Consider the following 284,729-nt stretch of genomic DNA (forward strand, 5'->3'; position numbering starts at 1 on the left):
TGGAGCTGAAATAATCCCAGCGCGGTGGGAAGGAGGGGCTCCAGACGCCCCGCTTCTCAGAGGGCTGCTGATTCCGATGCGGGAAATTCCTGCACTGGCCGCGGGCCAAGATGCTTGTTTCAATGGAATCTATTTGACTGGACTTCAAGGAATGTAGAAGTGTTTGACCAGCAGTCAAATACTTCTATATACCACAATAACAGGAAGCAGCAGAGGAGGACTCTCTGAAAGGTGGCAGACTTTTCCGCTAAAACGGACAGGTTTCTTCCAGGCACACGGGGGAAGTTTCGAGAATTTAATCGATCACGCTAATTCTTTCCTTCTGCAGAGTTACACACTGCAGGAGGGCCGCGGGAAACAGCGAGCAAGTGACTTTTTTTTAAAAAATAGATTTTATTTTGTGTGGGAATCATTTTAGACTCACGGACAGCAGCGAGAGCTGCCGTTCTGGCCACCCGTTTCCCACAGGTGTTCGCGTCTCTCCGAGCTGCAGGAGTTATGGCCACGCTAAGAACTTAACATCAGTCCGCGGCTGCGAGCTAAGTCCTGACCTTCCGGGGCTCCCCCCCCCAAAGTTTGTGCGCCGAAGTTCCCTGGCTGCGCAGGACCCCACGTCTCATTTAGCCGTCACATCCCCTCGGGCCCGGGCCTCTCTCCGTCTCTCCTATTTCATGACCGGGGCCGCGTCGAGGGGGGCTGCTCAGGCATGGTGTGGACTGTCCCCCAGTCTACAAACCGATGTGTTTCTCATGGTCGGACCGCGGTGTGAGTTCGGGGCAAGACCACGCAGAGGCCATGCGGCCGTCCCAGCACGCGAGGTCAGGCCGCAGACGACACCCACGTGGCTGGGCCCTGGTGGTCGCGAGGGTAAGGAAGGGACCACCAGGTTTCTAGGGACGGCGGGCGGGTTTCCCTCCCTCATCGACTCGCCGTCACGGGTTGCGACGGTGCAAAGCTGCTCCGCGGGAAATCACCGATTCGGTGGAGAAGCCGAGCTCGGACCTAGGCGGTGACAGGCTCACGAATCTCAGGCCCCTGCGGGGGAGGCGCGGAATGTCCATTTCATTTCCCTCCTCGCCTCCTGCCTTCCCGGGATGAGATGACCCAGCTCACCATCTCAGGCTGCCGAGCCAAAGATGGGCTCTTGGGCACAATTTCTCAGTCCATAGCTTCCTGTTGTTTTTCAGGAGAAAGGGCAAGGTTCCTTCGGAATTCAGATGCTCCCGTTTCACCGGGCGAGCTCAACCCTGACTCAGGCTCTGGGCTCAGGACCCAATCATCCTGTGCGTTATTTGCAGAGCTACTGAGTCCCCCGGGGGTGTGGAGGAAGGGGTTCAATGCCAGCATATGAGACACAGCAACTCGTTAGCTTTTTCTAGCCTTGTGGCCCACCCTGAGCATCTTCCTCCATCCCACAGGGTCAAACGAACACATCTCACTCCGTGTGTCTCTCACAATTACGCTCCTCCACCCCTTCCTGGCTCTCCCTGGAAACGCTCCCAAATGAAGGCTGCCACAGGGACCCCCTTTCGGGCTCTGCCTGGCAGGGAGCCACCCAGTCACAGGGGGCCACCTTTCAGCTCAAGGTGCGATTTCAAATCTTCCTTTGCATCTTGTCTCTTTAGTCATCGGCCCTGCACATCCACCTCAGAAATGCTCCCTCCTGGCTTCGAACCAGCTCGGCTTCACATTCTGGACTCCTTTCTAGCAATTTCTAACAGAAGGGAGAACCTAGAACTCACGATGGGATTGATGTTTGTTGACTTTAATTGGAGATATTTAAAAAGATCTACACATTCAAGACATAATTTCAGATGGCCATGGATTTACTGAAGTTTGATTGAACTAATCATTCCCATCATTCATGATCCTAAAAGCATCAATAAAACTTTTTCTAACTTTAATTTGGCCACCAAACAAATCCGTGTAATTTTTCTACAATTTTATTAAGAGTTAATTTTGCGTGTACATCTAAACAACACAAGTCTTGGTGTCTATATATTTTCAAAGCCACTCCAAAGACAGCAAGTAGATTTGTGTAAAAGAATTTGCCTTCAATCAGCCTTAAGTGTTTGTCAATTGACCCCGAATACATAGCTGAGCACAGGGTCTCAAAGTCAGTACATTGCTCTGTGGGTGTTGGAAATTTTCATTAAAAACAAACAAAAAATAACAACAAAAAAAACCTCTTTTTTGAGCTGAAAGGTCCCAATATCAGTATACAAGATAAGGTGAACTGAACTGAACACTGGCATTTCTCATTATAAAGAATGATAGAGAAATGTCCCTAGACATGAAAATGTAAAAATAATTGCTTCTCACCGTGAAGGAACGTGCAACTGTTTACGCTTTCGCGCACTTAATTGGGCCCACCACCGAACTGTCCTTAAAGCTTCTCGCGCTTTCCCATCTCTTTGCAGCTCCATCCTCTTCGTCATTAAATACTTATTTTAAAGCAATAGCACGAGGTGGGCACATGGCAATCGGATTTTAAGATAATTATTGTCTCCTTTTCTTTCTGTTTGTTTATTCCATCACGAACGTCCATCGCAACTCTCCTTGCAGTTACTACCTTTGCTACAGGGACGTCACCAGACCGTTCAGGGCTGTTCTTCCATCACGCAGTGGCCGTACTCCAGCAAATTTAGCTGCCAATCGGAAGTGGAATCTCTGTCAAGCAAATCCTGTTTCGCCTTCCATTTGAGCTTTATTTATTCAACACCTGGCGCGTCGGCTTTCGGAGAGAAAGCACTTAAAATGGTGTATAATGAGGTGGGATCGTTTGCGATTAGATAGACCCATCCGAGGGCACTGAACTGCTCGCCTGTGCCCATCATGTGAGCGCTCATCCGAGGCCCGGCCTCTTCTGTCCGGAGCGGGCTGAACGCTCTTTAAGTTTCACGGAGAACATTGTCAGGATCCGTTCTCTTTCTTTACACAAAGGCACTTTTGTTTGCCTCCCCCAGTCTTATCTGCCTTCTTCCTCCTCTGTGTGCTTCCTTTTCCTCGCTTCTGCCCCAAACATGTCTCGCTCGCCGGGGCCTTCCGAACCAGAAGGAAGGATGTTACTCATCGCTCCTAATCTCACACGTCCATCCCTTGCCGTTTGCGTTTAGAATACTGTTTGGCTTAGTTGGACGTGGATCAATTTCTCTGCATCTAATTTTGGACTAAGCCCTCTCCAATTTATGACTTTTTTGAAAATTAAAATGTATCGGGGCGACATTGGTAGATCAAAGCCCTCCCCAGTTTAAACATGGCCTGATGTCGTTTTTCTGCGTTGAGATACCAGCTCTAGGGCCTTGCGACTCCAGGAAGGAGCCTCTGACCAGCAGCGTCTACTGGGAGCTTGCCAGAAATGCAGAATCTTGGGCATCCCGAATCAGAAATCTGCTTCTCAATGAGATCTGCAAGGGAATGCGCATTAAAATTGATGAAGTAAGTTCTCAGGTCTGAAATCCATTTCAATGCCTCTCTATTTTAGAACAAGCTCAACTTAATTTTAAACTGTACTCAACCCAAAACCCTCTCCTCCCTCCCTCCCCTTATATCAACGACTAATTTGTTTATTCGGTGCCAATGTGGACTTTGTTCTTGTCCTCGATGTGGAGGTCACGGCATACCTGAGGGTCATCTCAGTTTGTTTCTCCTACCAATTCCAAGTTCTCTCTTGCTTGTTTGACAGTTAAGAAGTTTAGTCTTACAGCCATCCTCACACATGTTTGCAGCATTATCATCTGAGCCCATCCAGCCTAGGAATCTCACTGGTAACAATTCGCCTGCAAGGTCATTCCGGCCACTGACCTCCCCCCCCCCCTCAGGGCCCCTGAGCCGTCCAGCACCTGCAGATTTGCTGCCGGGAGGCAGAGGTGCGTGAGTGCAGCTCGGGCACAAAGCAGAGAGTAAAACGCACTGACTCTTGTGCACAGATCGGCCACCCAAACCCAAACAGCATGACGGCCGACGTATGGATGCTCGTTTCTCATCTTTTATCTTTTAAAGCGCATTCCACACACTACGCTCCAAAAGCAGCCCCTGCTTTCCGAGAGCCAGGCAAGAGGAGACGGAGTTTCCAAAGCGCACAGGAGGCTTCGTGCTTTCTAAAGGACTGATAACAGCGTTCGGAGAAGACTCCGCTAGCGTTTTCTGCAGCTTTCATGAGCAAGTGTGTAATACAGAAGGGCGGTTGGGGCTCTGACAATGTCAGTCTGTTCCGGACTTTTATCAAAGCAGCTGCCCGCCTCACAGACGCGTGGGGTCGGATGCTTTTGAAGTGGTGCGCCCGCAGCCCTTTGTTGGAGGCTCTGCTTCCCATCTGGCCGTGCCGGCCGGCCCTCCGGGGCCCAGCAGGAAACCCCGTCGTGTCCTCTGGTCTTCAGGAAGGAGGGGCCTGCGTTCAGCCCAGACTCTGCCCCTAGTGCTTGGAACTGCAAAGCCGGGCGGAAACTTGGAGGAGTGGGTGGGGTTGGAGGGCACAGAAGCGTTTGCATTTAAGCATCTGATGAGGTCTAGGGTGTGTGCTCTGCGGGTGCCGGTGGGCCTTTATGGCTGATGATAAGTCTCGTGGAGCTGGCTTTCTGTTCTCTTCTCTCTTCTATTTTTCTCTTTTCAATAAAGCTTTGGTTGGTAAAGCCATAACCCGGAGGCAAATCTTACATTTTCAACCTTGAAGAGCTTTTCATTTTTTAAACTTCACTCACTCATGATTTATTATCATTAGTACTGATATAATTTTTTATATAATTTGATACAATTTTTTGATATACTGATATAATTTTATGCGTACGGAATAAAGCACGATCGTCGATGCGTAACGGAGTAAGTAGGAAAACTAAAGCAATTAAGAAGATCAGAATAAACTTGAATAAATTTTTTTCTAACCAGATTTACTCTTGAAAGCTCATTTAGAATGTCAAAAACCTAACCCCACATCCTTGAGCTGAGTAAGAATGGAACAGACCTGAAAAGGAAGGTGAGAAGTACATGTGTGCACGTGTGCATGTGCGTGTATGTGTGTGTGTGTGCGCGTGCGCGCGCTCTGGCTAGGGCAAGTAGTTTCCCCTTTTGTTAGGTTTTATTTTTTGATCTTAAATGAAAATCTGATCTCTGCGGGATTCTTTCCCCGAAGGAGGGACCATTTAAAAAGCACTATTTTACCACGGATGACAGCAGTCACAGTTTAGGAAGCGAGCCGGTGCCTGCGACGCATCAAAATTAGGGAAGCCAGAGGCCCAATCAGGAAAAATCCGGCACATGAAGCTTTTCTGGAAGATCAGTGAGGACAGGGCGGCTGGGTGGGCGGGGAAAGTTCTAGATCCTGGAGAATTAGCCACTGAGGAGGCTTGGTGAGCCGGGAGAAAGCTGGCCTGCAGATCTCTGGCTCTTCCCCCCCTCACCCCCCCTCCCGGGCCTCCTGACCAACCGTCACCCTCGTGAGGCCTCGTGGCGTTTGCGGAGGGCGCACGGCCCCCGCCAAGCCTGGCGCCTTTTCTGCCAGCGTGGGGGGCAGAGGCGGGGGCGGCGGTGGAGGAGAGAGGCCCAGGGCACATGACGTCCCCCTCCCAGTCAGCCCAGCACATGACCCAGGCCGTCCGGCGGGGTCCTGGCAGACGCGGGACGCGTCCCCGAGCACAGCCCATGGCTTCCCCGCGCCTGGGGACCTCCTGCTGCCCCACGCGGGACGCGGCCACGCAGCTCGTGCTGAGCTTCCGGCCGCGCGCGTTCCACGCGCTGTGCCTGGGCAGCGGCGCGCTGCGCCTGGCGCTGGGCCTCCTGCAGCTGCTGCCCGCGCGGCGGCCCGCGGGCCCCCGGGAGCCGGCGACGTCGCCGCGGGCCTCGGCGCGCGCCCCGGCCTCCACCCGGATCCTGCGCGCCGTTGCCGTCTGCGACGTGCTTGGCTGCATGGGTGAGGGCGCGCGGCGCCGGGGTGGCCCGGTTGGCGCGCGGTCAGGGGCGCGCGGCGCCGAGGTGGCCCCGGTTCGCGCGCGGTCAGGGGCGCGCGGCGCCGAGGTGGCCCGGTTGGCGCGCGGTCAGGGGCGCGCGGCGCCGAGGTGGCCCCGGTTCGCGCGCGGTCAGGGGCGCGCGGCGCCGAGGTGGCCCGGTTGGCGCGCGGTCAGGGGCGCGCGGCGCCGGGGTGGCCCCGGTTCGCGCGCGGTCAGGGGCGCGCGGCGCCGGGTCGGCCGTGGTTCGCGCGCGGTCAGGGGCGCGCGGCGCCGAGGTGGCCCCGGTTTGCGCGCGGTCAGGGGCGCGCGGCCCGCGGGCTGTGATCTGCTCCGCACCGGGCTGAGGGCGCGCCGCCCGCGGCTTGGGCAGGGCGTTTGCGTGCTCCGGCCACGGGGAAGGGAAGACTAGAGGCGGCTTCCTAGGGACCAGACGGGTGGACTAAGGGACTCTGCAAAACAAAGTGGTTGGTAAAAGTGACGCCCAAAGGACAGATGTTTCTTAAAAAAAAAAAAAAAAAAAACAAAAACCCGTTTATTGTGTTTGTTATTGCGAGTGTACTGGAAAAACTTTATTGCACTTAAGCCAAACTCAGATAATATAATGGAAACGTTATTCCATCAGTGAGAAACTAATTTAATTGTGTGCGTATTTTTTTTCTTTCTTTCCAAGGTTTGGGTTTTATACCACTGGTGGGCAACTGCAAGCCAAAATTCTCTTATCTATTTTCCCGTCTGTCCGTCCGTCCATCCATCCATCCATCCATCCTTCCACCCATCCATCCTTTTCACAGAGCAACAAGTCAGCTTTAGGTCTGAATGACGACCAGATAGATACAAAGTAGCATCTAATTCTTGCCTAGGTATCGTAGTGCGGTCTGCGGCGTGGTTAGCGTTCCCCGATTTCGTTGAAAACATTTCCGGCGCTAACGGGACAGACATTTGGCCTGCCGCCTTCTGCGTGGGGAGCGCGGTGAGTGCCCGTCCCTTAGTTCCCGCCCTCCTCCCTCCCTGCGCCGCCAACAAGCTGTGGGCCGGAGAGTGTGGGCCGACGCCACCCTCCCAGCGGCTCGACTTTGTTAGAAATGCAAATTATCAGACCCCGCCCCCTCCCCAGACCCTGGGAACCCTGGGGTAGGGGCCCTCTGTGATTTAGTGTGGCTTCTGCTCCCCACCACCACAAGAAAAGAATTTACTGATTGTATTTTACTTAACGAAGTATGTAGAGAGCTCTCTCTTTATCATGTTAACTGTTCAGTCATTGATCTCGGGGCCCACTGATGCTGTGTGGACCCCGAGGTCTGCAGAGGAATTGTCAGCTTCCCCCTTCCACCCCTCCCTGACCAACCAGGAGGTGTGGCCCATCCAGTGCTGTCAGGAACAGAGCGAGCCCCTTCCTTCCCTTTGGGCTGCCACGGCCTTTCCAAGTCTTTCCTGCTCATGCTCCTTTGTTCTCAGCAAAAGAGCTTCTAGTCCAAAGACCCTGTGAGCCCTCACGCCAGTTTAAGCCGTACTTCCAAGGCCTTGATCCACGCCGCGGACCCGTGTAGCAGAAGGCAGGGCTCGCTGGTGCAATCACGGAGGACCCAGACGCTCGCTCGTGCCCCCACCCCCACCCCTGGCCGCGTCCCGCCCTGGGTTTCCCGGTGGCTTCCTGTGCTGCCTCTTGATGTCAGAGGGAGTGGCCAGCTCGCTGCACGTGTGGGGGCAGTGCCGGCCCGCGCCTCTGAGGCCAGCTCTCCCTGATGGTCGCAGGTGTGGATCCAGCTGCTGTACAGCGCGTGCTTCTGGTGGCTGTTCTGCTATGCGGTGGACGCCTACCTGGTGATTCGGAGATCTGCAGGACTGAGGTACGCTGGGGGACCAGCGGGGCTTCACGCCCTAGCTCCCTTGCCTGAGAAAAGGCCCCCAGAGGGTTCTGAGCGTTGCGACGCGGCCGGTCAGCACCCGTCAGCGGCCTCTGCACCGGGGATCACCCGTGGCAGCTCGCTTTTATAAAAGGCCAAAGGCTGGTTGGTTGGAATCCGCCCAGTCACTCACTTGCTGTGTGGCTGTCGACAGGTGCCTGACCTCTCTGGACCTCCGTTTCCTCAGCCGTCAAATCGTACTCGCCTCATAAGGTTACAGAGGAGTAAATGGGATGATGTGCATAAACGAGGTTAAGACCTTTTGTGTGGGGGCTTCTTAAACATGTTCAAGGTTTATCGATGTCGTTACAGTATCACTGCCTCATCCCTGTTCATCGCTGAATAATATTCCACTGTGTGGAATACCGCATTTTATCCACGGATCAGTCAATGGGCGTTTAGGGTGCTTCCATTGAATGGGCTATTAGGGATAATGCAGCAATGAACATGTGTGCACAGTGTTTGTGTGGAGAGAGCGAGCAGTTCATTCCTGGGTCACAGAGTCACTCTGTGAGTCTGTGACCTCGTAAGACGCTTTCCCGAAGAGGCCGTATCATTTTCCATCCTCATTGGTAATGCATGATGGTTCCAATTTCGCCACATCCTTGCCAACGACGCTTGTTACTCTCTGTGTATTCGTTTGGCTTTTAGATTTGTAGCCATCCTAGTGTTCGTGAACTGTTATCTCACGGAGGTTTTGATCTCCCCGATGCCCTTATTGGACTTCTCTGTGCCTTCTTTGCAGAAATGTCTAATCAATTCCTTTGCCCGTTTTGAAATGGGTTATTTGTCTTTTTATTATTGCGTTATAGGAGTTCTTGACATAATCTAGATACAAGTTCCTTTTTGTACATATGATTTACAAATATTTTCTCCCATTCAGTGGGTCGCCTTTCTACTTAACGTGATGGCATCTTTTGAGGTACAAAGGTTTTTCATTTTGATGCGGTCTAATTTTTCTATTTTGTTTTGTTCTGTTTCTTGTGCTTTTATTGTCCTCTGAGAAACCATTCCCTAGCCCAAGGTCACAAAGATTTATACCTGTTTTCTTCTAAGAGTTTTATGGTTTGGGCACTTTGATTGAGGTCTGGGATCCATTTTGAAGTCAGTTTTGCGTATAGGTGAGGACAATGTTCACCTTCTCTTCTTTTGCCTGTAGTTATCTGGTTGTCTCAGCACAATTTGTTGAATAAATTCAGTTTTAAAACCAACATGGTAAGCACAGAAGGATCATATGCAGGATGTGGAGTACATCGGGCCATCTGAGCAGGTCCCTGCTCTAAAATTATTGATATTTTCGATATGTATCTATTACATCATTAGCTTTGGATTCTCCGGCCTGAAATTTAATGCTTACTCCATTTTCCTCTGTATTCCTTCCACCTTTTTACTTTATTTCCCAAGTTCTTAGACATGTGTATAGAACCTAGCTCTCTGGTTGTGAAAATTCTCTAGGGGAAGATAGTTAAGGTCAAAGTTCCAACCACACATATCAGTGAGGGTTAGTTTTGGCTACATAAAATGACAGCGACGTAAACAAGATAGATGTTTCTCTATCACACTGGAAGAAGCCAGAAGTGGGCAATCCAGGCCTCACGATGGATCTCAGGGACCCAAGCTCCTTCTCTCTTCCTGCCGTGCTAGCCTACTGTGTGCCTTTCATTCTTGAGGTGCCACGGCACAGAATGGCTGCTGACGCTCCGGCCATCACGTCTGCATTCCGGGCAGCAGGAAGAAGGACGGGAGCAATGCGAAAGGGGATCTCCCTTAAAACAGCCTCCCCGGGAGTTTCACGCAATTCCATTTTCATATCATGGGCCATAACTTAGGTTCATGGTCTCTTAGTCGCAAGAGGAGGTTGTGGAGAAAGGAGGAGGCTTGGAACCCCCAAAAGAGAGCGGGAGGAAGGGTCTGCTCACGCTGTCCGGGAGGATGCATCGCGTCACCGCCGGCCCTGGGCAGCCTGACCGCGGTGTGGACCTGGAGGGCAGGCAGAGCCCGGAGAAGCCAGCACAGGCAGCCCGGGGCCCTCCTCACACCCGAGAGCGTGTTCGGGCCTTATTCGGGAGGTCAGCGGGAGGACAGACGGCCACCGGAGGGGCGGCATCTTGCAGGAGGCAAACGTCCAAGGATGCGGAACTGGGGGACACCTTCCCAGGGCAGGACCCGGGGCAGGGCAGAGTGGATGGTGCGGGCGGCCGGCCGGGGCGGAGGCGGGCTCCTCAGGCTGGCAGGGCAGGGGGCCAGGCTCTGCAGGGTGGCTGGCGTACACGCCGCAAGCCCTCGGTGGCCTCCCGGCCCCCAGCCATTTTCTTTCTGTCACGAGGACCTTTAAAGTTGACATTCACACTGCTACTTGGGCTCCAGGTAGCAGAAGGCTCAGGCGACCCTGGGAAGCGTCCCACCGACATGGAAGACCCGCTTGCTCTAAGAAAATGAAAGTGTGAGAGGAAGGGGGTGTGGAAGACCTTCCAGCGGTCAGGAAAAGGAGTTGGGACTCGCCCCAGCGTGGGTGTCTGGCCGTGTCGGTGACTGGAGCGGCTGCCACCTGGGCGGGCTGGCCTGGAGCCGACTCCCAGCCCTCGTGGCCATTAGGGGCCCGGGCACCTGGGCCGGCTCCGGCCCTGCCCCCACCCCGCCTCGCATCTGGAATGTGAGCTCAGCTGAGAGTCTCATGCAAGGCCTCGGCTTCTGAGCGAGACACACCCCACCGCTCCCAGAAACAGCCACAGGGCGGGACGCCGCCCCAGACGTGGCCGAACTGTGGGAAGCAGCGCAGCTGGGCCCCCTTTTTCTGGCCCCCGAGGCGGCCGGCCCGAGAACATTTCTTCTCCTGAAGCTCACGCTCCGGGGGCCGGCCCTGTGTCCCCTCCGTCCTGCGCCCTGTGGAAGGGCCGCCTTCGCTCTCACCCGCGACGGCTCCCGCTGTCTACACAGCTGTCCTCGGAGTCCAAATCCCGATGGGTTGGGACACTTTGCCAGGAGTCTGGTAGATCTGTGAGTGACAGTGCCCCCAGGCCGCCTGGCCCGAGGAGCCATCGTTGGATGCCTGTGGCCGCCCTGCACCTGCCCGAGCCCCTGACCGCGTCCTCCAGGCTGCTGGCCTCGGTTCCTTCGGGGGCACAGGCTGGGGGCTGGGGACACAGAGAGGAATGGGCGCGGTTGCCCCAGCATGGGGCCTGTGCCGGAGCGGCGGGGGGCGGGGTGGCAGGCGCAGGGAGGGACCTCTGTGCTCCTCCTGGAACATTTACTCAGAGACTCATTTACTCAGAGACCGGCTCAGCCTTTCGCACTGAGTGTGGACACCTGCCTGTCAGGTACGGGGTGACGTGGGCCAGGGCTGGGGAGAGACGTGACCTCCGCTCCTCGGCTGAGCCGGGCATTTGTGAGGATTCCTGTGTTCCCCACGCCTGGACCCCCTCGACGTCGAAAGCCTTATGTTGAGAGAAGGGAGCCAGATGCACAAGGCCACACACTGTGTGTGTGTGTGTGTGTGTGTGTGCGCGTGTAAGAGAGAGAGAGAGAGTTTCCATCCATTTGGGGGAGTGTCTGGAACAGGTTCATCCACTGAGGCAGGAGGCAGGTCCGGGGCTGTCAGGTTGGGACGGGACGGATGAGGAGCTTCTGCCCCTTGGACACGGAGTTCCTTTTGGGGTGAAGAAGACGGTTTGGGGCTGCACTGAGGTGATCCTTGCACAATGCCCCGAAAGCACTAATTTCGAATTCTATGCATTTCGCCTCGATTAACAAAAACTCCGAGGCAAAATGAGGCCCCCGCGAGCCGGGGCGCTGGCCGTGTGCGCGGCCCCGGCCTCGCCGCGTGGGTTCCCGTGGCCGGAGGCCCCTGGCCGGCCTCTCAGCTGCGGCCCGTCTGCTTGTCCCTCAGCTGCATCGTGCTGTACCACATGATGGCCTGGGGCCTGGCCGCCCTGCTGTGCGCCGAGGGCGTCTTCATGCTCTACTACCCCTCGGTGTCCAGGTAAGCCGCCCCCGCCCCGGCCCCCCACCCCACCCCTGCCCGGCGTGTGTCCCCTTGCAGGAAGGGCAGTGCCCCCCCACCCCCGGGGGCCGCCGCCGTCTCCGGCCGTGGGAGTCTGAGCTCAGGGTCCGTACACCTGAACCCAGGGTTCGCACCACGACCTCGTCACCCTCGGGGGGCGTCCACCCCTGCGCTGCCGTCCACGTCGGCGTGGGCCGGTGCCTGTGCGCACGAGCGTGTTTGCACAAGCGCGGGCACGACTCCCCCGCAGCAGTACGCGTGCGAAGCCTCCGGCACGGCCCCCTCCCGTGTTGACGCGGCCCCCTCGTGCCCACGCTCGACCTTTCCCTCTGCAAACCAGCTTCCTCAGGATGAGCAGGTAAGTTGAACGTGCTGAGAACCGGCCCGAGAGGACATGGAGGAATCGGGGGTCCCTCCCGGGAGCCCTCCTTCGAGGCCCGCACCCGCCGTGCGCGCTCGCTTCCCTTCCGTCCTGCGCCCTCGGCTGTCCGGGGCACTTGCAGGGAGCGGCGGCCTCTGAAGTGGTCCCGGGAGTGTTTTCAAGTTAGAAACCTCGTCTCAGCAACCACCCGTAAAGCCTCAAGCTCCCTCCCTCCGCGGGTTTCTCTCCCGATTTCCGACAGAAGGCCGAAAACCGGAGGTCGGTCGCTGTCTCTGTGACTGTGATCGCGGGGTTGCGTAGCCTAGGGCTCCGCTCGGCACAGCCCTCAGGACAAAGCCGGCCTGACGTCCGCTTTTGCAAATAAAGTTGTATCGGAACAGAGCCGGCCCCGTGCGCGGCCGCTTTCCCGTCCCTCGGAGTCGTACGGTTTCAACGCAGGCGGTGGAACTGGGGAAGCATAAAACGTTTGCCGCCCGCTGAGCGCGGACTGCGCGCCTCCCTTCCTCTCTTCTAATCCCTGCGACTACTCAAGTGCCCGTCTGCGGACCGGTGTCGCCGCATCGTGGGCGGATAATCCCAGAGCCCCGGGCGCATTCGCCCTGCGGCCTGCGGTCCCGGGGACGTCCGGAGGACACAGTGCAGGCTGTAAAGCCGCAGGCGCTGAGGCGCAGCGGGAGTTTGGATCCTGGACCCCCCGGGATCCTGGACACCCCGGGGCGTCCGCGGCTGAGCCCGAGGGAGCCGTCGCTGCGGGCGGTGGCCTCCAGCCGCCCGGCCTTTTAGGCTGCCCTGCCTCCTTCTCGGGTTGGGCCTGAGCAGCCCTCTGTCCCCTGGCCTCTGACTCTCTTCCCCTGCCATTCTTCTTCTGCGTCATGCGTGTCATAGCTGACAGGTGTCACCCGAGCGGCACCCCTGCGTGTGGCAACTCCTCCACGTCCTCGGTGGCCGGCTAGTCCCCGTGACTCATCAAGAGGAAGCCTGGTGCTTCTCCCAGAACAGACCCGCTCATGTGATTGTTACCACTCACCGAGAGAACAAGCGTCCTTTGAAATAGGACGCTCGAGTATTCGAGCTGCTCAGGGAGAGGCACCGGCTCTCTTCCCGGTATCGGCCCGGCGCAGCTGGGAGAAAATGCTCAGAACCAACGCGTTCTCGGCTGTCTTTGTCTTCCTCGACGTCTGTGCTTTTCCCTTGAAGAGACAGACCCACTGCGAGGGACTGAGGGGACCCGGAATCCCAGACTGGCTTCCTTTTTTTTTTCACTTTCCCCTAGCAGGGAACACTCTAAAGCTCCCCTGATAAAACGCGTGAGACAAACCCCGTTCATGACACAAACGGAAACGTGACGGATCCCAGTTATTCTTCTGCCCTTTATTGCTCGTGCGCGGACACGAGCCCGAGGTCCTTCGGGCGGAGTCAGATATCTGTCCTCGTGGCCTCTCCTCTCGGCCCCCAGATAACTAGGCGTGTCTTAGGCACGGCTCCGTGTCCGGGAATGACTCGTCTTTTCCCCCGTCAGGTGTGACAGGGGTCTGGAGCACGCCGTCCCCCACTACGTGACTACATATTTGCCCCTCCTGCTTGTCCTCCTGGCCAATCCCATCCTGTTCCGAAGGACGGTCACCGCAGGTAAAGGACAGGGAGGGTCTCCAGGTGCCTGGGGCTCGGGTAATGACGCCCGTTGTCCTTCTGGAGTGATCTGGGGCGGTCGACCTCATCCGTCATCCTCCAGAGAGATAAGAATGCAGGTGGAGAAAGTGAGGTTGGATGAGCGGAAGTGAGCAAGCCGATGCAGTTATGGGCGACGCGAGTTCTTTGCCAATGTTCGTGAGCTCAAGGCCAGGACGAGCACGTTCCCCTGCCCTCTGGGCCCACCCTGCGTGCCCGTAACGTGCCTTGGAGGCCCCAGGAGTGGCCTTGAAACTGTGCAGGAGACGCAGGAGCAGAAGGCGAGGACAGGGGAGTGGGCAAGGCATGGGATGTGGACCGAGGAGTCGTGGGCTTGGTGCCTCCCGGAAGGCGCTCGGCCTGTGTCTTCTCTCAGTGGGGCAGGAAACAGGAGGTAGGGCACAGGAAATGAGTCAAACGCAGCGGGAGGAACCGGGCGAGGGGCGCCCTACGGCGTCGGCAGAACGCGCTGGAAGGACCTCCGAGCCGAGGCTGGGGCCTCGCATTCCGGGACCCGCGTCTTCCCCAAGGACGCGTGACCCGGAGCGAGTGTCTGGCCTCCTCGAGCTGCACAGATCTCTCAAGTGCAGAATGGAGGGCGCTCACTTGAGAATCGGCCGATGACGGCAGAACGTCAAAACGCCGAAAGCCCTCCACCGCCGCGAGCGGAGAATCACCGTGCTCGCTGGGGCGCTTTTTCCAAACCTACACTTAGAAATCGCGTATGAAATACAGTAACTTTTAAACAAAATTGCATAAAAAGAGTGAGTCAGCTACATCACAGAAATAAGAATGACTTACGGAAAAAAGACAAAGATACGTATACGCTAACAGTGGCCGTCGGTAATTTTCCAAACTTTTAAAAATCTTTTCCACCTTGCGTATAAAGAGAAATTTAAAATCTCCCAGAGCTTTAAAATAGCAAGCGTGCATTATTTTTATAGTAGAAAACACTGACTTTTAAACATTTAGTCCCCGAACTAGTAAAATCCAAATAAAAAGCCGCAGTTTAAATAACGGTACCGTCCCAATGTATTTTCTCATCGTGACGGGGGTGACCATGGTCGCGTAAGATGTTGATCTTGGGGAAGCCAGGCTGTGTTTGCGAATCTTCCGTAACTGTAAGATCGTTTCAAAGGAAACGTCAGGCGGAGCGAGCGTGTCGGCCGGGCGCGTGAGGGCCCAGCGCGGAGGCCGAGGCGGCCCGGTCGGCGGCGTGCGCTGCTCCGCGAGCTCCCGCCTGGCTCCTGGGCCCACGGCCGCTTTGCTTCCTTCGCCCGCCACTCAGTGAACGTCTGTTGCGCACGTGACCCGCGGTCCCCCTCTGTCCTTCGCAGTGGCCTCTTTACTAAAAGGAAGACAAGGCATTTACACGGAGAACGAGAGACGGATGGGAGCCGTGATCAGGATTCGGTTCTTCAAGATAATGCTGGTTTTCATTATTTGGTAACTTTCCTTCCTCTTCTTCTTCTTTTTTTTTAAATTGTCACTGGGAAGGGGATATGCAAGCAACGTGCCATTTTGCTTTTCCAAGTATGTGACCTGAAAGTCCCCAAGGGAAGGGTCTTTGCAAAAGAAATCTTTGACACTCTGCTAGGGGCCCTTTGAGGAGATGCACACGGGGCAGGAAGGCCAGTCTGCAAACCATGGGCTTCTGCAAAGGGTCAGAGCTCCTGAAATGGGACAGGAAGCCCTGGGCGCAGAAACTCCTGAGTTTAGCCCCCGTCCGTCCCAGCCATTCGCATCCGGTGTTATGCGTCCCCACCAGGGTTAACGTGGAAACAGAGCGTATGGTCAGACCTTTCAAACCCGCCCGTTCGCATCCATCTGGAGACCAGGATTCCTGTACCTGGCAGGGTACAAGGGCCAAGGCACATCTCCGGTGTGGAGACTCAGCTCAGGCCAGAGGTGCAGAGAGGGCGTTTCCTCCACTCAGTTCCCCCCACCGCGGGTACTCCGCCCTGACGCTTCAGGTGGGTCCCTTGCAAGTTGATCTGCAAGCCATGCACAACACTCTGGAGTCAGAAAACAGGTTGCTGGCGTGAGGCGATACTTGGCAAGCCAGAGCACGCCTTCGTGGTGTGAATACGAGCGCGTCCGGACCTTCTCCCAGGAGAGGCCCAAACGCTCTCTCTAAAAACACCCCGAGCTCGCTATTCCGAACTCCCCTGGCCCACCCATGATAACATCGAGAAACCGGAACCAGATAAGATCCGCTTTGGTCTCCATGAAAACGTTAGGTTACTGGTCAAACGAAGACTGAGTTCTGGGTTACTGGAGGCAGAGCTAGAACCCGACGCCGGCGGTGGCGTTGCAGCTGGAAACATCCGTCGGTCTCTGCTGTAGCCTCGCAGGAGTTAGAGCTCTCACGTCAGATTCTCGACGTGCTGGTCCCCTTGGCGGCTAAAGTCGTCACCCCTCCAGGACTCACGTGGGTCTTGATAGCCGCGTTCCCCACCCCCAAGCGTTTAAAAACAAATTTCTACTGCCTGTTCTCTTAGCTTATGGGCCATTTCCTGTTTCTCACAGTTGGTTGTCAAACATCATCAACGAAAGCCTGTTATTCTATCTCGAGATGCAACCGGATATCAACGGAGCCTCCCTGAAACACGTCAGAAATGCAGCCAAGACCACCTGGTTTATTATGGTAGGTCAACGACCTCGATTTAAAGATTTCTTCTTGGGAAAAAAACCCCACTCAGAAGTATGATGTCTTGTTATTTAAATATATATGAATCAAATAGGTTCCCGGACTCCTTACGTCTGGCCATTGTGCTACTGTCTTCCATTGCTGGGGACATTTTTAAATGGGCATGACTCTGCTAAATCAGTTTGGCACAGCGTATCAAAGCTTTCAGGCAGACTGAGGTATCGGGGAATTTATCTTGAAGGAACATTTCAGACTACGAAAAAGCCATGGGGATGAAGTATTCCTCATAACGTTATCCATAGTTATAAAGCCTTTTCGACAACTCTTGTTTTAAAAAAGGGAATGGTTAAATAAATGACGGTCTTTCATCTTGATGGAACGTTATGCAGATGCTAAGAAGGGCAACTAGGAAATCTCCAGTATTGAGAAATGCAGAATATAAAATTCCTGCTGCGTTCACTCACCCGCCCTGCCTTTGTTCTCCGCTCACAGGGCATACTGAATCCAGCCCAGGGGTTTCTCTTGTCCCTGGCCTTCTACGGCTGGACGGGATGCAGCCTGGACTTCCAGGCTCCCAGGAAGGAGATCCAGTGGGAATCGATGACCTCAGCCACCGAGCGGCCCTTCCCGACCCCAGAGGGCTCCTGTGTGCCCCGTGACAGCCCCGCCGCCCGGAAGGCACTGCGTGTGGGCAGCCACACGTCCGACGAGGCCCTGAGCCTGCTGTCTGAAGGTGAGGCCTGCAGGCCCAGGGCTCCCCTGGAAGTCCTCAATCGAACGAGGCGGTGACGCGGGGTGGAGGCGGTGTCCGTGACATGCGTCACGCACTTCGGGGTGTGCACGGAGTGACGGTAGCCGGAGCCGATGCCGATGCTACAGTTTACCATCCGCCTCCCTCTCGATATTTTAATGGTGCCTTTCGTTCAGGCATCGAACACCGTGGCCTTAAAGTAATTACAGCTGGCTTCCCTTTGGTCCGGGTGCCATTCTGAATAGGAGATACACAGTCACCTCGGACCCCTCACTAACATTTTTCACTTAGCCCTTTTGGAACCAGGAGCGGCTGCCATATTTCCCATCAGCATTAGAGATCGGGCAGTTTCATTTGTCCAAGATCACTTGGGGGCATTTAACGTGAGAAGCCAGTCAGTCTATACAGTTTGACGGAAAATCAGTAGCAGCTCATGGTTCCCAAAGGCCGAGCTGAAAAATAAGTCATTATAAGATTTAAAGAATTCTTCATGAGTCGGGGCACTACAAAGGGTCTGATATGTATATTAATTTATCATCAGCTTCAAGAGGGTGAGCAGATGTGGGTGAGAACATACATTTCTGGTGAGACCCACATCCCACCTCTCCAAGGTCACCCTGGACCAGGTGACCCCACCCCCACTGTGAGGCATGGGTGAGGGGCGTGGCTCAGGCAAGGGGGCGGGACCGCAATGGCACTAGGCGGGGGCGTGGCCCTGGCAGGATGGGCGTGGCCAGAGGAGGGTCACGTCCTCCTCAGAACACAGTGCCTCGCCCCCCACAATTCCTGGTTTCTCCCAGCGTTCTGCCGCACAGTTCTGTTCTCTTCCACAATGCCCTTGTCCGCCACAATTCCTCTCCCCAAATCCCTACTTTTCCCCACAATTTTGTCATTCTTACACTATTTTTCTTACATTTACGAGCAGCCACCATGATCCCTTTCTCACGTCTTGTTTCTCTCACATGATGGTCTGCACCCACAATTCCACAGCTCCCCCCGGTTCCCTTGCTCTCCCACAATTCCCCTATGTCACCCATAATCCCTAGTCGCCCTTCAGTGCCACTATCTCCCCCACCATCCCGTCCTCCCCGCTACTCCGCTTTCTCTGCCGTGATGTTTGGTCGATCGCATCATCCCTGGAGTCTCCCATTACTCCACTTGTCACATGCTGCCCTGTCATTCCAGCGATTCCCCATTCTCATAACCCATCGGTATTCCCACAATGCTCGTAGTTCTCCCACGAGCCACGTTAGTCCGTCAATTCCTCTTTCTCTCCCATGATGCCTTGTTTTCCCCACAATTCCTTGTTTCTAACAAGTCTACTTCTCTACACAATGCGCTTTCTTGTACAATTCTGTTTCTCATCCAAGATCCCGTCATTTCCACAGTTCCTCTTTTCTCTCATATCCCTTGTAGTTCCTAAAATTCCTTCTTTCCATGATCCCTGAGTACCCATTATACATGATCTCATCTTTCTCATAATTGTTTCTCCCACAATTCCATTTCTCCACCATGATCCTCTATCCTTGCCACAGTACTTCCTTTCCTCCCATAATCCCTGGGTGGTCCCACGAGTCCCCTGTCCCTCCCATGATCCATTGCAATTTCCAGAATTCCCTTCCTCCCATGATTCTGTGTGGTACCCAGACGCCCCCAATTCAAGACCTCATCATAATAATCTTTTGTTTTGCACACAATTCCGTTTCTCTCCCATGAGCCTCAGGCATTCCCTCAGTCCATTTCCTCTCATTAAACCTAAATAGTCACACAATTCCCTTATCCGTCCCATGATTCCTTGTAGTTTCCTGACTTCCCTTCTTCCCATGATGCCTTGTGGTTCCCATAAGCCCATATACGACCTCATCATTCCCACAATCCTTTGTAAAAATTCAAGTTCTCTCCCATGAGCCTTTGTTTCCAAAATTCCCTTCTTCCCATGATCCATTCTGGTACCCATAATCCCACTCTACAACACCTTAACAATATCATACAAATTTGTTTATCCCACAATTCCACTTTTATCCCATGGTCCTTTGTACTGTCCAGAATGCCTTTCTTCCCATGATTCCATGTGGTAGCGTTATGCCCCGTATTCAAGACTTCATCATTCCTATCGTCTTTTGTTTTACCCACAATTCCATTTCTTTTCCATGAGCCTCTGGCCTTCCCTTGCCTCCCATAATACTTTGATAGTTACATAATTCCCGTATCCTTCCCACGATCCCTTGTAGTTTCCCGAATTCCCTTCTTCCCATAATCCCCTGTGGTACCCGGAAGCCCACACTACATGACCTCGTCATTCCCATGACCCTCTACTTCGCTCACGATTCTCTGTAGTGTCCAGAATTCTCTTCTTCCCATGAGCCCCTGTATATCCACAAGGCCACTGTACGTGACACGCCCACGACCCTGTTTCACAAGTTCTCTAACTCTCCCATGATCCCTTGCAGTTTCAAAAATTCCCTTCTTCCCATGATTCCATGTGGTATCCATACACCCTATTCATGAACTCATCATTATCATCTTTTGCCCACAATTCCACGTCTCTTTTATGAGCCTCAGGCCTTCCCTCAGTCCATTTCCTCCAATTGTACCAAGTCACACATTTCCCTATTCCCATGATTCTTTGTAGTTTCGCCAATTCCCTTCTTCCCATAATCCATTGTGGTACCCAGAAGCCCACAGCACATGACCTCATCATTCCCATCATCCTCAGCTTCTCCCATAATTCCATTTATCTCCCATGATTCTTTGTAGTTTCCTGAATTCCCTTCTTCCCATGATCCTTTGAAGTACCCATAAGCCCACAGTATGACCTCATCATACCCACAATCCTTTGTGTCCAGAATTCCCTTCTTCCCATGATTCCGTGTGAGCTACCTCTATGCCCCCTATTCATGACTTTATCATTCCCATAATCTTAGGTTCTGCCCATAATTCCTTTTTTTATCCCATGAGCTTCAGGCCTTCCCTCTATCCATATCCTCCCGTTATACCTAGTCACATAATTTCCCTATCCTTCCCGTAATTTCTTGTAGTTTCCTGATGGCCCTTCTTCCCATGATACCTTGCGGTACCCATAAGCCCACAGCACATGACCTCATCATACCCACAATCCTTTGTAGTGTCCAGAATTCCCTTCTTCCCATGATTCCGTGTGATATATCTATGACCACTATTCATGGCTTTATCATTCCTATAATCTTATGTTCTGCCCACAATTCGTTTTTCTCCCTTGAGCCTCAGGCCTTCCCTCAGTTGGTTTCTTCTCACTGAACTTAGAAAATCATAAAATTTCTCTATTCTTCCCATTATTCCCCGCTTCTCCTATAAGGCCACTACACATGACCTCTACATTCCAATCGTCCTGTTTATCCCATAATTCTATTTCTGTCCCATTATCCTTTGTAAATCAAAATTCCCTTCTTCCCATGATCCCTTCTGGTACCCATAATCCCACTGTACGATTTATCATTCCCACACTCCTTTGCTTCTCCCACAATTCAAGTTCTTTCCCATGATCCTTGTAGTTTCCAAAAATTCCCTTCTTCCCATGATCGCTTGTGGTTCCCATAAGCCCACAGTACCCGACCTCATCATTCCCATCATCCCCCGCTCCTCTATAAGGCCATCGTCCATGACCTCAACATTCCCACAATCCTTTGTTTAATCCATTTCTATTTTTTCTTCCATGAGCCTTTGTAATTTCCACCTTTGCCCCTGTGGTACCCGTTGCCCACTCTTCGTGACTTCATACCTATAATCTGTGTTTCGCCCAGAATTCTATTTCCCTCCCATGAGCTTCTAGCCTTCCCTTAGTTTATTTCCTCAAATACTGGTTTTCACACAATTCCCTTATCCTTCCCATGATCCCTTGTAGTTTCCAGCATTCCCTTCTTCCCATGATCCTTTGCGGTACTCATCAGCCCACCGTACAGGAAGGGGACATTCCCACAGGCCTTCGTTTCTCCCACAATCCTTTGCAGTTCCAGCGCCCTTCCTTCCCGGGGCCCCTTCCCGTGCTCAGAAGCCCCCAGGACGTGGCCTGCTGTTTCCCGTAATTCACGGTTCTGTTCTCCACGAGCCTGTCGTCCCCGCCATTCGGTTTCGCGTGATCCGCCATCGTTCCACCATCCCCGAATTCATCAGTGGCATCTTTCTCGTCATCCCTGTGCTTTGCACTGTCCCGTTTCTCTCCCCAAATACTTTATTTTCCTGCAATTACATCGCTGTCCCGTGGCCCCCCCCCCCCGTTCCCCATGATGCCTCGATGTCCCCCAAATGGTTCCTTTTCTCCCGCTGTCGCCGTCCTCCCCATACTTCCTGTTCCCGCCCACGGCGATTCTCACAAATGGCCTCAGCGTTGGGCCCCGTTGTGCCCCTTTGGCGCCCGCGAGCCCGTCTGGCCACGGCGCTCCGACCGCCTTCCCGCTCCTTGGCCTTCCCGCTCCTTCGTCTTCCCGCTCCTTCGCCTTCCCGCTCCTTCGCCTTCCCGCGATTCCGCGTCTGTCCCACGACCCTGGGTTTCCCCCACAATTCCCACGCTGGGGCACGAGCCCCTTTCTGTCTTATCACCCCGAGTTCTTCCATAATCCCGTTTCTCCCCTGTTGTTACCGCCCGCTCGTCCCACACCGCCATGTCTTCTGCCCAACAGTCCGTTTCTCTCAAGTTGTTTTCAGTTTTCTGTTTTCTCTCGCAATTCCGGATTTTCGTTCTTTCAGAAATACAAGTTTCCTATCACATGGCATCTCCGACGCTTCTGCCCTTTCCCCCTAGTTTTCTGTTCGCCCCGTAATTCCCCAAATCACCCTTCTTCCACAATTCTCACTTTCTGCACAATCCCGTTTTCCCGCGGTCCCTTTTACCATTCCATCTCCCCCGCACAACTCCTTGTCTCTCCTCAAATTCCTTCCCACCCACAGTTTTCCAGTCTCCCCAGAACCCCCATCTTTTCCCACAGTCCTGTCGTCCCCCGTAATCCCTCGCCCCCCCTGAAAACGCTCCTCCCACAATTGTCACTTCCGCGGCTACTCATCTCGCCCTCAACCCCGTCTCCCGTTATTCCTCTTATTCTTGTAATTCTTGCTTCTTTCCCCCAAATCCTCTCCCACTCTCCCCCGTTACCGTCCACATTCCCCTGCTTTGTCCCGTACATGTGCACTGTCTTCTGTGATTCTCTCTGCTGGCGCTTGTCCGGCCTCTGAAGGTACCTCTGGCTGGGGAGCGGGGAGGACGCGGCCCCGGCCCCCCCCCACCCCCCAGGGCTGGCCGGGGCCAATTCAACACCAGGAAGGGGCTGCGGGCCAGGTGTGGGTACGACCCCGGGCTCGTGCCTGGTGCCTGCTGGCTGGGGCGTCCGATCTAAGCCTCGGGGCCCCCCGAGGGTCCAGGAACAGGTGAGGGTGCAGGACACAGGCCTCAGGGCTCTGCGGGGTCGGGAAGGTCCCCAAAAGCTGCGTGGCCTCCCGAAGCGTGTGGCAGAGGCGACGGGGAGCCGCTCGGCCCTCGGGCGGCACGAAGCCTCTGGCAGCTGTGTGTCCTGCAGACGCACCTGTCAGGTGGACTTCGCAGCGATGCCGAGTGAGTCCACGGCCCCCGACGGCCCCGCTGGGTGATCATCTCAGGGATGTGCGCGGCCAACACTCTGTCTCTGTGGGGGGCATGTTTACGGCGACTGTCAGCACCCGGGGTCCCGTGCAGGCGGGGCTCGGGTCGGGGGGCGTCTGAAAAGGTGGTCGCGCCGCAAACAGGTGAGGCCGTGAGGCCCCACGGGCAGCGTGGACGAACCGGGGACCTTGGACAAGCCACCGGAGGCGGAGGGCGCCCCGAGGCCTGCGGGCACCGCGGCGGCCCCGGCCCTGACCTGGCTCACACCCCAGCCAGCACGTGACGCTCACGCCCAGAGTCTTTCCGGAAAGATGTCAGAAGTGGCGTGCCGGCTCCCGCGGGCGCTGGGCGTCCTCGGCAGCCGTAGGTGGCCCTGGCCGGCCGTGCGTGTGTGTGAAGTGGCTCCGGCCCCGGCCGCAGAGCGTGCGGGTTCCTGCCCGTGGGCCCGCGCCTCGGTCTCCCTGGTCCGAGGCGACAGATTAACGTTGCGTCCTGTGGATGTCAAGCCACGGACCCGACTGTGTGTGCACGCAGCAGCCGTGGACCGAGCGCTCGCGCGTGTGCCCAGGCCGTGTGGGGCGCGGCCGGTACTGTGCCGACTCAGGCACCCCCCGTCCCCGGGCTCGGCGCTGTCCTGGCAGAGACACGGGGCGCAAAGCCCGAGTAACGGGACCACGTCCCGGCTGGTGCCGCGAGGGGAAACCGGCCCCGAGGACGCACGGCGGAGCCGTGTGGCGCTGTGTGACACGCCTCCCCGCGCACGGGGCGCTGTCCGGACCAGGGCCTGGACCGAGGGTGGACGCCCAGGAGAGTCGGAGCGGAGCTTCCCCGCAGCACCCGGAGGCGTGCGAAGGCCCGTGGCCGGGCCGAGCGTGGCGTGTGGCAGGGAGAGTCACGCGCGGAGTCCGCCGCTGTCAGCCAGGCCCCGGGGGCGGGGGGGGCGGGAGCCCCGGCCTCGGCGGTGCCCAGGAGGCCACTCCGGCGCCCCCCGCCCAGCCGGAAAGGCCGCCGTCCTCCGAGGCTGCCGTCCGGCGCCCCCCGCCCAGCCGTCACGACGAGACGCCGCGCTCCGGGGCTCCCGAGCCCGAGGCCCGGGACGGCCGCGCCCGCCAGGCCCTGGGCACCGGCACCGCCTGCTCTCTCTCCCCCCGCAGGGTCCGACGCCAGCGCCATCGACGTCCTCATGGCCTGCGGCGTCCGCGGCGACGAGCTCGAGTCCGTCCCCAGGGCGCAGGGAGACCTGTGACGGGGGCATGGCCGGCCCCAGCCCGCACCCGCCCCCCTTTCCCGTTCTGCCCACCCCCCCCCCCGTCCCGTCTGCACCCTGCCTGGGTGCACCCCCCCCCCGGCTCCCCGTGGTGCTGAGGACCCGGCCGCTGCGTCTGGGACGCGAGGATCCCCTCCCGGCCCAACTCTCAGCAGCAGCTGCAGAGCCGAAGCGTTGCCAGCCCGGGACGCGCCCTCGGGGACGTCAATAAAGGCCTCGTGAGCCATCCCCGTGTGCCGGGTCGTGTGCGACGGCCGCCCGCAGCTGCGGCCGCCCAGCCGGGGCCCGAGGGTGCCAGGGGCCTCGCAGCGGCTCAGCGGCAGGTCCCGGCGTCGCCAGGACGGGCTGGGGGCGGCGGTTTCCAGCAGGAGTTTCGCCTCGGGTCCCTGAGCGGTGCTGAGTCGCACGGCCAAGGATCACTCGGCACCCGATTCATTAGGCTCCGCTGGCCCCGGGCCCCACGTTTCCATCACGTGAACGTACACAGACGTTTGCACAACTGTGGTGACAGGCAGCGAGGGTGCAAAACAGGTGGGCGCGTCCCTAAGGGCGCGTGAGGCTTTTCTGGGTGCACCGCGGACCCCTCTGCACGCAGAGGACCCCCTTCCGCCCTCGGGGACCCGTCCGGGCTGCCCCTGGACTCGCTCGTCTGCAGGGCGCCGCGGCCGCACACGGACTCGGGGTTCCAGGTCACTGTCGCCGTGCTGCCCGGGGCCGAGCCTCCCGACGCACGCACCTGCCCTAGGTACGGCGCGCCCGACTTGACCCGGAGCGTCAGGGATGCGCGAGGCCGTGTCGGCTTTGCTCTGCGACGTCCTGTTCGCCCCCGGCACGGGAAGCCCGTCGTCTACTTGAGCATCTGCCCCCCACCGCACGGGGGACAGCCCTGCCCCCCGCTCTGGAGCCACAAACGCTCGCTGCCCGATTTCCCAGCCTCCCTTGCCGCCGGAGGAAGGCGCGAGACTCGGGAGCCCCAATCGCAGCGTGCCAGGTCTGTAAGTCAGCAGCCAGTGCCAAAGGGGATGGGCCTCCGAGAAGCACCTGGGTACAGGCCAGCCGCAGGCGCACCCCTTTGCAAGGCGGCGCGGGTGAGCTTTCGGGGTGCAGGTGTGGGTGGCCCCCGGTGCTGTCTGCAGGGGGCCGACCCTGGAGCCCCCCGTGGCCGCCGCTGTCTGCATGGCTGCCAAGGCCGCTTCGTGCAGGTCCCTCAAAGGCGCCCCGTATGGGCGCCCATGCCCCTCGGCTCACGCCGGCCAGCGTCGGGGCGGGCAGCGTCGGGGCGGGCAGCCTGCACACAGCAGCCGCGGCAGACCCGGTGCTCCGGCTACGACAGCTGCTCCTCGACGGGGCGCCGTGCCCACCGGCGGGCGCCGTGGTTCGGGTCGGGGCCACGGGGTGAGGCAGTGGGTCCTCCCGCGGCTCCTCGCCAGGCACGGGGCGAGGCCCTGGCCACGGGGACCCGCAAGGCACCGTCAGGACGTGGCGTTTCGAGTCCATCCAGGGCACGAGAGAGACAGTTTTTGAGCAAATGAATGAGCTCGCTCGGTCTTAAGCGCTTTTGCTGGAAGGCCGGTCGCTGTAGGTGGCGGATGCTGGAAAATTCAGCGGCGCGGTGAGCGCTGCCCTGCACCCCACGACCCCCTCCGTGCGGAACCCCGACCTCTCGCCTTGCTTACCTGGCAAGTGGATGAGACGCTTCGGAGGAGGAGGAGCCGGACTGGGGGAGAAAAGGAACATTTGGCCACATTCGGCGTCTTCCGTGAGGGCCTGTGTCTGCCCCCAGCGGCTCCCACCCCGTCCACCTCACGGCGGCTCGTACTTCCTGCCCTGACAGCCCCCCGCCCCCCACCCCGGGTGCAGAGAGCTTCCGTGAACACAAAGGACGTTCTTAAACCATCCTGAGCAGCGGCACCGAGACCCGGGCGTTACCCAGGGCGGAGGGAGCCCCGCTCAGTGACGGGGGCTCACCCCGCCCCCCCGCCGAGGCCACGGGAAGTGGGGGGTCAGGGCACATGGGGAGGCATCTCAGCCATGCGGCAAAGGGTCTGTGGTACCTGCACGTGAGTCCCACGCACCTCGCTACCTCCATGTCCCAACCCGCCGCCCCGTCCGGGACCAAGAAACCCGTGTGTGGCTGTGCACGTCCCCGGCATGGTCACGGAAGTCACACGTGCCCCCGACCCCCGGGGCTCTGCCCTGTGCACCGAGAGTCTGCTACCAGCTCTTCCCAGGACCTTCCCGTGGCTTTCGTAGCAGGCTTACGGGGTGCTGGCGTCACCCTAAATCTGCCTGGCGGGAACGGGCTTCGTCAACTAGACGGGGTTAAAAGAAGAGAAAAAATTAAGGCGGCCGTGCCCCAGATGACGCAGCGTCTGCTTCGTCCTGGGACAGCGTCCGGCGGCTCTGGGGACGATCACAGCCCTGTTCTGGGCTCGCCCGCCCGGCCCGGCCCTCCGCCGACCCTCCCTCCCGGGACCTCGGCTTCCTCCCATCGCTCGGAGCAAATCGTGGAACCCAAACTCCCGGCGAACCCAGCGTGCGCAAGACAAAGTTCCCGCGCTTTGACTTTTCCAAACGGGCAGCCTGAACTCAAGTGGTGGGGGGTGGGGGGCGGGACACAGTGCAAAACACGGTCCCTTTGGGTGAGAAGCTTTTATAACTGTGGGTGGCTTGTCCCTCGGAGCACGGCGTTCGGCCCCGTGCCCCAGGAAGCTGCCGTCCGTCTGCGCTCGCGGGCGTGGGCGCCCCAGGTCCCCGAGCACGACCCAGAAAACACTACAGCACCACGTTGTCTAGTATCAAAATAGAGCAATTTATTCAAGACACTGAATATGATCTGTTGCTGATTCTCTCTCGAAACAGATGCGCTACGACAGGCGAGGCGATTCCTCGTCGCAGAGTGTGAGGGCGGCGGGGGCCGGGGCGCGGACAGAACTCGGGGGGCCGGGCTCGGGCGCTTTGGACGGGGAACCGCGTCTGGCTGCACGTCTGACACAGACAATAAAAACCGCAGAAGCCAGAAGTCGACACCTCGGGGCGTGCCGGGAGGGACATTTCTGCACTCGACCAGAAACACGACGTCGGGGAAAAAAATGAAAAGAGAGAGAACGAGAAAGGGTGGAAACAGAGAAAATCCGCCGGGGACGAGGCAGACAGACCCTCACGTGGGACAAAGTGCACTTCGCTTGGCTGCAGGACCTATTTTTAGAAAGAACGAAAGTCGAGTCCTGGGGTTCGGCCGGGGCCCCCGTCCGTCCCCGTTCCCCGCCCAGCGTCCGATGTGTGGGACGCGCTCCTGGTCACCTCGAACCCAAGCGAAGACTCGGGGTTGGGGGTGGGGGGTCGGTGGGTTACGTCCGCACTCAGACGCAGAGGCTCCGGCGCCCCCCACGGTTTCTAAGAGCTGTGCACGACGGCGGGCAGTCAGGGCGCGCGCGGCCCACGTGGGCGACGAGGCGAACCCCGACTTTGCGGAGGCCGGCGGCCGCGGGCGTGTGACCGCCACGGGCTGGCGCGGCCGGGCGCCTTCCGACGGCCGCCGGGGAAGCCCGGGACGCGGACGCTGAGCCCTCGCCGTGGTCACCGCTGTGCCGGGCCCGAGCCCGCGTGCTCTGGGAACCCGCAGACCGCGCCTCCGCCCCGGCTGCCACGAGGTCCCGGCCGGTCCGCGGCTGGGGGAACGTCGGCAGGACCCCGGCTGCGTGAGGCCTGGCTGGCGAAGGCCTCCGCGAGTCCCGGCAGTGCCCCCGACGCTTGGCTGGGCTCGTCCCGAGGCTGGCGACGTCCTGGGGCGGGAAGCCGGCCGCGTGGCCGGGGGTGTCTGCCGCCGTCCGTGCCGGCCGTGGTGGCAAGAGAACTCTGCGACGCCCCCGGGTGACCCGGCCCGAACGCGACAGGTGCACTGTGCACAGCGCTGGGGTCTGTCCGTGGCCGCGGCCCGAGCTGTCGGTGATGGACACGCGGTGGCCGCGTCCGCCGGCCACGGCCCGAGGTCTGCAGGACGCGCCTCGCCTGCCACGACGCTGGGTTTCGGCTCCGCAGCTGACGGCACCCGCCACATCGCACCCCGTCACCGCTGAAACCTGCCCCCGGCCGGCCGCCCCCCGCCCCTCCCAGAGCCGCAGAGACAGCGGCGGCCCAGGACGGCCCATCTCCCGGCCGATCTTAAAAACAGGTCAGCGTCGCCGCCGCCGACGAGGGAGGACGGGGCCGCCTGATCCGAGGGAAGGGACGTCCCGCAGGAACACAAAGCCACGGGGAACAGTTTAAAAACAGTAGAAAGAGTCATTGTTTAAAAAAGAAAAATCTCTCCTCTTCTCCCCGTCTCTCGGGAGGGAGGGAAGAGACGAGTCGGCAGAGACGCCCGGGGTGCCCGACCCGCGTGAGCGCCCGGCGGGACTGGGCCCCCCGCTTGCCCGTTGAGTTCCGCCATCGCCCGGCCCCGGCAGCTCCGCTCTGCAGGGTGTCCCCGAGCTGCCCTCGGGGACCGGACCGTCCTCCGCCTGCTGCCGCGAGCGAAGAGCCACTCTGAGGCGCACGGAGCCACGCCGTCGGCTTCCATGGCTTCTTCGATCCCGTGTGGCCGGGGACGGGCTTCCTGGGGTCAGAGGGCACCGGCCTTCACGTCCTTCCTGCCGCCACGAAGGTCAATGACTCGCCAAGAGGGGTCCACTGGTCCTGGCGCCCCGAGAGCTGCCGCCTCCCCCGCTGGTCCCGTGGGTCCGGACGCCCAGGGCCCGCCGCGCCCCGGCCCCCCGTGCCCACCCCTCCCCCGCGGCCGCAGCGCCCGGGGACGGCGAGCCTCGCCCCAGACCCTGTCTCTGTCTTCCTGACATTTTTTAAAAATATGAAGCCGCACAAAGCTCTCTCTGTCTGATGGCCATTGGTAGGATTTTAAAATTGTTTTAACATAAAAATATTATTATTATTTTTTTTCTTCCAAAAATACTCCGGGCTCTTTCTCTTATAAGTCATTTTTTTTTTTCTCCTGTAAAAAGTCCCCGTGCCCCGCCTTCTTACATAAAGCACTTATGACGTGGAGAAAGTGCCCTTGAGACCGAAGACCTGACGGCGCTGTGACGTGCGGGCTGTGGGGGCGCACGAGGCGGGAGGGGGCAGGAAGCCGTCCGTCCGTCCGTCCGTCCGTCCGCGACGCCGCTCACCGTGTGCGCCCGCCTGTGGCCGCCGAGGGTCTGTCTCCTGCAAATCGAGACCGCGGGCAGCGGAGGAGAGAGGCGTACGGGGGGCAGCAAGGACAAGGGGGGCACACCCCACACCGCGTCCATCTCGGGCGGGAGGGCCCCGAGCGGCAGGGCTCCGCCGAGGGAGCGCCACCACCCGACAGAGAAGGTTCTGGAAAACGGGAAGTGTCGGGTTTACAACGCTGCGCATTTCATCGGTGCAAACGGGTCGCTGGGCGTCCTTGGCGAGAGTTGACTTGTCGCGTCCGAATTCTTAGGGGGGAAAAGAGAGCCCAGCGCGGGGAGGACACTTTCCGCCCCCTTCGGGGTCCTCGCGGCCTCTTCCTTTCCTCCCTTTCTGTTTCGTTTTTGGCACGGCGTTTTGTTTTGTTTTGTTTTGTTTTTCCTGGCCTCCCCTCTCGGCCGTCGGAGCCCGTCGGGGTGGGACCACACCTGTGAACGCCACCTCTCCGGCTGCCGCTCTGCGCTCGGCGGGCCCGGGACGCCTCGCGGACGCCGAGCCTTTCCCCCTGTGACAGGACCGTGTGTGTGTCTGTGCTGAACTTCTTGATGTGGATTACGGGGAAAAAAGGAAAAAAAAAAAAAGAAGAGAGACTCCTGTGGCCAGGGACGAGTCAATTCGAGGCGCACGCGAGTCACGTCCGTGCGGTGTGGGAGCCGACGGAATTGAGTCTGCAGCGTGCGGCGACCCCACACGCTCGCGGCTGGTCCGTGAGAATCCTTTTCTCTTTGTTCCGAAACAGTGTGTCTACTTTCGCAGATCTAAGACGCACACCTGCAAGGACAGAGAAGGAGCCTGTGGCCTTCAGGGGAGGCTCCGAGGTGCCATTAGGGCGGAGGCTGGCCAGTTATACGACCCCCGGAGCCAACCTGGCCCACTGCCCGCGGTTTATAAATAAAGCTTTATTGGCACACAGCCGCGGACGTTTGGAGCTCTGGCGACAGGCTGGTGTCTGGGCATCTGGCCGACCGGCCGGCCCGAGCAAGCGGCCACCCTCGGATCCTCCCCTCGACAGCCTTTGCCGAGGGCCCGCCCTGGACGCGAGGCCGCAGCACGGCCCCGGCCGGACGGACCCCACCCCCCGCCCCCGGGGAACCGCGGGAGCCGCTTACGGAGCCGTCGGACGCGCTGGCGCCCACTTTGTCTCCCCGGGCGTTCCAGCAGACCTCGAAGATGCCGCCGGTGCCTCGGTAGCTGTGCACGAGGCTCCCGCTCTGCAACGCAAAGCCATCGTCACGGACGCCGCGAGCGGACGTGAGCCCGGGTCACCGAACGCGGGGCGGGTGCCGGGGTGCCGTGGGGCGGGGCCGACGGGCTGTACCTGGGTGTTCCAGATGTGCACGCACTTGTCGAAGGAGCCGCTGGCCAGGTACTTGCCGTCCGGGCTGAAGGCCACGCTGTACACGGGCTCCTGGTGCTTGGTGAGCGTGTGGACGCACACGCCGCGCTCCACATCCCAGAGCCGCACCGTGGAGTCGAACGACGCGCTGTGGGGACGCGGGGGGGGGGGCAGGGGGAGGACGTCACCGGCAGGGGGCGGCGCCAGGGGACGGCTGGGGCCTCGCCACCCCCGGGACCTCGCCGTCTCCCCGGGGCCTCGCCACCCCCGGGACCTCGCCGTCTCCCGGGACCTCGCCACGCAGAGGGGGGCGTTCCTCCTGCTGCGGCGTTTACGTCACAAGACATGATAAACGAATCCACGTCGCCACCGTGAAATGGCACTCGCTGACCCTGAACGCGAGCCCCCTAAAACGGCGCTCGCGTACACCAAACACGAGGGCCCTAAAACGGCGCTTGTGAACCCCGAACACGAGTCCCCTAAAAGGATGCTCGCGTACCCTGAACACGAGCCCCGTAAAATGACACTCGCTGATCCCAAGCACGAGCCCCCTAAAACGACGCTCGCGGACCCCCAACATGAGCCCCCTAAAATGATGCTCGCTGATTGCGAACACAAGCCCCCTAAAATGACACTCGTGTACCCCAAACACGAGCCCTCTCAAACGACGCTCGCTGACCCCAAAGACGAGGCCCCTAAAACGGCACTTGTGAACCCCGAACACGAGCCCCCCAAAACGACGCTCGCGGACCCCGAACACGAGGCCCCCCCAAAACGGCGCTCGCGGACCCCGAACATGAGCCCCGCGCCGGAACGACTCGTTTCCTGTTCTTTCCTCCTTCTCCTTCTTTTTTCCCCTTTTCTCTTTCTTCCCGCTGCGACTGTTGGGGAAACAAACTGAGGTCCACAGTTATTCCTTTCTGCGTCTCCTATAAACATGAAGGGGACACGCTTCTGTCGAACAGTTGCCACCTTTTCTCAAACGCTCCCACGATGTAACGTACGTTGATCGTCGCCAGCTAAAACATTTGGGAAAATAGCAGATTCGGGGAATGAAAGTTTCAGTCTAACGAGAATTCAAATGCCGTCACGTCCAAACATGCGATCGCACTCCCGAGATGGTAACGTTTCGGTTACTTTCGCATTTAAAACGGCACACGTCACGGACCGGTTCGCCGGCCGCCCTCCTTCCGGCAGAGACTCGGCAGGCACCGGTCTGTCCCTTTCACGTGACCAAACGGATAAGGAACGCTCGTAGCACGTGCCACGTGACCCCTTTTTTGCGAGCCGTCGGAAAAGGGTTCTAGCGTGTTCTCGGTCACGGTCACGTCCGTGGGTTTCCGTTCAATAAAACGAAGTAAGAGAATCGTAACCGCGGCCTCTGTTTTCCGGTTCGGCCTCGCAGCAGCTGCAGAAGGCCCGGGGTGCGGCGCGGTCAGCGGCGAGAGTCCCTGTGGCCAGCGAGGCGCAGACCCCGGGGAGGGGGCGTCCGGCCCGTTTACGGGCGACTCTGCCGCTGGTCACTTCCGCCCACCACCCCGCTCTCCGCAGCTGCACGGGACGTCTCCCCTGCTGCAGCCCGGGAACCGCCGTTCCTCCCGAGCCCCGTCGGCTCCGGCTGGACAGACTCCGTCATCCGTCTGCGCCGTGGCTTCCAGGCCCCGCAGCGGCGAGCTCTCGGCCTCGGAGTCGCGCCCTGGCTGCTGCTTCTCGGCGAGACACGAGACCGGAAAACGCGGTGCTCAGCTGCTCCCGCGACCACACGGGACGTACGGCGGACGACCCAGCCGCCAGCACCGAGTCGCACCTGCACTCACCCTGACCACGCCTGGTGTGCAGACACACGCGGCCGCCACCTCTGAGTCTCCATCGCCCTGGCTGACTCCGGTCGTCTCGCGCTGATGAGCAGCGTGCGGGCCCACCCACGCCGCTTCCGGTGGCTTCCCCACGCGGCTGTCCTGTCTCAGTCCGCACGACCGACGGCCCTCGAATCTCTCCAGTTCACAAACCTGCCACATGCCCCGTGCTTTGTGCGCGGCGGCCTCGGGGCGCGGCGGAGCCTCTCCCAGGCTCCTCCAAGCCCGGCACGAGTGGCGGCCATCTGCAGGTCACTCTGCAGCCCACACCGCGTGGTCACGGGCAGCGGCTGGCCGTGGCCTGCCCCAGAGTCCCGGCAAGAGGCCCCGGAACCCGCACCCCCGAAGGCTAGCTTCAACCACACCACAGCACCAGCTCCCCAAATGCCGCACCCGAGGGGTGGACCGGGCAGGCGCGAGAGGCCCCGTGAAAGCGAATCCTGCGAATCCTGCAGGGTCAGCCCCTGCACAACGGCCCCCCACAGTGGTGTCCACCAGGGCTCACAACCCTTCAGCCCGACGGTCAATCCCTCCAGCACACACGGCTCAGCTACGACAGCAGCGCGCACCTGGAGCACCCGGCTCAGGTAACCAGGGAGACCGCGCCTCTGGGCCCCACAGGACACCTGCACACGTAAGGCCACCCCGACACGGCCCTACCTGATCCGATCCCGAGGAAAAACACACGTGGAGGGAGCCGTGAAGGGCGGACGGAAAAACGCGTCCCAAACGAAAGCACGGCACAGAGCTGCAGAGGAAGAACTCGGCGTGACAGAGGCAAGCCGCCTGCCGGGCGCGGAGCTCGAGGCGCTGCCGAGAAGGGTGCGCCGTGATCTCGGGGCGCACGAGAACAGAGAGGTGGGAAACGTGAACACGGAGATGCAAAGCGTGAGAAAGAACCAGCCGGGGATGGAGAACACGGCACCTGAGATAAGGAATGCCTCGGCGGCGAGCCGAAGGAGGTGGCCTGAAGCGGAGGATCGAGGCGGCGATTCGGAAGACGCGGTAGAAAACGGCCAATCGGAACAGAACAGAAGCATCGAAAAAATACATGTGTATGTATTTTATATATATATATATGTGTAAAGGCGCCTGTAGGAAGACTTCGAGCTCACAGGGCACACCAGGAGGAGGAGACAGAGCAATAAATAGAGAGAGAGAAAAAATAATGCTGGAAAACTTCCCTAACCTGGTGAAGGAAACTCAGAGAGTCCCCAACGAGACGCGCCCACAGAGGCCCACAGCAAGTCACAGCCTAACCCAAATACCGGACGTTAAACACAGACGGAGAACCTGACAAGCAACAAGAGAAAAGACGTCACCCACGAGAAAGGTCCCACGAGGCTGTCAGCGGACTCCTCGACGGAAGCTGTGCAGGCCGGAAGGGACGGGCACGAGGTGTTCCAAGTCGTGAAAAGCAAGGACCCACGGCCAAGATGAGTCTATCCAGCCAAGTCATCATTTAGAAGGACAGACAAGGAACTTCCCAGACAAGAAAAAGCGAAAGGCGTTCATCGACCCCAAACCAGCGCTGCAGGATATATGAAAGGGACTTCTTTAAGCAGAAAAAGGTAAAAAATGCGAATAATAAAATGGTAATAACTACATTATCTACCAACGATCACTCTCAATGGGAGTGGATTACACGCTCCCAGCAAAAGACACAGGGCGGCCGAATGACTAAGAAAACAAGGCCCTTACACATGCGTGTGTGTGTACGACACACACACAGACGGAAAGCAGAGGGATGGAAAGATATATTCCATAGAAATGCAAACACAAGCAGCTGGGCTCGCCGTACGAACACCAGACAAAACGGACTTCCAAGCAAAGGCTGAAACGGGAGAGCAACGCGCCTCCGGGTATTTACCCGAAGAGACCCAGACACGACTTCCAAGGGACAAGCGCGCCCGCACGCTCGTTGCGGTATCATCTACAACAGCCGAGGTAGGGAGACGACCTGTGTGTCCACCAATCGACGGAGAGCTCAAGAAGAGGTGGTCTCTACGCACGACGGAGCGTGACCCGGCCACAGAAGGAAAGAACTCTCGCCGCCTGCAGTGACAGGGACCGACCCGGAGCGTACCGTGCCGAGCGGAGCGAGTCGGACAGAGAAAGGCAAACGCCGTGTGATCTCGCACACACGAGGACTCTGGAGACCCAAGTCAAGGAACGCACAAACCAGAAACGAGCCCGGATACGGGGCACAGGCTGCCGGCTGCCGGCTGCGAGGCGTGCCTGCGGGTGACTGCAAGAGGGAAAGGGGCTGAGAAGGAGGAATCGGCGGTCACGAGACGGTCCCCGGGCAGGTGCGGCCCAGCGTAGGGACCGTCGTCAATAACACCATCACAGCCGTGCACGGTGCCAGCAACCACGAGGCAGCTGGGAGAGCCGGTTACACGTCCCAGGCTCCGGAGCCGATCGCTTCGTGCGCTACACAAATGCCCGACCGCCGGGCTGCGAACCTCACGCTGACAATGATACTGGACGTGTCAAGTGCAACTGAGAAATAGAACGTCACGTAGAAGCTAAGACACGTCCCAGGAAACGCGAAACTGCCCGTCTCCCGAGCACCCGAGACCTGCCTTCCTGGTACGCCTTCCGTTTGGCTCAAATAAACTCGTGTAAGAACGGAAAACCAGCAGGGCACCGCCACCAAAAGTCCCCACAGGACCGAGGGGGGGGGCAGCCTGTGTCCCGCACGGGTCTGACGAACGTCACGGCGAGACGATTCACGTGCCCGCAGCCCACAGTGCTGTGGCTGTGTGGAGGCCACTCACAACCATCCTTCCCAGCCCTGGGAGGAGTCTCACTAACTGGCCATTTCTCCCCCTCCAACGCTCGGCCCGGAAGCATTCGCCGCACCGTCTTGGTCAGATCTGGCTGAGCCCGGGGACCCCTTTACCGACACTCGGACTTTAGCAAAAGCTCCCGTCCCCCCCCCCCCCCCCGCCCCTTGGAGACGACGGCTTGGCTGGCCCCGGGGAGCCGGGCCGTCCTCCCCTTACCTTGCGAGCATGATGCTCGAGGCAGGGTTGCTGGTGGCTGGCCCGGCGGGGCTCCACTTGATGGTGTAGATCTCCTTGCTGTGCGCCTGGAGGTCGTGGACACACGCATCTTGCTTCATGCTCCAGATCTAGAGAACGCAGAGACGGGACACGGGGTCAGCGAACGCCGTTTCGCCGCCCGGGACAGGTGTGGCATCGGCCCGGGAGGCTTCCAGGGCACAGCCTGGCGGGCCGTACGGCTAGCCCATCGGTGGGGCCCCATGCCGGGGCCGCCAGGGGGGGGGGGGACGGCCACGGAGAAGGGGGGACGGCCACGGGGAAGGGCCGGGTTCTCCGCCGGGTCCTCGGCTGGTCAACAGGAGTTGAGCAGTGACAGCGACTCCTCGAGGCGCCGACGGGGCCAGGAGGGCTGCCCGGGACTCACGAGCCCGGCACAGAGGCCGTGAACGCTCGGCCCGCGCCGACGGCGGCCGCCTGCCTGGGGTCGGTCTGGGGTCGGTCTGGGGTCGGTCTGGGGTCGCGCGGCCCTCCCGCCCGCACCGCGTCACCTTCAGTGTCATGTCATCGGAGCAGGAGGCCAGCAGCATTCCGGAAGGGTCCCACTTGATGGCATTGACCTCGTTCTGAAAGGGAGCGAGAAGCCTGCAGGTACCACAGCCGCCCAGCAGGGGGCAGGAGCGAGCGAGCTGCCGTCCTGCGGAGACCGTGCGCCCCGCGCACCCTGCACGCGACCGAGCTTCGCCCCAGGGACCCCGCCTTTCTCTTCTCCTCACTCTGCCCTTCTCACGGACGTAAAAGCACAGCCACAAACCCTATAAACCCAAACACCCTCATCCGCCTCTCTCGAAGAGATAAAGACAAACCGTACGCAGGAACGGAGCCAAATGAATTTACTCGTAACAAACGCGGCGCCTAAAAGCAACACGACCACGTCCCTTTACAAGTGACGCTGGAAATCCTTTTCACGGGCACTTTTAAGGCAACGGGCCCTCCCAGTCCAAGACGGTTCTCTTTTGGGGCCCAGCGGAGGGGGCAGAAACGTCGGGGAACGGCACCGGCGGATGTGAGGCGAGCCCGGGCCGGAGGAGACGGGCCCTCAGCACGTGCACACGCACACAGACGGGCGCGGACGCTCAGGGGGAAGCAGACGCGAGCGGGCACCGGGGGCCGCACGCACGAGGAGCAGGAGCCTCCGTGCAGACGCGGGTGCGGTTTGGGGCGGGAGGGGAGCTCGCAATCCACAGCAAACAGCCAGGTACCCGAAATGCTGCGGGGCCCCAGGTAGCAGATGCAGAGAACCACACGGGGCGCAAAGACACAGCGCCCGGCGGCCTTCCCGGTCTGGGGGGCCAGGGGACGCCAAGAGGAAGTCCCGGAGGACAGAGGAGAACACAGCCCGCGGGCGAGGGAGGAGGGCCCCGTGTAAACGAGCCGCGGCCAGCAGACGAGGACGGCGTGCTGTGTGCGGTGAGCCGAGGGGAAGCTCCGGGACAAGGTGACAGCTCTCTGCACGCTGCTCCAGGGGCCCCCTCGTAGGGTCCCCTTTGCCCAGGACGGTCCCAGCCGCGCGGCGGTTTTGCACAAACCGTGAGCTGACGTCACGCTCATAATCAATCTCACGCCCCGCGTGCGCTCTGAGGTGACGGCGAGTTTCGCGGTCACGCCGCTTGCTGAGGGCACTGAGCCTGAACGGTGTGGCGTGAGGGAGGGACAGAGGCTCGTCTGATTCCACGGGGCAGTGACAGTGGACGACCCAGGAGGGAGGCCTGGAGGCCACGGACCACGCCACCGGGGAGCCGCGGCACGGCCGCGGGGCTGGGCTGGACAGGGGCGTGTGTGCACACACGTGCGCCACAAAGAGGGGCCAGGATGGCCTGTGGGAGGCGCCGATCCAGGGACAAGGCCACCGGCAGCCTGGTGGCTCTGACCACAGCCGTGGAGCCCATCGACAGAACTCTTAGGGCCGGAAAGGCCAAGACGGTCCCCACGGACTGTCCCCAGCCACGGCACCGTTAATCGTCCAGCGGGAAAGAAATTCCTTCCTCCCGCCGCCGCCTGAGACATGATCCCCAGGGAGCGTCCCAGAAACAGCTCATAGGTCCTGGGAAAACAGACTCGACCATCTACGGTTAGCGTGGGCCTTGTGCAGCGTGCTGAGCTACAGTAAGACCCGCTTAAGGGGCCGAGAGCCGTGACAGACGCAGAGCCGCGAACGAGACCGCGGGAGGCGAACACCTGCAAAGTGAAACCTTCGGGGGCCGCCCAGGGTCACGGGAGAAATACGTTCGCCCCGGAGACAAACAACGCCGGGGTCCGTTAAGGGCCACGACGATCGCGAACAGGATGATTGACGTCCGTGACTGAAAAGCACCTTCTTTCAGAAGCAGGGGCCCATGGGGGCAGAAGCCGGAAAAGCCGGTACCAGGGAAACGAGCGATGCATGTCGGTCGTTACTAGCGAGGGACGCTGTACGAGAGCTGAGGTGCGGGGGACCCGGGCGGGCGGGTGCGAGGCGCTCAAAGCCGCAGGTCACTGAGGGGTGCCTATGGGGCCCTACGGGGCCCTACGGGACCTGTCCCGGAAAGGCTACGAAGAGCCTCACATGCCACACGAACGAATGCGATGAGAAGCCAGCAAACGGTGGCATGCTGACATTTTCCGTCAAATTTAGGAAAACCGGCTCATTGTTATGAGCCATGGACAAACGGACAGATGTCCACTTCAGACATACGTCTCGGTTCTTGGATTTCTCTTCGACATTTTTTAAGAATAGTCTTTCTTTCTCTGCTGACATTCCCCATCTATTCACTCATTTCAAGCATCTTTTCTTTTACGTCTTCATACAACTGTACAATAGCTAATTCTTTCTAGCAGAATCCGACACCTGCTCCATCTCAGGATCACCTTTTTCTTCACTGCCTGCCCATAACTGGGTTTATCTAACCACCCGCGCTACTACCCCACAGCTTAAGCAGCAAAGGGCTTCAGAAAAACAGCTGTGTCTCCACAGCAGCTTTTAATCCCGGGCCTAAAGGTGATGGCTCCCGGCTCCCGGCTCCCAGCTCCCAGCTCCCGGCTCCCAGTCTGCTCCCACGAACGCGGGCCCCCTGACCGCACGCCGCACTCACTGTGTGTCCCTGGAAGGTTTTGACGGGGCGGTCGCAGCCGAGTCTGCACACGTGGATGCACATGTCCGTGCTGCAGGAGGCGAACGCCGTGTTGTTCTGCCAGTCCACGTCGAGCGCGGGGGCTGTGGGCGGGGACAGACAGACGCCGGCCGTCAGGAGCCGTGCGCGGGGCGCGGCTCGCTCGGGGAGACGAAAAGCGGAGCCGAGAGGCCTCGTGCCGTCTCCTCTCCCTGAACCTCCCCTCCGGGCTGCTCGGCACCCCCGCCCTCTGACGGCGCCTCCCGGCTGCTAGCCACAGTCAGGGTCACGCGAGCTTCCGGTGACCGGGTTTTCCATCGGTCGGTCAAAACGGAGCCGTGTCCCGAGTGTGTTTCTACAGGCCAGCCGGCCCTGGACCGGGAGAAGGGTCCGCTCACTCGGGACATGCTGGCCATCGGTTTGCTGGACCCCCCCCCCCCACATCTGTAAATAACAGGCGTGGTCTGGCCCGCGTGAGCCTCGCACAGGTGGGCCGTGCAGGGCTGGACCCCACCAGCCTCCTCGCCCAGCCGCAGCCCTGCTCGGAAGCTCTGGCGGGGAGGACAGAGCCGAGGCGGCCCTGGCTTTCCCAACGGCACACGGCATCTTTGCTGGTTACGTCAGAGGGATGAGCCTGTGAGCCAGGGGCAGACCTGAGCCCGGCGTTGCACGAGCCCACTCGAGGATCCCGGGCCGGCCTCCCCATGCCCGGCGTGAAACCAACACTCCTGGAAAGGCGACCATCTGTCTGACAGGCAGTTCAGCACCTGGCCGTAAAGATTAACGTCTGCTGACCCCGGCCACCCCAACGGGGAAGCCTCTGCACTCGGGTGGCGGGCCCCACTCTGAGTCGGCCGTGCCACGCTGGGATTCACCCAGAAATGTCCCGTCACCACGAACCGCACCGAACTCCAGCTCCGCCCACCTATACCCCATTCCTGTAATTTGTCACGGCCTCGCACGCCCGCTCACAACCTCGCACGCCAGCTCACAGCCTCGCACGCCCACTCACAACCTCGCACACCTGCTCACATACTTGTACACCCACACACACCCTCGCACACGTGCACACACCCTCGCACGCCCACTCACACTCTCGCACATGCGCGCACGCCCGCACCCACTGCCACCCCATAAGGCTGCACTCATGCTCACACTCACCCACGCCCACTCACGCTCTCGCACGCCCACTCACGCTCCTGCACACGGGCTCACGCCCTCACACACATGCTAACACTTGCGCACACTAGCTCACGCTCGTGCACACATGCTAACACTTGCGCACACTAGCTCACACCCACACACGTTCACACACACTGGCATCCGAGCTGCCTGCACTGGAAGCCGTGCTCACTTCCTCGTGGGGAAATGTGTCCTGTGATACGCTCAGCCATGTCCAAGTTGACAGTGGAGTCAGGTAAAGTCCCTGGCAGCCCTGAGAGATGGGTGTGGACCCCAGGACGAGGCGCCATGGAGGACGCTGGGGCTCCCTCGGCCCGTGAGCTGCCTTGATCCTGACAACGACCTGTGCATGACAGACGTGGGTGTCTCTGCACGGGACAGAGTCGTGGCAAGGCCCCGTCGGGCCTGCATTGCGTTGGCGCCCTGTACGACCCTCGGCTCCCGCTCAGCCCTCACCAGGCACCCCGAACTACCTCTCTGACCCCTCATACACAGCGCCCCAGGAATGTGTGACCGAACAGTGAACGTTCACCCCGACACTCAGCGAGTCCCCCTCCATGGGACACATGCCCTGAGAGGGGAGGGGCCTCCCCTCCCTCAAGTCACCTCTAAGGCAGCTCGTTCTAACCCCGTATTCATCTGCGGGTGGCCGTCCATCCTTAAAGAGGCAACAGGGCCGAGTTCCACAGAGCACGATGCCTCAGCTGCGAATCTGGAGAATTGGGATCTCGAGACGCTGGCTGCCCGTGCGGCCCCAACGCACAGCGGGGACAGGGTCAGGTCACCGCACGGCTGACCTGCACCATGCAGGAGGCCTGCTGGCGACGCTGGGAATTTGGAATTCTAGAAGGTTCTCACCACTCGCTAACTCCTAAGAATGGTTGCTGTGCCTGACTGTGCAAACGAGGTGTGCGCCGAACCCTTACTTTCCTGCCGGGGGTCTGCGGTTTGGGCGTGAGCCAGGCCGAGGGCACGTTGGGGAGCAGCCTGGGCACTGAGCGCGTCACACTGCTTGTTTCTGGGGGAGCCCGGTCTGTCCCGGGGACTCCCCTGGAGACGCTGGCTCCCAACCTCTATACGTCCCCCTTGGCCGATTCTGCTGTGTCCCTGTCCCGTAATGAACCTTAGCTGTGAGTCCAACTTCCCTGGTCCCGTAATAAACTTTAGCTGTGAGTCCAACTATATGCTGACTCCTGGGACATTCCACAGCAAACGGCCGGATCTGGGCGTCGTCTCGGGGACCCCCCAACACAGCAGAAAGGAGGTCACGCTGGTGCGGTGGCTGGGTCACCGTCGAGTCCTTAAACGTTCGATGCTGGGGGCGTCTGCGTCTTGCCAACCTCGAGAACGACGCTCACCACGAACCGGGCGACTTTCCCCAGGCGCCTTCCTCCCCACCCCCGCCCCATCGCCTCACGGGCCGTTTGAGAGGACGCCGGATTCCCATTTTCACGTGACGAAACGCGAGAATGAAAAACTCACCGGAATGGAACGGAAACTGTTGCTTGGCCTCGCCCGTGTGGGCATCCCAGATTATCGTGGTCTGCGCTCGGCAAACACAAACGGAAAGTTAGTTGCTGTTCTTCTTGCCAAGGTTTCCCCAGAACCCTGTATCCTAACAGGAAAAGACGCTGGGCTCCGCCTCCTCTAAATCGTTACCGTCCAACAGAGACAGAGCGGGTCCCCCCCCCCCCCGGAGGACTGTAGCTGCTGTTTTGCTCCGGTGTGGCTAACGTGTGACCGTTCCAACATGGAAGCTCTCGCGTCAAGAAGAAGGGGCTGGTCCCAAGTTGTGCGGATCACAGACGATTATCACACACTCAGAATAGTGAGATTCTCTGAAACTTGGTTCTCTACGTTTTGGGTCAGCTCTAGACCAATTAATGTCTTGTTTGTTTGTCTGCTGGAGTCACTTAAATTACACACTCACAAACAAAAACGTGGCACTGCACGTAATACAGCAAGTCTTTTATATGTTTCGATGCAATTTCATATCTACATCAGTAATCGTATCCTTGTGTTCATGTTTACGTTAAAAATACACACCGGGCACAGGAAAACACCCATTTCACAAAAGGCCTTAAGAACCTGAGATGTAATTTAGCCATTGCACATTAAGCATTCCCCGAGTTCATCGCCAGCATCTCTGGAAACTATGTTTCCTCCCTGGGTATTACTTCCAAAAATGTAATTATTGCTGCTGCGGCTGACTAACAATGGCAGCTAGACTCAAAGACTAACGGACCTGCAAGTGTGCATTTCCACCACACACACGACTCATCACCTGCTAGAGTAAAAATTGATAATCAGGTAGAAAGTCAGAAACGAGTATCGCCCTGGGGCCAGAAGGAAGTGAGGAGGCCAAGAACTCATTCGGGTTCTGAGAAAGGGCAGTCAGCCATTTCTGGCCGTCCAGGGCCTGACTTCCAACCCACGCCTACCCCTACGCTACGCTGCTGTGTCTCTAGGTGAGTGAGCGAGGCTCTCTGGGAACTGAGACCCGGCACACCCATGTCTGCCTCCTACCTCAAAGCATCGAATGGGGCAACTCAGGGGGCAACGTGCTCATTAAAGGTTAGTGATGGTTTAGCTGCACAGGTAATTCTGATGAGTCCATCATCAGGATCGACAAGCAGCCACGTACAAGACAAAGTGCTGTCATGTGCTTAATAACTGACTCAGAGCATCTTGGGGAAAATTCGGTGGTATTTCCGTGAAAACCTCACAGTGCCAACCACGGAATCTCAGCTTTTTAGGTATTAGGCTGCTGAGTCTGAATGTTGGCTTAAAAAACGGAGACAAGGTTGAATGATCTACAGACCTAGAGGGTTATCTATGTGCCAGCATTTTTTTGCAAGGGGCTAGATGGCAAATCTTTTTGGCTTTGAGGGCCATCCCTGAACCATGTGCCTCAAATAAATGGGGGCAGCTTTGCACGAAGGTCTGTAAAGTAATATAATATATTAAGAGATGATATGTTAAAATGAATGCTAACATTGGAACCCTCAAAACCAGAAGTTCTCTTGATTTCTTAAGGAAAAGCAGAAAGACTCAGAATTCAAAGAAACCGCAACGTTATCTAGAGTTGAGAAATAAACAAACATCCATAGATCAAAGAAGTTAACTTATGTTCGTACTCACTTTGTCTACACCAGCACTCAGAATGTAATTCCCCTTTTTGTTCCATTTCAAGGCAAAGATGGGGCCTTTATGTTGCCCCAAGGTGCTGGCCAGGTTACCTGTGGTGTAGAGAACCAAACGGCAAGCACGTCGACTTCCAAGCCACGCTTTGCTCACTCCGCGAGGACACGGCAGAGCGCCCCCTCCCCACTCCACCCCGAGGGAGGCGAGGCTCACCGTCTTCCGTCCAGATTCTTGCAAAGCCATCATAGGAACCTGTGGCCAACAGTGTCCCGTCGCTCTGTGGGCCAGAAAGAGACAGACGCCGAGAAAAGCAGCTGAGTAGGGCGGTGCCGACAGAGCCGAGACCCTCTCGCCGGACCCACAGGCTCGCGGTCAGCCATGGGGTCCTGGAGAAGGGACTCGGTCGGTCCCACTCGGCCACCTTCACTCGCACGGCTCTGAAATTACGACGGAGGGGGCCTGGCGACCACACTGGCGAGGGAGGAAGGAAATCGCAAGGAGCAGCCACGAGACGGGCCCCCCATGGGCCCCTCGCCCAGGCGACGGGCGGGTCTGACAGGCGGGTCTGACAGGCGGGTTTGATAGGTGGGTTTGAGAGGCGGGTCTGACAGGCGGGTCTGACAGGCGGCGCAGCGCCTGGGGGGCGGTGCACACTCACGTTCCAGTCCAGCGAGGTCACGTCTTTGTTGCTGGGGACGTCGTGTCCCCCTTCCCGTATACAGTGCCTCAGCACGAGCTGCGTGGAGCCCCCGTTGCTGTTCTCGTTCAGGTTCCATATCCTCGCGGTGGAATCTCCAGACCTGGGGGAGGAAAATGCACGTGCATTCGGCCCCGGGTCGAGGGGGCGGAGCCCCGCTCCTGGCTGGGTCCTTTGCAGGTGGCCGTCCCCCTCTCCTTTTTAACGCCCCTCACACACTCTGTTCCCCCCCCCCATCTTTGTCATGCTGGGTCATTTCATTTTACTTTACTATGTTATTTTTCCACGTGCAATCCCTTTTTAAAAATTTTTATTTTTCAGCGACAGGTGACATGCAATATGACATCAGCTTCAGTGTGCGGCGAGTCATTTTAAGAGTCTGTGGGAGTCGCCACGCCACTGGGAGACTGGCTTGCAATGAGGACGGCCCCACAGGCTGAGGCGCCCCGGGGGTGTGCGGTACGGAGCCGCAGGCGGGCGAGAGGGAGGTGTGTGTCCCACGAGACGGAGCCCCAGGACAGCAAGCACCTCGCCCGGCGGGGCCCCGGGGGGGGGGGTCCCCCAAACGTGCCGTCCTTACCCGGAAGCCAGGAGATCACTGACGGGGTTCCAGGCACAGATGAACACCTCGGACTCGTGGCCCCGGAGGACGGTGGCCTTGTTGGGCGGAATCTCAACGTCTCCGTCTATCTCCATGGGTTTCGAATGATTATCTGTCACGGGAAAACGAGAAAGGAGCACGTGGCTGGCCGAACGGGGTGGGGGGGCCGGTGCTCGGGCACCCTGCATTTTAGAAACTCCTCCTCACCACGGGATGCCCGTCAGCTGACCTCTGCGGTCGGCACTGAATCACAGCCTTTGAGGAATCTAACTAAACATGCCACGTTTTTACTTCGACAGTTTCTGCACTGGGCAGAGGAATCAAAAGTGACTCGTTCTTTACAAGCGGGGCCAGGCTCACGTCTGCCAGCCATCGGGACGGGAGCGGACGCACGTGCCAGGCCCTGTCTCTCGGTGGAACGCGACGCTTCGTGTGGGGAGCACCTTTCTGAGGCGCCACCTTTTTATCCTGACGCTGCTCCCATCGGCGGACGCCATTGCTCTGTCAGGATGTCCGCCACCCCCGAGCCTGCCTCCAAACACCGTCGTATTCTTGGGATTCAAAGGCTGGTTTTTATCGGAGCCAGTTTTGTTCATGACGTCCCAAGCAGAGCCCCCATAGGGGTGCCAAGGAGGAGGTGCCGGCTCTCCCAGGGGGACACGTAGCCCCCAGGCACTCCTGAAAAGTGGGCCGCGTGCCCCGAGCTGCCGGCACTCATCGGGGTGCACCCCCTCTATGTGGCCGCGCCCCGTCACTTTCGTAAGATGCGAAAGAAATCCATACAAGGTGAAACTCTGCAAAATTCCTGTCCTGACAGACAGAGATTCCTTGAAGTTCACCAATTACAAACCACTTTCTGTGCTGGACGACTGTTTAAGTTGGAAAACTCGCGGCTCGTACCCCCACGTGCGAGGACAGCCAACTACCCGTGGTCCAAGACACGGATTTTCTTCTCCTTTCCCCGCCCACCACCCCGGGCCTCGGGCGCAGGATTACGGAGCCGCTGGCGGGAAGCGTTTCACTCTGCTAGACGCGGCCTTCACGTCACCCCCCCGTCATTCATCTGCTCCGCCGCCTACATGGGGTCTCCACCCCACCTAGATCGGACTCTCCAGCCCGAGGGAGAGTCGCGGAGTTCGTTAGCACGTGCCTGGGCGCCACGGCCTGCCACATCGCAGGGCTGGGCCGCGGGGTGACATGCCAACACCATGCCCACCTCGACCCCGGGGGCACCTGGGGCTGGCTGCATGGCTGTTCAGACGGGCAGAGTTTTCAAATACGGGAACACACATGCGTGCGTGCACACGTGCACACGTGCATGCGCACACTCACGTGCACGCGTGTGCATAACACACAGGCGCACACGCTTTGAGGTTTGAACCCAGAGCCCGACGCTGTCTGTCTGAACCTATCGGCAGCACGAGAAAGCGCGCTCAGGCCCTCTGCGTGGAGGTTCGGGCCGTCTGACTTAAGCAGCCCCGGCGCGAAGGCCGGGCGCTGACAGCCGGGCCTCCGCCTGCGAAACGGCGCCGTGCGCGGCCGCCGCGGGGCGCTCCTCCCCGCCGTGCGGAGCGAGGGCTCCGAGCCGCACGGCGAGCAGACGCCAGGCCACGTGCGGGTCACGCGGACGCGGGCGGAGGAGGGACGCGGCCGGCCCCGGCCCTGGCCCCGCACTTACTTATTGCGTGTGCTCCGTTCTCCTCGCCGTTCACCGTGGCCTCTCCGTTCTTTGGTGGGTTGGGCTGGGACACGGCGGCCGGGGTGGCCGGGGTGGCCGTGGCTGCCGTGGCTGCCGCCGCTGTGGCCGCGGCTGCGGCCGCGCTGGCCTGCTGCTGGGCCAGCTTCTCCCGGAAGGCCTGCTGACGGGTCTGCACTACATCGGGCATCACCGCGTCGATCAGCGACAGCGACTCTATGGGGCGGCCGTCGAACACCGTGCCGTCCTGCGGGAGAGACCCCGGTGAGGGCGTCAGCGCCTGCGCCCCCGAGGCTCCCGCGCCCCGGGCCACACGGGGACCGCCGGCTGCGGGAGCAGGGGCCCGGGCGAGGCGCAGGGTGGGCAGGGTGCAGCGGCTGCCCTCGCTGCGGGACCCCGTACCTCGTCGATGCCGCACTGACTCGGTGCATTGAGCACATGGAATTCCTCTACCTTAGTTCAGGTAAGCAATGCCCTCTCTGATGCAGTCATTTCAATGGGGCTGGGAGTCTGGGGGCTGACTGTGCTCGTTGGCCGATTTTGGTAAGGCCTGGAGACCGTTCGGTTGTCACGACTACGACAGGAGATGCTCCTGGCATTCGGCAGGTGGAGGTCAGAATGCTCCTAACCATGGTGCAGTGCACAGCACAGCCCCCCACAAAGAACGCTCGGCCCCCAGCTGTCAAGAGGGGTGAGGCCGAGGAACCGGCCAGAAGCCAGGACCGGAGGACGAAGTGTCTGCGAACCACTGCCCTTCCCTGCGGGAGCGCGTGTGTCTCAGAACGGGGCTGTCCACCTGCTGAACGCGACGGGCCCGCCCTGCCGCCTGCAATGCCTCTGCGCTTCGGGGCACACGCCACATCGACCCCGGCATGCCCACACGGCACTGTTAAGTTCTGATTCTCCTTTCCTGAACTCGCTCTGAGTCCCTGCTTCCCATCTGCAGGGAGACAACTTCCATGCCCACTTAAAAATACAGGAGAACGTTCTCTCCTTCGCGCCCCAAATTTGCCAAATGCGAAACTCGGCGCCTCTGGGCCGTGTCTGCTGGATATGCAAATGAGGTTTTGAATGTCCTGAATCTGAATTACTTTACAAACTAGGAAGAACTGAGAAAGCAGGAGTGTCAGCTGAGGAGCATCTAAAGGAACCCGTCACCCCAGCTGGCTCTGGTTACAATATCCGAAAGCAGGAAATGATACAAAGTATAAAACACGTAACAGAGGAGGCAGCCGGCTCATCGGCCGCCCGACTCTGCTGTCTCTGGCCAAGCAGACGACTTGGCCCACAGAAGGAGCTGCCCAGAGTAAGAAAAACACCTCCCAGTTTACACTCCACGAGCACGTGCCTCACTTTTAACGACCGTCTCGCTCTTTCCTGACAAGGGACAGGCTCGTCCCTCGTCCTCCGCACGCATCAGAATTTGAATTGCTGAGGAAGCGGACGGGGGGCCTTTTCGATGCGAGAGAGAGAGACGGAAACCTGGGCCGCGAGCAAGGAGAGGGATTGGCAGCACCGGGTGACGTGAGAGCTGGCGGGGCCCGCGAGGGCCTGTCCTCCTCCCCACACGTCTGCTCTGGAAAAAGGGAATGAGGGGCCCCCGAGGAGCCGCTGGAAGAGCCTGGGCACCCAACGCGAGGACACAGGAGTGGCCGCGGCCGAGGAAGAAGCAGAAAGTCGGGTGTTTTGTTTCCAAAGACGTGTGCGTTTGGAAAAACACGGAGGAACACACCTGACCGAGCACGGGGCGTCGCGCTTCTGTGCCTGATGCGCTGAGGAGAAAGCGCAGTTAAACACGACGGATAAGACAGGCGTGCGAGGGGGAGGCGGAGGTGGGTTCACAGCACGAAGGGCCGGAGAGAGGCCTGCCGGGACCCGCGCGGGGCTGGAGGGGACAGTCAGTCGCCGGAGCGCGGAGCCCCTGGGGCACGGCCCGTACACCGGCAGGTCCTCGTCGGCTGTGCGGCACAGACCGTGAGGGCACCCGGGGAGGTCGGGGCGGAGCCCGGCGCCCCGAGGCCTCGGCAGACAACGTGACGTGGCCTCGGACGAGGACGCGTGGGGGTCACGCGAGGGTCTCACGTGGAAAATCCCGAAAGCAAGGCAGGACGGGGGTGTGTGTGTGTGTGTGTGTGTGTGTGTGAGAGAGAGAGAGACAGAGAGAGAGAGAGAGGGGGAGAGAGAGAGAGGGGGAGGAGCCGGTTTAAACCAAAACGTCGTCCTCCCCGACTTAAAACGTCGCCGTAGAACTGGCTCAGGTCTTCTCCGGGCTCCGATCTGAACGGAGGGACGAGGCCCACGCGAGCAGCTTGGGGTCGCGTGAGCCGCTCGGCCCGGCTGCGTGCGGCCGGCGGCCCGCCCCCTGCGGACCCCGGCGGGGACGCACGGCCGCCCCGCGCGGCACGTACCTCGTTGATGCTGATCTCGGCCTCCACATACTGCAGCCCCTTCTGCAGGATGGAGATGAGGGCGGCGGGAGGCACCAGGGTCCCGTTGATGTTCGACTGGCTGATGTGGCTCTCGATTCCGAACGTGAACGCCGAGTGGGAAAAGCCTGCGGTGAGAGGCGAGCCGGGGCTGTGCGGCCGGGCCGAAGGCTGCGCCCGGCCACGGGGACCAGGGGCGGCACTGCGGGCGGGACCCCCGGCTCCCGGCCGGGGCGGGGCGGGGCAGAGCGAAGTGGGGACCCAGGGACGCCCCCGCCGCCGGGGACGGAAACGCAGCTTCCCGCGTCGAGCCGCGTCTGCGTTACTGAACACGGCCCCGTGAGCGACCCTGGCACCGAGACCCGGCCCCGGGCTGCGTCCCGGCCCTGAGCTCAGCGGTCACGTCCGTCTGTCCCTGTTCCCCGGCCCCACGAGGGCACACGCAGCCAGACGGAGAGGAGACAGAGGCTGCTCGGACGGGCCGCGTGGCCTCGAGCCGTGTTATGAGCAGTCGGGAATGCGCCCCCTCCTCCCGCCCAGGTGCCGACCCCCTCCACGCAACCTGTGGACGAACCGACGCCCGGTAAGGCCCGCTTCAATCACGGCGGGTCCGGGAGCCCGCCCGCAAGGTGTCTCTCCCTATACGCGCTGGTGGCTGCGCAGGGCCTCGGCGTCTCCCTGCCCGAGAGGCCTGCACGCGGCCCCCACGCCCACCCCCACGCGGGCGCCGTGTCAATCAGCCAAACGGACCAGCAGCGAGAGAGCAGCGACCCCCCCCCCCCGCCCCCGGTCCCCCGCGTCCCTCGGCTGCCGCCGCGGCTGAAACGGGAGCTGCCTCTGCAGCAAACGAAACGCCCACGAGGGGGCGCTGCTTCCCCGCGGAAGCGGGTCCCTGCCGCTCGCCCCGGCCCTGCCGGCCCCTTCCTGCGCGGTTCCGCCACCTGGCTCCACCGTAGGAGGAGACGTGGTTTGCTTATTTCGCAGAGAATACGGTAGCCGTCGACCCGAGCTCTGTCCGGAGCTGCACGAAACTGTCAGCAAGCCAATGGAACTGTCACTACTCAAATGAGCTTGCACAGGACCCCACACCCCACAGGGCCCCGCGGCCAGCGCTCCCCGAGGACATGAGCAGAGAACGGCCCTTTGCGAGTGACCTCAGCTTTCCCTGTCCGTCCACCTTCCTGCCCCGTAGCCGCGGCTGCCCACGGAGCCCCGCAGCCTGACCGTCCACCGGCGACGACGTCCCCCGGCCACACTACACACTGTCTCACCACTCGGGGTCGCTGGATAAAGCTGACGACCCCCCACCCCCACCCCCCGCCACCAGCCCCTGCCTCTTCTCCGTTCTGTGCCAAAGGCGGCAATGAAAAACGTAACCACCACCCGCCCTCGCACGGTGCCTACCCTTGGCCCGGCGTCTCTCCAAAGCCGTCGACGACATTCGTGTGTCCTGACAGCCCTCTGCGGGCAGGCGGGCCCTCGCCACCGTCTCTCCGGTCACCGGTCTGGCCCCCACACCACTCCCTCAGCGGCGGGTGAGCGACAGGCCCCCGGCACTCCGCTCGTAGGACTGGGGCTGAGCTGCAGACTCCGCAGCGGGACGACCGCGCGGCCCCCGTGGGCGACGCCGAGGAACCTGCGCCGGCCGCCTCGATCAGCACACAGCGTCAGTCGCTGACCAGGGCTCCTGACAAATAGATTTCGGTGACGGCTGAGGACGTGGCAGAGGAGATGTTGCGGTTTTGGTATCCGTTTCAGTCCGTCAGAGCTGCCGTAACTAAATACCGCAGGCTGCGCAGCGTACGTAACAAACGTTCCTTTCCTGCACTTCTGCAGGCCAAGGAGTCCAAGGTCAAGGCTCGGGGTCTGGTGAGGGCCCCTGGCCGGTCCACAGACGGCCGCCGCACCCCCCGATGCGTCTCTCCCGGCAGGAGGGGGTGGAGGAGCTGTCTGGGGTCTCTGTCTGATATCAGCACGCCAGACCTACGCATGAGGCTCACTCCTTCTCGACCTAACCCCTGCCAAGAGCCCACCTCCCACAGCATGGCATCGGGGGCGAGGTTCCAACGTACGCGTTCTGGGGACACACGCGTTCCGTGCATGGCGGGATATTCACTCGCTCGCTCGCTCGCCCACTCATCCTAACACCGGCCTTACTTGCTGCTCAGAGTGCAGGAGATTCTGGCCACACTGCTGCCCACGAGCAAAGCTGAACGCTGTGTCCATCATCTCGACGCACACGGGAAGGGCGGATACTAGGGAAGCTGGATAAGCCGTCCAAGGCTCATGCACGCGACGGAGCACTTAACTCCCGACGATGCCATTCCAAGGCGGATCTTTGTTCCCTACACTCTACGACCTACCAGCTCAGCGACCGACATTCTTAGCTCCTGCGGGTGGATGCCACCCCCATCCCCAGCAAGAGCCACGGATGCGGCTCAGGCCACCTGCACCGAGCCGGCGGGCCGACCCGCGTCTGGCGCGAGGCCGGAACGGGTCCCGCGTTGGTCTTCACCGCGCTTTTAAAATGCTGAGCACACAGTTCGGCTGCATAACGTCTCCTCTCTGGACGTGCCAATGCTCCTCAACGGTGCATCCTGCTTCTAGAACATGCCGACGACAACGGGCGGCTAAGGCTCATTGCAAGCGGAGACGGTGAGCTCACGGTGCGGGAGTCTCAGACGTGTGCTAAGCACAGAGCGGAAAGCCGTCTTCTAGAACAATCTCCGCCCACTGACGCGACAGCGCCATGACCTCGAACCCCTGTGGTCACAGGCTGGGTCCTCGCCGGAGGTGCCAGAACACCTTGACTGGGAGTGGGGGGCATCTCCGTGAGCACCAGCTACGACGCCCCGTGCCGTGCTCGAAGGGGTCCCGCTTGCTTTAACTTACGTCTATTGTTCGCGTGGATCTCCGCGTGGGCTCTAAATCAATGTTTTTTTTTTTTTTAATTTTTTTTTCAGTCCATTTGTTCTTAAGACTTCCTGCTCGGCTTCTGGCCATGCAGAGAAAAAGCCGGGAGCAGCACGGCACGCGGGCTCTGTCCTTGCTCTACCACCGAGGACCCAGACGCCAGGTCACGGCATCATCTGGCCGGGCCTCCGCTCCCCTGCCTCCGCTGCGACGATAAAGAGGTACCTCGAGGAGCTAACGGGAGACTCAGGCGCCCGAGCAGCGGGACCACGGACACGTCTGGGTGGCGAGGCCAGAGCATGGACTCGTGGAAACGTGACTCCTGCACGTTTCCTTGTTCAGGCCGGGACGACGCTGGAGGAAGGAACCATCGCTCGTTTCCAGGTCCGACGTTCGGGCGCCGTGGGAGGCGGGCATCGCCAGGCGGACCGCTTCTCCCGGGGACAGGCGGCCTGAGCCCCACCCGTCCCTATCGGACCGCGAGGCTGAAGGGCGCCCGCGGTTTGCCAGGGCGTTCGTTATCGGGAAATGTTTTTGGTTGTCGCGATGCTATGTGTGCCTGTGTATACATGCGTGCGGCTAGCATCGAGGAGACAGGGACCGCGCACGTACGTACCCAACGCTGTCGCTGTCCTACGACACACAGGACAGCTCCTACGACAAAGAATCGTCGGGCCCACATCTCAGTGGGGCCACGATGAGGACCCGGCCCCTGCTGCTGACCGTTGCCAGAGTCACGGCCGCAGCCAGGCAGCCCTGCAGGAGCCCCGTCTGCCCTCCGAAGGGCAGTGACGTATCGTACCCGGCATCCTCCTCGATTGCATGGCCCTTCCTGCACCCGAGAAGACCGGAAGGAAGCCCCCAGAAGGCAGGAAGCATGTTCGATGCCCTGCGACCCGCACAGGGAACCCCACACTCTCCACACAGAAGCTGCGGTCGGCAGGGGTCAGGGGCACAGGTCGGGGAGACCCGTGAGAACGGGGGACGCAAAGGCTGGCGAGAAACAGCCACACTGAATTCCCGCTGTTTCCACGATAACAGACGAGGACGAGAATCAAGGATTGAGGACAGCGGCCCAATCGGAGGAAAACAGTTCTTCGACCAAAATGACTGTCACACAAGCGAAGTCTCAAGACACCAGAGTGGGCTTTTGCCCATATGTTATACCTAAAAAAAACAATGACGCCATTGGAAAACAATGGTAATTAACAGAGGTGATGATGCTAAGTGCTAACTACGTGTATCAGCATTTTCCTGAGTCAGCTGACAGAGGCGGTAACCAGCTATGAGTGCCTGTGAGGAAATCCATGTTACAGACAGGGAAACCGAGTCACACAGCGGGACAGGGATTTACGTCCCTGACGGCACACAGCTAGCAAGTGGCCCGCTGACCCCACCCCTCTCCAACCAGACTCTTAAGAAATGGAAAAACAGGAAGAAAATCAGTAACGCCATTTACATTACAGTTCTGCAGCTGAACGGAGTCCCACAACCCAAGGTCTGCCTAGTGGAAACCAGCCCACAGTGCTTTCTGCGTTAAAAAAGCGAACATACGTGAGTATTATCTTTTGAGTAGGCTAGATATCCAGAGAGCTGTGTCGGGGATTCAAGAGACACGACTCCTGAATTCAACCAAACACACTCCAAGGCAGCTATGGAGGGATGGGGTTCGGTTCTTTGTGCTTAGACAGAGGGTACGTGTCCTCGGGCTCCGTCCTCTGAGCAGCGAACAGCTGGAATCGGGTGACCAGCGAGGCCCCTTTCCGTTCTCACAGTCCATGCCCAGGAATAAAGGCCCTTGCTCCCCCCCTCCACCCCCAGCAAACCCGCAGGATTTTGATTTATGGGGGTGACTGAGTGACGAACACAGAGAGGTTAATGCCCCAGAAAGACGCTTCGATCACTCATAATTCCTGAGAGGAGCGGCCACGACACGCCACACAGGGCCACAAGCAGCAGCATCACACGCATGGACAGGAGAGAGAGAGAGAGAGAGAGAGAGACGGACAGGAAGTGAAAGCACAGGCCCCCGGAGTCTGTGGTTGGGAGATTTGTAACGTGATTTTCGCGGGCCCATGACAGCCACCTAGTCAGAGAGCGGTGAAGACCTTGGCTGTTGGTGTGGCCTTGTGACACATGGGCGCCAAACGGTCTCTGGTGAACGCACTCACGCCATCGTCCTGGCTCGTCACGAGAAGGTACGTGACAGGCGAGTCATTCTGAGAACCGTGGCCTGCTAACAGATACGTCGCCTGGGCTCCGTTTCTGCAAACGTGGACGCTGCTGCGATAGCCCCGTTCCCTGTGCGGCCACCACAGCTTCTCCTCGGTCAGCATTTCCTGGATCACAACGGCGCTTGCAACGGACCCGCAGCTGCCGGCAAAGCTGGCCTCGTGCCTCGCAAGGGGGCGACGGGGGTGACTCCAGCTGGTGGTGCTGGGGAGGCGGACGGGAGGCCGAGGAGGAGGAAGGGCTCGCTGGTTCCAACACATCACGCCGAGGACAACCGCGCGCACACACACGCACGCGCGGAGTTAGGACCGGTCAACGGGAAGCCGGGGGAATAAAGAATCACGTCCTCGTCTGTGGAGACTAATTCGTCGCCGGTTCGTGTCCTTTTTCTGGAAGGGGTGGGCCGGCCTCACCGGAGGCTGACGTTTCCTGCCCGAGAAGCAGTGCTCATCGCGAGTCAAGTGCAGCTGCGCGCGTGCGTGCGTGGTCCAAGGCGCAGACACACGCCGAGAGCCCCTTTCGACTCCGCGGTCTAGATCTAGAGCGAGGCATGTGTCCACGTCGGCTTTGCTTTACGAGCCATGGTGGTCCTCTAAAAACAAGCAATGCCCGCAGGAGCCAGTCCTCGCCTTCCCTCCCCCTCCTCCCCCTCCTCCTCCCCCTCCCCTTCCCCCTCCTCCCCCTCCTCCGCTATCTCCCGCCCCAACGCGCGCTCCCGTGCAAACGCGACCGCTCTGGCCCCCAAAGGAGACACCCGGAGGACCTCGCTAAGACAGGCTCTCGCTTTTAACACCTGGCCTGGACCCCAAGGGGCGCGGGCGAGTCCAGCTTGGCCTCTGACTACTGCTGCAGGCCGTGTGGCCCCTGCCAAGACATGTCGTGTCCCGTAACCACGGGAGACTGCGGAACGGCAAGGCGCTTGTCCGGCTATAAATGAAGGTCGCTGCTTCCTCCGTCCCGGGATGGCAACCGGCCGGGGAAGCGGCAGCTTCTGGGGGCCTCCGCGGGGAGGCTGCGTCACCTGCAGCTGGTAGCCGGCCCCTCCGGCAAGCAAGGCTCAGAGGAGGCTCCTTCGGGCACCTCCCTTCCCACCCCCCACTTCTGAACGCTCACGAATTCTGCATTTCGTATTTGGACGTCGGGACATAGACGCCTGAACAGTCAACTGGAGATGACAGTGGAGGGCATCGTTAAAAAGTTACAATAAAAAGTCGGCGCAGGGCTTTGGGGAAAAACGGGAGAAAGCCACGTGCAAGGCAGAGGAAATGATTCAGGTTATTACACAGTCCGTGGGGGAGTGTATAACAGCTCCCGACACGCAGGGAATTGTTACATATAATCCTTGTGGTCCCGAATACTGTATCCCTGCTGGTTTTTTTTACCGATTGGCACTTTCTGATTGGTCGACAGTCACCGCTGTGGTTCATTCTCCATTTTCGCTGAGCAGATCCGTCACCCTGTGCTCACATGGCCTCCAGACTGACTCTGGAAAACTAATCAGCGCCTTCTAAGTGGACGGGGTTCCAGCGTTTCGGTCCGGCGTTAACCGGCGGTCAATCCAACTTTCCAGCACTTTCTCCTCCTCCCTCCCCTCACCAATCCTCTGTCCCTCTCCCCAAGATGGCCTTTTGTCCCTAACCACACTGGGGCACCCCTGTGCCTCAGGGACTTAACTCATGCTCTTGATTTTGAAAAAAAAAAAAAGAAAAAAGATGAGTTCCTCCTCTTATCTGTCCCTCCAACCCTAGCATCTCGAGTTGTGTCACACCACTCGACGGACAAGACATCGAGGCACATTTCTGAAAATCCCGAGAACTGCCGTGTCCTTGGCCTTCGAGGATTACCGGATGGCACTCACAGTAATTTCAGGCAGCGCAGGGGCAAACATTGTAAAACCTAGCACCGATTTCTCGTCATAGGTATCACGCACGTGCAACTCATACATACGCTCGTCCATGTGAGACGAAGCAACTGCCTTGATTTAAGGAGAAATGTTAATAACTCCTAATAAAACACTGCAGCTGTGTGCAACATGGCCGACACAATGCACACAGCACACAAAGAACTGAGCTTTGGAAACATGACAGGATGTCTGCCCAAGGAGGAGTGGTATATACCGACCCGCACACGGCTCCGGGTGACTCGACGCCGCTCTCTGTGCGTGGCCTCGGACGGCGGGCTGAAAACTGCATGCAGCCCGTGTCCCGAATCGGGCCCGTTTCCCCTTGTGCAAATGGAGTCACATGGCTACGCATTTTCCCTACGTTTTCGATGGCTACTTTGGTGCTACAAAGGCAGACATGAGCAGCTGCGGTGGAGACTAAAACGTTTCCCATCTGGCCCTTTACAGACGTTTGCTCTGCCCTGATCCAGGATAGAGACCTGCTGCCCTGCGCTCTGGGATCCCACAGCTGGTTTTCCACGGCCAGCAGAACCCCAACACTCAAGCGTGACAGAGACATTCCAAACGAAACGCCAGAGCCCCATTGTCTTGGGTCCCGTAAATGTGAATACGCCAGACACAACATGAACCAAGGGACTCCGGCTACAAATCAAAAGACGGACTGTCCGGGCAGAGTTGAGTTTCTTGCACGAACGCCGGGCTGCGTGTCAGAAAATAAATTGACGACCTCTCCACGTGTCGCAGAGGAAGAGTCTGGAACCGGACGGCCCATTCTGAATCGTAGCTCCAGACGTCCTCGTGGTGTGACCTGGGGGAGCCGCCGGCGTCCCCGTGCCCTGGCTCTCTGCCCTGTGAGCGAGGTAGACAGCTGTGTCTGCATCCCGGGCATTAACGAGATTCGTCTGTCAAGACGCGAGACTCGCCTGGCACGCGGCACATGCTCCATCAACGTGAGCTACAGGGAGTCACCGATTTCACCCCAGGCTTGCTAACACATAAACAACAGCTCAGTTCCTACGGCATCTCATCGATACTACAACAAGATGACGTTTAACAAAACGGCATTCTTCAAACACCTGCTCTGCTGTACCGTGCACCACAACAAAGGCAGAGGCAGAGGGGGCGCACGGGGACACCGTCTGGGTGAGGGAGGAGGAGACGCTTGGGAGCAGTGCACAGTGTCGTGTCTGACAGCGCGGAGGACTGGCTTTTCCGTCTGCAAGGAAGAGAAGGGGGATGAAGTTGGCAGGAAGTGAAATCTACGAAGGCCGGATACGTTGAAGGTCACATCAGAATTTCAGAGCAGGCGGGTCTGAAACGTAGCGGTGCCTGAACTTGGCAAAAGCGCAGCCTGGTCAGTGGCTACTTCGCCTCCGCTAAAAAAAGGAAACTGCAACCATCGTAGATTTTTTTCCCCTATCGCGAACGTTTAAAGTAGAAACGGACAGAGTCAGCCTCAAAGGCATCTTCCACAGAACCTTTGTTGTTGTTGTTGTTGTTGTTGTTGTTAATACCAATGGCAATTCTTTGGCTCGACTGAGGAAGACACGTATGTCAACAACCGTGACTTATAAATACTCAAGTGACTTTCGTTCTAATCGCTTTTCCGGAACCACCGGTAACAAATCACTGAGCACGTGAATGGCAAATCTCGAGTCTTGGCTGCTACACACGTACAAATTAGAACAGTAAAACTCAGAAGGGATTGTACGAGTAACACCGAAGGGGACCTGGCGGTGGCTGGGCTGGTTGGGACATCTGGGATGTGGAGCTCGCGCGCCAGGTTTCCAGTTTGCTACTCTACGTGGTTGTCATCAAGCCATGGTTTAGCAAACGCTTTTTTTTTTTTTTTTTTTTTTTTAATGAAGAGGTCATGTGCACCTCTTGCGAGAGGGTTTGTGAGAAACCATCCCTCACAGCCGTGCGGCAGGGAGGGCCGGCATCCTGCAGAGGGAAGGTGGACTCGCTCGGCTGGTGGAGGGCCGTGTCTGACTAACGCCCAGAGCTAGCCCGGGAGCGTTTACTCTTTCTAGAAGAAAGGCACGGGCTTCACGTTCTCCCACTGCTTACCCGCCCCCACCTTTTTATAAAGATTTCTTAAAAGGGAACTATCACATACACCCAAAGGCACAAAGGACAGCTCTGCTGCGACCATGACCCAGAGTGACACCTGGCCCGAGACTGAGGCCGTGTGGACAGCCGGGGTCTCCCCAAGTTCTCCTTCCGTCCCCCTGGGCAGGTGCCGCAAAGCCACGTGAGGGGCGCCCCCATAAAAACCCTGGATGCCTGAGCTGACGTCAGGCCGACTGACAGCGCGAAACTCTGGTTTTCACAGCTTCAGGCCTGTGCGTGTGTGTGCGTGCAGGCGCACACTTCCCGTGTGTGTAACTCTCCTCTGTGCGTCACCACCGTGAAGACAGACTGTCCCAGCCGCACGGAAGTCCCGATCGCCCCTGCCCAGGGACACTCGCCCGCCCCAGCCCCCGACAGCCACCTGTACGGCCTCGTCATCTTCAGAGTCCTGTAGGCGGCCCCTCGCCGCGTGTGGTCTTGGGACCGCATTTCCCTGGAGACTCATGCAGGCTGTGGCGTGGACCTCATACTTTTATACTTCACGCCTTTTTATCGCCGTTTTTTTTTTTTTTTTAAAAAAGAACAGATTCTGTCAGACACCAATCTAGCTTACAAATGGTGTTGGGTGTGGCAAGGACTCAGCCCAAACGCTATACAGCGCCATCAAGAAACGCTCAGATATAATAATGTCACTGTGGGACCCAGGATTCCTCCCCTTCCTCCTAAGGCCGATTTTACAAACTCTGAACCAACCTACGCACAAAACTTTCTACCCGTGACACTGTGAGCTGCTTTAAAAATCGGTCAAGTAGGACGTGGACGTAGCATTGTAACCGTTTCTCAGGGCACGGTTCTGAGCCGTCAGCAGGTTCACACTGCCCTGAGCCGCCCTCACCGGCCAGCTCCATCTTCCGAAACCGAAACGCTGTCCCCATAGCCTCCGCCCCAGCTCCCGGCAGCCACCACTCTGCGCTACGAACCTGCCTCTCCCGGGGTCCTCACCTGCGTGGAACCGCACAGGTATTGTCTGCTGGCGGCCGGCTCGTTTCCCTCAGCATCGCGTCCTCAACACGCATCAGAAAGCCCGTCCTTTATAAGGCCGCGTGACATCCCGCCACAGGGAGGCACCGTTCTGTTTAAGCATTCATCCGTCCGTGGTCATCCGAATTGCTCCCGGGGTGGTTTCTTTTTTTTTAAAGATCATTTCACGGCCGTCTCCCCCAAAGGAGAAGCTCATCACCTTCCCCGTTCGCTTCTCCAACACATCACCCCTCTTCCTACATACAGCAAGCGCACAGAGCTGAGGTGACCAGCCGGGGACAGAAACAAACGGCTCAGCCTGTAGTCAGACGGACGTTCTCATGCAGTAAAACCAGACCCCGGCAGAAAGAGGATCGGTCATTTTTGGCGTAAGTGACGGCGAGCGCCCTGCTCAGAAGTCACGGAGCACGAAGAGCGTCGTGGAGGTGTTTGTCGTACAGGTAGGTGACGTGCCGTGCACGCGGTGAAGGCCCTGGAGGCGCTCGACGTCCGGAATGCACTGGCCGCGGGTCACAGCAAGCTGGAAGCACGTTCCAGCACATGAGGCGTTTTCGGCCATACGCGTGCCTCTGTGAATCCTCACGACCAGGAGGGAAGTTCGTCGTCCCGGCGATCTGTGATCCACGATGCGGGAATTGTCACCATCTGCTGTCATGAGATAAACGCTCCTGTCGCTGCCGACAGTGTTTAACGCGACAGCCGTTGGCGATCCACAGCCTGGTGAGATACCCGGCCCCTGCCATGACATCGGCGAAACTCGAGTCTCGGTCACCCCCTGCTGGTCCACGGAGGCTCATTTTAACCCCGAAGGGGAAGCAGAGAACTTCGTCCGTATCCTGCAGGCTCGTTTGCCGGGGACAACGTCCTTTTTCACACTTTCCAGCACGCTCTGTGCTCCGAGCTCAAATGAGGTCTGCGACTTGACCCGAACGTGGAAGCCACCGATGTCTGCAAAGCGCACCGTTGCCCGGCGAGATGGAAAAGGATGCGGTCACTTCCGAGAAAGTGACAGCTGCGTGACGGCCGACCCAGAGGTCCCGCTCCTGGCCGGTGACCCGAGACACGGAAACCCGTGTTGCTCAGACATGAAACCTGTCACTGTCAAAACTCGTCAATGACCCGATGGTTCTTCCCCGGGGCGAACGGCCCGGCCCCGGCCACGCATCCCGCACACGGAATCCCGCAGAATCCCGCAGAGCCACGAGGAAGCAATCGCAGCCGCCTCGGCGTATCCGTAGGGCGTGCGCGTCCGGGGCGGTGGCCGCCTGAGACCGCGCACAGCGCCACGCCCTCCGCACCCTGGTTTTCCGACACGTAGGCACCGTGACAGAGCTCCATTTGCACGTGACGCAAAGTAAGAGACAAACGGCCGGGGGGAGGCCGCGGGGGGCCCTCGGGTGAGCGGCTTCCGCCTCCGGGGGCGCGGCAGGACCCCCAGGCCACTCGCCGTTGAGGCCTGCCCTGAGTCTTCCTGTCGCGACACGTGCAGGAAACCTTCGTCTTCGGGGCCCTGCCTCCTCCGCGAGGGGGGCGCTCCCCGGGCCGGGGTGTCCCGGCCGACACACACGCACACATGCACGGGGTCACAGAGGGAGAGGCGGGTGCACGGCGGCCCCGCAGAGGGGCCGGCCTCGCTCCGTCCGGCCCGGTGGCCGGGCCTGGGAGCACCGCGGTTCCGGAGGACGGGGCCCTCCCCGCACCGGGACGGTGAGAGGGAGCCTCCGTGCTGGGTGCACGCTGGTGGGTGACAAGGCACAGACCTGCGGACACCCGGCCGCGTCCCGCCCGGCAAGGCCACCCCCCCACCGCCCACCCCACGCTCTCCTACGCCCCGCTCGACGGCTAACGAGTATCACTGAAGTGTGTCGCTTGGCACCGGAGAACCTCCTGGAAACTTCCGGCACGTTCCGGCACCTCCTGGCGGAGAAACCAGGCGGGGAGGAGTCGGGAGTCGGGGCCCTGTTTCTCACGAGCTTGCGGGGAAGGACGAAGGGCGCGCACGGGGGCCTGGCGGGGCACCACGACCACGGGCACCGTCCCCGTCCTCCGCCTGGGGGACGGAGCGGCTCCCCAGGGAGGAGGCGCCCCTCGCCCTCGGTGGCCGCGTGACGTCCGCTGAACCCACACTTCGGGATTTGAGACACACGCCAAATAACCCCAAACGCGCACCTGACGGACACCGCGGGCACCTCTCCTCTGCCCCCCTCTTGTGAGGTGTCCTTGTGGGGTGCGCTCATCTGTTCTGGGGCACACGCAGTCGTTAAGGGGGGAGCCGGCCCCACACGGTGAGTTCCTGCCCTCGGGGGCCTAACTGGGACGGCAGTTCCGGGACGATCCCCAAGATTCTACAGGCTGCTGCCTCTCCGCCCCCCTCCACGGTTGCCTGGTTACGGAAACTATCAACAACCGGTAAGAAACACGAAATCAAGGAGTCCGGCCCTTGTGCGGGAGGGAGAGAGATTTCCGTGTTTGTTCAAAGGCACTAGCAACGCGGCCGCCCCGGGCCCGTGGGACCCGCCAGCGACGGAACCCGCACGGCGTTCATTCACCTCGACGTCCACAAACACAGCGGGCACAGGTTACAGGTTCACCGAGAGCCTTGTTCACGCGCCGAGAGTGTCTCATCTACCGCTGCACGGAGGTGCAGCTCACGTCCACCAGCCAGCATCGCCGGGCACTCGCCAGCTCTGGGACCGGAGCACACCTGTGCTCCAGGTGCGGGACCCCCTTCAGAGCGGAGGTCCGGGAAGGTAGCACACCTGTGCTCCAGGTGCGGGACCCCCTTCAGAGCGGAGGTCTGGGACGGGGGCACACCTGTGCTCCAGGTGCGGGACCCCCTTCAGAATGCAGGTCCAGGACGGGGGCACGCCTGTGCTCCAGGTGGGACCCCCTTCGGGGCACAGGTCCGGGCAGCAGGGCAGCGCTGGTCACCTCCCGAGTGTAGACTTTCCTTGCGTGTGTCGATTTCTCGCACGCTATTCTGGCAAAAGCGAATCCGAAGGATCTCGTCTACGTGCAGATGCACGGGCACCTTCCTTGAATGACGGACGTCCTGAGTGACAGAGGCCCAGGCGTGATGGTGACAGCTATCTGTCTATGACGGGCCGTACGTGTCCCCGATGAGCTGCACCCCTTTCTGTCCAGAAGAACCATTTTTTCTTTTTTTGCAGAGTTGAGGCTCCCAAGGAGTAAAATGACTTGTTCAAGGTTCAAGAGCCTGGGCCTTCGGCCTGGCTGCCTGCCTGCCCAGCTCACCCTTCTGGGCGAACTCAGAAACAGCCCGGGCCCAGGGGCTCGCGAGCGGGTCCCCCTCGGTCCTAGTACACATGTCCTGGGGTGTTGGGACCTGAAAACTGCTTTCCTTCTTGAAAAATCAAGTGGCAGAATAGGCACCCTTTGCTCCCAGGAGTACAAAGCTCGCACACGCACAAGGCTACGTACTGGAGGGTGTCCCCACCCCGCCAACTGTGTCGAAGTCCTGGCCTTCCCCCCGCCCCCTGCGGACCAGAGTCTGGGTGTGCAAATCGCATTACGAGTTAAGATGAGGCCACGATGGAGTAGAGTGAGCCGCGATCCAATAGCACCGTGTCTTTATAAACGAGGGAAACTGGACAATTCTGGACAGACACACGTGGGCACAGGAACGATGCCGTGTGATCCCGAAGGCAGACTGGGGTTCAGGGGGGAAGTGGGGCGCATGTACAAGGCCAGGAATGCCGGCAGACCACCAGAGGCTGGGAGGCGAGGGGCAGACCCCTCCCGGCCTTCAGAAAAAAACCACACGTGCATTTCGGACTTCTGTCCCCCAGACGGGAGGCCAGACCCGTCTGCTTACGCCAACGCACGAGGGTAAAGCCCGCCCGCTTCCGGACGGTGGTCACCACCGCTGAGGGGACCGAGGGGCGTCCGCCCCGGACGGGCGAGCGCACGGGCCCAACGGTTCACTCCCCAAGTTGAGGGGGCAGCAGGGCACACGGGCGCTTTTTCATTAATGTCGTGTAGTACGTCTCTAACGAAACAAAGCTTTAAAAGTTCAGAAGAAGCAATCAGCTCGGAAATGAATTTAGAAGGTAACAAAGTGAACTGGACAGAATGAAGAGGCCAAGACTTTAACGCACCGCGGGCGACCGTGCAGGCCGGGCTGAGAGTCCGCCGGGGGCGAGGCGGGGGGGGGGGGCCCTCACGTCCAGGGACTCGTGTCGGACATCCGCGTGCCTGTGAGGAAGCCAGGCCCCACACACCACGGGCTCCACGCCCCCTCTCCAGGCCCCGAGGACGAGACCGTTCCGTCCCAACCAGGCCCGTCCACAACTCAGCGTCAAGGACACTCTTGGGCATAACCAAAGGTGTTGAGAGCAACAAGAACCCTCCCGAAGGTTTAGGAAAACTCGGCGAGGCCCATTCTGGGGTTGGCCGCCTGTGTTCACGCCCATCCAACCCCACCGAACAGAAACGGGGAGGGGAGGACGAACCCACCCAGGCGGGGGCGGCCCCAGCCCCCCGCCCCCCCCCCCGTCCTCAGCTCCCCTTCCTTCACAGCCCGGCGGGTCCGCCCGCGGCCGGCGGCTGTCACCGGAGCGTGAGCCAGGTGTGTCCGCGCCCTTACCTGACTCCTGCAGGTACCGATACACCAGGAAGTTCACCTCGTCGCTGGTTACGCTCATCTTAGCCTCGCCTCGCAGCGACGGGGTCCTGACAACGTGGCGGCCACCCCCTGCGGGAGAGGGGACAGGAGAGAGCAAGAGCACGGTCACACACTGCCCGGGACGTTCTCCTCCTGCGCGGTGTCCGACGCGGTGGACGGAAACACCCCCCCCCCACCCCACGGCGCGATGCCGCGCAGGCCACCCACGCCCGCCCCGCGCTGCGGCACGTGCTCACCCCCCGGTCACGTGAACACGTTGCCATTACAGAAACAAACGAACCCGTACATCCTGGTGAAACGTTTCCCTCAAAATAAGACTCGTGGGTGTATTTCACAAGGCTGTAAAAGTATCGGGTACAAAGCACATGAAAAAAAAAAAAATAGACACGTTTCAGAGCGAACAGAAAATCAAAACAAAACCCGACTTCTCGTTCGGCAAAAATCGCGTGCGCGTGACGGTCGCCAAGTCCTTGAAAACGGGCAGTGTTGTCACGGACCCCCGCGGGCCGCGACGAGCCGCGGCCGGCTGTCCCAAGAAGCGCTCGTCCGGACGGGTGGGGATTCCCGAGCAGACCGGCTCACGGCGCCGCACGACGCTTCCCCTCGTGCGAGTTGAAGGGGTAAACGCGATGGCCACGCCACCTTCCGGGCCCGCACGGCACGGAGAAGGGGCAGACGGCGGCGCGGAGCTAAGGAACGGCGCGTGCCGGCCTCCCGTCACTCTGTGACGGGGCCGCGTCGCCCAAAGCAGAGAATCTTCCGTACCCGGAAGGCAGCTGAAAACCCGGGGCGCGGGACCCGATGGCGAGAATTACGGGGACCTGTGGGTCTGAGGTGGCCAAGAAAATGGTGATTTTCTTCCCAGGGGTCCTAGTCGGACGTTGGAAGAAGCCAACCACAAGAGAACAAAATAAGTCGACACAGTAAACACCCTTGTCCCGGACAAATCAGCGTTCACGGTGCAGGCAACTGCCCAGAAAGGCCTCCCGGCTTCCCGTCGGGTCAGTAACACCAAACACCCCGGGTCGTTAGGGCCCTCTCTTCGGAGCCCACATCGTATCTGGATCGGTGGCTAAACTTTTATCATCGAATGAGAAGTAAGTTTTTCTTTGTTTAGATAAAGATGAGGACAAAGTATATATTCAAGTTGGGAGGATCTGAACGGAAAGGGTTGTTGTAAGGGACACACCCCAAGGTGGCCGAGTCCCACCCTGGCGTGACGCCCTCCCCTTCGAATGCGGGCAGGACCCGTGACTTGCTTCTATCGCCGACACGGGGGGTGCAGCGGAGGGGGTGCGGGAGGGAGGGGTCCCGCACGGCAGGAGGTGAGCGGTGGCCAGCGAGCAAAGCTCCGTCTGCGTCTGCAGCCGCCCCCCAGCGCCGGCATCACCGCCTCAGCTCCGCCTCAGATCATCCATCAGGCGTCGGACTCTCATAGGAGCCTGGGCCAGTCCCTGGCGCCACGGAAGTTGAGGACCGCTGCCCTACGCATGGTCAGAGATGGGTGTCGCTTTCTCGGTAAGGCTGCATTCCGTGCCAAGGATGGGCAGCTGTGACTCCCATACTTATCAGACGCTATCACAGACGACTGGAGGGAAGGACTCTCCTGCCAGCAGTGAAAAGGAACGCTGCCATCAACTGCGTGAATTCCCCACGGAGCTCGAAGGCGGCCTCCGGGAGGCTGCGGGCCTCAGCCCTACGACCTCGAGGAGCCGACTGAAATCATGCCAGCCGCGTGGACTTGGGAGACCCCTCTCCCCGAGCTCCAAGTGAGGGTGCAGCTCAGCCTGCGCCCCGATGGCCACCTCGGGAGACCCAGGTAAGCCGCCTGCGTCTCCTGACCCCGGGACACCGCGAGATGAGAAATGTGTTGTTTCCAGCTGCTGAACTGATGCTAATTAATCCTCCTGTGCTTTTCTATATATACAGCGAAAGGAAACTTTGACAGTGAAAATGCAAATGTGGGCTGGGATTTCTGCTCGAAGTCTGCAGCGTTCCCTCCTAGGACGGACGGCGTTAGGAAAATCCCGGGGACGAAACACAGAACTGTGAAGTCAGAGTGCAATCGCATGAAAAAAATAATAATAAAACATCATTTACAACAGAAGGAGAAAGTTTCTTGGGAGCCTTTCTCCTCTTCACGACTTGATCTCACGGTGGCGACAGCTCCTGTAACTAACTCACAGTTCCTTTCCCAAAACGGTTAAAGAAGTCGGATCGCCAGAGCGATGCCGTGTAAGCGTTTCGTTTTGTGTCATTTCTGCACATCTCTGCGGCATGTACCAGGCCTCCCGTTCGCGGGGAAGGCAGAGGTCTGGCCCCCAAACAAGATCTAAACAAACCGCCATTCGATTATCTTAACAGATAAAGCCATGAGCGCGTACTCGAGACCTGGCCCCGGCGTCAGAGGCAGAAACGGCAGGTCAGTTCCTTGCCAAGCGAGTTTCTTCTCCTTACGCCACGAGCTGAGCAGGTGCTGACTGACGGCGGGGGGGCCTCTGAGGACCCGGCCGCACCCCATTCGAGGAGAGCGCTTGCCTTTTAGCAGCTCGCCCTGTCAGGAGACGTTCCCTGAAAATCTCTCCCAGCAGCTGTCGGCTTCCCCAGGGATGGACGAGAGTTCGTCACTTCTCGTCTTCGTGGACGTGGACGGACATGGACGTGGGGGCCGGGGTCTCGTCTCCCGCCTGCTTTCCCCAAGCCATGTTCCTCTCCTCATGCACGAGCTGAGCTCCTTCTTACTTCACGATCGGGGGTCAGTGTAAGAAGAATTTTTAATGTGCATGTTAACGTTTACGCATAACGCTTTCTGAAACTGGCTGGCAGACCGGTGTCTTTTGGATGAAACAGGCTTTTTTTTTTTTTTTAACCACTTTGCATATCAATTTGTCCTGTGTCACTGAGCCACTAGGTAGCTGCTAAAGCATCTTCTTGGCCAATGACAATATGATTAAATAAATTAAGGCTATTATAGTTTGACCCCAATGATAGGAAAATACACACAGAAAAGACTAGGGAGGAAATACACGAACATTTTAACAGTGGGTTCGTCTTGGTTGTCTTCTGTTGCAGACTTATCCTCATTTACCAATGAGCATACGTGCATTATTCCACAGCAAGAAAAAATCCCCTCCGAAAATAAGATTTTCTCCTATTTCCTAGCTGTATTTCTTTACCAGCAGTCAAATGATCCAACATGATAAACAAAATCAACTATTATTTTATGACCCGAGTCAGAGCAGCAGCACCACTTAAATATGGGAATAAGGCAACGGAATAAGACGGAAGATTTCATGAAAACGTCCAAGATATACTGCTACATCTTGAAAAAAGTTGCTTTCGAGACAGAATGTGCATGATGTTAAATTTGTGCACACACGCGTGTGCACACTCACACACACACACACAGAACTTACTCTGCAAAATACTCTTACACCCATCTTTGGGATGGGATTATCCCTGTATCTGTGTGTGCGCCTTTCTGTGTTCGCAAATTTTCTCCTGCGAACACGAACTGCCTTCACGTTCATTAAAACATAATCACGGCGCGGCAATGTCTTTGGAAATCATCGGCATGACAGGCTCAGCGCTTCCAAGTGGGAAACGAGGCTACAGGCTCGGGAGGGCAGCGGGCAGGGGTGTCGTGCGCGAAAACGACACCCCTCTCTCTGAGGAGCAGCACACATCCTTGGGGGAGGCTCCCCTCCGGGCCTGGCGGCCCCTCTGGGTTAATTCGCGGCTGGCTGTGGCCTTCGTCCAGAGCCCGGGTGGCGCCTCCATGTCGGATGCTGACATGACAGGCAAGACGTCCCGTCTTGCGGCCACCTCCGTGCGCCTCCCGAGGGGCCACAGGGTCCCCTCTCAAACTCTCTGCCCTCGCCGCTCAGGCTGGTAGGAGCAGAGCGTGGCTGGGGATGTCCGCGTCACGCGAGCCCGGTGACACACGCGAGAGGAACGGCACGACGTCCCCCTCACGGCCTCCTCCTGCCCACACGGGGGGAGGCCAGGTTCACGTACCCACGCGCGCACAGCAGACGGCCCTGGGAGACACGGGCGGTTTCTGCCGCCACAGAAGAGCCTTTCGCTGCGTTTCTAATGGCTCTGGTCTTGGAGCTTAATGCTTCCGATTAAGTCGTGCATTAATTTACAGACGTTCATCATCTCTAAGAGGGAGAGGCTGGAAATAGATTCTGAGCCATGGACGCTAGGTCTTCAAACAAATCTGAGGGACGCACAGGGGCGGGCGGCTCAAGAAACCACGGAGACACTGAGATTTCACCCGGACGGGCAGGATTAATTTGGCCTGACTTTTCCCTTCCCTCCGGTAGCTGACTCATCGACGCGAGGTCATTTGTGCACGTGACGTGGCCTCCGGTGTTCTCAAAAATAAACCCGTGGCTTCTTCCGTAGACATAAACGCAGCCGACTCGCCCGTGGAGGTGGCCTGGGTCCCGTAAACCTCGGCATCACGGCATCTTGTGATGCTCCGGGTTACATAAGTACCAACGAGGACGGAAGGAAAACAGAGCATCGTGAAACCCGGTATCGCGTGGCGGTCCAGGGCGGCTCACGCGTTTATGTCCGCGAGCACGGGAACTAGGTCTGGGAACCGCACGGTCAGCAGCCCCCATTTCCAGAGCTACGGGTCTCCTGAGATTTGAAATACAACGTAAAATACGGTGGCGGTGAGCGGGTCTGTACGTCTCGGTCTTACCGACATGGGGTCCCCGTACATCTCCGCCCTGACTGCAGGGCGTCAAGCAGCACCCCGTCCTCTACTCGCGGGATGCCGGGAGCACCCCTCTCCCCTGAAAAATGTCCCCACACGTGGCCTGGCGTCCCTTGAAGGCGGGAGGGGAGGGGGTGGCAGTGGTGGACAGTCTCCGGGAGTCTCCGAGTTCGGGCAGTCCCTTGTAGTAACAGCAGGGGGGCCCTCGAATTCCTGAGTCCTGGCTCCCGACGTCTGCGCTGTCTTTGCTAAGTGACCACAGCCTGGCTTCTTCTGGCCCGTATCACGTGCCTCCAGCCGGACAGGCTGCAGTTGCGGAGGCTCGGCAGGTGCGCACATCCGCGTCGGGACGGCTGCCTCGGTGCGTGAGGCCCGTGAGCCGGGGACGGCGTCCGCCCTCTCCAGCGGTCGAAAAGGAAGCCGAGAGAGTCCAATTTTGCGACCCATGCAACGAACGCGACAGCCAAATTCCAGCGTCCGTCGACACAGTTTTATCGGCACTCGGCTACGACCGTGCACTTAGTGTGATGGCGACGGTGTTCACGCCACACACACAGGGCCGTGGAGCGGCGGGGCACCGGCCGGCCCGCCAGGCCTCAACCGTCCGCGCTCTGGCCCGTGACGGAAAATGTCTGGGGTCCCTGCGCTCCCGAAGATTTTCCCGTTTCCTCAAGAGACAAACACACTGCACGGTGAGCTATCGAAGGCTCCAACACAGTCCCGAGTCGCCTATAAAGCGAGAGTCACCGTTCTCCCCCATGGACGCTCACGCTCCCCCAGGACCGAATCCACCGCCACGCAAAACATCGAAGAGTGACAGACAGACTGCTCCCCGCCCCCCACCCCCGGCCACCTTCCCTCGGACGTTCGGAATACGGTCCCACTGCATTTCGAAAAGGACTGACCGATGGCGCCTCCAAATGGCAGACATGACGTCGCTAAATGACCCAGCAACTCCACTCCCGGGCAACGAAGACACATGCTCGCAAGACACGTCGTACAAAACATCTCGTGCACGCGTACGCGCAGCAGCGTCATTCGTGCCGACTGAAAGATGACGGCAGCTCAGCTGCCCATCCGTTCCGGAGCGGGTCTCATTCGTACGGTGGAATAGTATTTGGCCGTGAAAAAGATTCAGGCCACGACGTGGGCGAACTTTGAAAACAACGCGCTACGTGAAAGCCAGTCCCAAACTCGACTCCGTTAACGTCGCGTAAATTTTTGTGTTTGTTAACAAACGACGCTTTTCAAATCTTTAAGGAGAACATAGATACTCTTACTCATTCACTTTGTTAAAACAATTGTTACACACTTGGTTATAAACAAAGGTATCTCGCTAAGACTCTTCCTTTAGTTAAATTTAAGCCCATCATTGTGCTTCTGATTGTTATTTCCATCTTTATGTTTTAAACGTTACAAAGGTTCCGCGCGCGCGTGTGTTGTTAAAAAAAATTAAAGAAAACCAGAAAATACAAAAATAATAAATTCAAATCCTAAAATCCCATCTACTACAAGATAACAACAAGTTTTACAGAAAAATATTTTTTTGGGGGTGGGAAGTAGGCCTCCAGTTTTAATTTGGGATGTGGGCTTCACCTCTCAAAGCCGGTGTACTATGACTGGTTTGCTGTTTAGAAACATCATCTCACTAGATCTATAAATAGTAATCTCCACGTCGTTCTAATAGTTTCAAGGTTAACCAGCAAATCAATTTGCAGATAGACGCAAATCGCATTAGGAAACTAATAAAGCACAGAATTAAGATACGGGAGGGCAAATGAAATCAATACTCGCGTGCCCAATTACAATGAATTAACTCGGCTTCATTTCAATTCACAGTGTTGACGAGAGAGATTGATTTTAGGAGCTGTCATCCTCTCCTGTTAAGACACAGAAAAGTTGGTAATAGCTCGTTCGGCACCCAAAAATTTTGGAAGGCAGTGAAAAGTCCGATTCATCTGGTACAACTGACGATGTAAATACCGATTTAATGATGCTCCATCTACTACCTTCGATTTTAGCTAGGAGAAAGATACCTGCGCCTTCTTCCAGAAAGTTCATTTCAAAACAGAAGGTGTTTTGTTTTGGCAAAGGGCAGTTCTGCGTCTTTCCTGAAACGGAACCCTTAAACGCATTTCAGGAAGACGAGCAAAGAGATTCGGTGGCAGGTGGGGTACTCACCTTTATGGTGACTTCATGTGTGGACCCTCGGACCGATGAGCTCTCCAGCATCCGATCAGAGAAACCACACAGCGTCTCCCGGGACCTGCCTGGTGAGAAATGGGAGATTTGTAAAAAAAAAAAAAAAAAAAAAAAACGGGCAAAAGTCCTTAAAAATCTTTGGAAACAATTCACTGCTGACTTCTCCCATTCCTCCGTGTTTCTGCTTTCAAATCCGATACACTGTTTTCCTTTTTCATCCCGACTCAAACTTAACATGTTTTGCTTTATAATCTCCGTTTTAAACTTGAACATAGACCATGTAGTTTTATTTGCAAAGTGGAAAAGGAGACATTCAAACGGCCAGTCGGGTATTATTGTACGTGCAGAAATCCTGAAAGCAAAGATTCTCGAAGCAGATAAAATTAATTTTTGCTCGGATATGGCTACTGCTATCACTTAATGATAAGCTAATGCAAAATATTGTTAAGGAGTGTACCATATGCCACTGATAGATTAAGCCGCACACCCCCTTGAGGGAAGAAATGAAGCCTCAGGGAAACTTCGGACATTGCCAAGAGTGGCGTGCCAACAGTCAGGACAGGCCACGTTTACGTGTGCATATCCACCTCATACACGCCAAGCTCGGGAAAACACAGAAACCACATTAGAACGGATGTTCTTCCCCTGACCTGGGCCCCCCTGAAATAAACCAAAAGAAAGACACTAAGACTTCTCGACGTCTCCATTTCTGCACTCGTAAATTTCTATTTCGCGGCAGTTCCATTTGCAATGATTTCTAAAAAACTCAGCTTTACATCTCTCGTAAAAGTTCAATAGTCCCCCTATCAAAACTGTAATAAAAAAAAAAATTCAGTCCATGTAAACACTAAGCAGTCGTCCCCCTATCGAAACTGTAAAAAAAAAAAAAAATCAGTCCATGTAAACACTAAGCAGTCAAGGAGCATTATTTAACGATATTTACCGTCTTCCTTACAAAATGTCTTTGCTTGTGAACGCATCCAGCCTCCTACCCAGTTTAAGTGATCTCCGACCAATCCACGAAGCCTAAGAACTGAACCCATTCGATGCCCGCCGTTTTCTCAAAATTCTTGTTCAGTAGTATTAAGTGATCACAGAAAAGGGGCCGGGTTTAATAGAACTGAAATTCACAACTGAAGCAATGAACGACGATGTTTCTTATGAGCGAAATCACACAGAACCTCTCGAAACCTCTAAGGTAATTTAAGTTACTTGTCACAAAGTCATGTTTATAGTTATGCTGTTTAAAAAGAGAGATTAAAAGGACTCCACAAGCAGGTTCGTAGGCCCTTAGTATCATTAGATTTCTAGAAAATATCACAAGGGTGTATTAAGATTGAAGTAATGACCAGGGCAATTTTAAAAGTTTGGTTCTTTGGGGAAAAAAAACAATAGTACGGTACTTAAAATTTGTCTACAACTCTTTGACAGAGATTAAAGGGTACCAGAGTGGTAGAGTCACAGGAGATCAGTAATTTTGCTTATAAGATCAAGATACGTTTCATTATGAAAGACATTCTGCAGTGCAGATGGAAGAGGACAACATTCCTTACAGTAACCTGACAACCTGACGTCAAAAACCGAGTTACCGTCTTCAGGATTATGTCGTAAATTACCAGGGGGGAAGAAATAGCCTCATGATGAAATTGCTAAATACCACGAAGTGTCAAAATATGAGCAGATGTCACCACAACACGCCCCACACTGCTTGAAAATTAAAACACGAAAATCCATAATAATTCATTAAGTAATTAATATATAAACAGCTCTCATGACAAGCTGTGCATGAAAACGCTTTCGAATCAAATCCCTATTCTTTGGTCCAAAAACAGATGGCAACTCACAAATTAGAGACTTGGAACTGGAGATTATCTTTTATATATGTTGCTAAACTCATTAAGTATAATTAGCATCATCTGTGTTAAAAATGCAAAAAAAGGGAAATATGACTTTGGTTAATAACATTCTTCTGGTTATGCAACATGTCGAAATTAATTAGTTCACTGCTAGAAACAAATGAGAATGAGAAATCTGACCTTCCGATGTTTGGTCATGCCTGATTTTCGTATCACGAGTACCTAAACAGAACCACCATCGATACCCAGGACTGGTGCGAAGCTTACGTGTTCCGAAACGTTTGTGTGAAATGCAAATAACTTAGCAAACAAAGCGCATTCTTCGTTCTCAAAGGCAGCAGTGGGCGTCCAAAGGACTCTCCCATTTTTGCGTTGCCCTCAGCTCTGGGCAGTCCTCCGCGGGGGGAGGGGTAAAGCCTTCCGTACACTCACGGTGTTGAGCAGTCGTGCGGGGTGGCGTGCGTCGCGGTTCAGCCGTGACGCAGCGGGTACGAGGACTGGCTTCACCCCTCTGTATGGCTGACCACTGCGCTACCCAGAACGGAGGGCCCCGTTGTGTTCATCTGTCCAGCGGCCGATGGGCGTTTGGCTGCTGTCCACCTTCTGGCTGTTGCCCGTACTGCTGCCGTGGACAAGTACGTGCTTGAGCCCGTGGTGCGTGCCTTGGGGTAGATGCCCAAGGCAAATGACATTGTTTTGTCTCTATCCTCCTCTGCTGAAGCCTCCTCCTCCTCTTCCTCCCCCTCACACACGGGCCAGGCGCAGGGAGGCTGGGCTGAGCGCCCTGGCTGTCGTGGTGACCCCCTCGAGTCCCGCCCTCCGGCGTCTCGTCAAAACTCTGAGTTCGGAGGAGTTGCTCAGATTCGTCAGGGCCAGCGGGGCCGACACCGGTTGTCCAGGCACCTTCCCGCACGGGAATGTGACGTCGGCCCACGTATGTCATGTCTGACGAAAGCACGGGGTGACCGCCGTGGTTCTCAACCAGGGGCGACCGTGCCCTCCACCCCAGGGGACACTAGGCAGTGTCTGGAGACATTCTGGCCGTCGCCGCCGGAGTTGGGGGCCGGGGTGCTACGGCATCTAGTGGGCAGCGACCAGGGTTGCGGCTCAGCTGCGTGCATCGCACAGGACAGCCCCTCGGCCGGAGAGAGTGACCCCCCCAGAGTCCACAGGGCCACGCTGGAGAAACGGCACGTCCACACAGCAGAGCTTACAACCGCCAAGTCCGTCCCTTCACGGGCGCTGCCTGGCTTCCGCTGAGGAGAGTCAGAAGGTGTAACAGCTCTGACGCAGATCTGAGACCAAGCGAGACCTGTCCGAGGGATGTCGCTACAGACGGCCGTAACGCTCCCTCCTTGGCCGCGCAGACGCAGAAGGCGAACAGCGACGGCCCTCACGGGTCAGTAAGCCGGAAGCATAAACGTACGTTTTTACCGATCGCAGATTAAGCGCGTAGCCATGTACACGTTGATCCCGCCGCTTGCTAAAGCAGATCAAGTTTGTACCGCAAAATTCCCTCAGCCGCCCGCGGGCAAGGGGCAGAACCGAGGCCTGCTGCGGTCAGCCGGCACCAGCTTCCGGCCACGTGCAGGAGCCATCGGAGAGATGGACGGCCTGGCCGCGGTCCGGCCATCAGCTCACGCCGCAGCGCGGCCTCGAGAGAGGCGAGCCGGCCCCGCCCTGCCGAGTCACAGCGGGGTCCTGACCCCCGCAAGGTCACGCGTCGTGAGGGACAGGTCGGAAACACACCTGGGCGGGGGGGCCTTTTCAGCTAGGGCCTCTGCACTGTTACCCACAGACGGGGACGGTGACATGCAGGCTGACACATCAGAAAGACCCCGAAGGCCGAGCAGCGGGAGGCTTACAGCGAGTCAGAGACAGTGTGCCCAAGTGGGTGCGCACTGGGTAAGTCGTTAAAACAAGAGCTGCCCGCCTGGCTCTGCTCTAAGTGCCGCCACCTCATCCAACCCCCTTTTAATAAATGAAGGAACACCCCATACGGTACTGACGACCCATCTCCACGACGCGTCTCCTGGCTCGGGGCCCCCCCGGCAGCAGAAACCGTGACGCGCCTTCTCCCCCGGCTCCTGCACGCAGCTGGGCCACCGAACCCCAAGACGCCCCACGTTCACCACGCCGTGCTTTGTGCCCGGCACCCCAACTTCCTCCCTCGAAGGCTGTTCGACAGCACGGTCACATTTTAAAAGACGCCTTTCACACACGCCAAGAAATAGGGATTTTGAGAAAACGACATGATCTCCGACAGAGCTACGAAACGGACGCACATTTTTTAAAACACGTTCGGACGCTCTGAAATCTACAGATGATGGAACTTGACTAAAATAAAGTGCAAGTGTGCCAAGGTGGTAGTGACTTGCAAAAATAAACGTTACTTTTAATATCGTCACAGTGTCAAGAAGTAGGGCAGTTCCCGGACGGGGCCCGCCATCCCCCGGGAATTAAAACGGGGCCATCGGCCTCATCTCTGCTCCCGCCCGCCGGTCGAGGAAGGCGGGTACTGTGAGGTGAGGAGGTGCACTGAGTGCCCTACGACTCCTCACAGCTTATCATCCCATCTGCCTAAAAAACTCACTTCTGGAACCCGCTTTTCTTTAAGCGGATCATTTTTTTTTTTTTTACTACTGCAGGAAATGTGTGCCCTTCTGCGTATACGTAAAGCTTAGGACACACCGGTAAACAGGCCCTTCGCTTTTAAACGTATGTTTATGACATGAAAAAAAACACTGCGCACTGTTTTCTTCATGACAGAAGATACAAATTGCGTACAAAATTCCAAGAGCCTAACCTTTAACACGTGGATATATACGTACGTGAAAAATATATGTATATACACATAAAAAGATACATGTCAATATAAAATGTTTATATAAGATGTAATAGTATTCAGCCTTTAAAAATAAAACCTGGACGCTTCTTCAAGTATCGATAAACCTGGAAGCCATCACGCCAGGTGATGTAAACCGGACACGAGACAGATATTGCATGATTCTCACTCCACAAAGCATCTCGAGTCAAAGCCAGAGAGAACAGCTGCGTCGTGGTTTCAGCAGCTGGGGGACGAATGACGAGGAGAGTTACTGCTTCACGGGCTCAGTTTTAATCTGAGATGATGAAATCACGTCTCCAGGTGGGCTGTGCATGTCCTCACTGGACTGTGTCCTTACCGGTGGTTAACAACGGTAAATTCCGTAACGTACGTTTCACCACAGTAAGAAAAAAAAAAAAGTCAAAGAAAACGAACCTTCAGTGCAAATGTATTTCTTCTCAAGCCCCAGCTAGGGAAAAATAAATACCCGCTTTCTTTCCATAAGCCGGTTCCAAACACTCATCTGTGAAATGCAAGATGTACTCAACTATCCCCAAATTCACGGGCGGTACTTTGAGATGCCTCTCGCTGGAGCAGAGGCCTCCCCCAGAAACGACCTCAGACTCCCGGTCGCTTCTAAGTATCTCAATCTTAGTCAAACCTAGAAATTCGCAGGCCAGCTTCTGCCCTTGGAGAATTCAGGTACCAGGTAGCAGAATGACACATTTTGGTTAATTAAGTTGATATTAATCTTTGCGGTGAGCAAACGGGTGGACGTTCTGGTTAAAGCAAGGTGAATCGTAAAAGTCATTCAAAATCATTAACACGTTATGCTGTGACAAGATGTTCTGAACTGTGCTTGTGGCCGTCAGCAAAACTCCGGAAGCCTGAGACAGCGAACTGGTGGGCAGATCTAATTAACCTGCGCTCAAGCACGGCTCCTGTCTCAGGTGACAGCTGCAGAGTCAGAAAAAAAACGGGAAGGCAAGCGTAAGTCTTACGGGAAGCAGTTTCCCTTTAAATAAAAAAAAAAAAAAGGAGGGGTTGTTAATAATATGATTGTTAGCACGGTTTCTCTCAAAAAGTTTTCAGGTGGCGCGTTCACCAAATCCTGACCTGCGACAAGCCTGTCAGTCTCGACGAAGCGGCTCTGGAAACCGCGAGGGCACGTTAGGTTTCCGAAAGGCGTCTTGCTGACTTCGGGCACCTCCCAGCGGCTGCAAAGCGAGTGGCTTTGGGCAGGACCATGCCGTGTCCCATGTCCCCAGGGAACCCGTCCTGTCCACCCCCCCAGCTCCACACGCCCCCCTGGGCCGGCCTGAACGCTGTGTCCCCTCACCTGCCCACCCCTGGCGACACCCCTCTCCCGGCGGTCACAGCCGGGGCGCGTGCACGCCCTCGGGCGCCTTCCGCTGACCCCCGCTGGGGGAGAAGACACGGCCCACCGCCCGGGACCCGCCCGGGGCCACCGGAGGCCGTCGCGTCCAAAGCCAGCACCGTATCATCACGTCAGGCGACAAAGTGCGTGCCTGCTCCCCGCGCTCGGCTGCGACCCCACCTCCCTGTCGGTCGCCGGGCCCGGCCTCCCGCCCCCCCTCACGTCGGCTCCTGCGTCGCCTCCTCAGGGGCGTCCTGTAAGCTGCCAGGGGGAGCTGCCTCCAGGCACGCCGGCGAGTCACGCGCCCGGGCCGCGGCACACGCCCCACGGAGGTACACGGCTGTGCGCTCTGCTGGTCGCCGTCTCGCCGGCTGCCCTGCACCCGCCACGCACGGCTGTGCACGCCGCAGCGCACGCGCGTGAGCGGAGAAACTCGTGCACCGCGAACGGGCCGCCCCGACCGGCCCCGACCGGCGCGCCTCCCTTCCCGACGGCCCGCGGGCCGGGCGTCACGGGGCTTCTGCGGTGAGCGTCGGCGGCGACCGCACAGTGGGCGCGTGGGCGAAGCGTGCGTCCGCACACCCGCGCAACACCACGGCCACGAGCAGCTGGCACTCCGCCGCCGTGGCGCGGAGCTTCATGTCATCGTGACGTTAAATTCGCAAGCGAGTTCGTTCGACACACACGTCAGCACTGAACTTCACTCTTCACCGCGAGGTCTAATAACTAGAAGAGAAACGAGGACCGGCCCTGGCAGACGGCTGTGGCGCTGCCAGCGGCGGCCCGAGCCGGAGCGCTGAGCGCTGAGCAACATGCACCCGGCCGGGGCAGCGGGCGGCGGCCCAGGCCACCGACACGTCCTCTGTGGGAGGGGCTGACAGCCGACGAGGGGAGGCCCGCGAGCACCCCCCAGCCCACCCCAGCCCCTCGGCTCCCCGCTGTCTTTGCGGCTGTCACCACAAACGCGTCACGGTGTGACCCGCACGGATGACGTGCGGCCACACGCACAGCCACGTGCTGCTTTGTTACGGAAATGGAGCCCAAAGGCTTGGCCGACAGTCAGCGTGAGGTGGACGAGGCTCCCCCGGCTCTCGCGGGAGGGGACCGGGAGCCACAGGAGGCCCGACGTCCCAACACCGGCCGACGACGGCGCAGTCACGCGCCTTAGCGTGAAACAACAATGGAAGCGGGTCATGCGTGCACCACTTAAAAGTAAAACCACGGCCCCTTTTTCCAGTGGGCTGGCTTTGCCGATGACCGACCCTGCCACGGCTCGGGCCAGAAACGGGCCTTCCACCGCCTGCGCACACGGAGCCGCCGGCGTCGCCCGGGTGGGATCCACATCCTGACGTGCACGGGCCAGGAAGTCGCGTGTGCCGACGGCACGCAGTTGTGCGAAGCCCACGGCGCTTGCGGGGTCCTCGGCAGCAGCCCCAAGGCCACGCGGCCGCCCCCGTTATGACGTGAAATTAACACGGCGAAACCAGCGCGGCGCCCCAGAACCGCAGACGACCCCCGGAACCCCGCAGCCCGCGCGTCCAGCACGAGGGTCCCGACGCTCCCCGGCCGACACGGAGGGCAGCACTGTCTCCGCGACCGGCTGCTTCCGATTAGAAAAAGGATGGACGGGCAACGAACGTGAGACCGGGACATCGAAACGGCCGCACATAGCTGACGCTGCGAGTCGGCGCACAGAAACCCGTTCGCGAGACGCTCACTGAGAAACGCAGTCATCTGCGAATACCGAAGTGATTTCACATGCTCTCCTTTTTGCCACCGGAATGGAACATTTCCGTCTGGTTTGTTCACTGCTAGAGTCTCCTCCTGCATCTAGGAGGTCCCCTGACACACATAGTAGGTGCTCAGGAAATACCTGTGAGTTATGTACATGTTGGGATTTTCTCAAACACTGAGAGCCTGTCATTTCAAGCACGACTTCCTCCTCTGTCACATGAGAACTCTGACAGATGCCTGTGCTGTCCAGCAGAAATAGAAGGTAAGCTTATGTATCCTATCATTTTAAAATGTAAAAAGGTAGAGCAAGACCAGGGAAGTCAGTTTTCATTACATATTTGCATTTAACCCAATAAACCCCAATAGCAACATTTCCACACGTATGCCACACAACAAGATACTGAAATCTCCTACGTTTCTTTTTCTTATTAATCTTCAAAAATCTATGTATTTTCCATTTACGGCGCATCTCAACCCGGAAACTGAGTTAGTTCTCCCTGGACACATGGAATGCCACCGTAATTCAGAAAATTCAGCCGACAATTTAGAGTCACAGAGCTGTGCGGTTCCCGACGTACTTCACAAGTTTCCAATAACCAGATGAACTACTCATGTTTACACTGAAATCAATTAGAAGGAAAAAAAACTTTGAGAGTCCATTCCTCGGTGATACTACTCACATTCTGGGTCCTCCACAGCTCCCCGTGGCCAGTGGCCACCGTACGGAACAGCACAGGTCGGCACGGCAACTGAGAAGCCTACAGCGCTAGAATCCAATCGTGGGCTACAGCAGAGGTCCTCCCTGAGTGTTTGGGGCCCCAGAGACCGGTGCTCCTACGAGCATCTACTGCCTGACGATCTGAGGCAGGGCTGAGGCGGTGATGTGGGTGCTGGGTGGGGAGTGGCTGCAGAAACAAAGCTTCGCTCGGTCACCCGCTGCTCACCTCCTGCCGTGTGGCCTGGTTCCCAACAATTCACAGACCAGGACTGGTCCTCGGCCCAGGGCTTGGGGACCCCTTCTTCACAAGATGAAGGGACGTGAGTAACTTCTGGGCCGCTTGATTGCGTACGGTGGTCTGCGTACGCAAATTTTTAAAGCATGTGCCCACATTTATCTTCTGGACCAATTCCACACAGATGAATAATCATGAACCGCCCAAGTTTACAATGATCCTTTCCTAAAAATTCTGCTTGGAAATTATTTTTCATGTCATGACATGATTTTCATAATATAAGATGGACATTAGAGCTTGTGGGGGGGGGTCTCAGCGCCCAGGTGACGAGTCCACATTGAGATGTGCTGTACATTTAAATGGCACACGGAATTCTGCAGCCAGCACAAAAATAAATAAATAAAACAACAAAAAAAGTATTCTGTGGATAATTTTTTTAAAAAATGAACCACTTGTCAAAATGACGCTATATTGGATATACGGTTTTAAATAGAATATGTTGTTGAATTAGTATATGTCAAATTATGTGGTACAACATTAACCTCATACAGATTAAGACACATACCGCAATATTAATTTCGCCAGTTTCTTTTTACCGTTTCACGGTGGCTATTTGAACGTGTAAATTTCCTTCCTGGCGCGAATTCCGCGGTCGGCAAAACGGCACAGTGTGTTTTAGGCCAACGCGATTCCTCTCACAAGCGTGTGTGTGTGCACTGCAGTTTTTAATCGTATGCCCACGACATCTTTTTTGTCCCTTGATCGGTTCAGAACAGATTAAAAAAAGCCACAAACTTGTTCTTTTCTGTTTCAGGTCACTCGTCACGCCGTGACTTGTGAGGCGTCCCGTGAAACACCCAAGCAAGACCCAGATGAACGCCTGTGGCCCCCGAATGTCCAGGTGATCCGCAGGTCACTCGTGTGCCGAGCAAAGAGCCCACTTGGTGTATTCCGACGTTGGAGCCACCTGGCCCAGCAGGCAGCATGTGCCACTAATTAGGACTAAGGGACCCTGGACGAGTATCTCAGCCAGGACTGCTCCTAGAGACTCCGCTGTTACTACTGCATTGAATCTTCCTTCACGGGTGACATCCGGCCCTCACGTTTTCCGCCGCCGCTTTAAGACTTAAGTCAGCCTCGCTCATTAGAAGCGTCACCGAATGTGGCCTTCTGGCACTGAGGTGACCAGCCTGCCTCTCATCTCAACCAGGGCAACAAACCGGACACTCAACTGCCCATGTTTGACCCGGAGGAAGATTATGGTCACTCGCGGTTCTATTCTGAGTTCATTTAAGAACCACCCACAAGGCGGGTGGGCATTAACGCGGAGGAATGCAGGTGTGCGGGATGGAAATCATGCAACACCTGTCTTCGCGGCCTCGACACACGTGAGAACGTGGATTTCATTTGTCCGGAGTTGAAACTGGCACATCCCGTGCCCTTGCCCTGTGAAACGGTGTTCACACTTGTCACTGCACAGGACAAAACCCAGAAGCCGCCTCTCGTCTGCGGAACTAAAACCGCGAAAGGAAGCAGAATCCCGAGTCCTCAGAAGATGCTCGCCGTTACAGAAATGCGGCCATTTCTCCACAGACGAGCTCGTGTCCCGATCTTGGGCAGGAAATGAGTCATTCCGGTGCTGGCTAGACTCACCTAGTCGACATGCTTTTGATCAAAAATACACAAACATCATTAAGAAGCTGCATCTGCTACGCTGTAAAAACGGCGGACGTTGCATGCCAAAATCATGCCGGCATTTGTTTACAGCCAGGATCAATAATTTCTGGACCAACTCTTTCCTTCCCCTTTCCCTGGTTTCGTTTGGAAGTTTGGAAACCTTTCTTTAGAAAATGAAGGGGGAAAAAAGCACACTTCAAACCAACACGATCGGAAGAGAACTAGAATCGGTACCCGGAAAGCTCTCCGTGTGACGTCATCGGACGGTGACAGCAGAGTGGTCACTGGTCACACGCGGACATGTGACCTGCTTTGATGACGTCAGAGCAACACAGAAAACAAGCAATTCTCTCCCTGTCCCGAGTATATTCAACAACACAGCGCAGAGCCTGTCACGTAAGAGACGTTTAATTAATTCCTCTCCACAATAAAACATATGTCGCGCACGCGCATACACACACACACACACACACATCCTGGCAAAACAGTGAACTCGGCTCATGAGAAGAAACAAACTGGCAAGCTTGTCGAGTTATCGTTCTACGGGCTTTAGGAATCTCGTATTGACGGACGTAACAACCTGCGCTTTCTGCATGGCTCGTGTCCAAGTCACGGAAAAAGAAACGAGAATGACGAAAAAGGAGGGCGTACTCCACCTCGTCTGTAATCAAAGAAATGCCTCAATGACGACGATGAAGGGGAAAGCAGAGGAGGAAGGGAGGAGGGGGAGGGAGGAGGGAGCGAGGGGGGAGGGGAGGGGAAGGAGGAGGAGGCGGAGGAGGAAGAGGAAGAAGACAGAAAAGTGCCCCGCTTTGCTGGGGGGCACGACCACGTGAGCTGTTTGAGGGGACCGTACCCCACCCCCAGCAACGCTACGCAAGGGCCACGGGCTTTCAGGACGTGTGATCCGTGCCAAGAGCCCGAAGCTCCACCTCCAGCAAGCTGGCCGAAGGCACACATCGGAGGCCGCATGTTGCGTAAGTCACGGGACGCGCACCTGACCGGCCGGGCGCGCGAAGACGTTCGACAAGTGCTGGTGATCGAATGCCGACTGCACGGGCAAGTGGAGCACACGTGGCACACGGAGCTGAAGACACGGGATGTCGCGCGCGCGCACACACACACACACACATGCACACACACACGGGCGTAGATCAACACCCGGCAGGAAATTTACCAAAACACTGACGGGCCACGTCTAGAGCGGTTCGCTTCCTTTTCACGCTTAATCTTATTTTTTTCAAGGTGCTCACAGCACGGTAGTTTTAAAATCGGAAAAGAGTTATGAAAATCCTGGCTAGCGAAGAATAATTAGTACCTCCGTGTCTGGCGGGCGTGCGTAAGGTAAATATCAGTGCGCTTTTCTGTATACGTTGTGATGCGCAAGGGAAATTCTTGTCTAGGTGTATGCTTGCCGACCTCCCGTGTGCCACATTTTGAAGTTTTTAGGATGCTAACGTCTACAAACACAACATTAAATATTTATGGCTGATCTTTCCTGCTTCTAAAAATATAGAGGACTTCTCTTAATAAGGCCTCTACTTGACCTTCTCGCTGAATTAACTAAGACTGTCCACAGGACCCGCAGCTCGTAGGACTGGGGCGTCCTTCCTTCCCCGAGGGCCCAGATCCTCCTGCCTGACCCAGGAACCTGCACACTTCATAAAAACCCAAAGTGTCGCCCGATCCCAAAGCAGAACGCATCACTAACATGGCCGTGCGGTGGACAGCGTCCAGGAAGCGGGCCCGGAAAAGGTCACAAAGCTGTGTGGACTGAGCTCGGAGATGGCTTCGCGGGTCCCTTTAAATCCTCACCACGCTTCTCAGAGAGCAGCACTGGAAGCTGCAGAGGGTAGGTACCTCGGGAGGGGTCCAGACACAGAACAGCTGGATCCGCATTCCACCAAGAGGCTCCACTTCCGTCTCTCGAGAGACGGCCGAATAAACCTGCGCTGACACGCTTTAACCTAAAATAAAAGCGGTCCCCAGCTCCTCGTCAGGGCATCCCTCCCATCCAGCCGTGGGGAAAAGCCCGCGAGACGGACAGCAGCGTCCCCGGACGGGAGGCCTGCACGCCACGACCGCGCCCTACGCCCCCAAGCAGTGCGATCCACGACATGGTCCCCTAGAGGGACGGGCCAGCGGAGCGTGCGGGCCTCGGGCAGGAAGGCACGCGCTAGGAAGCCCGGCGAGCACAGTCCCACGGCCGCCTGGCCTCGCACCTTGCCGCTGCACCGGGTGACAGCAGGAACATGGCCCTCGGAGCTCCGTGGTAGTTACACGTGGGTAACTTCTCCCTCCGTGCCCCGGGAGGACCCTGGGGTGGGGGTGGGAAAGGACACGGAATATAAACGGTCCTCTCTCGACGTTTCAGGGATCAGTGATACAATGTGTCTGAAAACGTACGCACGAGCTTGTTTCCATGGCTGGCTTGTTTCCATGCGCGTCCACATCTACGCATTTCTAGATTTTAAAAATCAGTGTGACCCCTATCGCATTCGGTATCGGCAGATTATGATCAGAAACACAGAGGTGTGTGCATTTCAGATCAACGGAAGACACACTGGCGACCCTGTCGGCCTGGCCTGGACCTCGGGGTCTGTGACGTCACACCCCAGAACGGGTGAGAAAGCATCCGGTTTCTTCGTTTCCTCAGTAACGAGTCGCCTCCCAGCATTAATGAGAAATTCTGCAATGGCTCCTCTTGAAGGAGAAAGGCGGGTTTATCGAGAAGGGTGGTCGCAGCCCGAATCCGTGGGGGCCATCGACTCCCCGGCTCTCACGGTTGTCTTGCAGGGTGTCGGAAACGCCGAGGGGGCATCACGCGCCCCGAGATTTCCTGAGAGTGTGCGTGGTTTCATGCCGTACGCCGCGGGGCTGCTCACTTACACCCGCTGCGGAAATGGCAGCCCCCCGTGGACCGATCACAAACGCGTCACTGTTTGATCAAAGTCCGTCCGCTTTCGGGACTCTGCATCGTTGTCCACGTCCGAGTCAGCCACGGCCGATCGTCAGAAGAGAGGCGTGACATCGCTGAGACTCCCCGGAAGTTGACAAACACGGGAGAAGCACAGTCTCTGGTCACTTACCAAGTATGTACTACAAACACGGACATTCAATTGGTTTCTATGGGAGGGGAAAAAAAAATTAATTTTGGTCAACTCTGCCCGGTATCCGGCATCCACGTGGTGTGAAAGAAACCACCTCAGGACTTTAATTAATTCGCTCACTACCATCTAAAAATATACATATATATATATTGACACTCGGCTTCAAAGCCGACATTCAAAGCAGGCGAGCTCTACATCCGGCTGTGGGTTCGACTTCCCGACAACGCTCTCTGAGCCAGGACTTCTCAGAATCAGGAGGGGAGGCTTGAAAAGAGACCCCACGTTGCTGAAAATCACTCAGCTCAGTCGCAAAACCGAGAAAAGTGTCACCGACGGAAGCTGAAAAGCAAACGCTCCTGCGTCTGCCCAGAAAGAACAGGAATGTGAAGACGTAGCCGGAATTTATACGCAACGATCCGGACACCTTGAAACCACCTAACGAAGCGTGAGGCGTGGTCTGAGCCTTCTAGAAAGTTCTATCAATGAGAACTGCGCACAGCCGGGAACACCGCGGTGCTTGCGACCACCTCTCTCAAAAGAAGACAGCATTTGCGTGACATCGTAAGGGAAAGAAGGGAAAAGAAATCGCGTGCTGGTGAGGTCTGACGTCCTGTTCAGCGTTTCACACAAGCGCATAGTTGGGGGTGATCGAAGGCTGCAATCGCCCAGAGCGGTCCCTCCCGTCTCGAGACGGGGAACCTTCCTCCACCTGCCAGTCACAGCGGCCGACAGGGGACCTGCCCCCAGGGCGAATGGGGTGTCAGAAGGGAGACTTGCAGGGCTGGGCTGCAGGGCAGCACTCCGCCTTGGTTCCTTGAATGACCTCGTCCCCCGGTCTCGTTTGGGGGCTACGTGGACGGGGTCAGCCACTTGCACCTGCACTCAAGTTCTGTCCTGGGAGCGGCTGCCCAGAGCTGCGCGGCCACCGCCACCTTCGCGACCCGTGGGATTAAACGTTCCCACGCGTGCGTCCAGCCCCGGGACACACCGGCCACAGCCACGAACCCCCCCTGAAGCCCCCCAGGGAGAGTACGTGTGGCCAGGAGAACCTTGGCGCCGTCTGACCCAGATGTCTGTCCCCACCGGCCCAACTGCGCACACGGCCTACCGGGTGAACGCGGCAGACACAACCCTCAGACCCTAAACTGCCCCCTGGATTTCTGCCACCGTGGCCATGGCTTCACTCACCCCAGAGACCCGGACCCCACCACTGCCGGAGGTAACGAACCCCGTCAGACACTGATCTACACTTCACGTCGTCCCGCACTTACCAGACCCCCGCGGGCCCCTGCGCGGGGCTCGGCCCGCGTGCTGTGGCTTGTTCGCTTCTGCCGCCAAGAACGCCCTGCGCCTTCCCCTCCGGAGGACTCCACCTGTCCTCTGAGCCCCAGCTGAGAGAGGGCGGCACCGTCCTCGAGCTGCCTTCGGCCTCCCGGGGCCGCGTCGGACCCCGCGGTCGGCTCCCACGCCGTGAGGGCTCTCGCCGCGTTCAAGCCCGTGCTACACGGTCCCTGCACCCCACAAAGTGTCACTTGTGACTCCCCGTCCCGTGCCCGGCACGGCGCCAGTCACACCGGACGTCCTCGGCAGCTGCCGGCCACACGGAATCAACGTCGGGCAGAATATTTTCGCAATGCCATGCGAAAAAAGCGTGGCTTTTCCTGGGGTCCGGGCACCCCTCGGGCAAGCGTGCGGCCTTGTCTGATTTCACGAGCGTGTCGGCAGGTGGTCCCACCGAAGGCCTGGCCCTCACGAACACGGCGGACGCGCACAGGTGAGCATCGCCCTGCAGGTACGACCTCGTCCCGGGGACTTTTCCTGGGCTCTAACGTCCTCCTCGGCTTCCATCACAGCCCGTTAAAAGCCAACGAAGCCCTAGTGAGCTTTATTGATCCAACCGAAGGAGACACAGCCAAGCGGCGACTTCCCGCCACCGGGGCGAGCCGAACGCAGCCACCGACGGCGGAGAGTCGCAGACCGGCCGGGCTCCTGACACGGGGGAACCGTTCCTGACGTGCGCACCCCCTCACTCCATACAGATTCAAAACAAACACAGTAATGATAAGTTCGACACCAGCCCCGGGAAGTGCAATGTCCGTGACCTGTAACCAGAGCGAGCGTCTCCCCGGAGCCACTCTGCCGTGTCATTTCCGAAGCGGCATTTAAAAAAAAAAAAAAAAAAATACAGCGTTCTGTAAATGTCCCTGACTTTGGCACGTAGGAGATGTTCTGGCCGGCGGGGGGCCTAACTGTGCGTGTGGGCTGCAGGGCCGTCAGGGAGCGGGCGCTGGAGAAAGGCCCACGGAATTTCATGAAGAAAACGGAAGGCCGCTGAGCGCGTCTGCTTCTCACGCAGAACGACCCGGCTTCGCGCCCCCGTGGACCCACGGTCCACGGTCTCCGGCCAGGCCACCCCGAACAAGCCCGATGTCTGATCTCAGAAGCTAAGCAGGGTCTGGCCTGGTTAGTCCTTGGATGGGAGACCACCTAGGAGGACCAGCTGCTGTAGGCGTAAATAATAATAAATTTTTAACAAGTGGAAGGCAAAGAATTCCAGAGGGTCATTCTGACCCGGAGTGGCAGAGGCAGGTGTGTCCTTGGAGACCGAGGAATCTGCCTTCTACAACCAAGCAGCAGAGACGCCGAAAGCCTAAGCCTCTTCAGATGCATTTCCTCCTTTCATCCGGGCCCCCAAATCCGATTTCCAACTTGCATTCCCCCCGAAACTTCAATCCACTTAGGTCTCAGCTCTCCTTAACAATCAGTCTCATTCGTGACTTTTTCCTTAGGAGTATTTGAGAACCAAAGTCATACATTAACAGCCTGCACCCAATTATTTATAACTAGATACTCTGGCCATGGATAGTGTTACGAGAGTCCCTGGGCCATGGAGTCGCGGGGCCCTCCACTTATTCCTAGGGTCCCCCCAAAAGGCTTGGGGGGAAATCGCACGGAGACATTTAACGAACATGTCCGCTCTCTGCACTGGGGTTACATAGACATCTGACTCTCACGTTGCTCTAGGGAGAGAAGACATGGCTACAGGATGCCTCGGGGCCCAGCGCAGACGATCACGCACACCCCGGAGGTGACCCAGTCTGCACTGGGACTCACACTGGGAAAGGTCCGCGACGACTGTACATCTTCGTACACTTCACGTGCAAACACACTGCGCGCATCCGTCGGCCTCCACGAACGACTTGGAAGTGACTCCTGAAATGACGTGAAACTTGCGCAATCCACAGAGGCTACTCTAGGGTGACCAGGACCGAACGCGGGCACACTAGACGATCAGGCTTGGGGACTCGGGGCTCCTCGCACCACACCTGCCAGCTCCAAGCGACCCGATGTCTCTGAACTCAAGAGGCCAGAGAGAGCGAGAGCAAGCGATTCCAGAGCCTCCGAGCCTGGGGTGGGGGTGGGGGAGAGTCCCGCTGGTATGTGCTGGGCGGGGAACTCTCTGTGGTGGGTCGTCTTGTGTACCCAGGGTGCTCGGCAGCGTCCCTGGCCTCCACCCACTGGATGCTAACAGCACCCTTAGCCTCAGCTGTGACGACCAAACGTGTCTGCAGACACTGCCGAATGTCTCGCAGGGGGCAAAAGTGCCCCCCGTTAAAAAAACGCTGCTCGTTTTGCGAACCTCTTGGTTTCTGTGGACGCTCAGGTTTCAAGGGTTGGCTTGGGTAACCGCTAATTATAAACGTGTGTTATCTTCTCCAAGAGAGAAGAAGCCATATCAAAGCCTTCTGCAGTGCAACCATTTCGCCTTAAAACAAAACAGAACAAAGAACTTCACGTCTACCGTGCGCGGGTAAAGCCGCCCACGTGCCTGCGACGGTGCCCCGCGACAGCTGAGGCCACAGTTTGTTCCCGTTCGCACGCTAAAGAGCCCCCTGGTGATTCCACTTCCAAAGCGATTCTGTGTGGCCCCGGCGCGTGGCGAAACACCGCCCGGTCTCGCTCGCCTGAACGGGCCTCCCGCGGATTTGGTTTTCGGCTCCCCTTTAGTTTCGGAGAACGACCTCACGTACGCAACGGAAAAAATAAAAAGCGAAAGCTCGTGGAGCGTGGGGAACGACGTGTCCCACACGGGCCGCGTGACGTCACTGTCTGCCGTCTTGGCCACAGCACGGTCCGGCACTGAGATATAGTTAACTATTTCACCTGTCTCCCTTTTCCCAAAAGCCAGCAGGACACCGAGGAACGAGACCCACACCCAGCGTGCCTTTCTGGAGGACGACGCCAGCACGAACTCTACGAGGGGAATCGTTTACTAGACGAACCCTCTAAGTTGAAACACCGAAACGAGATCCCTATTTGGGCAAAGAGGTATCTACATTTCAAACACGGAATATGGAGCTCCCTCTTATCGGCGGGGCTGTCGGCCACCACGCTGTCATCAAATGGGATCGACATGTACCACACCGATCCAACGCTATCACCGGCAAGGAGAACCTGTGCGATCTGAGTTACTGGATCGTTCCCCAGCTGTACGTGGCCTCGGGCGAGCCACATATTGAAGGGCGTTCGATCAGCACGAGGACCGTCGAGCACGGCCAGGGCGGAGGGGACAGGCCACCTCACGGAGTGACGAGATGGCTGGGCCACCTGCAGACGCGTCCTCACTGGGCGGCCCTCACCTCAGCTTCCCGGGGCTGCCGTAGCACCTCTCACTGTAACGCATAATTGCTACAGTCTCGATGGAAACACACGCTGTGCAAATACAAAGGTGAGCCGGGAAAACGCCTCGCGGGGCAGAGACCGAGCCGAGGGCACACGCTCCCTGCCCCCACCACACACACATGCCTCTTCTCTTTCGCTTGGATGTGCAGACATCGTAACACCGCGAAACGGCTTTGTTTCCACTATACCTTTGCCAGGACACCTGCATCCAGGTGGCTGACTGGCTGGAGAGGAGGAAAAGAAGCCTGAGAGCCTCAGTCTGCTGCTTACAGGCGTGGGGTGGGGAGAGGCTTGCAGGATCCTGGAAAATGCAAATACTTCGCGATAGGGGAAGAAAATAAAGCCGCCAGGCACTGCACTAGCTGCTGATTCGAGGGAAGAGCTGCTCTCTGCTAGGTCAGAGCGAGGGCGATAAAAAGGCCTAAAACAACGCAGTTTACCAGCATTGTATCTTCTAAGTGTTCGGCTCTAAAAAGGAAAAAAAAAATCACTTTTCTTGACGCTTTTATCGCACAGAAGACAATGCAAAGATCCCTCGAGAGTAAAACTGAATTCCCACCGCTTCCTAACAAGTTCTTTTCCAAAATGCTTCTCCCGCCTTTGTAGAGAAGACACCGCAAAGCCGGCTGAGGATAAACCAGAAATCTGAGAACAGAGCGCGAACCCTGGACACAAATTTTCACGGAGAAAGTTTCCCAAGACCGAGAACTATCAGTATCAACGCTATCAAATTATCGCCTTTTTATCCCCTGGGAATCCTCTAGAACTAACACGGTTTACTCTGCAGCAAAAAAAAAAAAAAAAAAAAATGTGTCCCCACGCAACCAGCAACCACGTTCCTTTTCGAATAAAGAGAACCTCGAACCGGGAAGGTTATCGCGACGTCACGAGACAACGGGAAAAGTTAAGGGGTTTCCTGAGGACGCTCCAGTTCGTGCTGGGAGAGCCCTGCCTGTCTGCAGAATTTTCACCCGCCCCGGCGTTGCCAGGCCTCTTACGGCGACGCGTGAGATGAGCATCTTTTGCAAAGCTACGTGCTAAGGGATGCATTCCCTCGAGCCACTGCCCACGCTGCACGCTGGGACACGGCTCACACACGCGGCCTCAGCGTGACGGGGGCGGCGTCGTGACCCGCCATTCACGCACGTGACCCCGTGCTCGCCACGGCCGTGAGTCCAGGAGCCGCCCTCCGCGGCGCGGAGTTCCCGCGGTCCTCACGGGCTGTGTTCCCTGCGCCGGACCTGCCGCGCCGCGACCTCGCTTGTAACCGCAAGTGAGTCCTCTGAGTCCCCTGCCCCTTTCGAAACCATGTCCTTCCCGTGCCGGGCCCGCGACACGCCGACCTGGGGGTGGTTTCGGCACCATCGGGCACGGCTCGCCGGGGGCTGGCTGCCGGGAAAGTGTCGAGCGGCGGCCAAGATAGGGAGGGAGTCCACGCGCCCTGTGTCCCGCTCGGGGCGGACGTGGGGCAGGGGAGGCTGTGCGCATGAGAGGCATCGCACGCGGCAGGGGAGGGGCGGGGGGCGGGGCGGGGACCCCTCTAAGCCGGGGATGCCAGGAGCCAGCCCTTCACCTCCAGACCGGACGCAAGCACAAGCCTTTCTGGAGTTCTCCACCCCCCCCCGCCCCCGATACGGCCTCGGAGCCCACCCTGCTACATCTCAGAGGCGGGTCAGGGTGGAGCTCACCTAGGCCAACAGGTGGCTCCGAGACGCTCAATGAACTTCAGTGCGGGCGGTATTTCGGACAGGTGAGCATGGCTCTCCGTCCTCGAACGGGATGTTTTATAAGCAGGCTGTACATCTCAATGCCCTCCGTGGCGTTCACGAGGGTTCCGGTGCGTTCGGGGGCGGGAATCCAGGGGGCACCAGCCGTGAACACGCCTCTCCCCGCGGAGGGGCCCAGACTTCCGGGGCGAGCTCTGGGTTCCGAGCTGGTGCCCAGCACTCAGGACACAGCAGGGCGCGGGCAGAGTCTGCTCTCACGAGGTCAGTGGCTGAGCCTTCATCGGCTGCCCCGTTTCCTATTTACGTACCATTGAAAGCATGAAAATCTGCCCAGTGTCTCTACCACACAGAGCATAGGACGGTCACAGCGTAACCCGTCACCCCTTCCTGACAGATGCGCCCTGATCCTCTGGTGATATGTAGACACCCGGACGGGGTGGCTACTGACCCTCAGAAATCGAAAAGGTGCCCACCCCGCTCCCCCCACAGACACATGCACTTATTTTCCCCTCAAGTAGAGGATTATGCTGATTGCACTGCAATTACCAGAAAATCAGAAAAAATCCTACTTGAAAAGCAGTCACCGACAGTGGTGATGAAATCACTCTGAAAATGGTCTTCCGCGTGGCTGTGGCTCTTCTCATGTAAAACAGAACATAGGAAAAATGGGTCCTAAAAGGCTCTGGATGAGATGCACAGGACCAAATATGAACTCCTTTATCCAAAAAGTGGAACGACTCCTTGAGAACGATGATGAAGTAGAGAACACAGAAGGATGTGGTTACCCTAAGCGCACCCCGAAATGCCGGCCCACCAGTCCCGTACCTGTCCGTTAGTTTACGGGGCTTCTATCCAGCACCCACCACAGTGCTCGACCGGCAGTACACACTCATAAAAGGTGGCTGAATGAATGACTGAGCGAGCGAGCGATGCGTTTACTGAGTCTGACTCGGCCGCGTGGGAGCAATTCCACCACCACAGCATCCATGAGACATACCCCACAGCCCACAGGCCGCGACACGTGGAAGGCAGAGACCGTGAGCACGCTAGCCTCCCCGCCCCAACGCGGGCGGCGCACTCACCACTGTGCCAGCAGCACTGGCGGTCACGCGGCGGAATATTACTCGGCCGTGAAAAAGGTGTCGATGTTTGATGGGAGCTACAGCGTGGACAGACCTCGCACACATTCTGCCTAAGGAAATACGCCAGGCACAGAAAGACAAATAGGGCATGTGTGCACTTACGCACGGGCCCCAGAACAGGCAAATTTCAGAGATGCACAAAGTGGGACGGAGTGTACGAGGGGCGGGTGGGGAGGGAGGCGGTGGGCTGTTGTCCGCAGCGTGACTGTTTAACAAGTTTAGCGCGTTTTGCAGGGGACGATGGAAAAGTTTCGTGCAGGTGGTTGGTTCTACAATCCTGTAAATGTCGTTAATACCACTGGGCTGTATGCTTACAGTTAAAATAAGATTATGTGTATGATGCCAGATTTTTTCTTTTTTTTAAAGAAATAGTGGCAGTAGCCAGAGGGGAGGGGGTTTGGGAGGCTAGGAGAAAGAGGTGAAGGGTTAAAGAAGTAGAAATCAGTGGCTGGTAGGGTCACGGGGATGGGGAGCATGGCCGGGGGAGTGTGGTCAGCAGTAAGGTCACGGATATGTGGAGGGCAACGGAGGAGAAAGAGCAATTAGGGGGATCGTGTTAAAAATTATACACATGCCTAACCCATGCCCCGTATACTTGAAACGAAAATGAAAATAAAATGTAAAAAAAATAAACAAAAAATAAAAGATGCATGCAAAAAAAATTTTCTTTAATAAGTAAAATAAAAAATACGTGGATATAGGACTGCGCGTGAAAGGTGTTATAATTCCTAGACTGGCTCTCTGACCGGCCATAAAAGTAATGGCCAAGGGGTGAGATTTCTCCACCTATCACAAGCGAGGTTAAGATATTTAAATACGTCAACAGTGAAAGACAGCTGAAATTCTCCGGCAGGAGGAAAGCAATAAATCGGGACATAGAGCATGGCATCTGAGGAAATGGGGACCGTGCAGCTCAGTGATCAGTTCTGTGTTCTAAAAACGCTGCCGGACGACGACGTCGCCAAACCGGCCAGACGTGGGCTGAGGGGCCGGCACCGGGCTCAGTGCTGCCCGTGGAGAATCGCACGGAATCCTCACGGGAGGGGGCGCGGCTGCGGCGAAGCCTTCGGCTAACAGACCTCGTCGACGTGACGTGCGCCGCGCCCAAGCTGCGGCCCCGCCTAAAGCCCCTGCGAACGCTTCTTCAATATCGTCGACTTGCTGTTCTGAAGCCATCGTCACGGATGCGGCTTGTCTGGGACCCCTGAGACACTGTATCGGAAGTCGAAGCCACGGGACATGGTGAGCCGCGTCGTCGTAAAGATGCTGACGTTTCCTGATACATTTTAGCAAAGGCTGCGCCTGGTGCCTGAGTCTCATCCTGTCTCAGGGAACACTGTGCTCCAGGCGTCCCGTAAATTGCACTGGAAAGAAATGACGTCACACGGACAGACTTGACTCAGCAGCCTCAGGAGACAGCTGGGCGGACCCGAAATGATGTCCAGACGGAGAACCAGGGTGTGGACTGGGCCGTCGGCCTCCCCGGCTCTCGGGGGTATATAATCTGTTCTGCATGCAGTGAGTTTCCTTTGATTTATTTAACCCTCATGCTGTTGACGTATTTTCAGAATTCAGACACCTACCTGTACGTCCGCATGGGACAGGGACCTGGCCGTCTCCAAGGAGACCAGCTCTGGGCAGACAACGCTTCCGGAGACACTGAATTCCTTAGAGCAGGCTGGTCACCTCTGACCGTACTGACATTGGGGACTGGGTCATTCTCCGTGCTGGGGGCGCCCTGAGCCGTGGGGCGGTCAGCTGCATCCCTGGTCTCTGCCCACCAGAAGCCAAGAGCGCCACCCCAATGGGGCAACCGAATACATCTTTAGACGCTGCCAAGTGCTGTCTGGGGGCGGTGGAGGCAAAAATCCCCCTTGTCTCGAGAGAAACCAGTCCTGGGAAGTCCCTCACGGGCGAGCCCGACGCCTGGAGCGTCTCAGGGAGACATGTGAACTCCGTCTCTCGATCCTACGTGGTGGATGACAAGGGGTAGCCCCGATGAGTCACCAAACACACGCGGAGAAAAGGCACACGAGCCCGCAAGTTCCACCGGACTCGCTCAGACGGCCTTGGGGGAGGCGGCCGAGAAGCTTCAGAATCGTTAGACCGTCAGGCCTCACCCCGAAGCAGTCGCACCTTCTCGTCCACGGCACGTGGATCCCCGCGGGGATCACTGGCAACGGAATGCTCCCCTGGAGCCGTGCACGGGGTGTGGACCCGGAACCCCCAAACGCAGAGGCACCCCGCGCCGTGCAGCGGAAAAAGAGCACAGTAACTCCGCAGCTCGCGTGGCCGGCTGCCCCGCTCGGCCCGGCACGCGCCCTCGGGCGAGCTTTCGAAGCCCTTCTCGGCTCACGCATGGCCCCTACAGAGCCAACCTCACCGTTCCGCATCCAGTTTCCTGTTCCACCCATGAGCACGGACACGAGGAACGTCCCCGGAGGCGGGAAAATGGAGCCCCTCGAAGCTGTGCGTGCGCCGCCCCGCCGTCGGGGGGCAGAGCGCACCCGTCACACGCACCAGACGGACGGCCACCCTCGCACTGAACGGAGACGCCGGCCTTGGGGAGGGGCGTCCGGCATGAGGACGAGGACGGTGGACACCGGCGTCCTGCATTTCAGATCTGGGGCGCCTTCGGGCAGCACGCTGTCGCCGTGGAGACAGAGTCTGTGTTCTCACCAGACGCTGCAATTCACTGCCGACACCGGCCTCGCCCTGGGCGGTTTCGCACGGGGTCATTCGCACATCCACAAATTTCTGGGGGGTGGCGGGGTTGGGGGGACAATAAACTACCTAGAACTGTGACATAATGCCTGTTTTTTTCCTTCAAGTGATTTTACATTAAATGAGACCCAACCTTCTCCGCACCCCGCCACCCCCCGGCCTCGCATCTGCCACGGGGCTCGTCTTTGGGAACGATTTCGACTGAACTCCTCGGATGACTCTGTTACTAGGTTGCAGACCCACGCGTCCCGCCGAAGCCCACGCTTTTTGCCGACAGCACAAACACGAGGTTCGCAGAAACAGAAGCTTCGTGCCTTCGTTTTCCGTCGTCAAGACCAACACTGTCCGTCTGGCGAGCCGTCCGAGCATCGCAGAAGGCCACCTTCCCGAGTGCCTGCTGAACCCCTCGGGGGGTGAAGGGTCGCAGGTGCGGGTGCAGGCACCCCCCACCGTGCGGGCGACCAGGGGGCCCGCTCCCCCCGACGTGAGAGGAACGGGGCAGAGGCTCACCGCGCGTCCGCTCTTCTCCCTCGGCAGCAAAGCTGCCAGAGCAGAGCGCGTGACGCCGCCGCCGAATCCCGCGCCCGACTCCCGACCGGCGCCCGCTCCCTGTTCCCTGCACTTCACGCACAAGCCGCTCGGACGGCGGACGCCTGGCCGGCTGTCCCGGCCGCGGCTCCGCCGGGCTGTGAGCCTGCCCGAGGCCCGACCGCGTGGCCGAGCTCCATAATCTGCACGGCAGGTGTGCAGCGGGCCCCTGAGTGCACCCCAGGCCGGCCTGGCACCATGACGGGTAAGGCCGAAGCAGGCTGTGAGCTGCGGGGCCGTCCCGGGCGCTGCAGGGTGTTGAGCAGAGCAGCACCCCAATGTACCCCTGTGACACCCCCGAATCCCTCCAGACGTGGCCGGATGTCCAGGGACGAGAGACGGGGGCTCGAACGCAAAACTGCCTGCTTAGAGAACCACTGTCCTCACGGAGAAAGGCGCCGCACGGCCTTCCCGCTTCCTGCCCGAAAAGAAGGCGGCCCAGGTGAGTCTGGCTGCCTTGTGGCACGGCCCTACCAGGAACCTCGCCAGACGCATCCACAAGTAAGTAAGGCTCGGGGTACACCACTGGTCACACGTGGCTACTTCCTCCTAAACTGAAATTACACCTAGAACTCGGCTCCCCCAGGTGGACTGCCACCTTTCAAGTGCTCGTGGCCCGTGGCTACTCCACGGGACAGCAGAGCTACGACGGCTCTGTCTCCACGGAAAGTGCCGTGGGTGGGGGGGGGGGTGCTGCTCCAGGACACCCGAGGAGCTCCCGACTGTTCTGACAGCCGCGCGTCAGAAAGTCCCACGCGCGGACGGCGAATACAAAGGACCCGCCGGCCAATTCGAAGGTCTGGGCTTCGGAATGATCAGGAGAACCGGATTTTTCAAAAAACGCGGTGCTGCTGGTCAAAGATTTCAGGACCCAGAATTTCTACAAACTCTCCGCTCCATCCTTGAACAAGTTCGCCACGTTAAGAGACCTGTGTATTTTTTTTTTTTTCAATAGGAAGTCAAAAGAGAAGGCACTGTCTCCAAACGCACAACGTTGCAAAAATGTTGCAATAAATGAAATACTCCCTGAGCTTGCACACTATTTGGACAGGCCTACAATGAGAGGACGAGGGAGAAGCCCCCTCTCTCGTCCCTGGACATTCACTCAGCCAAGCCAGAGACGGACAGCTGTGTCCATGACCTCCTTGACGCACCATGTCACCCAGTCTTTTCCGATGGCTCTGGGTCCCAGTTTTGTGCCCCTGGAGCTGTCCCGGTTCTAGACCCTGCATCGTCCTTAACAGTCCTGGTCTCTGCCCAAAACAGAGAGGCACACGGACCTGGCGTGAGTCCCGGCTAGACCGTGCTGGTGTGCACGGGTCCCCTCGACCTGAGAAAGACATGCTCCCCTCTAAACATGACACACACCTGTCACGCTACACTTCACGGGTGCTAGCGGGAAAACAGACCAAAACGCACTGAAGAGGACGCTCATCTCAAAATCCTCAACTCAGAAAAAGGTACGTTTTCATCTTAGAAACCTCCCTTTATTGTTTTGATCGTCGCCACCAGCAAGCAGCCCGCTGGGCGATCTTGAGTCTCCTCTGCACACGTCCGCGCGGAAGCTGGGACCGGACCGTTCGCAGCAGCGCCAGTCACGACAGCCAAAGAGTGACCGCAACGCCGGCGTCCACCGACCGGCGACCGGGTGGGCCACACGGGCTCCGTCTGCCCGTGCGGTCAGCGGCATCGTCTGGAGATGAGGAGGAATTCAGAGCTGAGAGGCACCACGGCACAGACGCCCCGCGAGGGCACGATGCTCCGTGACAGCAGCCAAGTCCCCGAGGGTCACGCACACGCGGTGCGATTCCACGACACGTCAGGAACGGCGCGTCGGCGGGGAGAAAAAGCAGGTGCTGGTTGCCGGGGGCCACGGAGCGGGAGGAAGAAACGGAGCGACCGAAATTCTGAAACATTGAACACACGCTACGATTAGAGTGCGCTGATGGCTGTGCACTCCGGGAGCACACGAAGCACCATCCAGGCGAATCCGAGGGTGTTTTTGCTGTTTTTCTCAACAAAGCTGTTAGAAACGGAGGCTCTGGCTACAGGTGCTGTGCCCACCTGGCACGGAGCGCGAACCGCGAACGGGCTCACGACGCCCAGCCGACTCTCCTGGCAGTAAAGGGCCAAAGCTCAGGCTCTCGCTGGTGGGTGGGCACGGGGCGTCTGGGGACAGCGAGGAGCTGGCCCTTTGCACCTGGCCCCTGCTAACGTGAAGTCGGTCACAGTCGGGTTCTGAGAGGCAAGCACCGATCCGACCTCCAGGGTCTCTCCGTCAGGCACAGACATCCTGCGAGTCAGTGCGATTGTCGGCCGACGTCAGAAGAGAGACCCTCAAACGCAGCCCCCCCCATTACAGCCATGTCTACAGCACTGCATCGTGCGGGTACCCCGACTCCCAGGGGAGTCTCGCATCCCAAACCTCACCTACGCGGGGCTTGGGGTCCAGCCTCTCTTCAACCTCCACGGACTCCCTGGACCCCAGAACTTGCTTTTGCCACTGGGACCGCAAAGCCTCCTGGGAATGGGCGTGGCCCTGCCCGGCCCGGGCGGCGGCGTGAGGCGGTCACTCTGTCACCGGGAACCCTGTCCTACAGCCTCGCGGGGCTGCGGCCACGGCCCAGAAGACACACGGCAAGAGACAGACCTGGGACAGAATGTTTTCATTCAGAGCTCGACAACTCTCATAGCTGCAGGGCTTCGAGGGGTCGAGAGCCACATACCCATCCGTCTGCTCCCCGCCTATCTGAACCGCACACGAGATTAATATGCCACGTACGGCCACCGACAAAGACAAATGCTCACAGAGCGCAAAGCGACAATACTCCACGTACGTAAACGCTGCTCGGCTAACAACATGACATTTGCAACTAAAATGTGGTGGTTCAGAGGAACAGGTCGTTTGTAAAGCAAACAGTGTGTGGTCACACAGAAAAATGTCTTTAAACTGGATGCAAAAATAAAAATAAAAATAAATTAAAGGTCAGTAAACACTTTGCCCTTCGCCGCCCCCAAAAGCAACATCTGTAACGAAAGCGGCCGACGCGTCATTAATCTAGCGGAGAGACCGTGAAGACCCGAATCGTACTTCAGGTGATTCGGACCCGCTGCAGCCTGCTGCACGAGCCAGGAAGTCCGCCTGCGAGTCAACCTGCCTCTCCCCTAAACGCTGTGCCTTAGGCTCGGCAAACAGAGGGGACGGAGAACACAGCAAGCGACCACGGTTTAGCTGGTTACTCTGCAATGAGTAACAGGGGAGCAGACATGCGTTTGCAAGGACTGAAAAGTGCCACCTTGCACAGCAAGGCAAACCCCTCCTGACGATAACGAACATTTCGAAACGGGGTTCGAACCGTCTCAACGAGCTGGGTTCGAGTTCCCCCCATGTCCCCTCCACGTTCCATGACCAGCCACAAACCAAATCAAACCAAATCTTGGCTGTGGCAGGTCTGGCAACGAGCGCGCTGCTCCACGGTCCGCATCCCGCATTCGGCCCCCGCCGGACACGCGAACGGATAAACCGGTATCAGTTACGCTGTCCCACTTGGCCCCAAAAGGTCAGAGAAATCCGCTCCGACGGTCGTACGCAAAGTTATAAACTCATCCGCGTCGACAAGACGCCCCCGCGGGAAAAGTCGTTGCTCGGGATTAAGTACCGCAGTGACATACCAGCTGATTTTTTTTTTTCTGGACGTCGCTTAAGTTACACATTCACGTTCCAGAACAATCTAGAATCCTCTCTCTTAAAGATAAGACTTGGTCCTGCCGACCACAGGGTATCGAAGAAGCCTGTACACACAGCTCGAGTTGATACCTCTGCGGGTAAGCCAAGCCCAGGGCGTGGGAACAGGAAAGCAAGCTCAGGGACGGGTTTGGGGTGCTGTGGCCGTGCCCACTCCCGAGCGGAGGCAGAAGAGAAGGAGGGGAAGGTGGCAAGTGTCACTGCGAGGGCAGGGGGCGGGAGGCGGGCTGGCCCAGGGAGCCACCCGGGCCACCTCTGCACTGCTCTAAACGCTTCCTCTGCTGCTCTGCCATTTAGAAGTGAAAGGGAGCCACCCAGCAGGCGGAAGGGACGTGTAAGCCCACGTCACGGAAGCACAGTTCCCACGACCGCGGGACCGTGGGGCCGGCGCGGGAACGACCTGCCCCCTCCGCTCACGCGCCAGACGTGACGGACCCGGGTTTCAAACACTTCTTCGCAAACCACTCGCCCATCCGTGGATGAACGGACGGATAAGCAGAGTGGTGTCTACACGCAGTGGAGTGCCACGCGGTCTTAGAAAGGAAACATATCCTGACATACAGCACCGATGATCCTTGAAGACGTTCCCCTGAGCGGAATAAACCGGGCACAGGATACGGTACGATTCCGTTTACACGTGGTCCCCGGGAGTCCAATTTATAGGGACATAGAGTTGAATCGTGGCTGCCAGGGGCCGGGGAGGCGGGGACGGGGAGTGGCTGTGTCACGGGGGACAGCGTTTCAGTTTGGGGAGATGGGAAGAGGTGTAGACATGGCAGTGGTGACGGTTACACAACAGCGTGGGCACAAGTCACGGCACCGAGCTGCACACATACGCATGCGTAAGGTGGGAACCCTCGAACACAGCCGGGGGGCGGGGGGACTATACACAGGTGCGGCCGCCGTGGAAAACAGTACGGAGGGTCCGCGAAAAATTAAGGCTCGAATTACTGTATGACCCGGCAACCCCTCTGCTGCGTATTTACCCCTCAAATCTGGAAACATTTCTCCTTAAAGATTTAGGCACCCCCAAGTTCACTGTGGCATAATTCACGGTGGCCAAGACGTGGAAACAAGTCAAGGGTCCTTCGACAGACGACTGGATAAAGAGAAGGTGGTACTCACATACAATGGGATGTTACTCAGCCGTAAGAAAAGACGAAATACTGCCATTTGAGACAATATGGATGGCTCTTGAGACGATCATGCAAAAGCGAAATAAGTCATATAGAAAAAGCTGAGAACCATATGATTTCTGTTACATGTGGGACAAACAGACAGAGACTTACGGACTCAGACAACAGCTTAGTGGTTACCAGACAGAACGGGAGATTATTAGGGGAACAGGAAACGTAGGTCATTAGGGTAAAGGGGGTCAAATATTTGGTGACAAAGATTTGAGTTTGGTGGTGAACACGCAATGCAATATACTTATGACACATTGTTGAATTGTACACTTGAAACCTACATAACTTTATTAACCCATGTCATCTAAATAAACATCATGAGAAAGTATACTTGTCACCCTTAAAATGGTTAATGGTAAATGGTAGGTTATGTACGTTTTATCACAATAAAAAAGAATCCTTTGTAAATCTGACTTAACAGGTGTCAAGTAAAGGCACGAGCTTTCAGTGATAGTCTTTTCTTGGGGGGGGGGTGATTTTCACGTTGTGGGTTCCATCAAAAATTTGCTAATGACGCATATGGGTGTCTTACAAAGATGGAGCATTTGGAGAATTCCAGAGTTATTCTAAGAAATAAAACTAAGAGTTACTACTGACCATGAAAAACAAATTATTTTCCTTTTTAATAGGGATTTAATCTAACAGAAATATATTAATTTATTCAAAGTAATAAAACTCCGAGTTACTATTGACCATAAAAAAATTTTTTTAACAAGGATTTAATAAAGATATTAATTTGTATAGATTAATTAAATGATTGAATTATTACATAACTTATTCAAATAAATTAAATCGTATTAAGCTGATGTCATAAAGCCGAATCACGAAACAGCTCATTTACTCTAATATGAATTTAATTAATATAAATTAATAAAGTTAAACTGAATTGATGTCTACGAATTACGCACATGAGCATGTCATCAAAAATTCATTTCTTAATGCAAAAAGAAAAAAAAGAAGAAAACGTGATTTAGGAAAAGAAGTCCACGCCTACGGCCTCATCCTCTGCTGAATTTCTAGGAACCCTGGGTAGAGCTGTAGGTCCGCACACTGCGGTGCCTGTGTCTGGTGGCTTGTGCCCACCTCTGACGGCTGCTACACTACGAAGAGGGGATAAGGGACGGAGGAGGCCCCTGCTCTCCACGCGCGAAGGGTTCCGCCCACCGACCGAACGCGCCGGCCTCCATTCCGGGCCTCCATTCCGGGCCTCCGCTCTGTTGCCGTTTGGGTCCAGAAAATTCTCCGGCGTGGGAGGAGTGGCGGGCGGGGGCGGGGCTGTCCCAGGCAGGGCACAGTGTTTAGCAGCTTCCCCTGGTCTCCCCTGTCCAACGCCAGCATCTCACACACACACGCACACCCCAGCTGCGACATCTCACACCCACACACACACACACACACACACAACCCCCAGCTGTGACAACTGACTAAGTCTCTCGACTTGGCCAAGTGTCCCCTGGAGGGAAGCATGGCCCCAGTGGAGAACTACTGTCCTAAATCGAGAACAGAAGCTATTTTGGGAACTGCCCGTGTTTCTAAAGAAAAACCAAAAAGGAAACAGTATGAAAAAGAACATATTTGGATTTAGCAGAAGAGCCAGGAGTAGCGAAAAATGTCAGAAACGAAAGAATTCTTCCTTCGTCCTCAGGCCCCTGGCTGCCCGTTTTACAACCAGAATCTACAGCCAATTTTAAAGAGTGGATGGATTCTTGAATTTAATTAAGCAAGAGCTGAATGAATGTCCATTTGAGTCAAAGGCACTAGCCTTTCAGGGCGTCAGCTGGAAAGAGAGCGTACGGCTGCTGACCTCACGTCCCCGGCTGACTTGGGTTCGACAGGAAAGAAATACCCAGTTCCTCGGGAGAATGCAGAAGGGGGCAGGGGTGGGGAGCTGAATCGTGTTATCCAACGACACTTCCTCCGGGACTCAGCACCAGCTGGAGACCCACACAAAAAGCAATTCTATCCAATTATCCACAGGGAGTCCACATCTTCAAATCAACAAGCCGGGGTTTCTAGGGTGCCCGTGAAGCTTTACCGCTTTTGATAAAACACACTGGCAACACCTCACTCACTCTACACGTCCCGCACGCTGACTGCACCCCCCCACACTGCACCCCGGACCGGCTGAGCAGCGGCCACCTTAGCATGAAAACCCCCACCGGTCCTGAACATGGTGGCGGCCTGGGTGGCTCCCGCCAGGCCCTGCTCCCTCCTCATCGTGACGTCCGGCTCCGTCCACCTCTCTCAGCGTCACCTGACCTGGCTCAGCTGTGCCCGTCTTGGGTTTTACGAATAAAAAGGAATCGGTGAGAACCGGGTACCGATCCCCATTACTTAGACCCCCCAGGAGAACAGTCATCAGAGAGAAATGAGAAAGCAGAGGGCTAGCTGTCAGAATAAGCAAGGTGTGCACACGCACACACACACGCACACGCACGCACACACACAGGGCAGAGAGACCGCAGCTCCAAAACCAAGTCCGTACCGGGGGGTTCTTGGTCACTTCCGGGCCGTGAATGAGAATTGGGGGCGGGAAGAGAAGCAGCCGGGGAGGGGAACACGGCCTGACTCGGGACGCGCTCGCCCGGCTCTGTCCGCCGCACTACCACGCGGCGAGGTGGGGACGCACTGCCCGCCGCACAGAAGGGGAGACCGAGGCTCTGGGGATCGGACCCCCTGCCGCCCGGAACTTCCCGAGGGCGCAGGTGACGGACACGGGGAGCTGTCGACGCCGTCGGACCCTGCTCCCGACCTTCCTCCGCCCTCACGCTGGGGGCGACAGTGGTCAAAATAAGGGGCGTACAAGCTGTCAGTGCTCAGAGGAGCAGACCCCCCCCCCCCGACCATGGAAACGCCCGGGCCCTCTGACTGCAGCTCCTGGGGACGGCGTGGACGGACGCCCGGCCTCCGGGGAGGGAGGCAGGTGCGTCTCTGCAGCCGGAACGTGGCGCGGGCCCAGTGGACCCGTGACTCTGGCTTCGCTCGCCCTGAGAGCTGACCGCCGGGGTTTCCTGAGGTCCCCGGCGCATGGGGGACTGGAAGCTGCCTCCGTAACTGGACTCTCTCTCTCTCCATCATCCCCAGCGGACTCCGGGGCGAGGCAGGTCAGCGAGAGACTCAGCGCTGCTCCCTCCGTGGTGACGGCCTGGGCTGCCGCTGCTCCTGCGTGGCAGGGGACTCATGGTCTGCCCGGCTGAGCAGGGTCCGCACGCAGAGAAGGCCACCACGGCCCCTGCTGCTCGGGGGACGGGATCCTGGTGGGGCTTCTGCCAGCGACGGGGCACAGAGCGCACAGGCGGGGGTGACCCAGGCGACCCAGGGAGGCGCCGCCTCTCGGTGCCATGGCTTCCTCGTCTGGACTCTGCCGGCGGCAACCTCGCCGGGCTGCGTGAGGAATACAAACAGAGGGACTCCAAACGGCATCTGGTTCACCCCGAAACCTGTGCACGGATGTCCACAGCGGCTCCACCCGTCACAGCCCCGAACCCGAAAGGTCCCCGACGCCCGCCGACACGTGAATGGGTGAACGACTCCTGCACGTCCGCACCGCGCTCTGCGGCTCGGCACGCAGAAGGCAGGAGCTGCCGGTCCGCACGGCCTCCAAAGGCGTCTCGAAGCGGCAGCGTTGGAGAGCGTGAGCGCCCACGGCTGCAGCTGGACGGGGCGACCGTAAAGGACAGGAGCCCGGCTGTGGTCGCGGGCCGTCCTGGGTGACGGTGGTGGACGGACGGACCTATGCGTGCGATGGAGTTTGTCACGCCGTGCACACGCGCGCACACGCACACACAGCACTGGCGGGACCGGCTACGGCCTCCGTTTGTGTCTACGGTGGCCACGCCGCCTCCCTCCTCCTGATGCGGAGGTCACTCCACGTAACACGCTGTCGGTGGGGGAAGGCGCGGGGGGGAAGCTCTGGAACTCGCTGTGCTATTTTTTGCAACTTCTTGCGAGTCTCAAATTGGTTCGACAGAGAAGGCGTCAAAAATCACAGCGTCTGATAGACGAACCGACGAGCACGTGTAGTCTGCTCGCCCGATGCGAAGTGTTCGGCAGCTGGAGGAATGAAATGCTGTGCCCCGGGCGACCGCACGGACGGACCCTGAAAACGTCACGCCGAGTGACAAGCAACAAGCCCGTGATGAGGAGCACGTGACGCTTACGATGCCACTTACGCCGGACGCCCAGAACGGGCGGACCCGTGGAAACTGGACGCGAACCGGGGGCTGTCGGGGGCCAGGAACAGGGAGCAGACTGGGAACGTGTGTAGCACTCCTCTGGGCGAGACGGAATGTCTTAACATGGACTGGTGACAGTCGCGCAACTGTGTGAACACAATGTAAACGACCGAACTGCCTACCTCACGTGGCCAAACTCTTGCGAACGTGAGTTCCATCCCGATAAAGCTGTCGCCACAATACGGCAACGTCCGGCCCTCAGTAACCGCAACGCAACTGTTTCGCCACGATTTACTATGTATCCTCTCCGCACCTGCGGGGCGGGGTTCTTCTAAGGTGTCATACACACAGTGCTATCGGCAGGGGTGTCTCCCTCGGGGGCGTGCAGGTGCACGGAGACGGCAGCTCTCACTCTAAGAGAGTCAAAGTCAGAGTCTGCTGCGGGCACTGTGCAGGCGAGGTCAAGTTCGAAGTCCTTGCCTTGCAGGGTCAAGTTCAAAGTCCTGCGCCTTCTCTCAGGCCCCTTCCCACCCCTGCACTCCACCAGCCTGGCTTATCAGCTTGAGAAAGAGAATAAAAGCTTTCTGGTTCCCGGTCCCTCAGCTCGGCCCACACGGTCCCTGTCTAGGACACATTTTATCAGGGAGCAGGGTCTCAGCCATCAGCAAAGCCACGTCCGGCCTCCCTCCCACAAGGGGAGTCCGGCCTTGCTCGGCGGCTCCAGCCCACGCCGAGACCCTTCCTTGGAGTTCCCACAGCAGGGGGACCCCCCCTGCACACCATGGCTTTGTGCCAGGCCCCCATTCTGCGCCCCCAGACTCAAGACCTAACTCACACGCCGCTATCATCACAGTGATAGATTCAAAAACGGGCATTCCAGAAACATATATATATATTTTTTCATACGAAAGTCTGAAATGGACGCTCCTGACTTGGATGAAAATGGCCCTCCCTGTCAACTGGCCTCGTTCTCGGGGAGTCTGGAATGTGGGTATGCGCCCCAACGACAGCCCGTGCAGGGCTCGGACGGAGGAACCGCGTCCCCGGAGCCTGCGTCCCGGGCCCTGCAGCCTCGGCAGGCTGCCAGACTGGGCCTTTGCGGAAAACCCTGGCTGGGCCACCAGGCCCGACTCGGCTGCCTGGCATTTTTCCAAACACGTCCCAAGACAAATGCACGAGACGGGGGGGGGGGGCGGGGGGGGCCGCCAAAAACCTCTGTAGAAGAAAACCAGGTGACCTCGAACGCAGGCGGGGGAAAAACCCAGCAGGAACAGGGCAGCCCCAGAAAGCCTAGCTTCACGATCCTCCCCGCGCCGCCTGCCTCGAATCCGGACGCCCAGACGCGCCAGCGAGGCCGAGTCTGCTGCGAAGCGCCGAGGCCCGCAGACGGCCCAGCCCGCGGGGGGGGGCTCGCGAACCCGGCCGTGGCGGGCAGCCTGGCGCGATGACCGTTCCCGGCACTCGCTGGAACTCGGGGGGGGTGGGTGGGACGCGGAGAGGCTGGCAGGACGTTCACCGCGCGACACGGAACCCGCGCCGCGAGGTCACTTACTCAGAGCCGAGCGCGGGGCCGACGCCCTCTTCCCGCCGGGGTTCGCGCGCGAGCCCGTGCTCCGTCCTCGGTCACCTGGGGAGGAAAGACAGGCGGGGTGAGCGGCGGCGGGAATGAGCGTGTCCTCGCGCGCACGTCTGACTGCCGCGTGGCGGGCGGACCCCCGACTCACGGGAATCGGGAAGCCGGGGCCGGGGAGCACCGTGCGGGGGGGTGAGGAGCAGCGCCGGGGACCCGCCCTTCCCACGCACACACGCACGGCAGTCCGCCACGTTCCCGCTCTCAGGGCCGGGGCGGCATCGCCACCCTCTCGACAGACACGTTTCGGGCCACCGTCCCGCAGCACGTGACGCGAAGGGCCGGGTGTGTCTGGACTCCGCGCCACGCAGCAAATTCTCGCCGCCGCACTCCGTCTCGTGGGAAGAGCACGGCACTGGGCGCCCAGGTCTCCGTCCCGGTGACACGGGGCGCGGGGACACTGGGCCAGTCAGGACGCGCACGCGCTCCATCAGCACGGGGCTGCGCGGAAGTCGCCACGGGGCACGGAGCGCGCTGGGGGCCGGGGCGCAGCTCTGGGAGGCGGCCCGGGGGCCGGGCCGTGGACGCAGCCCGCGCACACGTCCTGCGGGGCCCGTGACCGTGGGGCGAGGGCGGACGGCCAGCGGGCTGGGCGGCAGAGGGAGCGCCGGCAGGGCCACAGCGGGCTTTGCACCCTGGGGACAGGGGGCCGGCCGGTGGGGAACGTGTCACGGGAGGGGACGTGTCACAGCAGACGACTCCGGGCTCCGGCTGGAGCCATGGCGTGCACGGCGGCTCCGCCTCCCGGGACGGAGAAAGGCTGAGCGGGGGAGGCGTGAAGACCGTTCTTCCCGCCTCGACCGGGGGAAGCCCCTCCGGTCGCAGGAGTCCGGTAAGCAGGTCCCTGCACGCACCAGTCTGAGCCAGCGGGACAGGCCCCGGCTCCCGCGACGCCTCGGAGCCGCCCCGCGGCTGCGACCTTAACCTTCGGCTGCCGCTAAAGCGGTTCTTCTCGCGCGGGCACCGCCGGCGCGGGACCAGGCAGCGCCCTGCGGCCAGGCGGCCTCGTGCAGGCGCCACGGGGTGCGGAGCGGCGTCGCTGGGCTCCACCTACGAGAGGACAGCGGCCACCCACTGCCCCTCCTCACACCGAACCGCGCCCCGAGTGTCAGGCAGGCGGGAATGCAGAAAGGGGGGGGGTCCCTGGCTTCTAGGGACAGAGGTCTCTCGAAAGTCGGCGAGGGACGAGCAAATGCCAGCTGCTGAGACGTGAACGACGGGGAGGTCGGCGGAGGACGCACGCCGGGGAACCGCGTGCAGAGGATGCACACGCCATCTGGAAGAAACCCGGGGGGCCTTCCCGGAGGAGGCGAGGCTCCTGCAGACCCAGGAAGCCACGCGAGCAGGAGGAGAAACGGGCTGCAGACGAGACCCGGGGGCACGGGGAGGCCACGGAGGTTTCTCGACCCGTCGGCCGAGGCTGGCGACAAGGCCGTGCCAGAGGGCTGGGCAGGGCACAGGACGGCGCGGCCTGACCCGCGGGGTGGAGGAGGCACCGTCTGGGCCACACGGCCCTGCGGACGGCACACACCCAAGCGGGCGCAGGGCCCCCGGCTCGAACGGCTGAAGCATGGACCGGCGTGGGGGCTCAGCGCAGGGCAGGGGACAGCCGGTCAGGATGCAGGGGCCCGGGGAACAAGGAATCCAGGGCCGACCTCGCTGCGTGCCCCCCCAGGTGAGAACACCTGCCTGGCGGCAGTGCTGGCTCAGAGACCAGCCTGCTTGGGGAGCGGGGGGGGACCCCGAGACTCTCCTTTCCGACCCGCACCTGAAGCATCCTGCTCCCAACCCCCCGCCCGCCCCCCAGAGAGAAAGCAAAGCAGACCCCACTCTTCCTGCTTCCGCACCCTCTAAGCTCACGAGGGCCCCCGCGCCCCGCTGACGGCTGCGCTCAACGCTGACCTGGGTGCACCCGCTGGCGAAGCCGCCAGACGCCTGACCCACTTTACTGCCCGTCCGTCTGCACACACCGCGCTACAAAAATGCTAAAAAAATAAAAAATAAAAAGGCAGAGCCGAGTCACAGGCCTCACTTTGCTCCTAATTAAGAAACTCTCCCTCTCTCTCTGGACCAGAAGGTTCCTCAGCCGTGAAACGAGGCCATTAAATTATTTATGGCGTTTCATCCGCATCGAAAAAACCCGAGGAACCGTGTTCCTGTCGACTTCCCTCGGCAGAGTCTGAGAGGAAACTCTAGCAACGAAGCGAGAAATGTGCGGGAGGATCGGGCGGGAGGAAGGACGTCTGTGTCCGTCCGTCCGTCCTGCAGCCGGCTCGGCCCGCACACACACGCACAGGGCGCGACAGGCTCCCGACGCTGCCGCGAAGATGCGCATTTCCGGTCCGGACCCGTTCACGTCACGCCGCCGCCATCGGCACGTGAAAGATCTCAAACACGTTTTCAGAAGCCGCTGAGCATGACGGAGGCGGAGGCGCGGGCTCCTCCTGGGTCCGCTCCCGTTTTGACCGAGCCCTGAAACCACTGGGCCCGCGGCCGGGGGCTCCGACGGGCTCCGGCCCGTACGGAACAGGGGGACTCACGAACCCCAGAGGACCCCGGACCCCTCCGTTGGCCGCGGGGGTCGAGTTCTGTGTGGTGAAGGTTTCGTCCGCGGCCTCACCCGCACTGGGCAGCAGTTTCGGATTCTGAGATGATGCCTTCAAGGACACATTTCGCATCCTTTTAAATCGGTGGTCCTCGAACGGGACAGGTTTTGCCCCCCGGGGATCCTGGGCGACGTCTGAGGACGTTTGTCGTTGGTGAGCCTGGAGAACGAACCTGCTCACACCGAGTGAGGCTGGGATGCCACTGAACACCCTACTGCACCCCGGTCGGCCCCACCCGGCAGAGGATAATCACCCCAAGACACGTCGGTGCTGCCGAGCCTGACCCCGCTAAAATTGCTCTATCTTTCCAGGACGCAGATCCTACCTCATCTTCCAAACCATCTTCAGTCTTTTTAAAGTGAAACGCGTCCACGATTTCAAAAGGGAAAACACTCCCCGTTTTAATTACACGCTGTCGGGCACCAGCTCCCCCCAGATCTGCTTCCCACAGCGACCACCTTCGCACCCCAAGAACCGAGTTTATTTGTGGCCGCGTCCCCTGATGTTGACGGCCATGCTCCTCAATTACCCGCTTCCTGTCGACTCTAGCTATTAGGTCATCACCTCACGTGCGGATGAGGATTTGGGGTGTTTGAAATTCCCGTCGCCGATCCTCTGCTTCCCGCCCTCGCACGTTTGCCCAACAGTGTAAGGTTTGGGGGTTAAACACGCACATTCTTTCCACGACGGGACGGGCTCCGCTGAGCGAGCAGATCAGCTGACCACGAGTCCTTTCTCGCACAGCTGGTGCGCCTTCCTGAGGTTGCCGGCGGCCTGTTTTTCACTCCTTAATCTCCTCCGATTCCCCGGGAAGCCTTCCAACATCCTCCGCCATCTTTCCGTTTTTCACGTGGTCGAAACTCTCAGGGAATGTGTGAGTTCCGTGTCTTGCCACTGGTCCCCTGCCCCCCCCCCCCGCCACGCTGCTCCCCGGGGCTCCCGTCTGGACCTTCCCGCCTGTCCATGTTAGCACTGGGCACGCCAACGAGCCTGGGAACCACAGCGACCTTGGGACAATTCCTTCCGCCTCTTTCTGTGCTTGAGATCCCCCATGGCCCCCTTCCTTGGTTTACCCTGTTTTAGGGGGACACATTCTCCAGGACCGTCCTCAGCAGCGACGTGCAAAAAGCTAAATTAGACCGATATCCTGAATATACACAAATAACCGCCTTCCATCCCTAACTAATCAGTGGAGGAAGGACCACAAAGTCCTGAGTGAAAATTATCTCCGCAGACTTCTGCGCTCGGTCTGTTGTCCAACCTCCGTCGTCACTGCCAAGAAATCGGACGTTGTTTCCGATTCCGGGTCATTCTTATGACTTCGGTGTCTTCATCCAGGAGAGGACGGAGATACTGCCATTACCCCTCATACTCCGAATGAGACAACAACGAGCCTTCACGTGGTAATTCTTTTCCAAGTGCTTAAGCTTTATTCCCTGATCTAGTCGTCTGCTGTGAAACTAGTCTCTTCTTCAAATTTTAGATTTTGCGCCTGGAATACCTATTCGGCAACAGTCTGAGTAGCCGGTTCTCACCTGATAAAACGTTCCTCCCCCCACTGGCCAGTGAGGCGTCCGGCCACACACGGCTACTGAGCAGCTGAACCGTGCCTAAGACCATCGAGGCGACCGCGGCTACGATTTTATTTCATTTCGAATCAGTTTAAGTTTAAACAGTCGTGTGGGCCGGGGTGGCTGCCATGTGAGACACCACAGCTGAAGGTTATTTAGAGGGCGGCGGGAGAAAGACAGCAAAGAGAAAACCGCGGCCTCTGTGTCTGCCCTGAGATGAGAGTAAACTCGGGTTCAGGAGGAAAGCACTGAGCTCACGCCCTGCATCTCCACCGGGAGTCCTGTCGCTGTTAGGTCCTCTGCTTCCATCCTTCGGCGCCTCCGTCCTCGCGGGAAAACCTGGGCACTTTTAGAGTGCTGTCACACAGGGAGAAACATCCGTCCGCACCCAGGCGTGGGGTTTACCACACCCGGAGTGGACACAGGGCCACTGGGGTCCGCCACTTCTCCTCCTCAGGAGAGAGACGAAGGCACCCCGCGAAACAGACGCCTGCGGCATTATGCCCTCACAGCACAACACAGAAGCGAGCATTAAACCTCACGGGAGCGAGGGACAGACAGACCTCTGCCGAGCTCCTGACACCCCGAAGACTGTGACCGGAGAGCCCCACCATCTTTCCAGAAGCTGTGCTAACCAGCAGCTCCTCTGCAGAGTAGGAAGGCACCATGGCATTCTCTTTGCGTTGACTTGTTGGTTGCTTCGTTCGTTCGTTCGTTCATTCATTCATTCAACAAGTATCACAAACGTAACACAGTGTTGCGCAGACATGCTGTAAACAACGATAGAGACAGAAAACAGAACGAAGTCCCCCCAAGAGCTGAGCCCCCTGCAGAGCCAGGCAGCCCGTGACTGCGCCAAACTCTCTGCGAGCCACGGTCCCCGGCGCTCCGTGCTCAGAGCGCGGCGGCCCGTACCAGGTGCGCCTTTAAACACGCAGGGCCGCGTCAACGGCGAGACTGTTTATTTCCGACTTCGAAGAAAAACAAACGCACCGGCACTGTAGGTACAGAGAAGTAAACATCCAGGGAAAATCATTCATTTTTTATGTAACGATCAATGGGAAACGACATTTTCTCTACGCGTCCTTCAGAGAAGTCATTCGATATCCATTTGTTCCTGCGAAACGACATTTTATCAGGCGAGCGGGTCTTGCAGTTCCGTGTAAAAGCACGAGCTATTCAAATACGGAGAGACACTAAATGAGACATTTACATAAACCTGATTTCTCCTTTCATGCGTTACGAGGCTGACTAACAAGTATTTCGTGCTCCTGGAAGAGGCCACATCAATCGTGCTGACGGGTACGGCTTCACGGGCGCAGACACACGTACCCTGTACCCACACCCCGCGCCGGCAGCGTCACTGGCCTCACGCGGCAAACGAGAAATCGATCCCCAACTTACACCGCGAAATGCCAAACGTACAAAGACCGAGATGGGATTTGTCACGTGGGAATCTGGTATGAGATAAGGCAATCGTTTGACCCAGTTAAGCCTGTAATTATCTAATCCGTGTAAAGCTAACATCCACGGAAAAAAAAGAAACGCACGTGAGGGCTCGCACGTACCCCTGCCTCACACCTCTGGCGAGTTCCTGTCCCCTGCCCATCTCCAGGGCACAGGAACTCGCCCTGTGCATTCCACCGTCTGGCAAGCTCCCCACCCGGCCCGAGCCTCGCCACCAGCGGGTTCATCTCCTCCGGCTCCAGGACGAGAGCGGGGAGAAAAGGAGACGGAGCTGGCGTTTGCTGGCCGGGACCCAGAGGGACCCGGCCATTTTCCGTTGCTCTGCCCGGGGCGTGCTTGGCCTGGGGGTTAAGAGCTCGGACAGCAGGGCTGTGGCTGCCGAAGGCCTCTTTGCCATGCCGTGTACGTCCTCATCTGCACGATGGGGAGAACGGGGTAACCCCTCGCAGTGCTGGGGTGCGCACCACCGCTCAGGGATGGAAGGGACCGAGACCCCTCCCCGGCACACGGCGCATGCCACGTGAGGTCGGCTGCAACTGCTTTCGTCGTTACAGTCCATGCGCTGTGACCTCGGCTGGTCACTAAGCAGCCGCGTGGCCCCTACTTCCCTCTCCTCGTAAATCGGGGAGAGGGATGCTTACGATGGCCACGTGGCTGTTGGGGGGAACAGAGTCACACCCGTAAGGCCCGTAGCACTGCCCCCAGCCCAGCCTGGCTGTGGATCGGAGGACGTCACTGGAGAACGGCCGAGGCCCCGGGCCAGTCCCCCCAAAGTGCTCCAAAGCTCTCCTGCTCCCAGAGCCAGAAAGAGCCCCTCTCTGTTTAGTGGGAGACAGTGAAGAACTTTGGTTTCCGTAACCTCATTTTCATTTCCTGCTTGTCGACAAACCGTACGAAACCTATTCCAGGCTCTGAGGCCCAGTTTTCAACAGAGTTTGCGGGACACCTGTCCAGCGGCCACACCACACTGAGAGAGACGGAGAAGAAGGACCACTCCACTCAGGGTGCCTTTAAGCCCAAAAACTGATTTAAAAAGATTTTCTCCTCACCTCAGTAAAATGAAATGATCCAAGAGCTTCAGCTAATCCTCATGCGCCTTTCTTTCCTAAATGGATTTTTAAAGAACTTTAATTTTCAAGCTTGAAAGGCTGAGACAGCTTCGCCTCCCAGTCTGCGCAACGGCAGCTCATACAGTCCTCGTTGCGCTAAGTTTAGAAAGATGGTTTGTCCCTACGTACCTCACAGGAACCAGCCAGCGAAACCAGGATGCCGCGCGCACATCAGAACCCAAAAGCCGCTGGAAGCTAAGACCGTCCCGGAAGCCGGAGGACGTGCCTTCGCCGAAACACTTTACTCCCCGCGTGGGGACGGCCGGGAAGAAAAAGATGTCACGTGGGTTCCGAAACCACACACGCCATCAGCAAACGTGAAATAAATAACCAACCGGGCAAACCAGGGTGAACAGCAACCACGGTCTGCAAAAGTGAGACGAAGCCAAGCGGTGAGGACGCCCCGCAGAGCTCGCCACCGACGGCGACTTCCCGTCACCTGGAAGGCGTCTGTAACCATGTTCCTGGCCGCCCTTCCAAAGAAACAAGGTTGCCAGAGGCTGGAGTCGCAGCACCCACAAACCAAAGAAGTTGCCACTACGGAAGACAGAGTCGCCAGCGCTAGTTGGGCACCACTCCGGCCTCGGTAGATGCTATCAGACGCTCCGCGGGGTCGTTCCTGAGAAAAGACCCCCAATGCCAGCCGGCCACACGCCGCCAGAGCACAGGTATGCCGGACACGTTCCTGAGTGTGCAGGCGGCGTGCGGGCAGCGTGCAAGGTCTCCCCACAGCCCGGTCTGCCGCAAGCACACGTTTCTAGAAGCGCTCCGAGTCCCGGCTGGGCTGTGGGTCCCCTCGGGGTCGCAGAGACGCGTCGCAGGATGTTGTAAACGCCATTCGGGGCCAATAAATATACCGCGTCTGCAAGAGCATTCTCGCGGTTGCCTGGCAACGCGCCGTTCCGGCTCGATCAGACGCCCGTCTCTCACCGTCCCGGACGACCCTTGGCTCTCGTAACCAACGCTTCGATAAACAAGGAGAACCAATCTTGCAGGGTCGAGAGTGTCTGTGGGCCATGTACGCCAGAAGTCAGCCATGCTATTATGATAGCTGGTGTTTTAGGGAAAACGCCTAATGGCGAGATCACGGAAGAGCAGATGCTTTTGAAGTTATTTGTGTTTCTGCCCGTCACAGTGGGGTCTCCAGGTATCTGCAGAGCATCAGAACACACAAGACAACTGACTCAAACCTACAGACGACTCCAGGTGTGTGCCTAGGAACGAATCTCCAGGCTTCCTGAGAAATGATGAAATATGCAGCATTAAAACCCGTTCACGAATTTGACACTTTCAGAAAAACTCAGTGAGTGGACAAGGTTGGACCTCAGCACGGCAACATGCGCCTGTGTGCTTTGGCCGGAGGCCGCCCTGGTTGACCCCGCTGTCAGAAGGTAATTACTGAGGGTGCCGACATCCTCTCTTAGAAGTGGCCCAATTCGGACAATCAGTGACAGGTGAGCCAGCACCCGGGATGGCCCGGTTTCCAAAATGATGCCGCAGAAACGTCACGGGCCCAGACGCCGCTCCCTGTGTGAACGGCGGGGCGTCACTAAACTGGGGTGCGCAGCACGGCGGACTCGGGAGAAACGGGCCTGGGTCAGCACCGCGAGAATCGCCACGGCAAGCGTCCTCCGCCTGCGGCCCTGAGGCCATCGATCCCTTCGACAAAGTCGGCGCAGGGACCTCGGCTCGTCCCTCCCGGTCCTCGGTGACGCCTGGCCTCGCCGTTCCTGCAGGCCGCTCCCCTTGACCGGCTTTTGTCGCAGCCGCATTCCGAGAGAACGTTCCAGAGCGTTCCAGCCGGACCGTAGACACCACGAAGGCAGGAACGGCTTGTTTTCAGTCCGTCACTGCCTGGCGTGTGGTAAACAGGCGTGGAGCGTCTCTTGCGGCTTCCTAACTTCCCCTCAGAGTCTTCCTCTGCTTCTTCCTCATCCTCCCATCCTGGGAGAGGTCGCGTCCCCCGACACTCTGCCTTCGCCCCTCATTCCCCCAGCTTCGTTCCCTCGTGCCGTCAGCCGACGAGCCGCGGCCCTTCGTAGGGGACTCTAAAGCAGAGCTCCACAAACACGCGACGAAGGGCTTCGCTCCGCCTGGAACCTACGTCCTGCTGATGAACGAGGTGTGGCCCCTCGGGCCCAGGCCCTGAGCCCCCACAGGCCCCTGGGCGAGCCGGGCGCCCACAGTGCCTTGCTGCGTCCAGAATTGTTCATTCAGTCCTCGTTTCTCCCGTCCACTCACACGGACCTTGCCCAGAGCCTTCGCGTTCAGAAGACCCACTCGGCGCCCTCACTGAGGGGCCGGTGGCCTCTGAGGCCGGGAATGCGGATCCCTAACTTCCTACTCAAGTGACAACAGAGGTTCAGAAAGTTCTCTGAAGAGAGAGACGGTAACAAGCGCCGGTGAGGATGCGGAGAAACTGGACCGGCCGAGCACCGTGTGAGGTCCAGTGACGTGGCCTCACACGCCCTCGACAGCTCAGCGAGGTCCCAACGCACGGCCAGCCCACCCCCAGGAACGCGCCCACGAGAAACGAAAACGGACCCCCACCGCCAACCAGGACACGAACGTGCACAGCAGCTTTACTCACGACGGCCACAAAGTGGGGAGGACCCCCAGGTCCCCGGAGGGACCGGCACATCGCGACAACGGAATGTCCCTCGACGGTGAGGGACCACAAAGGGCTCGCTCGTCCCACCACGTGAGTCTCAAGGTGTCACACTGAACGAAAGACTCCAGACACAGAAGGCAGACCGTCTGGCTCTGTGCATCTGGAATCTTCCGAGTGGTGAGTCCACACACACACACACACACACACACACACACAGCACGTGGGCGGTGGCCGGGGACTTTGGGGAGTGGGGGTAACTGCTCGGGGCACAGAGTTTCTATCTGGGGGTGACAAATGTTCTCAAGCTGTATCGTAGTGATGTCTTCGCAACTCTAAAACTACTGAAAAATCACAGAATTCTACATTTACGACACGGGAGTTTTGTGGTGCGTAAATAATGCCTCGATACCGCTGCTTTTTAATTTTTAAAAAAGCCCTCGGAGATCTTTGAAGCAAAGATTAGCCAGGGACGTGTGTGTAAATATCAAAATACACGGTAATGTTGTTATGGTACAATCGAGAAGCTACAGACAACTTCCAACTTTTCAAAAACAGGAAAACTCTTCATTTGTTCCAAGACATGAGAGATTTTAAATAAGCACATTTCCTCTAATGTCAGGAGCATAATCGCATAATTTAAGGTGGCTGGAGGCATGCAGAATGGCTCTGTGATCCAAATTCCACCTGAACAACAGATTTTACCAAATCCAGTCATATTTGCACATCAGATTTTCAGCGGGTTTGTGATGACAACGGAAACATATAAAGCGTTTCCTAGAGTCACGGCAGAAGTGAGAAGGTGTTCGCTAGAATATCTCCTCATCAGGACTCAGGAATCTCCACACCTGAAGGCCCAGGCTAAGTGGATTTCACATTCACCGTACGTGGATTAACAAGTCCAATTTTCTGTCTTCGCACGTGACCAACGCTTCAAGGATGACCGTGAAATACGTGTTTGAAACGGTGCAGACATGCTGGGAAGGGCGTGTCCGTCACGCACACACGTGAACTCCGGCTCACTCCTGGGAATACACTATGAGCCGTCGTTCTACAAGTCAGCATTTTGCGGGACGAGGATCCAGCCAGGTTTTCCAGAAGCACGAGGACGACTGTGGTCGGAGCTGGCGGGAGAGGTCACAGCGGAAGAATCGGGCCCACTGCAAACAAGGGGCAGCTGCCGGCTCCCCGCGGGGCCGCATCTCTCACTGCGGAGGCCACGGCGGGAACCGGCGACCGAGCAGGGCCCTGATCGTCTGCCACGTGGCAGCTGAACCCCTCGTCCCGTGGACCATCATTCCTGGGCCAGTTTCCCTGCTGTATGAATCTCCTGCTGCTGCTGTACCAACCAGCACAAACTTAGCTGCCTCATGCAACTCAGACTTAGTCTGGTGGAGCCCCAGAGGTCAGGTGTCCAGGGCACAGGGCTTCATCCCTCCTGGGGGCTCCAGCGGACAATCGTTTCCTCGCCGTGTCCAGCTCCCTGGCCCGCAACCCACATCGCCCCGACCTCTCCTGTGGCCACACCTGCTCTCTAACCCCGACCCTCCATCCTTCCACTCAGAAACACCTCGTGGGGACTCTGGACCCAGCGGGGTCCCCTGCCCATCGCAAGACCGCGGAGTCGCATCCGCAAAGGCCCTCTCGCCGGGGTCGGTAACCCAGGCGCGGGTTCGAGGACGAGGACCGGGACACCTTCCGAGGGCGGTCGCGCCGCCTCCCGCAAGCTTCAGGGAGCAGCGCGACACGTCTGGAGAGTGTGAGGCCAGACGCAGGAGTCCGGTGACGGCAGCAGAGTGCCGACCGCCCCGCCGGCCTCCAGCAGCCGGGGCCGGCTCTGCGCTCCGGGCGAGCCCGCGCCCGCAGCCACCGTGCACGTTTACCCTGCGTCCCGGCCGCCGCCACCACACGGCAAGACACGCGTCTGCGAGAACGAGCGCGGGCCAACGCGACACTCCCTCCGCACGCGCGGGGGGCCGCGTGGCTGCACGGAGAGCCCCCCGCCTCCCGGGCCGCCGCCGCTCTCATAGCGGGGACCTGAAGGCGCACCTCGCCGCGTCCGCCGTCCACACGCGGAAAGAAAACTGTGCTCAAGCACGTCACAGTAAAGACGAGGACATTCCGAAATACACTCCGGAAGTGCCTCATCGATGCTACCGCGGACGCTCGTGCAGAAGAACGAAAGACGTTTCAACGTCGCTGTCACCAAGAGCAGCCACACGGGCAGCAGTGACAGGGAATTACGACCCCCTGGGCACATGTTGGGTGTCCGTTTAAAACCTGGATGCCAGGGCGCAGTCCCGTGACCGTGTGTGTGTGTGTGTGTGTGTGTGCGCGCACACGTGCGTCTACACACGACTACACTACGTAACACTGAAAAAAAGACTCGTAAAACTGAGGCTCTCTAACATTTTCCAGTCCAGAGCATCTCGACTCCACCACTAGGGCCACTGGAGGTCGGGTCATGCATCATCCGTGGTGGCAGGGCCCGTCGTGTGCATCGGAGCATACGGGGTCTCCGCCCACGGGACACAGGGACGTCCCGCCCACTGTCCAGCTGGGACAAGCAAAAACGTCTCCGGACGCCGCCAGATGGTCGCTGGGGACCCGACCGTCCCCGGAGGCGAGCCTCTGCTCCGAGCTCCCAAAGTCCCCAGACTGACTTTGGCCGAGGTGACTTCAGGCGCACATAGCCCCCGAAAGCAGGACAATCGATCGACCCTCCCAGATTACGACGAGCTGCGACCACAATTACCTTCTCCGGGACGTCTTCAAACCGCCTTGAATTCTGCAGTACACACGTTTTTGACCTACATTCTGCTAAAATCACCAAAACGCGAGCCTCTGCAAGGACATTCTGCAGAAGGCCTTTTTCCATGCGCGGGGGGGGGGGGGGAGGTCAGTATTCTCCAGATGATTTTGAAGTCTTACAAAAACCCGAAATCGCTTTCTGCCCTTAGCGCTACGCCGAGGCCTGCCGTCACCGTCGGGGACAGGACGAGGGAGCCGGTCCCCCCGCGAACCCAGACCCTGTCTCCTCCTCGTCTGACCGAGATTTCTGTAGGTCGCTCTCAGCGGCTGTTTCTTTCCACTCGGCCGGCGGACAAAGAATCAAACGCACTCCCGGCGATGGAGAGTAAGTGCATCAAAGCTCTGAGTGGCCCCTTTTAACTGCAAGTCCAGCGAGGACGGCCCCCCCTTTCGTCTGACATCTCCCCCAACCCCGATCACGGCACGGAACCTGGGGCAGGGCCGGGGAGAACTATTTCTGGAATCCCAGGCAGGCGGCCGAGATCAGATGTGAGGGGCCCCCCGGCGATTCTCAGACGGAACCTGCTGCCGAGGGCACACATCGCCGATGGCTGAATACAACGAAAGCGTCTTTCACGCCACCTCGAAGACCTGAGCCCCGCGGAGCCGGCTCAGGGCTTCTCCAAAGTTCCAGACGAAGGAAGGGCTTCAGAGCGCCGGGTCCAGACGGCGAGGTGTCCGAGTCACACTGGACGCCCGACAGGTAGCGTCCCCGAGATCGGAAGCTACGGCGGGGGTTTGCGGTGAAGCCTGCTTGCGGGTCCCCTTGGGGGAGCCAACAGGTCCCCTTCATTCTGGGTCATGAATCGCACGAATTTGAGCGCCTGTTATCACGGGCCGGGACGCACGGTGCCCTCCGACATCTGACGTGAAGGTCCGATTCCACAGAGCGGGGCTTGGCTCCCCCCAGAAAGGGTTGAGTGGGAAACCCTGCAGGTCCGGTGAGCCGAAGGGCAAAATCGAGAACGAGACGTGGAGACCACGTCACTGGAGAGAAACCGGACCTGCCGTGACGCGCTCAACGTTTCACAAACGCCCGAACGTGAGCTTCCTATCATGTCCACACGTCGTAAGATGCTCCTCTTCCGACGTGATCCCCCAACCATTTAAAACGTCAAAACCCTTCTCGGCTGTACAAAGGCGGCGGTGGGCAGGGTCTGGCCGGGGGCTGCGGTGTGGGACCCCAGGAGAGGCACGGGCGGCCGCCCCCTCCTGGTGACAGAACCTGCTGGCCCGGCTCTGGGCCTGGGTGGAAGACAGCACGCCAGGCCGCAGCAGCAGGCGGAGACAGGCAGGGGAACCTGGGCTCGGACAGCCGGGAGGAGGCGGCGCGGAGGAGGAGGGCTTTGGGGGCCCCAGATGCTCTCCGTGCTGGGTGTGCCGCGGCACTCATCATGTCTGGGACGACCGACATCTTCGGACGTGAGAAGGCGTGGCATTTTTTTATACCGATGACGCTGCTTACGCCTTCAACGGCGCCTCGTTTTCCATGCCTTAGTTTGCACACGTACACATCGACATTAGCTTATGATAGTGAAACATTTGATACTAAAACAGGACACATCCGTGAGTCAGCGGATGTTGGACACATTACACTGTATCGGCCACTGTCACAGTGTCTGATCGGTTCTCATAAAGTTTTACAAAGGCCCCACGTTTCGATTCTGCCTACATTCTAAGACGCCCCAGGACCAAAGCTCCCTACAAGGTCTTCATCGATGTTCATAAGTTTCATGCTTCATTAACGACCGGGGCGGTCACAAAACCTACTCCAGGAGGTGACATTTCGTTTGTATAACTTTAAGAATCATCAATAGCTCTTTGGGGGGAGGGGCTTTAGAAGACATTGAAAGAGGCAAAAAATAAAAAGGGGGGACAAGGAAAACAAGCAGAAAGGAATGAAAATGGACTAAAGGGGCGAGAGGAAATGGTGTGGAAGGAAGGAGAACGGAAGTGAGGTTCCTGGTGCACCGTGGAAACGCAGTGTATATCGTAAACAATATCCTTACTCTCCAAAGATTCGAGGGGGAAAAGGGAAAGAGAAAGAAAGAAACAAAGAAATTACTGCGCGGCAGAGCGCGAGCGAATTTCGTGAAATGTCGACAGCTGACGAGCAGGTGAATGCCCAGCTGCATCTTCTAAGTTTCCCACGTTCGAACTCTCTCCCAATAGCGAACTGAGGGAGACGTTCACGAGCCTCGGCTGGAACCAGCTCACCTGCTCACACCAGCTCCACCTGGCGACCGTGTGTCTTCAACGGAATACCCGCTTAAACCCATCTTGATGTCGAAGTTAAAGTTCAAATTAGTCTTGTAAAAAAAACAAAAAAAACCCAAAAAACGCTGACTGTGCATTTGTGCCGAGCTTCGTGTTTCTAGCTAAGTGCACGCACTTTGTGATGTCCCTGGATTCTCCCCGCCGTGTGCCGGGCAAGCGTGACCATCGCCGTCCGCCCCTCTGCGGTCTCGGGCAGGCCTGGCACACTGCAGGCCACCTCCGCTAAGTCTGAGCGCCAACCGGGCCGGAACCGCCGTGGCCCCCAGCTCCGCAGCTGGGACAGCCCCTGGAAGGTTCCAGAGCCTGGGAGAGAAGCAGTCGCATTTCCCGCGCTCGACGCAGGGCTCGGACCGTGGCGACGTGCGCACACGCCTTTCTTATCAGCCGGTCTCGTTCAAGGTCAGCGACGACGTGGCTCCTCCGGCGAAAACGCCCACCCTCCGCTCTGCCGGAGGGGGCCCGTCAGAGGCCCGCAGCGATGTTCCTCTCAGGTCAAGCGCTTCCTCAGTCAGGTGCAGCCGCCCCGACACCTGGGGCCACACGGGACCGGCACCGCCAGGCGGGGGAAGACGGGGGCACTGGACGCCTCCCCGGGGAATGTGTCCCGGCCCGGCGCCTTGGCACCGGCGGGGAGCTCACAGGGTTCTTGCGAAAGCCACTGTCGGTGCCACCGTGAGTCCCCGGCGTGGGGACGGAGCGTGCGCTCTGTCCTCAGCCCTCGGTGGGCTGACGTAACGCTGCAACGTTCCCAGGTCTTCCCTCTCGCACGTCATTCTCCAGGAGCGAGGTCGGGGCCGGCGCTGGGCTCAACTGGGGGCCGCCGGGCGGGAGCCAGGAGCCAGGGCGCGTGCCATCAGGAGACCGCGGGGGACATCAACGTCCCCCCGCACGGCTGCTGCCTTCGGGAGCGGGGCACGCTGATGGCTTCCACTTGGCTACGGTCTGATGGCCGTCACCGCAATTCCTGGCCTCCCTTCAGCCCGCTGACCTCCTGCCCCGTCCCCGGATCCCTGCTCCCCCCGGCCTCGGTGCCGCCCGCAGGTGGGCGCGTGACACCCACTCACCCAACTCCTATGTCCGTGCATGGCAGCTGCCCTCTGTCCCGCACACGCAAGCCCACGCCCACACGCACGCGCGCACACTCTGAATCTTAACGTAGTCACACGGGGAGAGACGTACACCTGCAGTTTCTTTTAGACTCTCGGGGACACACCAGTGTATCCAGCCACACCGAAACCTGCCTCCGGCGGCCAAGCTGTGCGACCTGCTTCCTGCCGCTCCGTGCCACGGAGTACCCTCGCTTTCCGCCGCGCCCAAGGCTGGCCTCGTGCCCCCCGCCAGCTCCCAAGGGGCCACGAACTCCAATAAACAGCCTTAGCTCCAGGTGGGCAGAAACGGTGTCCACCACGTAAAACCAAGAACCCAAACAGACACACGTTTAGAGGGAACGTATGTCTGCTGGTCTACCAACACGCCCCGAAGGGACGTAAATTAAATGCACAAGTGTGTGTGTACACACCTACCACAGCTGTAACTCCACGCGGATCATCAGAAAAACAGAAAAGGGACTGTCAACAGCGCTTACTCCTGGAAGGAAGAATAAGAGGGCTTTTCCTGCTTCCTCGAATCTTTACATTTTTCACCAAATCAACAGCACGTACTGTGTGAAACAAATGCACACAAACGTAAAACCCAGAGAATGCAGCCACGCCCACGAGACAGGCTTCCTGCCCTTCTGGACCCTGTGACTCCATCCACCCTGCAGGCCACGTCCAGCCGGGACCCGACACCCGGGACCCGGGACCCAGGAGCCAGTGTGTTCACGAGCAACACACAGCCTTTTCTTCTCACCAGAGACACAGACCTGAGCCGCCAGCCCTGGCCCTAAACCCCCCAGCCCAACGCAGGGACTCCCTTATCCCATTATTCACATTTAATGAATAAAAAATTCACCAATAACCGGGCAGCACCATCACGGCCTGGCGAGCGTTGGCATCGGTACAGTGAGAGCTAAAACTGCACCGCACACAACCTGGCTTTCCTGTCTGGTTCTGCTTGGCTCTCCTCCCACTCGATTCCTGAGCGACTTCCTTCTTCGTCCTGGCCAGGGACAGTTTCCCTTCAAGTGTCTGCATCGCGCGCCTCGTACAAAGAGCGCACTCTGCCTTTGTGATTCCCGACCAGAAAGGAGGAAGCGCAGTTAGAAACGGGGAGGAAGTGCATGTTGCATTCACACTTGATTCAACGGACCGAGGAAAATTGAAAAAAAAAAAAAGACATTTTTACATCCTTTCGACGACAGCATCGTCTGCAGCTTGCCACTGAAGTGGAGGTTTTCCCAGAGAACCTCCCGAGCGCTGCGGACTGCAGAAGCGTCTTCCGTGGCCCTCATCGTGCGGGAAGGACCCCTGCCAGAAACCGTCTCTCTGGCTGGCCGCCGCCTGCAGGCTGACGGCCACCCCAGCCCCGAGGACCGATCCCAGCATAGCCCACGGGGCGCCGAGAAGCCCTCCGGCTTTGCCCGTCGGCTGCGACCTCTGACTCCGTCGAGCAGGTGCCCGCATGCCGCAGTCATGTGACCCCGTGCCGCCCAGCGTGTGTGATTTCTTGTGACGTGCACTCCCCGCCTGAGTCTTTGTCTCGGTGACCTACCTCGTGCCTGAGACACCCGGCCCCGGCCCCCGAATCCCGGCTGGCCCAGGGACGTGTGACCTCCAACGACGGCACAGTAATGCTGACGACCTCACACGACCTCCGGCCACGGCGCGGGAAGGCCTCACGCCTTCCCGTGAAACCCCCCACTTCTCGGGCCGAACAATTCCTGCGCTGCAGCCGCCCCCCCGTCTGCATCCTCCGCTCTGCTGGCCGCTCCGGGGTCGTCTGAGAGGCGACCCGGAGCCAAGGCCGTGCCCGGGCTCCCTCCCGAGCCCGCCGGGGCAATGCTGTCCTTGTCCTCGCTCTCCGCCTCCTGTCCGTGAGACTTCCCTACACTTAGCCGACGGCGGGCGCGACGTCACCGCGCGGCTGGGAAGATGCCGCCGGCGGGCGCGTCCCACGGAGAACTGCGTGACGGTGGCCACGCGCCCCGGCGGGGCCCCGGACGCCAGCCCGGCGCGGGGAGAGCCCGACCGCGGCGCCGTCGTGGATGGAGTCACGCGGGCGCCGCCGCGGACCGCTCGGGGCACAGCACGAAACGCAGAGCCGCCTGCGCGGGAGACGCCGGGCGACCCCCCCATCGTGGCGGACCACGCTGCGCCGAGGCTCCGGAGGCGCCCCCCGCCCCCCGTTCCTGCTCACTCACGCTCTACGCCAGTTTCCCCTCCCCCGTCGCTGCGGAAGGTTGAGCCTTCGCCGTCCCCAAGCCGACCCGACCGCTTCTTGCGGCTTCCGCCCTCTCTCGGTCCCACTTGCTCCGGCGGTGCTGGGCGGCATCGGTGGACCGACCTCTCCGGACGCGCTTCGAGACGGCAAAGCAACGCGCGGGAACGCGAGGTCGCGAGGTCGCGAGGCCACGGCGGGGGCCCTCGCCGCACGGGGAGGCCTCCGGCGGACGGACCCTGCGCTCCCCGTGGAGAGATGGCTCTCGTCCCACCCGCGGAAGGGAAAGCAAGTCACCGCTTCAGCAACCTCCACGTTACTTTGCTCTGTAGCTCCGTGCGTCCCCTGGTCCCAGGCCCCTGGCGGGGAGGTTAAGGCACAGAGCCGGGGGTGGGGGGTAGGGGGTGGAAAGTGGCCCATTGAGAAAAGCAAGGTCGGCCCGCGCCTTACGAGAACGGCCCGTGCTCCAGTTCTCCAGCCGCACTAAGCGCTGCCGGGTCGCCGCTCACACCTGGAGTCCACGGGGATCATGTCGTCACTGCGACCTGTGCGTACAGCACACGGGACTGATCTTCACGGGGCACCGCCCAGCACGCGACGGACGCCCTCACGTCCGCCGCCCGGCCAAGCGGGACGTGTCCGGCACGCTTCACGTGCCACGGCTTCGCCTGGAGGCCACACCGCTGCCGCCGTGATGCACGCCTCCTGTCCTCGCAGGACGAGGACAGCTACGGCTGCGCCCTCCGAGTCGTCGCTGCGCGTGACGGTCACGCCGAGGCTGCCTGGGGCTGGGGTGGCGCCCCTCGCGGGCCCACGCGGGCGGTTCCGGCCCAGCGACGCGGAGCCGGGCTCCCGGAACGAGCGAGCCGCTCGAAAGCGCTCGGGGAATAACAACACGTCACGTGAGCTGAAACGCTGTTCCTGTTACTGCCTCTCAATTCACCAGTCTTTGTCACATACTCCAGGTCCCTGACTTGCACAACGTCAGTTGCATCCTCGAGAGCGTGAGTCCATTAAAATATCTCGCTCTGTGATCCCTTCCCCAATGATGCTACAGACGGCGACACAGCGAATCCAAGAGACAAGTGTATTTACAGCCAAACAAAAAGAACGCAGAGCACACTGTTCTCCAACACTGTTTGACACCAAACATCAAAGATGGGACGTGTTTACCTCCAAACGCACGCTCCATAAAGAACACTGTCCTTCATCATTAACTGTGACCAAGTCCCACCATCTGGGCGCAATTAAAGGCCACACGGCGATGCTCAGAAAAGCAGAGCCACTTCTCCGCCGGAGTTCCTCCTCGTGTGTTCACGGGTTTCCGCCACTCTCGGGCGAGGCAGGGTCCGCTCCGTGACACACGTGAAGCCTCCGTCACGGTCAGGCGGCAGGGCCGGCCTCCCTCGGCGGGCTCGCGGGCTGCACCTGCGTGTGGGGAATTCCCAGGGGCAGCCCTGCAGGCGCAGGGCGCACGGTCCCGAGCGCCGTCCCTAAGAAGCGAGCAGCACAGGGTGGTCCCTCCCTGTCCTTCCCGCGACAGACAGCAACCTCCGTGTTGCACGGCGGCTTGTCTCCCCAGGATAGCAGAGAGACACGCCTCGCACGTGCACCGCACACGAAGCCAGCACCCTGGTCACTGACGGCAGTCGGGGGGCTCCGGGGAGTCACCCCCCGGCCGCGTCTGCACTAGCGAAAAAGGAAGAAACGGAAACAGTCCACACTCCTGTTAAAAATATATATATATGTTAAAAAGCACCGTCACTATAAACAAGTGAGTTGTATGGTATGCAAAGTACGTCTCAAGAAAGCTGGGTTTTGTTTTATGGTGTTTTTTTTTTTTTTAGTCAAGAATAACCAAAAGTGAGTGAATCTCGTTGTACGTTAACTCATGCAGCAATATGATTTGGGGCTTAAACAAACGTTATTTTGGACAGAGGAAACATGTAAAGAGAACTAACTATACGCTCACACGTGGCCAGGAACGACGGTATGTTTGTGAGCGAAAAGACGAGGATCATAGAAGCATCGCCAAACGAAACGTGTAGGACGATCTGAAGACTCACGAAAAACGCCGTAAGTACCAGACAGTCCGTCTTTGCACTGCAAATTGCCCTGACCTTACATTCCCCCCAAATTAGCAGCCTGAATGTCCACGGAGGATTCCAGAACAATCTGATGGTTCCTCTTTGTGGTTAGAGCTGGATAAGTGCGTTTTCTCAACACCTGGTCAGAGTCGGTCTCTTTCATTGAAGATTTTCCGTTACAAGGAAAAAACAAAACTTCCCCAAAATGGTTTTCCTAACGTATCTTAACACTTCTCTGAGCTGCAGCGTTTACGTTTACGGAGTTTCGTTCGGACATGGGTAAGGACAAGAAGTTTTCTGGAAAATCGGCGGGGGGAGAGAATTACGACACCAGAAAGTAGAGAGGAAACTCTCTCAAAAGGATTCACACGGGAAGCGTGCGTGTGCACACTCACACACACACACACACACAGCTGTGTCAAGGCTTCAAGCTCTCCGGGGCTGAACGGTGCCCCCCTAAAATTCATCAGCAGAAGATCTAACCCCCCAGCACCCTGGACTGCAACTGTATTTGGAGATGGGCTGTTTAAAAAAGGTGATTAAGGTAAAAAGAGGTCAGGAGGGTAGGGTGGGACCTGATACAACCGGTGTTCTTAAAACAGACGAGGACACAGGCGCGTGCGTGTGCACACGCACACACGCACACGCGGAGGGGCGACCACCGGAGGTCACGGGGAGCGGACGGCCGTCTGCACGCCCAGGAGAGAGGCCTCGGCAGACCCGGCCTGACCACGCCTGGATCTTGGACTTCCAGCCTCCGCGACTGTGAGCGAAAAATGCACTGTTTACGCCCCTGGCTCTGCGGGACTTGGTCACCGCGGCCCCAGCAGAGTAAGTAAGAGATGCCACCGTGCTCGGTGCCTGGTCCAAGAGGCGGCTGAGAAATACCGAGCCAGTTCGTCTCTCCGCAGCTGCCGGACGGGAAGACAGAGGGGGGGGAGGCTCGCCATTGCCCGGGTCCCACTGCACCCCCGTCCTCCGACCCCCACTCCGTTAAAGAAGAAACACCGCTGTCTCTGGACGTAATCCGTCTTTCCTCTCTAAGCATCCCTGTGCTCACCTGTACGCCGGGATCACGCAGCGGGAGGCGGTGCCCGGCAAGCACCCCACATCGCAAACGCCCCACAGACCACCGGTAAAGCTGCAGGAGGAGCCCCCCACCCCCCACCCCCGGGCAGCCTGGCTAAGAAAGGAGAGTGAGCAGGAGTTTCTTCTGCAGAACTGTGGAGCAGCGGGGAGGGGCGGTCGGGAGCATGGTGCATGGGACGGGGCGGCCACGCAGCTGGGACACCCGACAGAGACGGGGCAGACTGAGCACAGCAGGACCCCCCCCCCCCGGAGGGGCCAAAGGCTTTCACCTTGACCCTCGGGATGCCCTCGTGGAGCCCACGCTGTAACCCTCCCCAAATCTGCAACCGCGGCTACAGCGGAGGAAGTTCAGGAAGGGGACAGGGCCGGAGGGAACAGAGATCATCCTTTGGGTGCGTGCTGAGCCGACCGACCGGGCGCAGCAGGGGGGCCGTCTGGGGACGGCAGGTGGCCCTGCGGCCACGCCCAGCAGGGAGGCTCTGTTTCTGGGACGTGGCTGCCTCATGCCACGTCAACCTCCCCGCTGGGAAGCCACGCGAGCTGTCGGGGATACCTGTCCAGCGGGGACCTCACGGGAATCTGGAGAGTCCCGGTGGCCTCTTCTGTCCTCGCCTGGTCTGCCACACCCTGGGCAGCGTCCCCACGGGAGCGCACCAGCCCCGACCGTCACCAAACAGCCCGGAGAAAACGCCTTCCACAGCGGCCACGTCCAGACCCCCAGACGCACGGCACGTTCGGAGGGCGGGAGCCATTCCCAAGTGAACACACCTGTGAGTGTAAGGCGGGGCTGGCCGGCAGGCCAAGGGGTCACACGTGGCACTCACAAACATACGTTATTTTGGGGGGGGAAACCTCAGACATGCCTCCCTCCTGCTGCATTTTAAGACGTCGTGGTCTGACGTCAACCCAGATACAGAAAAGTGCTGATGGAAAGACGAGTGTAGTTCCTTAAGATGCAGAGGCCAAAAGGATTTTCTCACCTGTTCTCAGAGAAAAACACAAGTGTTTCTGAAGAGGTCGAAAAAAAGCCAGGACTTCTCAAAAACGAGCACCGTCTTAGGGCTTCAAAGCCGAGGATAATTTCAGAGCATAGGCAACGTGGGCCGCGGGCGCTTTATAAAAGGGCAGGATTTTAGCACACGTTCACTTTTAAATTATGATTTACCCAGACGACAAATTTCAAATTGGACACGTCCATATGGTTTCACTGCTTTTAGGCTGTGTTGGCGAATTTAAGGGAAATCTTAATTTCTGCCCATTCATTAGAAGCCGGCAAACCTGAATACAGAAGGAAAATCATTAACATGCAAGCAAGTTTTCTGGGCTTGGTGTAGAAGCAACTGGCCTACCAAAAGGAGAAAGGTGACCCCCTGCGAGCCATTAAAATAACACCTGGCTCCTCGGCACGCCTTCATTTAAGAAGACATTAACTGCAAACAGGATTCTTCCCTTGTTCTTGTTTAAAGGTCACCTTGGGTCTTTTTTAAGTCTCCTAAAACCAGAGGAATTCAAAACAGCTTTCCCCACATTCGTGAGCTTTGCTGTCCTGTCCTGGGTTTGGGATATTTTGCAGCCTGGTGCCTCTGGAGGCATGAATTCATTTCTCCCTACAAGTTTCTCCCGAGAGCCTGAGAACGCCCTTCTGATGATTCTCAAACGGCAGCAGAGGAAGGGAGGTGCCCGCAACCACGAGTGGGCACGTCACCCTCTACAGGACCCCGGTCACCGAGCACCAGGTCTGGGCTCCTTTCCTTCGGCGAGCCCGAAACTGACGACTGCAGACCGATGGAGTGCGGCCCCGTCCACGTCGCCAAGAGGCGGTGGCAAAGGTCCCCTAGGGAGAGCCAGACAGTAAATATTTTGAACTTTGTAGGCGGCCTGTGTCCAGCCACCCAAGCCTGCCCTGAGGGCCCAGCACACAGGAAACCGGCGATCTGGCCGAGTCCCAGTTAAACTTGACTTTCAGAAATGGGCCAGAGAAGTCCTTTTCTCCAACAAAGAGCGTTATCAGAATCTTGCTTCAGGCGCTTCCTGTGTGACTCATCAAGTCATACACTGATTTCGAACAAGTTTTCCAAGAGAAACGAAGAAATGACACCCTCAGAAACCTTTCCGGCTGCATGTATATCCCTGGACCGGGTCACCCCAACATCGTAACTTCACCTGGGTAATGGATGAGGTGGCGTGCTGCTGACTCCCCCTTTCTGGTCACCCCCACCCCCTTACTCCCCCCACCCCCGCCACCCCAATCGTCCCAGAGAGGGCATCTGAAAGGTGACATTCCTCAGAGGCCTTTCTCCTGAATAATCCCTCTCTCGCAGGACAAAGAACCCCCGCGGGCATCCGAGGAAGCCAGAGGCCTCTTCACAGGTGGTGCCGAGCCTTCCAGCCAGTCATTCTCCAGAACCTGACCTCCCCCCCACCTCCCAGGACACCTGGGCCCCAGGGGAGGCGAAGCCTGGCACGGTCTCTAACTACTTCCGCACGTCTGCCTCCCCTGCAGGTCTGCCAGCCCCAGGCCGGTGGCAGAAGGTGTGTCTGTCTGTCTGTCTCTCTCTCTCAGCCCTGATATCACTGAGGCTGGGCTTTGCACAGAGTAACCTATCAACAGCTATTTACTGAATAACAACATGAATTCACCAGACCGAAGGAGTGAAAACTTACTTCCTCCCAAAACCTGCTCGGCGACAAGGGCGCCCTCTCTGAGGCAGGACCACGAGTCCAACACGCGCCAAGGTCCTTGGGAGAGACAGAGAGCCCCCCCACATGTCAGCTAGTCCGCCACACAGACCTCCACAGCCGGCGGGCCAGGCAGCCGGGGCCCAATCAGCCCCCGAGCAGAGGGCGGCTTTAATGTTTTTTAAATGGTTGGGTGGGGGAGGGGAGATCAAAAGGAATGTCTCACAGGACATGTGAAAACTGCACGAAATTTGAATTCCGGTGGCCACAGAGGGAGGTTTCCCCGGACACTGTCATACCTGAGGGTTTATACAGCACCTGGGCCAGAGCAGAATGAGGACCAAGAGGCCAAGGCTGACATACCCACGCGCTGTCCAGCCCTCTGCTGAAGGCTGCTCCCCGCCACGCAGAGGAGACCCCAGGGCGCGGAGCCGGGAAGTCCCAGCCCGGCCCCGGCTCTGCCTGCAAGTGACCCCCACAGGCCGTGTGCCCTCTCTGTCCCCCTGCGTCTAGCGAAATTAATACATCTATACATGAATAAATTAATAAACAACACCGGGGACTCATCAATACTTCTCAGAGTAATACTCTGATGCGTTCTAAAATCTATGTTCCGCCCAGAGGACGCAAATACCGAAGAGGGGGAAATGCAGGCTTAACCTGCAGAAGACACACAGTCTGTTATGCTTCTGCTGACTGCGAACTCGTCCTCGCTAGCTGAGCGGGGAGAAGCTCAATGAAGCTCACTGAGTCGGCCTTCTGGCTCTGTGTGTGTGTGTGTGTGTGTGTGTGTCTGTCTGTTTGTCTCTGTCTCTCTCTCTCACACACACACTCCTTCAGTGTTTCTGAAACAGGAAACAGCGAGAAGGACAAACGAGGCAGGGCCGTTCCCATGCACACACGCTCGCTTCACTCAACATCCAAGCGCTCAACCCTCTCAAGCAGAAAGAGGAAAAAATAAATCTAAGACCTCTTGCACTTCGAACACTCCTGGGACTTGTTGTGACTTGAAATCTCTCTGGGAAAAATTATTTTCTCTGCGCAAACAACGAAGGACAAACACAGAGAGCGACGTGCCCGTTAACAGGCGTGATTTATGTTAACGATTTAAACGCAGGCCGAGTTGGCATTGTTTTACGGGCCACATATACTCCGAATACCAGCACGCATTTTTATGACTGAGAAAGGGCTTATTTTCTCCGAAAACGGGCTCTTAAACAGGGCAGAACCAAAGGCAAAACAACACTCCAGAGGCTAAACAATTTTCCCATTACAATCCACAGAACGTCTTCTTAAAAAGCCACTCTATAACACAAGCCTGAACAGAAAACATGGCTCCTTAATAAACAATTACATACCATTTCGATACCCCTGGGAAGGCCGGGAGACAGTGGCTCAGGGGACTCCCCGCAGCACTACGGTTGCCCAATCTTACACAAAAATTATTTGTCCAAACACCTCCGCACGCGCGATCCAAAAAATAAAAATAAAAAAACAACTCAACAAAAAACAAAAACCATACATACCTTCGATTCCGTGATCAGGGATAATGTTTTAAACGTTCAAAGCCAATAGTCTCTGATCTCTAGTCTAATGGAGATTTATTGACATTTTATTCATTCATTCATTTATGCATTTTGCAGGTAGAATTTTATTTCATTTTATTTTTTGAAATTTTATTTTTTTATTTTTTTTTTATGGTGACATTAGTTAACGAAATCCAGTTTCGGCTGTACATTTTAACACTAAGGCATATATCTACACTGCATTCATCTCCCAGAGTTAGATTTCTTTCTGTCACCACATATTTGACCCCCTTTACCCCATCTACCTCCTCCCTCCCCCCATTCTCTACCCTCTGGTAACCACTAGTCTGGAGTCCATGTCCATGAGTCTGCTTGTTTGTCCTGTTCATTTGTTGCTTTTAGGTTTATATCCCACATATAAGTGATATCATGTGCTTTTCCATTTTTTCTGTCTGGCTTATTTCGCTTGCATGATTATCTCAAGGTCCATCCGTGTTGTCGCAAATGGCGGTATTTCATCTCTTCTTACGGCTGAGTCACATTCCATTGCATATATGTGCCACAGCTTCTTTAGCCAGTCATCTATCGTAGGACACTTTGGCTGCTTCCACGTCCTGGCCACTGTGATTAATGCTGCTGTGCACATCGGTGTGCCAGTATCTTCTCGGATACGGGTTTTTAAGTCTTTGGGGTAAATGCCCAACTGAGGGACTGCTGGGTCGTATGGTAGAGACACCTTAAGATAGGCGCATAAACGCTCAAGGCTGACACTCAGCGTAAAGGATTTCGGTGGACGGCCATCGAGAACCCCGAAACCCCCAAGCCGTGTCTGCGAGTGACGCCCCCCTCTCCGTGCCTGGGACCACCCCCCCCGGCCCACGTAACCTCCTCTTCTGGGACATTGCACAGGTCGACCTGCTTCCTTGCCGGCTCTAAGTCGTTCTCCGCTGAGCACCCAGCGCCCAGCTCGGGGTGCAGGCCTGGCCCTTCTCCTCCATCGTCATCAGAGCAAGAACTGACTTCTTAACACAGCCCGCAGCCATGGCCAAGGGACCCCGGCCACCCCGTCCCTGCCTCTGCTCGCCCACTGCAGACCGACCCAGGACGCCGCACAAGCTGTGCCTCGGGCAGGCACCCCCTCCCCCTCCACTCGTCCCTCCGGTACCGTCGTCAATGTCTCCTCCTCAGGGACCGAGGCGCCCCTTCCACAGGCTCTCCCGGCCCCCTGGATTTACCCACGACGCCCATGAGTGTCGGAAGCCGGTGACCTTTCTCCCTGCCCTTCCCCGGCTGGGCTCTGCGCCCCACGCCCGCACGAACCCCGTCTCTTCTCTTCCCCACTCTACGCCTTGGGTGTGGGGCAGCACTTAGCACACAGCACTAGCCAAATGTTTGTTGAAGCCACGGATAACTGAGTGGGTTCGGGGGAAGAGGCCGCTGGGTCGGCAAGCATTTTCACTGGGTTCGCAGACAGTCACAGAGCAGAGGAATGGCGGGGGGAGGGTCTCCCCCAGAGACGGAGGCAGAAAGGTCTCCATCTGTTCTGGGAACGTCAGTCTCCTGACCTGGCTGGAATGTGTGTGCAGACCGAAGTTCACGGGGATCAGTGAACTTGGATCGGGGGAGGGGCGGGCAGAGGACAACTACTCCATTTTCACTAACCTTTCACGGAATTCCAGCAGAAACGTAGGCAATGAACCTTCGTGGTGAATTAGCACACCCCAGAGATTTTCGCCAACAGAAATGGCAGACCTTTTTTTTTTTTTCATATCATGTGACAAATGCCTCAGGCACTTTAAAATTAAACACTGCCCACGTCTTCAAAACGACAGTCGGTCGGGGTCAAGCCATTCTAGAGAGTGCTATTTTAAACGTTTAAGACACACATCGACAGCGGGCCTCAAGATGTTTATCAAGCCAGCTTCATAGCGGCGCTCGTCACAGGAGCCGAAAGGTGAGGGGCACCCGGCTCCCAACCTCCGTGGCCCCAGGGACCGGCGCTCCCGGGAGCACCTGACACCTGAGGATCTGAGGCTGGGCTGCGGCGGTGATGCTGGCGCTGGGGAGCGGCCGCAGATGCGGAGGAGGCTTGGCTCGCTTGCCGGTCACTCAGCTCCTGCTCTGTGGCCCGGTTCCTGACAGGCCACGGACTGGTACCGGTCCGCATCCCAGGGGTTGGGGGCCCCTGGGGTGGAAAACCCAGTGTCTAAGTGTCTGTACACGCAATGGAACATCATCCACCCTTAAAAAGGACCTGACGCACAGGACCACGTGGACGAACCCTGACGGCACTGGGCCCAGTGAAATAAGCCAGTCACGCGAGGACAAAAACTGTGCGACTCCCCCGACGTGAGGTCCCTGCAGCAGCCAAACCCAGAGACGCAACGCAGAATGGCGGGGGGCCCCCCGGGGCTGGGGGGGGGTAGCGTGTGACGGGGACAGTTACAGCTGGGGCAGAGGAAAGTCCTGAAGAGCCATGGCGACGATGGTGCCATGACAACGTGACCTTTCGTAAAGCCACAGAACTGCACAGTTAACAGGGGCAGAGATGGTAATTACGTTACGTGTGTTTGACCACGATAAAAAAAAAAAAAGGGAAAAGTCACACTGTATCACTCTTCAACAAATTAGTTTTGTTTTTAACTGTGTGACAACAGCATCTTTTATCACTTTGCGAGTCTATCCATTTTTTAAGGCGCTTGGAAATGTTATTCTGCGAAGCGTCCCAGGGCCGTGGGACAGCCGAAGGGCGTCCACGCACCCAAACCAAAGGAAAACACAAGAAAAACGGCTTCCGGACTCCTGGTCTACTAGGAAGGGACCAACCAGAGAAGCCAGACTACCCGCAGCCTTGGGTGCAAGGAGGCTGAACCAAACGTCACCGAGTGGGGGTCACTGAAGTGCCTGGCCACCGGGGTCCCGGGGGAGTCCCTCGGGGGGCGGGACAACGGGAGATGGGACCGGAGAAGGCAGAGTGACCAGCAGGAGAAAAGTGAGTGGGTGTAATCCACGACCCCATCGAGAGGAGGGTCATTTTCTGCGATGCTTTGTTAGCGCCTTCAGCGCCAGACTGAAGGCGGGCGGAGGCGGGAGAGCTTTTCTTTCCCTACGAAACCCACGGTTTTTAACAAATCCCCCACCACACGAATTCTTGCTGAGCTCACGAAATTGATTACGGCCACGTCTCCGGCGGGCTCCGAAAACCGTGCTCACGGAGGAAGCTCGGAGACAGGCTTCTCCTTTCTCGAGGCCACATGTCGACGGAGACGGCGAGGGCTTGACGGTGGCGGTTTGAGAAGGGTCGCGACTCAAAGATGCAGCCGGAGGAGACGAACTAAATGGAGGGCGGGTTTCCGCCCTCCCTCCAGCCAAGGAGCTCGACTTCACGTCCCCGGCCGCGCGGCACTAGAACCGGCCTTCCACGATCAACTGCCACAGGGTCCTTCGAAGGCTGCGCGGCTCGCTTTCCCACGCCGAGAACACGATCAAGGAAAAAAAAAATATATCGCAGAGTCCCGAAGCACTGTAATTAGTAGGTAATAACAAACAGCCGTGGACGAAATTCGGGGAGCCCAGCTTTGCTTCGTGCGGGCCATGAGCGCCTGGACCTCCTGCCCCCCAACACCGGCGCTGGGTCGTCACCTTCGCTGGCCACCTGCCCGCTGGCTGCTCACCTGGAGGCGCTGCCGGCGGCCGGTGGGACTCGGATATGAAATCAGCCCTCGCCTTCCCTCCTCGTTAGAAGCCCGAGGTGGCCAGAAGCCGCAGCGCCTCCCGCCCCGGCTGCTCACGCCGCCTGCAGCTGCTGCGGCTTCGGGACGCCCCGCTGCCCTGGACACCGAGACTGTCCCGCTCAGTCTCCTCCTGCTAAACCGTTCCAGAGGATCCCTCCTCCTTTCTGCGCCCGAAACGTCCACCCCTGCACTGCCTTCTGACATCTCAAAACAAACGTCCCTGATGCTCCTTTTCCGAGGGGGAAATTTTCCTCTTGCAAGAAACACTCCGCCAACCTTGACCTTCTCTGCTGCAACTCCCACCGCCTGTCACTTCGCTGAGCCGCCACGTCTGCCATTCTCCAGATGCTCCTTCCCCCACCCGCGATCCCCCCCGCCGTCGGGGCCGGACCTCTGCAGGGAGGAGGGGCGCCTGCCGCCTCCCTTTCCTCATGCAACGCTGTCTCCCCACCTGCAGCGGAAAACCCGCTCCTACGAGGAAAACGACTTGGATTCCCGAGCACCTGCGCGGCTGTGAGGGCGCCACCCCCCACCCCCCTCCCGTCACCCCCACAGCTCCCGGGGACACGGCCTTCGCAACTCTGCTCCTCCGCTTCTGCCTCTCGACCCACCGGGTCCTCACCTCCGGGCCGGTGATGCCACCCTGTGATCCTCAGAAGGCCCAGGACACGGCTCACCCCAAGAGGATCAACAAAATCAAACCCTGCGCGAATAAACCGCTGTCCCTCTTGGGGTCAAGCTCAGGTGTACTGACCCTGGACTGGTCTCGCTCGGCTCCTCCGTACACATTCCCCTTTGCGGTTACACACAGAGACGGCGTGGGGACAGGACAGAGAAGCCAGAGCTGGAAACCAGACGCAGATGCCAACAGCTCGGCAGAGGAGGAAGATTCCAGACACTGCCCTGCCCGCCCGCTGTGAGCACCCACCACCCGCCAACGCCCACCAAGCCCCTGAGCTTGCCTCCGCCGCCTCTGAGAAGCATCTCGGGCCACGGAGATCGACTTATTTTTAGATCTGGCCAGAGCAGGACAGAGGAGACCAGGCACCGTCGACCCCGGAACCGTGCCGGCGGCTCGTGCGGCGAGGGTCGGCCTGAGAAACACCCAGACCCCCACCGATGCTTCTCTGTTCTCGCTCATTTTTACCCCTTCTCCTCCTAACCACGACTCCGAGCTGTGTCCCAACCAGAGCTGCGTCCCAACCAGGAGATGCTTCAGCAGTTTTTAATAACGCTTTGAGCAGCCAAGAAAGAAAACGGAGCAAATGCAAAGGAAGTGAGGGCACTTGCCAAAGACACACCACGGGGCGCGCCCACCATCTGCACTCCTACTGTGTGCATCGCCACAGGTCACGTTCGGCGAAAACGCAGCCTCCGAATTACAGGTGGGATGGGACCGGCTTCTCGCTCAGGACTGTTTCTCTGCTAGAAGCAACGCCACAGAAACACAGCCGAGTCCTCGGCTAGTCTGGACCCAGACTCGTCTCCGAAATATAAACTGGTCGTGACAAAGACGTCGTAGGAGGACGCCGTAATGTGCCCGTCGGAAAGGGGGACACCGTGCCTCTCCATCGCCACGCTGTTTCTGGGAGAAATGGAGTTTGCCCCACAGACGAGGGGGACAGAAATGCAGTGATATCGTGGCCGCCCGCTCTCCCCCTTGGCTGGCCTCCAGCAGAAGCAGCCATCACGGACAGCGGCTGAGCAGGCGAGGAATGAGTCTTCACCTTTGGGTAAGCCGGCATTCCGTAGAAGGTGCTAGAACGCAGATAAGCATCCGGGGCTGAGGAAGAAGACTGTCCACGTCCCGCCCACACTGCACCGCCTCCCAGCTGTGCGTGCTCTGCCTTGCGGCTCTGCTCTGACCAGTCCGGCGTCTCAGGCAGCTGTCACCCCATCCTGGGGAGGGGGTGGGGGGGGCCGCACCTTCAGGACAGGAGGCTCCCCTCAGCCGGCTAGTCTCAGAGAGGAGCTTAGCTGTGGACTCTGCCCGGCGACTCCGAGGGGCAGATGTGGAAAAAGGAGTCAACAAACGAACGTCATCTGTGGAGGACCTGACCTCGCCTTTTCTCCTGACAGGGCGCCCCTGCACCCCTTCATTTTATGCACCAACCCCGCTCTGCTCTCCGACTAAGCCTGCGCCCACCCCTTGCAACCCTGCGGCGTAAATAACCAACCGACGAGGCGGAAAGCGTTACCTCGCTGAGACTGTCGGCATTGCAACCGGGACAGAGTCCACCTCGAGGAAGAAACTCTGCCGGTGGAGAAGCGGCACCTGGGAAGAAGGTGTGCCGAGAACAGGGCGCGAACGCAGGTCGGCAGCGAGGACACCGCACGAATCCCACCGGGGAGCTAGGGTGTGCGCCCAAGGGGGCAGGCGTGCACAGCGCTCTGGGAGGAGACAGACGTTCCTCGCGGCTTTCTGGGGCCACGGGGCCTGTGCTGGAATGTTCTTGGTAACGAGACAGCGACCATGGACGATCCCCAAGCAAACAGGTGCGGCTGGGTCCCCATCGACCTTTGTGGGGCACTGACATTCGGAGTCCACGTGCTTTCCACGCCTCGTGAAATGTCGCCCCCACTTGGAAATACGAAAGCATTCGCGGCTTGCAGGCTCGCGGACGCAATCGGGCCGCAGCCGTGAAGGCCGCCGGGCCGAGCGAGAGCCCGGAGGGCTTTTCAGAACCACACGCTGCCCTTCTCTCGCGCTTGCCGCATACACGGCGCTGCCTCTCCTGCCCCCGGCCCTCGCACTGGACTGTCGCCCCCGGGCTCTCGAGGGAACCACGGAACCCTACGACTGAACGGCGCCGGGAACTGGGGGGAAACAGCTTCCGAAGTCGGGACGCGCAGGGGCGCCCTGGCAAAAAAAGCGGGCTTGCTTGCAAGTCACACTGCCCGGGGCGAGCCGAGGACCTGCCCCTTCTCTGCCCTGGCCTCGCTGTCCCCACCGGCACAGGGCGCTGGCCTGCGGGGCGTGGGTACCCCCATACCCACAGAGGTCCCGGCTGCAGTACGAACGATGTCCACCCTCATCCCCCTTCCGGGCTCAGTTACGCTCCCGTTCACGTCCCGAAGTCCAGCGTCGGGTGTGCACGGACGGCCGTGACCACAGCACTGAGGACCAGCGACGTGGATGTGAGGAAGCCACAGCTCCAGCAGCAGATGTCTACGGCAGGCCAGGCCGCCCCTCCCTGCAGGTCGACGTCTCAAACACCCGGCTCTCCGACGCCTCGCTCTGCCTTCAGCCTGCTGCTCCTACCCTCCCTCAAAACTGTAACTTATACCAAAGACGCACGGTAACAACGTAGCAGAGATAACTATTCAGACGACATTTCTCCAGGAGACTAAACCCCGGAGTTCAGCCTAACGTGCTGACTCAGCCTTTCCCCGCACGAGCTCCCTGCCAAGCCTACGCAGCTCATGGCAAAAGCGCCGAGTGTCGGGAAACATTAAACGACCACCTGGACGTCAGAACCTTTCTTAAAAAACACTTTTACACCAGAAGTGTGCTTTTTCATTTTGCCGTGTTTATGAGTGGAGAAACAATCCCTATCTCTTAGAACTGCGGGCTTCTGAGCACTGCCGAGCAAGCCGCGCTGGAAGGCAACGCAGACCGGTTATCCGCGGGTAAGCAGGAGCCCCTCGGCATCCTCCCTCAACGCTCAGGACGGGAGCCATCTACGTCCGTTCCGGCAAAGATGACAGGGGTGATCTGAGGGATCAGAGTTCTCAAACATCTCCCCACCTCTGAATACTCGGGTCGCGGCTTTCTGAGCCTGCCCTTGGCTGCCACCCAGCTTGGTCCCTGCGTTGACCGTTGAGAAAAGGCGGGCGGCTGTACTTCCGTCCGACTTTCCAGTGTGTTCTGTTCTTCCAAACGCCTGGCTCGTACTCGGTGGTGCCCCGCTCACTTTCTCTTTGTGTTTGTGTGTTTGTGTGTGTGGTGGGGAAGGGTCAAGACCAAAGGGGAGAAAAGGAGACATGTCAGTACAGAGGTGACAGAACCCCACATCCTGTGACGTCGGCGCGGGGCCGGCTCCCCATTGCGGCGCTGTGGTCCTAACAGACAGGACCGTGTGTTTCTGGAAGTGGCTGTGTCTGGAACCGCTCTCTGCACCCCGAAGGCCACGCCACGTCTGGGCGCAGGAAGGCGCTGTGAGGCAGGAAGACCACACGAGATGTTTTGGGGGCGCGCCGCCGGGCAGAAACGCGGTGGGCCAAACCGTTTCTCGACAGCCTCATGGAGATGCGAATCGCACACCACACGATTCAGCCGCTGGACCGTACGACTCCCCGGTTTCTGCTCCCTTCGCCGAGTTGTGGACCAGCACCGATCGGCCCGACCGGCCTTAGCTCCTTTTCACCAGTGACCGCAGCAGCCCCGACCCCCCCGGACGGTCACTGCCCGGTCCCGACCCCAAGCCCCGCTAGGCAACCACTAAGCTACAAGCCGCTGTGCACGTTGGACAGGCACTGGGCACGGACCACAGCGAGCACTAACTTCCGGTCTTACAGCCCATCACGGCATCCGCCCCCGCCGTCCCCAGGCCACCACGGCTCCTGCCACGTCAATGCACCCAGCGCCTCGACCTGCCGGCCGAGAGCACCCACGCTGGGCTCCTTCACATGTCCGGTCTCCCAGCAAGATGGGGGGCCAAACGCCCCAGCACGTGGCGGGGACGGTGCAATCCCGAAGCGAGGTCTGAGCAGCGTAAACACCACCCAACGCGACGCTCAGGGAAAAGAGGCCGCGTCGTGCGTTTACGGAGCGGGGACTTCCGGCTGTGGAAAGGGGGCGTTTCTCCCCGTGTGTCCCTCAGCTCGGAGCCACGTCCCCTTCGGCCGTCGAGAAAGTCGACGGCATCCTTCTCGGGAGCCGGCGTAGAGCCCCATGGCCTCCGTTCCCGTCTGCTCAGCTCATGTCCCGTTGACATTTTGAGACAGCAGCTCTCGCTACTTAGGCTTATCTTTAAAATGCAACTCACAAATGAGCGTCCGCACACTCTGGTGACCTCCCAGGGAGGCCAGGACGAGCGTGCGGATTGCACCAGGAACTCCCTACGGTCATACGGGATGCCACCACTGGAGGAAGGTAAGTAACGGGCTCCCAGGACCTATGAGCTCTATTTCTGCAACTGCTGAGCCTATAATGAACCAAAATAAATCACTTAAATATTTTTTTTTCACTAAATAATTTTTAAAAAACCTAACAGTCTCTGATACTAGGGCATCCCATCCTCCTGATGGCTTGGAGGACTAACCATGGCAAACCCAAGGGACGTAAAGGATCCCTATAAAGGCCTCCCTAGTCCACAAAAACTACAAAGAGCACAGGCAGTGTACCTGTAAGTAACAAGGAAAAAAAAGAAAGAAAAGTCTTCCATTGCATTAAAATGGACTATTCTGCAAATACTAGAAATAAACAATCTGATACGAAATTTAGAAAACATCATCCAAAAGAATGCACCCAACGTTTCAAATGTGAACCGCCGAGCAGGGCCATCGTTTCAAGCCGACGCCTACGCGGCCTCGAGCCCCCATGATGCCGTGGTGCAGCCCGGCTCCCTGATGGACAAGGCTCTGGAAGGCAGAAGCGAGTCTGTGAGCCTCGAAGGCTGACAGGTGACAACAGGGCCCCCTCCGGGCGGCTCCTCCCGGGACGAGTGCTTTATGTGCACGTTTGAGATGTTTCAAGCACGCAGACATCCCTTCCGTCGCCCACCTATCCTGTCAATCAACTACGTATCAGCCGAGAGAGGAATGCAGCTGCTCACAGTGGGGACGCACTGCGAGCCCGGGGAACACGGGTGGCTTCAGAGAGCGGCACCACCGGGCAAGGGCCGACTGCGGCTGTCTGAATCCAATGGCACGCGGCCCCTGCCCTTTAAGCCCTTCCTAACGGCCACCTGCTGACAGTCAGCACGGTGCGCTCACGGGCACAGGCAGCCAATGCGACCGGTCACACCACGCCGTGGCCGCTGGCTCAGGGACACCGACCGATCGACTCGGAGCACGGGGCAAACGCCTTTGACAAGGGCGGGTCTCGGAACTGACCGGCCCTGACCCGGAGAAGTTGCTCACGGGCCTCGTCTCCACGACTCCTAGTCAGGCAAAACTTCCCTGTGAATTTGTTGAAAACAGATTCCGCCGCCCTTGGAAGCCAGCCATCCTTCAGGATATTCTTAATTACGCGAATTGTGTTCATCTGAAGACGGAGCGGAGAAGCTGTTTCCGCGCACGGCTGGGTACGTGGTCCACCGAACGGCCGCGCGCGATCTCCTCGATTCAGAAGCCGCTGCCACGCGGGGGCTGTTTGCCCTGCAACCTCCTCTTCCAGCATGGAGGTTTAAACACAGGACTTCCATGTTCGGCACCCAGAAAACTGGAGGAAAATGAGGTGCCCAGACAAAGCTCACTTTGACGGATTACAACAGCCTTCAACACACACACACGAGGTTCGCGTCGCTGACTTACAAAGCCAACAGCTCCTTCAAGATGCCGCTCGCTTTCCACCACGACTTGGGGGAGGGGCCGTGCTGGGAAGCCGGGCGGGGCGAGGAGGCAGCGTGAGCCCCGACGCGGCCACTGTGGCCCGCAGGGGCGCGATCGCGTCTCAGAGGCGGCTAAGACACAGGAACCTGTCTCGACAGGCCGAGAACTCACGGCCGTCCCCTCGTGTCTGACAGCGGCCTCGCACCTCGGGGACGTTCTGCCGGGCTGAACCCCAGAGCCCCGCTGCACCCTGTGACGCTGCACCCGCACGGCGAGGGGTGTCTGTGTAACCCACGTGGGGGCCCCGTCGCTTTCTTAATACAGAAAACCGAAGTCGCCAAGTCTGGTCCTCAGCTGTGGCGGTGCTGAGCCGCCGCCTGCCCTGTCCCTGCTGCAGGACCCACCCCCTGACCCGGGGTGGCTGGCCCAAGCTCGGCCACACCCCCAGAAGCCCCCGGCTGCCCCACCCACAGCCCTGACGCCCACTGGCCTCCTCCTCCCCGTTAAAACACCGGGGCCTCCAACCGTGTCTCCTCGGGACCGAGGGCAGCCCACGGGGGCCGCTTCCGGGCTGTTAAAAATCCGCGTGCAGGAGCAGACACACTGAGGCGTGCACGCTCGCCCGGGGCACAGGGATGCTCACCACCTGCACGCACACCGCTGACCGGCAGGACCGAGGCACTCTGCACGCATGAACTTTCTCGCTGGCTGGAGCCCGTGTGCAACCCCGACCCCGGCGGAGCGGAGACAGGGTCGCTTTGGCCGCCACACACGTCACAGCCTGAGCCCGGCGACGTCCTGCCGTGCTGGTCCGGGTCCCCGGCTGTGCACACGCTCCACCTGACGGCCCGCACACGGCCACCGCGGTCGCTCGTCTGTGCTTCGGCCGGGGCCCCCCCGGGGGACAAAGAGCCACGACGCCCCTCGCGGGGGAGACAGACGTCTGTGTGACGTGGGCTCGTGGCAGGTGGGAGCCACGCGGCGTCGGCCGCGGCTTCACCGTGGACGCGTCCACGACACTCACACGCGGCACGGTGACCGTGAGCAGAGGCGCCCAGAAAACGGGGCTCCACATCCTCACTGGCTGGAAGAGTCCCGTGAGCAGAGACTCCGAGGAGCCTGACGCCGTCATTCCCCTGGGCGCGAAACTTCGCCAAGCCCCGGCCACCTCACGGAACGTGACCGCCGCGCATAACGAGGACCTGGGCTGGATGCGTGAATGCCGTGAAGACGGAGCCACCTGCGCTCGACCTAACAGAGGCCGCAGGCCATGCGACCGCACGCCCCCTGCAGGACGCGCCCCGCACAGCACGGGGCATCGGGTCACGTGACCTCGTCCCCGAAGTCGGAGCCGGCCGGCCCTGCGCCGCGAAGCGCCCTCTGCCCCCCCCGCCCTGCTCGGCAGCGGGAGCCGTTCGAACGCACACGGGCGGCCAGCAGACGGCCAGCTGCGGCCCACGAGGACGACGGGGCCGCCCAGGAGCGGCTCCGGGACGCGTCGCCGTTTTTCCGCGGAGAAATGCAGGGCAGAAACGCACCGTTCAGGGCAAGAATCGACCGCCGGTTAGGACGCGGCCGCTTCTCTCTCCTCCTGCTGCAGACCTCCTCTCGGACCAGATGCCGAAACGTTTCCAAGAAAGAGAATGAGCAAAAAAAAAAAAGATAAACAGAGGGCTTAAGGCAGAAACGTCTTCTGGCGTCTGAGCGAGCCTCGCAGGAAGCCACAGGGCCACACGGCTGCTGTCCCGGACGCCCGTCCTAGGCCAGACGCTGCGAGAACCAAGCTCGTCGAGCAAGGAGTCCCCCGGAAAAGGGAGCACACCCCCCCTAAACACACCAAGGGTCGCCAACCTGCAGTCACGCTTCTTATGCTAAACATCTTAACAGCACACGAAAAAAAAAATCACCTTCTTTTGTTTCGCTTAAAAAAATGAAAGTTGCATACTCTCCGTGGATTCTCCGTGGATTTTTCAGGAAAATAAAAAAAAGTAAAAGTCGCTCCACCCGTGAAGCCGGCCGCCATGCCGCAGGCGTGGGCATCTTCCAAATGCACGAAGGAGACGCGGTTGAGCTCAGCCGGGCTACGCAGACGCGGCGTCTGAACGTGCCTTCCTGACGAGCTCGAATGCGCCTTTCCGTCGCGTGCGTTCAGCCTGCTCGGGGACCGCTCCGCCACGGCATCCCGAGACGAGCCTGCAGGCTGGAAGGTGCCGGGCGGCGGCCCGTTTCCTCTCCAAAGCTGTCCAGTCACCGGGATCTACGGCGAATGTGATGACTCTCGAGATCGCCTCGCAAGGCGTCAGGATCCCAAACACACACCGCTTTCCGGACCCTGCCCGGCGCCGTATGGAATTTTTACCGCCACCACGAGAGGCAGGGCGAAGCCCCCGCTGCGCGACTGTGAAGATGGCGACAGCCACGGACAACCGGTCGGCTACGCTGTGCTGGGAGCAGCCGTGACCGGTTCTGCCCACGTCTCGGTGGGCAAGGACGACGGCTTCGTCCCTGTCGGAGCCAGCGGCCCGTGCGTGGGTGGTTCACAACAGCACGAAGACTAAAATGCGATAATTCCATTCCCACTCAAGGGATCTTTCCTGAGAAACATCAGTCTGCACACTGGAACAAAAATATACATGTATATGACAACCTGAAGTTACTGGATCTACTCCAATTTAACCCCGCAAATCATGCGTGAGGACAGGAACCGGCTGTCGCTGGCTCAAATAAGCCCGACCCCAAACAAGAGGATCGACTGGCCTCCAGCAGTCTTCGTGGCGCATTACGCGTGCTGCGCAGGCGGACGTGAGGGCAGGTACCCAGCACGAAGTCAGAGCAGGCGGCGAAGACCTGGGCACCTCGCCCCCGAGAGAGGGCGGAACCGTCCTGGGAACCTGGGGGCTGCCTATCCGACGTCGGTTCCCTAAGACACAGGAAGCCAGCGGGCAAGCAGCACCTCCACGGGGCGCGAAGGGTGTCCGGAGGGCGCTCTGTAGAGTTGAGCTGAGACGCTGCCCCGTGGCCGCATGGAGAGAAGTGACCTCTGGAGCCTCTCTCGGTCACACGGTGGGAGGCGCAGGTCGGACGCCCAGCCAGTTACGGAAATGTTCCTGTTTGTCCTCGAAAGCACGTCTTCCGCCTCGTGCCCCGCCCTGCGCACGGTTCCTCCATTACGGTATTTTCTCCGCCCTGTGCACACGCCCCTGCTCCCAACCTCACCCCACGCTCTGCGAAAGGTGGTAAGAGGCGGGTGTTGAGATGCGCGACGCCTTCACACGTCCAGGCAGCAGGACGGAAAGAAAAGTCTGACTCCTTCCTCGGTGGCTTCTAAGGCGTTGGGCACAGGTGACATTCCAGGTGCCTAAGGAGGGACAGACCTGCGACGTAGGGGTTCCCTCCCGAACACCTGACACTGGTTCTCTATCTGCCTGATGCCGACACATCTTACCGTAAGTTTCACTCCAGACAGAAACGGGGCTGGGCACCGCCGAGCCTGGTGGCAGAGTGACCCCAGAAACTATGAGACCTGCACATGAGGAAGCCCGGCCCGCCTCTGAGCTTAGAGCCCAGGTTTCTATTTTTATCTCCCTTACTATGTGTGAATTTGTAGGTCATCTGCTCGTCAGACGCAGCCGCTGGGCGTCCACACCAACCGGATGGAAGCCGAGGCCAGAAGCCGCTGAGGAATCGCTGAACTCGTGCACACGGGGCCACGGACCAGGAGCCGCAGAGGCGGGGGCTGGGCGACGTGGGGGGAGGGGATCGAAAGGGCACCACCTTCCCGGGAGGAGAAGGACGCATCCCTGGGACATCACGGACTCACGATACTGTGCTACGTCTCCGAACACACCGAGAGCGCAGACCTTAAAAGTTTCCATTGCAAGAACGAAAACTCGTTTAGCAACTGTGGGGACGGATGTTACGAAACCTACTGCGGAGATCATTCTGCAACGTGTGCATGTAGCAAGTCATGACGCATGTATCAAATCATGGCGCATGTAGCAAATCATGGCGCATGCAGCAAATCATGCCGCATGCAGCAAATCATGGCGCATGCAGCAAATCATGCCGCATGGAGCAAATCATGCCGCATGGAGCAAATCATGGCGCATGCAGCAAATCACTACCCTGCGCACCTAAAACCAATGCAACGCCCTGCGTCAATTACACCTCCATCCAGGAGAATTTTAAAGAGGGAAGCACTGGTCTGACCCTCTCCCTACACCCCACAAGCCTGTCTTTTCCCACATGTGGGGCCCAGAAGGACAAAAGCCGTGCTCTCCGAATGACTGTACCACACACAGATGCAAACAAGACCAACCACCGCGATTAATCATTACTACACAAGAGAAAAAGAAAATGGTTTTATAAGAGAGTTATTTCTGCAACTTGCCGGTGGCCCCAAGAGGCGACTCTTGGCTGATCTGCTCATTAACAAAGTCTAGCGGACACAGTGACCTCTAGACAAAGGCTTCCACGCCAACGCCTTTTTGAAAGCAGCTCCGAATCTGCTCGCTGTCCCCCATGGAGGTGGGGACGGAGACCCCCTCTACTCATCAACTGTTCTCTGCCTGTCCTGCCAGCAAGCAACAGCCCGTCCCCACCCCCAACATTTCAATGCCCCAAATAAAACCAGGGGAGCACGGGACGCGCAAACGAGGCCGTCGGACTCTGCGGGACACAGCTCCCGTCCCCTCGTGAGGGCAACGCTTTCTCTTTGCTACTCGGCCCGCTCGCCACCAGGCCCTGAGGGACGGCAGCAGGATTCACAGCAAGGTATAAAAGCCGGCCTGACGCGTGAGCCTCACACGCCGGGCACCACGCGGGTTGCAACGGACCCGCGAGCAACCGCCCGGTCCCCGCGGTCTCGGCATCCTCGTCAACGCGGGGAGGAAACCTCGGGCACGTTCTCTGCTGTCAAGAATCCGCGATCTCGCTGGTGAGAAGAAATAAAACACATGCTTACAAGAAGGAGCTGGCGAAAGGCCACCTGGAGGAAATAAAAAAAAAAAAAGGCACTAAGCTCATAATGGAAATCTAATAAAAAACAGATTTTTCCAGCACTAAATAAACGGTCTGTTTTTATTAGGCTGAGCGAGAGCAAAGAATGAGTAAAACTTGAAAAAGTTGGTAAATGACAAAGCAAATGACAAAAAGCCACAGGATTCCTGAGCGCTAGCCGAGACCCTTGCGGGTCCCTCTGACACAGCCCTCACCTCCCTCCGAGATACTACGCCCCACCCAACCCCAGCTGCTCTCTGACCTCTTGACCTCTTTCAAGGGGCAGGGCTGCCGGTTCCCTCCGAGCAGAGACAGTCATGTGAGGTGTGGCTCTCAAACCGCAAAGCGCCCGGAATCACCTGCAAACTGCCTGCGAGCCGGGCTTCCCGGCTCCCGCCCCGTGGGCCGGATAATTCCTGGGGGCGGGGGGGGAGCCGCAGGGGCTGTTTTGTGCATTATAAGACGTGTAGCATGCGTGACCCCGGGCTCCACCCACTAGATGCCGGCAGCGGCCTCAGCCATCGTTTGCTGGGACAGCCCAAACTGTCCCCAGACACTGCCGGACGTCCCCGGGGACACAGAGGCCACCCCGCACCCCTGCCCGAGTTGAGAACCACCGGACGAGCGTGGAACAGCGGCGGCTTCACACCCAACGAGCACCTGCCGCTTCCGACGGCCTCCCACAGAGCTCATCTTCCTGGATGCAACTGGCCGTGTGCAGTCCTGCCCGCTGGGGGCGCCCTCCCTCCTGGGGCGCCCTCCCGCCTGGGGGCGCCCCCCCTCCCTCACAAACCCCACTTCTTCCCTCCCCTGCCTCCGCGTAATTCGAATACACGTTTGCTCCCTTTGCCTTGCAAGGCCTCCCAACTAAGACAGGGCTCCCCCCACCCCCACCCCACACACACACAAGGATGTCGGACCTGACCTGGTTGCTTGCTCTGGACGACAGGGTGGTGGCGGCTGTGATGGGCAGAGGGTCTGAACGTGTCCACGTGACTTGGCGTGGCTTTTTCTCACAGTGGGTCGGAGAGGCACCACGATGTGCCCCAGGAACCCGCCGGCCTCGGAGTGGACGTGGCTCAGCCCTAAATCCAGCCCCAAACCCGACCGGGCCTGCCAGATCCCACCCCGCACAGCCCGGGGGAGCCAGCCGGCACGCTGACCCACAACCAAGGAGCACGTGCGTGTTTCAGAAAGCCTCGGAACTTGGGGGGAGGGGGGTGTCTGTCGCGCAACGTCGGGGGGCCAGAAAGCCGACCAACACGGTCCCAAAACGTTTCTGAACCGCGACGCTCATTCCCAAGTGGACATCACCGTGACTCTTCTGTCCCTATCCCGACTGCTCGTCCTCCGCAAGCCACCAATTCAGGCCCCATAAAGGCACTCGGGGTGTCTTCGAAGTTCTGGGGGCCGGGCCCCACCCGCTGCCTCTGCTACCGTGAGGATCCTTCCCACAGACGCCTGGGACTCGGAGGCGCTAAGCCCAGGGAATGGCTGTGGCCGGGTCCCCCAAACGCCCCCGACCGAGGAGGCTGTGGAAGAGGAGAGGGTCCAGACGTCTCCGAGCTGCACCAACGACCCCCCGTGTTCCTAAGACAGACTCCCTCAGGCTCAGAGACTCGGCGTGGCTGCGCCTCAGTGAAGGGGGTGCACCCAAGCCAAACGACCCCGTGGCACGCTGGCTTCTGGGTTATTCGAGAGACAATCAGGAAACATTAAATAAATATGCAAAGCCTGCAGATTCCGGAACAACAAACCAAGACAAACACAAACAAAAAGCATGGGCCTCTCCTTGAAGGCGATCGATACGGCGGGCAGCCTAACGGCCCCCAGGGATGTCCGGGTCCTCACCCCTGGCACCTGGGAAACGTGCCCTTCCGTGGCAAAGAGACTCGGCAGTGGTGGCGAGGTTAAGGATCTCGAGACGGGGACACACCCCAGTGTTATCCGGGGGGCCCGATGCCATCCGCACAAGCCCTTAAAAGTGGGGAAACTGTCCAGGCTGAGTCCAGAGGGAGAGGGGACGAGGCAGGGTGGCCCAGCGCTGGCTTCGCAGGTGGAGAAGGGGCCGCAAGCCAAGGCATGCGGACGGCCTCTGGACTGGGGGAAAAAACACCCAAGGAAACGGCTCTTCCCTGACAGCTCTGGGGAAGACGGGAGGTTCCAGCGACACCGTGAGACCCGCTTCATAAAACGTGAGACGACCCCGCAAACTGTTCAGGCCAGTACGTTAGTCTGGGGTCACCGGTCACAGCAACGAGAGACGAATACGGTCGCGTGTGAGATGCACCGACGTGACTTCGGCCTCACCCAGAAGCTCCCTGTTATAGGACAACGTCCCAGAGGGTCGTGGCCTGCGGAGGGCAGAGAAAGGCCACCCCCCGCCACCTCCCGCCTGACCGGAGAACGGTAAGAGTCGCCAGACCCCTCCTCGGGAAATCCAACCTTCCTACCTGTCCTCCCATGAAAGGGCCTTGCTAGACCCCACTCAAAAGAGCCGCCCAGGAAAGGGGTGCCCAGGTGCAGCTCTAAGTGACCACACAGCTCCCTACACTGATCTTTGCAGGAAAGGAAGAGACAAGTAAGGAGAAAGAGAAGGAAGATCAGCGTGTGCACCTCGACGTCCACCTTGACGCCTCTGGAGCCCAGCCTTCGCAGACTGCTCCCCGTTCCCACAAAACGTGTGCCGAGAATCTGAAAGGACACACGCTCCGACATGGGGGAGCCTCAAAACCGTTACGGCCAAGACGCCAGACGAGAAAGACCGCGGACCGTGCGGGTCCACTGATGAGAGACAGAGGGGGAGGCGAAGGCGGAGCAGCAGGGCAGACCGCTGGCCGCAGGGGCCGGGGGCGGCGGGGCCGGGGGCGGCGGGGCCGGGGGCGGCAGGGCTGCAATCGCAGCGGCTGCTCGGGTGTGGGCGTCCTTCTTGGGGGCGCGCAGGAATCAGACAGCGCCGATGGCTGCCCGCCTTTGTGACAATGCCTCACGAGTTCCGAATGATACACTGTAAACGAGCTGCAGGCTGTGTGCACAGGGTCTCGACGAAACTGTCACATTAAATAAAGACTAGGCAACAAAGAAACTACGGTGTCAGCCAACGGTGCCGTCGCTGAAAACGTTAGAACGTTTAACCACCTTGGGAAAGGAAGGAAGTCCGCTTGAGGACCCGGGACTCCCGCGTAGGGATCTGCTCCCGGCGTCCTGAGGAAAGATTCTGAAGGCAGAAGACCCCGAGGTCGAAAGCGAGCGAGACCCCGCGGTTCACGATCAAACGCGCAAAGATGCTTCTGCGGCGAGACTCGTTCACGGTAGTTCACGCTTCCTCTCGAAAATAAAAGTAGTCTCTTCCCCCACCCCCAATCACGGTCATAAGAAACGCTCCGGCCACGGCAGCATGTGCCCGCAGAGAGCTGCCAGCTGCTGCACCTTACACGACATTCCTGAAAAACAAACGAAAAATAAGATCCGTTTACTGGTTTTGAGGGGGGCGGGGAACACGTAACGTCCCAGGGAACCTGGCCACACGCAGGGAGCCGGACGCAGGGCCTGGGCCCCCGGCTGCCCCACCTGGGTGCAAGGAAGGCCGCCCCGTCGACGGGGTCACCACGGCTGCTGTTGTGCCGACCTCTGCCCCCGACCGACCCCAAACGATTCCCGGTGTCCGCCTCTGACGTGAAGAAGCCAGACCCAGAAGCCAGAAGGGAAATACAGACACATTTGACCGCACGCGAGGGCGATGCCTGGCGCTGAAAACCGCGATCGACAACACAAGGCGCGGAGGGGCGTCATGGGGACCGAAGGCCTCGCCGCGGCCGCGGGGCGTGGGCCGGCGGCGCCGGGCGCCCGAGGGAACCACGGTCCAGGCCCCGCCTCACACCCCCCGAAGCACGAATCCTGCCTGGACAAGCTCCGCGGGGCTCCGGCACCCGGTCCTTTGAGAACCCACTGCTACGGCCACGAACACGTTTCCGCAGCCCCGTGATGGCCAAACACAGAAACCAACCAAACGTCCAACCACGGCGTGAGCGGACGGACGGCCGCGTGTCCACGGACGGCGAAATCCCGCCAGCTCCAAGGAGGGACGCGTCACTGACACGGGCCACACGGCGAAGCCGCAGCTCGCCGTGTTCGGTCACAGAGCCAGGCTGAAGGAGGACCGCAGAGGATGGGGTCTCACGGGCACAGAACCCTACACAGGGCGGACTCGCCTACAGAACGACGCCGCGTGCTCGGCGCTTGCCTGGAGGCGGGGTGCGGGGAGGCAGGGAGACCGCGGAGAGGCGCCAGGAACCCCGTGACGGATGGAGACAAACCCCCCTCATCTTGACATGCGTATGTTTGCGAGAAGCACCACCATCGAACACACGAGAAAAGTAATTAAACTGCACGCTCTACATGTGTCCAGTTCACTGTACTTCGATGATGCCTTAACGAAGTTATTAAAAAGTACGGAAAGCTGCACACGCTACAGACAGCTACAGTTGCACACTGTCGACTGATAACACGGGCTACTCGGCAGAGGTGGAAGACAGAAGGCCACAGTGTTTAAATTCATGGAAATTATCAGATCGTCGTGTATTACCCTGGAAGCAAAGAACGAGCTTGGAACAGGCGAAGCATCAAGAAAAGGGGCCTGTTCACAGGAGAGATCTCGTCTGCGGAAAGGCAGGGGTGGGAGCGAGGCAGGCTGGTGGGGGGCGGGAGGCAGGCACCCCACTCTGCAGGGAGATGAGGAGCAGGGGAGGCGGGCTGCAGGCTGGTGGCCTGACCGCTCCGGGGAGTCAAGGGCAGATCGCCCAAGAAAACCAAACGCACACGGTATGGGGCGGGCACAGCCGTGCTGCTGGCCGAGGCCTGCACGCTTCGGGGGTGCACCTGCAAACCCTACGGGAGCCACGAGGCCTGTCGGCAGAATCACAGAAGCCACGCCCCCCAAACCACGTCCATGACAACCTGAGCGCTGGAGGCGGCCCCTCCTGTCTACAGAAGGTCGTCATTTTCAGCCTTTCTCTGGGGTCAAGACCTTCCTCTTTCCTTCTCAGTCCCTGGGGGACAGATTAAGTGGAAATGTGACTCTCCGGCCAGGTCCAGGGGGTGGCCGCAGCCTCCCCTGCCCACAGCACTGTGAGTTCTGTTTACTAGTAAGTGAACATGTCCAAAGGGCTCTCAAGTCGCTTCACAGTTAGCTCTCCAGGTCCTGTTTCTCCTTCGCTTTGGAAAAACCCCATCTCCCTGGACCGTAGGAAGACGGGCAGGAAGCCTGTCTATCCTTCTCTGTAAGCCCCAGGGTATTGATTGTCTGTCGGCCAAGCCACTTCACTCAGCCTTCTCTGAAGCTCTAAGTGCCTCATTCAAAACCACCATGAGATACAAAGCCACTGAGGCAGGGCACTACTGGCCTCTCGGGCTGGGTGACTGCTGGCCGGTGGAGCTGTCCCCAACCCCTAACCCCACACCTGGCAGCCTCTACCTGCTGGATGCCAGGAGCACCCCATCCCCATCTGTAAGAAGCAGAAACGTCTGCACACGTCCCCCAATGTCCCCTGGGGGTACAACTTCGCCCGGTGGAGGGGCCGACGAGCCAACATATATACGCGGCCAAGATCCAACTTTCTTAAAAGCCTAACGGTCAATCCCATGGAAGAAACAACGATAAGATTTCAAGCTGGAAGACAGGTGGACTCGTGAAGGTATGACTCCCCAGGGGGGCGGGGGCGTGTCCTAGTCTCTGGGGACCGGGCCCACCACGGACGACCGCCCCACCACTGACCTGACCCGGAGCTAACTTCTTCCCATGCGGTTCCACATCCAGGGCCTGCAGCCAACCCCGCCCTGTCCCGGTTTTACAGAAGAGGAAACTGAGGCCCGAGGCCTATTATCCTCACCTTCCACCCACCTCCCCACTCTCCCTGGGGGTCGGGGGGCTGGAGCACAGGCGGAGAAAGTCCACTGAATCAGCTGTCGCCATCCCGTTGACTCCACCGAGCCCAGATAAGCACGTTCTGAGCGAAGGGAAAGCGTACAGCACAGAGGAGAGCCGTGGCCGCAGAGGCTGGGAGGTGCCTGACGGCAGGTGACCACGCGTGACCTTCCCGGCCCCGAAAATGGAGCCTGGATGGTGAGTAAGGCTGACGGCTGGTTAAACTTACTAAAGATCACCGACCCGGACCCTGACAACGGCTGACTTGTACGATAAGTGATTCATACCTCAATGAAGTTTTTAGAAAATCTATCTAATCTTAAGCCGGATTTCCAGTTCTGATAAATGAAACACCACCAGCTGGCATCTGGAGCAACGGAACAGAAAGGCAAAGATCTTCCCCAAGCCCAAATGAAACAAAGTAACACACAGCTTAGAGACTGCCAACGCCAGCCTACAATGTCTCCATCCACCCGTGTATCCATCCACCGATGCGCCCATCCACCTCAACCTTCTGAAGCCACACAACTCCGAACGACACCTACTGCCCCACCCGTGGCGCGGGCAGACAGAAATTCCACGCCGGTGAACATCTGGGCCATCAGAAACCCAATCAGAAAAATGCATTTGTCGTCCAAATATAGAACAGTCAGTGGAAAAGCAAACACAACAGGAAAATGGAGAAGGCTGAACGTTTACTTTGAGATAGTGAGCTATGAATAATCGTGCCCAAACTTCCCTTAAAAAAAACGCCACGTAGGAAAAATGGGACCCCAAGCTCACCGGCCTATTGTTTCAGGCATATAATTGTGCGTGCGTGTGTGTGTGTGTGTGTGCGGTGTGAGGTAACATACACAGAAAACTCAAATTCACAAAAGACAGCTAATTCTGTGTGCCATTTTATATTTAAACACGAATGGAGAATAATGAAAACACCCAGCCTCTTGTTTGAACTAACTTTTCTGAAAACATACCTTGGATGGTCAAAATACTACGAAACATAACCAGAAATTATCTAACCATTAGGTAGATAGGAGCTGGATTGACTGAGATAAAAAATGAAATACATCTACAAGCTAATCTTATTCTATATTTAGTTTGAGTCAACTAAGTAACTAACCAGGGTTATATAATTTGGCTGGCTTCAAAGTCTCAATTATCAAGCTTCGCATACAATTATTTGAACTACAATTGATTTTTTATTTCTGCAAAAAAAAAAAAAAGAAGTAAAAAAGCAGCTAGCTCGTTTTAATAACCCAATCTTCCGAACGAGAAGTAAATGCCTTCTCTGATGTAAATTATGGAAATGGTACTTCAACAACGCCATAAACGAACTGGTTTTATATTCACTCAACGTTCAGTGCACTCACTGATTGTCTGGATGGCTTTTACCATGTGCCCCCCGCTGTCCCCGCCCCGCCCCAGCCCTACACACCTACACCTCAAATTCCCACAAATTATCCGCAGCTATCCACACTTCAGGGGTGCCGGAGAGGCACATCTGGGAAACAACCAATTTTGATGCAGGCTTCTGATAACGGCCCGGCCCGTCTCGCACGCACACCTGCTGGCAAACCATCAAAGGACAATTACAAACACTGTTGCTGGACAACCATCGTGGGAGGGTCCAGCCCAGGGCTGGAAGAGTCCTCCTATCTGCTGACCCGCTGGCCATGTGCAGTCAACAGCTGGGCCAGGCTCAAGTGCAAAGGCAGAAGTATTTTGTGTGATTTCCCGTCCTCCCACAAAGGGCCGGCCGGTGGCAGAGACGGTGAATTCCCAAAGACTCACATTGTAACTAAATTCGTTCCCCGGGTTTCCACAGACGGATCTCTAGAGTAGACGAAGGGCACGTAACACAATGACAAAAAGGATTCTACTTCCTGTTCCTCCTCCCTCTTTACAGAAGATGACTTCTAAATAGCACCATAAAGAGAAGTCTTTTTTTTTTCTTTAAGTAGGAAATAAATATTTGTAAACCAAAGGACGGACAACAAATGTCGAATGTCAAAGTATATCCTGACCAGCTTAATGACATGGAGAACTAAGTGATACGTAGTATCACTTAGAAACAAACAGTCCTTACCTTCATCTCATATACAAACTTATGTTGCAAATTCAATATTCGCAAAGGCAAAAATAGATGCGAACGAACGCCAGAAATCACACAAAGACCAAAGCCAACGTGCCCATCATTTCAACTCCAGAACTTTTATGTTTATTTACTCTCTATAACACCAGTAACACGGCACTGACTAAAATGACAGTTTTCTCTTTCGAAAGCCTCTAACGTGAAATGCTCACACCAAAAAAATATTTAATAACAGCCAGGATGGATGAAATATGTCTCTGGGTGAAAAAAAAAAGAGACAGGAAATAAACAGCCAGATTGAAGGCACCCAAAGGCTCATCACAACCCAATTCCTGCACCACATTTTTGACAAAAAGCTGGGTTCCAGAGAGCCCCAAGGGCACGCATCAATGAAAGCAGCTGACTTAGAAACAGAATTAAGTGATTATGAAAACACTGCCGAGTCATGAAATGCTTTTAAAAAGCACAGCGCTTTGCAGTTTCCTGAGCTGAGACACCATCCTCTGGTTCTGAAGTGGAGACATTGTTTCACCCTCCAGGACCTGCCAGAACCTCCCTGGTCCAAAACACGCACCTCTGTTCTTGCTCTCCCCCAAGTCCTACCACTGACAGCTGCACCTCTGGACTGACATCCAATCTTCAAGCTGGTAGATCTCTCGGATCCTTAGCGTGGACGTGCACACACGCACACACGCACACACACGCATACACACGTCCAGGGGCTTTAATATCACCCCCACTCCCCATCTCTGGGGACCTAATCAGTCGTCTCCAAAATGGTTTTTTTTTCATTGCAAATCCCTCTGTGAAAAAGTTTTAAGCACGTGCCGACCCCCGAGTCACGCCATTTACTTATCAACCATGTATCATATTCAACGCACGTCGTTCCGCATTTTTCACAGACCACGAAAGACAGACATTTCATAAATATCAGAGTAAAAACATAAGCGGGCGTTTTAGTTCCTTCCTGCGCTCTAACAGATCCCGCTGTGCACCTGCCAGAGGCCATGACACCTGCGCGAGAGGCCACCTGAGACAAGGCAGCTCTGTCGTCCCCTCGCCCCTCCCCCGAACACACAGTGTGGCGACAACGGCTTTAAAGGAGGTGTACTCAGAGTCCCGTGAAATGCACCAGGCATGACGCCCACGGCCCCCGCCCCTCGCTCTCATCTGGTCTGCAGGAGCTCCTGCCATGCCCTGGACACTGGAAATGACGAATTCGTGTTGCCATCGACTTCTCAAGCTGGGCGCACCTTGCTGTTCCTTCCGGCCGGGCTTTCTGCAGCGTGACCCCAGCTCAAACGGGCAGAGTCTCCCGTGTGTGTTAGACATACAAACCTAACACGGTGTTTTGTTTTGTTTTGTTTTTTCACAGTCAAATTAGGAGCCAAACTGTGTGTCCCAGACCAACCCGTGACTGTCAGGAACCAGCGACCACGGTTTCCAGGTACATGACGGTGACCATGACTTTGGCAACACACAGTGGGCATTGAAGCTGCATGGGATTAAAGCGCCTGTAAACTTGTTGGAAAAAGAACCTCAAGGCAGGGAGGGACCCACGTGCCATCCACACCGGGAACGAACCAAGTGACGAGGACGTTGATTCTGTGCTCTGCTGCTTTTCTCAAACGCAACATAAAAATCCGCCAACGCCTGGGACTTTCACAGGTGCTGCTTGCACGACGTGGCGTTCTAACGGCCCTGCCCCCACACGCACCGTACTGGCCCGCCTGTCCTCCTCAAACGGCCGTCACGACGACAAGGGAGGACCACCCGAGGAGCACGGCTCGCCTGGTCAAGACTCAGAATTCACCTCGGCGCACTGGAAACAGAAAGCGTGGCTTAGCTGTGCTTGGTTTTCCCCCAGTTCTTTCGACGACGCACATAGTCTGACCACGTTAAACCGTTACCACGCGTTTAATAAGACGGCATCGCGTGCGGTAAGCTCCTTTTTGCCCAAACGTCCATCTAACCTGGAGGTTCGAATGCGCCGAAACGTTTCCAGAACTGGACACGACCGATGCCCGCACACACGCAAAGGCTTGACAACGACGAGCCAGGGCCGCCAACGCGTCCAGCTGTCCGGACGGGCACAGCATCCTCTCGGCCTGGCTCCAGCAGCATGACGCCGGGCGTCCGGTTCTCAGTGAACTTGAGGACATCTTCAATTCCTTGGCCAGTGGGGTGGCGATCAGGCTGGGCCTGGGGGGGCGAGGAAGGACCCCACATGCTCCTGCCTCTGCACTCGGGCGGGGGGCAGGCGGCAAGCTGTCCCAGCGAGGGACGCACTCAGTGCTGGGCACCGGGGGTCACATGCTAGGTTCCAGGCTCAAGGGAACCTAGCAGAGAAAACTGTTTTTCTTTTCAGCATTCCAAGCTACATCCACCCTGATAGGAAAAAATGACAGGCATCCAAGGCAGCCTCTGTCCTCAGGAATAAACTCTGTGAGTGTTGCCGTGAGCACTGTTTGTGCTGATGTTACAGACTCTCGTGAGGCTGGGAAAGCAATGACATGCATGAGAATCACTCGCAGGCGCCCAGCGGCCCCAGTATCTTCTGAATTGCTGGGGTTTTTTGTTTGTTTTGCTGTCTTTCCAGAAAAACATGCCACGAACTTAGCAACGTTAGCTGAAATGTTGCTTATCTTAATCAAGGTGAACGCTACAGGTCAAAGCGTGAGGCAGAAGTAAACACAGGCAGGTGACCCACCCTTGTAGTTAAGGTAAAACCACCAGAATCTTTAACCGACGTTTACACAGTGTCTGTTGTCCAAATTAAAATCCTCCCCCGCGGGACCTGCGTGAGAGGCCTCGAGGTCAGCTCACCGACCCTTCCACGCCTTACGCGAAGACACGTACGGACGAAAGGTGTCACACACGCAGGCAGGGCACCCGACACAGGACACCGGGGGCCAAAACAGCAGGTCGAGGATGTGTGCGGAAAACACGCCCTTTCTCACGAGGTCACGAAAACCAACAAACTACGGCCCAGGGCAAAACGCAGAGGGCACCGGACAGAGAAGCCCAGCCGCGGGAATCCGTTTTATTTCCACGACACACGAGTGCAAAGAACCGCCGGGTATTTTTAGCCCATTTGGTATTCGAATGGTCATCCCACTGGGAGAAGTTCGCCACCGAGACTCCGGCTCTTGTTTTTTGAAACTGAAGACGTGACTCTCAACCTAGTGATACATTTTACACATCGAGTGTCTTGACGAGTTCCGAGACACGGCCCATTCCAACTCATGTGGCAGCAAGAATGGAGTGGCGGGGGTAGGCGGGCCCACCGTTGCCAGCCCCGGCGAGGCCCCTGCCGGTCTCCCACCACGCCTGCTTACAAATATTGGGAAAGTGACAAGTCGAGCTGTTCCTTGCTTTTGACGATACCCGCAGTGCGAGGGCAGCAGAGGGACCCAGGTAGAGCTTCTTCCTGAGTGGGGACCGTGAAAATCCGGGCAGGAGAGCTGAGCTGATGGGCGGTGGGGGAGGGGTTGGGGGAGGGGTGACTACAGAGGAACAAGCAGGGTGGGGGGGCACCACCGACAGCTCTGGGGTGCTGAGACTGCTCCGTGCCCCAAGTCCACAGCTGGTAACCGAATCTATGTGTGTGTTGAACAGCGGTTTAGAAAATAGAGAGAGGATACATGTGTGTACACGTGTGTACATACGTGCATGTACGTGTATACATGCACGGCAGCCTTGAAACCTAACTGAAGGGGGAGGAAAAGTTAGAGACCAGCGTAATGAATACAGAGACGTCTTCACACCCGACCCTGCCCTTGCAAGCAGGCTGCACGCGTGACCACGATCCCACCGCCTTCAACGCAAGGCTGAGAAATAAACGTCACCGTGTGTCCGTAAGAAAGCTCGCGCTCCGGAAGGCAACGACTCGCCCAAAGACGCGGTCGGCGCACGGAGAGCCGGCTGCAAAGCAGGTGCTGCTCATAGACATGTCACCTGCCCGGTGACCCCCGGGATCCAGAAGGCCACGCGCCCAGGCTGGGCTTGGCGTTCCTCCGCGGCTCACCAGGACACGCGGCAGTGGGTCACTCGGGATGGCCGGCAGGACCAGAGGGCTGGACGAGGAAAAGGCGGGTGTGCGCCCCGCCGCCCCAAACAGTTTGCTGGTTCGCGCCGTCCAAGGATGGGGCAGACGCTGCAGGGAGCTGCGTCCGGACTCTTCCCGGCAGCGGTGGCAACATCATCTGACTGCCTCGACCCTCGTCGGCCCCTGCAGGACGGTGGCATGACCCCGCATCCGGGTCAAGCAAGGACGCCTTGCTAGGGACGAAGAGGGTCCACGTAAACCCGAGCCCGGGGCTGCTCATGGCGTCCGCCCTGGTCAACGCCCTGGGCACCAAGACGCTGGCCGGAACCCAGACCTGGTGAGTCCGCGACACCATCAGCAGGACCCAGAGGAAGAGGTCAAAAAACAGGCCGCGAGGTGTCCCGGCCTCCGGAGCGCTCAAGCGCCCGGCGGGAGACAGACTTCCGGCAACCGGCAGCCTGGCCGGCCCTCCCCACGCCCTGCCAGCCTTGCCGTCGTCTGCAAGGCCCGGCCACTGCGTCCCACCTCGTCCGAACACTCACTGTCTCTATCCCAAAAACACACAGCGGAGCCTCGAGAACCGGCCATGCACCGTGGGTCCGCGTCTGCCCGCCCGACCCGCCTGGCCCCGGGCTGCAGGCCTCCCACTGTGGTCAGGGCTGGCGGCCCCACCTGCCCGACGGCGTTTGGGGCCAACCATCCTATGCAGGGGGGTGACCCCCCACACACACGCACACACAGACCAGCTACCTAGGGCTCCACCCTTCTCCTTCCCCAATCCGTGACATGCAAACGTGTCTCCAGACATTGCCAAATACCCCTGGCCTACAGGAAGCAAGATCGCCTGCCACAGAAAACCATTCGTCGACTGCAAGATGCTAGACTCCAACGTGGGAAATGCGACCCCCGACGCACAGCCGCCTGCTCCACTCCTCTCCCTCGCGAAGACCTCGCTCCCGCACCCCCTTCTCTCTCCCTGTCTAGCGAACCTGCCCATCATGCCCGGTCTCCACCTCCCATCCCATCCGCCCAGGACGAAGCAAAGGAAACAGTGCCCGTCTTCGTTTATGAGCGACGAAAGTCCCCTCCTCTGCTGGAAACACGTCCCGCTGCCATTTGCGAATGGCTTCCGGTCCCCGACGGCAACGACCTTCAATCAGGCAGTGGAAGCCTCGGGAACGTCTCAGGGCAGTGACAGCGTGCGTGCAGGACGGCCTGGAGGGGCGCTGGCAGCTCGGAACCCCGGCACCCCTACTCAAGCTCCCAAGCCACGGCGGGGGGTGGGGCCGACTCCTTAATGGCGACGTTTTTCCCTGGGGATTTTCAACCCTTTCTCAGGCGAGGCCCTCTTTGCCCTGTGCGCACGCACTGACTCTGCCGGTCCCTTCCCGCACGCGGCTCTTCTTTCGGTCTCCGTAGGTCCCATTCTGCCTGTGTGGCCGGTGCGGTGCCTTCCGTCGAACCCCCGAGGAAAGAATACAGAGCAGAGGGCCACGGAGGGCCAGACCCGAGGGAAAAGCTCACGTCCAGTGCCCGCTCCCGAGGCCAGGAACTTCCTTGACACTCAAAACAGTTACGGAAAAAAAAAAGTTGATCTTTCCAACTTAAAAAAAAAAATTATAATGTTTACAAAATGGCTACAGTCTTGCTTCCTGGTTGAAACTTTTTGTCAAAATGTCTTTGGTGGCGACAGATGAACAAGATCTCACGGGGCCCAGCGTAGGCTTCGCCCTTCGCCCTGACGGCGGAGAAAGGGGGGAACGGGAGACGTGGGGGCGCAGCCAGGACGGCCTGGCCTCACGGCAGAGCACCTGCAGCGCCCATCAGCCCCGGGGTGCCGCCAGGCAATGCCACAGGGGCAGAGCCCCGGGATGCGACGCCCCAGGGCCGGGCTGGGTGCTCTCCTGCCCACAGGTAGCTGAGACGAGGTGACGTGGCCGTGCTGGGCCTGGCCTCCCTCTGCGAGGACCCGTTTCCCACGCCTTGAAGACAACGCCACACGACCCAGGTGGTAAAGTCCTTTCAGACAGAAGTTGACAGGTCGCCCCGGAGCCGTGAGAGGAAGCCCCAGGGAGGACAGGTTGCACAAGGGTGATCCGGGAAGTCACCTCGCCGGCAGACACAGAATTGGGATTTTCCCCCATCCTCATTTACAAATAAAATTTCTAACCCATTGCTATAAAAAAAATACAAAAAAACTATGCAAAGGACACACAAACCGAAGAATAAAAATAACATCCTGACTCAGGGAACCGGTGTACAGGAAGTAGTGAGCGCTCGGCCAGTTTTTTGAAATAAAAAAAAAAACACACACTTTGACGATCGTGAAGTCTCACTCTGCTGGAAGGACTCCTTGTCAGCCTTCTAACACACTTACGATTTCACCTTCAGGGGGCCGGAGGAGCCCAGGTACCCCAAGCGAGGGTTGAAACGTATCGGACACAGTGGCCCTCACAATCGGCCACACGGAGCCGCGCTGATGGTCACATGTGGGGCTCTGAGCCCCTCATCGAATGCTCACCGCCCCCCACTCAGGCAGGCACGCCGGGGAACTGACCACGCCGCGTCACCTGTCCACTTCAGGTTAATCCACTCACTGAAATCACGTTCCCGGGTAAATCGCCGGCCGAAATGGGCCTTTCTTTTAAAAAGACCCACCTGTGATTTACTTCCAGCTGCTATGGCCTCTCCCCCCCCCCACAAGAGTCCACGGACTCTATTATTTTCTTTATTATCGAGTCATTGCAGAAACTACAGGGTGACAGCCTCCCACAGTACTTTCTGCAAGTCCTGCGCTATCCACCACGGTGGCCGCCAGCCCCGTGCATGCACCGAGTGCGTGCATCACGACGGGAGTCACTGCGGGAGCAGAACTGCTCACTTTACTGAATTCTTACTGCGCTAGAACCAAAACATGCTCACGTGGCCAGCGGCCACCACCCTGGACGAAAAAACTATGGAGGAAAACAATCGCTCCTCTGGGTTGACGTTTCCCGAGCCTGCTGGGACATGTCTGCACTTACACAAGAGTCCAGGGCAGGCCCTCTGAGGGTGTCTGTGAAGGTTAAAGAGCTTTTGTCTCCAAACGGGAAACTACACACGCAAGACAGCCAACAGGCAAACTGAGGCCGAGCGTCAGTCCAGAGCTGCGCTTGGGGATGACACCATCCTCCTTCCATGGCATGACGCGGTCAGTGTCCCCCGCTGCAGAAAGGAAATAATGCTCGTCCCACGGGCGTTGGCACCTGCAAACTCCTCAGGGCACAGCATTCAAGCAACATAGACACGATTATTCTATTTGCACAAGGACAAGAGCTAAAATTTGCAGGTGGCTTTACGGTTTTCAAAAACTTACACACAGTCTCCTTCCCGCCCCTCGCCGTCAGAAAATATCTCGACTCCAGTTCTCCTTTGAATCTTTCTTTACACACGGACAGATGGACGCTCAGAAAGGTGCAGGACGTCACGGCCGATGGTGGAGTGAGACCAGGGGGGACCCACTCGTTCAGGCCCGCTGGGGACTGCCGAGCGTCGCGCACTTGTGCGTTGGACTCACATTCCCCTCACCACTCGGCGCCCACGGAAACTGCCACAACAGCCCCGAAGGCAAACCCAAGACGCCTTCGCACACAAGACAGAACTGCGCCCCAAAAGATAAAGGGGAGATCCGACAGCAAACAAGACCCCACGCTTTTCCCAAACTTCCAGGAGGGTGAGTGGTGTGGGAGGCTCAGGGGTCCACGAGTGAAATTTAAAGTGCGTGCTGAAAATTCCTGGACTGGCCAAGCCTAGAGGACCTGGTGACACACCCTGCTCTTGGTGTGTGGGACCCCTCCGGGTCCCACTGTGCCCTGAGGGGCCCTACATTACTCCGCATGTCCCCTGGGCCTAGCGGAGTACCTGGGTATGTTTTTGAACGAATATTTACGCATCACGGATGAAAAGATCTCAGAATTTGAAACATTCCCTTTTAGGCATCTTCATAAAAAGGTGATTATCATCGTTATCATTTTGCCAACGGTTTCTTCTTTAAAACTAGGACCGGCAGAGCAAAAAATCAATGAGCCCGCCAAGGGGGCAAAGCAGTCGGGCCAATGAAACCCCAAAAGTCTCCACTTCTGTCCCACAGGTGGGCGCTCCCTTAAGAGCCAGAATCCCCTTGAGGGACGAGTGTAATAAGTGGGTGAAGTGATGAACTTCAACTTTTATCCCCAAATTAGTTACGGGGCCAAGAGGTTTTCCCCCCAAATCTGCAGGTCACCTGACACCCCGACGCGCTTTCAAATACAGGATCGTCTTAGCGTCTTCATGGTTCTACCCTCCACATTCTCCTTCCCCCAATCGCGTCTTTTCCAGAAGCGGCTAATTGCAAACTTTTCTTGCAAGGCTCAAGCGCCACCGGCGCCCCGCAGCCCCGCGGGGGACGCAGGCGCGGCGGCCCCCTCCCTCCCGGCCCGGAGTCCCGCCCCTTCGCGGCCAGGGTAAGCCGGGGACTCGGGCGGCGCGTCAGGAGCGAAAAACATCCAGAAGTCAGGTCGAGCCGCATGTGACAACGCCAGGCGGGACGGCCGCGGGTGCCACGGGCGCGGGCTCTCTGCGTCCCGGGGGCTCTGCGCCGCGGCCTCACCGCCGTGCCTAACTTTGCGGGATTTCCGACGCGGACGGCGGGGCGAAGGCGAGGCGGCGCGGGGCGGGACGCGAACCGTCCGGCCGCCCCGAATAGTCCCACGCCCGGCGGCCGCCGACCCCCGAAGGCGCAGCCCCACCGCACGCCGAGCCCCGGCGCCCCGCGGGGAGAGTCTCCGGGGAGCAGGGCCCGGGACGCGGGTCTGGGGTCACCCCGGCCCCGAGCCCGGGAGCAACAGGTCGGCACGCGCCCCGAACGCGCTCCGCGGGCCCCGCCCGACCACCCGCGCCCCCCGCCCGGCCGGGCCGCCCCCCAGCGCGGTCCCCTCCTCCCCGGGGCCGCGGGGCCCCCGACTTCCTGGACAGTTTGGGCGCCTCGGAAGCAGAGCGGCCGCGGGGCCGGGCCGCGCGCTGCGCCCCCCGCGCTGCCGCCGGGTCCGGGGATGAATGGGGCGCCCCTCCCCCACGGGGGCGCCCGCGGCGCCGCCGCTCGGTCCTGCGGGCCCGGGGGCGGCAGACAAAGGGGCCCGGGGACCAGCTGCGGCGCCTCCGCGAACTTACCGGCCGCCCCCCGCCCCCAAACAAAGGAGCCCCCCCCCCCGCCGGCGTTCGCCCGCCCCCCGCGCGCCGGCACTTTGGGGAGCGGCCACCTCAGGGTATTGTTCAGCCTGCAGGGAGCGCGCCGCACCCCAGCCCGAGCTGCGCGGACAGTTGGTGACCTGCCCCTCCGGCGCCCCGGCGGCGGGCGCCCCGAGCCGCCAGCCGGACCCCCACCCCGCCCCGCACCCCGGCCGGAGAAGTTTGCGCCCCCCGCCCCGCGCCGGCCGCCGGGGGCCCCGCGCGCTCACTCACCTCGCCGCCAGCGGGGCCACTTGCGGGGCGCCGGCGCGCCCGAGCGTCCCTGCGGCCGGCCGCGCCGAGCCGGGCCCGGCGCCCCGGAGCCGCCGCGCGCCGCCCCCGGGCCGCCCCGCCCGCCGCCGCCGAGTCCCGAGAGGCGCGCGCGCTGCAAAGTTTCGCTGCCGAATGGCGGCCGAGGGCGCTGCGGCGGCGGCGGCGGCGGGCGGGGGCGCTGGCGGCTCCTCGCTCCCGAGCGCGGGGACCGGGGGGCGGGGCGGCGGCGCGGGGCGGGGCGGCGGGAGGGCCCGGCCCGGGCGCGGACCTCCGCGGGGAGCGGCCGCCGCCAGCGCGCCGACCCCGGCCGCGAGCGCCGCGGGGGGCGCGGGGCACCTGGGGGGCCGGGCCGCGCCCCCTGCCCGGCGCCGCCCCTCCCCCCAGCGCCCCACGCCGCGGGAGGGGCGCCCGCGGGCCCTTCGGCCCCGCCCCTACGCCCTGGGGGGCCGCGTCCCAAACCCGCCCCTCCCCCGCAGAGCGTAGGGACACCAGGCCGGCCCCTCCCCCACGGCGAAGGGGGTGACAGTCCGCGCGCCCCAACCGCGCCCCTCCCCCACGGCCCCGAGCGAGGGCCCGCGGCCCAGTGCAGCTCCTCCCCCGCGGCGAGGGGACCCGCCACCCTGCACAGCCCTCCCCCCAAGCTCTCCCCCGCCCCCCACGCCTACAGTGGGTGCGGGGAACCCAGGCCTCGCCCTGCACGCTCAGAACCCTGGCCTTTCCCGGCGGCCTCCACAGGAGGAAGGGGACGCGCTCTACCCCCGCCGGCCGGGGGTCCCAAACCCAACGCTTCCCCCACCGCCCGAGGGAGCTGGAACCGGGCCGCCACCCCCCAGGTTTCCATGGGCGAGGAGAAGCAGGGCCCCTGCTAGACTGTCACCCTCCCCCACTTCAAAACAGGAGCCACCAGCTGCCCTAACAGAACCCCTGCAAGCGGCCCGAGGGGGCTCCTCGCTCAAAATCGGTGGCTGAGAGAACACCCCAACGCTCCGTTCCCCTCCCCGAGCAGTGGCGACTCAGGTGGAGCAGAGACCTTTGCAAAACAGCTCCCAGGGAGGGCCAGAAACGCTCGGGGGGGAACACACACACGAGGGTGAAGGCCAGGAGCTGGGGTGTGGGGGTTCCGGGGGGTGGGGGTGCCCTCCTCCCACCCTCCTCCCCACCCCCAGAGCAGGCTCGGGGCCTCGGGCCTTTCCCACTTGGCCAAGTGTTCTATGTTGCAACGGCTTGCTCGGCCCGGCCCTGGTGCGCCCAAGTCCCTGGCGCCCCTTCCTCCCCTCCAGTACGGTGACCACTGCCCGCCCCTCGCGCCCTGATTCAATTAAACAGATATCCGAGCCCTTTCGGTGTCTGCTTTGTTGAAAATTTTAAAATAAGTTTGCCCCTCCCTTTGGTGTATAACCAGCTTCGCGCTGAGAGCCTGGTACACTCAGCATTTTAAACTGTAACCTCACTTGCTCTTTTCTGGGACACTGGACCATTTGTTGTTCTCGTTGCTGGGGGGAGGGGGCCCGAGGTGAGTTTTTAAGGGGCTGGTCCTCTATCCAAAAGGCGGACCTAAAAATTACCCTGCCATCTAGGCTGTAAAACGTCAATGATGGAAAACGACTGTTGCTACACCATAATTATAGAGCACATCAATAAAAAACACACTTACACAGTCTCCATAATTGTGAATCAGCAGAATAGATTGTGTCTTATTATGTATCGGTTGCCATTCAAGGCCCCCCAAAAGGACGTGGTGGGGGGGGGCCTTCCCTTGAGCCTGCCCTTCGTTGCTCCCGGGCTCCCTGGGCTTGTGCGGGCTGATGCTGAGGTATTACATGCAATCGAAAAATCAAGGGTGCGATAGAAAACCCGAGCGAGCTCATGATGCAACTGTGCCAGTTACACGTGCTTCCCTTCCCCCACCGCCCGCTGAGGGCAGCGCGGCGTTTTTTCCGCCTGTAGGGTCACATTGTGGTTGATTGATTCTCCTTTCGCCTTGCTCAGTCATTCAGATTTGGAAAGTAAATAACAAGTTGACATCATTACAGCTTTCGGCTGTACCGGGACGCGGCCCTCGGCTACCGCACACCCTCGAGTAGCCGCGCAGCAAAATTGGGCCCCTGGCTTGCCAACCTTGCCTGTCGTTAGCTGCGTAGAGAGATTCCCAGCTCAACCGACTTGGTGAAAAGGCCCCTTTGAATGTTCTGACTACTTGGCAGATGCCAATCATTTAAAGTGTGGCAAAGTAATAGAAATCCTCACTCCAAACTATGAGCCAGTGTGATCAAATTTTACAGCCGGTCTTTCCTGAGAATGCGTTTTACTTGTGCGGTAACGTCCCAATAATCCGATTCAACAAAGTCTTCTCGCAGTTAAGGAGTGGAGCGCTGATATCACAGGACCCCCTCCACACACACACACACACATGCCACACACCCCCGTGAGACTTTGTAAAGACAGGAGAAGAGACCCTCTCCGATTATCCTAACAGCACCAAAATTCCTCTTTCTGAAATGCTAGATGGGTGGTAGATAGGTGGCAAATTAGACTATTCTATTTTATCTGTTTTGCAGATTTTTCATGGATGCAGTCCTATAAGGTGGGAGAAAAGGAAAAAATGGGATAAATTGGAGCAGGAAAAGGGATTGCCGTGTCCAGATCAAAGTCAAGGTTAAGCCGAGGCCATCCGGGGCAGTGATGTCTACAGGTGGATACTGCTCGACATCTGCTTTTTAAACAATAACTTTTGGTTGCTGACCGGAGGGACTTGGAATACAGGAATCTCATTGCAATGACTGCTATCGGTATCGTAAATTGATGTTTAATTAAATTTTTAATTAAAAGATAGGAGGAACCCACACAAACATATTCGACTCATCTTCGACAAAGCAGCAAAGGACTTACAATGGAAAAAGAAATGGTGCTGGAAAAACTGGACACCCATATCCACTCATCATCATCATCATATAATAATAATAATAAAATAGTAATATAGCCACAGAACTTATGCTTTTCACAAAATTGACTCAAAATTTAAAAGGCAAAGTAGACAGGACCTTGGGTTTAGCAGTAAGTTTTTAAACAGAGCACCAAAAGCAATGACCCATGAAAAAAATGTCATAAGTTTGGCTTCATTAAAATTCAAAGTGTCCGCAAATGACATGGTGAAGAGAATGAAAATGCAAGCCACAGACTGGGAAAGAACGTTTCCAAAATCCATACCTGGTAAAGGACCGTAGCCGAAATACACAAAGACCTCTTGAAAACGAACAGTAAGAAAATAATCCAATTTAAAGATGGGCAAAAGATCTGAAAAAAAAAAAAAAGATATACAAATTACAAATAAGCATGTGAAAAGATGCTGAACATCATACCTCGATGGAAAATTGCACATTAAAATTAAACACTTCCACAGCTATTAAAATGTCCCTCCCCCAAATTTCTTAATGGCAACACCAAAAGCTAGTAGAATGCAGAACAACAGAACTCTCGTTCATTGCCGGTGGGAATGCCAAATGGTACAGTCACTTCGGAAGGTAGTTTGGCATTATGCTACAAAGGCAGGCAGTTTTACACAACCTAGCAATCAGAAATCGTGCTCCTGGGTATTCAGCCAGCTATGCTGAAAACTTATGTTCACACGGAAACCTGCGCAGAAATGTTTACAGCAGCTTCACTCATCACCAGACACCGTAAGCCACGGAGAAGTCCTTCAGTAGGTGATGGATAAACAAACTCTGGTCCAAGCAGACAATGGAATATTATTCGGCCATAAAAAGAAACGCGCTATCAAGCCGCGAATGGACCTGGAGGAACTTTGCATAGGACTAAGTGGAAGAAGCCAGTCTGAAAAGGCTACATACCGTATGATTCCAACTCTATGACATTCTAGAAAAGGTGAAATGGAAAAGATCGGTGGTTACCAGGGGTTCTGTGGGGATGGGAGAGAGGAGGCCGACTAGGCAGAAGACAGATCGTCAGGGCGGTGAAACAGTCTGCCTCACACTGTAACGGCGGATGCGCGACCGACGCTTTGAGTTTGTCCAGACACGTGAGACTGTGCAATGCAAAAGGGGAAGTCTGCGGATATTATCCATGTCGATTCGTTAATCGTAACAAATGTAGCACACTTACGCAAGATGTGAACGCTGTAACAGTGTGCGGGCGGGGGACGGAAACACTATGGAAACGCTGTACTGTACACTAAGTTGTTCTATAAATCTACAGCTGCTCTTTAAAAATAGCTTAAAAAAAAAATCCAGACAGTAGGAAGCAGTCTTAAAGTTTTCATGAGATTTGCCGCCCAGTTCTCACTGAATCCAATATCCGATTTCCCTTCGGGCCCAGCTGATTTTTCAAAGTCTCCTAACACAAGCCGATATTCATTTGCATGGTTAGGTCCCTAACCCCCAGCCCCTTAAGCTAGGACTGTATTTGGAGACACGGCCTTTAAAGTGGTTAATAAGTTAATGCGCTCACACGGCGGGTCCTTATTCCGTGTGATGGGTATCGAAAAGAGACAGGCAGGCACAGAGGGATGACCGCACGTGGTCATAGGAAAGACAGGGCTGTCTACAAGCCAAGGTGAGACGACTCGGGAGAAAATGCTCCCGCCCACACCTTGACCTCCAACTTCCATCCTCCAGGACGGACAGAAAATGAATGTCTGGAGTTGAAGCCCCCTCAGCCTGGGCCGCTTGGTTACGGCCGCCCCCCCCCCCCCCCCGCAGACACAGGCACGTGACTCGTCGCCCTATTTCGTTGTTCTGTTTTTCCATCTGGAATGTCACCTTCGATTCGCCTCGTCAGAATACGGACACCTTGCACGAGGCGCGCGGTGCTCACGCACACACGGCCTCGGATTTCACTCGTTGCTGAAGAGCGGGGACTTTTGTCTCCAACAGTCGGAGAAGACTGGATCCAAGAGGTTAAAAAAAAAATGGAGCCAAGGGGGAGGGGTGTCGTAACCATTTGTAGGCTTCCGACCTTGTTCAGCAATTTAGTGAGTACCATTTGTCAATGCATCAAAGGAGGCAGAGAATGCGTCAAATCATGCGTAGGATTACAAAGAAACACGTTTATGTTAAAATAGTTACCAAATCTTTCAAGAATTCTGAGTGGTAGATAGGACAGTTTTTCAGTACTTGCCATGGAAAGCTCTAGGTGATTCTTCTAGTAACTTCTGTCCTCTCAAAGTAGAGATGAAGATTAAACGAAACCCGCTCTACCTGCCACCTACTCTGAAAATACACGCGACTTCTATTGGTGACAAATTGGTAACAAATGAAAGATACTGTTAATGCGTCCTGTGTATCAGAAGTCCTCAGAAATGCTACACTCGAGTCAGTGGTTACTGACCACAAATAAAGCTGAAATCTCTCCGTGGGACCTTCCTACCGAGGGAGGAAGTGCCACCTGGACTCCATGGTCCTCTAGAGCCCCTGAGCCTACTTGATTTCCTTCATGCCACCACCGTAGACGCGCTCCCCGTAGACGCGGCCCGGGACCCTGGGGTGAGGCAAATTGAAGGAGGCGCCAAAAACTGAGTCATCAAGATAAATAATTGTATCATGCTACATTTTATTACATAATATCAAAATGTTAGGATCGCACCCTGCCGGGCGTACTGTGCCAGCCACCGACAAGGAGTAAATAACAGGATGGGCAAAATTCCCGCCCAAGGGCACCTGTGTCCTAGGACAGGAGCTGGCAGCTGACTGGTCCCATAGCTGTTTGTGCACACCCGGGAAGCTAAGGATGCGCTTTTGAATGAGAAAAAAAAAATCAAAAGAATAATGATACTTCGCGATGTGTGAAAAATTAGATGAAATTTGAATTTCATTGTCCAGGAAGTTTCGCTGCAAACAAACGTGCTCATTCCTTTCTTACTGACAGCGACATAACCACAGAGTTTGGTGTCGGAGACAGAGCCCGACATTTACTCTCTGGCCTGTGCGCAGAAAGTTTGCTGGCCCCTCGTTAGTAGGAGGTCGAATGATTCAAAAGTCCTCACTTAGCTAGTTAACGTCTTCCTAGGACTTTTTTTTTTTTTTTGCCTTTATTATAGTGTGTGTTCAAAAAAGAAAAAAAGGCAGAATAAATTAAAGACCTTTTCTACAATTCATATTTACGAAAATGAGGAGACAAATGATGGAGGAAGAGAAGCGGAGATGTCTTAGGGAAGCAGGCTCATCCTGTCCGCGGACGCCGATGGATCCTCAAAGAGCAGAAACGCTTGGGGACTCGCGGGTACCTGTCCACTCAGAGACGGCAGAGGTCATCCGCAGGACTCGGCGAAGCTAAATGTGTTCTGTCGGGGGGCAGATGCTGGTGAACCAAGGAGAACCGAGGGAACAGCAGCTTCGTGTCTTTTCCATCGGACGAAGTTTTCTAAGAGGACCTCGCCCACCGTCATGGCAACCCAGGAGCTGGTCGGAGACATCTGCTGAGGACCACTGTCGTCTTACAAAGGAGGGCGGGTGAGTCTCGGCTTCCTGGCTGTCTCGGCTGCCCATCGCCGCCGTAAGGCGTCACCGCGCACCCTCAGTGGCTCGGAATACATGCGTCGTCTGACAACGGGCCATGAGCAGTCGCAGGGGGCGCACGGGGCGCAGGGCGCGCTTCGCGGGGGGCCGGATTCGCCCCGAGGCCCTGGGGGAGAGTCTGTCTTCCCCGGCGTCGAGGGCCTGCGCTCCTCAGGGTCCGTTCTTGCTCGCACCCTGTTACTCCCACGCCCTCTTCTCCTGACTCCTTCTTCCTATTTCCTGGCGGTTACATCAGGCTAACCGGACTCACCGGTATAACCTCTCCGTGACGACGTCCTTCACTCACCCACGCCCACAAGCCCGTGTCGCCACGGCAAATGGCATCCGCGTAGGCTCCACGACTCTGGAGTGTGGACGTCTTTACGGGGCCACATTCTGCCGTCCACGGTGGCCTTGTAGAATGTGTTACACTAAAAAGGGAACAGCTCAAACCCAGCTTTGCTGATTCCAAGTCCTGCGGCTCTCAGTTAAGAATTTCAGAACCCGCCTACCCAGCAGCACCCCAAAACACAGCAGAAAACGCTGCCTGGGTTTCCTCAAAGCACCTATTCCCCCGAAATCACACGCTGCTGTTACAGTTTCAAAATAACAGAGTATCATTTCCAAAAGGCTGTCCCTGCCCCCTGCATCTTTGGCAACCAGGTTTCATCGTAAGGAGTTCTGGGCTTTATTTCTCTTTCTGTCCACTTCCGCATATCGAGTTTAAAACTCACGGGAGAGACGGGCGCATGGGGGAGGGGATGAGTTTATAATCGTCGCTGCACAAAAATCATCTCCCACTCGGTCAGCGCGGTCGCACGCTGACAAAGAAAGTGCAGCAGGTTCAAGACCAGCAAAGGCGAGAGACTCCGTGGACAGGGGGGCATGTGCGTTTTCCTCCGGCGCTGTTGTCACAAACCCTTGCTGATGCCGTTTTTACGAGATGAACAGCCGTCCAATCAGATCAGACACAGGTCGTGTGCCGATATGGCCAGCCATCCCTTCCTAGCGACGCACGCGAGAGAAACGAAAAGCCAGGCTCACACGGAGGCTCTGCATGCAGATAGCTTGATTCGTAGCAGCCAAGACCTGGAAACAACCCAGATGTCCTTCAAGACGAGCACGAGTAAACAAACCGCTGCGTGGCCGTGTGGCGGGGCGCTAACGAGCCCTCGGCAGGGGCATGCTCGTGCCGCACGCAGCCCAGGTGCCTCTCGGGGGTCATTCGCAGCATGGAGGCAGCCAGACCCCCTGAATGGTAGGCTTTCTGCGACCAATGCACAGCTGTCTGGCTGCCGGGCTGCGGGTCACAGACAGAGGCTGTTCGAGGGACTGTCTGAGCAGTGGCCGAGAGCATGCTCACAAGCAGCTCGTTCTGGAATCGGAAAAGAAGTTACGCCACCCCATACACACACACCCCCCCCAAAAGGTAGCTCCCCTTTGCAGAGATAGATCCCTTGGGGAGCCCTCAGTAAGTTTTCAAATGACTAGATAATTCCAAAGTCATCTGCATTTTGTAACGTTCAAGTTCTTTCTAGAATGGTAGAAGCCGAAACCGCAAAGGTCTCCCGTCGCGGCTAAGGATGTGAAGTGAGGGCTGCATGTCCCCTCGCCATCTGGGTGTCATCGGCGCGGGCACCGTGACTGCCGCAGGAAACGCACGACTCCGTTGACGTTTGCCGAAACGTTACGTATGCAGCGAGAATGTCCCAAAACCCACACGCCCATCCCGTCTCGAGAAGAACCAGAAGACAATGCGAAAGCGAAGGGCATTCTGCGAACTCCCGGAGCGGCGTTCCCGAAAATGGTCAAGGTCATTAACAGCAAGGAAGGACGAAGACCCTGTCCCTGCCCAGTGTCGTAGGGCTAAATGCATCGTGCTGTCCTGGGTGGGGTCCTGGGAAGGAGAAAGGACGTTAACAGCCCGTGGGGAATGCCGAACAGAATCGAGACAGCCGTTAATAAGGGCGGAGCTGGGCGAGGGGCAAATGGGAACTCCGAGCCCCAGCCGCCTGTAACTCCAACGCCATTCTAACATGCAAACAGTTCGCTTAAGCAAATCGGAATGCTCCACCTCAGCTGACTTGAGAGAGAATGATTTTAAAATGCGAAACACTTCTCTTCGCACACGTAGACACGATCGTATTTCTAAGAAACCGAAGACGAAAGGCCTTGAGAATAGTCGTGGCCTCTGGGCAGGAGACAAGAAAAACCGTTTCTGTAAAAACTTTGACCCGTGCGCACAGAGCACACACGCGGGCGCGTAGTTCCTACATGTTTAAAGACAAATTAAAAATTGATACGAGGTGAGAGGCTCACGCTCCATCTGCTTCCCTGTACGTATTTCTTCCTGCCCGTCCCAACCCCTAGCCCCGGGCCGGTTCCGGATGGCTCCACATTGCTCCTGTGCCCTGCACTGTGGGTCCTTCTAAGGGGGCTGTGCTTCCTCCGGCCGCCCCAGGCCTGTCCGTGTGCGTCTGGCTCTGTCAGGATGGGCCCCCCCCCCCAACACACACACACCTCTACGTCACTCTCTCTTTCCCGAGCAAACATCTTCATTCTTCATTGGCTTTCACCGTCTTTCCCGCCAGGTGGGATATGAGGTCCGTGGAGGAGATGGGCATTAGGATCCAGGGATGGGGAAAGGAGGCGGGGGTCACGGTGCGTCCACGTTCGATGGGTCACCTTGGCCGGGCCACACGGTCCGCAGCCACTCGTCCAAACCCTGCGTCCATTTCTACGGCTGCCAGAACAACGGATCGTAAACGGGGTGCCCGAAAACACCGCAGATTTACTTTCTCACAGTTCCGGAGGCCGGAAGCCCAAAATCGAGGTATCGGGAGGGCCACGTTCCCGTCGAAGGCCCTAGGGAAGACGCTTGCCCGCTTGTTGGGCCGTGGGCGGCAGCCGGCTGCGGTCGCTATGGCTAATCGTGCAGCCGCCACACTCCAGTCTCTGCCTCTGTGGTGTCACCACAGGGCCTTTTCTCCTGTGTGTGCATGTGCGTGTGCATGTGTGTGTGCATGTGTGCATGTGCGCGCGCACGTGTGCATGTGTGCGTGCGCATGTGTGCGTGTGCGTGTGTGTTCATGTGCGCGCGCATGTGCGCGTGTGTGCATGTGTGCGCGTGTGTGCATGTGTGCGCATGTGTGTGCGCACACGTGCATGTGTGCGTGTGCATGCATGTGCGTGTGCGCGCGTGCGTGTGTGTGCATGTGTGTGCATGTGCGTGTGTGTGTGTGCACGACTCTCCCTCTCCTTTCTCTTATAGGGACTCCGGCCATTAGATTTAGGGCCCACAGGGATCCAGGAGACCTCGTCTAACCTTGACTCCACCTGCAGAGACCCTATTTCCAAATAATGCCGCTTCCATAGGTACCAGGGGTTTAGAACCTGAATGTATCTTTCTTTTTTTTTTCCTGCGGTGGAGGGGTCGAAGCTGAGGGACACGATTCGACCCCGTGCACACAAACACAAATGCAGGCGTTCTGTCGAGAGGGTTTGCAGACGTGATCAACACCCATAATCAGCTGAGCTCCAGCAAAAGGGGGGCCACCTGGATGCCGTGGGCGGGCCTCACGCCCTCAGGTGCAAGGCCTTCCGAGCAGGCCTGAACTTGCGCAGAAAAGAAGTCTTTTTTGCAGAGGTTTTCAAGGCCTCCCATCAGCGGACTCTGAGTGCATTCTGGGGCAGCAGCGCCCGGCAGTCCTCGCGAGAACACCTGCCCTTCCTAAGTTTGCGCCCCGCAAATCACGCATCCCCTCGCTGGACCCCGCGACGGACCTGCCAAGGCCTCGCGGTAAATCTCAACACGTGTCTCTCCCTGCTTCCGTTTCTTGCGCTGAACTTCACTTGCTACGTCAAAATCGGAGAATCGCCTCGAGTGTATCGCATACACACCGGGGAATCACAGAGCAGAATTTTGCGTCATTCTTTTAGGGTTTTCCTGCGGCTGCCCCGAGATCAACGCGAAACGAACCGATTTGGGGGCCTTACCCACATCTGCAAAAATGCCTTCGTGTTCACCCGCATCCTGTCGGTGAGAAGCGAGCCGCGGGCAGAAGCCTCGCACGCGAGGGGAGGGCATCGCGCCAGGGAGTGGCTCGCCGCGGGTCCCCCGAGGCCGTCGCACCCGTGGCAAGAAGCAGAGCAGTGGCTCTGAGTTCTTCCCGCCCCCCAACATGTCCATCCCGCGGTTGGCCGTGACTGAGGGGGAGCGAAGCCTCCTTCGCTGCAGCCGCTCGTGGTGACGGCCGGTGACAAGAGTTCTGCTCGGTGACCTCCCCTTCCACGCTGCGTGTGCTACGTCGCCCGGGCTGGATCGGACTCTCCGGGATAAGGGAGCGATCCTTCAGCCACGACCCGCATTCCAAGCCGTCCAGACGCCGGGTACGACTCGGCCGGGCAGCTGGCTCTCAGCCACGGAGCCGGGCGGTTTGCTGACGTCAGCGCAAAGGGCCGCAGGACAGAACAGGTGGCCACGGGCCGCAGTCCCCACGGCGCCGGTCTCTGCCCTCCCTGACCAGGATCCGACTCTGGAGCCGTGCTGGGGAGTGTGCCGAGGTTCACAGAGCCCGGTGCCAGGCTCGGCAGACACCTGGCTCAGCGGGCCAAAGCCACCTGACCTGGGCCCGATTGCACCCAGAGCCAATTTAATTATTTACGGGGAGCAAATCGGCAGCCGGTTGGCTGCTGCCCACTGTCGGGAGGACGGTCAGTGGCTTCTCTCCCCTTGACGGACAGAGAGTTCAGTGGGTGAGTGTGTGAGATCCACGTGGGCTAGGAGCCCCCGAGGACAGTGGCCAGCTGACCCGGGCGGCCCTTGGCGGGGCTGGGAAGATGGCTGCAAGGCACGGTCCCCACACCCCATCTCTCTTTGTCTGCATTCTTTCTTGCCTTTCTTCCCTCTTTCTGTCTCTCTCTGTCTCTGTCTCTGTCTCTCTCTGTCTCTCAGTCCAAAGGCCTTTCTGCTTCCATCACTCCTCCTTTGCATCAGCTGCACCCCGTTGAGCGGGGGAGGGCGCGGCATAGCAATCCCAGAGCAGCTGCGACGTCACCCCCAAGCCGGCCGTCTGCGCGTTCCCCAGGGCGCCCGCAGCAGGCTCGGGGCACCCCCAGAGGGCGGGCCAGTTTCTAGGGGGTGTCGTCCGAGACCACGGGGACAGTTTCGGGCGGAGAACGGTGCTGCTGGTGGCAGGTGAGGGACCCCCTGAGTGTGGCCGCCGCAGCTGCAGCTCCTGCCGGCTCTGCGGGGGGTGAGTGTGGGGGCGGGGGCAGCGGGGAGCTCAGGAGGGACGAGCTGTCTGTCCCCAGGCACGCCGACGCCACCCCCTCTTCTTCAGGCCCCTCTTCCCGGGTCCCCCAGGTATGTGGATCTGGAGGACAGACCGTGGACGCCTGTGTTACACACCACCCCGTTCTACTCTCTGCCGTCCTGCTGGGGGCCCAGGGGAGCAGTGGCGGGGACCGCGCCAGGCAAGGACGCGCTTGGCCCCCAGGCCCAGGAAGTGCCCGGTCAGGGGGAGCCGAGGCTACTGGCTCCGCAGCAGAGAGACCGGGGGGCGGAGGGGGACACGGAGCCAGGCAAAGCCGCCGGGGGAGGAAGCGCTCCCTCTCGCGCCCTCGGTCGCCACGTGGGCCAGAAGACAGAAGATTCGGGCACAAAGGAGAAATGGGGGGCAAAAGGATTCCAAGGTGGCGCCCCAGGGGACAGCCTCGGGGGCCGCAGACGCGCACTGTGCCTCGCACGGTCACACAGCCAGCTCCAGCGGCACCAGACGGGCTCGCGGCCGGGGCGGCCCGTTTGCCCGGCCGGTCCCGCACGCCAACCCCCACTTCCGGCTCGGGGACCGACAGCATCACCCCCAGGCCTACAAAGGTGACATTTCCAGTGGACGGTGTGAGTTCCGAGGCCTTCATTTTGAACTGAGCCCTCATGATCTAGTTGCTCGTTCAGCGCGCCCAGGAAAGCTGAAGGCCTGACCCCGAGGGACCCGGGGTTTCATATTTTACAGCAGGTCGTGCAAACTGGAGCCCAGACGCCCCAGGCTTTCGCCCCAAAGAACCCGGCGGATGGGGCGAGGCCCACGGCCCCCCCTGGTAAACAGGCGGGGGCGTTAATAATAACAGCCTTAACAACACTTTGCTATTTTCATCCCTGGACTCCTGTGAACATCGCATTAGCTATTACGCATAAAATTAATGTAGCTCAGAAATATGTACATGTGCTAATTTACGCTCATTCCCCTCGAAATCAGGTATTCGTGTCAGAGGCTGTCCAAGCGGACGAGGCAAGGGCCCTTTCCTCTTTTAAAAGCTCTCTCTGCTGCGACCTCAAAACGTCATTCAGGATTAAACACTTCGGAGATTTCTCGTGGTCACTCCAGCTGTCGTGATGAAAACAGCTTTGCCAGGACCCCTGTGCAAATTCCGGAATTTGCATAAACATGGCAGGAACAGACTTATAAGCATGAAATCGGGTATTTTATTTGCCCTGTAAAATACTTCAGAAAGGAGATACCAACTGAATAAATAAATTTAAAAAGCAGGTACAATTTTGTCAGGATGGGTTTACACTAAAATCCCTAAAAATGGAAACGTGTATCAAAAGAATGACCCCGCTTTTCCTCTGCGGATCCGTTAGTTATTTCTTCTTACTGGGTCTGGATACTTTCAGGAATTACTTAATAACAATCGTGACTTCCTGAGGAACGATCTGTTCTTAAAATAGCACTTCCCCGGGGCCTCCAGCAAAAACAAACTGAAAGCAAAAACCCTTTAAGTAATGTAAATTTAATTGTGTTAAAACCTTTTTTTTTTTTTTTAATGCAAGTTATGGACGTATATGGGAAAAAAGGAAACAGGAGAACATCATAGCCATACCGTGGAGAAGCTCACGCTCTAGCAGGAGACGGGCCTGCTTCTAGGAAAAGTTGAGTGATAAGTGTAAAAATGTGTGTGTGTGTGCGTGCGTGAAGTTTCATTGTTTCCTAAGAATGCATCTCTCTTTCTGAACTCGGACTTTGCCTAGCGCGTGTTCTAAAACCTTGCAATTCTGTATCCTTTTCTGTGCGAATGGCCCTCCCGACAGTATTATTCAATGAAATGCAGAAATAGTATATTAATAATTAAGAAAAAGCATGTCTCTCGTGACATTATGACGCGCCACCAGTTCAGGTCACCGAGGAAGCCAGGTTCACCGAACTGGAAGGTAGCACAGTTCCAACTGCAGTACTGCCCCCCTCCCCCTCCAAAAAACCCCAAGGAGAGTCGATACATCCTGCCGCACGGAAGCTTTCTCCCCACGGCTTCCGCTCCTTCCGCCTGGCTTGTTTTCTGGAAGGTTCCAGGAGGCGCTTGGCTTATGTTCCCTGTCAGCGGGGACTCACCCACACCCACCCTTCCCCATGAATGAAAACAGGGCCGAGCTCCTCTGTGGTCCTTGCGTGAGTGAGGCTGAGTCCGGCCGTGGATGTCGGCTCTCTTACCTTAGACCCAAATGCATGGCCAGAGAAGCCCCTCTCCCCCCCGGTCCCCCCGCCCGCCCCCGAGGTGCAGGGGGCCGGTCCCGAGAAGCCCAGCGGGTCCGCCGACAGCGTTTATCACTTTGCTGCGCAGCAGCCACCGGAGCCGGAAGCAGGACACCATGGCAGTGTTAGGGTGGCCCGGGCAAGGCTGGCGCACGATTTATCTCGCTCATGGAAACACGCGGCATCCGGGGGGGTGTCGTGATGCGTACATGTTAGTCCCTGGTTGCCCCAAAGAGCTGAATATTCCGTAAACAAATGCGGCAGGTGTCACACTTCGTGCCTAGCAGCAGCCGTAACTCTGGCATCTTTGCCGTCACCGAAGGTCGGTGACTAACCTTCGAGGGGCTTGAGGCTGCACCGTCCGCTCCCAGGAATGACCTGGCCCAAATGCCGCCCTCTGCCCACCAAGGAAACAGTGTCCCTCCCCGCTTTTGAATTGTTTCATTGGAGAGGTAAGCGGCATAAACTCTATCCAAACACCACAGGCTACGACTTTTCCCTACCGACTCCCGGCGGACAGAATCCAGCCGTCCGCGGCAGCTCCTTCCGCCTGTGTGTCACATCTGCCACCCGTACCTCCGTCCCCAGCGGGACCTCATCACCCACACGGGACTCTGCCGGCATCCCCTCGCGGCCTCTGCCTGCAGACTGCTCTGGTGTTAATGACAGCGTGTCTGTATTCTCCAGTTCTCTGTCATGACCTCCCGGCTCTTGCCCACCCACTTCGTTCCTCGAACGCTTTCGGGGTGCGCTCAGCTATTTCGATGGCCCACGAATAAGTAAGTGGAGCGCTTAGGGGCGCTCGCTGGTGGGAGGGGCAATCTGTCCTACTCTGCCTTGCGCGCCCCCTGAAGTTTTCGCCGTACACCTTGTTTTCTTCGGCTGAGTTAAAAGGTCTGTGAGACCCCACTGTCGTCTGCAACGTCCAAGGCGAGCTTGGGGAAACGCGTCTTCGTTGACGGAGCGGTCATTCCGAGAGTACGACCGCCTCGGCGAGGATGCAGGGAGGGGGCCGTCCTGTTTGCGAGTCGGTGAGTGGGTCGTGAAGAGCGAGGAGGAGCCGGCCACGGGGCCAGAGGACAGGTGCGAAAGAGAGAGCGGCCACCCAGAGCGAAGTCTCCACACACAAGACCTGCCGAGAGCCGGGATGGGTAGAGAGGCATGATGGGAAACTCCCTGGGCGTCTCATAGTGGAAACACAAAAGCCTCTTCCTCTTGATCTTCGGCAGCAGTTTACTTGCAGAGATAGTGACGGGATCCACGCGTGCCACAAGTCCCCCTGCAAACAGACACGTTGGCGAGCAAAGGTTCCGAGCCCACCAGACATCTGCAGAACCATCCTCTCTGCCATGCAGAATGGATCGGAAGGCAATCCCTTGACCTTGAGCTTCTCGGAGGCAAAGAACCTTTTTTTTCCCCCCTCTCCTTAATAGAGGCAGTACCTAATAACAATTTAGCCAAGAAAAAAGGGAAAAGCAATGTCTTTGTAGCTACATAGACCTCCTGGCTTTGCCATTCCCAAGAATATGGGTCAGTGGCCATTGAAGACAAGAGCCCTCTGGACAAGACCAAGGCGGAGAAGCACACTTTGCATCTCTCTCTCTGCACTGGAGAATGGCATTGTAACACATTCGCGAGAGAAAGATGAGTAATCTGATACTAAACTCTGAAAATTGCTACATCTTTGTGCCAGAAGCTGGTTGAAAAAGAATAAAGCAACAAAGTAGCTACGGGGGGGGGGGTGAGGAAGGTGTGTGGGTGGCGGAGAACGGGAAGTTAATGGTCTCAGTGATCCTCGATGACTTTTACTCAGGAGTTCTGCATTCCCGCTGCGCTATCTTCCATACCAGCCTTGCGGGTGGGAGGGCTATGTTTCGGTCTTGAAACTCTGAGATGTCACTTGCGTATGGTAAGCACAAAAACGTGAAGTGTATTTTACCTGTGTGTACACCTACATGACCATTGGCCACATCGAGACGTGGGACGTTTCTAGAACGTTCCCCCTCGCTCCCCTTCTGGGTGGATACACCTGCGGAAGTGTGCTACGCATTCTGATTTCTCCCACCACGGATGAGTGTTTTCAGTTCTTGTTTGGATTTTAACGAGGGCTTTTGGTTTCCAGCGACATGATGGCGACGTGTCTGTTCTCACTGCGGCTGGAAGAAGAACGTGTATCCTCTTCGACTGCCATACCGTCATTCTGCTGTCTTCCCGACCCAACCTCTTCATCGGAGCCGTTGGAAAATGTCGGATGCACGGCCGTGAAATAAACGTATGCAAAAAAGAACCTGCAGCCGAAACACAGCCGGTCGGAGCAGGCGGAGTCCGTAGGTGGATTTTTCCACGTGCACTGTGACCTTCCCCCGCTCCCCCGTTTCTCTGCCTAAACGGCTCCACATCAATAGGAAAAAAACAAAACAAAACAAAAAAACAAAAAAACAACAACAAAAAAAACGATTTCTGCCCTGCGAGGGTGGATTTTCCTGTCTCTCGCACGGCTTCTAGTTATGGAAAAACATCGACTCTGAAAAGCATAATACATTCATTCCCACCAAAAATAGTGCATTCGCGTTTGAGAACTTCAAGTAATGGAAAAATTGAGCTGCACAAAGAGACGCACGATAAGCAGCTCCGAATTTAGCACCGTTTTATTAAGAACCCGGCGCGGCCCGTCGACGAGCCGCCAGATATGCTGACCCGTGTCACCTCCCCTGAAAGCACGGACGAAAACAAAAAGTTCTCTGCAAAGATGAAAATAGCTACGGAAATAAATATGCTATCTCGTTACAGGTTCAACCAGCCGAGCAGGGCTTCGGGAGATATTAAATGTTTTAAACAGAGAGGTGGCTAAAAATAGAAGGCAAATGTAAATAACCCGGGTTTTTTTTTTTCTTTTTTTCCTCCTCTCGAGTTATTTTGAGGCTGAAACTTGCAGGTGGAGGAAGATGGCTAAGGAAGACTTAAAACTCATCATTCCCTTGATCTTGCTTCACTGCGGCCCTAATCGAGAACTCTTAGAAAATCCTGCTCTGTGTCGTTGGGGATGAAAGGTCTCTGCAGTTTGGTGACCGAATCGGGGACCATCTCAGGCAAAGATGTGAAGTAGCAAAACCACGCCCTCCCCTGCAGGCTCTGCATGACCCTTCCAACCCTGGACGGTGCGCCTGGCAGGCCTTGAGACCGCCCAGCCCCTGGTGATCACACCCCTGTGGCTCCCTTCCAACCGAGAGAATTGGAAAGGCCGCAGAGCACGGCCCCAGAGGTGGCCCTTGCCGGCCTCATGGAGCAAGACGTGATGTGGCCAGAATCCGGGGCCCCAGGTCCCGCAGTTATCTGCGAGGAAGTGAATTCCTCCCGCAGCCTGAAGGAGCTCGGAAGCCGACTCGGCCTCAGCCGAACCTCCAGCTGAGAACGCGGCCCGGCCAACGCCCGCCGGCCGAGGAGCCGAGCAGAAATGCGCGCTAACGAAGGCGTGTTGTTCAAAGGCACTAAGTTTGTAGTGATTCGTTACAGAGTAACAGATACTGATATACGAGGACTTGGATTTTGTTCTGTCTCTGCGGGACGTAGCGTCACTGGCCATCCACGAATTTCATTTGGCACTTTTTACCCCACGCCTGCACACACCTGCCACCATCGTTCCGGGCCCAGCCTGGGCTGGTGACCCCCTCGGTACAGAAGGGAGAGAGCCTAACCCACGGAGCCTTCCTTCACGCCACCGGGGAGCCTCGGCCTGTGTGCGCCCCGCTGCTGCCCTTCAGACGGGCCGCTCCTCTGCTGATTTAAGGAGACCGGCAGGGGAATCTTCCTATTGCACCCGCACACCTAGGGCGCGGACAATGGTTCCACTGCTCCCTTAACGAGGCTTGCAGAAGTGGTGCTGGATACAGACGTGCAAATTCAAGAGCCACCTGGACCGAGCAGGAGTCACCAGCAGGAGCACCAGCGCTGGCTTCGCAGGGGGACGAATCCCCCGCTCCTCGCCTTTCCCGTTTGCCTGACGGGAAGCGGGGCTCCCAGATCCTCTCTCTCCCTCCTCTTCCTTTCTCCTGCTGCAAAATGCCAAAAAAGCTTCGGAGAGTGGACAGGCCTGAGGGGCATGAGCTATTCTGGAACGTCCATCCCAAACAAGAGGTGTCGGACCCTGAAACCTTAGCATGCTAAACCACAAGAGAACAAAACTGTAAGCTGAAACAAAGCTGGAAATCCAGGTTGTGGCCCTCGAAACAGCGCTGAGCGGACGGACCTCTGGTTGGGCACTCAGGACGGTGTCCACTGGAGGAAGCTGATTACCGAGTGGCCTCAAGTCACACAGGTAAATGGAAGGGTGGGCCTTCCAACTCCTCCTTCCTTCCTTCCTTCCTTCCTTCCTTTCTTCCTCCTTCCTCCCTCCCTCCCTTCTTTAATTCTAGTCCAGTGTTTAGACTATGAACAATGCTTATTTGGGATGAGCAATGAACACAGGGTTCACCTCAGGGAGGTCGTGAGCAGCGTGGAGCGCCTTGGGGCTGGCCCCGTCCTCTCTCTTGACACCAGTGTGGGCTACGCAAGTGTGCTCACGTTAAGAAACCTCATCGAACCGTGCACTTCGGCTTCCGTACGCGTCCGTATGGGTTCTTCCATCACAAGGAAAAAATAATCGCCCTCGCGTAAACGAGGTGTGAAGAGAGCTAGAAAATTTCCCCCTGATGAGCTCCGTTTCTGGGGCACAAATACGCTTTGTCGCCTGGTCTTCGTACTGTGAATTCTGTCGTCTCGTAGCCCTGAAAGATATTCTATGGTGATCTAGCAATCCCACTCCTGGGCAGAGATATATAGCCAAAGGGATTGACAACGGCCTCTCGAAAAGACCTTTTCACACCCGCATTTGCAGCAGAATTATTCGCAGCAGGCGAGAGGTGGACGGAACCCACGGCAGTCAGCGGATACACACACACAGTCTCGCCACGCGAAGGGACCCTATTCGGCCTTGAAAGAGAAGAAAATCCCACCGCGTGCTGCCACACGGATGAGCCATTTTGCTAAGTGACAGAAGCCGGCCACGAAAAGGTAACTACGGTAAGACTCCATGCCTACGAAGCCTCTGAAGGAAGGCGGAGTGGGGGTGACCAGGGGCTCGGCGAGGGAGGAGAGGGGAGTCGTTCGGTGGGCGCCCAGGTTCAGTTTTGCGAGATGAACACGTTCTGTTTCACGGCAATGCGACTCGCCGATCATGATCGAACTGCGTCCTTCAAAACGGGTCAGTTTTGGGGGATGTGTGTTGTATCACCATAAAAAGAAGGTGACTGTGAAAACGGCCAAGTCGTGCAGATTTTTATCTGTCTGTACCTCTTAAGGAAGTAAACTGGCTTCTCGTTTAAGCGTCCGTCGAGGTGACGGGGACAGAGCCGGGGCCAGTTTCCACGATGGCCGTGAAAGGGGAGAACGTGCCTGAGACTAGGCGCGCCCTGCACCCCGATCCTCCTCTGGGACGATTCTGCAGGAAACGCGGTTCCGGGAAGGGTAGCTCCGCGGAGGGTCCGCGTCACGCTCATCCTGGTGACCCCGCGCCTCCCGCCGACTCCGCAGCCGCGAGTTTGTGGGGACGCTCTCGCGAGTCACCTTCTGAGCCACCGAGACGCTCGCAGCCCGGGGCTCATCGAACGGGATCGGCGGCTGGGCGGAGAGCGGCCCCTTTCCCGGGGACGTCTCTGGCTCTGCCGAGAGCATCACACAGGGAAAGGCGCCCACAGGTGCGTTTACTCACACCCGTGCCCGAAATGCCAACGACGGGGAAGGCGTGAAGGCCAGGTGAAGGGTACCGGCCACCTTGGCTCGGCGTGGGGTTTCTTTCCTGCACGCTTGTGACCCATGATGGGCCACCTGCGTGGGACTCTCGAGGCCATAACCCAGTTTGCAAATTCTCCCTTGCCCGCCCTCCGTTTTCCGTTGAAGACTCACCTCCTGGAGTATTCCGGAGGCTTCTGCTCGCCCAGCTCCCCTGCTCTCTGCAGTACGCACCCAGCCGTGACTTTCTGTCAAGACGGAGCGCTGTTCACGCCTACAAGGAAGGTGATAATTAGAACCAACAAATCGGCAGACGGAAAATAAGTGTCGCTGAGGATGCGGAGAAATTGGAACCGCACCCCGGTGCTCACAGGGATGGAGCAGGGGCAGCTGCCGTGAAAACAGGCCTTGCCGTCCCCCAAAGTCTCACGGCGACGTCCCACGCGCCGTTGTGATTCACCTTCCCGTACCCCAACGCTGTGAAAGCAGGAACCCAAATGCACACGCACACACCGAGGCTCACAGCGGCGATGGAGACCCTGGCACGAAGGCAGAAGCCAGCCAGGTGTCTGCCAACAGGTGACGGGTGAGCGAAACACCTGCTCCGACGTGCGATGCGGGAGCACCCGGCCCCCCAGAGCTCGCTGCCGGCTGGGACGAGCCCCCCGCCGCAGCGCGGATGTTGCCTGATGCCGCTTCCGCGCGGGACCCGGGCTCGGCAGGCTCAGACAGACAGAAAGCAGATTTTGTTACCTACATTTTACCACGACGTAAATTATTATTTTTTTTTAAAAAAAGGAGGGCAAGTCATGAGAACAGTGAGGGGTCGAGAGGAGAAAGTCGCTGTGAGAGGAGGGGTCGCTCCTCCAAGGGGAGGCTTGGAGGAGGAGGGACAGGTTTCCACGTCCTCCGGGCTCCCTCCCTCGGCGCGGTGGCCATGGTGACGGAAGCTGGCGGGAGGCGCAGGGCAGGAAGAACCCGCTCTGCCTGCGCCGGGCTCGGCCCGCGGCCCCCACCGTCCGCCGCCCGCCCTCCATCCTCACCGCGTGTGTCTCTGTGGCGGCCGTGACGAACCGTCGGCAGCCAAAGTGGCTCGAGACACCGCACGTCTCCCCTCTGGCAGTGCGCAGGTCAGCAGTCCGCGGCGGGCCGCAGGGCCGTGTTCCTCCCTGAGGCTCTCGGGGACGGTGCGTGTCCGCGAGCCGTCCGCGTCGTGCGGCCGCCGGCCCGCCCTGGCTCCTGGGCCGTCGTCGGACCCGCCGCGTAGGGTCTTCGCGGCACCAGCTCTGACCTCCGCCGCCACCCTCGCCTCCTCCTCGTCCTCCGACCGACCCTCCCCTGTCCCCCTTTGGTGATGACGCAGGGCCCGCCCCGACCTTCCAGGGCCATAGCCCCGTCTCGCGATCGGTAACGCGCTCACATCGGCAAAGTCCCTTTTGCCATGAGAGGCCACAGATTCTCAGGCTCCGAGGATTAGGACGTGGAAAACCTAGGAGGGCTTGATTCTGCCCCAGACAGCATCTTCTTCATCCACTGAGCTCCCCTTTCTCATTGTACGGTCCCCATCTCAGGCCCTGATCTCTGGACCTCGGAAAGCCCCATTCCGGCCACTCCCGCCTCGTAGAGAACCACCGAGCTAGGGGACAGAGGCCGCCGTCATTTGTCATGGGCTTCCTCCCTCCCTGGCCGCCCATTACACCACGGACAAAACCACGGCGCACGTGAGCCTGACACGCCAGGTTGCATCAGCCGCCAAAGCCATTTCTGCAGCCAATCACCACGACACGGCTGGGCAGGGCGCTAGACCACGCCCGCGAGGCCTCTGGCCAGAGTGCGGCCAAGGGCTCCGCTCGTCTGGCCTGGGACCGGCCGTCACTGGAGGCCATGAATTCCACGGGAGACTATGTGCTTGCGTTCCGAGCAAATCTCTCGCACGGCACGGTGCCGGAAGCCAGCCAGGTGCGTGAGAACGCGGAGTCGTGCATCCGCGCATCGGAGGCAAGCCAACGTCACAGCCATTCGGAGAAGCACTTCATGCCGACCAAACGGACGATGGACCCGGAGCTGCGAATTCGCTCACGATCCACGTTGCCTCCCGCCCACCCCGGCCGGTCCTCTTCCCCAGCCGTCCTCCGAGAGGCCACGCTGGCCGGAGTCCGCCAGCTCAGAACTTTATGTCCTCTGCCGGATCTGCTCTGTGCGAGCAGCGGCCTCTTGCCTTCTAGAACCTTCTGACACCTTTTCCCTCCATCTTTGGAATGTCCCTTTTCTGCGTCCTTTGCTAATGGACTAAAAGGATCAGCGTCACAGGGTCCATCCTCAAACCGGGTAATGGGTGGGGTGCTCAGATGAATAAAGGGCTTGCTTACATTCCGTGGGCACGGCGTCACCCACAGAGACCGGCCCAAAACTCCTGGCCGATCCCCGTCTCGGGTCGAGGCAGGGTTTCTCGGCCTCAGCCCTGCTGACATTCTGGACGGGGTCATCGTGCGCTGAGTCCGCGCTGCCCAGGTGGGTGCAGCCCGCGTGCAGGAGTGAGTGCGTCTTGTCTCTCGCTGGGAGGTGTTCATTCGGGGCGCTCCGTGATCACCGATGGGAGGGCTTTGGCCTGCTAGTCTGTGCAGATGTGAAAAGCAGACTTTGGGGATGAGGAGGAAATGGCTGCGGATCGGGCTATTTGGGAGGTCGCTGCTGTTCTGAATTCATAACATTTTAAAACATCGACATTTGCATCGTGGTTAACAACATATAACAACCCAGTTTAGGCTATTAAATTGTCATCTGAAGGATGTCCTGTGAGGGCTTGCTTTAATGAACAAATGAGAATGATTCGTGATTAGCATGGCACTTTTTTGGGAGCTTGGGTGAAAAAAAAAAAAAAAACTCTAGTAAAATTAGGAACTAATTGCCATGCTAGAATTCAGGAATATCTCTGGAATACCCACTGTCACGTTTTTGGATATGTACTAAAAATATCAGTACCACAATAAGGGAAAAGCCAATTTCTAGTTATCTAATATTTATTAAATGCATGAAAAATAAGTTATTCATTTTGTTAGACAGAGAATCAGGAAGAATGTGTACCGTTTAATCTACCAAGTCTCTATTTTAATAGAGTTTCGAAAACAGTTGTCCTGAATTAGTTCGTTATTCCCAGATAGCTATTGAATATCACATGAAATCTAAAAAACCACGTTCCTGTATTTATTTGTTTCCTGATAACTAACTCAAAGGAAGTCGCAGCGCCGGGCCCGCAGCCTGCTCCCCGCTCACGAGCAGAGTCGCCGGCTCCTGCTCCTCGTCTCTGACTTGAATGCAGGACGCCGGCCCCGTCCACCTGCGGAATCTGGAGTCTTTCTCAAACGTCTCGCTTCCAAGTTTGGAATATCTATGTGGCCCGTCGGCGCTATCTTTACGAAATTACGAAATTCAGAAATCCTTTTTCCTCTTTAGCGGTCTCTCCACCAAGGCTTGGCAAAGGATCCGGGACGTCAGAATTGCTGCAAAGCAAGGCACCTAGGATTTTAAGAGCTGCACTTGCCCGTTCCTGGCGGGCTGGGAGAGGCTCGGAGGACACCATGACAGGCCCAATGGAAATATGACGACAGAGCACAGACAGACCAATAAATAAGGGGACCCTTGCACTGCCCAGGGGTGCGAGGGCCAACCGGTCCCGAACGCCGAGGGTCAGGTATCACCACACGCGTAAAGCTGGATGGATGGCTCACAGCGGGACATGGAGGAGAGACTGGAAACTCACCCCCGTGCAGCAGCCCCTGCAGGCCAACGGGACGGAGCGGAGCGCGGGTTCACAGCCGACACACCGCGGGGGCCGCGGCGGAGCTGGGGTGCAGTGGAGCGGGAGGTTCACGTGCAAACGCATCGGCGGGCGTGAGCCGCAGCCTCTCGGCTTCCGGCCTTTCCGTGGGGGTCCTGGCGCAGGGCGGCTCGAGGCGGGGAGCCAGGTGCAGGGTGTAACGGGACACGGTCCGACTCAGCTCCCGCCTCTGGTCACGATGCAGGCCCCAGGGAGCCCCCACGACGCTGGCCTCCTCGGAGCTCAGCCCCGGCTCCACAGTTAAACCCGCTCTACCCAGGAGAGTTCAGCACCCGTGGGGGTCAAGTTCAGAGCTGAGCACTTCACGGCACGGCACGCACGAGAACACTTCCAGTTTCCTGGGAGCCACCGTGAATGGCTGTGGGGTTTGGGGACAGCACCGGGGATACGCTCGTGCCCGCTGGGCCTGGCATTGTTCCCACCTGTGCAAGGGGGGTGCAGCGAGCACCTCCTTCAGGGCCGGAGCGAGGGGGAAACCAGGCCGAGTTTGCAGCAGGGTTTGGAGCAGGGGAAGGCTCCTGGTGAATGCTACGTCAACGTCTGACAACAAGCAAGGATGCACGTTCTCCAGTTAGTTTAAGACGACAGACACAGTGAGACTCTTTTGTCACCTACGCGAGAGTGAAGGGATTATCTTCTGTTTCAGCACAGCGGGGACCTGTGGGTCTCCCTTCTCATGGGGATGTGGGGAGGGGCAGGGAGGAGGTGGAGAGGGGAGGGGCAGGACAGGGAGACGTAAGACCCAGTAGGGCCCGAAGAGTCGCCCCTTCCAGGAGTCGCGGGTTCTTTCCCAGGAAGTTCCGAAGCCTCCTGTCGGATGGACGGACGTCGGGTGTCGGGTCCCAGGCCTGCAGCAGGGGTGGGAGCATCCCGGGGCCGTGCCGGGATGGCTCCGAGCCCGCGACGCCCGTCTTCCCCACCCAGGCGCTCGAGTGCGGGGCTGTCACAGTTTTAGTCCCCATGGGGTCCGTGGCCGTCCTGAGGACGTTTCCAGCGCAAACATCTCTCTCTCTCTCTCTCTCTCTCTCTCGCTAACAACAGACAGGGCAGGAAGCGGGTTATTCACCACCGACCGCGCGAGGACGGGAAGTGGATGCCTTGCACGCCCGTTCTCAGGCTGTCGGGGAATGCATTTCAGAAGCACAAAGCAATCGACGGAACGAAGAAGCGAGAAGCCAGGAGACGAGGAGACGGACTTGGCACAGAGGACCGGGTGGCGTGTCCCGGGCACCGTTGCTGGGTTTCGAGCCCCAACCAGCGAGGGTGTTTCTTGAGCTCCGGGTGCAGAAATGCGGGCACTGAAGTTACTTAGTGTGTCCGAGCATTCGCGGGATGTGCGGATAGATATAGGAAAGCGGCTGGGGAAAAAAAACATTAGACATTCTTAGAGAACCGAGACGAGTATTAACCCCGGGATGCGTGCACGGCCCTCCGTGGACGGCAATGCCATCTCAGGTCGCCACCGTGGTCACCGGAGAACTCGCCAAGCCGCGGTGATTTCAAGTCCGCAGAAACGGAAACGATGACGTCCGATTTGAGGCGACGGGGGTAGTTGAACCGGGGTGGTCACCCAGCAAAATTCTCAAATACCACAATAGAAGACGATGCAACGACTAAACGTAATACGTCGGGAACCATAAGTACGTGCATGTTATTTAGAAATACAGAGGCACGTTCTAGAAGAATCGCATAAGAATGGAACGTGTTTGCTTTTCGGGGTGAGCGGGGAGGGGACGAGGGGGGACGGAGGGGGGCACTCAGCACTAGTGATTTAATGGCCTGCGCGCCTCGGTTTCATGCGATAATTAGTTTTTTTAACGGCACTCAGCGACTCCTCCCCAGCCGAGTTTCATCGTATGACAGGAACATTCGCCACCACCTGGGGCTCGGTCGTCTGTTTTCCCCGGAGCACCCCAAAGAAGCACGTTTCGGAAGCGAGCTGCTCTTGCAAACTCATTTCCCAAGTCGGTGGGTCGGGGGCCTCCTCCCCGGGTCGCCTTCGGGCCTCCACTGCGCGGCTGCCCCTCGCCAGCAAGCCAGCCCGTCCCCGCTGGCCATCCATGTCATTTGCACGCGAATCTTCCTGCCCACGGAGGAATTCTCGTGCCTCTGTCCCCAGCGATTTAGGTCACAGGAGATGGTTTCAGAGGCAGGAGGTAAGACGCTCATGCATGCTCGGGATAGCGTTTGTTAAAAATAAAATTCGCGCATGCATATTTTAATAGGAGTCCATTGGCATTCAGACGCACACGCAGAAGTCCCACGAGGGGTCCCCTTTTCTCTCCCCGTCCTCCATCGACACGAGGAAGCGCGTTTTTTCAAGGCCGTGGTTTCTCTACCGAACTGCTGCGTTTCCCCGCCCCCCAGCGACATTTTCAGAGAAAGCTGTTCTCACATCTCTGACTTCACGACCAACAGTGTTCGCCCTGTAATCACGAGGAGAAAAGAGCAAAAAAAAAAAAAGCATGCTTTTTCTGTAGAGATGTGAGCACATGGAAAAAGCCAGAGTCTTAGAATGTGGCAGATTGCAGAATGACCATTCTTTCATGGCTAAAATTAAGGTCTCCTGTTTATAGATCCCCCCCCCACCTTCCTCTCTCTCTCTCTGTCTCTCATTTGCAAGCTCACGTTGCCTTGTACAGTTAAATCCTAACCCTAGAGACAGTCATTGCAGGACCCAAGGGGTCCAAGGGAATAAATGATGCCAAGACTAGGACCCTGTAGCCACATCTGGCAAAAAAATCGTGGATACAATTTTGAAACAGTGCAGGGTTTGCTGGCTATTACCGTGTAGGTAAAAAGACCATACACTCATTTATAGTATTATACCTATGTATGTTTCTTGGTTTCCTAATGCCCTATAGTTATATAAGATGTCACCGCAGTGAGTGAATGGGTGGTGAGAACAAGAGACTTCTCTGTATTACTCTTGCAACTTCCTGTGAATCTGCATTTATTCCAAAATACAAAGTAAAAATAAATTTCATGGGAAAATATCGGCTCCTGGGAAACGCTCTGAGAGACCTGCTGGATCCGTTCATTCATGCGTCCGGCAAATAGTTCTCCCTGGATACATCCAATGTCCTGCCCCTTCTAGCTTCCTCTCAGGCCGGCGCTACGGAGAGAAACAGGCAGCTCATCTAGAAGGTATTTCTTCCTTAAGTCTCCACGATCACAGAGGAAACAAGAGCCCAACGCAACGAAGCCTCCCGGTCTGCCAACGGAGAGGGGCGTTCGCGCTCAGATGGTTCGCGCGTCTGCAGTGCGTTTACGACCCCACCATTTCTCTTCTGAAGCCCGCGCCCCACTGCGGGGGGCCGGCCGTGCCCCGCCCCCCATGCCCGCAGCAGCACCTTGGGCGCACCCACTCCGGGAGCCACCAGCATCAGGGCACAGACCCCTGCTTTATCGCATCCGAGTTCCGGTGGCCTGCCATTTCCTCTACGGCTGTGTGGCCAGGTGAGTCTTGGGAACGCTCCGTGAATAATTAATTTTCAGTTTTGAATAATTCACTCGTCCCGGCCGGCGTAATTGCTGGGCACCGCAGGGTTCATTACCTGGGGGGGTTTCTTTCCTTCCTTCCTCTGTGTGTGGAGGGAGGGCTGGGCATGATGGCAAAGGACAGACATGGTGACAACTCCTCTCTGGCCAAAGGCCCGGGAGACTCTCTCACCTCCAGCCCACGCCTCGGTCCTCAGCAGCCCAGGCATCACTCCTCGGTGATTTTTCATAAGGGTGGGGGGACTAGGCCGACTCTAGGTAAATAAAATGAAAACATGATCCCAAATCCCTTATTTAGAACATGAATAAGTAAAGTATGGCCTACAGGCCAAATCCGGCCCTCAGACGGTTTCTGTAAATAAAGTTTTATTGGCACACGGCCACGCCCACTCATGGACACGTTGTCCCTGGCTGCATGCAGCTACCATGGCAGAGTTCAGTAGCTGTGACGGCGACCGTAGAGGCAGCAAATCCTGACACGTCCGTTCTCTGCCCCGTTACGGAGAACGCTGGCCAACCTCCGGCTTACGACGCCCTGAGTCTGTCGTCAGCTTCGGCAGCTGCGTCAGGGCCATCAGCGCGGCGGACCCCACGGCCGAGCTGGGCTTCTTCTCACTGCTTCTGCCCCCCCGGGGGAGGGGAGGCAGGTGGAGAAGCAGAGACAAGAGGCCACGTGCCTGGAGCATCTCTCCGGGGCTCCGGCCTTCGACCCTCTGGGACTAGAACCTGCGTGAGCAGAACCAAGGTCCTTGGACCGCCTGGGGGCTGTCTGCGCTCACGCCGAGCAGAGCAGGAGGCGGGGAACGTGAGCCTTCGACGGAGAAGTGGATTCAAATCCCCGCCTGGCTCGCCGGGGCTGCGTCCAGCGTGAAGCGCTCTGTGTCCTCCGCTGACCAAGGTACTGATCCTCCGGTCTCTGCCGGGCTCTCGGAGGGTGCCGTCCGCTCCTCGTGGTGACATTTATCACGGCGCCGACGCGTAGCAAGCTCTCGTCACCGTGACTGTTTCTCTGAGACACCTTTCCCTTTTTGGCGACACGTTTATCAGATAAACCGCAACGTCCTCTGTTAGTTGGAGCCAGAAATCACTGTTCTGAACATTCACTGAGCAGGTAAAGCTCAGTGTGTATCAACACGTCCCCAGGAATGGACAGGACGAAGCACGCTGTTCCGCCCTTGCGCGTACAAAAATAGTTTTAAAAGATCTTTAGAAACAAGTCATTTGGGACGCGACAAAATACCATGCCCGAGGTTTGAGAATAACTGATGTTCGTGATCGTGGCGAAGGGGAGTGAAGTTCTGGAACCAGCAGGATTCGCAGACGCCGCCGAGAGATACGGAACAGCAAAACCGCTTCGGGAAACCATCTGGCGGATTGGTAGGAAGTTTACTTACGGACCAGTCCTGTGCCCCACAACCTCACCCCTAGGACGTGCCCTAAGACAAGTGGAGACATGCCGCCACGAGTGCTCTCTGCAGGACCGTTCGCGGCAGTCTAATTTGCAGTCACCTCAAACGAGCGACGATCAGAGAACACTTCACCAGGCGGCGGACAGAGCCACGGAAGGCGATACCTCTCAGCAGCAAGACGACACCAACGATCGACGCACAAACTCGAACGTCTCAAACAGCAGAGGCCTGAGCAAAAGGGGGCCCATCGCCAAAGAGCTCACGTATAACCGCATGACGCTCCAAGACAAGTCTAGCGTTCCGTGGCAGAAGGCAGATCACTGGTTGCTCGCGGGTGAGGATTACGGGGGAGCTACCTGCACGATGGAAATGTTCTTCATTTCGATAGGGTACGTACGTATGGGTCGTAAACGCGTAGGCATCACCGACACGGATCGAACTGGAAATTTAGACTCGCGCATTTCACGGCGTGTAAACTAAACTTAGTGCAGCATAGGGAATACGGTCAACAATATCGGAATAACCGTGTATTACGATGGGCACTAGCTTCATCAGGCAGATCACTTCATAAGGTACAAAGATGTCTGATCACCATGTTGAACACCTGAAACTAATATAATAGTCTGTTGACTGCAACTGAAACATAAAAAACATTTTAATTAAAGTAATCTTGCTACTTCTGCACATGAAGATGGTTTATATAATACACACCTGGTTTCCTATTGTTCGATCTATGCAATAATTTAATCGAATAATAATAAAATAATAATTTAAAGGGACTGTCAACATGGTTTAGATGATGACATTTGCTGCCATTCCTTGCTTTCTGCTTTATGATAATTTGATTTTTTTTCAAAAAGTGTTTTTAAGGAACAAATTTTTTTCATTACTGAAAATGTTGCTTTTTGGAGTACTTGGGGAATGATTTTCAGGTCACAACTCTTGTATGCTCATTAGAGTAAAAACAACATGTAGAATCCTTTCAAGTATTTGTATCAGTCAGCTTTTGATGTTTTGACGGATGACTCTAGAAGTTAATGGCTTAAAAACAACAACAACAAACCACTGTTTGGTGAGTTCACGGTTCTGGGGCCAGCAGTTCGGGTCGGGCCGTGACAGGTGACTGCTGGTCTTGCGTGGGCTGGTTGTGCTTTAGCCGTTAGTTCCCTTCTTCCTCACACACATCGGGTCACCCAAGCTGCCGTTAGCAGCAGCTGTTAACACCCCAGGAAAGGCCGAGGTGGGGTGCATTGTCCTTTTTGGAGAACGATGTGAACTAACTTCATTAGAATCCCAGACAAGCCAAACAGAAAGGCAGAACCTGAGAAGTTATTTTGCTGCCCGCCCCCCCCCAAGCCCACACTTTCTGCCTTGCAAAGGGACCGCTTCTCCACTTCTGGGAACTCTCCCGATAGGCAAAGCTGACTGCTTTGCCCTCCTGGGCACTTGAGGGTAGCCGTGAAGCAAGCCTGGCGTGTTTCTGCAAATATGCAAGAAAATCCCCGTGGAGATTCGTGCCAAGAAGAGCTAAGACTATTCCAGGAAGCATAGGATAATGCTGAAAAATCCAGCCACAACTTAAATAGCACAACCCGCTATATATTTTTAGTATGAATATGGATTCGAGCTTCATAATCACTGAGGGAAAAAGGATAGGAAAATTAAAATGGTTGAAAAAAAACCCAACATTGCTTAGCTCGTTTCTATAAAGTCACAGCAAGAGATTGTTGTGCTTCTTTATTAAAAATGGAAATTATCTACCTGAAAAGAATGGTGAGAAGCAGGTTTTTGAAGTATCTCTTTGAATCAAGTTGGTTTATTTTTGTCACTTATCTATTGCATGTGATGCTGACTTCCACATCCGTTACAATACAAATCAAATCATGTTAAAAAAAAAAATTCACGCGAGACCCTGAGAGATAGTAAGAGTCCTTTCAAGCTGAGCGTGTGCATGAAGTTTTAACGCTAACAAGTAATAATTTTGACATTCCAATTTCACCGGCATTTATATAAACGTCTGTCTTGTCAGCGTGGGGACGTCATCGTTTTTTTTCAGCGATGGCTGTGGCACGTGATCTCAGTAAAACGGTTCTTCCCAACGTCGTTGACCGCGCAGGAGGCGGAAAGTCATCGCGGACACGTCGGGAGATTCGAGGGTTTCCTTCCCCTGGATGGAGATTCCGGGGCGGGAGCTGAGAACCGAGGTCGTCCTCGCCCCGCTCAGAGGAAGGACCGATATTTAACCTTTTCTGCTTGTGAACTCTGGTCCGGCAGAGCCAAGTTATGGAGACTGAGAGGTGCTGGTCACGTGTTCCCTTCTCCATGGGTCTTTTTTTTTTTTCCCCCACAAAGATGTCATTTTACCGTGGGGTCGGATTTCTGTTAGGTAGAGCGATTGATTTAGTGTTCACATGTGACATTTATGAACCAAACGGGTGGAAAAAAAAACTAAACCTTCCTTATCTCGAATTTGGTGCCTGTATTGTGGCATCTAGAGTCTCTCTGTGTCGGTCAAAGCTGCAGCCTGCCTTTAGGCCACGGGGGACAACTGTCCGTTAACTTCCACAGCCGGGAGTTCAGCAGCCCTGCGGCGTCTGGCCGCGTTGCCATGATTTTAGGAGATTGATTGATTCCAGTTTTCTTCGTGCTTCGTCTGGGCTCTGAGCTGGAGAACTGTCTAGATCCGGGTCTCTGCGGCACCAGACCCGAGACAGACTTCCTCGTGATTCTCGGGGAACACAAATGCCCCGTTACAGAAGGGCAGGGAAATGGGAAGCTATCTTTCTATAAACACGAATGAGCAAATGAGTGTTTACCGGCAAGACCAGTTACGGACTTGTAGCATCTCGGGCATGACGCGGGTCGGGGTCTGTGCTTGAGAAGCAGACGAGGGGCTTGCGACCCAGATGGGGGCAGGAGCGAGGCTCGCCCCGGCCCCCTGCCCACGTGGCACACGGAGGGAGTGGGCCATGGCCCTGCTATCCTGGCACGGGACGGCCACCGCCGTGTCTTGCCACAGAGCACGTGGCCAGCTCTGGTCTCTGCTGGGGGTGACAGGTGCCTGTGACTGCTGGTGGGGTGGGGGCTGACCGGGGACAAAGAGCAGGGGGCCAGGGAGGGCGTGGGCAGGTCGAACCCGTCTGCAGACTCCGGTGATGTGTTTGGTTTAACTATTTAACAATGTAAACACTGCTCGTGAGGGATACGGAAACGAGCCGTGGGCTCGTCCACGGCGCCGAGCCGCCCACATCTGACATCGGAGGTCACCAGTGTCTGTCTGTGGGTTCACCAGCTGAGGAGTCAGGGGTGACCCGAGGTCCGGGAGCTGAGCTGCCATTTCTGCTGAGGCCGTCACTGAGCTGTGGGCACCAGCCGAGGCAAGTCGCACCCGCAGCAGCGCCCACCTCTGCCGGCCGCGCCGACGCTGAGCCGGGCGACCCCCGTAGCTGTGGCCTTGACCTCCTGCTGCTCCTGTGACGACGCCCGCGGTCTCCATTATGACCACCCGGAGCAGAGGGTCTCCATTATGACCACCTGGAGCAGAGGGCGCAGAGCTGGGTCTTCATGTGACACCCTCCGGCGCTCAGGTCAGGGCCAGGTTGGCTCAAAGCTGCACCAGCTTCAAAGCCACTGGACAGCTGATTCCCCTTTGAGCAGCCGGCCTCGCCTCCCAGCCTGTGACTGACAGCCTGCCCCTGCCCTCCCCCTCCCTCCGGTTGGAGCTCTTGACTCCGATACATGTTTCCAGCAAACAAACAAAAGTAACAAATCGCCGAAGCAGGCAGGTGGGAGGGGGTGGGGCGGCAGGGGCAGGTTCTCACCGATGTTGTAACGGGATGAGTCAGCCGGATCGGCCGCTTCACACCTGGGAAGGTGCGGGCCAGCCGGGCGAAGCTGGGTGCGAGGAGCGCCGGGCACGGGGCCGGGTGCTGGGTGGCCAGGGCACGGTGGGTGGTAATCCGACACCTGGAGAAGTCGCCTCCGGCGCGACATCCTGACGACCGCAAAGCCACGCTCGTTAGAGCATCGCGACAGTTTAGGGGCGTTTTCCGCGGGGGACGCTGTGACTGGCTCCGGATCACTTCCCGGTAGGGGGGCGCCCCGGCCTTGAGGGGCGCAGCTACCGGCTTCCAGGGGCCCAGGACACTTTTCCTGCCTGCAGAATGTGCCCCCCACACTCGGGAACCGGCGGCTGCCCGCGCTTTTAATCCCTCCGTAAATCTGTCCCCCGTTTGCTGCTAGGCATGGTCCAACTTCCACTGAAAAGACGGTCCCTGCGGGTGATGAGGAAGCCCGGAAAGCTGAGACGGGCGGAGGGAATGATGGAGGAATGAGGCACGTGCTTTGGTCTCGTGGCCCTCGCCGGAAAGAGACGCCGGCCGTCACGTGTCTGTCCGTGAGTGTCCCCATCGTTGGGTCTCTGTGCGAGTCTCCCTGAGTCTCTCGGGGTGTCTCGGTACTTCCCTCCTCTTCGTGCCTTCGCCAGCTCGGCGAGAAGCGCCCCGTGCTGTTTCGCGGCCCCGGAGGGGACAGAGGCATGGCGGGCACTTCGGGGGGACGTGCTGGAAGCCGGGGGACAGAGCGTGCCCGAGACGCACGCGGCCGTCTGCTCGCCCTTCCCGACACGTGTGTGCCCCTGATCCATGAGCGCGAGACAGAGGGGGGCTTGGCGGGCACCTCCGGCAATGGCCGGCCCGCATCACGCAGCCCTGCACCCTGCTCGCGCCCACCGACGACGCCCCTTCGTCCTGACGGAGCCCGCGGGGTGCATTCGGACGCCGATCGTGCCGCCCCGCCTCTCGGAGAGGGCCAGCCGTAGGACCATCCTGCGAACACGGGCCCGGGCGGGCTCTGCGGGGCGTTCCTCCAGAGCCAGCGCCGCGCGAGGCCCGGCGTGCGGCGGCCCCGAGGCCGGGCCCCCCCCCCCCCCCCCCCGGCGCCCTCCGCACCGGCGGTCACTCCGTGGGCAGCCGACTGAGACGACGCGGTCGTCCACTGCTCCCCGCTCGGTCTTTATTTATTTATTTACTTTTTTGACCTGAGAAAGGATGCTGGTTATCTGTTTATTTATTTATTTTTTCCCCACAGAAAAACAGCGACTATGCCCAACAGAGGGACCGGACGGCGGGGGCCGATGATCTCGGTTTCCGTCACGTTCTTCGGCGTCTTTGACCATTGGTCTTCTTGTCCCGTTGATGGCCGTCAATCAGACTTTGTCCCCCTGGGCGCCGGTGCCGTTCGGGGGGTGGGATAGTGCCCCGTGGGGGGCTGCCCCGTGCACCGCGGGGTGTCGAGCAGCCAGCCTGCGCTGTAGCCACTCGATGCCAGCAACACCCTCTCTCCCGGGTGTGGCAAACCAAAGATGTCCCCAGACGTCCGAGGGAAGCAGGGTGGCCCGGCTAGGGCTCGCCCTGTAAGGAGAGGGGGTGGGGGGTCGGTGGGGGAGAATCGGGCCGGCGTCAGCTGCCAAGCCGCGTGCTCACGCGTGACGCTCCCCGCCTCTCCTTGTCCCACGCTTGGTCCCCCACTGCCGCGCTGCGGGGTGCTGGCAGCCCAGAGGGGCGCCTTCCGCAGGGGCATGGGCGTGCGGCCCCAGCCCCGCAGCCGCGGGCCTCCCGGGCGCTTCTGCAGACCGAGGCCTCCAGGGGGAGCTCGGGAGCCCACGGCGGACACGGGGGGACGGCCAGCTCCCGCCCCCGCCCCCGGCCACGTCTGAGGACGCCGGCGCCATTTGTGCAAAGCCTGGCCTTTGGCCACCACACCGAGCGCCATTTCCCCGTGTGAAATCACGTTTAAAAAAGCGACCCGGCATGCAAAGTAGTAGCAGTAATAATAATAATGATAATGATAATAACAACAACAACGACGTCTTCCCCTCCGCCGCCTTTCCCCCTCCGGTTGGTTTTCGGTGACGCCCACCCACGCGGCAGAAGCCGCCGGCGGACACCCCTCGGAGCGACAGTCTGCTTCCACCAGGCGGCCGGTGACACGGAGCACCCTGGGGCATGACGTGGCGCCTGTGAGCGTGAGGCCGTATACGCTCCTCACCCCCTCGGTGACCCGCGCTGCAAACTTCGCCCAGCTCGTACGAGAGGTGACTCCGTGCTGTACGGAGGGAGTTTCCTCTGCCGCCGTGACCTCCGGGCTACCTGCCAGGGCTGCACCCCAAATCGCCACCAGCTTCCGCCCCTAAAGCTCGGCCACGTCCGGGCCCGCAGTCCGCAGTCCGCGGTGCGGGTGGGGTGTGGCCGCGTCCCCTGCTCGGCACTCACCGGGCTGCGGTCGAGGTGTCCAGCCCCGCTGGGGACTCCGAGGGCCGCGGCCGTCCCGTGAAGGGCTGGTCCTTCTCCGGGCTCCTGGGGTGGTGGCGAAACCCGCTTTCTCGCGGTTGGGATGCCGAGTTTCCCGTCTCCTTGCTGGCTGTCGGCTGGAGGTCACTTCCGGCTCCCAGAAGCCACCTGCGTTCCTTGTCACGTGACGCCCTTTGTCTTTCGATCTGCCTCACCTGACTCCCTCTCTCGCTTCGAACCGCCCTTTTCTCCAGGAACGAGCCTGCTGCCGATCAGCCGTCATCCAATTACGTCGGAGCCACCAAGGGCCATCTCTCCCTCTCTGAAGGTCAAGTTCCTGCAAACTGCCGCCGCACCAGCGCCTGGGTGAGCACGGGAGTGAATAAGTCGAATAAGTCGCAGACGGTGTGCTAACACCGAGGGGCGGGCGCGCGACAGGCGCCATGAAATTCTGCCTCTGATGCGAAAATGCTCAGGAATCGCCTCCACCTAATGGTCTTCAGAAGCAAGTCACCGCACTCCGCAAACGCTTGCCCGAGACGCTCTTCTGCGTGAGCGGGCCACAGTGAGGGGCAGTCAGACGGGAGCCTGGCTCCGGCGCGCAACCGAACGAGCAAACGCGAGCGACCCCCCGACGGCCGCGTTCCCTGTGGCCTCGCTGCCCCGTGAGCAAACGCTCGCGGTGGGCGTCAGGCTTCTCGTCACAAGACCGAACCCTTAATCGCTTATTCCTTTAGAAAAGCAAAGAGAGCCGCTTGAGGTGCCCGAGGACGCGGAGTGGGAGAGGAGACGCGGCGGCTCGCACGTCCCGCGGCTCCGTCACCCGTGGGGTCGGGAGCAGAGTCCCGGAGGCGCGCGGGTGGCCGCCGAGGCCCTTAGCTTCCCGGGCCGCGTGACGAGGATGTCAGCCTCTTGCACGCCCCAGGGCGGGGGGCTGGGGACCTAGAAGGAACACCTGGATGGCACGTCCTTCTCATCCCGTCGGGGCTTTGGGTGCAGGTCCCGCAGCCAGGATCGGAGCAGGATCCCAGAGGCGGGCTGGGGAGAATGGCAGCCGTGAGTGGCGGCCGTTACGACTTGCTTTCCTCGGCCAGCCGGAGTAGGTCCTTGGGTGGGCTGGGGTCCTGCGCAGGGCTGGGGTCCTGGGGCGGGCGGGTTGGCTGAGCTGGAAGGTGGCATCTGCGTGGGGAAGGGCACGTCCCTGTTTCTAAACGCGCTGGTTCTGCCTGGGGAGTGAGTCTGTCCGCTCTCGGCCTCTAGATGCACTCGGCCGTGTCCGGAGACGCTGGCTGCACTCGAGCATCCCATGGGGGGAGGCCACGGATGCTGCGAGACGTCTCACGGTGCACGGCACGGCCCCCACGACGAAGGAAGGATGCTCTGGCCCCACACATCGAGAGCCCTGAGGTCGAGGAAGCCGACGCTCAGCAGATCCGAACGCCGCGGTCCATGCACAATCACGTGGTCAACGAGGCACAGGCCGACCCCCTCAGCGAACCGTGCGGGCCACCGGTCTCCACTCGGGACTCCACGTGTGACCCGTTGCACAGCCTCAGACACACAGGGGACCCCGGTCTGCCAGCCTCAATGGGGCAAAGAGAAACCGCAGCGGGCTGTTGGCTTCCTGCTGGTCGCATGATAATTCCTGCTCTGTGTAATTCAGAAAATCCAATTTACGTTTTTGTCTTATGTGTCCAGGTTTTTCTTTTTTCTCTTTCTTTAATCCAGCTAGCTCTACCTTTATTATGAAGAAAGTACGATTTTGGGTTTCGAGGCGCATGGTTCAACCTGGGGGAGCAGGCGGTGGGCCGGAAGCGAATTCTCTGGTGTCCTCGGACTTCGTCAGAGACTCGGGTTCTGCCCTGTGGCAGCGCTGTAGAGACGTCGTGGTCCCCCCGAGAAGGGGCTTCAGTGTGCTGGGCCTTGTTTAATCTTCCTTCCACTCCAGCCCAGGGTTTGCCAAGCACCCAGCGTTTGGGGGGGGCTCTATAGGTCCAGGGCTCACTCCGTCTAATGCCACCGAGACACGGGACAGGCCCTGCAAGCTGTGTTTTCAAGGACACCCCAAGCGACTCTCCCTTTCCACTCCCTTTCTGAAATTGTGCTTTAGAAAACATAATTTTGATCGCAGTCCGTGCTGGCTCCTTGCGGATATACAGCATTTTAAATTGTTTTGAAGTTTAGGGCGACTGCTGTCTTTTTATTTATTTTTTTAAAAAAATTTTTTAAATTTTTAAAATATTTATTTATTTATTTTCTAAAATATTTATTTCTTTATTTATTTTAGGCAAGGCAACCCTTGGTTGACCTCACCGATTGCCAAGACCTTGTCAGCGTACAATCCCTTATTTTGTATTTTCTTATGCCTACGGCACCTGGTCTTCCTAGGTGGTCTCCCATCCAAGCTGTCTTTCTATTTTTTTAGTGAGCTCATCCAAATGCAACATAGACGCCCAGCGGATCCGGCCCGGAGTTAGGTGAAGGCGCCAATCCCTCCGGCTCCAGAGAGAGGACTGTGGAAACACAGTCCGGTGCCTCGCTCCTAATTACGGCTGCATCTGGGACTAGAGCTAGTTTAGAAGGTGTTTTCCAGGCTCCGAGAGAGAAGAAGGTCGTCTGGTCCTGCTTGCAGATGATGGCAGGACCATACGAGAGAGAGAGAGAGACAGAGACAGAGACAGAGACAGAGACAGAGACAGAAACAGAAAGAGAGAGACAGACAGACAGACAGAGACAGAGAGAGAGACAGAGACAGAGAGACAGAGAGAGAGACAGAGAGAGAGAGCGAGACAGAGAGACAGAGAGACAGAGAGAGACAGAGAAACAGAGAGAGACAGAGACAGAGAGAGAGAGACAGAGAGAGACAGAGAGAGAGACAGACAGACAGACAGAGACAGAGAGACAGAGAGAGCGCGAGTGAACAGATAAGCGCTGGGGCCTCAGGTGGAATTTTTCCAATAGGGAAAAAAGTGCGGCAGGAAATGTAAGTCCCTCTTCCTTTTCTGATGCTTTTATCCACCGTGTGTTTGGCAGTTACCCAAGTCGTAAGACCTGACTGTCATTCTGTTTAATCATCTGGTTTGCGACTCAAGAAGCCGCCCGCAGGCAGCCCTGGGAGCAGGGATTCATTGAGTCCCGAATGAAGACATTTAAAACCTTTCTGGGCAACTATTGACCCCCCCCCCCCATTGGACAATGGCTGCTTCAAGTAAAGCTAAGGGAGTGGCAGACTGTTTACTGTTCCGTTAGAGTCTGAGTCAGGCCCTGCGTTCCTGTTTTGTAGGAGAAACGAAACTGGGTTTTTGCAAAAGCACAGAAGTGTGTCTGAGGGCCTGGTCCTCGCTTCACACCCCGCCTTCCAGAACCCGGGTCCCCTCTTCCCTCTCCCCTCCCTCCCCCCCACCCCGCCCCGCCTTCGTGCTCGGATTCAGACTGACGGCTCTGCTTCCAGACCTTTCCTTCCGGGACAGAAGCTTTTCGACGGTGCCCCTCGGTGCCGCAGGGACATCAGCTTCCCACCCCAATCGCCCCGATGCACGAGGCCTCGCGAACCCCCCCAGGCCGGGCTCCCCGGCCCCGCTCCTTCGGCAGCTTGCTCATGTAAACGGATCCACATTTCAACCCGTCTTCCTGCCCGCACGACCTTTAAATCGGTTCTCGACCAGCTCCTCGAGGTCGCCGCACGGGACAAACCAGCAGCTCTCAGACCGGCTCGGACAAAGCGCAGCCACAGGACGGGCACCGGGAGAAGCGGCCGCAGGGTGCCCGTGCGCCCCGGGCGCAGTTCCGGACTTTTCCGCTGACTCTCTGCTGACTCTCTCTTCTCTGCTTCATCCCTCTGGACTCCATTCCATTCTATTCCATTCCATTCCATTCCATTCCATTGTATTTTTTAATAATTTTATTCTATTTTATTTATTTATTTTATTCTATTTTACTTTTAAATTAAGTTTATTGAGGTAACATTGCTTAATACAATTATGTAATTTTCAGGTGTCCATTATAATTTGACACACACATATATATATACTATTGTGTGTTTACCACTCAAAGTCCAGCTTCCTTCACCTAACATGTATGTGATCTCCTTTACCGTCTTCACCCTCCCTTGACCTCCCCATATTTACCTGCTTTACCCCGTCTACCTCCCCCTGATTCCCACCCCCAACCACTAGTCTGTAGTCCATGTCCATGAGTCTGTTTGTCCTGTTCGTTTGTTGCTTTTAGGTTTATATCCCACATGTAAGTGATATCATGTGGTTTTCAACTTTTTCTGTCTGGCTTGTTTTGCTGAGCGTGATCACCTCGAGGTCCATCCATATTGTCGCGAAGGGCAGCATTTCATCTTTACTTACGGCTGAGTCATATTCCATTGTATATATGTACCACAGCTTCTTTACTCAACCATCTATAGTAGGACACTTCGGTTGCTTCCATGTCCTGGCCACCGAGAATAATGCTGCTGTGAACATCGGTGTGCAAATATCTTTTCGGATATGGGTTTTCAAGTCTTCGGGGTAAATACCCAGTAGAGGGATTGCTGGTCATATGGTAGATCAATCCTTAGTTTTCTGAGGAACCTCCATACTGTTTTCTGGACCATGTTTTAAAAAGTTTTAATGTGCACCAAAGCTCTCGATTAAAATGTAGCAGATTTTAATCCTCACAGAAACCTTGGGAGATGCATGCTGATTTTAACCCACTGCCCTGGAAACAGAGTAACTAATCCTTTCCACACTCCACAGCAGCACCCTCGAGGCTCAGAAGTCTGACCTCGGGACTTGCGCTGTTAGGGGGTCGAGTGCCAAGCTGTCCCACGGCTGTGATTTTGCTCATGCTGCTCCCCCAGGGAGGGCAGACACACCCACCGTGTGCAGCCACGTGTGCGCCCCGGCTCGGCTCGGCTCCCCACGTCTCCTCCGGCAACCCCCCCACCCGACCCCTTGTCCTCTGTGCCTAGCCGGAGCACTTCATCATTCCTCCTGTGACACACGTCGTTCACTCACGTAGCAAATACCGCCGACTCGCTGTTTGCAGTGGCGGCCTTCAGTGACGTCACCGCAGATGCTGGGATGAGCCTGTCGCGAACCGTCGCCTCTGGGGGCGACCAGGGCCGGGCCCCCGCGAGCCTCTGCATCAGCATCAGGACTCATGCCTTCTTCAACACGCCGTGGGTTCATCCGTGTCGAACCCAGGGCCGGCAGCCCTGGGACTCGGGCCCGACGCAGCTCACGGAGCTCACCTGTTTTCTTCGTGAGACGTGGCACAGCTTGCCCGTGCTCAGGGGCACCACACAGCGGTTCGGCATTAAGGGGTCGTTTAAACAGTGAAATGCCAAGAAAAAAAAGCCCCCCGAATGCACAGAACACCACGGCACCAGGCTGGGAAAAAGACTCCTGCTTACAGGAGCTCAGCCTTGGTCGACCTGTGTCGAGTGACGTAAAAACTTCCCCTGCTGCGTGCAGGTCCTTGAATGACCGCGAACGCCCCACGAGCATTGATTTCGGGGTGACAAATAAACCTCAGCAGACAGGCAAATCTGCAGATGCCAAATCCACAGTCAACGAGGACGGACTGTAGGTATTTCAACCCATGCTTCTCTTCCCTGATAAATCACAATCTCCTTGAGAGAAAGAGCTATTTTTATTTATGTCCGTACTTCCGCCCAGAACTAGCCCAATGCCTTATTCATATTACGTGCTCGATAAATTATTAGATTCTCTAAAAGAGAGGTCTCTACAGCTCGGGGGGCTGGGATGGGACGTCTTCACTGCTCTCGGCTTTCCTTCAGACACTCTTAGTGGACTCAACGGGCGATGCCTTCACGGCCGGGCCGGTTAAGTGGAACTATGCCCATCTTCAAGGCGATCTTTATTCCTCAGGAAGCAATGTGGTGTGGCTGCTCCGGCCTCCTGCGGTGTACCAGGGAGTCACGCCACGCGAGGGCAGCGAGGCAGAGGGTGAGGGGGCCGCGTGGGGGGAGGGGGGGCGGCTCCGGGCCATGGGCCACGTGTGGTTGCGGCAGAAGCCCGGCGCTCACCACGGAAGAGGCCGCTGGTGCTTTTCTCGCGTGGTTGGGCAACGAGAAATAAACAATCCTCCCCTATGGTTTTTTCTCCTTCCTTTCTCCGTTCTGTAAGGTTGGCTTGCCTCTCCCCCAACCCCCACCCTTTGCATGTCAAATGGAATTCAAAAACAGCGAGGGCGTTTTGTTCAGCATCATGGGCTTTAGCCGCTTTAGCTGTGTTAAGGCCGCCGTCAAATCTGAACTGTTTTTATTGCCGTGACAACATTATCTCTGCAATGATCTCGTGTGATTTTCTAGCTCTGCGGGGGAGACTAGGGATTCCTTTACCAAGCGACACCACAGGTACCTTGGCGAGTAACTTATGAACCTGATGCTCGTGGTTCTGTTTTGAGGAGCGATATTTAGCCAGACGTTTCAAAGCTTAAGAACAACACACATTTGGCTGCGAAGGCTCATGTCAGATCAGGAGCCGATAGACATTGCTGGGTTTGGACTCACTGGTCCCGTTCGTCTTCATAGCGGTGACCTTCTAAAACCACGACGTGGGAGGATGTGATTAGGAAAATCGGAAAAAATACCCCCGCAGAGGGCAAGGTGACCCGCGATCCTCACGCCCACCTGCACGTGTGAAGTTGCTGCCCCTCGGCTGAGCAGGCGACATCGGTTGGCCCTCCCTGTGAATCTGGCCGGGCTCTGTGACTCGCTTTGGCCAGCAGCGTGCGAGGGCAGGGACACCGTGTCACCCCAGGTATCACGAGGCCTCTCTTCTGTCTCAGAACTCTGCCGGGGGAGCACAGGCCATACGGAGCAGAGACGAGCCGTATCTGAGGGGCGGGCACTCTGCAGCACCCTGGAAGCTAAGGACAGGATCAGCACCCGCCCAAGCCAGGCCCAGAAGATGCACTCAGCGGGGGGCCCGGGTCACAATTTTTTTTTTTTTTTTTTTGGACCAACAGAATCACAAACAAAATAAATGCTGGTTCGGGTCTTAAGCTTTGGGGATGTTTGTGATGCAGAAAAAGTCGACATACACATTTCTGAAAGATCTTCCGTTTTCATCCAATGAGCATACAGCAGTCGTGACCTGAAAACAATTTCGTAACAACTCCCAAACAGCAGCATTTTCGAGGATTTAAGAAGTTAAAAAACCCTTAATGTAAACAATATTTCGACTTTGGTAATTTCAAGTCTCTCGGGGCACGGCAATCAGAACTGTTAACCTTCGCCTCGTGACAGTAAAAGCCAACGCCTTTCTCCTCTGCGGTTAGCAGTTCAATGGGAGATACGGAGGAGATGTGGGGGTGGGGGGACCCCCCCCAGCAAGGCCTCTGGTCTTCAGGAAATACGCAAAATGAAACACAACAACGCACTCCAAACAACTCGGCTGTCCCCAGGATCTGCATTCTGCAAAGGAAAAGGGAGGGGAGAGAGAGAGACAGACAGACAGACAGACAGACAGAGAGAAAGTTCTAGTGGGAGGTTCTCACTCCTTTGTAAGAAGCTCTCTAGGCTGCCTCTCTGCTCATGCCCGCTAAGTCACCTCCGTCATGCGGTCCTCACGAGCATGACTGCTACGGCAAGAACCTTTCACACCAGAAAGGAGCTCCCGCTCGCGACACTGCTTTATCCATGAGTCACGCGAAAACCATTTGGGGCTGTTTGCACGGAGACACCTTCTGGTCCTGATTCCGCTGAGCAGGTGATGGGCACTGTCACCCGCAGAAGCCGCAGGAGCCGCAACGAGGCAGGGTTTAGCGAGAGGCTGTCTAGGCACGTGAATTCGGTGTGACACTCGCCTCTAAGCCCCGGCGAAGACAAAAACCTGGTCTTCGTGCCGCAAGCGACTTTCCATCGCCTGCGAACACGGCACGTCCACTTCCCGCGACCACAGAAGCCGTCACGTGTCTCCTTTGTACGCAGCCGTTTAATTGCGCGCATCGGACTTTTGTTATTTTCCTAGCGATGCCTTGAAACAAAATGCATTTTTTTTTTCACGAAGCCTGCAGGTTCATTGCATGAAGTTCGAAATGTCCAGAGTAAAAAAAAGCAAGCAAAGTCACCTGCCCTCTCGGGTCTCGTGGGTGGGCACCTCGTTCCTGCCCCCCGAGGCGACCCCTGTCTACGCTTGGGCTTCCTCCCAGAGACGGCTTCTAAGCGTTTACGTGTGACAGCGAATACGACCTGCTCCCCAAACCCTGCTACTGTCCCTGTGTTCTCCTGGGCGTGAAGCTGGGCAACATTGCCGCCTGCCCTGCAGGTGTGGGCGGCCCCGGGACAGTGCTGGCCAGCCGGCGGGGGAGGGGAGCGCTCCGTGTCCCTCCCAGCCCCTGCTCCCCGGACCCCCGTCAGCCTCTCCACGCTCTCCTCATCACCGTTCGCTTGCAGAAGGCCGGCCGATTCTGCTAGGCGGCAGAGCCCACGACAGAGGGGACCTGGGTCCCTAAATGAGGTTATGGCTTTTCCCCGCTCGGGGACTCTTGTGAGACTGCTCCGTGACCCTGACCGGGCAGACCGCTGTGCTACGTAACTTACCTTCACGGCTCTCCAACGGGGCCGATGGAGGCCCACTGTGGGGGACGCACTGTGGCAACCACCAGAGGCGTTTTGGGGTGTCACACCTGGGGGGTGATGGTACCGTCATGGCCTACTAGGGCATCTAGCCAGGGATACTGCCCAATGTCCTACAAGGCACGAGCCATCTGCCACCCCCACCGTAAGAGACCCCCGGCCTCACCGGCCACAGGTGGGGCAGGTGCAGACGCCTGGCTCACCCCGGTTTGCACACACGTTCCTCGCCCGGTCCCCAAACGGTAGCACTTCATACTGTGGATGGCATCTCTCTCTCTTTTTTTTTTTGTCCTAATGCTAGGAAGCCACGCTGTCCGTCGGCCTCTCACTGCTCAGCCCGGAAATGTCCCCGCTCACTTCTCCTTCCCGGTCTCCATCTGGCACTGACGGAGGTGGCATCCCGTGGTCTCTGGCGCAGTCTCTGGGGTACAGTGGGGTACAGCGCTGTACGGCGGCAGCAGACTGAGCGGGCGCTGACTGGATGACTTTCGAAAGGCGTCCGTTTGTTCTGGGCTTGTGACCCCAGGCTCTGAGCGACTCCTGCTCCCTGACCGACCCCAGATGCAAAGGGATTTTGAGCCTCGAGGTCTTGTCGTCTACCTCGGTATTTGTAAACTTGAGGGGGAGGGGTTCATCCTTCCATCCCCCTCCCTGCGCCCCGGTTTGTCCCTTTGAATCTGCCTTGCCATCTATGCCGCAGCTCACTGATTGCAGGTCTGTGCACCAAGCGCCCCGATTGTATCCTCCCTGGGTCCCCTCCCTGGACACCCATCCGGCACTCTGCTTTGCCACAGAAGTGGTTACTCAGCTAAATACAATGCGTCTCGATGTGACCAGTGCCATTATTTGAAGGCACTGACTTGATTCTAAACAATCATGCCCCAGCCCCTGGGACCCCGGCTTTGCTTGCCGGGGTTGCCGATTCTCTCCAGCACACATCTCGTGCTTCTGAGCAGGTCAAGAGAAGAATAATTATTAACCGCTTAGCTTGATTTGGTTGACATTTCTAGTGGACTAGATTTTCTTGTCACTTCTAGAGAACTAGCTGTCACCTGTGTTCCTGGATTTGCAGAACACCTCAGACCGCGCCCCAACCCCCATAACTGTTTACAGTAGCCGACCCTACAAGTGGCCACAGCCTGGAAGCCCAGACACAGTATCAGCCTAGGGTAGCCAGACGTTTCTTTTTGTATCATTCCCAACAAGCGAGCTGGTTTTGTAGCCAAGAGGAGCCCGCCGTTTGGTACGGACGGGTTAATCGGCGTGACTTGGGTTCATTTCCACTGGTCTTGCAATTTCTCTGCAGGCCTGGAAGTCGGCTATTTTTGGCCTCTGTCCTTGGCTGCCACCGGCCCGCATCTCCAGATCCTTCCAGAAGTGACACTATGCAAAGGGACAGGGGCCAGTGCTCACTCAGGGGTTTACTGGAGAGCCCGGGGGCCGGGCGGCCGCGGCCTGACCTTGAATTGGTTGACGATGTGTCTCCTCCTCCCGAGCCTCTCCGAGGACTCTTTCTTTCCATTTGAGCAGTGCACCCTCGAGCCGAGCAAAGATGTCTTCACGGAAAGCACTAGGTGGCCCTTCTGCTCATGCACCTTGTCACATGTCGCGTCTGAGTCCCTGGACGATCTCCCTTTGCTGACTGGAAATGACGATGGAGAATGAGGAGCCAGGGGGCCAGGGAAAGAGGGCAAGAAACACCAGCTCACCTGAGACTCCGGGGGAAGAGCCGAAGTTTTGCGGCCCCTCCCCCCACATTTTTTTGTCCTCCTTTCAAAGAAAGCTTTGTCCCATTAGACCTGCAAGGAAGTCTTTGCCGGGAGGGTGGTTTATAGAGGCAGCTGGGGCAGGGCCCTGGAGGGTGTAGGTGACATGTGACTTGAGGCCCCCGGAGGGCTGTGGGACGTTGCACAATGAGATACTAGACCCGTTAGGCACGCAGTGGGTTCCACTTCCTGTGTGTTTCTCTGAAACACTTGCCAGGTCACCAACCGTCATCATCACCGTCTTGCACAACTTTTCGCCCTGAAAAAAATAAATAAAAATTTTTTTTCCCCCTTTGGCACTTAGGACTCCTGACTCTTTCTTCGTTTAGTTTAAAATGCATTCCTAGTCTCGATACTCAACCCAATGCATTGCCTGTGGCAAAATTGCAATTCTAGGGAAGGTGGGCAAAGTTTTGCCAGACAGGTTCCTCTGGAAAAAACACTAAACAAAACAAACAAACAAACACACACACACACACTGTCAAAGCGAGGAGGAGCCCCTTTTCCTGATGTGCTGGACCAACCGAGTCATTCATGCTCTGTGCACGGCTTCTTAAGCAGAAGTCCCAGGAAGGTGGTATTCCAGGCGCTGGAGACGGAACCCAGTGCGTCCCTAGGGTGCGATGCGAGTTACCCCACCCCTCCCCCACAAAAGGATGCTTGTAACCACAGAGAAAGACTTGCGTTTAGGGGAAAAAAAAAAAAATAGGACCGAATGAGCGGATTTCCATCTCAAGCATTTAACGAAAAAACATTTTATACGCGGAGGACTTTCTTTACAGTGAAAAATGAAACAAGTCACCTCGGAGGAAAAAGACAGAATGAGCGTCCTGAGCGTGAGGTGTTTACGATCTGAGTTTGAGTTTTCGCTCCGGGATTCCCGGAGCCCCTCCCCCAGGAGAACCGGTGGGGCTTCGGGATTTTTCAAAACCTGGCTCGGGAGAGGGGGGAAGGCGGAGTGAGACAGACTCCCCCGTCTCCCCGGACTCCCCGATGCGCGCCCTAAACCCGGCGTGGGCCAGAGGTGAGCGCGGCGCCAGGGACCGGCACCCACGTGCTCCGAATTTCTCTGCACGACTCCGGACTCCGTGCGCATGGCGGGTGTAGACGCCTGTAGAGAAGACGTGACTTTTCAGCCAAGGGACATATAAGCCCGGCGGCCAGAAAAGACGAGTTTACCCCGGTTCCCTAGGAGCAGATGTTGTTGACAATTGCCGAGGGACGACCAGGGCCGAGGGACGACCAGGGCCGTGTGAGACGGGCCCTCGCAGTGCGGGGGCGTTCCAGCCATCCGGGGCGCGTATCACGAAGGGACCTGCGCAGAATGTCGCCCCTGGAGTTCTGGGACACAGATGCCCGTGCACGAGGTTTAAGGTCACGACCTCGAGGAATGCTGGACAAGAAGTGACGATCCTTTGCCACCAGGCTTTCTCTCCTCCTCGGGCCCTGTGAAACTCGCCGGCAAGTGATTCCACTGTATTTTGAGTAAGAGACCCGATTTTCGTGGAATGTATCCATTTTGGCCACAAAAAAGTGACAACTCCTTAGATCTTTTCGCCCGTTTTACAGATCCATCAAGAGATGTATGGCGAAACAACAACAAAAAAAGAAGCTCATTAAAAAAAAAAAATACAATGCATGTTCTCACTGTGTAGATACAAACAAAGTGGTAAAAAAAATTTCACGATTGAGAAATTTTTAACGCTTAAAATGTGCATTCTCTTCCTAAAAAAAAATGAATGATATGAGCAACTAACTGATGATCGCCTCATCCTTGTCCGCAGAAATCCAGGGGTCCGTGTGTGGGTCCCCAGACGTGGGAGTGGCCGACCTGGAGCCCCAGGGGATGCGTGACTTCAGCGTGGGCCGAGTGGGGCCGGCCTTGGACGCCGACTGTGCGGCTCCCGCATTCTCAGCTGCGGAAGAGGGGGCGTCCGGACTGGGCCCGAAGACGTAGGAGGCCGGAGGAGGTCAGCAGGGGACAGTGTCGAATGGCAGGGGGTGCATCACCCTGGGGACACCCCTTGGAGCCAAGGCTTATTGACGGGGATGGGTGGCAGCGAGCCAGGCCCCGGTCACGGCCGGGCCAGGGCGAGAGGGGACCCGAGCGAAAGCCAAGACAGACGCAGGTGCGGGCGAGGAGCCGCCCTTCATCCCAGGGCGGCTTCAACCCAGAGGCGCAGGAGGGAACCTCGGTCTCAACTACGAAAGGACGAAAGGACGACAGCCCCCTGGGAACCGGCCACGGGCGGAGAAGCCAGTTCCAATTAGGGGCAGTGAGTGGGTGGGGGGTCCTGGGGATATGACAAACTCTCCCCTCCGTGAGCGAAGGCAGCCAACACCTGTGCACATCCACCGACCCCACACCTGCCCTCAGGTAACGCAGCTGAGCCTGAGCCAGACCCCGCAGGGCAACTGCGTCACCCGCATCGGGCTAATAAAAACGACAAAGATCTTGGGACGGTGGGGGGAGGAGGCGGGAGCAAGGTGGCTCTGACCCGGCCCCGGGCTCTCCCGCCTTGTTTAAGCGTTAACTCCGAGACCAGGGACACAGGCAACCTTCCTCCAGCAGGATCGTCGTCTGTGGTGGGGTCGCCCTGAGCGGCATCCTTGGTCACCACCCACGAGACGCGGGAAGCTCCGCCCTATCTGTTTGTGACACCCAAAGTATCTGCAGACTCCGCCTCGTATCCCCTGTGGGATGCGAGTTTTCTAACTGGGGAGGGAGAGACGGTCGCTCGAATCACGAGCGGGTTGTGAATTCGGTGGAGTAGGTGGCAACCAGCATTGAAAAAAAATGAACTGAACATGGATAAACAAGAAAACGACAGTGTGTCCCACACGGCAAGGGTCAGGACGACTCCGCGAACATCCGACGGGCGTGGGTCCTCGGTTTCGGTGGGGCACGTGCTTGACAGAGGATGGGGGTTTCCCGGAGAAAACGCAACGCCTCACGATGCCGCGTGCGGTGGGGCCAAGGACCGACTGCGTGACTTGCCGCCCGAGGACAGGGGGTTCAGCGCACACCTCCCCGGCGACCTCGGCTTGCGGATTACTTCGCCGGCCGCGTGGGAAAGGCATGGCGGCTGGGGGCGTCCAGGGCACAGTGAAGGGAAGGACCGACCCCAGCACGAAGCCGCGGGGGCTTCGAGCGGGCGGAGCAGCCGTGCGGGGCAACGTCTCAAACGGATCGCCCGCGTCCGACAGGGGGGCCCTGGCACGGGCTGGTCTTACGGTGGCCTGTTTTCAAGGCGTTTGGTCTTTCACTGGCCCGCGTTCGGGGACCCGATTCACCTGGAAATGACGCCCGCAAAAATCATTCTACTATTGCGTTAAAAAAAGTTATATTGAGGTAATTCACATACCACAAAATTCATCTAGCGTAAGCGCACGATTGGGTGTTTTCTTAGTACAGAATTGTGCAGTCACAACTACAGTCTAATTTTAGGACATTTCCATCACCTCCTTCTCCCCCCCAAAATGTGGTACCCATTCCTCATCCGCCCCCCACAACTACCAGGCAGCTACTTCTGGGCTTATACCTCACTTGATCTTCTCTACCCGAGTCATATAAACGGAGTCCTATACTACGTAGCCTTCTGCGTCTCAGCCTAACTTTTCTGAGGTTCCGCCACATTGTAGCACTTATCAGTAATTTCATTCCTTTTTATGGTGAATAACATTCCATTGTATGGCGGAACACATTCTGTGTATCTCTTTACCTGTCGGTAGGGTAGACGTTCGGGTTATTCTCACTTCTTGCCTCTTACAAACAATGCGGCCGTGAACATTTGTGTGAGTCCACGTGGACGTAGGTTTTTAGATCCCATTTTCACACCGAAGTCGTTGATGAAAACAGCCCACCCACTCTGCGGGGGCCTGAGGGCGCAGAACGGCTCTGGCCTCGGTTCTCAGGTGCTACGCAGACGGAAGGTGAGTGTGACACTTGGTAAAAGGACAGCCATCGTCTTCTTGTGGCTCACGTTTAAATCGACATTGAAGCGCGAGGAGGACTACCTGGGGGAGAGGATTTGCTTGTGATGGGCACGAAACGCGGGAGGCGCTCAGGCTGCTCGCCGGCGATGCCCCCCAACCCTGTGAAGGTCAACGTGAACAGGTGCCATTACCGTCCTACTAGACCGAGAGGCCTCCATCTTGTCCCACCACGTAGAGCTTTGTGCCTTTAGCTGAAAGCCACTGGAATGATACAGAATCTGCGACACCCAGCGTCCTGCCAAAATACGCATATACACATAAATACCAAGCACTAAATATTTAGCAGAGAATACAACAGAGAAGAAAATTCCCGCTCCTCGGCGTAACCACTTGTACTTTGCCGGAAGCCCGTGGCAGGCGGAACTCTCAGGAGGAGTTTCTGTCCCAGGCCCCTGGCGAGACTGGACCCTTCGGGCGTGTGCCATGCTCTCCGGCCGCTGGCCACCCCCTCCTCTCACCTGAGGCCTCGCAGGACAAGTTGCTCAATATTTTTTTTCCTACACGTAATACTGGAAAGTTTCAAATGGAAGGTCCAAACAAGCAAGAAAAATCAACACAGCTATCCGTGTTCAGACCGACTATTCATTCCTTGCGCTGAGTTGAAAAAAGTTACTTATGTAACTCCGCCAGCAGGGGTAACTGAGGCTCTGGTTCTCAGAGGAGTGTCCCGCATGCAGGAGGAAACGGTTAATAAACTCTGGCACGCAACATTCCATCTGGTGGAATTTTAAGCCATCATTAAAAATATGCCTTTGAAGACGATTTAGTGACCCAGAAAAATATTTTTAAGACTAGGTAACAAAAGCGGAATGCTGTTTATACAGCGTGCGCCCGGTTTCACTAGCGACCTCTCATTTTTGGATGAAAACATTTTCTGCACAGAGAAAAAAGGCGGGCACGTCACGCACGCGAACGTTAACACCGGTCTGGGAACTCGTGTTTCCTCGGGCCGAGCATTGGCGATGCTTCCTCATCTCATCAGGAAGAGCAAACATTCTTTCGTGCCTGAGCGGTAAAGCCACAGTACAGTGACGAAGATGTCATCGGCTGGCCCCGGCATTTCTTGATAACTTTCGAACCCTCTCGCTGTGATTACGCGACAGCGCACGCTTCGGACGTTTCATGTGCTGGGCACCCGGCACTCGGCGGCTCAAGCCGGTGGAGCGCCCGGCCTCCCGCGTGGTTGACTGTCCCGGGGGCGCGCGACATTCAGAGACACCCTCTGGTGTCCGCCGAGAGGACCCAGAGCCCTAAAAGCGCGGGCCTGGGTTTCCCTTCCCTAGCCCTCCCTCGTACCTCCCAGTGCCCCCCCCCCCGCATCCAGGGGTATCCCCTTTACACCCCCACATCCATCTGTCCCCAGGCCCCCCCAAGGGCCCGAGGACTCCCCCCGCCCCGCACCCCCGGGAGGAAACGGCGAGCGCGGGCAGCGTTTCGGGGCGCAGCACGTGGCGAGCGCGGGCGCGCAGGCCCGGGCGAGGGCGCGCGCGCAGTGCGCCGCTCTTCGGAGGTCGTCGGTAGCTCCTTCCCCGAGGCGCTGGGCGCTGGCGGTGACCTCTTAACAAAGAACAGGTTTGGCCGCCGCCTCTCTCTAGCTGGCCCTGGAGGCCGAAGGGCCACGTGACCTGCCCAGGCCTCACCCCCCCACCCCCATCCCCGCCGAGAGGGGCCAGGGGAGCCGGGCCCAGGGGGGAGGGGGGCGGGGGGAGGGGAGCGGGAAGCAGCTGCGGCGGGAAGGAGAGGAGGGGGAGGGGAAGGAGGAGGGGAGGGGGAGGGGAAGGAGGAGGGGGAGGGGCGCGGGGCGGAAAGCAGAGCGGGGGGAGGGGGAGGGGAGCTGGGAGCGGAGAAGGGGGTTGGGCGGGGGGAGGGGAGCTGGAGAAGGGGGAGGGGAGCTGCAGGAGGAGAAGGGGGAGGGGACGGGGAAGGGTGGGGGAGGGGTGGGAAGCGGAGGACGGGGAAGGGAGGGGGAAGGGCGGAGGGAGCGGGGAGGGGGCTGGGCGGAGGGGGCTGGGAAGCAGGGGAGGGGGCGGGGAGCCGGGGCGGGGGCTGGGAGGCTTGGGGCTCCGCCCAGCCCCATTCCAGAGACTCATTAAAATGCATTTGCCAATTTTTTTTTTTTTTAAACCAGACTGTATAAATTTACAGTTTCCTTTTCAGCCGAAGCAGACAATGTTAAAACACATTAGGTTTTCTGTTTCGGAATGCAAATTAAACATAGGCAAGCTCTTGGAAAGGCTTAATTAAGGGCTTAAGAAAATATGAGATTTAAAACATGGATGCTTGCGCGAAGGCAGATCTTAGCCTGGTGGAAATGTGCCCTTTTTTTTTTTTTTTTTTTTTTTTGGTAAACTTAGAAAGAAAATTGCTTAATAATAAAACGGCCCAGGCCTTCCTCGAACATAACAGGAAGTACTGCTTGAAAACACATTTTTTTTTTTAAACAACCACTTGTCCACGGATCCGGAGGGGGTGGGGCGGAGGTGGAGGCCGGGTGTCGGGGTTCCGGCTGCCTGGCTGCCTACAGGCTCATCGCCTGGGGCCCCCCAAGGCTTGCTCGCCCCCTAACCCCGCGCTGTTGGAATCCAGCAGCGCTCACCACCCCCGCCCCCCGCTGGACTCCAGAAGTGACTTTTCTAAGTAGGGCCTGTTAACCAGGTTCCGTGCGTGCCCCGTCCCCTTCCTGCAGCCCCGAAGCAAGAACTACAGAGCGACCGAGCAGAAAACCCCTCCCCAAACAAGAACCAGAAAGAAAACACTGCGAACCGCCTCAGCTGGGCTTGCTCACATTGTGTGAGCTTCGTGGGCTATTTTTTACTCTTTTTTTTTTTTCTCCCTCGGGAGATATTTAAGGCCTTTAAATGGCATTCTGTGCACACATAACTTAAAAATGGTCTGGCACAGAGGAAAACTTGGCAAATGTGTCCCTCACGATCTGTCACCATCACGTGAAGCCTGAATCTGTCAGCGCTGGCCTGGCCCCTCCAAGCCCCGTGGAGCAGTGTCTTGAAAGGGTGTGGGGACTTGTTTGTCCCCTCGAGGCCAGGATCTGGGTGGCCTGTGAAGGTTGCCGGACTTAGGGGGTGGTCCTACACTGCGTCTGGTTTTAGTAGGCTGTGCCATTTCAGTCTAAAGAGCGACAAGTCTTGACGCATTTTAACCGCAGGGACTTTAGAAGTTGGGGAGTTAAAAAAAAATGCAGCCTGAACCCCTGAGCGTGTCCGGAGGGTCTCTGCATCCCGACAGACAGCCGGGCGGTGGGTTGCGTTTCCGTCAGCTTCCCGGGGTGGCCCTGTCCGGCAGCATAGACTGGGTGGCTTCGTCTTTTCAGAAGTCTGTTCTGTCACAGTGCTGGAGGCTGGACAGCCAAGGTCAAGGTGCAACTGAGGCCTCTCTTGCCCTGCAGACAGCCGTCCGCGGTCATCCCTGTGTGCCGTCCGTGCCCGAAACGCCTCTCCATTCCATTCCGGCCCACCCTAGTGACTTCCTTTTAGCGTAGTCACCCCTTTAAAGGGATCCCCCCATCTCCAAATACGGGCGCATGTCTAGGTACTGGCGTTAGGGTTTCGTCAGGTGAATTCGGGGGTGAGTGGGGGTACAGTTCAGCCCCAACAGGAAGGGGCAGGGCGCGGGGAAGGAGCTCGTTCGCCCCCTGCACCCTGGCGGGGCCCTCAAGGTGGGTGCCGCGGGCATGGCCACGCCCTGCCAGGCGGGCACCGCCCCCTCCCCATGCCCCCGAGTTGCTTCATTCTCTTTTCTGGGACGTGAGAGAGTTTGAAAAGGAATCACTTCTCTGTGCCGTTTTCCTCACAGCCTGAGGGTCATGAGAAAATGCTGCAATGGGCGGACATTCCCGGGCAACCTCTTCTTAGCAGGGACCTTAGCAGGGGTCCCCCCTACTTCGGAATGTTTGTGTCCTCAGGGCTTACCTTAGCGCTTCCCACCTAGGGGAGAGCAGGAGGCGTGTCTGAGGAATGATCATCTGGGTTTTCAAGATGTTAATTTAATCTTCGCAGATGTGTGTGATGGAACCCAGGAAGCCTTTTGCTGTGAAACGGCGACTGGTTATTACCAGAAAGAGGCACGGTGTTCTCTTTGGTCACTCTCCTTGGGGAGACTGACCAGGCTGTGGGCGTTCTGACATCGTGGGTTTCCTGCAGGCAAGAGACGTCCAGCGGCTCAAGGCTGTCGCACCTTTGGTACCTACAGCCTTTATTATTTCATCCCAATGGGGGGAGGGGTGGCGGGAAAGAGTGGGGGGTTCTCAGGATGCTTTTAAATTTGCCCGGGTCAGGCCGAAAGTCCAGCCTGGGCAGTGTCGGCAAAAGCCTAGATGAGTTGCTGAACCCCACACCTAATTGTGGACATGTTCCTGCTTGCGATGGCCTTGGGACGGACCTGCAGCCAGTGCTGGCTTGGTCCCCTGTAGGTAACTTTGGTCTTTTCTCTCGGGAAATCGTTTTGCCCTGGGACACTCCCGGGGTGTTCCTGATCCTCCCTTCACTTTAAGGAGCTCGCTCTGTTCCCTCGGTCACCTGAGGCCCTGGGACAGAAGTTGCCGGCCACTGGGCAAAGCCTTGGGGGGTTCCCGTCTTTTTCCTGCCAAGTAGAATGTCCCATTCTAGTCCACCCACCCGAGCCGGCAGGCATGGATTATCCCTTAGACCCGAATTTGCGGTGGGTAATTCACGAGAGGCCAAGGGTCGGGGCAGCCGGACTCATTCCCTCATTCCTTTAGCCCTTTTGCTAAATGAAATGAAATCAGCGCTTGACGATAGCGCCAAGGCAAGGTAGAACTGCTTATAGTGCGCGCGAGTGGGTTATTCTGTCCCTGCTTGTATCCCCTGTCGTCTGGTTACAGCAAGTGATGTTTTCTTTAGGGACCAAGCTGGCCGTCATGCTCAGGCCCCGTGACATAGAGCTCCGGAGGGGACGTGGGGACCAGGCCTGGGCGATACAGCGACTCACCGTCCTTGGCTACAGTGACCGGTCAGGGAACAGTCTGTGACCCACAGTGATGCAGGGACAGCCACATGGGGCCTTTTGCTAGAATTACTGACAAAGACACGTGCTTGTTCGTTTACTCACCTGCCGCGGTCGCTCAGCTGGGTAGTGCGTGAGCCTAGCGATGATACAATCCGTCATCTTTATCAGTCCTCGAGGCACCAGAAACACGGAGCCAGGAGTGGAGAGGCAGACCCGTTAGGAGCACCTGGATTTAGCCACGCCTGCAGACCGCAGATAGCTATTCAGTTCTATGTACCAGGGTGTTCCTTTTTTTTTTCTTCTTCCTTAGCCACATTTGATTTGGGTCGCTAACACTTGCTACTGGAAAAAAAAATTCCTGGCTTATTCGGATACTAACCTCTGTTTTGTAGAGACTTAAAATGATCATTGCACACGTTAGAGAATTTCTCTCCTTTTTTATTATGCCATGTGACCTATGGATATAAAAATTCCTTGAAGCTAAACACGTTTTAATGAATAACAGGCAAGAAGCGACCGGTGATCACCAAGTTAGGAAGGAGAAGGTTGACAGCTGCTTAGGATGGCCCCCGGTCACCTCCCTGGTAGACGGTACGGCGATTTTGATTTTGGGGTGATCATCTGCTTGCCTTTCTATTTAGTATTGTTGTGGAAAAGCTCCCAAGTTGGACCAGCGAGAAACCAAGCAGTAACTCGGAGAGAAGGAGAACTCAGTTTATTACGTGCGCTCCCAGAGGAGCTAGTGCTCTGAAGATCTGGGCGCCGAGCTCAGTCGCAACGTTCCTTATATACAAGAATTTTGCACAAGCCGATTGGTTGATTTGAACTCGGACTTTTACAAACGGCAGGAGTTGCTATGGTTGCAGGTAGTAACATTAGCAGAAGGGCGGGAGTCGTTATGGGTTACCGATGGTTACAGGAAGCGGGATCTGCCCAGGTATAAGGTGCTACAAGAGACAGAGGCTGCTTTGGGTACAAACAGTTACATTTACAAGTTGAGCGAAGGGCGAGTGAGCTCTTGCACGAGCTCCCGCATGCAGCAAGCATGTTTACAGAAGCAGCATGAAGAGCCGAGGAGCTTCTTGATGTAAACGCCTGAAATCGCCTCCGCGGTGTCTCTCCACGTACGCCCCCGTAAACAGGATGAGCTTTGTATGGATGGACTCCTACGACACGTGTGCCGGGGGAGGGGGGACTTGTATCTGTCCTTCGGCATTTGGCGATGTCCCTCTGTGCTGCTGGTCGTTCACACATTCTCAAGGCTGTCACAGCACGTGACCGTCTCACGACATAGTTACCCGTTAGGAAGTCTTTTTTTGCACCTGACGTTTACCGTAGAGAATTCATTGAAGTCGGTCAGTCCGACCGTAGCTCCTGTTGGAAACAAATGGAAACGTTGTGTACTGCTCTTCGCCAGAACCGGTTGTGAGTCGAGACCTCCCCTCCCTCAGCACACGTGGTAAGAGTCCATGGAAAGGCCTTTGCCGGACGAGCGTCGCCTTCATTCTGCCTGGCATGGTCCCCTTTGGTTTCTCCTTCCGTCCTTGCCCGACTAGTCTTCCTGGCTGGTCCCTTTTAACACGTGCATCTCGCGCGTCGAGCCCTTTTCCCGTACAGGAGCCGGAATGATGTTTCTGAAACGCAAATCCGATTCTCCTCCTCCATGTATTAGCGTCGTAGGGCTGCGGCAGCACGTGACATCGGGGAGCTGTGACCCCTCGCCGTCCCAGCGGCCACGGGGCTCGGATCCAGGTGTCGGCGGGACTTGTCCCTCTGGGAAAATCTGTCCCGTGCCCCTCCGTGGTGACGAGCGCCCGTCCCGGGTTTGTAGACTTGCCAGTCCAGTCTCTCCTCTGTTTCTTAAATTCTCCTCCCCTTCCTCCTAGAAGGGCACCCGTCGTGGGGTTCAGGACCCACCCTGACTCTGCGGTGACCTCATCTCAAGATCCTTAACTTAATCACATGGGCGAAACTCCTTATTTCAAGTAGGGTCACATTCTGAGGTGCCAGGAGTTAGGCCCTGGGCATATATTTTTGGGGTGCTCTGCAACCCACTAGGTGCCGCCTTCCTTAAATCGTCTGGCAGCACCCCGTTTCCCTGCAGGCTGTATCCTAAGCTTCTTAGCCTGGGGCGCTGTCCCAGCGGGTTGCCGCTGGGCTGTGGGCGCCTGCTCGGAGCTGCACCCGCGTTTCTCCCTGGGGGAGGCCTGTGTTCCCCCAGCCTCCCCGTGCCCTGCCGTTTTATTACATCTCCGCCCCCCTTCCCTGTGGACCCCCTCATCTCTCCCCGCCCTCACAGCGCTCCCTGTGTAGACATCATCGAGAGGCCTCGCCACTTACTATATACATCATGAGCCGAGCCGACCACCTCCCAAACCAATGGAAGCGGCAAGTTGGACATGCGTGGAATTTTATAAGGAACATTTCGTTAAAAAAATGATAACAGGACACCGATTCGTACGTTACCTGTTCGTAGAGAAAGAACCTCTTCGTGAAAGAATTTGGTTGCTTATGCCAATAACAAGCGCCGTCTCCCCGTCTGTGGGTGACCGTCGGCAGAGCAGGGTCACTACAAGTGTGGCCGTGAAATCTGGTGGTGAGACTGGTTATGGGGAAGATGTTTAAATGGGACTCTGCACCCGAGGGCGAAGCGGCTGCGCCGCGGTGTGACTGGTCGACCCTGTGTTCCGGCCGCGTGTTTAGATGCTGGCCCTGGGCACAGATGGCGCGGAATGGCCCGCGTCACCACAAACGTGTGCCGTGGAGGGGACATTTTCTATGACTTCCAGTCCTGGAGGAAAACTAGGCTCGCCATCCGCACCGCGTCGTGGGTGATCCTTTCTAGCTAAAAAAATGTTCGTGTTTATTCCCTTTTAAAAAAACTATTTTTTTAATTTTTATCGGGGTAACACACATAACACGGAATTTACCGTTTGAACCATTTTTAAGCGCCCACTTCGGTGGCATCGAGTTACCTCACACTGACTTTATTTCACCCGACTTTCTGGAATGAATACAGCTTAATGTAAAACCAGCTTGATTGTGTATACACTTGGAAGTCTGTATATATTTTTTAAACCTATGAAAGGAAGGAATCCTGACATCCGGTAACAGTAGAGCGTTCGGGGGGCTCTTTCCTCGATGTCCCCCAAGCACGGATCGGGGAGAGGCGTTGAGAAGCGTGTCGTGACTCGGGCTTCTGTTCCGTAGTGTGTTCTCGTGCCCTGTTTCACAGGGAGCTTCCGGGTCGATGGGAATCGTCCACGTGGAGACCCTGGGGAACTCGGTGGGTGTCCACAGAATGCCGAAATCCCGGGGAAAAACGCGGAGAAGTCAGAAAACTCTGGTGTCGCCAGGCGGCGTGGGATGATTTTGAGCCTTCTGGATTTGAACCTTCACGCAATCGCCTTAACGTGCAGTTTGATAAAAAAAAATTTTTGTTCCCAGTAAGACAACCCTTCACCTTCAGAGTCCTTATCACATCACAGAGTGATGGCCAAGTGCTTGGGGGTCTTGGGCCCTGCAAAATAAATTAATTCGGAAAAGAACGACATAAAGCTTCTCTGTCCCGTCAGTCGGCGAGAAAGTTCCTCCCGGAGGACTCTTCCAGGTGAGTGAAAGAGAAAGCGCATCCGCCTGGCCGTCGCTGGACCATTTCCCCCTTCGCGTCTGGGGCTCGTCCTTACTTATAGGAGTTGCCTCGACAGCTTTGGTGATGCTACGGTCGCCGAGCGACTCGCTTGTCATACACATCCCCCGGCTGCCCGCCCGAGCCCGTCTCTCCCCCGACGACACCGTGTTTCACGCAGTCCGGTTTTCATCGGGCGCTTTGAACTAACTCCCTTAGCGTGAAGACGGGAACCCTCGGCGAAGGCTCGGTGAATCTCGCATCGTATCACCAGTGATTTGAACAGGAAACAGGACCCAAGCCTCGGGTTGTAAACCTGGGATTTCTATGTGGAGTCCCAGACAGCTGTCACCTGCTAAAATGACTCATGACTCATCTCCGTCCGCGTCCCCGCGTGCCTGTCGAGGCCTCCGGAAGTACTGACCTACTTTCCCAGAAGCAAAAAAAGATGATGGTCTTTGCATTTCCCCCCAGAGGAAGAAGAAAACTTATTTGTAGTCGGCTCTTACGGTGACTCTTGCTTTTCTGTGCAAACGGGTCCCTAGCATCTCGCCAAGACAACAGGTGGTGGTGCTTTTAAGGCAAAACCTTCCGAAGAGGAAAATTGTGTCTGTGTCTCACCGTACAGACTCATTCATTCGCGACGGCACAGCACCCAGGGGTGCAGCCTGCATCCTCTGTGCGACCCTGGACACCCTTGGGCTGCCTGGATTTGCCTTTCATTGATTTCTGCGACCAGCGAGTGTGTGCACACCAGCATTTTCAGACTCAAGTCAATGACAGCTGAGCAGAGCACATGGTCCCCGTTTACTGTCTCCTACCTGAACTTTTACCGAGCGGTAAATTTCAGGGACAGACTTGTGGGCAGCCAGATAAACTCGGACACCCGGTGATGTTCGAAATTCAGCTCTGCGGTGAATGTTGTAGCGTAAGTCCCAAATACTGCTCGGGAAAGACAGAACGATTTGAGGCTTTGTGGTAGATGGGATCTGTGTCGAAAGTTCTCAATTTGGTCCTTGTAGCCAGAGATAATTTGTGTACCAATGGGTGTGGCCGCGTGCTAGTAAAACTTCACTTATGAAAACAGGCACCACTTTATTTGGCCCACGGGGGTACTTTGCTGACCTCTGCTTGAGAGACGTGGGGTTTCTACTCATGAATTATAAATGAAATACCTCGGCGTCTCTTCGAAGGCCTCATCGATTTGGACAGTGAGAAAATGTTTGTAGGTAATTTACCTTTTTCAAGATGGTTCAGCTGCTAAACAGGAAAATATTGACAGAGTATCGATTTTTTTTTTTTTTTTTTTTAATGAGAATGAACAGGACAAATATGGCCAACCGAGTGTGGGTCCTTCCTCGTGGCAAAGCCTCCTGGATACACGCACGCGGGGAAAGGGGAGTGTAGGTCACGTGCTTCCGCATAGTCCATTTGAGAAAGGCATTTTTCCACATGGCTGTCGAAGGAGTAAATCCTCCTTCTCCCCCCATTAAGACGTTTTGTCTATTGTGAGTGCAGAGTGATGTAATTTAGAGGAATCGATTTCCGCATGATTGGGAAATGTCTTCAACTTTAAACGCTGCTCGGGTCACATTAAACAAACAGCGACAACAGGTGCAGACATATTTTTGGAGAGTGGGCTGGAGCATCAGACCCGTCGGGCGCGGTGTGTCCATAAGTGAGCTGCTCGTGTGTTCCTCTGACTGATGAGGACGGCTTAGAAGCACTTCCAGAAGAACAACATCGTAAACGCAAGTGTAATCCCAGCAAATTTCTAAATTAGAGTTTGATTTATTACCTGCTTCATGCTCTTCGTTTCAGTGTTGAGGGAAACTGGAAATAATTTACGTCCCTCGGGATTTGCAGGCTCCGACTCGAGCCCACGTGCCACTGTGAAAGTTGAATTTCAATCTCCGCGGTGGTTTTTCGTTTCGGTGCTGGATGCAGGCGTGATTTGCGCACTTCGAGGTGATGGCAGAAGGAACCGGGCCCCCCGTTGTGCGTCAGGCAGTCGGGGGGGGGGGCGGGAGCTGGAGACGGGGTGCACCTTTCCACGTAAAACTTGACAGTCTCGGGGACGGCAGTGAGCGGCTTGTCCACGCGAGCGCCTGTTCGGGGCACCTTCTCACGAATTTGTCCAAAGTCTAGATATATTCTACTGGAAAAAAGTAAATAAAATTGAATGCGGACTGCTGTGCCATGGACACTTAGCTCGGGGCTATCTATACGTGTACGATTTAACCCTCCCTTCAAAATCGCCCTTGGAAGGGCACCCAAGTACAGACTCTGTGGTCACGTAAAACAGACAAGAGACTTGATAACGTAAGTTAATCTACGTAATAATTAAATAAGTAAGTAATTAAATAAATAATTGTTCATCTACGTAATAAAGATTAAAACGGCCCGCTTTATCCTCTGAGTCATGTCTCATGAAAACTGCTTTTCAAGCGATACGAAATGAGGCGCGAGGTATCGGGCCCGATAATCTCCGAATGAGCGTCCACGCCTTCCTAAGCCACGTGGTGCCTTTTAGAAGCCGTTGGTGGGACCTTCTCTTCATCTCTGCCGCCACCGGCGCAGCGGTCAGCGGTGCTCGGACTCGCTCGAGGCCGCCACGCGAACCTTCTCCACGGATGTAGCCGGAACGTTGGTGTGTCCCGTCAAATTCGCCTACCTCCTTGAAGGCTGGCGTTAGGGGGCCAGGCCCTTGGGGGGTGATAGTGCATGAGGGTGGGCGCCCTGTGGATGGGATCAGCGTCCTTGTGAGAGGGGCTGCAGGGAGCAGCCTCGCCTCTTCCACCGTGGGTGGACACAGAGAGCGGATGCCACCTGTGACCCAGGAAGCGAGTTCCCATCGGACCCCGCATCGCTGGTGCCCGGGCCCCGGCCTGGACCTCCAGGACCGTGAGAAGGAAGTGTCATTTGTCTGTCAAGCACTCAGGCCGCGGTCTTTTGTCCTGGCACCTGGACTAAGACAGGAGCCCCCGGTAAGGTGGGGGTCATTAGGGTCCCAGCACGGGGGGCTGGCCGCGTTGCAGCTGCAGGGTGGGTGGGCACGTTGCCCGCACGTCACCACTTGGGGCCCGAATGTCGCCACAAAGGCAGCCGGCCCCCGAATCCGGCCTGTGCCCTTCCGCGGGGGGCAGTCCCCGGGGCAGCAGGTGCCTTGCAGCCGCCGCCAGGCCTCCCACGTCAGCACAGAGCCTCGGAAGGCACATGCGACCCCGCGGAGAATCGCGCGTTTGGCCTTGACTTTGTCATTTCCTCGAGTCTCGACCGGTCCGCCTGCCTCTGATTTCCCGTCTACGTCACTGGCTTTTCTACAGGGCCGAGGCCGGTTACCTTCGGTAACGGCGCGCGGGCCGCCTTTGCCCGAGTTTCCTTCCGATGCGGCTCAGGTGCGGCGTGTTGGCCAAGGACGTCACGGAAGTGACGTCACTTCCTCTCCACTGAGTTACACCTGGCGGGCCCAGTGCGCAAGTTCCCGCTGATCGTTTCTGCTGAGCTCGGTGAGTTGGTTAAGGCCGTGCTCCCCGCCCCCCCACCCCACGCAGGACCTTCTTTCCTGGGTGCTGAAGGAGTCCATCGGGGGCCGTACATTGGGGCGATGCGCCTATCTGTTTTATCTGTCCGTTCGCTCTCTTTCCGTGATTCAGGTGTTACCTGCGTGGATCGGCATGAGGAGTCGCTCATTCCGTCATGTCTTCCACAAGTTCTTTTTCTCATTTTTCCCTCCGGCATTATCGAGGTAGCATTGACACAGCATTGTGTAAATTTCAGGTCTTCTACAAGTTCTTAGCTGAAATTCTTCCCCGAAGACAAGCTTGCTTTCCGCACCCCAACTTTTCAGCACCATTATAGCCTCATGGCTTGTTTTTTTTGTTGTTGTTGTGTGTGTTACCATTAATTAGCATCATTATTCTTTATTTTTGATGCTCAAATTGTCCAGTGGGAGTTCTTTTGGCTACAATCACCTTTAAAAGGCAGCTTCCCCCACATCCACCTGAAACCTCCTATACGTGATTTGGTTAAAAAAAAAAAAAAACTATCCATGGACTTGATATTACTGACTTTTGCTCAATCTTGTGCTTCAACTAGAATTCACACCATTTAATTTGTCAAGGATTGGCATCTCGGACAGTGTTGGTATTGAGTGGCATTGTATGCCCGGTGAACTTGTATTTTGATGAAAAATTGTGGTTTCCCTATTTAAGTCAAAAGTCAACTCTGCCGAAAATTTTATGACCACAGACATTCACTGACCGACCCCAGGAGTTTCCACATGAACATATAAGAGAAAGCCCCAACTCTTTGTGCTGTGGTTTGGGAAGAAACATTTTTTGAAAAGCCGCAGTGATACTGAAATTTCGTTTTAACTTTGATACCAATGCTTCCTGCATTATTTCTTCTGTGCGTGTCTGTGAATTGCTACATTGTAGGTGGTATGTGTACCTGTGTGTGTGTGTGTGTACTGCTCCAGTATACACAGTGCATGCGTGTGTGTGGACTTATGTCCATATACGAACATCCATGTGTGCATGCATGTGTGCGTTTGTGTATGTGTGTGTGTGTACACTATTTTACATGGCACGTCAGCCCCGATGGCTGCTTTGCTCCGTTGTAGGGTACACGAGCTCGTGACATGCTATTTGGCTCTGACGATTTCCATCTAAGTTTTTAAATGTCATTTCACTGTTTCCTGCATTCCCTTCACGCACAAGGTCAACGAAGGTGGTTCCCATCAATTTATATTGAAAAACGTTTCCTCCTTTACCGTCTCGGGGGGCCCTTTCTTTATATTTGCACATCCCCAGTGCGATACCGAGGCACGTCGCCCGATAGGCACGCTGCACGAGCTGAGCCTGAAGGCGCCGAAATGATTTAAGTCCGCGATCACGAGGCCAACATCTTCGGTCTGAACTCAGGCTTAGAAGTGGAATGAAAACAGATTGGCGCAAGTCACCGCGAGCTGCTCGAGCGGTTTCCATTACCCGCCGTTCCGCTTCTGAGGCCAAGGGCGGCGGGAATCCCAGCTCGGATAACGCGCGACAGAACGCGGCCTCGTTCGGGCTGCGCTGTGACGATGGTGGTGTGATTTGGCACGTGGAGCGAGCCGTGGGGGGCGCAGGGCAGCTCCCGATCCTGGCTTCCCCTCCGCCTGCCTGCTAACCGCGTCCTGCGAGGCAGACCTTCCTGTCCTTTTGCGAAGACCCCCCGGGCAGCTTCGCCTGGACTCCGGCGTTGGGAGTGAGGGTGGCCCGCCTCGTGGTGCAGGGACACGCAGCCCCAGTGCCTGGCCACAGAGGCTGCCTCTCGCCCTCGCCACACGGCCCCGTGCGTGGCCCGGGGCCTCTGCGCTTACAGCCACCTGAGGACCCAGGTCGATAGAAATGGGTTCGGAAATGACCAGCGCATCTTAAAGCAGCCCCTGGAAACGTCACGTTGGTCACCTGCATTGTGGAAACACGCCACCCGGCCACATCTTTCCATGAATTAAATGGGGTGAATGTTTCATCCTTTCTTGGGGTGAGGGGTCCCCCAATACTGGTGAGCGATTCGACAGCCACCACACTAGTTTTCAGGATCTAGTAGTACATTAAAGTGCTTAACGCACAATCACGGCCAGGGTGTGGCTATGAACTACCGACGAGCAACAAACGCTGTGTTTAAGGTAGCGTTTCAGGTACGCTGAGAGGCCATGTGTGACGTGCTCAGACCCCGAAGCCGCCTGGGGCTCAGCCACCCCGGGCTCACCTGCCCGGGGCTCTCTGCTCCCTTTCTCCCGGCGAGTGGTCAGATGCTTGGAATTCTTGGGAAATATCTTAGCGTCTGGGTCCGGAATGCTTCACACTTGATTTCTTGTAAGAGTTTTTCTTAAAAAAAAAAGAAGAGGAAAAGGAACATTTATTTTTTAATATAGAAGTATTAGGTTCTCATGAGCAAGAATTTAGGAAATACAGAAAAAACATAAAGAAGAGAATAAAATGTGCTTATCATTCCACCAATCTGAGGCTGAGAATTTCAGTTGAGGATACGCTCACACAGAGCATTAAAAAAAAAAAAAAAGAAAAAAGAGATCTCATTTTAAAAGAATTTGTGTGCCTTTGATTACTAAGAAGATTGAGACTTTCCCCACCCGATGTTTACAGTCATGTGTGTTCACACTTTTTTCTTCTTCTCTGTGTAGGGCTATTGTGAGTGTAAGTGATAGTAATGCGTTTCCAGTTTACATTGGCGACAAAACGCCGTGGTCCCTGTAAATGAGGCCAGAGGTGCGGTTGGCGTCAGGACTGGCTGGAAACGGGGGTCCCAAGGCTGCCGGTCCCCACAGGGCTGCCCCGTCCCTCAGCTCCGCTCCCCTCTTGAGGCCGGCTTTGTCCTCTGCCAGCAGGGCCACCCCTCCTGATGCTCAGTGCCCACGGGACCCACTTCCCGGGCTCAGGTCTTACGCTGTCCCGACGATGAGGAGGGGTTCCATCAGGGCGGGGGCCCCAGCGTGGTCCCAGAGCCCACCCGCACGACCAGTCGCGGGCAACGGCTTCTTCGCAGCCACGTGGCTGGGGTGGAGGGGGGTGTGACAGAAATGGGGTGCTCATTCCAGCAGCAGGTAGGGGCCCCGGCCATGCCCTGCACCATCTCTCCTTAAAAAAGGCTGCTTCACTCAAACAAGGACGGCGTTACTACGCACTGGCTGCTGGGTTTCCACATAACGTACGGGAATCACGGTCCACCTCACATGCCACCTGCAAATCCCTCCCGGAATCGGCTGCTACCGGGGGGTGTCTAACGCCGGTCATCTTGTGTGTCTTTACACAGATGAGTGTCTCTGTGTGGGAACCCTCCAGAAACGGCTTGGTGTTTGGGGGGAGCAGTGGAGGATTCCTGCTGAGTTTCCTGGGGCTGCCATAACCAAAATCTGGGTGGCTGACAACAAACGCATTGTCCTGCAGAGGTCGGGCTCAGGGTGGGGCTGTGCTCCCCCTGAGGGCTCCCAGCAGTGGGGGGCGGGGGTCCCTCCCGCCTCCTCCAGCTTCTGTGGTTTGCTGTGGACAGGCAGGTCCCATCGTCTCCCCTCTGTGTGCATTCATCCCTGGGTCCAAACGTCCCCCCTTTCACGAGGACACGAGTCATATAGAACCAGGGCCCACCCTGAGGACCTCCATGTAATTCGATTCGCTCAGCAAAGACCCCATTTCCAGACAAGGCCCCCTTCTGAGGGACGGGAGTTATGACTTCAGCATGCTTGTGATGGGGGGCAGTCGGGGCGGGGGGGACACAGTTCGACCCCTGGTAAGTTGAAGATAGGATTTTTTTAAATACTCAGCGGCGTCTTCCCGCGTCTCTCGCTCTGCGAACGGTTTCTTTCGGGCGACGACGAAGGCCTCGGCCTGCCTTCGGTGTGCATGCGAAATTCCGCTCCGCCCTGGAGTCTCGTGAGCCTCTGCAAGGCCCCTGGCGGGTCGCCCCGCGCGAACGTCAGTCGTGGGGATCAAAGGCCGCGCGGCTTTAACATTGCAACAGGCTCGGTACCGTGCCGCGCCCCACGCAGCCCTTGCCAGCGTGACGGGGGATGTCACGATGCTCCGGGCTCGTCTCGCTGCGAGCCGGGTGGAGCGTCTCTTCACGGCTGGATCGGCTTCGTACATTTCCTGGTTTGTAAAGTGTCCGCCGCTATAGACGCTTTTAAATTTGTCGTTTCCTGGAGTCGTCAGGGACTTTCCTATAGATTTGTGAGGCTTTTTTTTCAGATGTCAAATATATGAACCTCTTCGTAGTTTTTTTATTTTTTTTGTTTTTGGCCACAATTTCCCTTTTTATTTTAAATTTGAAAAACGCCAGCGAAGTCCAGTGAAGTGTGCAGGTCCTTTTTTCTCTGTGGGTTCTTGTATCGCTTTTACACGCGGCGGTTCCTTCCGCGTTCACCTAGGCGTGGCACGGCCTCGTCACCGACGTCTGGCTTGTTCCTCTGCCCGGTCCTTCGGGGGCTGAGTTCTCACCGCGGTGGTTTCCATTGACGAGATCGCTGGTGGGCAGCCTTTTTCTGCGAAGGGCCGGGTTGTGAATATTTTAGGTTCTGAAGGCCATGTGATCTCTGTGGCAGCTGCTTAACTCTGCTGCTGTACCCAGAGACAGTCCCTAAATCACAGAGAACGCCTCAATGCATCAGCGTGTCTGGGTTCCATTTTTTATTTTTACCCAAAGTAAAATAAATAAATAAATAAATAAAATAAAGGCCACAGTCAGTTCATGGCTGGCTTCAAAATTAGTATTTTTGCATATAGGAGCTCCACGAATAACATCGTCACGTAATTGCACGTAAGGCCTGTTTCCTTCTAGGCATTCGGGTCTCAGAGTCCTTAATTTGTCACAACACCAGTGAAAGGGGCCTTCCTTATGCGTGCCTCATCCTGGGTGCGTGAGACTCTATTTTGCAGCCGAAAACAACACAGATACTGTTATTCTGCGTTTAGTTCTTTTAAGGCAATGAATGTCTTAGTATCGCAATTGACGGACAAGCAACATTGGAACTGTTGAAATTTAACCACAAAAATGCCCTCTTAACAATTTTTGATTAGCTCGTCGAATAACTAGAAATGGACCACGTGGTACCTACACCACTCCCGCACTATCTACGCTGGACCCTGGTCTGTCCCCCATTCTCCTTGCCCTCTGACGAGTCCATGTGGTAAGGTTCGGGACTCTCCAGGTTACGTGTCCCCTGGATCATGGTTACACACGCAGGTCACTGCTTCTGCAGCTCCGGGTCTCCCCTGGCTGGCTGTTGTAGGACCACAAAACGGTTTGAAGAATGAAAAAAATGAATTCCTAGTTGCATGTTAGTCTCTTGAACCAGATTCTGTGGGGAGCGGTGGCTGGGACTCTGCATCGGGACGAGAACCCTTCGCGATCTTCCTGAGGAATTGTTAGTCTGAGAAACCCTTACGTAAGGGGTCACATCGCAGAATTAAGTCGCGGTGAGCCTCATGAGCGGACGGAGCTATTCTCGTGTCCAGGGCAGAGAGTCCTGGCGATATTTAGGTCTGATTATAGAAAATTACTCAATGGAAAAAGTGACTTTATGTCTTCCTCCTCAGTTTTATCTTCCTAGTTGGTTCAAGCACATCACAGTTCCGTCTCTAGGACCAAGACTGCCACCCAGACGAACTCCGGTGGTCCCCTTCAGCTTTATTTTATTTTAGCCCCTTTATTTTTTATTCCTCTTAATGCTATTAACCTCGAGTTATTTAGCAAAAGCCAAACAGACGTATACACACACACATACGAACTGAGTGAAAACAAACATTTTCTTTTACTGGCTTTTTTTTTTTTTTTAAAGAAGACTCTGCACCCCGTATTTATGGTAAGAGAAGACTTTGGAGAAGGGATCCTGAATTCCGCGTCTGCCTTTTTCTCTTGCGTGAGCCTTTCGATCATACCGTCTTTGCGGTCTTGCTTCAAAGGGCAGAAAGTCGTTTCCACGTCGACCATAGCCTCCTGCACATTAGACCGGCCTGCAGTTACGAAAGCGTCTCGAGACTCTGGGCATTTTCTTAACCTTTCTGTGTTCCTCCGTCTCCCTAATAGGACCCCGCTCCTCACATCCGATTCATCTTTCTGGAGCCGTGCCCCACCACGCGACACCCGCCCCTTGGTACACACTTCCCGAGGGATGGATGTTTGTGAGAAGGGAGGAACTTCATGGAAAATTCTGGCTGATCCGCACTCTGGCTACCTGTGATTTATATGTGTGTTTCTTCTAGTCAAATATGAGATGAATATGTTGCTTTAAAAAAAAACAAACTCTTCTACATCTTTAAAGAATCCAGATGCTCAAGGCTGATTGTATATCTTTTCTACAACCTGCATTTCCGCCTGTAATACCCTGCCCATCAGTCTGCCTACATCCAGTTTGGGTGTTTGAATAGCAGCTCGTGTGTGCTCACTTGGAACTATCCCGCTGAAAAAAATTTTTCTTTTTCTTGAGAGGGTTCATGTGCTGGTTCCCAAGAGCTGGATCTCTCCTTCCGTTTTGGGGGCTTAACAGCCTCGCGGACGCTTTGTTTGTGCCGTTATTAAGAGAAGGAGAAGAAATGACTGCCTCTTATGATCAATCTGTGTCCGACAGAGATCACTTTGTCAGACGAGAAGCTAAGTAAAGAACTGCAGGGCAAGATGCTGAGACTTAAAGTCAGCTCACTAACCCCAACCAAACCCAAACGGATGACTCCGTGTTGACCTGGCACACGGCCAGCTGCAGGTGACTTTGTCAGGGACAGAGACAAGTAAGGTACAGTTGACCCTCGGACGACAGGGAGATTAAGCCCCCTTAATCTCCGCACACAGTCGAAAATCCTCATCTAACTTTCGACTCCCCCCAAAACTGAACTGCTAATAACCGACTGTTGACCAGAAGTCTCACTGATAACGACGGTCGATTGACACATCTTTTGTATATTAGATATATCATCTACTGTATTCTTACAGTAAAGTAAGCTAGAGGAGAGAGAATGGCAGTGAGAAGATCATAAAGAAAAGAAAACACATGTATGGCACCGTGCGTATTTATCGAAAACACTGCCATATAAGTCCACCCATGTAGTGCGGACTCACGTGTTCAAGGGTCAAGTGCAATCCTTGAAAGTCAAGTTCGAAATTCCCTGTTTAACTTTCCGTAAACCTTCCGGCTTATCCGTAGCACAATCACCATCAGCAAATCCCTCTTCCAAACAATCAAATACCTCTGTTCTCTTGATAAAAATCTCATTTCAAATAAGTAAAAGGAATGGTAGGGTATTTTTTTTTTTTTTCCTGGAGTACATTTTTCTCTGCCTTACCTTTTCTGTTTGTATATTGAGATATAATTTACATAGTGAAAGTTGTTCTTTTTCAAGTGTGAAAAAGAACTATTTATAGCTCTCATATTGTAATAACTACGCCTGGTGACAGATGGTTATTAGACTTATTGTGGTGATTACTTTGCAAGGTACATAAATGTTGAATCACTACGTCGTATACCTCAAACTAGTATAATATTGTATGCCAACTATAATTAAAAATAAATTTGAAAAAAAGAAGGAAAAGAATTCTGCATAGAGCTCATGGGTGCAATGTGGCCCACTGCTTGTTTTTGTAAATAAAGTTTTATTGGAACACAGCCATTCCATTCATTTACTTATTGGCTGTTAGCATAGCAGACTCGAGTAGTGGCAACAGTCTCGGTCTTTCATAAAGTGTCCGGACTTGGCTAGAGTTCTATGAATTTTGACCAATTTAAACAGTCTTGTTCCTGCCACCGCAATCAAGACATAAAATATTTCCGCAGCCCTTAAAAATTGAGGAAGCTACAATTCGAGGTAACATATGGTTTTAGGGAAGTGAAATTGTACTCTGCATTTCGCATTGACTCTAGGCTGTTAGCATTTTAAATCTTTACGTATGCGTGGTGTAGTAGTAGACATTTGTGCTCTTGTCTTTCCAGCAGAGATAGCCCAGTTCTGTGCTCGACAGACCCTAATTTCCTGTGGAGGGATTCAGCTCTCTGCCCTTTTGGGGTGCGACGTGCGGGTGGCCTGGATCCCAGCCTTCCATTGCTGCTGCTCGCAGTCACGCGCCCAGGGACTGGCGGCTATGATGGTCAACACAATGTGTGAGTTTCGGGAATGCCGTTGGACTCCAGTGAGCAAGCAGCTGACGGCCGTCGGGGGCCCCGGGGGGGGGGTGGAGACCAGATGTAGAAGTGAAACTCGGACTGACTGTGCAGAACTGAGAACCGGAGAGGAAGATCAGGTCCTGGTCGTGTCGAGTTTTTGAGCCCTGATGCAAGTCTTGCCTCTCCTTCGCCTGACCGGCCGACCCCGCCCCTAAATTCCCCTGAATGTGGAAGTCGCTTGGAGAAGGGATGTCTGTTATTTGTAACTCAATGTGCTCGAACAGGTGCCGTTAATAACACTCAGGGAACTATTTTTAAAAATCCGGATGCCTACACACATTTATGCTATCATCGAGGATTTTATAATACCGCTGGGCGGCCTGGGAAGACGACCTGCCTCCGTCTGTCCATCAAATTCTCAGTCATTCTTTCCTTCACCTAGTAGTTATTGGTGCCTTCAGTGTAGCAAGAGACCTACCAGTGACCAAAATGGACAGTCCTTGTTCTGGAAAAGTGCACATTCCAGAGGGTTGACAGCCCAAAAACCAAAACAACAACCACCACCACCAAAAACCTCACAAAAAATACGAAAACCCTAGTCGGATAGCCCAGGTACTGTGAAGGCACGTAGACAAGGAAACAGCGGTATTTCGTAGTGACGGCCGGCGAAGGTCCCCCGAGATCTGGGAGAAGGGGGGGTGTGGGTGCTGCAGCTCGGGGGACCGAGAACGTTCTAGGCTGAGAGGACAGTCGTCACAATGCCCTGGACGCGAGGGCGCTGGTCTGGCCCGGCGTCGGCAGCCGTGGGCGACGTGGCGAGAAAGGGCGGCGTGTGGGGAGCCCCTGGGGAGAAGGGTAGAGGGACATTTCCAGTGTTAGCGGCTAAGGCTCCATGCAGGACGAGCATTCGGAAGGGAGAATTTAGGGAAAAAAATATCTTAAGTCAAGGGCCAGCAGTGCCGTGTGGATGAAGTTCAGGTAGTGTGTGTGGCAAGCAGGGACATCTCTTTTGGGGAAGGGGGAGCCCCTGGCACCCCTCCGGTCACGTCACATAGCTTTGTGGGGCAGGGCGGCCGGGTGTGGGCTTTCCAGCTGTGTGAGGGTGCACGGCCCCCGCAGGCTGGCCGGTCCCGTGCAGCTCTGCTCGTCCCTGTAGCCGTTCGGTCGACGACGGGAGGGAGGCCAGGGCTTCCCACGCTTCCGCCGTCCCCTGCCGCCCCAGCGGTCACGCCCCGTCTGGCATCCGATCGCCAGTCATTTGCTTTCACGTCCCCTTCACACGCGCTGGCTGCATGAAAAGCGAGCAGAGCCCCCGGACTTGTTCCATCGTGATGCGGCGAAACACACCGACGGTCAGCTTCGTGGGACTGAGTTGTCACTAAACGTGACTCACGGCAGCGCCAAGCTGGACGGAGGGGGCTGTGAGCACACGCCTCGTGCGGGGGCCCGGGGGGTGAGGGACGAGTCCCATTCTGGAGGCAGGACGTGTTGGCACCGAACGCCTGCGCCTCTGCTGCTCTCTGCTCGAAATCTAACGGACAAAGACGCTTAGTCCAAGTGCTCCATTTTCCCCGCGCTCGTGGACGGTTTTCTCTGCCCGAAGGTCCAAGAAGGTGATTCAGCCTCCGCCCTCAGGGAATGCGCATGTCGTTGGGAGAGGCGGATAAAATACGGCCATGGTTTTGGGGTAGGTGTCAGGAAAGAGGTGGCCCGAACAGATACCTGGAGGTCAACTCCCTCTTAGTCCTGCGTTGAGACGTTGAGACGGTGCGGCAGGGGTGGGGGGTGGGGTCCCAAAAAACATACAGCAGACGAGTTGTCTGGGCGAAGGTTTTAAAAACCCGAAATACAAGTCACCTACCAGAAAATGCGTCCTTCTCATAGGTGCGTTCGGACTCCGTCTAACGATCTCTGCTGTAAATTTTAGAATATGTTCATCGCCTTTGCAAAGAAAGCCCGTTCCCGTTAGCATTCCTCCCTGCCCCCGGCCCCTTGCGGCCGCTGAGAAACTTTGTCTCTAGATTTGCTTACCCTGAGTATTTCGTATACACGCAATGGCACACCGTGTGACCTTGGCGTTTGACGTCCTTCCCTAGCTTAGAGTTTTCAGGGTTCATCCATGCGGCACGATGACTCAATATCGCATTTCTTTTTATGGCTGAATAATATTCCATTGGGTGAATACGCCATGTTTTTTTCATCCATCCATCCATCCACCCACCCATCCACCCATCCATCCATCATCCATTTCGTCTGTTGATCTATATATTCTTCTTTATATGACCTATCTCAACTATATTTCCATCCATCCTCCCATCCATCCATCATCCATCCTTCCATCCACCCATCCATCCACCCTTCCATCCATCCATCCATCCAACCCCGGTGCCCGAACGGCTGGTAGGAAAGAGGTGGCCCTAACAGATACCTGGAGGTCAACTCCCTCTTAGTCCTGCGTTGAGACTGTGGGGCAGGGTGGTTCCCGGATCCCGCGGCTCCTGCACCAGCCAGGAGCGCTCACCGTTCTGCGGAGGCCTGACCCGGGGCTAAGGACGGGGCTCACCCCGCATCCTGTTCTGCTTTCTCGCGGGCCGTTTGCGAAAATGTCAGACCACGCCGTGCATCCGACGGCGCGGAGCTTCCCCCACCCGAAACCGAAACCCGGGGGCGGGGGCTGTGTGCAGCTGTGTCTCGTCCGCAGAGGTGAAAGCCGTCCGGACGTGCACCGTCTTCCATCTTCCTGCCACTCTGCAGATTGCAGGGGGCGTCCCCCTGCTTTCTGCGGGGCTGGTGGACCCGAGCGGACCCAAGCACACGTCAGAGGCCAACCTCTAGTGGCCAACCCTTGGTCGGGAGGAAAGGAAGAGCAAGGGACGTGCTCTGAAGGAAATTGGCCTCCACCCATTCATCAGAACCGGCAGCGTGTGTCAACGAGAAAAACCCTCCTTGCTTCACGTTCAGGTCACAGGGAGGGCGCCTCCGAATGACGGCCGCCCTTTAAGAATGGGACCGCGGATTCACACCGAGCTCGGCCTCTGTTCTCGGAATTCAGGAGTTAAAGGGCAAGCACACGCAGCAGTGAGCTGTCGCATAGAAACTCGCCAAAATAGGCTTCGCCAGACATTCCCACATTCGGGGCTTGGTTCGGCCTCACGGTTCTCGCGATTCTCATCTCAGGTTGGGGAGTCTTTCCTGCGTTCCCTGCTGATTTCTGATGCCTTTCCCCGGGACAGGGATGGTCATCTCTCTCCTGTAGAACTGCGGGAGTGAGCTCCATCAGGAGAAGGTCACACCACACACTCTCCGTAGCAACAGCTGTGCGGACGGAAAATTCCGGACTCTTTTTCGTTGCAACGTTTTCCATTTTTATACGTGCAAGGACATGTGTGCTTAAGTGAACTCAGCTGTTTGGAAATCCGCAGAATGCATGAGATAATACCTGTCTTTGCCATTTAAGCAATTTTAAGTAATAGTAGGAAAAGACTGCTTGGCTTAAGAGGGTTTACGAAAAGGTTATTTTGTGACCACTACTGTGCCAAACACCAAGGGAGATTTAAAAAGGGCAACGTTTAAATTCTGACGGACACAGTAAAATGTATGTGCCTGAAATGCTGTGAGGAGTGGTTTTTTTTTTCTTCCAACGATGAGAAAATGAAAGATTACGGTGGGATACTTTCATGGTCTCTGGAAGTGGTGAGTTTTGAGCTGTACTTTCAAGAATAGATAGAGCTTTTTTTTTAAAAAAAATTATCGAAGAATACATACAGAAAGTGTACGTATCTTCAGCGCACAGCTTGCTAAATTTTTACAACTGACATAGCTGCCTCATTAGCACCTGGATTAAGGAAAACTCTTGGGGATCTCTGGTATCTTCACTTTTAGGGTTCTTTGGACGATGTTGCCATGGCTATGGAAATGCATGTTTTTGGTGAAGTCGGGCACATGTTTTTGTTGGTGTTTCTTTACACAGCGGTGGGAGCGGTCAGCTTTACTGGCTCGGGAGAGGCAGGTTTCCCAAGGGGTGGTGTCTGTTTGCACGTCCGGTTGGTCTCTAGCCTCACCTGGACAGGTGGGCGGGCGTGTGCTCAGGGAGCCCCGAGGAGAGTTAGGGCACAGGCACCGGATTCCCAGGGACCGGTGGTCAGATCTCTGCTGGGGAGCAGCGAGAAATCAGGCCCACAGGTAATGGGAGGATGGTGGGTTTAGGGGTGGGGGCTGGCACGTCGCAGGGTCTGGACTTGCCCCCGGAGCACGCGGCAATCGCGACATCAAGCCTCGCGCTCTCTGGGCATCTCACTCAGCCTCTGGGGGTCTCTGGCCGTCCAGCGAGCCCTCCCGTGCATGTTCGGCACGATTTCTATCCCAGGCAGCCCTTTGCTTCACTTTCTTGCCCACGGCACTGCAAAGGTGCTCGGCGGAGGTCCCTAGTGAAGGAGGGACCAAATCCTCCCGGTCCGACTAGGCGAGAACTTGGGATGCAGACCTCGCATGACTTTTCTTCTTCGCTCTCTGGAGAATGATGGGGTTCCCTAGCAGTTTTTAAACATCGCTTGAGAGTTTCGAGCTTTGACTTTCTCCTCTTATCTTCGCGAAAGGCGACACTCTCCGGCCCGTCTTATCCTACGTTACTCCGGTAGCTTGAGGGCGTCCCCATCTCAAGACTCGGTCAGAGACAGTTCCGGCCCAGTAGCAAAGCTTCCGGCCACGTGGAGCTACTTAGATCGCAATTAGTCCAAGTTACGATAACACGTGCCTAACGAACAGGAAGCCGAACGACGGTCCCGTTCTCAGTCGCGCCGGCCACATCGCCGGGGCCCGTGACCGCGTGTGGCTTCCCTGCTCGACGGCGCCGAGCACGTGCGTCCCTGCAGAAGGGTCTAGCGGGCGGCCCCGCGGGAGACGGTGCGTGACTGGCAAAGAGAAGATGGGGTGGGGGGTGCACACGCGGCGCGGGGTGTCGTTTCGGGGCCGCGACAACGTTTGCTCTGTGAGCGCAGCGCGGCGGGGGGTTCCGGCCACGTGGCTTGTTCCTCGGGTTTCCGAGTTCAGCCACGTCTCCCAGACGCGACCTGCCTTTTGTTTCCCCTCAGGCGTAATTTTTTTCTCTCTCTCTCTTCTTGACTGTGAAATAAAATCTGGGCGGGGAAGCATGTTCCGCAGAGTCAAAAGCCGGTGCAGCTCGAGGCTTCGTGTCGATGTGCTGTTCCCGGGCGAACAGATAACTCGCCCAGGAGAAGGCCGTCCGTCACGCGGTGCTCCTGGCCCCGTGCGGCCGGGGGCGCCTTGAGGTCACCCCTAGGTCCGTCCCCCACCCACCCAGGGCCTGCTCCCCAAACCTCCGGTCAGCCCCTCCGGAACAGGAAGTGAAGAAGAACTCGTGCACGATGCTTTTCGTTAGGAAAATACACTTATTTTTCCCTGAGACGGTCACATCTTATTGAAAAGCAGCAACATATTGTGCTCTGCAAACTGTTTTTTTAAAAATCAGACGAAAGCAACCTCCTTTTGGGAGCTTGGATCAAGAGACAGCATAACCACCGCAGAATCCGCCTGCCCGTCTGACACAGACTCTCCCCATTCTTTCAGCATAGAATAAAAATAAAGCCCCGGGCGTAGACCACTTAGGTCCTGTGTGTTTCCCTCATTCGCTCACACAAAAATATTTACCGAGCACTTACTACCTACTAAATACTGCACTGGGTCCCGTTCCCATGGCCCTTATGATCCAGGGGGAGAGACCAGCATTTCAAGAACACACTAGAACGGCGGTCAGTACACACAGGTGGAGGCAATGCAGCCTGCAAAGACCGAGCTGGCTGATGGATGCGCGGGCCACAAGATTTCGATTCTGCACAAGAAGTGACTGAAGATGTGACGTGAAAGGGGAAGGTTACGGGCGTTAGGGTCCAGGCGTCTGGATTTATTTCCCGCTGTTATCGGTCGCCTGTGGCTTCATAACGGATCTCCCCTCACGCCTGAAAGCGCTGGACACTTACTGTCTCGTGGGTCCTGAGGACAGGGACTGGGGACAGGCTTAGCTGGGTGGCCGACCGCATGTCCCTCATCACGTCGCGGTGAAGGCATCGAGCCCGGCCGAAGTCCTCTTAAGCTGGCCCTGAGGCCGGAGGCTCTGACCGCAGGAGCGCTCGCTCACGTAGCTTCGGGAGCAGCCCTGGGTCCTGCTCCGCCTGTCGTCAGAAACGCCTCGTCCTGTCCAGGGGGCCCTGTCCGGTGGATCGCTCGAGCGTCTTCCCGCAGAGGGACTGACCCGAGACACAGCTCGATGGGAAGCACGGTGCCTTCTGCGGCTGCGTGTGGAGTCACACACCGAAACTTCACCCTTCCACTTGTTAACGAAGCAACTTGCAGATTCCTCGGAAGGGGAAGTGGTTTCCACCGTCGGAAGGGAGAAGCGTAAAGGATTCGCGGGCATAGTTCAGACCGTTGCGCCCAGCCCGGCTCTGTTCTTCTCTAGGGATGATGGCGAGCTTTCTCCATGTCCCTCTGAGCTTCTGTTTACTCCTGTGACAAATAAACCTAGTGAGACCCATGCCACGAGGCTGCTCCGAAGACCGGGTGAGGTACCCGAAGTGAAGGAAGGTTTGCGAATGCAGAGGAGTTCTGTAGAGATTGGCCGTTTAGGACAGAGCAGGAGAACGTGGAACCTCACACTCAGAAAGTTCTCTTTCATGCAGCTCAGGGCGTCTGTCGAGCAGGGAAGGGCTGCGGAAGAATTCCTCCACCCTGTCATTTTCTTTCTCTTCTACTGAAACTCCGGTGCGACGGGGCTCGGAACTCTGCACGCGCAGAGGCTTCAGCGGGTTTCGAACTCTCCACCTCCCTGTTTGGGTAGGTTCCTTGATGCGATTTTCTAAGCGTGATTTCTTTTCTTCTGCGTTCAGCATCGTGTAGCTTCAGTCTTTACATTTCAGTGACTTTCTTTACTCCTCGAGGTGTCTAATTTACTCTCCCCCATACACGTGCTGCTTTTTTTTTTAAATGTACCCCCAACATTCCTTTCCCTTCACAGCTGTCGCTGATCCCCGTGCGTTACGGGTTTACAAACTAAAAGAGTGAGACCGACCCGGCCACACGGGAAAGAGACGCCAATGCAAACCACTGTCGTTGACCTTGAATTCTCATCTGCTGATAGTGCCGATTCTGCCTCTGGGGCTGCGTTTTAACAAGAGTTCTGACTGAAACGAGAGTTTTGGGACCGTAGTAAGTCTCCCCAAATATTGGCCATTTTTGCGCCCACTCTCATGGACCTAGGTACCTTGATCTTTTCCTGCCATCTTTGATGGGAAGTCAGAAGGTCCGAGTCTAACGTTGGCTTGGCCGGGTTATCCAGGGTCAGCGTCAGCATCGATCGACGTGATCGATTGCCGGCTTATTTTGCGTTTGCTGAATGAGTGAACGAAGACGCGAATAAAATAAAGGTCGGACTTCGAGTGATGCAGCCAACTTGTCTAACCTTCACACTCATCATTTGAAAGGAGATAAGCGCGTGAATGCTTTTAGCGTCTCGGCTATAATTTTTTTTTTTTTCTTTTCAAGAGTCTAAATTGAGCTTTTGGATACCGGACTGGATCTCGTGAAAAAAATGGAAAACCCCGAACCGGAGCGGTCCACCGCCTCACGACAAGGTTGCGATAGCACCACGTTGTCGTTAAATGTTATCCAGTGATGAGATGCAGCAAGCGATGTTTTTTTTTCAAGGAATGTCCGTGAGCCCAAGGGGGTATTCTAAGTTGGCAGCATTATCATTATCCTACTGTTCTCCCAAGGTGGTTCCCCTGGCGAACAGTTCTAGGATTCGCCTGTTTTGTGCTTAGCTGTGATGGTCTCCCCCGGCCGCCCCCATCCATGTGGCATTTTGATAAACTCCTCAGCTATCCGTCACTTTAACGCCTTAGGTTCATTCCGATTCTCTTCCCTGTGTGGCCACCTTCTACAAACCTTCCTAGTAGTGAGTTGCCGAGTCCCTAGCACAAAACGACTTCTACTTACCGTGTACCCAACCACCCTGATGTGTGTTTGCGGTGGACAGCTGGCCACGAGCAAGAGACGCTCACGTTCCAACGTATAAACGGCTAAGTTTTCCCTGGTTCCACATTTGTTCTCCATTTCCGCAATTTCTATCTTTTAGAAATTGATTCTGATTGTGACTCGGTCACGGTGTGTCTCTCCCCTTAAAGCTCATGTGAGCCACGGTGCCGGAGGACCCAGAACGCAAACAGCAAGGAAATCTGTCCAGGTGATGCCAGTCCATCCATCCTAATCGCTGACTCCAAAAATGTCCTTAAAACACAATCTGCTTTTGAGACTCTCTTCCGGGAGTTGCCGTAGACGAGCCCTGGGCTTTTCTCTCAGTCTTTCAGGAGAAATTGCACCCGACGTATTTCTTGGTACATTGTTCACGTGGAGCAGGGTCACCCCCGTCTTTGGTATGTTTCTGAAATGTCTGAGGGGCTCTGTAAAAAATATAAAATACCTATCCGTGGGGTTCCCAGATTTCCTGGGAATCTCACTCTGTTCCGACTCGTGAGAAAGATGATGAAATAATTTGTTTTAAAGCCAACGAGAACAGATGCCTTTGGTGGCTGATTTTATTCATTAAAATGACCAGGGTTATAGAGTGAGTGGTTAAAGGTGGAGGCTATGGAGTCAGATGTCCCAAGTCCAAATTCTTGCCTTGCCTCAGACTGACTAGCCATGTGGATTAAATAAGTAATATTAGTTGAATAGTTGAATGCTTAGATCAGCTCTCTGGTCATAGAAAGTGTTCAATAAACATAAAAAAAAAAAGTAAATGAAAAGGCCAATTTGTGCCATTTCTTCTCCCTAGATGCAAAAAGTTAAATCTAGAAACGGAAGAAACCAGGAGAGCCGCTGACTCATTTTTCTTCCATATCTTTTTACGGGATGTTTCTTGTGAAATTAGAGAGTGGCCTTTGGATTCAGAGGCGGCAGCTGTGGGTGAAGAAGTGTCTGGCAGAAGATAAGGGGATTAAGTAGAGATTTTATGTTTTGGTTAGTTACTCAGAATACAAAAGGCAAATCTCCAGGCTTGTGAAACTCCCTACAATAGCAGGGAGGGAAACTTCTTAATTTTTGTTTTAGATTTCATTGCCCATGACAGGCTCTGTTCTCTTTAGCGGCGTTCCGAATATCGGAGACAACTTTGGGAACTGAATTATCGTTGTTATCTGTGAGCTGTTACACATTCGATTCTATGAATGTAATTTGATACCTATGGCCTGAAGAGAGGTTGGCTAACGTAATAAGAGCCTCATCTTGACAGAGATGTAGCAAGACTTGAAGCATGTAGCAATGTACAGGGGGTTTGATTCATAAGACTCTTTATATACAGAGAAATAATTTGTTTCTTAACAATTCAGAGGGTTTGGCATATCCAGGATAGGCTTATTTATAGTGTGGCTTCTAATATGCATTCTGCTACATTCCTAGAATAGAGACAAAACTGCACTTTAACCCTTCCCCAACACAAATGTTTGATAGACCATTTAAAATTTGATCTCAGTATTTTCCCACCATGCAATTATTAAGCCTTCTTTTGTAAATGAAATTAAGTCATGCTCCATGTAGTCTCAATTCGATTTATATTTTTTTGTCAAGTATATGTCACATAATTTCATAACTCTAATTCACATGGACAACCATATAAAGACAATTATGAAAAAATCTGGAGAAGCATACAGACCATCTTGAGTTCCTTTATTAGAATATAATCGGAAAAAGGTGTTTTGTAGGAAGAGATACAGTGGTTCTAAGAAGAAAAAAGTTAATTGATGTACAGAATATGCGTGCTCAATTTTTGACACTTTGATGAGTATAATCTGCCGGGAAGGGCGGCGGTACCTTGGGAAAATTTTCTTTTCTGTTGGAGCCGAGTCCTTCTCGGTTTGTACGCACGTACGTGTCTGGCTTCTGGCCTGTGTCCCAGACCACCGCCAAAGGGCACTGGCTGAAAACAACAATAATAACGTGTTCTCTCTCAGCAGTTCGTATGCGTCAGGAATCGGGGGGTGACTTAGCCGGGTGACGTGGCTCTCATTGTCACAGGAGGACACGGCCGGGTGTTGACCACGGCCGCAGTTATCCGACGGCCGACCGGGGCAGGGGGACCTGCGCCCACGGCGGGTCCCTCCCTTGGGTGGCAAGTTGGCCCCTCTCTACGGGATCCCTTCGCGTCTGCGTGAATGTCCTCACAGCGTGGCAAGTGGCATTTCCCAGAGTGGCTGATCCAAAGGCTCACGTGGAAGCTTGGCTGCCTGTAACGTCTCAGCTTTGGAAGTCACACACCGCCATCGCTGTCATATTCTGTTGGTCACGCGGGGCCCGCCCGGCCAGCGTGGGAGCGGGCTCCGGGGAAGCCTGCATTCCAGGTGACAGTGAGCATCATGGGGACACCTCGGAGCCTGGCCACCCTGGTACGGATGGTCCCACCACATGCTTTTCCTGACGCTTGAGAATATCCTTGCTGAAGATCCCAATTTTCACACACACGAGTGGACACGATGGACTTAACACACACACAAAATAATTTAAGTTTTGAAGAAATGAGTTCGAACCCAGCACGTTGAAGAACTGTCACGTCGTGACCTGCTTTTGAACAAAAGCGGTGTTTCAAAGACCCTTCCTCGTTTAATGGATAAAAAAGTTGAACGCTCTTTTGAACGTACATCCTTGCCCCCGAGCAGGGGGCTTGGGTAGGCATATCTGATACCTTAACCCCCAGAACGGTAAGTCACATAGACAGGATGCGAGATACACCACGCATTTTCCGTGCTGTGGCCGGCAATGCACATGTTCCCAGCGAGGGGGGTCTGGGGTTCGCAGGCTGGTTCGAGGACTCTCCGGTGCGTGTGCCCGAGCCCCTAAAATCTTTCCACCCTTGGCAGCCTCGGAAGGAGACCGCGACATCGTCAGGGTAGCAGGAAACCCCAACCGCCCCCTGTGGACCGCGAGCAGCTGTACGCGGCACCTCCGAGTTTGGGGGCTGCCTCTGCCACACGGAGCATCGGCTCCGTTCTCACGAAGTGACCCTGGGAACGGGAAGCCAGCGTTCTTCGCGTGTGAGGACGTGGGCTGAGAAAGAGGCCATTGGGGACACTACCTAGTAGAGGAGAAGAAGCCCTGCCCTAGGTTTGCAGCCCGCAGGCCTCTGTGACTCGGGCTGTGGACGGTGGCTTTGTGCCATCGGCTTTCAGGGTGGCCGCCAGCTCTCTCGTCAGCAAAGCCGAGTGCACACGGATCCTCGCAGGTTTTCTGTTTCCCTCGCTGGTTTTGCGTCTTTATTGAAATCGGCTCTCCTGAGCAGCCCGGCTGAGGAAATGAAACGGTGCGTTTACTCCCTGTCTCCAAGGATTCGTCATGAAAACCAGCTTTGGCGAACACGAAACACAATTCCTCCCTCCCCCCTTCAACTTCACCACGGTTATAAGGAACTGCAAAGGCGTCCACATGGAGAAAAGTGGGGACGATTCTTTTAAAAGCGTTAATGCTAATTTGTCTTTAAGATATCCTAAACAAGATGTGCGTGTGAGATGATACTTCTTCTTAATTAGGTTTTTCTGGGGATGGATTGTTGTCCAGGCTCCGTTTGCGAGAGGCTTATTTTTATCTGGATTCTTCCTTTTCTAAAACCGTCAGAGGCAGTATGCTCAGGACACACATTTTTGGCTCAAGCTGTATGTAACCAGACAGGCTGTAGCATTTTTTTTTTAAAAAAGTATCTTTTTCTTCTTGCTTCTCGTCTTTTATTTCTCAAAATACACATGGCTTTTTATAGATATGGGAGCAATTTTCAGATTGGGCTCTCCAAAAATAGTTCGAATGGGAATATATTAGGGGAAAATCATAATGTAGCCACAGAAGCTCATCGTGTTTTATTTTATTAAAAGCAGTCCTGGGAGGCTGTAGACAGGGGGAAAAATTAAGTGCCTTTTTTTTTTTTTTCCTTTCTCTTGGTTATTATTTAAACTGTAGTTTTGTTTATGGGAATCGTCGTTAATGGACACATGAATTAAAAATAAACATAGACACGACTAGTGTTCTTCTCTGCTTTGCTTCGTTTATGTATCTCCTGGAATATTTTATTTACAAGGGGATCCGTTTTCAGCTGCGGCATTAGCTCCGTAAAGTTCCAAGGGAGTCTGTCTCCGGGACGTGTTTCCTCTGCCTTCGCCCGGCGCCTCCGCCCTGGCTCCGCCCCTTGGCCTTCTGCCCGTGGCCCCAGCGCCCGGTCCAGCTCTTCACATCCACATCGCTGTCCGCATGGCCACGTCGGTCACACCCTATGTGCCCGAAGTCTGCGAATGCTGCCCATCGCTATCGAGTCCAGTCCAAAGCCTTCACGTCGGCATTGACGACGCTTCGAAAAGGCGATGCCATGAAACACGCAGATGTCACACGACCCCCCAACAGACCTCTTGGGTCTTGGCCCTGAGAAATGAAAGTCATGCGAGTAAACCGGCTGTGCGGCGTTCACACCGTGGAATACTACGAGGCCGTGAAAAAGGACAGGCCATGGATGCGCTCGACGGCGGGGGCGCCTCTCTCAGGGAGTGTGCTCACCGCAAAGCCCAGCGGGCCTCCGTCGAAGGCTGCTCCCGAGGCAAAATAATTTCTTGGCATTTACAGCCTGCCGCTCACAAGAGCACAGGGGCACCTGGTTGTCACAGAAAGTCCCCAAGCTGACGTTGTCGGTGTTGGCATTTGCAAACGAGCCCGGCAGACGTGAAATCGTACGTGCTCAGAAGGCAGGGTATCCACGGGGAGAGCTTACTGCAGGCAGTGCAGTGAAGGAACGCTCCGGAAACTAGAGAAAAAATGCAAGGAGCCGGACGGTAGCAGAGCAAAGATAGAGAATGAGAGGGCCCGTCCAGGGGCGTCCGAGAGAGCTGCAGACAGAGAAGAAACGAGACAGAGAGGAATACATCGTAACCGATCTTAGAAAGTCCACAAAACCGATAGGGGCCCCGGGGACAAGCTTACTTCTGACTTGTCTCTGCCCCGAAAATACACAGTGTTGGAGGAAAACAATGACCACCTACAGGGCGCATCGTCGGTGGATCCGGGACAGGCCAGCGCGAACGGCGAGCACGGCTCCCAACGTTGGAAGCGGCCGGCAGCCCGCGTCGAGAGCCGCGGCGGCTTCCCATGCTCATGGCGTAAGCGAGGCCTGTCAGGGAGGTTGAACCGGGGGGGTCACGGGAAGGACCAGGTAGCCAGGGAGAGGAGCCGGGCTCACGTCAGAGGTGGTCTGAGCCTCGCAGATCACCCGGGGCCCACGGGTCCGTCCGTCCTGACGAGGACGTGACGTGACGCCGAGCTTGGCGTGACCAGCCTCGTCACACTTTGAGTCACACACAGGCCCTTAGAGCCGAGTCCCGAGTCCTGCCTGCTTCTTCCGGTCACCTGGGGGCTTTCAAAAGCCCCGTTGCTCAGGCTGGCACCCCCAGAGCCGGCATCGGTGGTCAGCTGCAGTTCTAAAAGCAGAATCCGGAGTCACACGTCCAGCTAGACGCCTTACGGGCCACGCTTGCCCCTAACAGAGGGAAGCCAGCCAGCTGTGCTGACGGACACCTGGCAGCTGGCCGGGCAGTGGTCTCTAGGCGATGTGGGCCCAGTTATAGCTGTTTCTGAAGAGGGCCGGGCCTAGGGACAGTTGAGGAGAAAGCAATGAATTTTTACCCTCCTGGACGGTACAGCTCAGGGCAGCCCTGAACCCTCTAGCCTAATTTTCCTCCCGGCAACCTCAGCGTCCCTCTCAGAATTATCCGGAGCCCGAGCTGGTTTTGAGTCGCCGTGGGTGGGAGGCGGCAGGGGCAGCCAGCCCCTGGGAGGGAGGAGGCTGACGTCCGCGGAAGCTGTTTTAAACCCTGACCCCTGTCCCCACCGACGCAGCTCGGCGGTGAAAACCGGGATCGGACACTTCGCAGCGCGACGTCGTCTTTCAAACACGTGTGTCCCGAAGGCGGAGGTGGCTGATAGCGCTTGCGAGGTCTCGCTTCCCGGAGTTACTTCCGGGGATCGCGATGGCGGAGGCGGAGGGGAGGGAACCGGAGAGTTCCATCGGCCCGCGGCCGGCCCGGGAGACGCGCGCCCCACGCGACACAGAATCGCTCCTTCCCGGCGGCCAGAACCGAGGGGCATAGGGATGCGGGGGGTTGAATTCTCTCTGCCCTCGCCCTCGGGGGGCGGGGCTGGGGCCTCCCGCTGCCACGCAGGCCCTGGGGAGTCTGCCCTGCCCTCCGGCACATTCCAGGGGCACTCGCTGCTCCCACCCCTCGCCCCCTGCAACCCCTCAGGAGCCGTGGACAGCGGCTTTATGCGGTCACGCGGTACCCGAGCTGCCCCCTCCCCAGTTAAAGCCTCTGCCATGCTCCTGGCCGGTCTGCGCTTTGCTCAGAAGAGCAGTTCAGCGGGAAGCTGTTCACAGATTCCACAGGCAGAAAGAGGTTCTGTGTCCGTACAGGTTTGGGCCATACCGGGCCAGTCCTGTTGCTTGTGCCAGGGCTGGGCAGCGCACAGCGTCAGCGAAGGAGGACTCACCTTCTCTCACGGCCCAGAAGCCCCAGACGTGGCTCGAGCAGGCCTCGGGCTGAGACGGCACATGCTCGCCGGCCACCTGGGAGGGGCTCCTCTCCGCGCCTCGTCTTCAGCCCGTACCCGGAATCCTCAGGCTCATCGCCTTGAATGTTTGCGAGGCGGCTTCTCCCAACGAGTGTGTTCTGGGCTCCAAGATGAAAGGCAGACAGACCGGTGGAGGGACGGGCATTTCCCCCACGGCCCCCAGCTGGATCGCATCAGCTGGAACGGGATCCCGCGGCTCCCTGGGAAGACGGGTGTTTCGACAGGGCACGCGATGGCGGTGAACTCAGCCTCCCTTCTCTGCCTCGGGATGACGGACTCAATTATTTAAGCTCTCGGACAGGCCGTTGCTTAAGATTTTACTGTGTGCCTGTCAGGTGGAGGACGTTACCCCTCCCCCATAAAATCCTCATTTTTATGTTTTTACTTTTATTATTTTAAAAAATTTTTAAGTAAGTCTATTGGGGGTCACATTGGTTAAAACCATTATATAACTTTCATTATACCATTATATAATTGTCATTTGACGTCTGTGTATTCTATTGTGTGTTCACTGTCCAGACTAAAATCCTCATGTTTAGATGGAGGAACTTGAACGACTATGCTGCTCGACCCACCCCGGGGGACCTTGTGCTAACGTGTGATTCCAGAAAAGCCAGGTGGCCTCGCACGACGGGGACCAGGGCCGTGTGGCGGGCCCTGGCGAATGGCAAGCTCTGTCTCTCACCTTCTTTCTGCCTTTTTTCCATTTCTGCTTCCTCAGCCTCTCTTGACACTGAGGTTGGTCTTAAACCCTTCTTGGGGCAATTAGACACCGAGAAATCTTCCAGGTCCGGGGTCCCTAATCCCTGGGCCACAGGACCTGGTGCGTGGCCTGTCAGGAGCCAGGCGGGCCGCACAGCAGGAGGTGAGCGGGCGGAGCTTCCTCTGTGTCTGCAGCCGGTCCCCAGCGCTGGCATCGCGGCCTCAGCTCTGCCTCGGGGTCACCGGGCATTAGGTGCTCACAGGACCGCCGGTCCCTGGGGCCACAGAGGCTGGGCACGCGTGTTCTGTGCACCTGCGAAGACGCTCTCCGCTTTCTGGATGAAGGGACACATCTCGTAGGCACTGAGCCCTTCCCTGTCCCTCGAACGCAGATACCACGACCGAGTGACAGGGGCCGCCCGGCGAGAATGACGGCGAGTCCCGGGGAGGTCCAGAAACACGCCGTCCGACCCACGCCAGCCACGGCCCGGCTCGCGATTCCTTCGCTTCTGCGAGAGTCAACACGGCCGACCCGCCCGCCACGGCCTCCGCGCTCAGCCCCGGGCCCTGCTCGCCGCCTTCCGGAACGTTCCGCTTCCACGTCCGCTTCCGGGTCAAGGTGGCGGCGGCGGCGGCAGCAGGTCCTGGGCTCTGGCAGCGGCTTCCTCCGGGGAGGAGATGCGGCTGACGAGGTGACCCCCGCGGGGGGGGGGGGGCGCGGCCGGGCGCGGGCCCACGGTCCAGCTGGGGGTGGGGGGAACCCCGGGCCGCTCCCCCGCATCACGCACCCCAACCTTTACGACCCGAACCTGAGGGATGAAGCCCCAAACTGTCTAGCTTCCAAACCCCTGGGGCTCCATCTGCCAGACGCCCCAGGGATGGTGGAGACGGGGCTGGCCAGGGACAGCCCCCGGTCACTCGGAGCAGAGCTGCGGCCCGCCTGGCGGCAGGGGCGCCGCCTGCCTGTCCTGGGGCGTCCCCAGGGACGGCACTGGTTTCGCGGCCTCGGGGTCTGCTGGGTTCTCTTTGGGGACAGAGGCTGGCGGCCACCGTCCTCCTCGCTCTCTCAGAGCGTCCTGTGGCAGGTAGCCAGCCGCTTCCACGCGCCCAGGAGTGGCCTCTGGAGGTCCGGGGTCTGTCCCTGGCCTCACGGCCCGCGTCGCGGGAGGGGGTCCTGGCCCCCGCGGGGCGGCTGTGCTCAGCATTGGCCCCGACTCCTGTCTGACGCCCGAGTCACCCCGTTGTTCACCTGACAGCCCGCAGACCTACCCCGGCCCGCAGCCAGCCCGTCCTCGGCGGGAGGGACCCCCTCCTCCAGCCGCGGCCTGGAACCGCGTCCCCAGCGGGGTGGGTCGTCCGCATGGCCGGACTGCGTCCCGTCTGACCCCCGGCGATTCTCCAACGTCCACGCCTGCTGCCTCGGGCCTTCCGGCACTGCCTGGCCCGTGGTCCCCGGACCCTTCCTGACCTCCGTCGAACCCCGTGTTTGCCACGCACCTTTGTGTGCTGAAATCCGGGCTGGTGGCCATCGTGGCCCAGGGCCAGCCAGTCCCCAAGCCGCCGGCTCGGTCCTGGCCCTGTGTTCGCACCACGCCTGTGGGTTGTGACAATTCTCCCGCCGCTTTCCGGGAACCTGAGCGGGGTGGCCGGCCTCCCGAGTGGCACCCAGGTGAGCCTTCCTTCCCGACAGCCGGGTCCTCGGGCACGTCCCTCCACGGCGACGGGGACTGGTCGTGACGCTCGCGGTCACACAGCACGTTGTCGTGACGACGACGGGGTCTGGCTCTGGAGACCGCGTCATCCCAGGCGCTGCCGCCTCTGCCCTGGGCGTCCCGCTGTGCAGAAAGCCAGGGGTCATGGCCCTTCGGAGGGAGCCAGGCTGGAGAGCCGCCTGTGTGAGCGGGAAGCTGAGCCTCCTGCAGGCGCAGAAGCCCGAGGCGAGGACCAGGGCGGGGGGGAGGTGGCGAGGTCCGCCGTGCGCCCTAGACATTCGTGTGCCGCACTTAGCACTGCACGTCTCCGTCCCGGAGAGGCCCGCGGACGCCACGGACACCAACGGCGTTTCGGGGGGCGCGGGGCGCAGTGTTGATTCCGCGACTTGGGTACAGCACGCGCCCTCGCTGTCTGAGTCAGCGCCGATGAGGACTCAGAGCTCGCCTGACTTCTCGTCGACGCCGGGGCGAGACTTAGCTTTGCCCGTGTCAAGGTCGGGAGGCTGCCGCTCTTAGTCCCAAGGTCGCCTGCCCAAATAGAGTCTCCTCCTTGGTCGGGCAGGGTCCCTCCCCTTCTGAGGAGGACTTCACCCCTCAGACGCTTACGGCTTTCGTAGCTGCCTTTCGCAGCGCCTGGCGCGGCTCCTGTTTGTGGAACTTAACCTCATCACGCTGATGAGATGCTGCGGGCTCTTTGCTCTCCACCCGAAATTGGCACCATTGGGCTTTTTCCTTTATCTGTTGGCCGTGAGCCCATGCAACAAGGGTGGACAAAGCCCACCTGGCGTGTGTGTTGGGGGACATGGCCGCTCGCTCTCTGTGGGGAGCGGGGCCTGGATCTCACAGAGTGTGAGATCAGACACTACTCCAAATCTTGAAAACCGAACCAGACCACAGCACTCCCTAAAACCGCAGGGCTGGGAGGGTTAGCCACGGAGGCATAAACCGGGACTTTTCACGGCACCCGGGGTTCCGAATTTAAAGGTGGCGTCTGAGGCCCCCGCCCAGACGCTAGCAAGCCGCCAGTAAAATTAATCTGAAACAAAGAAGCAAGATGACAAAAGTCTTTGTGTATGTATACACAGATGCACACACAATTCACACAGATACTTTGCGATACAGATAGAATATATACTTGTAATGCATATGTGTGTCACGCATATACTTTGCATGCAATACATATATGTATATAATATATACATATAATACACATAATATATACATAATATATATTCATCTTTCACAATTGAACGTAATAGATATTACAACTAATTTTTCGATACGGCATCCTCGAGCACGATGCTTGTCACTTGCATTCTTTCAAATATTTTACCGAAAATGTGACGCTTGCAACTCTCCAAGAAGAATAAATCCGCTCAGCACAGCTTTTCCATCTCAGAGATGAAAACAGCACCTCAAAGTAACCGTGTCCTTGGGAAGCTTTTGCTTTGCTTTTCTGGCAAATTCCAGCCTGCACGTTCGATGGCGTTTCTCAGGACTTCCGCGTCTTCGGCGCAATTGACCTGGGCTCGCTGGCTCCGCCAGGCAGTGGATAAATAAACGGCTCCGCTGACAGATTCACACTTTGATTTGCACAGCGATTCTTCAAGGACGTGTGGGTAAGAGATGTTTGAACCGTGCTGGAAACTCCGGGCTCCTACTCGTTTCAAAGACTGGCGAGATTTATACATTCCAAGGACTTGTAAAACTTCAGTATCAAAAGGAGTCTAGATGCACCCTGTCATCTTTTGATTCGTCCTTCATCGGCGACTTCCCCTAAAATGCAATGAGCTGATTTTGAGAAGTCAGAATTTGCGTGGGCCAAAATCCATTTGAGCCATCTTTCCCCCCATAAACAGTTCCAAAGTCTATCAAGTTTTTGCCACTCATCAGTTCTCTGGAAAAGAAAGGACTTTTGCACGAGAAAGGGAAAATCAAGGTGAAGCGAATCTGATCTCAGGGACAGAAGGTTTTGCTTGCTTGTTTTGGTTGACTGTTTTCGTTTATCGTTGGACTCCTGGCTCCACACTGCCCCCGGAATGCCAGGTCCTGAGTCTTGAAGACGGTCCCGTAGTTTGGTTCTGTGCCCTGGCCATGGCTTCCTGCTCTGCGTGGTGTGGGCATTTTATTCGACAGCGAGGCTGTCCAGCTCTTTTGCCTGTAGGCTTGCATTCCTCCCAGCTGACAGGTCCGAGCATGGCACCCTGCAAGGTGCTTGGCGGCCTGCACGGCCCCCGCCCCAGTCCTGGTGGGACCCGGGTGTTGCAGGCGGGGGCGTGCTTTGCCCCAGCTCGCAGACAGGGGATGCGTCTGCACCTTGCTTCCCCAGGTACAGCTCCGTGCCTCGGAACGCGAGTGTCTGAAGTAGCATCTTCTGCACCTGCCGCATCACGAAGCCGCTCCGCTGCCCTGAGACGAAACGCCATTTAAGTGACATTTGCTCTCGAGCGTGTGCTGTGCGGGGGAGGCCGGCGGATGCAGCCGTGGATGGTCTAGATCTCTCACGGGGAAAACACGGCACGGCAGAACGACGGTACCCAGCGCGCTCGCGGGTCCAGCGCAGCTTCTTTTAGTAACCCGCGTCAGGAGAAAGCGTTCGTATTCTCATTTCGGAGGTGGGGCGCGCCGCGGACCTTCTCCTCGCAGCGCGGTGTGTTTACCTTCTGCTTTCCCTTCCTGACCTGTCTCTCTCTCCAGCTCTCCAAGAGACGGGCTCGTCGGCTTCTTATGGGCTTCCTTGGCCTGGCGCAGCTCAAACGTGACTTTGTACAATTTGTCACGCACCCAGGGTCTCCTCTGGCAAGCCCTTTGCTGCGTAGAACTGCGCCTCGATTGCAGGCGTGAGATCTGAGAAGGAGACCCTGTGGGCGGCCTGTAAAGATTTGATGTCACCTCTTTCCAGACTCCGAATTCCGCTTTCTGCGGAGCCAATTAACGCACAGGCGCCACTATCCGAGGCGGGCTTTGCTCCGGACAGGGGCGGAGGGCGCCCTGCCGACCCTCGTGTGGACTTTGCTTTCCTCAGGCCACAGGTGTCTCTTAGTGACCATGTCACCTGCCCGATAAAAAAGTAAAAATGATGTGTCTGTCGACATGATGGAAAACATGGCATGCGTGTATTTATCCCATAGTCTTGGTTTTCTTTGTAGTAGATTTTGAGTCCCCACAAAATTGAGCGGCAGGTTCCGAGAAGACCCGCGCACCCCGTTCCCACGCACACGAACAGTGGTTCCCGTGCCGACGCGGGCCACCGGAGCGGGCGGGACCTTTGTCACAGCCGACGGACCCACGGCGACACAGGCCCGCCACCCGGACTCCGCGTTCTCGTCACCCTTCGCTCTCGTACATCCTCCCGTGCACACACGCGTGTGAATCGGCGATCGGCACGCGTCGGTTATTACCGCGTCACACAGGCTTTTGAAGGGAGGATTTTCACGCCTGGAAGATCCTCCGAGCTCCACCTCCCCTTCCTTTCCCGTCCCCATCCGCAGGTGACCAGGGATCGTATTCCCGCCTCGGTAGTTTGCTTTTCCCAGAATGTCACAGAGTCGGAATCACACAGTATGCGGCCTCCTCAGACTGGCTATTTATTTTTACTTAGCCGTACACACTTAAAGTCCCTCCCTGTCTTTTCATGAGCAGACAGCTCGTTTGTCTCGAGCGTCAAGTAATAGTCCACTGTCTGGATGGACGATGGAATATTTTTTTTATCCATCACCTGAAGGGCATCTCAGTCACCTCCAATTCTGACAATCATGAATAAAGCTGCCGCAAGCATCTGCGTGTAAGGCTTTGTTTGGACATAAGTTTTCAACTCCTCTGAGCAAGTACCAGGGAGCCCGCCTGCTGGGTCGTGCACCGGGGTGTATTTCTGTAACTTCCGGAAGAGCGAGAGTTTACCTGTGAAGCTATTCCAAGATGAAGGCGTGACAGCGTGACAGGGCAGTTCGTGATGGCCAGCGTGATCGGAGGTCCTGGAGATGGCACAGCTTCCCGGTCCCCTGGCCCCATTCCTGGGTAAGACCGGCTCATGACAAAAAACGTTGGCTCGACGTCGGCTTCCAAGGACAACCTCCTTCCTTACTTAAGTGGGATTCAATCACAAGCCTTTCTCAGGACGACCGCCCATCTCTAGGCTCGACCTCTGAAATCTTCATCTCCCATTCTTCGGCTTCCTCCACTTTAGTCCAGTGTCACTGCTACTCGGCCGGAAATTGCAAAATCCTCCATCAGATGGAAGTTGCAAACTCCTCCATCTCTCTCTCTGAGCACGAGGCCCACACTGCTTCATCCTTGATAAAGACCGAAGGGCTTGTCTTCCCTCCCCTCCCCTTCCCTCCATCCTTATCCACCGCACCCCCAGACCGCTTTGCTCTCCCCAGTCTGTAGAAACACGCACATCGATTTCATCTCATTAAAGCTCTTCGTTGACATTTTATCCTCCTCCAGCCCTTCCCCTGTTTCTCTGACTCTTTGGAAAAGGGGCGGCTAAATGGTCACCTGAATGCACGCTTTCCCCTCCGGAGTGTGGACACGTGGCTGGGAAGTGGGCATCCAGCTAGAGCCCAGTTTGCAGCCTTCTCGATGTGAGGCGGGCTGCAGGGAACCAGCCTGGCCGATGGCCCGTGAACGTCCCTGTGGGAAGAGGCCGGAGACAGTAGAGACGCAAAGTTCCAGAAGAGCCTCTGACAACTAGGCATTCTAGGTGGGATTGGATTGCTATAAGAGCGAGGATAAACTCCCACTGTGACGAGCTCTCGAGACATGTGGGCGTCTTCGTTAGAGCAGCTCACATTCCTCTCACTAGGGTCTGGCGAATTCCAACCTACGGGCCCTATTGGGCCATTGCCCGTTTTTGTAAATAAAGTTTTATGGGCACGCGGCCACACTCATTCCTCGACAGAGCGTGTGCAGCTGCTTCCCCACTACGAAGGCGGCATCGAGCAGCGGCGGCGGAGAGATCACACGGCTGTCACCGCCGAGAACATTTGCTACCTGACCCTTTGCAGAAGAAGTTTGCCAACGGATGCGCCAAGCGATCCTTGAGGCTCCAATGTCTGCTGACGGAGCAAGGGCAGAGGGCTGGGAGGCGCCGCCTGGCACAGTTGGGTGCAGAGGACAGACACCCCGGGTTTGGCCCTGGGTTTGCTGGCACGAGGTCCCCAAAGGCCCCAGGCTTCCCATAGGCACACGCGGGCATGCACACCCCCCGCCCCCCCCCCCCCAGCCTCCGGGCTTGATTGCTGCGGATCTCACGGTTCCGCCCAGGGTGTCTGAGTTGTCAGGTCCTGGGCGGGTCCTGAGGCTCTGCCTTTTCCATGTGCCCCCAGGTGGTGGCAGGAACCATGGCTGGGGAAACCACCGGCCTGCATTACTGTATAGACTACGCTTTGCCCTGGAGTAAACAGAGTTCATTCTTCCTGGCGGGTGGGGGGGAGGGAGGGCAAAGGGCAGAGGTCACCTCCGGAGGAGGGCGTGATTATTTATACACCATCGAGCACTTTCTCTGCTCATGCAAGTTGTGCTGTGACTTCTGCCACGCTGCTCCTCTAAAAGTTTAAAATTTTATCTTTTTAATCCTTGTGATTTTTCCAAAACGAGGATTGCTTGAGAACTGATGAAGCCATGCAGTGGGATGGGCCGTCTACAGCGGGTGGGGGCCGAAGCTGGCTGCGCACCCGCGAGCAGGGGACCGAAGGCTCCCTGGGGTACGAGGCGGATGTACCACGGGTCCTGGAGGCCGGGCTCCTCTCCAAACGCTTCTCATTTCTGCCCAAACTGCAGGTGGCCTCTCTTCAGAGGTCTTGCAATCCAAGAAACGCAGGTGGCCGACTTTAACGTCGAGGGTCGCACGAGGCTGGGGAAGGTGGAGAGGAAGGTTCGTGGGAGGATGGAGAGAGAGAGAGAGACGAAGGGGGCGGGGAGGCCGTTCTTCAGTCAGTGCGCTGAGCTCGTGGGCGCTCCGACCCCGAGTCCTGGCAGGAAACACACCTGGGGGCGCAGTGGTGTCTCCGTCGAAATGCTCCCCGTCTGCTCTCAGCACAGGTTTCTGTTTTCCCCTGTCACGTGTGGATCGAACGAGCCGACCTTCGCATAAAACAATCGTGCCCTTCTACGGCACTACCGAATCCTACAGGCGGTGCCGTGTTCGGTTCCTGCCAATCGCATCTTCTCCGCCTGTCCATTTCCTCAGGACACACACCGTGTGTCTCTGACAGAGTCCACGGGGCAGAAAATGGTGCTGGACCTCCGGGAGGTCGCCTCGAATGAGGCGCGGAAACCGACGTGAGATTTTCAGGACCTAACACACCGAACAGATCTATGCAAAGAGGGTCCACCTTCGCGTGCGATCCTGTCCTGCTGTGGTCTCAGTGGGTGTAGGCGTCGAGCGCCCCCTTTCCCCCCACGGCAGAGTAGTGAGATAAGGGGCCCGTAAACATTGTTCATAAAGTGCCAGAGAGTAGAATCTTTGCAACTCCACGGTGCTACCCCTCGGTGCTACCGTTACACAGAAAGAATCACAGACAAATGAAGGGCCTTGGCCGCGTTTCAGTGCAACTTTATTTTCAAAAAAGGGCTGCACCGGGTTTGGCCAGCAGCCTGCCTTCCCCCGGCTTCATTCATGAATACCTATCACCTGGGCAACTTGTTAAAATGCTGTTTACGGTTCCCACGACCCCAGGTGGGGGAGAAATCTGCATTTCTAAGAAGCTCTCGGGAGGAGGTGGGGCTCCTGCTGGCCGTGGACCACACTCGACTACTGAAGGTTTGGATAAAATCTCTTTTTTTTGAATACACTTTGCAATTGCAGGGAACCGTTGAGGAGGCCGGTGTGGATTGCAACGAGCTGCCCAACTTCACAGAATTTCAGAGACGCCCGAAGAGCCGTGTGTGAACTCACGGGCCGGCTGTGGGAATGATGCCTGACGTTGGATGCCTTCTGAGCAAGCTGCACCTGGGGAGCTCGGTGTCCTCGCAAGGCCTTCGTTCTCTGGCCTCAGGTTTGGAGCCGTCCCGCGGGAATCCATGTAATTAACAGGGAGCCTCGTTTTCTGTGTGACCTTGGACCTATCGCTTGACCTTCCCGTCACTTGGGGGCAAAGCAAATGTACTTATCGAATTGTGTCAAAAAACAGCATCTTACTGGGGAACAGATGTTGGGGTCAGGCTTTTCCCACCTGTGGGAGAGCCGAAATCCTGCAGGTAGCTCCAGGTCAACCTGTGACTAATGATGACTTTTCAAAACACCAGAGCGTGAATGCAAAAGGCTAATTACTCTCAGGTTTGAGAAAGGTTAAAAAAACAAACAAACAAAAAACCCCCAAAAAACAAAACCTTGCCAGAGAGAGAACCCTGTGAGCTGTGTAAAACTCCCGTCGCCGATGCCCGCGCCAAAGATGCTGACGACGCTCCGCCCGCGGGTTCCGGCTTGGCGGGGTGCCCCCAGCCTGCCCTGGACCCGCCTCCGGCCAGGGACCTACTGATCCTTTGCATGTGGAAATCCCACGTTGCCTAACGCAGGAGACCCCCTTCCCGAGCGGACGGCGCAATCGATTCCAGGTGTGCCCCTCGCCCCGCAGCCTCTTGCTCCGCGTGGTCTGGAATTATTTTAAGTTTCAGCTTCTACGAAGAGCAGACCTGCTGCTACCGGACTCTCCCCTGAGACCTCCAGGTAGGGCTGGCCGGCTTCCCAGCCGCCGTTTCAAAGCAGCCGCCCGAGGTGGAGCGGCTTCGCGTCGGCCGTCGGCGCTGTGGGCGGCAGGTGTTTGTGGCTCGCCCTGCTGTCCGCGGCGATCCTGGTGTGTCCCAGGTGGGCCCCGTCTGTGAGAGAGAGACTGCGCTGGGGTCCTTGTAGGCGTGGGTCCCGCGGGGGCAGCGTGGCCTCGGCGTTAGACCCAGAAAGGCTCTCCGCGGAGAGATTGGCGCGCCCCTCTGTTTCCGATCCCCTGGCCCTCCAAGCGCTCAGATTTACTTTTCGTGGAGCACACATGGGGTGCTCCCTCTCACAGGGGGGTGTTGGAACTAAGGGCACGGTTATCGACTGCGGCAGGAGAACCCCGGAGGCCTGGTGTTGGGGTGCCCCACAGGCCCTGGCATTGGGGTGCCCCGACAAACTGCCGTCCATGTTTACTCCTGACGGCAGAGGGACGATACCCACGGGAGAGGAGTGCTCTGAACCCCCCTCCCGCCCCTCAAGAGTGAGGGAGCCACGTCGCCTTGACTTTCCATCACGTTTCCTGTAGGCCGGAGTGAGAGACGTTTCCTTTGACGTCCCAGACGTGGTGAGGGGCTGACTTGTGCTTCCGCTTTCCCTAAGGATTTTGGCTGAGGACCCTGGCCAGTCTCGTGCTGGCGGAGTTTGGGTATAAACGTTTCAGGCTCTCGAAATTAATCTTCTGTATGCATTTAATCTTGACTGCGCCACCATTTAAATCTGTGTCACGTTAAAAGTGTGTCTCCCTTGGGTGGGTGATTGTTTTGAGAATGAACGTACAGGTGGAAAATCTATGATATAGTTAATTTCTAATCCATGATGGCAATTGCTGATAAAACATAATGATTTCACCTGTAGATGCAACTCAGGGTTTCTGTTGGCAAAGAGAAAAAGGAGGGGGTGTTTGCCCACTCCGGCCTTTTGCTGATTACGGTGATGGAGTTTCTTGAACGGATTCTCTCTGTCGTTGGCGACCTGGCCCAGAACATCCTGGCTGTGGACATTTAACGGTCCTGGGCAGAAGTCACTGTAGGAGTCGTTGTTCAATGTCCTTGTACGTGTGCACATGGGTTTGCAGCCCCCCTTGAAGCGGGGCATGTGGGATGGATGGTTTGGGGTGGGGCGCAGGTGAGGGGCCCAGCCCGGGAGGTCTCGGCAAAGCCCTTGGATGTGGTAGGTGCATGCCTCCCTGGCGATGCATCCCGAGGTGCAGAGCAGGGGCGACAGGAAGTCCCAGCCGCTGCCGACACAGGCTCCTGCCGAGACTGTCCCAAGCCGGCCCGGGGCACAGGCCGCCGCGTCTGACCGACTCCGGAACAGGTTTGTGCAGGATTCTCCGCTTCCGAAACCACAGCGCGTCTCACGATCGGCCACGTGACGTGAGTATCGCTGTCCATTTCTCCTTCGTAGGCTCGCTTAGCGGAGCGTCTTCTACTCGACGCTCTGCTCTATCCCGCGGAAGGTGGTAGTTTTGCGGGGTCCCGAGGTTGGCATACAAATGCAGTACAATGGAAGTTCTCTGGTCTTTCGGAGCCAGAGAGGAAAAGAGGAAATGCCGGTGCTTTCCCTAACCCTCGCTTCTGTGCGAGGCAGAGAGGAAAGTTCGGGATGTCTGTATCTGGAGGCGTGGTTCTCAAACTGGGCTCCCCTGGCCGGCAGCATCCGCGTCAGCGGGGACCCCGTGCCTGAGACACTTTGGGGTTTGAACACACCCTGCAGGCGATCCTGACACACGCTCAGCGTGAGAACCGCTGAACGAGAGGGCGATTTCCCGCGGGGACGGCTCCGCCAGGCCACCTGCTGCCTCCTGCTCTCTGCCCCCTCCCTCTGTGGCCGTGGCGTCTGTCGCGTGCGGATCCGATGATGAAATTCCTTGACCCACACGGTCCGTGACGTCGATTCCTCCCCGTCGCCGTGGTCCCCCATCCGAGTCTCTTTCTGTTCTTACGAGACGGTCACCTGAGTCCGGGAACCGCTGCTCACGGCTTTTCCTTTTGCAAAGCCGTCAGCACCGCTGGCATTTTGAACGTTTCGGGAAATCGTGCAGTCGTGAACTCGGGGAGGTTCGACCCAGCGTTGCCCATGACCTTGGCCGGCCCCGCGCCTCCCGCACATCGGCCCTGACCTCCCCGTGACCCGCACGTTCCCGGTGCACTTAGGGAAGGGCTGAGCTCTCCACGGGAGCCTTCTCCCGAGCTGGCTCTTCCAGATTCGGGCCCCGCAGCTCCCTGGATCAGCGCGTTCAGTTGTCGGCGGGTTTGAAACTCAGTTTCCTAAAAACATCGTGTCGCTTTGCACCCATGTAACTGTGTTGCTTCTAGCCTTCGCTTTGGCGTCTGAACGCTGCGCCTTCCCCGACCTCGTCTCCCTGGAGAGTTAGTTCCCTCTTGTCTGTCGCTCGGGCCTCAGATCCACAACGTCCTCCTGCAGAAGGGCTCCTCCGCCTCCTCTGGACACACGCAGGGGCCCCTCTCGTGCCCTGGCGTCTTCCTTACACTTTGGTGGTCGTCATCAGCTCCTTTACTGACCGTAGAGACATCGATTTAGCACGTGGTCCACGTACATCGCTCTGGGTGGCCTCGCTGTTCCTTCAGAGACGGGACTGCCTCTGTCCAATTGCTGCTCGAACTTCCGATAGATATTCTTGATGAGAGAGCTCAGGTGGCAAGGCATGCGTTTATGACCTGGGTTGAGAGAAACTACCCCAACCCCCGCCCCTAAAAAACCCCATTAATTTCTAGACTGTAAGATGGACTCTGTCGGGCGACACAATTTTCATCTGACATATAAAACACATTAACAATTTTTCTTTCTCACAAACAGAACAGAATCTTGCCATGCCATAGACCACCTGGCATTCTTTTTCAAAGTCTGAATTTTACAACTCCTTTGCCTCTCGGAGCTAATGACTTCATTAGGATGAAGACTTTCTGCGTGGAATAGATTTCACGGCTCCTTACGGAGTTTGAGTGGTGGGTAATTGAGACTTCAGGTGATTCTCTGTGGCTGATAGGCTACGTGCCAAGAAGAATCAGATGCAGTCCCTGCCCTCCCCCTCCCCCATCATATTGTGATCGATGAGTTAGGCTTGTGGGTTGGAGATTATGGAAACTTGGTGAAGATGAAGAGAAACAGTATAAAGTGCCCGTTAAAAGCCAGAACTTCAGAATCAGACACATCCGGATACGTGTTACCGAGTTCGTCACCACCGCTGTGTGATTTCAGACAGGGAGTCAGCCTCTCTGCGTCTCAGCCTGAGTTTGCCCATATTGAAGACAGGGACAATCACGCCGACTTGACCAGATCGTCTAAGGATTAAGGGTCATAATAAATGGAAAGCATTTATCCCGGTTCCTGGCCTGTCATAAATGATGTCAATGATACAGAATAATTATGTTAAATTATTTACGACTTTAAAATTTAACTATGAAATATTAAAGCCTACTTCTGTCCTTTCCAGTATCTTCTTGTTGTTAGAACTGGTCTCTGGGTCCTTAGACAGACAGACAGACAGACAGACAGGCGAGTAAATAACACGCAGACTCAGGCTGCCCCGGCCCAGGAGGCTGAGGGATGCGGTTTCGGGTGAGACAGGAGCGGTGAGCATTCCTCGTGCAGAAACAAAGTTACACAAACTTGAACACTGTTGCACTTCGAGAATCCTTGTTTTCAAGGATTGTAACAGTTCTCAAGGTCCTCTGCTTTCCTGTTTTACAGTCGGCCCCTGTCCCCCAAGGTGCAGGTGGACACATTCTGTCCCCTGACTCGAAACAATCTAATAACATAACTAGGGGATGGGCTGGGGGAGGGGCAGATAAGACACAGCATGACTCTCTAAGTTGTTCCTCCCGTTTTTAAGGTTCAAAAACAAATAAAACGTGATGCTTAGAGAATTATCAAAATCCATAGCTAAGTCTGTGTTATACTCATGAGACCTTTGCTTTCAAAAGTAACACAGGGCAGGGCTTTGCAAAGTTTTCTCAAGTTTATGGTGGAAAAGCTTCTTTGGGCGCTATTTACGAGTACAAGTATTTTTTTTTTTTTTCTCTCAGCTGGTGTACAAATTCAGTTCTAGTTTTCACAGAAAAGAGGCATTCAAAGTATTCAACCCTTTCTTCAAACTGTCATTCTTTCATTGCATACATCCGGTTCCCTGGTACTTAAGAAAAGCAATTAATTGCAAATACTTTCAAAACACTTGTAAGCCTGAACATTTTATATTGTGTTATTCAATTAAATATCAAGCGAGTTTGTGTTTACAGTCTTTTTTTTTTTTTAATACTAGCTGGTTTTTGAGTGATTCTTGGATTTAATGAGTTTTTCATTTAATTGGAGATAAAAAAAAAAAAAGAATTTCTAGCTCCTGATCATCATTTGGGAAATAAGTTTGATTAGTATTATATTTTTCTTCATGGAAATTCTGGATTATGTTTTTGAACAGGGCTAATGCGCAATTAGTTTTCATGTAATGGAGACTACGTATGTACACACATATGCACAAAATCTTGAGAACTTTGCAATATATGTAATTCTTGACCGTAACTTTGATTAAAACAAGAGTCTTGAAAGTTCGCAATCAGCAGGAAGAAACTGTTTATGGAATCAAATGCAGACAACTTATTTTTAGAACGGACGCCTTGCGCTCTCAGTGAGGCGTGAGATAAAATTAACATGAGGAGGAGAGGAACAATGAGATCGTGTGGGCTGGAATTTACTTTCCCGTGGATTCCAAGAGTGGCCACTATCACACGAAAAAGCCAGCCTCGTCCAGAGGCGATGCGGTCTCGCGCCGGCTTTGTTTTCTTCTTCTTCTTCACGCCATTATTTTTGGCGGGCGGACAGACAGCAGCTATCCGCAGGGATTCACAAATGGTCCTGCAGATTTGACGTAAGTGTAAAGTCTGTCAATTCCCGAGCCTGCATAATTTGCAAAAAATATCACGCCACCAGCATCTTCATCCTAGTTTGGAATGAATGCAAGAGAATGTCCTTGGCTCCAAAATAGCTTTGAATAAGGTTCGGGTGCGCTGGGGGAAGGGGGGGAAGCTTGGTTCCAGCCTCATTACCAGCATCTGTGGGCACCGGTGCCTGAGGCCCGGTTGGGCCTGTAAACAAACGAACAAACAAAGAAACAAACAAACAAACCCAGATACAGCCCTGAGCCTTCTGCACAAACGGAGATGAATTGTCTGAAAGTAGCATAAGAAAGTCAAATGTGAAAATGAAGAAGAACCGAGCCAGGAAAAAGTGGCCGGCTTGCCCAGGGAGCGTTGCGCTCGGCTGAGAGCTCCGCCCGCTGCCCGGCTGCCCCGCGCTGCGTGCACACACCTGGTCCCGGGCCGCCCTGGCTTCCGGGAGCCTGTGGCCTGCGGGACCTGCTCCTCCCGGGGGCTTTGGCCCGTTTCCGTGTAACCCTACCCACGACTTGGATCCGAGTCTTGCAAAGACGCTGAGCAGGTGAGTGTTCGCTGGGTGTGGCGTCCCACGGCCTGCCAGACCGGGAGTGACGGGGTCACCTGCTCACCCACTGCCCGTCCGTCCCTGTGAGCAAAGTGCGGCCCTTGTCCGTCCTCCGCTGTCCGCAGTCTCAGCGGTCCTCAGGCCTCGGCTGTGCAGCGTCCTTCCCCGGCAGCCTTCCCCTGATACTCATTCGCTCATCGCCGCATCTTCCCAAGAGGACTTTCCTGAGCTCGAAGCTCAGGGAGCCCCCTGTGCCCCCTCCTCGCCCCGCCCGCAGGCTCTCTCCCCCGGGTGCTTGTTTAAATCCACGGCGCCCACTCGGCCTGCCATGCTGCAGTTTTTTATGTCTTCCTTAGAGCGTAATTTCGACGAGAACGGGGAATCGTTTTGTACTTGGCTTTTGACTCAGCACCAGAACCTGGTGCGCACGGAGTGTTTAAGTGACTGTGCGTTTGTCAATACGCGACTGCGTCAATGTGTGCCTGGCAGAGTGACTTCAGCTTGGGTGACCTGTCACACTCACAGTAGTCGGATATGACTCAAGCCAGGAATTTTACCTGACTCTCCTAGCGATGATATCTGTGAATACATTCAATGAGGACCCTCCATCGACGTATCTATCTATCCGTCTATCATTTATTGATCCATCCATCCCATATCTATTTATCTACCTACCCTTCTATTATCTATCCATCTGACCACTTGTCTGTGTGTGTGTGTGTGTGTCTGTCTGTCTGTCTATCTATCTATCTATCTATCTATCTATCTATCTATCATTGTCTATCATCTGCCTATCATCTCTCTTTCCCTCTCTCTCCTTCTCTCCCCACCCCCTCCATCCATCCATCCATCCGTCCATCCATCCATCCATCTGAATTAGGTTCCAGGTGGGAAGCACTAACCTGGGCTGGGTGACCCTGGCATTCGGGGATACTATCAGACAGGAGGTGAGACCTGGGGTGCCTTCCAGAGCGAAATGGATGTCATTCTCAGTATCGGTGACTATGACTGGTCAATGACAAAGGAACAATGATTAAATATAATACAGAATTCATCTACAGCCATGTCACCCTGAACAGGCCCGATGCTATCTGATCTGAGAAGCTAAGCAGGGTCGGGCCTGGTTAGTACTTGGATGGGAGCCCCCTAGGAAGACCAGGTGCTGTAGGCACGAACAAAAATAAATAAGAAAGAAATATAATATACTCTTCAATTAGGGTTGGCAAGTCTCTTAACTGTATTAGTATGAAGTTATATTTTTTAAAATCACAATATGTAAAGGAAAAAGTAGATGTTATTTCTGCATGATTTTCCTCAAAGGCTTATTGTCCACGACACTGAAATTTAGCTTTTATTATAAGGAAGAAAACGGCTCTTTTTTACTCCCCTCTTTCCTTCTCTCCTTTCTTTTATCGCCTTCCTTTCTTATTTTTTCTTCCCCATTCACTGTATACCTGGCTCCTTCCTTTGACTCTTCGTAAGGTGAGGAAGCTCTTAGTAAAAATCGTCGAAGTGGGTGATTTCACTTGCGTCACAATATAATAATAATAATAATAATAATAATGATAATAATAATCCCACCATACGCTGGGTGCTGGGCGCTCGATGCACGCTGCCTCGGTGGCGGACGTGTGAAACGGGCACCCCGCCGACGCATTCACTCACGGCCAGCGGTGCTCGCCTCGAAGTCACATGGCTGGACAAGCAAGAGATCCAGGGTCGGACCCGGCGACGGCTTCCCGGGACTCCACCTGCCTCTCTAAAACCTGCTAAGCACGTGCGGAAGGTAAAAGTTTAACGTCGCATTTTGAGATGCTCTGAGACTTACAGAAGATACTGAACGCCAGCACAAATGTCTCCGCGCCCCGTTCGCCCGGCTTTTGAAAACGTTGACGTCTCCCCGCAGACACAGCGCAATGATCAGAATCAGGAGCGGAATGTTGGCTGACGACGTCTAAGCAGCCCACGGGTCTCACACAGATGTGGCCCCCTTTCTCCACCTGCCTTCCTGCTGCCAGGGCCCCAGGGGGTGCAGCGTGGCCCTCTTACCTTGGTCTCCCCCAGCCTGGGGCTGACTGTCCTGAATCTGTCTCTCTCTTCCATGATTTCGACCTTGTGGCGATACTGGCCGGTATTTCAATAGAACGCCCTTCGGGCCGGGTTTCTTCACGCCTGAGTTTAAGTTGTAAATCTTTGGCAAGAATGTTACAGAGCTGGTATTGTGTTCTACTACTCTGTGTGTCTATCAGGGGGCACGATGGATGTTTCTTCACTGTCGAAACTCGCCTTGACCTCTTGGGGAAGGTCATGTCCGCTAGGGTCCTTCACAGCAAAGGTACTGCTTTTCCTTAGAAATTAAAAAGTATCTATATATACTCGGTATCTACATACTGTATCTATAGATACTCTGTATCTATATATATCAGAGGACAGACTATGCAAATATCCTGTTTCTTATAGTACTTTTCCTCCCACTAATTTTAGTATTCATCGATGGTTCCTTAGGGAACGATTACTATGGTGGCGTCTGCAAATGGTGACTTCCTATTTTCTTCATTCCTCCTACGATTATTATTGATTTCTTAGTAATGAATCCATGGATAATCATTTTATTCTACAGCTTAACATTCATTATTGTCAGTTTTTTTTTTGGTTGCTGTCATGATTGAAATCGTCCCAGACTTGGGCATTCGGAGTTCATTTAAGTGGACTTCTGTGTCCTTATTGACGTCTCCCATCACTTTTCGAGGATTTTTAAAAACAATTTTTGGTACCTGCGATATTGCCTGAGTCCTGGAACAAGCTGTCTCTGCAAGGAGGCCCGGGTCCTTTTATTGGAAAACGGATCCAGAAACCAGGATCTGGGGGCTGCTCACTATCGAAGCATCTCTGTTTCTCAGCCAACAGCGCTATTTCCTGGTACCCGTGTGAATCCACGTACACACACACACGCGCCACCTGTATGCACACGCGCCTGCCTGGTTATATACCGTGGACATCGATTCGGGTCCGATAGCAAAGGCTCATTCTAGCCTTAGCCCTTGTTTGTAACTCCTTCCTCCCACAGAGAGGCTTCACAGCTCACGAATTCGCTCAACACATAGAGCTTCGAAGTTACCAACGCTCGCAACGTGAACAGAAACCGTGCTAAGTAGGACGCAGTGCACATGCGTTTTTCCTTCTTGTCTCGAACGCTGTTTTCCAGTCGCCTCGGCCGGTCATTTCCTGCGTCCAGCATGGCTGTGTTCCTCCTTTGCCAAACCCCTCTTTCGTCCCTGCCCACTGCCACCCCCGTTGTCCTGGTTGATGTGGCTATTTACCATTTTCTTTTTTTGAGTTAGTGAAACATTAACCTAGTTCTAGAAGTCGAAGTCGCACCCCGAGAAGTGTGGCTGCCCCATCTCAGGTACCTCATTTCATCCCCGTCCTCCCCCTGACCCTAGGCCCCCCCCCCCACACTTATGTGGATAACTGGTCACATCAGCTTCTGCTTCTCCCAACCCACGTTTCTTTTGCGTACGAGGTCAAAGGATGAGAACCTCCCCATAGCCCCTTCTCTTGTACAGGACGAATAGCCCCGTGTGCTCATTACTTTGCACTTCACTTTCTTCGATGAACAGACAGCCCCGCCAATGCCAGCTTACAGGCATCGGCTCCATTCCATAGTCCTCAGTTTCCCCAGGTGCGTGGAATGCACGTGCAATAAAGCGCACAGACCTCGAGCGTACAGCCTGACGGCGTGTTCCACGTTGTCTGCGCCTGCGTAAACGCCACTCCGATGACAGCGTGGGGCATGTGCAGCCTCGGGGCACAGTCTCTCGTGCCCTTTCCCCGTCGCCTCCCCCCGGATCCAGGTAACCGCCGTTGGTATTTCCATCACCCGCGGTCAGCGTTGTCTGCTCTGGGTGACACAGGACTTCTTCCTTGTTCTTTCTGGTCGAGTTCGCTCAGCGTCTTCTCTTCCCCACATTCCTGGCACCCGATCCGGGTCAGCGTGGGCTCCGACGGTTTCGCGTCTGCCCGGCATCTCGTAGCAGGACCGGCGGAGGAGGGCAGGCTGCACGCATTGTACCTTTCTGCTCCTTGCTTTGCACGAGACTGCGTCTCGTTACGACGCGGAGAGCCCGTGAGAGGGTTCTTAAAAAAACTGCGACTCACTCCAGCCGTCAGTCTCTGGGTCTTTCTTTACATTGAAATCAATGTAAATTCTGCCAGACAACGTGAGAACAAGCTACGGCCAATAAATATTCATGCGCTTGATCTCCGTGTCTATAAATAGCCATGAGTGGAACCTACGTAAGTCTCCTGCGACGTGTTTTCCGCGAGGCAGGGATGATGTCCGCTTTATGCGTCACCGACACTCACCTAGTACGTGGCGGGTGAATGAGTGAATCATTCCAAAGCGATGTGTCAAGAATGAAAAAAATCAGACAACAGTGGCGATCGTTTATTCATTGCCTGTTAATTCAGTAGGCTATTATTTATTATTTTCATGTTCCACCTTGAGAATCAGGCTGAATCTACCTGAGGATACGTGGTCCCCATCTCAGGGTGTCGTGCGATGCCAGAGAACTGGTTTGGCTTCTGTCTTTCTCTTCTTCCTTCCTTCCCCTCTCCCTCCCTTGAAGAGACCAACTCTCAATTGACCAACAACGTAGGGGCCGTCAGAGTCCACCAGAGGCGATGGTGGGTGCTGAGATCACCCAGGCCAAGGGCTGTTTGGTTTCTCCAAATGCTGGAGCTGTCGTCTTCCTCATCCCGGAGCTGTCTTCCTCATCCTGGAGCTGTCTGTCTTCCTCATCCTCCTGCTCCAAGTGGGCTGCCAAGGAGAAGGCCTGCTGCCCCCCGAGCCGCAGGAAGCAGCCTGGGTGCGGAGCTCTGGAAGGAACGTCGTCCGCGCAACACAACACGTTTTGACCCTGCACGAGCTGCTGCGTCTTCTCAGCAAGGTGCACAGCTCGGCGCCCGGCACAGGAAGCTCCGCATCCCTGGCCTCGGCTGCCTGGGCGAGATCGAGGACCACAGGCCAAGAGGAACAGACGTTGCCTCCGGCACGTTTTCCCGGCTCCCGCGGTGAACGCTTCCGAGTGCGGCGGGCTCTCCCCGCGTGCGCCCGCTTTCCATAGTAAACTCGTCGCCCTGCTGATGGGGGTTACCTGCTGACGAAGCTCCATACCCAGGAGTTACCTGCTGACGAAGCTCCATACCCTCGGGGATCGTCCCCTCCGGGCCGTTCCAGCTAACAGAGGAGAAATGTCCTAATGTACAAGGGAAATGACAGTTGTCTTGAGAATAATTCATTGCCGCCTTGAAAACCGCGTGTATTAGCGCAGTCGCCTTCGAGAATTAATTACCTCTCGTCTTCGACTATTTATCTTTTCTGGAATGCGGCTTCCTTGGACATGGAATTAGGATGCTTATCACAGGACGAGTCACAACCATCGCCCTGCTGTTTCGAAACCCGCACGCGAGCACGGGGATCCTGGCTTCCGAACAAATGGCCGAGTCGCAGTGTCTTCGGACAAGGGCACTTGCGGACCCCGGGGACCCCGCAGGAGGGCTGTGGACCGTGCCGACAGAGCGAGCGTCTCCGTAGTGTGTGTCACCATCTTCCTGCCTTGCGTGTGCAAAAACAATGCCGCACCTGTGAACCGCAGTGAGGCGACACTCAACAAAACGGGGCGGCTGCGTCTTTGCACGCTACGTTTGCTAGTGAATTCGAGAGTGCGCCGCTCGGCGCCAACGCCGTGCGTGGGTAAAGGGATAGTATTTTCCCCCTTCACGTGGCTGCTTCATTCCCATGGTCTGGTGGGTGCTGAGGCGGCTTAGGGTGATGTTTACACCGCCTTCGCCGCCTCCACAACCATCTACGAACAGCGCGGGGACAGAATGCGTCTCGAGCGGCCCCCCTGTGAATCGGCAGGTGGGCGCTGGGCTCCTGCGTGCATTCTGGTCCCGTGTGCTCTTCCAGAACCTTCCTGTCCCCTGTCCGGCAGACTCGTTCCTTCTCCCCTTGAACCCGAGGGGGGCTACATGACCCCCAGCTCTTCCCGTGAGCCTTTGCTCTCGTAACGCGCCGAAGAAGCTCTTGCCATCGGAAGAGGCCACGTGTGACGTGTTCCGCCAGTGGCCAGCCTCGGCCTCCAGCCCCGCGGGCCAGCGGCTCTGTGTGACCCCACACCCCAGCCCTGGAGCTGCTCGAGGGACGGCAGAAAGACCCGCGAAAAAATCTGGGGGAGTTCGCGATGCTACCTCAGTCACCAGAAGGCAAGACCTTCCAATTAATGAAATCTACTTTGTAGGAAATTCATTTGCAGGGTTTAATTAGTGTTTGTGGTGGGAAACATTTTCCGCACTAAGGATTATTTAGATAGTCCGTAATGCGTTTTAATGGCTGCCAACACACACACATGCACACGCACACGCATACACACATGCACACACACACGCACACGCACATGCATGCACGCTCATCCTGATACACAGCAAGCGTACCATCTGCCTCCTGCTGACCACGGCGCTGTCCACCCTCCTCAGACTATTTTTTCATGGTTCTGCTCTACTCCAACTGGAACTGGAAATCTTTATTTCTCTCTGGTTTCTCACACGCACCTTTCCTCAAAGGCATGAGGAATATTTATCATTTCCCCCCTTTGCCTTGGCTTCAGGGTCTCCTGGTGCCGGCCCTCAGGGGCTGGCAGGTCTGCTCACCGTTCTTCTGCGGACCATAAAATTCAAGTACCTGTGTCACTTGAATCCTCATAAATTCAGCAAAAACGGGGAGACGAGCCTCGCCCGGAAACGTATGTCTATGCATAAACGACCCCGAGAACACTTTAGTTTCCAGCGTTCTGACTTCAGAAATGCTGAGTTTCTTCATCATTTGCAGCAGACAGAATTACGACGCCCCCCCGCCTCCACCCGTCTGAAAGATGTCCGTGTGCTAATTCCGAGATGCTGAAGATGGAACGTGCCACAGGTGATTAAGTCTGAAAACGTTGAGATTCTCCTGGAAAATCTGGGAGGGCCCCAGATTCATATAATTGCGAGGGTTCTTATATGAGAGAGACTCAGGGTTACAGTTGGTGAAGGGGGCGTGACAATGGAACCAGCCAGAGGAGAGAGAGAGGTGAAGATGCTGCCCCGTTCACCTTAAAGACAGAGACAGGAGCCCTGAGCCGAGTCACGTCAATGGCCTTAAGAAGCCGGAAAGGCAAGGGAGTGGATTCCCACCGGAGCCTCCAGCAGGACCCAGCCTTCTTGTCATCTTGTTTCTAGGACTTCCCACCTCCAGCACTGTAAGATAACAAAGTTTTGTTGCTTCAAGCCACTAACTCTGTAGTAATTTGTTACAGAAGCCGTAGGAAACTCATACAGAATTATCTGGGATGCGGGTTGTAATTTCAAAGTATTTGAAAATTGCTACGTTTCTGCTTAGTCTCTATCTCCATCTATTGAAACGAGAAAGGAACAGAGTAACTCTTCATGTCCCAGGATACACCAGCATGGGGGCTGACAACATTGTAGCGAGATATGAACCACGACAACAACAAAATAGCTCCAGTTGTAACCACAGTTCCCAAATCCTCCGCCTTGGGCGGGGTAAGGTGTATACGGAGAACCGTGCTGCGAAACCTCTGTTTTCAATGGAAAAGCCTGTGTTCGCGTTTGAATTGAAGAGTAGGCGATAATAGGACAAGTTCATTGTGGTTTCATCGTTCCCGCCCAAACTTAGGGCTCTGCCGTTTCTTTCTTTTTTTTCCTGTGAGCTAAATTTTTTGAGTATTTTCCATTTGGGGGGGGGAAAAAAAATTCAGCCACGCAACCGAAACACGGTCTTTTCCCTTCTTTTTCGGCCATGCAGCATTGCTGTTATAAACACCTGTGAAGCAGAAATCACTTGTGTTAGAAGGACGTCACATTCTTTATGGGGACAGCCTTTGTTCGTGTGTTTTCTTACCTTTCCTGGCACCAAAATGCCTGGCAAGCACGGAGTGCCCGTGTGAGGAAGGCCAGTCACTGTTCAGCAAGTGATAAATCATTTGCAGTGAACCTGCTCGTCTGTTGAGGCTTTTAAAAAAAACATCATTTCAATTTTTTTAAAAAATTGGATTCTGTACATCACTGTAGAAAATACAAGACTAAAATCTTTCAAATTTACTCTGAATGCAAAACGAGCGGCTCACCAGAGTCCTGTGCCCACAGCATCAACAGCTGCTACGGACCAAGGTTCTTTTTAACGACAGAAAATCGAGCTGCGTGAGACTCACTTTCACAGTGCAGCGAAGACACCCCGCCTCCAGGCTTTCCCTGGACCTGTCTGTTGGTGATACGCGTGTCCGAAATCTCCTAGAAATTCAATTACATTCTCCGGATCTGGGGATATAATACATCTCAAAGTGAGGTGCACAAAGTAACTCCGGGGACCATCGGTAAACATCGACTGAGTCCACATGGGCCTCGTGTGCTCTCCCGGTGCGTTTACGACGTCTCGTCTTCAGGGCACAGAGCTCGTTTAGGTCTCCTCCTGGGAGATCGAGTTATTCCGTCTTCACCACCGGCTCGGGAGGAAGCACAGGCTTCTTGCCCTCGGACGCCCAGGAAATTGATCTATAACTACAGATACATTTATATAAATAATTTATAGAGTAAGCAATAAATAAGAATAAAATTTAGATAGACATCTATATTTATAATTTATGCACCTATAATTACATAATATATAATACATAATATTTATAGTATTATGAGGATATATAATACTTATTGGTTATAATGAGTAATTGTAAATCAATAAATATTATATATAGTATGTTATATAATACATATAATACACATATAATATACATATACATAATATCTGTGATATTTATATGACCTATAATGTGATTTATATAAATACATAATTTTTGTTAAACAATTACATCAGCTGATATAAAATACATACTTATAATCAGTTTATAAATATATGTATTATGTCTTTTTATACATTCATAACTGATAAAATGCTACGACAAAGTTCCAAACCTTCCATCTCTGCCGAAAGAAGACTCAGAAAGGAAAGGCCCACGGCAGGGTTCTCTCCGAAATCTGAGTAGGAAGATGACACCCCTGGGCCTGGTGGAGTCTTGGGGGTGAGTCAGCGGCTCTAGGGCAGGGATGTCCAGGATCGGGGGTGGTGGGGGTGGGGCGGAAGGCGCCAGAAGTCGGCAGGGATTCTATCCGCCTGCGTCCTGGGCTCCTGGCTGCCCACTGGCCGCTTTGCTAGTGCAGGGTCGTGGGGGTGGGGAGGGTCTGGCGGCTGTGTCAGGTGCACTGGGATCCCTTCTTTTATGGTGACTGAACTCAGAGGCAATGCAGCCCTGAGCCACTGGGTCAGCGTCTTTGTCGAGCCCTCCTGACTTTCTTGTAGATATGGAAAGTTCTGGAAGCCAGGTCACCTTGTCTGTGGCCTTTCCCATTGGGGACAGGACTGTGTTCACACTGGCTGTTGGCGTGGAACACACAGCATGATTCTCTATCAGAGGAGCTTGTGTGTGTGTGAGTGTGTGTGTGTGAAAATTTCCATGCACTTCTCGTTGTACCTGAAAGACCATTTAGACAAAATCAGAAACAGAGAACATTTTATCGTGTTTCGTACACTCTCATTACCTGACATATGTAGAGCGCTCTAGCCCGAACGGCAAAGTATACCATGATGGTCAAAGTGCACACAGAAAACTTACCAAAATCAACCACACACTGTATAAAGTATCAACAGATTGTAAGAGACTAACATCTCATGGTATGTTCCTTGTGAAAAGTACGTTAGAAATCAGCACCAGAGAGATAACTAGAAATTCCCATTTAGAAATTAAGCGAGATGCTTGTTGACAGTCTACACGTGAAAGAAAGAGTTACAGTTTCAGAAAGTATCTGAAACTGAGTGGCAGCAAAAACGTGGCGAGTCGAATCTTCTGGGATCCCGTTAGAACTACGAATAGAAGAAAATGTGGGGTGTGTCACGCACACGTGAAGAAAGACGCCACGTCAGAAGCCAAGGGGCGAGGCATCGCCTCCAGAAGTTAAGCACAGGAAATTAACTCAGAGTGCAAGGAAAGAATAAAGAACAGGAATTAACGAAATGGAAAACAAATGTGGACCAGGGAAAAGTCTAGAAGGCCAGCGTTCGAAAGCAAAGCTCGCTCTTTGAAAGTAGGAGTAAAATTCGTAAATCCCAGGAAGGACTAATTATGAAAAAAAGAGGAGATTCAAGAAACCAATATCGTGAATGAAAAAGAGGCTACAACTCTAAGTCCGCCAGGTGTGAAAGAGAAAATAAGTGGAAATCACAAGCTTTTGCTAATATATTTAATTTTTCCATGCACGAAAAACAGAATCCCGTCTTCCACAGATGATCTACAAAAGAAGCACCCCCAAATTGGAAGTCTCCCCTCAAAGGCGCTTTCAAATGTCGTTCCCAGGAGAAGGCTCTTTTTGGAAGGAAACCCATATGCGCTACATGGTCAAGGTGTGTTTTGGGGTCACCGCCACCGCCTTCTCGGCTCGGAAGCCACGGCTGAGTCTGTCCGAGGAGCGTTTGCAGGGGCGCCTCTGGGGACCGGCACAGGACACTGCTCCCAGCTGCCCCACGGGCTGCTTCTCACAAGAATAAAGAAATTCAATCCACAAGACCTACCAGCGAGGGAGTACCCGTCACAAGCCTAAGAATGAGGTATTCAGCAGAAGGCTCTCCCTGAGGAAGGCTGAGCCCCGTCGATAGCTAGCGTGGGGGACAGTTCCCTATTGTACTGTGTGCAGATGGCCAGACCGAGTGCCTCCCCCACCCCCCACCCCATCCTTCCTCTGTAGCCCTCGGCCGCTGGACAGCGCTTTACTGCGTCTCTCAAAGGGCAGCTACGCTGCCTGCAGAGCCTAGGACGGATCCTGCAGACGCTCCCATCACCCAGAGCTTTCTCTGCAGACCCCCTGGCCATTTCAAGGCGCATTTTATGACACCGGGGCCCTGTAAGGGGGTGAAGTCAGCCCCGGACCCTGTAGTTCTCCCCCTTCAGCTTCTCGAGGATCTTGGAGCTTGTCGAACGTGCTTTTTCTCCGGCATGCGTGCAGGTAACAAGCTTCCCAGGTGACCTGCCGAAAGGCAGTGGCTACACAGAGGTCGTGGAGACACACGGCTGTAAGCGGACTTGACTGGGGACACTTTGGCCAGCTGTGCAGGTGACCTGGGATTGCTCTGTTTTAGATGGAAAGGAGACAGTCATTTCCAGCGGTTTGAAAAGTAAACACCGATCCCTTGAGCAAAGAGACACCGCGGCGAGGCAGGATAGAACGAAGGCGTCCGCGTGGATCTGACTGCGGCCGCGCTGTGTCCCACGCCGGTGGGCCCACCCAGGGGTGCTCCGGGTCCTCGCAGTTGTGGCGGGGGGTGTGCTGGTACTTGTCCTTCCCAGAATGGGTCCCCCTTTTCTCCTCGTGGGACCCAAATCCAATTTCTAAAAACAAAACGAAACAAAGCCTGCTCCTGGCGGTGAAACCCCGTAGCCTTTTATGACCTAGTTCCGAAGCGATGCTGATGAGGTGGAGATTTGTGGACATCCCCCGAGAGCCGACTGTCTGGTGGCAGGAAGGAGACCGGAATCGAGGAAAATCAAGACGCCACTTGCAAGGGTGGCTCCGTGGAGAGGGGACTCGCTCGCGCAGAAGCTGGGACGCGCCCGCGCCGGACCTCTGAGGCGGTGGTTTCTGTGTCAGCCGTGGGGACAGAGATTCTGCCAACACTGAGTCGCAGGTGGGGCGGGGGCAGCAGAGGAACGAGCCAGCCCCGCAGGGCCGCGGCGCCAGCTGGTACCTGTCGGCCCCGTTCGCTCAGCCAGCGAGCGCCTCACACGTCCCCTGCAGGATGGCTCCGTCGCGAACACCCCGCGGTCTGCACGGCCGGACCCGCCGGGCGCCCGGGCCACTCAGGGCGACGCGGAAGGACGTGTTGGCCACGTTTTAGCGTTGGGGCGAACGGTGATCAACGCGGCACAGAGGAGAGTGATGGAGCTCAGCGTGTCCCTCGGCGGTGCTCCAGGGAAACCGCGGAGGGCGGCATGTGGCATGTGACAATGAGGCACGATCGCCTCGTCGGCGTGCCGTTTGGCGAGTCTCCAGTGCTACAGCGCGGTCCTGACGGCCAGTCGGCGAGAAAGGATCCAGCGTGCGTGTGACGAGCCGCACAGACAAAGCCACGCGTGCGGACAGGGCCAGAACAATGTTTAGGAGGAAGGCCAGCCGCGACGACGGCTCCGTGGTCGAGCTGCGTGGGCCCCAGGTTTTCGTTAGGAAATAAACTCCGTTATTTCAAAGTAAAAACTTGGAAACATTTGGTGCTTTGCGGAAATCTTTGGATTTTTTGTCGCACTTTCCAAACATGTTTAACTCTGAATACTTGTGCAATTGACTCTATTTTATCCTGAATTTAAAGCAGGCTCCTACTTCCCCTTGATCGTAAACCAAGGTACCATCCCCGTGCCCTCAAAAAAACAAGAAATATCAGTCGCAGCAGATGGGCAATCAGGCGGCTCTGTTCTCGCATGACTTCTGTTACGATATATTCATTGCACACGGATCAGCGACCTCACGCGGGTACGGTTCACAGAAGGAAGTGGCAGCTCGGGGACACCGCTTTGTCAGGAACCGGAATGCGAAAGCTCTGTTCCTCTGTCTACAGACTGATCTTCCCGGTGGCCCCTTACATGGTCCAGGTGTGGGCCAGGCGTGGGCCAGGTGTGGGCCAGGTGTGGGCCAGATGTGGGCCAGGTGTGAACCAGGCATGGTCCAGGTGTGGGCCAGCTGTGGGCCAGGTGCGGTTCATGTGTGGTCCAGGTGTGGACCAGGTGTGAACCAGATGTGGGCCAGGTGTGGGCCAGATGTGGGCCAGCTGTGGTCCAGGTATGGTCCAGGTGTGGGCCAGGTGTGGGCCAGGTGTGGGCCAGCTGTAGTCCAGCTGTAGTCCAGGTATATATAGTCCAGGTGTAGTCCAGGTGTGGGCCAGGTGTGGTCCAGGTGTGGTCCAGGCGTGGTCCAGGTGTGGGCCAGATGTGGGCCAGGTGTGAACCAGGTGTGGGCCAGGTGTAGGCCAGCTGTGGGCCAGGTGTGGGCCAGGCGTAGTCCTACGGTGGCCCCTGCGAGCTCATTAGTAATGCGGACAGTTGGGCCCCGCCCACACCTTCTGACTCGTTTCAGATAACCCGAGGGCCCTGGCGTGTGCTTTCCAATGCCGGACCGTCAGCGGGCGGGGGCCTCGCAGCCCAGCGGGGAGTGACCTCGGTCTCTAGCGCGGGGAAGGATTGCCGGCACCGTGCGCGGCTGCCTCTGGCTACCGCGCCGCGTGGGGAACGGTCACCCCCGCCTCCTGCCCTTTATTTTCCAGCCGTCCGTTTCGCACGACGGTGACTTTTTGGCAGGGTCAGAGCCGTTTTCCGATGTGGGTGATTCTTAACCAGGTGAATGGCGTGAGGGAGGAGACGTGTTCTCAGCACCCCCCACCCAGGGACTCTCGGCAGCGTCTGGAGACATGTCGGGTTGTCATACCTGGTGGGTGCTACTGGGGTCCAGCAGGTAGAGGCCCGGGTGCGGGTGAAAAGCCGACCGTGCACAGAACCCCCCACCCTCCCCCATCCGAAGCTGGAAAAACAAGGAAGGAAAATCGATCATTCCTTGTAACAAGGAAGGAAAATCGATCTTCCTTGTGCCAGCGTCTTTCCAGAGTGCACGCTGAGTGAATCGAGTTGAACCTGGATGCCGTCCTGCCTTGGCTGCCCCGCGGGGACGGAGACGTGGCCTCTGAGGTGGAGGGTTCACGGGACGCCGGAATCTCAGGGCCTTCAGATTTACGTTGCCCGTGACTGTGGTTCCCGGTGACTAAACCAACTCCAGGAGAAGCCACACCGGAGACAGGACCACGGAACGGCTCCTGACGGCCGGGCTTTGCGTCACGCGGGACTTCGGGGCAAGATGCTCTGATCTGCTGCTGCCGGCAGCGTTTCTGGGGTTCGTTGCCTTTTCCCCCAGCAAATTCTCGCTCCGACATTCTCCACGCGTGCCCCTAACCCGCCGGGCTTTTCGCCCACCCGGACGCGAACGGCACAGCCTGTCATCCAACAGCCTTTCTCGTCTGGGAAGGGCCAGAGCCTTGGGTACCGGCAACTTCACACCGGCGAGCGCCTGTGCCAAGCTTGGGGCGTCACCCAGGGCGGCGACGCTCACTCCTGGCTGCCGTCCAAGTCACTCTGTGTCATTTTCTGCGTTTCCGGTCTAGTCGCATCCATCTTACCTGTGCGTGGACGCCTCTACAGGTAAGAATGGGACTCTTAGAACGACAAGGGATGGCTCACCTTCCTTTCTTGCCTGAGGCCTGCGGGACCCCAGCTCATTTGCATACCTGATCTAGCTTTTAGTGCCACCTGCTGGAGCCCCCTGGTACGCACCTCAGACACACCTCCACCTCTATGGAGAGAGAGTTGCTTTGGGATGAGCTTCCTGTGCCCTGGGCCGGTCCACCCGTAATGGGGAAGCAAAGCCCATTGTGGTGGTGCCTGGCCCCCGCCTTCTCCAGCAGCCCTCAGGGGCTCCCGGTCTCCCTGACGTATCTCGGCGTCTTTCAGAAATGCTTGTCTTAGATTCTCTCTGACTCGCGCGCTCGCTTTGGGGTGCAGACGTCTGTCCTTTTGTAGGGTTTGGATTTAGAAGCTAATGTCAGGAGCTGTGCCAAGACGATTGGAGAGAGTTGCCCTATTTCCATGAGAGAGAGTGTTGTCTTGGGTTGTCCACGGGCGCCCTGGGAAGGAGCGGTTCATCCTGAATTTAAAAATGCAGTCACGACGGCTCCATATTTTGCAGGCGCTTCCTCTGGGCAAAACCGTCATTTGACAAGAAATTTAACATGCAAGATGCTTTCTATAGAAAATAACTTTGCTCATACTTTGTGAACATGATATATGCATCTATACTTGTCTCACTGCAAACATTGGGTCTCTTCACGGATTGTCACGCCCTCAGCATCTCGCTACGCCCTTGAACTTCGAAACGTGATAAATAAAGGTGACATACCACATTTCACAGAACTACTGCCAGCCATTTAGGTCATTTCTAATTTTGGTAAATGCATCTTAAGAACCGTACAAGCACACTTAATTTGCCGAATGACTCGGCGAAACTTACGGGTTGTGGCTCTGGATCTTTGACACAATGACAGTTTCAGAAATCGGTGGTGGTGCTGGGTAGGCGGACGCACAGGACTAACACGCGCATCTGGGCTTTCGCTGACATAGTTCTAACTGCAGCAGATATCAGGGCGCAGAGGCGGGTCGACGAGGTGTACGGTCTTCATGAACATCGGCGTGTTGGTGCGTGACCACCGAGGTTCTGTGCGCTTGACCCTTTCCGGTGAAGATGGTTTGACCCGTGCCCCCCGCAACGGGACATTCAGCACTGCCTGGGGATATTTCTGGATGTCACAAGTCGTGCGTGTGCACGTGTGTGTGTGTGTGTGCGTGCGTGTGCGCATGCTAATGGTGCCTAGTGGGTACACATCGGGATGCTGCTAAACAACCTACAACATACACACACAGCAGCCCCCCAACAATGAATGACCTGCCCGAACCTCAATAGTTATGAGGTTCAGAAGCCCTGCTCTTTTAGGCAAAGAGCCATCAGAGAAAGGAAGCGCTAACTAGAACAGACTTGAACCCCCCCCTCATTTTATCTGAGAAAGGTCCTAAGTGCGCCTCGCTTTCCGACATCTGTACACGACCCTGTCTGTCGAGGGGGAAGCTGGGTTTCTGCACTAGCTTCTCAATTCCTGCTTCTCAATTCCTGCTTCCTTTTCCAGGCACCGAACCTCAGCGCCTGGGTGGTTACACATCCGGCGCCTGCGGAGCTCGTAGAAAAGGCACAGACGTTCTGTTTGCAGGCGACGCTTCTGCATTCGTGGGTCTGTCACCTTGCGTCTCATTTCTTTACATCGTTGTCTTCCGTATTACAGCATCGGCGACATAATATCTGTTCTGTGGACGCCCAGGGATGTAGTAACGATAACGATTTCAGTAGCCTCGACGTTCACATACTCCGTATTTCTCAAGGTCCTGCAGTTTTGCAAGTCACACCTCGGCGCTCCCCAGGTGCCTTTCAGACGCTGCGTTTTGCCTGCGTCGGCTCAGGACTGGATGTTTTTTAGCTGGTGATGTCCTTCGCCGGTACTAGCTCCTTTTCAGATCGGCCGCCGTGGTCAAGAAGCCTGGAATGTGCTCCTCCGTTGGAGAGCGTCCTTCTGTTTTTCATCTCTATATATGAATAGGAAAGAACACGAGTGAACGTCTCATAATAAGATAAGAAGCGTCGGTTTTGCAGGTCTCAGAGACAATCGCGACGCACATGTAAACCATTAGATGTATCAGAAATAGCAGATGTTGACCTCATTGGCCGTGGGCTGGATGAACATACAATTAGCTATGGAAGAAAATAAATTTGACGGCCATGTGTCACGTGCTGGGCACGCATTGCCTGAAGACCATGCCTTGAGGAGAGACCAGGACGGTATTTCTTACGTTCGCCTCGGGAGAACAGAGGTCGTCTCGCGCCTGAGCCGTCGATCACATGCTCTATCACACCCTGGTGGCGTGTTGACCTTTGCTCTGCACTCTTAGGGCTGTGTAGCGTGTAGAAACAGAAGCCTGCTTTGCCGCAAAGCCCTCGACCCCGCGCCCTGCTGAGCATCACCTACGGTATGAGACGCAAAGAAGGAAGACGAATAAATACAGCGTTTCCGCTTTTGCTCCCAATGCCGATCGCTTTCCTTAAAAAAAATAAAAATAAACAAAAAAAAAGGCATCGGCCTTAATTTCAAGTATCCGTGCCCACGAAACGACACTCTGTGTCTTCGTATCTTACCCGTGGGAAGGGGTCGTGCGCATTTCATCTCCCAATGCGAGAAGTGCTTGCACCTTGCCAATGATTTGAGGTCTAGACATCATTTAAAGAAATGCTTCACCTGGAGCATAAATCGCAGCGGCAGTCCGAATGCGGGAGCCCCGACCCCCTGCCATGGGCACAGCTGCATTTGATGACATTCTTCTCTCTGTGGCATTTTTCTTTCTTTCCATGTTTTTTTTTCTTTTGAGCCCCATTTATTTACAGAGCCGGCTCACATCACGTGGGGCACGAGGGCGTGAGGGGAGGTTGCCGTGGACTCTTGCCGTGAACGCTGCCAGGAATGGAGTCGGATCAAGCCGACGCCGGGTGTGGAGGCCCCTCCTTGCCGGCGGTCCGCGCGCCCTGGACGAACGGTTCTATTTCTTTGTGCGTTAACTTTCTCTCGAAACACAGACGTTGGGCCTCGGCGCTGCCTTGTCACACAGCCCTGGGGAAGGGTCACCCGCTCTGCCCCTTGCTCAGCCCTCGGCACCCACGCCGTCCTCGATGGCCGACGTGCGTGTGCGGGTTTGAGGCAAAGGATTCCCCCAGACGCACGACCTCCCACGCGGAGCATTCATTCCGGAGCCAGGAAACCGGTCGCGAGGATTTACAGGGACGATGAACGCATGGGCTCTTCTCTTTTCTCGATGATGCTTTGCATTACTTGCCGTGAAATAAGAAAGCGCGTCCCTTGAGCCCTGAGCTCCCCAGGCGAGGGCCGTGAGCTGCCAAGGGGACTAGCCATGCGTGTCTGCGCTCGGACACACTGAGGAGGCCACCGACCCCCTGCCCCCGCCTCCCCTCCGCCCCGACCCTGCCAGAAACAAAGAGAGAGAGAGAGAGGAAGGTCGGTCCTGTCGCAAACTCTCGTCCCTGTGTTACACAAGCTGCAGCACCGGTGAGCTCGCCTGAGCTCACTGCTGATGTCTTCACGGAAACAGAGGCGTCACTGTTACCCCCAAATCGACCAGGTCGCGACCGCCGCGCGCGCCTCTGCGAACGAAGTGGTCAGGATCCGAGGCCTGTCACCCCCGGGGCCCGAATTGCCTGAAACACACAGACTGCCATGATTCGCTGTGCCGTTCGGTTTCATTTAGGCCTACGGTGTTTCAGACTCACGCCTGCTCGTGGTCCGAGCGCTGCCCACCGGTCCGGGTTTGTCGGCCACCCGGAGCTGCCCTTTCTGCAGAGGTCAGCATTTCCGGCGGGACGGAGGCGTGACCCCGCGACTCAGCAGCTTGCGAGAAATGCCCCCTTTCCGCCACTTCAAAGGAAAATCTCAGTTCTCTTGACAATTTTCACTTTTGTCGACAACACATATAAATCGGAATGGGATTTTATTTTCTGAAGCACTAGGTGCCTGGCCGAAATTTCCTAAAGTAGGGATTTTTGTTGTCGTTGTTGTTCATGTGAAATTAACCAAGAATTGACTCTCCCTAACATGACTTATTTACTCTAAGCTTCAGAGAGAATACATGCTTCGTGCGGAAGCCAAAAATGCAGGAGAATGGATTTATCCAGGATCTCACGATTCAGCTTATTTCGGGTACGATGCAGTATCCGTAGAAGTGAGTTTGGTGCTGACAGCCTGGAAGAGACTCTCAGTGAATTTAAGGGGCTGGACAGGACGACTCTTGACAAAAATCATGGACAATTTTCTTTCTACATGCCTATGTAATGATAACACAGCTACCCAGGGCCGTGTTTATAGGAGGCCATGTTTATACGGAGCCAGAAGCACGTTCCCTGGGCATTCACTGGCCGAGTTGAGCTTCATAGGTGCAGAGCACGAATAAATCAGCTCAAAGCCATCTTTCCTTTCTCATTTACCTCATTCGAGCAGTACTTGGAGTAAAAACCAAAAAGCCTGCACGAGAGGCTGGTGATTTATGATGTTGTCCCCTGTGTGCAGAAGAACAGATCCTTGTCATAAAGATTAGCCCAGAAACCCACGCAGAGTCCTCATTCGACTAGAAACAAACGTCTCCATTCGGTCACCGCCGTGCCGAACACTTTTTAGAGCCCACGTTCAGGACGGAGTACAGAAGCAAAGGTGAACAGATCCGTGACGCCGAAATGTGTTTTTTTTTCGGTGTGTATTATTCATCCAATTTCCCGAAAGCATTATAATTAACTTCGCTCGATTTAACAGAAAGAAATGAGAGTGATTTGGAACCGAGGGACTCGCTAAATTTCAAATAGATTTTTTTTTTTTTCCCCTGCAGGAGATGTTAGCTCTGAAAAGGTTGATTTAAGGTTAAGTAAGTAGAATATAAATTAACATCAACATGCCGGAGACTGGCTACATCTTCGAATTCCAATCTTTAATTTTAGAGAGTATCGACGGACCCCCCTGCTGTGAAATCTGGGGACGTTGGTCTTTTTCACACTTCTTTCCCGTCTCTGCCCTGATTTTCGTCATCATTGTATTATTCTCATGCTGCGATAGCTTATAAGAAGTTACGTGATTCTCTGTCCGCATGGCTCTCAACAGCGCTTAATGTCAGCTGCCCTTGAAGAAGCGATCTGAGCATCGTTCGTTGCATGGCCGACGTACCTGCCTTGTGGATGTTTGAGGTCCAGGTCCTCCGACATGTCTGGATGTCATCATCTCCAGGCATTTATACGGAGGGGGCTTATGTTCTCCGAGCCCCTCCATGCTGTAGCCTAGCTCTACGTGGCCTCTTGCCTCGACTGACCTCTCAGTGACTGGGTTTCTTGCGGAGTTCACGGTCTTCCCTTCAGAACACCACGCCTTTGCTCCATTGTCGTCTGGCTTTCTGTGTCGCTGCAAGTGTATGACTTGCTGTTTCTCTTTTGTGGATCGTTTGCCTTCTCTTCCTCCGCGTCCAACATAGGCCTCCTTTATCCCTGACGTCGTGGCAATGTCAACGCTTGTGGAACTTTTAAAGAGAAATCCCCCGTTATTTCTATGGCCCCCAGGCAGGAAGCGATAACCAGCGCATGTGAGTCGAGGGCTATTTGTTCTTCTGTCGCGACACTTAGAGGATAATCCGAACCGTCGCCGTTTGTGGAAATTCTCTGTGCCGAACCCACAACTGTTCCGGCTGCTTCGGGAAGGCGATTTCGGTTCCCCCGTGGAAATGCGAAGTGGGAGCTCTTTTCCTCAGTCAGGGATGAGAAAACTATGCTTCTGAAATAAAAGGCAGTTCACCAAGGGTTGCAGGGTCACTAAGCGAAGCTCGGGTAGAGTGGGATAATTTCCCCTTTGGCCGTATTTACCTTCCGGTTTTGGGAGTGCGCTGTCGTTATGTAAGATGTCGATGTTGGGGGCAGGTGGCCGAAACCCATACAGGACTCTAGGAACCGACTTCCTGTCGTAATAAAATCAGGTCCAAATAAAGAGTTAAAAGCAATGACAACAACGAACCCTGAGCCAACGAGCGCTGGTCCAGTCGGAGATCGAGAGTCGTAGGGCAAACCAAGGGAAAGCGTCATACAATAGCAGGTGTTGCCTAGGGGACGGCGGTCACCTGAGGGCTTGGCGGGGCTGAGGACGTCATTTTCAAGGTGACTCTCGGCCCCTTTCTCTGCGGGCTCTCCACGTGGGTGCTCCATCATTCTCATGGCGTGGTGGCTGACCACCCCCAGATAAAGAGATGCAGGGGAGTGGTGTCAGACCCGACCGGCCTTTCGGCATGCCCACAGTGCCGAGGAGCTCGGTCACGTCAGCCCGAGGCACTGTGGTGGGCATGGGGACCAGGAGGCAAAGCCGCCTGCGAGGCCGACCTCCACAGGCCCGGAGAACGTCACGGAAAAGAGATCGGCAGGATGGCGGCCCCTTCGTAGATCTGGCCAGGGCAGACGGACGTCCCATGGATGCTTCTGGGCTTTGCAGCTAATAGTCAGAGAACAGCGCTGTAGTACTTTGGGCAGAGCGAGATGTGGCGGGTTTCGAGAAAGCCGGTTCTTGTTTGCAGCGGGTTGGCTTTGCGGTGACCCGAGGGGCGGTCTTCTTAGGCTGACCTGCAGCTCGTTCCTGGCCATCAGTCCCCCACCTGGCACTGTTTGCCTCTCCGCCTCCCTGTCACATGCCGTACGAGCCGGCCCCATCACTGCCGGCCTCGACCTTCCGCGTTTTCTGCATCTGCGTTCCTCAGCCCTGGTTCTTGCTCGTGGGTGCTGTCCGGCTCCTGAAACGTTCCTCGGCCGCTCTCCTCTGCTGCCGTCGCCGCTAATCTGTCGATGCTCACGCCTGTCTTTCTATTCCTTTGTTCTCATTTCGCTAAGATTTGGGAGCGGGCAGAGACAGAAATGCATGGGTTAAGCCTGCAACATTGAACTAAAACTCAAGTCATGTTTTAAAAAATTCGATTGAGTCCTTACGATGCAGAAATTTTGTGTAATCGGTGAAGAAACTTGTTGAAACACATTCTATTTTGAGTGTGCAGTAGGTAAAGCAATTTAAAAAGTGGTTTTTCACTACATATATGTTGTCTGCTAGAGATCTATTCAATTTGTATGGGTCTTTTCACTTTTTTTGTCAAGCTAATAGAGCAAATACTACAACTTTCATGAGAAATTCTAATAAAACAACAGGTGTATGTCATGAGATTTTTTTTTTCCTTCCCAAAAATTTCTCTTGGGGTAGAAGATGAGGTATTAACTCAAAGCAAAGAGGTATTATGTGCCCGGTGAAATAAAACTAATAATACTAGAGCAGAATCCTTATACAATTATGTTTTCTCTCAGGGACGTTAGGGTTTTTCTGACTACCTTAAACGACGACAATGATGATTTTGCT

General features: G+C 56.6%; 2 protein-coding genes and 1 long non-coding RNA gene across 5 annotated transcripts; 1 reads left to right on the top strand and 2 right to left on the bottom strand.

Annotated features, from left to right (window-relative positions):
- The first annotated feature begins 5,392 nt into the window (after positions 1–5,392).
- Positions 5,393–24,220, top strand: GPR143 (G protein-coupled receptor 143). Its single transcript, XM_036235698.1, has 9 exons — positions 5,393–5,905; positions 6,803–6,912; positions 7,695–7,789; positions 11,733–11,825; positions 13,748–13,857; positions 15,234–15,342; positions 16,426–16,543; positions 17,039–17,279; positions 24,060–24,220. Exons 1-9 carry the CDS (start codon positions 5,548–5,550, stop codon positions 24,149–24,151), a joined length of 1,326 nt encoding a protein of 441 aa, XP_036091591.1. The 5' UTR covers positions 5,393–5,547; the 3' UTR covers positions 24,152–24,220.
- A 2,745-nt stretch (positions 24,221–26,965) lies between these two features.
- Positions 26,966–163,408, bottom strand: TBL1X (transducin beta like 1 X-linked). 2 transcript variants are annotated; one of them, XM_036235696.1, is made up of 17 exons: positions 163,260–163,408; positions 105,266–105,340; positions 70,187–70,275; positions 63,238–63,345; positions 48,452–48,597; positions 46,026–46,290; positions 44,327–44,459; positions 43,708–43,849; positions 43,263–43,326; positions 43,047–43,144; positions 41,388–41,448; positions 38,706–38,827; positions 36,126–36,200; positions 35,578–35,705; positions 30,696–30,861; positions 30,487–30,588; positions 26,966–30,148 (listed from the first exon to the last, which is right to left on the bottom strand). In XM_036235696.1, exons 4-17 carry the CDS (start codon positions 63,293–63,295, stop codon positions 30,122–30,124), a joined length of 1,587 nt encoding a protein of 528 aa, XP_036091589.1. In that variant the 5' UTR covers positions 63,296–63,345; positions 70,187–70,275; positions 105,266–105,340; positions 163,260–163,408; the 3' UTR covers positions 26,966–30,121. The 2 variants fall into 2 exon arrangements, with proteins under 2 accessions (XP_036091589.1, XP_036091590.1); XM_036235697.1 differs by lacking the exon at positions 105,266–105,340 and having other exon boundaries at positions 163,260–163,369.
- A 43,766-nt stretch (positions 163,409–207,174) lies between these two features.
- On the bottom strand, positions 207,175–213,846 carry LOC118613539. 2 transcript variants are annotated; one of them, XR_004955516.1, is made up of 4 exons: positions 212,957–213,846; positions 212,630–212,733; positions 212,225–212,519; positions 207,175–208,761 (listed from the first exon to the last, which is right to left on the bottom strand). It is a non-coding gene; the product is annotated as an uncharacterized LOC118613539 (long non-coding RNA). The 2 variants fall into 2 exon arrangements; XR_004955515.1 differs by having other exon boundaries at positions 212,225–212,733.
- Between the last annotated feature and the right edge of the window lie 70,883 nt (positions 213,847–284,729).

This window comes from Rousettus aegyptiacus, unplaced genomic scaffold, assembly GCF_014176215.1.
Source record: "Rousettus aegyptiacus isolate mRouAeg1 unplaced genomic scaffold, mRouAeg1.p scaffold_m13_p_19, whole genome shotgun sequence".
NCBI lineage: Eukaryota > Metazoa > Chordata > Mammalia > Chiroptera > Pteropodidae > Rousettus > Rousettus aegyptiacus.

Bases quoted from the DNA above. Each gene is read 5' to 3' on its own strand.
- GPR143 (XM_036235698.1), top strand. From the start codon at position 5,548: ATGACGTCCCCCTCCCAGTCAGCCCAGCACATGACCCAGGCCGTCCGG. The intron at 7,790-11,732 runs GTACGCTGGGGG...CTTGTCCCTCAG, and splicing joins CGGAGATCTGCAGGACTGAG to CTGCATCGTGCTGTACCACA. The intron at 17,280-24,059 runs GTGAGGCCTGCA...CTCCCCCCGCAG, and splicing joins CCTGAGCCTGCTGTCTGAAG to GGTCCGACGCCAGCGCCATC.
- TBL1X (XM_036235696.1), bottom strand. From the start codon at position 63,295: ATGAGCGTAACCAGCGACGAGGTGAACTTCCTGGTGTATCGGTACCTG. The intron at 38,828-41,387 runs GTGAGTTTTTCA...CCCCGCCCACAG, and splicing joins ACAGTTTCCGTTCCATTCCG to CCCCCGCGCTCGACGTGGAC. The intron at 30,589-30,695 runs GTACAGCCCGTC...TTTGCGTTGCAG, and splicing joins TGCACATCTGGAACACCCAG to AGCGGGAGCCTCGTGCACAG.